General features: G+C 42.4%; 1 protein-coding gene and 1 long non-coding RNA gene across 3 annotated transcripts; both read left to right on the top strand.

The window, feature by feature from the left end:
• Positions 1-55,601: 55,601 nt before the first annotated feature.
• LOC140491242 (uncharacterized) lies at positions 55,602-195,056 on the top strand. Of its 2 annotated transcripts, none has more exons than XR_011963247.1 (3): positions 55,602-55,710; positions 192,623-192,733; positions 193,160-195,056. It is a non-coding gene; the product is annotated as an uncharacterized lncRNA (long non-coding RNA). The 2 variants fall into 2 exon arrangements; XR_011963246.1 differs by lacking the exon at positions 55,602-55,710 and adding an exon at positions 122,290-122,385.
• Positions 195,057-237,222: 42,166 nt separating this feature from the next.
• On the top strand, positions 237,223-279,305 carry asl (argininosuccinate lyase). Its single transcript, XM_072589586.1, has 16 exons — positions 237,223-237,490; positions 242,033-242,227; positions 244,215-244,298; positions 252,397-252,453; positions 255,531-255,628; positions 260,715-260,792; positions 261,807-261,884; positions 264,789-264,841; positions 266,702-266,764; positions 268,853-268,967; positions 270,690-270,774; positions 274,486-274,545; positions 275,437-275,520; positions 276,158-276,238; positions 277,626-277,732; positions 278,675-279,305. The coding sequence occupies exons 1-16, from the start codon at positions 237,476-237,478 to the stop codon at positions 278,820-278,822; spliced, it is 1,401 nt and encodes a 466-aa protein (XP_072445687.1). The 5' UTR covers positions 237,223-237,475; the 3' UTR covers positions 278,823-279,305.
• The last annotated feature ends 9,053 nt before the right edge of the window (positions 279,306-288,358 follow it).

Below are 288,358 nucleotides of genomic sequence, written 5' to 3'. Positions count from 1 at the left end.
TTACCAGGATGTTGCCTGGTCTGGAGGGAAAGACTTATGAAGAAAGGCTGAGGGATTTTGGTCTGTTCTCATTGGAGAGAAGAAGGCTAAGAGGGGATTTAATAGAGACATACGAGATGATCAGAGGATTAGATAGGGTGGACAGTGAGAGTCTTTTTCTTAGGATGATGATGTCTGCTTGTCCGAGGGGGCATAACTGCAAGTTGAGGGGTGATAGATTTAAGACAGATGTCAGAGGCAGGTTCTTTACTCAGAGAGTGGTAAGGACATGGAATGCCCTGCCTGCCAATGTAGTTACCTCAGCCACATTAGGGGCATTTAAACAATCCTTGGATGAGTATGTGGATGATGATGGAATAGTGTAGAGGGATGGGCTTAGATTAGTTCACAGTTTGGTGCAACATCAAGGGGCGATGGGCCTGTTCTGCGCTGTATTGTTCTAAGTTCTATGTCCTATATCTTACTGGAAGCAAACCTTGCATCGTGGTTAGCAGTGGTGGCCATCTGCATAAAAATTAGACTCCATAATCTCAATGGTAGATATTTAGAAAACTAACTGAAGACTAGATGGAAACAGCCATGCACGTCAAAAAATTCAGCATTAGCAGTGTCGGCTCCTGTGAATATAATCATGCAGAATTGTAGGTAGGGCACTACTGATCAACCAGAGCACAGAGCTAATTTAGTTTTGATTGGAGTGCTGCGGTGGCTCAATGGTTAGCACTGCTACCTCAGAGCACCAGGAACCTGGGTTCAATTCTAGCCTCACACGACTGTGTATGTGGAGTTTGCACATTCACCCCGTGTCTGTAAGGGTTTCCTCTCACAAATCAAAGATGTGCAGGTTAGGTGAATTGGCCATGCTAAGTTGCCCATAGTGTTCAGGGATGTGTAGGTTAGGTGCATTAGTCAGGGGGAATGGAGAGTAATAGGGTAAGGGAATGGGTTTGGTTGGGATATTCTTCAGAGGATCGGTTTGGACTTGATGGGCCAAAGGGCCTTTTTCCACACTGTAGGGATTCTATCATTAATATCTATGCTTTTTTAGGATTTCTAGGATTGCCTTGATTAAAACTAAAACAAGATTGAAGTTACTAATGTAATCAAAGCTAAAGGCTACAAACATCTTCTCTATGTCTTTTGTTAAAAAGCCCAGCAGCTTGCTGTTAAAATTTTGTTAAAATGGCACTTAAATGGCATTAAAAACTCTGTGCCCCTGAAGTAAGATACAGCTTTTAAAACATTTTAAAATGCAGTCTCTATCATGAAGAAGACCTGCCTCTGCCCAGACCTCAGTTTCACTATTTTCTTTCATCAAATTAGTGGCAAAATAAACAAGAAGTCCATGAACTGTCACATTTGTTTTTGCTGTGAACACCTGCAGGCAGGAATCTGCAACTATATATGCCTGTAATTGTTAAACTACAAGATTAATTCTCAAAGCAATAGGATGGGATGTTATGGAGATCTGAGTGATGTGTGGGAGAATTGGGTAACAAGTGTAGCCCGTCTTGACATTGAGATAATCTTGATCCATCTTTTATGCTTTCACAAGCAGTGCGCTGGGATTGTTGCTAGCAGTGGCAAGACGTCAATTGACAGTCATTATTCATTGTTAAATTTCTTATAAACACCACAAATCATTGCATTAATATTCAGCTTTCCATCGCACCAAACAAGCTAGATCCTATAATCCCTATAGAGTGGAAGGAGGCCATTCAGCCCATTGAGTCCAACTGACCCTCAAGGAGATGTAGGGAAAACATGACAAGGAAGCCGAAGCTAGGCTGTGCTAGATTCAACATACACTTGCTCTGAACAACACCCAACTTGCAAACCCTGCACCCTTTACATGAACCCCATGTCCACAGACATTGGCATCTGACATGTGCCAGCCTCTAGGAGCAATCATGGCACGTTCCGATTCACTCATAAAACCCTCCTGCACTTCAGTGCTGCACCAATGGAATGCTGCTGCAAGGACACCTACCCAAACCAAGGGCTGGATCAGGCCCCATCTCTGTGCTCTTTGCTTGCTTTCACAGCATTCACTCATTTGTGAGTCATCCCGATTTTGCCCCTTATATTAACGATTCTTAGACATCAGAATCTTATAAAGAACAAAATCACACACATGTTTGGCTTAACCACAAACTTGTTTATTCAAATAAGTCTCTTAATTCTCTAATACAAGATCTCTAAAATAACATTTTTTATAAAAACAAGTTTATAAAACATAAATGCTAGACAGAATGTTTTTGATGAAAAGACACCAGACTCGAAACATTAATTCTCCTTTCTTCGCATAAATGCTGCCAGACCTGCTGAGTTTCGCCAGCAATTTTTATTTTTGCTTCAAACATTTTCCTGTTGTTCAGAATGTCTGAGAGTTAATCTTCCATGGTGTATTTCACACACTGTCCCACCAGTTATCATCAATGAAACAATGCAATCCTTTCCTATGGAAAAAAACCAGTCTGGCGGAGATGATCAGTCCATAATGGTTCGAAACGTCTTTCCTGTTATTTGGAAATGACACATAACAGCACCTCCCTAGATTGACAAACATTTGGACAATCCATTTCCCTCGTCAATGGGAATTTCATAGTAACAATGGCCAGGCTCCAATAGTTTTGTATTAGGTGATCAATCTCTTGATTGCATCAGACAATGGCAGGTAATGGCAATTCCTTGCACCATTGTCCTGTGATAGCAGTCAGACAATGGTGAATCTCTCTTGCTGAGGCACTGTCTGAATATAACCCCTGTGTATTGGTGCTGAAGGTTGACTTTTTATTTGCAGTACTATACTCATACATTTTGAGGTTCTTTTAACCAACTTCACAAAGTGCAGTTGGTGGGGGTTCTTACCCTACATTGTATCATTTAATATCTCGGATACCGGCAATATTAAGATCCAGTGAGATCTTGTATTATATTGCAGGAATTGCAATTTTCAGCAAAATCACAAGCATTAGAGTCCATTCGCTGTCCCCTTCGATACCACGTCCCTGTGTTTTGCCTTCTTTTTCCATTTCAGTTTGCATGATAATTGTAACATATCATAGACCTTTGTACAATCATCAGCACACGGTAACTTGAATCCAGGAGGTCACTTCAGTATTAAAGCTAATATCCCAACAAGGTGGGAAGGCCATTTCCATAGCCTCACCTTTTGCCAGAGTATACTAGTGCACCTCCTTAAGACAAAAAAAAGAAAAAAAAAAGCCAGGCAGCACGGTGGCTCAGTGGTTAGCACTGCTGCCTCACAGCACCAGGGTCCCAGGTTCAATTCCAGTCTTGAGTCTTAGACTGTCTGTGTGGAGTTTGCACATTCTCCCCGTGTCTGTGTGGGTTTTCTCTGAGTGCTCTGGTTTCCTCACACAGTCCAAAGATGTGCTGGTTTCAAATGAATTGGCCATGCTAAATTGCCCCATGGTGTGAGGTGCATTAGTCAGAGGGAAATGGGCTTGTGTGGGTGGGTGGGTTGGTGTGGACTTGTTGGGCCAAAGGGCCTGTTTCCACACTGCAGGGAATCTAATCTAATACAAGATGTTCAGACGTGGCTGGAATATTATATCCAATGTAAGTTGCATATTCTTGGAGGTTCGAGTAGGCACCACAAAGTGTGAGGTTATTGAAGTTGAGCAGCCATTCCTCCGTTAAGCTAAGAATGACACATAGTTTCTCCTAATACATGTCATGGGTTAACATTTTGCCAGTCAGGATCAGCATCAACACATTCCTAGGTCCAGGTACCATTCTGGGGCACTTAACTCCTTCAATTCCATACTTTTGGAAAGGGCCGTATTCTGTGTTTGGAGGATCTGGGATCATGTAAGAGACGGCATGGTGATTCAGTGGTTAGCCCTGCTGCCTCACTATGCCAGGGATCAGGCTCGATTCCCACCTCGGATGACAGTCTGTGTGGAGTTTGCACATGCTCCTTGTATTTGTACGGATTTCCTCTGGGTGCTCCAGTTCCCTCCCACAGTCTAAAGATGTGCAGGTGAATTGGCCATGCTAAATTGCCATTGTATTCAGGAATATGTAGGTTAGGTGCATTAGTCCGGTGTAAATGTATGGGTCTGGGTAGGTTAGTCTTCGGAGAGTCGGTGTGGACTTGTTGGGTCAAAATGGCCTGTTTCCACAATAGGAATTCTATGAAAACTAAACTCTGAGTCGAGCACATTCCAGATCTGGGATCCTGTCATTGCAGTTTCAAAGTGATGGCTACCCCCATATGACCTTTACACCCTGACCCACATGTTTGTTTTGCAATCATTTACAGAATGACGGTGTTGTTGGCTAGGTCAGCATTTATTGCCCAGAGGGCAGTTAAGAGTCAACCACAATGCTGCAGATCTGGAGTTCACAGCTTGGCAAGACCAGGTAAGGATGGCAGTTTCCTTCCCTAAAGGACATTAGTGAACCAGATGGGTTTTTCCTGATAGTTGATAATGGTTTCTTGTTATCATGAGACTCTTGATTCCAGATTTTTGTGGAATTTAAATTCAGCCATCTGCCATGGCAGGATTCAAACTCAAATCCTCAATTTAACAGTCTAGTGATGTTACCACGAGGCCATTGCCTTCCCTACATACATATGTTCTATCTTCCTCTCTCCACCACTTCACCCAACACAATGTTGTCCCTCTTTAGTTCACACAACGTGTCTATGTGATTTGTTCCCCAATCTTTCCCAAATTGTGCACTCAATGCCTTTTCTGCTCTGTCTACCATAAGCATCACCACCAGCTCTCAGAAGGTGTTCCCTCAACACTGAAAACAAACTTGCCTTCTCTCTTCCACCTGTACTTTGCTGCCTCTGGCGTTTAATTTAGGATAGGACACTGATACCTCATTTATAGCTAATCGTGGTTGGAATATTTAGTGAAGTTTGACCCTAAACAATGCAGCCACTTTTTCTCGAGAGTAAGTAGCTACCCCATCCATGCCCTGTGTTACAGTGTGGCACTTTGTATTATAGTACAGGCTGCTGTCATGCACCCAGAAATAAATGGCAAATTGGTGTTGCCTCAGTCTGCCTGTCCACCTCTAACCAGGATAGTCACCTCACTCAGCCACACAGTAAATTCCATTTTGTGCCCTTGGACCCAGTTTGATTCAGCAGGAAAGAAAAATGGAATCAAAAGGAACAGCAGGGGTCCTCCCTCCATAAGATAGGTTTTGATAATTTACAAATTTAATTTATAGATTAGTTTGTTCTACAGGAGGGTTGCTCCCTCCACAGGTTGGCATTTACTTTGGATGTTCCAATGATATGTTCCCATTCCCTGTCTCCTAGAGTGGTATCACTTGTGCCTCATGGTCAGTGAACCAGCAGATAACTGTGGTAACTTGGGGCAGTGTGTCTGGCTGCCGTCTGGGTCATTATTATCATCATCATCATCCCAAACTTGGGGAATGACTTACATTCATCAGGCTTGTGATTTATTCGTTGGGCCCCAATTTGTTTGGATGTTATCTCCTTAGGTCAAAGATCTTACACTTGTTAATATCAAGTCACTTTGTCCACTTCAGTAGCTGTACTGCATATACAATGAAGTTCACCTTGTGTACAATACTGTATAACCCCATAGTGAGTGGCTCAAAAGCCCCTCCCAGGGTATAATTCCTCACTGTGGTCTCCTACTTTCCACTATTGTATTTTCTATTTTCTGTGGCTCCAGCAGCACTTTTTTCTGGCTCCCCATGTTAACTGCGACATAAGCTGCTCGAAAAAGACTTGCAAATGCCTCCGTTTCTTCACTTATCTTGATCACTGCCTTGAGAACTGTATCTTGCACTTGGACCTGGGATAGGTTTGGGGACAAGTTTACTTTTGGCGGACTCCCTTTCCCCCTTAGTGCAGCAATCTGTCCTAATGGGTACGTGTCCCAAAATACTCCCTCTCTGGCTCCCTTCCATACCAACTTGTTCGCTTACACAATTTGGATTGCTTTTGATACACGCTTACCTTCTGGATATAATATTCCCCGCTGTCATCTGTGCCATTCAGTATTGTTTCTGGCAGCAGGGCTCATAGCAATAGTATCCCATCTGTAGACCTGAAGCCTTGCCTAGCCCATATGGTGACATGTTCTCTGCAGCAATTGCAGGTGAACATTGGATCCGAACATACAGTGTATGCAGTTGGGAATTTCTCAGTGTGTGTAACCAAGTAGGCCTCAGCTACCAGCGCAGCCTGCTGTGTATCTATTATGCAGCAGATTTTAACCCTTTCCTTTTTCTGACCTTGGGTCATATCATTGACACACTGTTTGAGGGTGTCTGCCTATTCTTGACCTGGACACGTTATTCACTGTTAGGTATTCCCTCACCCAGAACCCCACATCTACATCCCATACCCTTTCAACACAGTACCCATCGAGTCTGTCCGTGGATAGGTCAGATTCAGGCATAATTTTGGTTTTGCCAACCTTTCCACCTGCAAGTTCATTTGGGAGAATAACAATGTCCAGCAGGTAATGTGACTGCAGCCCACAGTCTCAGCTTCTAACCTCCATCCAGTAATATCAGCGTCAGTGTGTGGCAGATTGATAAGCTCACTGGGGATGACCCTGGAAAAGACTGAAATGTTTCATGGCTCAATTTGTCACAGAAGGTGGCATTCACCACTCGAGTAATTCCTCTCTACGCCTGTCAGGACTCAGGGGGCATAAGCCATTGGCCTCAACTGATCGTGTCACTGTTGTAGTAACACCATGCACTAATGATCCTTGGGGCTGTTACCTCCAAATAAAAGTCCCCTTACCCATTTATTACTCCCAGTTCAAGGGCAGTTTAATGATTTTTGTTCTGACTTGTGAATGCTTCCTGGCAATTCTCATCCCATTCCCATTCTACCCTGTTTCCTAAGGAGCCTCCTTAGAGGGGCTGCCAGAGGACTATAAGCTTCAACGAACTTCCTATTCCCAGGAAACAGCTTATTCTGGATACATTGCTTGTAGTAACTAATTCCTTTACTGCTCTACTTTTCCCTTCATCTGTAACCCTTTCTATTGCCCAAATTGTCAGTGTTAAGAACTGCGCCTCTTCCTGGCTGATCTGGGCCTTCATGGGATTGACTTTAAACTCTGTCTCCTTTAACAACTTCAACAGTTAGTGTGCCATGATCTTCTGTACTGCCTAAAACCAGTAGCAGATTTTCGACATCCTGTCTACAGTAGAAAATTATGGGGCTGTTATGGAAGTCCTGCAGGAGGGCATGTCCATTTGTACAGTTGTCCCTTAAATAGGAAGGCAAAGTTGACACAGATTCAGGTCGTGTGCAGCTTGTTCATTGAGAAGAAGCATGGGTGTTGGGACTCTCAATACTTACAGCTGCATACAGTGTCACCTCTCCTGCCCATAGCTTGCTGTAGTGCAGGCCTGAAGCTTTACTGTATCCTCTGGCTTTCCTTCTCTCCCTCCATTCCAGAGGTTCCATTGTGGAGGAACTCACATTAACCTTCTCCTTCCCCACTCCTGTGTCTTTGATCCTGAGGAACCTGCAATTTCTGGTCTCCCCCATCTTTCAGAAACTGATATACCCTGTCCCATTCTTCCACAGTTAAAGAGAATGTAGCAGCATATTCCTCCAGAGCTAGATCACTACAGGTTGGCTGGAACACTTACAAATTCACAACATGGTTGATCTGTGTTGATTCTAGGCCTGAGTCATGTTGACTGATCCTGACCCTTCTGACTGCAGTAACATTGCTTCAGAGTCACACCCATTATAGTGGTTCATCTCAAACATATCACATCAGAAACATTTCCATGTGATTCAGGATATTTGAGAGCCAATCCTCCATGGTGTGCTTCACAGACTGCATCACCAAGTATGACCAATGAAACAATGCAGTCCTTTCTAATGGAAACAAAGAGTCTGGATGACAAGATCAGCTCACAGAGGTGAGAAATCTCTTTCTTGCTATTTAGAAATGACACATAATAACATCTCTCTAGATTAACAAAGGTTTGAATGATCCACGTCCCTCATCAATGGGAAATTCATAATAACAATGGCCAGGTTTCAATACTATTGTATTAGGTGATCAATCTCTTGATTGCATCAAGAGTTTGTTCAATATATCATTTCAGTTGCATGACACTGTAATCTTTTGCTATCAATTCTGTGTCTTATGATTCTGCTCCACAACTACCTGATGAAGGAGCAGCGCTTTGAAAGCTAGTGTCCCCAAATAAATCTATTGGGTTATAACTTTGTTCATCCCAATCCAACACCGGCTCCTCCACATCTTGACTGACACATATCAGCACCTCCCTAGATTGACAAACACTTGAACAATCCATGTCCCACATCAATGGGAATTTCATAGTAACAATGGCCAGGCTCCAATACCTTTGTATTAGGTGATCAATTTCTTGATTGCAGCACACAATGGCAGGTAATGCAATTCCTTGCACCATTGTCCTGTGATAGCAGTCAGACAATGGTGAATTCCTCTTGCTGAGCCACTGTCTGAATTTAATCCCTGTGTATTGGTGCTGAAGGTTGGCTTTTTACGTGCAACACTGTGTTCATGTATTCTGCATTTTTTTTTGTCATATTTCATTCAACTCAGTTGGTGGGAATTCCAACCCTGTCCACTCTGAGGATATCTGGATGCTCACACCTTGTCTTACCTTTTCTTCTTTTGAACTTTGAAGTGAGCACTGCAGATGCAAGAGATCAGAGTCCAGTGTGTGGTGCTGGAAAAGCACAGCAGGTCAGGCAGCATCCGAGGAGCAAGAAAATTGACGTTTTGGGCTTAAGCTCATCATCAGAAATGAGGCTTGTGGGTGGGGGGCTGAGAGATAAATGGGGGGTGGGGTGGGGCTGGGGGGAAGGTAGCTGCAAATGTTATAGGTAGATAAAGGTGCGGGTGGAAGTGATAGGTTGGAGGGGTAAGTGGAGCAGATAGGTGGAAGGAAGGAAGATAGACATGTTGGACTGGTCAAGGGGGCGGTGCCGAGTTGGAGGCTTGGGACTCGGATAAAGTGGGGAGAGGGGAAATGAGGAAACTAGTAAAGTTCATATTGATCCCCTGTGGTTGCAGGGTCCCAAAGTCAAAGCTGAAGATTTCTTCCTCTAGACATCGGGTGGTAAGAGTTTGGTGATGGAGGAGGCCAAATTACAAACTATAGACCCACCAACTCCCACAGCTACCTGGATTACATCTCCTCCTATTAGTGTCTCCTGCAAAAACGCCATCCCTTATTTCCAATTCCTCTGCCTCCACTGCATCTGCTTCCAGGAGGATCAATTCCACCACAGAACATGCCAGATTGCCTCCTTCTTTAAAGACTGCCATTTCCCCTCCCACATGGTCAATGATGCCCTCCAGCGCATCTCCTCCACTTCCGACTCCTCTGCCCTTGAACCCTACCCCTCCAACCACAACAAGGACAGAACCCCGCCCCAGTCCTCACCTTCCACCCCACCAACCTCCATATACATCGCATCATTCTCCGCCACTTCCCTCACCTCCAAACAGACCCCACCACTAGGGATATATTTCCCTTCCCATCCCAGCTATGTTTTAGAGAGACTGGCGCTCACATCCCACTCCTCACTTCTGTCCAAGGTCCCAAAGGATCTTTCCATATCCAACAAAACGTACCTCCACGCATGTGATTTACTGTATCCATTGTACCTGATGTGGTCTCCTCTACATCAGGGAGACAGGATGCCAACTTGCAGATCATTTCAGAGAACATCTCTGGGACACCCGCACCTACCAGCCCCACAAGCCCAAGACTGGACACTTTAACTCCCCCTCCCACTCCACCAAGGACATGCAGGTCATGGGCCTCCTCCATCGCCAAACCCATACTCCCCGTGCCTGGAGGAAGAATGCCTCATCTTACGCCATGGGACCCTGCAACCACATAGGATCAATGTGGATTTCACAAATTTCCACACTTCCTCTCCCCCACCTTATCCGAGTCCCAAGCCTCCAACTAGGCATGGTCCCCTTGACCGGTTAACCTGTCAATCTTCTTCCTTCCCACACATCTGCTCCACTCTCCCCTCTGACTTATCACTTCCACCTGCACCTTCATCTATACTATCACTTTCCCCCAGTTCTACCCCCCTCCAATTTATCTCTCAGCCCTCCTGGCCCTCTAGCCTCATTCCTGATGAAGGGCTTATGCCCGATTCGCCTTTTTTGAACTTTGCCCTCTCAGACAGAGATACCAGGCTGATATCACTGATGTCTTGCCTTGCTGTGTTAACATGGTTCCAAAACCAGGAAGCATGTCATGGTTGTCAGCTGGTCTCAGTTTCATCAAGGGAAATAGCCTTTGCTTAGGGGTTCCCAGCACCATATGTCAAGGGCAGCGTCTGATACCAGTCCACCTTGTGCTTGGGCTGGTTATAAAGGGTGAGGAGCTCAGCACCCACCTTTTGTCTTTCTGCCCTATTTTGTAGTGTTTTCCTATTTAAATGAGAGGGAGCCACATCCCTCCCTGATGTGCTCAATGCTTCCCATGCTTGGCTTGAGCAGAATGCCAGTGACATGGTGACACTTACCCCAATAGCCCTGTGACTCACCTGTTCCCTCCATCACTGTTGCAGATGTCAGATTGGTCTTCCCGAGAGTCAACCTAAGGAGAGTGATGGGCCTGGATGGAGTCCCTGGCCGTGCACTGGTGTGGACCAACTCTTCGACATATTCACCCGCATCTTCAACCTCTCCCTCCAACAAACTAAAGTCTCCATCTGCTTCAAGAAGACCACCGTTATCCTGGTATCTAAGAAAGCACACGCAACATGCCTTAATGACCTCGATAATCGTGAAGTGCTTCAAGAGGCTGGTCATGGCCCACATCAACTTTAGCCTCCCCGCCTGCCTCAATCCCCTGAAATTTGACTACTGACCTGACAGGTCCACAGCGGACACTATTTCCCTCACCCACACTCATCCCTCGAACATCTGGAGAACAAGGACACCTACTTCAGGCTCCTGCTCATCAACTACAGCTCTGCCTTTAACACCATTATTAGATTAGATTCCCTACAGTACGGAAACAGGCCCTTTGGCCCAACAAGTCCAAACCGACCCTCTGAAGAGTAACCCACCCACACCGACAACCTCCAGACTGTTCTCAAAACTCCTACAATTTCTTCTGTCAGGCAGAAGACACAGAAGCTTGAATTCACACATCACCAGGTTCAAGAACAGCTTCTTCCTTGCTGTCATTTGTCTTGGCTCCACCCTCTGCAGCTGGATCGTCAGCTCCTGACCCACAGACCACAATCAGTGAAAATAGGTAACTGCACCTCCTCCGCAATAACACGCAACACTGAAACCTGCAAGGATGCATCCTCAGCCCCCTACTGTATTCCCTGTACACCCACAACTGTGTCACCAAATTCTGAATGAACACCATCTACAAGTTGGCTGACAGCATATCAAGCAACGAGTCAGAATACAGAAAGGAGATAGAGAGGTTGGTGACATGTTGCAATGATAACAATATCTTAATGTCGGCAAAGCTAAAGAACTGATCATTGATTTCAGAAAGAAAGGAGGAGAACATGCCCCCATCTTCATCAATGGAGTTGAGGTGGAAAGGATGGAGAGCATCAAGTTCCTCAGAGCTAACCAACAACTTGTCTGGAATTTCCATGTAAATGTGACTGTTAAGAAGGCACAACAGTACATCTTTTTCCTCAGGAGGCTTAGGAAATTTGGCGCGTCTACAGAGGAAACTCGATTATTGGAACGAGATGGGTGGGCACTTTTTCGTTCGGATAATTGATTATTCGATTAATCGATTCAATGCCTCTCCTCTGGGGCTCGGAGTTTTCTGAAGTTTCTTTTCTCCTTGCTCTGCCTGCTTTGCTCCCTCTCTCTGTCTCAAAGTTTGTCTCTGAGTAGACATACGCTTGTGTTTAAGGGACCAGCAGCTTTGCTGAAGGCCTCCCCCACCCCAACTTGGTTCAATGCGATTGACACAGTGAGCACTTACAATTCTGCTCCCCGTTCAGGAGACTAGGCAGCCGAGTTCATTTTTAATCATTGTAAACAAAAGGTGCGATGAGTGTTGGAAACACCTCTTTGATATAATGTTTCTATCAGGACCTTGAGATCTTCTTTGGATAATCCAAAATTCGGATAATTGATATTCAGATAATCGAGGTTTCTTTGTATATGGAATCTCACTAACATTTACAGATGCATCATAGAAATCATACTGTCCAGGTGCATAACAGCCTGGTATGGCAACTACTTTACCCAGGACCATAAGAAATTACAGAAGGTTGTGTCCACAGCCCAGACCATCACAGAAGCCAACCTCCCATCCATGGACTCCATCTACATGGCTTGTTGTCACAGAAAGGCTGCCAACATCATCAAAGACTGATTCCAACCCGGTAATGCTCTCCTACAACTTCCTCCGTCAGGCAGAAAATACAGATGTTTCAACACACGCACCAACAGGTTCAGGAACAGCTTCTTCCCTGCTGTCATTTGACTGATGAATGGACGCTCTAACTTCGAATAATGTTGATCTTATCCAGCGCATGTCCTGTGTGGTGTAACCAATGTACCTTATTCTGTCCAAACATTTTCTCCCTATAATCTGTAGGTCCTTGCTTCCTATGGACCGAAGGGTCTGTTTCCGTGCAATACATCTCTATGACTCTTTGATCTGCCTGTAATGCTCACAGACAACACTTTTCACTGTACTTAGGTACACATGACCATATATCAAATCAAATCAAATCAGGTACAATGGGAGATGAAACTGAGTGGCATAGCCATAACTATAGGGGTAGATGGGGAGATGTCCTGACAGCAAAGAGTTAGTGGAGTCAAGGTTGTGGAGGGTGAGAGTGATTGGAGAAGATGCTTTATATGACAGTGAGAGGAGTAGAGCATGAGCCTTGATGTGAGATGGGAACAATATCAGCGATAGAGTGAATGTGAGTTGTCAGAGTGGTGGTTGTGGAACTAACTGTGTCAGAATAGAGGAGGACATTGATCTCCCTCCTACAGTGCTGGATATTCCTTCAGACAGCTGAGACTGCTTTAACTAAGGTGGCAACTTTGGACCAGGCCTGGTATCATGGACCGTGAGCAGAAACTTTTGTGTCCATATCACCCTATCCAGCAAGACGCTATCCTCAAAATAAGGCATAAATTTCTCTCCTACCTGTCATGTCCAGGGGACATGATTTGGAGATGCTGGTGTTGGACTGGGGTGTACAAAGTTAAAAATCGCACAACACCAGGTTATAGTCCAACAGGTTTAATTGGAAGCACACTAGCTTTCGGAGCACCGCTCCTTAATCACAACCACCTGATGAAGGAGCAGCGCTCCAAAAGCTAGTGCTTCCAATTAAACCTGTTGGACTATAACCTTGTGTTATGTGATTTTTAACTATGCCCAGGGGAAATGGCAACAACTGGGAAAATGGCAGCTTTGGACTGAGTATGCCGCTCCAGGTGCTAAACAGGCTCTTCAGGATGGTATGAGTGCCAGAGATGTCAGTAAATGTTGGATATTGAAAGGCGAACTTTCTAGGAATGCCTTGTGGCAGCTTAGATGAATGTGAGAGATGTCATAAGGTGGAATAGGTAATTAATGAGACTGTAGGATTGGCTGAGAGAACTTATTTGACGTCATGACACAAACCCACCAAAGAAATGACAAAACGCAGAGTTAACCAAAACAAAGTTAGATTCAACTCATAGTCTTCAAATGGATTAAGACTAGTAAAGGAGTAGCAACAAGGAAAACAAAGGAAAAGGGGATTGGGAAATAAAAGGAGAGAGAAGTAAAACCAGTCAAATAAATAAATAAACCCTGTACTACACTCTAAGTGAGGGCAAACAGAAATGGAAAGCAAACACTTGATTATGGACCTGGCATCCAATGATAACTTTACTGAGTTATATCTATTCAAACAATCTATACTGTTCTCTATTACACATCACTGTGACTCTCAGGAAAAGAAAAGCCATTGGCAAGGAGGAGTTTTGCAGTTTTACCACACCCAGAAAGATCCAAGAAGATCTGGGACGTTCCCAGTTCAAAGAAAAAAAACTTCATGATTATTAAACCAGAACCTATGTCATATAGACTGCAAACTCTGGAGTAAATTTTCCCAGGCACTGAATCACATAAATAATGGTGAGTCAGTTCTGGAAATAAGGTAAGTTCATAAAATGAAGACTCTTGATGTTGAGAAGAGTCAGTTCACATCTGCAACTAAGTTTGGACAGCAAAATAAGAAACTTGTTGTTAAGCAGCAAGAAGCCTATTTGTGTGCATTGATTCCCATTGGTATTTAGTTTCTGCCAAGTAGAAATATAGGAAATACCATTAAGTCTTTGAGAAACTGGATGGTAATAATTCCTGCAATGGATGTCAGAGTGGGTATCTGGCAGCTCCAGCTCATACTCGTTCCTTCACCTTGGACAGGAGTCCCCATCATCTCAGAGCATGCTCCATAGGCAATGACTACAGCTTCTCTCCATGTGCAAGAAGTTTGGCATCTAACATGCAACTGCCTCAATGCATGTTCACGGCACATCACTGACTCATTTAGAATGCAGTTCTCCATTTTAATGCTGTGCTTGGAAGTGCAGGGATCTTTCATTGCAATACTTCTGTCAGTATACTTTGCCAACCTGGACGAGAATTCACTTCAGAGATTGGACCATGGGGCATCGCTGGGTTCCTCACTTGTTTTCTTAGCACTCAATCACTTTGTACCTATTTGGATGTTCACAGCATCTCTGACTTTCCATCTTCTACTTTCTCATCTAGACCTTACAAGTTCAGGAGGGCAAAAAGGGGACATGAGATAGCTTTGGCAAATAGAATCAAGGAGAATCCAAAGGGTTTTTAGAAATATATTAAGGACAAAAGGGTAACTAGGGACAGAATAGGGCCCCTCAAAGATCAGCAAGGCGGCCTTTGTGTGGAGCCACAGAAAATGGGGAGATACTAAATGAATATCTTGCATCAGTATTTACTGTGAAAAAGGATATGGAAGATAGAGACTGTAGGGAATAGATGGCGACATCTTGCAAAATGTCCAGATTACAGAGGAGGAAGTGCTGGATGCCTAGAAATGGTTAAAAGTGGATAAATCCCCAGGACCTGATCAGGTGTACCTGAGAACTTTGTGGGAAGCTAGAGAAGTGATTGCTGGGCCTCTTGCTGAGATATTTGTATCATCGATAGTCACAGATAAGGTGCCGGAAGACTGGAGGTTGGCAAACGTGGTGCCACTGTTTAAGAAGGGTGGTAAAGACAAGCCAGGAAACTATAGATCAGTGAGCCTGACGTCGGTGGTGGGCAAGTTGTTGGAGGGAATCCTGAGGGACAGGGTGTACATGCATTTGGAAAGGCAAGGACTGTTTAGGGACAGTCAACATGGCTTTGTGCATGGGAATCATGCCTCACAAACTTGATTGAGTTTTTTTTGAAGAATTAGCAAAGAGGATTGATGAGGGAAGAGCAGTAGATGTGATCTATATGGACTTCAGTAAGGCGTTCGACAAGGTTCCCCATGGGAGACTGATTAGCAAGGTTAGATCTCACGGAACACAGGAAGAACTAGCCATTTGGATACAGAATTGGCTCAAAGGTAGAAGACAGAGGGTGGTGGTGGAGGGTTGTGTTTCAGACTGGAGGCCTATGACCGGTGACCGGTGGAGTGCCACAAGGATCGGTGCTGGGTCCACTACTTTTTGTCATTTACATAAATGACTTGGATGCGAGCATAAGAGGTATAGTTAGTAACTTTGCAGGTGACACCAAAATTGGAGGTGTAGTGGACAGTGAAGAGGGTTATCTCAGATTACAACAGGATCTGGACCAGGTGGGCCAATGGGCTGAGAAGTGGCAGATGGAGTTTGATTCTGATAAATGCAAGGTGCTGCATTTTGGGAAAGTAAATCTTAGCAGGACTTATACACTTAATGGTAAGGTCCTAAGGGGTGTTGCTGAACAAAAGACCTTGGAGTGCAGGTTCATAGCTCCTTGAAAGTGGAGTCGCAGGTGGGTAGCATAGTGAGAAGGCGTTTGGTATGCTTTCCTTTATTGGTTGGAGTATTGAATACAGGAGTTAGGAGGTCATGTTGTGGCTGTACAGGACATTGGTTAGGCCACTTTTGGAATATTGCATGCAATTCTGGTCTCCTTCCTATTGGAAAGATGTTGTGAAACTTGAAAGGGTTCAGAAAAGATTTACAAGGATGTTGCCAGGGTTGGAAAATTTGAGCTATAGGGAGAGGCTGAACAGGCTGGGGCTGTTTTCCCTGGAACGTCGGAGGTTGAGGGGTGACCTTATAGAGGTTTACAAAATTATGAGGGCCATGGATAGGGTAAATAGGCAAAGTCTTTTCCCTAGGATAGGGAAGTCCAGAACTAGAGGGCATAGGTTTAGGGTGAGAGGGGAAAGATACAAAAGAGACCTAAGGGGCAACCTTTTCTTGCAGAGGGTGTTACGTGTACGGAATGAGCTGCCAGAGGATGTGGTGGAGGCTGGTACAATTGCAACATTTAAGAGGCATTTGGATGGGTATATGAATAGGAAGGGTTTGGAGGGTTATGGGCCGGGTGCTGGCAGGTGGGACTAGATTGGGTTGGGATATCAGGTTGGCATGGACGGTTTGGACCATTTGATCAGTGGTGATTGCAGTGTATGGAGGCTGGGGAAGCCAATTAGAAATAGAAGCAGAGGTAGGACATTCGGCCCCTCAAGCCTGTTCCATCATTCAACAAGCTCATGGCTAATCTGCCCCAGCGTCAACTCCATGTTTGTGCCAACTCAGCATAGCCACAACTCCTGAGATTTCACAAATCTACCGATTTTCTCTTTAAATACTTTGTGAGGTAGCTTCCTTTTTTCTTGGGTCAAGTGTTCCAGACATTCAGTAAAAGGTAAGTCACTATAGGGCTGCTCTCTCATTAACAGCTGCTGGGGCTTTAACCTGAAGGTCACCACACCTAAGCTGAAGTAAAAAGTTGACAAGGACAGTTCTTCATTTTAAACGCAGTGGTGCAGGAATTAAATCATACTGTTGGCGTCACTAGCATTGCAAACAAGTTATCTAGTCAGTTGAGCTAAACAACCCCTGACATTCATTACTCTCTGGGAGAAGAAATTGCTTTGCATTTCAGTTTTAAGTAAGTGTCTCCTTATTCTGTAATTATATCCCCAAGTTTGAGATTTGTCAGCAAATTTGATACATTACACATGGCTGTTCCTCCTAGTCATTATTGTAGAGAGAGTCAGAAAGAGACTGAGAAATAAATTAGAAATTTGAACTTTTTGTTGACATATTTGTATTAAAGACTTTAACTGACTCCAAGTGTGGCATTTGTCCTACAATAAAGTCAGATAGGCTATTCATGCCTCAGAAGAAGAAAACATAAAATAAAACTGAGTTTAAAATCACACAACACCAGGTTATAGTCCTACAGCTTTGTTTGGAAGCACTACCGTTCGGAGTGCTGCTGCTTCATCAGTGGTTGTGAGTGTTTCCAAATAAATCTGTTGGACTATAACCTGGTTCTGTGTGATTTTTAATTTTGTACACCCCAGTCCATACTGACACCTCTAAATCAAAACTGAGTTTAGGTTACTTTGTGCATACATAACATTAATGTTATCCAGCACAAACAGAGGTTGGGCACTATGTTTGCCAGGTCTTTTGGACGGAAGAATAGTATGTGGCTTCAAGATGTGAAAATAAGTTCAGGAATTGAATGATTCAAGAAAAGTAAAACTATTAAAAGGCTAGTGGGGGAAAATAACCTATGAATGATCTGGAAGTCACAAGTTCAAATCCCCCATTGCTTGAATTCAAATAAAAAATGAATAATTATCAGCAAAGATGATCAAAATTTCAGTCAGGCAGAAATTCACCATCCCTACCCAGCCTGACCTATGTCTGACTCCAGTACCATGTGGTTTACCCTTAGCTGCTCTCCAAAATTGCATATTAAGTCAATTAGTTTGATCAAACTTCTGCGTCAACAAGAGATGAGCAATCAATTCCGGTCTTCCTAGTGCAGCCCACATCCTGAGAATGAGAAAATAAGCCAGTGTGAAGTTCACAGTACGGGCAGAAGCATGCTTTCATTCTGCAACAGCCCCAAACCCAGAAGGCCAAGTGGCTATGTGCCCCATACTGTTGAGTAAGTGTCTCCCTCCACATAGCTCCCATGTTGATAGTAAACCCATGGAAATTATTACAGTAGACTTTGCCTTATTAATGCTTCTCAAGGCCAATTTTTTATTTACACTGATGTAAGCATGGAGTAAGAATGATTTACTTATGCATAAAGTCACTATATTCATACAATTAAACCATTTGACTTGGAAACATTACTGTACACAGAGTCATATTTAAAAACTGAAACCATAATTATGCCTCTATTGCTTTTGTTTAAATTAGTGCCACAAAAATAAAGCAGCTATACTTTACTTAGAACAAAACAGAAAAACAAATAAAAGGTTTTCCCACTCCTACACTTTTCTCAGCGCATATGCCTTTACTTGAAATATTCTTTACAAAGTAAAGCATACCAGTCGAATTGTACAAACACATTCAGATACTGTACGTACTTATAAGTTAGACTGATTATAGTGCACAAAGGACCTTTATATAACGCAAACTGCATGAATATCCCACATCATGACTTCCACTTGACTACCCTTTAGCAATCTAAAGCAAATGTTTATTGATTGATTTACAAGTGCAGTTAACAGGTGTATTGCCTGTTTACCTAATGCAATTAAATATGCTTATTCAGATTTTATTAAACAATCAATTGAGTTATCAGGAACTAACTTAGGTAATAAATCATATATATAATTACTTTCTGAATAAAGGTGACTATAATTTTTATTTTTCCAGATTTCTTAATTTCCTTACTCAGTAAAGAACTCTCTGTCTTGTGCCATTGACAAAGGATTCGGGTTGGCATTCAAATCGTGCGCACGACGTACATATTTTCCATTCCAGCATTTTGTTTCTTAGGTCAGGTGTCATTCTTCAAACATGGTGCTAAACCTAATAATAGTTACAATTTAGTCTTCAGCAAGACTGTGAGTAAGCACGGAATCCCTACAATGCAGATAGAGGCCATTTGGCCTGTCAAGTCTGCACTCACCCTCTGAAGAGCATGCAGCCTGTAACCCCACATTTACCATGGCTAACCCACTTAGCCTGCACACTACAGGGCAATTTAGCATGGTCAATCCACTTAATCCACACATCTTTGCACTGAGGGAGGTAATTGGAGCACTCATAGGAAACCCATGCAGACATGGACAGAATGTGCAAACTCCACACAGACAGCTGTCAGAGGCTGGGATCAAACCCAGGTCCCTGGTGCCGTGAAGTCAACATGCTGACCAGCAATAAAATAATACAATTACTACAATAAAAAAAACCCCCAAAAACTGACACCAGTACACTATAAAATCTTTTCACAAGGTGATGCAGAGGAACTGGTTGGTAAAGGAAAATGGAATGATGTAGTTGTGAACATACACGTTCTCTGTAGTCAGTGGCCCAGTGAATAGAATGAATTTGCCCACTGAACCTCTGGAGAAATTATTCATCTTAAATTATTTTTGATAAAAGACAGTGTCTGAAATATTTCTTCTTCTCCTATTTATTTTATTTGATAAAATTTTGGACCTGGATCCAATTCTTTCTAAAGCTGATATCCTGCTGTTCAGTAAGGTGCATCTTGTGCAGAACTGTCATCATCAAGCCTTTCACTCTGGAAAGCAGGGTGCCATCTGTACAGGATTGTGGCTGGGGTGAGGCTAGGGTGCCACATGGGCAAGGGGAAGGGTGCCATTTGAGTAGGAGGGCAGCTGGGTGGGATGCTGCCACAGCAGGGGATGTGGTACCAAGTTGGTATCTTGCCAGGGTGCAAGGTTGCAAGGAAGCCAGGTAAATGATGTCACGCTTAGGCAAGGTTGGTGTGGTTGGGGGGAAATGGGGTCCATCAGGGGGTGGGAAGGGTAGGTGTTGGCTCTGGGGAAGTGGCAGCGAGAAGTTAGGGGTTGTCAGGTCAGTCTGGAAGAAGAAAGCAATGGGTGGGTGAGTCTGGTGGTATAGGTTATGTCAGGTCGGCTGGCAGGGTTGGGGTTAATGTTGGGTTAGGTCAGGTGGCAGTAAGAAGATGAGTGGGTGGGGATAATTTGGGGTCAGGTCAGGTCACGGGACTGATGTCTGATGGCAGGAGTAGGGGTTGTTCAGTCACATGTGTTATCAGGGCAGGGTTCTTTTACAGGATTGTCTGGATGTGGATTAATGCAGGAATGTCAGGTTTCCAGGAACCGGAGGTCAGGTCCGAGGGTGGGGAAAGGTCGGGTCTGGGAAGTGTTAGGGAGGATGTTAGGGGCTTGGGGGAGGTTTAGTTGGGGGTATTTGAGCTAAGCATACTGTCAGTTGAGTTACTCAGGAGTTAGAGTATGTAGTCAATAGTGTAACTTTTTCTGTGTAACTACTTTACATAGTCTCATCAGAACCCTCTGAATTTACTGATTTAAATTTCACAATTACATAATTACTGTTTGGGTCTTCTAAAATCTCAGAAAAGTTTATGCTTCAAGACCTCTATTTGTCTCTAAAGCCTGGGATTTGTCAGGTATATCTGAACAACAGAGCTATTAACTGAGTCTGTGCAATTTGAGCTTGTGGCATGTGCAGAATTTTCCAGCATGCATCAATAGGTTTGACCTTGGACTTTCCAAGTACAAGCTTTATTGCTACAATCTGTGAAAATAGTTATATGAGTTTCAAAATTCAGCTCAGCTTAAAAATTATCAACTGATTTGAAAAAGTCAAATTGGAGAGGGAGTCGGTGAAAGGGACAAGGGTGTGTGAAAGGGCTGGGGTGAGGAAGGGGAAAGAAATGGGAGAGGGTAGAGGTGAGAAAGCAACAGGGCTACTCAAGAAACAAAAGTTCTGATCTATAAGTGGAGTTTTGTGAGAACTATCTTTGAAGACACATTTCAGACTGGCCTTTTTTAAAACAGCAGCATGGAACAGCTTTCTGTGGATCAGAGACTCCTTATGACACCTGGCATTTAACTATTTTGTCAACATTCATGTTAATAACAGATGTGTAAATTATAGACGAATTGTATGCTGCCCCAGAGTGGATTTTCTACTTGAAATCTCATTGGAAACAGCAAACAGGGTTGCCAGTTCAGAAAAGGGCTGGAAATGTGTTGCTGGAATACAGGTAGGGGTTCCTGATATGCATTAATGGATCAAGGAAGTTCACTGGGACATTCCTGCCCCTCCTCACAGTTAATTGAATCACAGAAAAATAAAACACAAATCAAAACAATTCAGGCCATTGCCTCTACACTACCTCTGAGCAATTCACTTAGTCCTATTCCTCCACTCTATCCCCAAACCCTGCAATTGTTTCTCTTTCAAGTATTTATCCAAATACCTTCTGATCAGGTAGAATAGCGCAACGTAAAAATGCCTTTCCATAAGTCCCCTTAAGCTTAGGCTGTGTCCTAGAGTGGTTTGTGAGCCTTCACCGTTGAGTTAGTGTCTATTTTCATGATTAAACCTTTCCTCATTAAATTAAGACAGAGATTGATATGCTTCTATGTATTAACACAACGTCATCATGGGGATGTTCCTGATCATCACATCGTGTTCAGCATCATTCAAAACTCCTCGCAGTCCATGTTCAGATGTAACAGGATCTGAATAGTATCCAGATGTGGGCTGATGGGTGACAGGGGGCATTCGTGCCACACAGGTGCCAGACAATCTAACCTCCAACACTAGATGATACCATCACTGAATCCCCCACTATGAACATCCTGGGGGGGGGCACCATTGAACATAAACTGAACTGGATTCATTGCATAAACACCGCAGCTACAAAAACAGGACAGAGGCTAGGAATACTGTGAGGGACTCACCTCCTGACTCCCCAAAGCCTTTTCGCCATCTACAAAGCTCATGGAATATTTCCCACTTGCCTGGTGAGTGCAGTTCCAACAACACGCAGCACATTTGATACTTTCCAGGCCAAAGCACCCACTCAATTAGCACCACATCCATGTGCATCCATTCCCTCCACCACTGATGCTCAATAGCTGCAATGTGTGCTATCTACAAGAGGCACTGCAGAAACTCACCAAAAGATCGTTGGATGGCCCCTCCCAAACTTGTAATCTCTACCATCTAGAAGGTTAAGGGCAGCAGATACATAGGAACACCACCACCTGCAAGACCCCTTCAAGCCACTCACCATCCTTCCTTGGAGATATATAACCATTCCTTCACTGTTAAAATTCCAGAATTCTATCCCTAAGGACGTTGTAGAGCCAAACTAGAGCCAGCTCTGCTCTCATTAATTTGTAATTTCCTTTATTTAAGTTCAGTACTGTTGGTTTTGACCCAAGTTTCTCTCTCTCAAGCAGAATGCTTAATTTGACCAGGCTATGATCACTGTTTCCTAAGGGATTTTTAAAATTACTTGTTAAACTTGCCTTATTATACATCATCAGGTCCAAAATAACCTGTTTCCATGTTGGATCCATGCAAATGGTTGGGGAACCATCCCAAGTACAGTCTATGAATTCTTCCCCATGGTTATCTCTGCCAATCTTGCCACACTTCTTGCATGAGTCTGTCTCATACAAGCCTCGTCACTCAGATTCACATAAAATTTCCTTTGTTTCGTTGAAGGGCTTTGTGAAGCTCAAGATCATACCATCAATTTGAATGTTTAAATGGCCACAAAGCAATTAACATCTTGAATGGAGGAGGCAAAACCAATTAAGTGAAAAAAAACAGCATTTGGCAATACATACAGCAGATGTTTGATTTACAGATAATCGCTGACAGTCACTGGGATCAAACACAGGTCAATTCTCATTAACTATTTTCTCAGATGTGCGTTATTGATACTGCAGAGATCTGAAGTGTGTGACCTTTCTTGCTGTTAACATATTCAGGATATCATTACAATGAAACGTTTACACAGACTTCCTTTTAGAGTCTTGAGATTCAGAGGTGGCTGAAGTTAGAAGTTTGTTATTTATTTATATTTCACAAGGGTCACAGAATGCTTAAGATGATTGATATCTTAAATGATGAAGTCTCCATTGATGTTACAGACAGAAGAAGCACAAGCCTCAGAAGTTTCTGTAAATGTAAGCATTTACATTATTATAAGAAGGATAAGAGGTAACTTGATACAGGTGTACAAGATGTTGAGAGGCATAGATAGAGTGGGTAGCTAGAGACTTTTTCCCATGGCAGAAATGTCTATCATGAGGGGGCATAATTTTAAGGTGATTGGAGGAAGATTTAAGAAAGATGTCAGAGGTAGGTTCTTTACACAGAGTGGTGGGTGTATGAAATGCACTGCCAGCAGTGGTAGTAGCGTCATATACATTAGGGGCATTTAAGCAACTCTTGGATAGGCATATGGAAGATCATACACTGAAGGGTGTGTAGATTAGGCTGATCTTAGAGTAGGATAAAAAGCCAGCATAACATTGATGGCTGAAGGGATTGGACTGTGCTGTACTGTTCTATGTTCTATATACAAACCAATTCGTTACCAGGCAATTGTTTGAGTATGGCGAGATACGAGAGAATTTGAGTAACATTTTAATTTTACATGCCTGCTCAATGGCACAAAAAATATCAGAGTCAAGGCAAGACTTTTCACAGGGTAGTAGTGACCCAATCCACAAACCAGAAAGTCAGGGATAAGCCTTCTCCACCAGTGACACGCCTAGATGTTATATGGATTAATTCATTCTGTTGACTGCCCTTGTGGATTTCACTCCTCTAAAGGAGGTTGTCCTGTCTCTAAGAGCTGAAGAATAATCAGACGTCCGGAAGTTCTTCAGTAGCAGTAGTGTCATCGCAATCACTGGCCAATGCTGGGACTGAAAGAGAATCCAGAGTCACCCTGTCCCACCTCAAAATATGGCCCATAAAATCCAATAGATTCTGCCAGTTCATGTTGCTTTTAATCAGTGTAGTCCAGCTGAAATCAAACAAAATATTGGAGGAGTTTTAAATAGCAGTCATGTCAAACAGAAACGAGTTTTTTAAAATGACAAATGGACCAAAAAGAGCAGCAGACTTGAAGATTGGGAGCAGTTTAGAGTTCAGCAAAGGAGGGCAAAAGGATTGATGAGGAGAGAGGATTTAATGGATAAGAGTAAGCTTATGGGGAACATACAGACTGATTGTAAAAGTTTCTATAGGTGTGTGAAGACAAAAAGGTTAGTGAAGACAAAATCGCTTACATTCAGAAACAAAAAGATGGTAGACAAGTTCAATGCATATTCTGGTTCGGTCTTCACAAAGGGGAACACAAATAACATCCTAAACATGTTGGGTCAAGTGAGAGAGAGGAGCCAAAAGAAATCAATATTATTAGGGGAATGATGTTGGAAAATTAATGGGATTGAAGGCTGAAAAATCCCCAGGTCCCTGTAATATACATTCCAGAGGACTTAAGGAAGTGGCCCTAGAAATAATGCATGCATTGGTGGTAGCCTTTCAAGATTCTGCAGACTCTGGAACAGTCCCCATGGTTTAAGGATGGCAAATGTAACCTCACTATTTAAAAAAGAAAATACGGGAGAACAGGGAACTATAGACCAGTGAGCTGAACTTCAGTTGTTGGAAAATGATAGAGCCCATTATAAAAGATTTCATAGAAGAGCACTTTGAAAACTGTGACAATGCTGGATAGAATCAGTATGGATTTATGGAAGGTAAATCATGTTCAACAAATTCATTTTAATGTTTTGAGAATGTATCATCTCAGGAACCAGTGGTTGAGATTCATTGGACTTTCAGAAGGAATTCAATAATGTCCCACATAAAAAAATAGTATGTCAAATTAGACCATGAGGGATTGAGGTAGTGTACTGACATGGATAGAGAACTGGCTGACAGAAAAGAAACAAAGAGGAGGAATAAACAGGTCAGTTTCTGAGTGGCAGCCAGTGATTAGTGGAGAACCATAACGATCAGTGCTTGACCCCCAGCTAATCACAATATAGTTTACTCATTCAGAAATGGAAAGTTAACAATCACACAACACCAGGTTATAGTCCAACAGGTTTAATTGGAAGCACACTAGCTTTCGGAGCGACGCTCCTTCATCAGGTGATTGTGGAGGGCTCGATTGTAACACAGAATTTATAGCAAAAATCTGCAGTGTGATGTAACTGAAATTATACATTGAAAAATTGGTTGTCTGTTACATAACATATATATTTTGTGGGGTGAATTTGTACTTGCAGAGTTACATTGCACTTTGCTCAAAAACTGCATACATTCATGTGGAATTCTGAGCTCAAAAACTGCATGAATTTATGTAAAACTCTGTTATCTCACTTTTTAGATTAGAATCAATCCAAACATCAGGTCATAGACAGACAACACAGGGGGCTAACACCTTCAACAAAATGTCTAGCTTTCACCATTGTTAACAGCTAACCCGAGAATGCAACTTTTAAAAAAAGGTTTTGTGATTTACACATGAAAGAAGTTTAACTATCAGATGATATTCTAACAGATGAAAGGCTTAACAGACAACCAATGTTTCAATGTATAATTTCAGTTACATCACACTGCAAATTTTTGCTATAAATTCTGTGTTACAATCGAGCCCTCCACTATCACCTGATGAAGGAGCGTCGCTCCGAAAGCTAGTGTGCTTCCAATTAAACCTGTTGGACTATAACCTGGTGTTGTGTGATTTTTAACTTTATACACCCCAGTCCAACACCAGCATCTCCAAATCAGAAATGGAAATAAGTGTAATAACTCCATGCTTGTAGACAAGATGGTGAGGAGGATGCAGAGATGGCTCAATGTGGTTTGACAAGTTGACTGAGTAAGCAAATGTAAGGCAGGTAAAAAACATTGTGGATAAGCATGAGTTATCCACTTTGGCAGCAAAACAGAAATGTTATCTGAATGGAGATAGTTTGGGAAAGGGGAAGGTGCAATGAGACCTGGGTGTCCATGTACACTAGTTGCTAAACATAAGCATGCAGGTGCAGAAGGTGGTGAAGAAGGCAGATAGGGGCATGTTGGCTTTCATAGTGAGAGGATTCAAGCACAGGAGCAGGAATGTCTTGCTGCAAATAAGCAGGGTCTTTGTGAGGCCACACCTGGGAATATTGTGTGCAATTTTGTTTTCCTTCTTGAAGAAGGATGTTCTGGCTGTGGAGGGAGAGCAACAAAAGTTTACCTGGGGATTCCTGGGGATGGCAGGACTGACATATGAATAGAGACTGGACCAGTTAGGAATATACTCGCTGAAGTTTAGAAAACAATACGGGATCTCATTGAAATATACAAAATTCTAATAGGGCTAGACAGGGTAAATGTAGAAAGCATGTTCCCAGGACCAGAAAGTCCAGAATTAGGGGTTACTGTCTAAGGATGCAGTGTAGGTCATTTAGGACTGAGATAAGGAGAAATGTCTTCACCCAGAGAGTTGTGAGCCTATGGAATTCTCCGTTGAAAGCATAGAAAACTGTTGAGCCAAAACATTAGATGTTTTCAAGAAGGGGTTAGATATATTTCTTTAGGTTAAAGAAATCAAAGGATGCGAGGAGAAAGCAGGATAAGTTAACTTGTGGGTGGGAAAATCAGCCATGATCATATTAAATGGTGAAGCAGGTGCTTAAAAGACCAAATGGCCTACTCTTGTTCCCATTTTCTATCTTTTTACATTTCTCTGTTTGTTCTGGAAGCTGCCCCAACTACAACACCGGCCACAGCCAAAATAGTGTGTTTGGCACGTTTCTCCTGATTGTTTCCATTTCCAGCCATTCAAGCAACCTCTTCAAACTGGGTGAGGCACTAAATCAATTACTTACAGGGAATATAACTGACGTCCTTATTAAAGAAGATTAGTTTTTAAGATAAAAACATTTTTAGCTCCATATGTACATTTACAAAAGCTTACTGCTCTTCAATATATCAATAAACATATTTCAATGTGAAAAAGTAAGAAAGAGATCAATCTGAGACTGGTGCAGCTGAGAAAAGAAGTGAGTCAAACAGTCAGGGCAGGCAGGGACAAATTAGAGAACAAGGTAGAACTGATAAATTAAACTGCAATTATTTCAATGCAAGAGGCCTAACAGGGAAGGCAAGTGAACTCAGGGTATGGTTAGGAACATGGGACTGGGGTGTCATAGCAATTATAAAAATGTGGCTCAGGGATGGGCAGGACTGGCAACTTAATGTTCCAGGATACAAATACTACAGGAAGGACAGAAATGAAGGCAATAGAGAAGAGGGAATGGCGTTTTTGATAAAGGATAGCGTAATAGCTGTACTGAGGGAGGATATTCCCGGAAATACGTCCATGGAAGTTATTTGGGTGGAAATGAAAAGTAAGAAAGTATGATCACCTTATTGGGATTCTATTATAGACTCCCTAATAGTCAGAGGGAAACTGAGAAACAGATATGTAAGGAGATCCCAGTTATCTGTAAGAATAATAGAGTGGTTATGGTATGGGATTTTAACTTTCCAAACATAGACTGGGACTATCACAGTGTTAAGTGTTTAGATGGAGAAGAATTTGTTAAATGTGTACAAGAAAGTTTACTGATTCAGTATGTGGATGTACCAACTAGAGAAGGTGCAAAACTTGACTTACTCATGGGAAATTAGGCAGGGCAGGTGACTGAGGTGTCAGTGGGGGAGCACTTTGGGGCCAGAGACCATAATTCTATTAGATTTGAAATAGTGATGGAAAAGGATAGACCAGGTATAAAAGTTGAAGTTCTAAATTAGAGAAAGGCTAATTTTGACAGTATTAGGCAAGAACTTTCAAAAGCTGACCAGAGGCAGATGTTCGCAAGTAAAGGGGATGGATGGATGGAAAATGGGAAGTTATTAGAAATGAGATAATGAGAGTCCAGAGACAGTATATCCATGTTAGGGTGAAAGGGAAGGATGGTGGGTATAGGGAATGCTGGCTGACTGAAGAAATTGAGAGTTTGGTTAAGAAAAAGGAAGCATATGTCAGGTATAGACAAGATAGAGCAAATGAATCCTTAGAAGAGTATAAAGGCAGTAGGAGTATACTTAAGAGGGAAATCAGGAGGGCAAAAAAGGGACATGCGATAGCTTTGGCAAATCGAGTTAAAGAGAGTCCAAAGGGTTTTTACAAATACGTTAAACAAAAGGGTAGCTAAGGAGAGAATAGGGCCCCTCAAAGATCAGCAAGGCGGCCTTTGTAAAAGATAAAAACAAGGACTGCAGATGCTGGAAACCAGACTCTAGATTAGAGTTGTGCTGGAAAAGCACAGCAGGTCAGGCAGCATCTGAGGAGCAGGAAAATCAATGTTTTGGGCAAAAGCCCTTCATCAGGAATAAAGGCAGGGTGTCTGCAGAGTGGAGAGATAAATTAGAGGGGTTGGGGGTGGGGAGAAAGTAGCATAGAGGCCAAAGGGATAGCCATGAGCATCCATATGGGCCCCAACTATGCCTGTCTCTTTGTTGGCTACATAGAACAGTCGATCTTCCGTAGTTACACCGGCACCACTCCCCACCTCTTCCTCTGCACCTCGTGCTCCTGTGAGGAGGTTGAGCAATTCATCAACTTCACCAACACATTCCACCCCAACCTTAAATTCACCTGGACTATCTCTGACACCTCCCTCCCCTTCCTGGACCTCTCCACCTCCATTAATGACGACTGACATGATACCGACATTTTTTACAAACCCACCGACTCCCACAGCTACCTGGATTACACATCTTCCCACCCTACATCCTGCAAAAATACCATCCATATTCCCAATTCCTCTGCCTCCGCTGTATCTGCTCCCAGGAAGACCAGTTCCACCACAGAACACACCAGATGGCCTCTTTCTTTAGAGACCGCAATTTCCCTTCCCACGTGGTTAAAGATGCCCTCCAACACATCTCATCCACATCCTGCACCTCCGCCCTCAGACCCCACCCCTCCAACCGTAACAAGGACAGACTCCCCCAGTGCTCATCTTCCACCCTACCAACCTTCGCATAAACCAAATCATCCAACGACATTTCTGCCACCTCCAAACAGATCCCATCACCAGGGATATATTTCCCTCCCTACCCATTTCCGCTTTCTACAAAGACTGTTCCCTCTGTGACAACCTGGTCAGGTCCACGCCCCCCAATAACACCCCCCCCCCCCCCCCCACCGTCCTGGCACCTTCCCCTGCCACCTCAGGAATTGCAAAACCTGTGCCCACACCTCCTCCCTCACCTCCATCCAAGGCCCTAAAGGAGCCTTTCACATCCATCAAAGTTTCACCTGCACATCCACCAATATAATTTATTGTCTCCGTTGCACCCGATGTGGTCTCCTCTACATTGGGGAGACTGGACACCTTCTAGCAGAGCGCTTTAGGGAACATCTCCGGGACACCAGCCCCAATCAACCCCACCGCCCTGTGGCCCAACATTTCAACTCTCCCTCCCACTCTGCTGAGGACATGGAAGTCCTGAGCCTGCTCCACTGCTGCTCCTTCACCACCAGACACCTGGAGGAAGAATGCTTCATCTTCCACCTCGGAACACTTCAACTCCAGGGCATCAATGTGATTTAATCAGTTTCCTCATTTCCCCTTCCCCCACCTTACCCCAGTTCCAACCTTCCAGCGCAGCACTGCCCTCATGACCTGTCCTACCTGCCTATCTTTCTTTCCACCGATCCACTCCACCCTCCTCTCTGACCTATTACCTTCATCCCCACCCCCATTCACCCATTGTACTCTTTGCTACCTTACCCCACCCTCCTCTCTGACCTATTACCTCCATCCCTACCCCCATTCACCAATTGTACTGTAGGTATGTTACTTTCTCCCCACCCCCACCCCCCTCTCATTTATCTCTCCACTCTGCAGGCTCCCTGCCTCTATTCCTGATGAAGGGCTTTTGCCCGAAACATTGATTTTCCTGTTCCTTGGATGCTGCCTGACCGGCTGTGCTTTTCCAGCACCACTCTAAATCTAGACAGAAGGTGGCCTTTGTGTGGAACTGCAGGAGATGGGGGAGAACAATAAACGGGTATTTTGCATCAATGTTTATTGTGGAAAAGGACATGGAAGATATAGAATAGAGGGAAATAGATGGTGATATCTTGAAAAATGTCCATATTACAGAGGAGGAAGTGCTGGATGTCTTGAAATGCATAAAAGTAGATATATCCACAGGACCTGATCAGGTGTATCCTAGACCTCAGTGTAAAGCTAGGGAAGTGTTTGCTGGGCCCTTGCTGAGATATTTGTAACATCAATAGTCACAGATGAGGTACTGGATGATTGGAGATTGGCTAACGTGGTGCCACTATTTAAGAAAGATGGTAAGGACAAGCCAGGGAACCATAGACCAGTGAGCCTGACATCGGTGATGGGCAAGTTGTTGGAGGGAATCCTGAGGGACAGGATGTACATGTATTTGGAAAGGCAAGGACTGATTGGGGATCGTCAATATCGCTTTGTGCATTGGAAATCATGTCTCACAAACCTGATTGAGTTTTTTGAAGAAGTAACAAAGGGGATTGATGAGGACAGAGTGGTAGTCAGTAAGGGATTCGACAAGGTTTCTCATGGGAGACTGATTAGCAAGGTTATATTCCACGAAATACAGGGAGAACTAGCCATTTGGATACAGAACTGGCTCAAAGCTAGAAGACAGGGGTTGGTGGTGGAGGGTTGTTTTTCAGACTGGAGGCCTGGGACCACAAGGATTGGAGCTGGGTCCACTACTTTTCGTCATTTATATAAATGATTTGGATGTGAGCATAAGACGTATAGTTAGTAAGTTTGCAGATGACACCAAAATTGGAGGTGTAGTGGACAATGAAGAAGGTTACCTCAGATTACAATAGGATCTTGATCAGATGGGCCAATGGGCTGAGAAGTGGCAGATGGAGTTTAATTCAGATAAAAGTGAGGTAGGCAAATCTTAGCTGGATTTATACACCTAATGATAAGTTTGTGAGGAGTGTTGCTGAACAAAGAGACCTTGGAGTGCAGGTTCTAGTTCCTTGAAAGAGGAGTTGCAGGTAGATAGGATAGTGAAGAAGGCATTTGATATGCTTTCCTTTATTGGTAACAGTATTGAGTACAGGAGGTCATGTTGCAGCTGTACAGGACATTGGTTAGGCCACTGTTGGAATATTGCATTCAATTTTGATCTCCTTCCTATTGAAAGAATGTTGTGAATCTTGAAAGTGTTCAGAAAAGATTTACAAGGATGTAGCCAGGGTTGGAAGATTTGAGCTAAAGGAAGAGGTCAAATAGGCTGGGGCTGTTTTCCCTGGAGCATCAGAGGCTGAAGGGTGACCTTATAGAGGTTTATAAAATCATGAAGGGCATGGATAGGGTAAGTAGACAAAGTCTCTTCCCTGGGGTGGGGGAGTCCAGAACTACAGGGCATAGGTTTAGGGTGAGAGGGGAAAGGGGCAACGTTTTCATGCAGAGGGTGGTACATGTATGGATTGAGCTGCCAGACGAAGTGGTGAAGGCTGGTATAATTGCAACATTTAAAAGGCATCTGGATGAATGTACGAATAGGAAGGGTTTGGAGGGATATGGGCCAGGTGCTAGCAGGTGGGACTAGATTGGTTTGGCATATCTGGTTGGCATGGACAAGTTGGACCAAAGGATCTGTTTCTGTGCTGTACATCTCTATGATTCTATGACTCTAGAAGTTTGATTATGTTGCTGGATTGCATACTGACATGTAAATCATTTAACATTTGTGATTGCGTAAATAAATTTGAACAGAAATTGAGCAGTCACTTCACTTCCGTGTCGTTGCAAGTGCAACTTACATCCAGTTTTGGAATTGCATCCAATGTGGAAACTTTTCCCTTTAATTTGCAATTTTCCTGTTTGGTGAACTTTGCAAGCTTACTGAAAAGGTCCATGATGTTACAGAATCATCAAAATACCAAGAACTGCAAAATAGTCCAAATAGTACAAATAAACATCAGGGCAGGAAGCATCTGTGGAAGAAAAATGAGTCAGCCAGCCACATTTTCAGGTCCGAAGAAAGGCAAGAAACTTCAGGGTTACCACTGCCTGTGGAATAATATCCCAGACAAGTCAGAAGAGGACAGGAAGTCGGTGGTGGTGTTTCTCTTTAATGAGTATTGCTATGGATTCTTGTTGTCTTTGGTTCCAAGATGGTCAATAATCATCACACTTTTAAGTGTGGAAAGCATAAGAATTCTTTTTAATTATCGCCATCTGCCTTGTACAATAGAGCCGGTCCTGACTCAAATGACTCTCAATGCAGCCATGAATATAGCCCTTGGAACACTTACACATGACAACTAGTTTCCAGCTAACCAATTTCTAGCTCTTTAGAAGCAATGCAAGGACATATAACAATGAGAAAAAGTATATCATATTAATGCATTTAAGATCCAATATAATCATAGAACCTGTACAGGGTAGAAGCAGGCCATTTGATCCAACAAGTCCACACTGATGCTCCGAAGAGTAACTCAGCTAATCCCCTATCCTATTACTCCACATTCCCCTGACTAATGCACCTAACTCAGATTCCAGAACACTATGGACAATATAGCATGGCCAATTCCCCTAGCCTGCATATCTTTGGATTGTGGGAGGAAACCAGAGTACCCGGAGGAAACCCAGGCAATCACGGGGAGAATGTACAAACTCCACACAGACAGTCACTCAAACTGGAATCAAACCTGGGTCCCTAGCTCTGTGAACAGCTGTGCTAACCACTGAGCCATTGTGCCATGGTGAGATACTTTCCTATTGATGCTTTGGATTTAGATCTAGAACATCCAGATTTTAACTGCGAGAATTCAGGTCAATTAATCTTTGTTTGGAAGCTTCTGAATTAACCTTTTTGATACTACACTTTCTTCAGTGATCCCAATGGAAGTATAACTTCTACTCCAGATGTCATGATTATCTGTACAATATTGCAATATAAACTCATTAAAATATGGACAGCAGAGGAGCATCAAATGATTTCCTGAAACAACTATTACAACATGGAGGTGAACCCCTCTGTTAATTAAACCAAGTGCCTAGAAAAGCTTCCTTCAACTCGTAATCTGTTAAAATATGAGTGATAGAGAACTCCCAAATTCCACTTTTTAAAGAAAATATCATCATTTTAGTTTTTAAACTCTAAAAGTGGATATTAAACAACAATTATTCACAACTCTAAGCCCCCTTTTCTCTTAACTGCTTACTATCTGCCTCCAACTTTTTCACAATATGCTGTTCCAATAAGACATTTATTAAAATTAAGGCAACTTAATTTCAAAACCATAATCTCTGTCTTCTTCTGTGTCGTCACTCTTCTAGCTGCTGATTTCCCTGAGTCAATCTTTCTTTTTACCGTGAGTAGTTTCACATGAAAAGGTACTTTTGATAGACAGTCTTTTCTAATTTCTTTGAGAGCAAGATGTTAAATGTGAAATTTGCTCTCTGTGAGTTTCTCTCTCTACTGCAGTTGCTCTCTGCCCAATTTCCAAAATGTCTGCCTAACTTTAGATTGTCTCATTGGTTCAATATTGGCAAAACAATTAATTCAAACTCAAGTGGGTTTTAGTATCCTGGGGCAAAATTTAAACTGATTGGTTCTATTTGAATTGTTGTCAAAACAGCAACCAAAACTCAGGTATCTACTTCACAGCCAAATGTTGTATATTTTCAATTTTTCAGTACACTCTGGGACTGCCATCTATTCATATGCACAGGTACTTGTAATCTTTCAGTTCAGAACAGCATTCTCTCTTTCTTAAAGGTACAGTACACGCCTTTAACCTCATAACACTATAAAAGTAAAAATGTTAATTTCATTTGGGCAAGTGATCATTCCTCATCAATTACAGAAGTTTGTAACTTCAATATGTTTCTGTTTCTTTCTGTTTATTCCTGTGTATTCATCATTTTTCAGTTCCAGTGAATCACTTCTCACTGAGGAGGCCAAATAATTGATTTGATCTCAAAATAAAATGATCATTTTTGCTATGATGGCAGTGACAAGCAAGATTTTGTGTGACAGTAGAATCTAGTTGTGCTTTAGATGTGGTAGGGTGTACTCAATACAAAGCTGCACTCTTGTTCTGATCCAGAGGCTTCAGGATTTGGTTTTTCACAGGCTTCACGGTCTTACCCACAATGCTGGATGATTGGGATTGCTCAGTTTTGTAACTGAAGTTCCAGAAAAAGAAAAGAGTTGAAATATCTAAAAAATGAGTGACAGCATTTCACATTTTAATTCCTGCTTGGCATCAGGAATGAACAGGGAGTTCTGGGAATGAATGTTTGCTTTGTGGCTTGTAAACAGCAGCTGGAACTGTCTGATTTTGTGCAGTACGTCAGTTTTATTAGCAAACTGCTGATTGAACTAATTTAAAATTACTCTTTCCCCCCCAGGCAGTGCAGGAATGTTCAAAGCTAGCATACAGTGGGTCATCCGACAGTCAATTGGATGTGACTGGGGGAGTCTTTAGTACCCAGTTAATTGATCGAAAGGCCCGTTAAATGATTCCACTAACCCTAGGCGTGGAGAATGAATGTAGAGTTATGCTCGACATTTGAGAGTAATCCACTCATTTTTTCCTATACAAGTATGTCACAGTTATTTTGTTTTGATTCTGTAAATCTGTTACCCTGGTTTGTTTTCTTTTCTGCTGGGATTCAAATGAACATTTTAAACACATTAGTTAAACCTCAGCTGGAGCATTGTATACAGTTCCTATAGCCACACTACATTAGAGACAGCACTGAAGGGAGCACAAGATAGAACTGTCCACAGTATTTCAGCTGACGTCTAACCAGCATTTTATATCAGTTCTTGATAAACCTCCCTGTTCTTGTTTTTCAGTTATGAGGAAAGATTGGAGAAGTTGGGACTGGTTTTGTTGGAGAAGAAAAGCCTAACAAGAGATTTGATAGAAGTTTTCATAATCATGAGGGAGCTGGGCAGAGTTTATAAGGAGAAACTATTCTGAGTTGGAACTGACTTGAGAACCAGAGGTATAGTTTTAAAATACTTTGTAAATAAATTATTTGTGATGTGATGAAAAGAACTCTTTCACACTGTGAGGACTGAGGGTATGGAGTGCACTACCTGAATATGTCGTGGTGATGGGTTCAGTGAAGGATTCAGGAAGGTATTGAATGGTTATTTAAAGAGAAAGGTTATGGGGAAAAGTCTGGATTCTGGCATAAAGTTAAATTGGTCAGAGAACAGATACAAAGGTTCATTGAATTCTTGACATTTCTAATTTCTTATTAAATGGCCAAAAGTATTCAAAAACAGGTAACAGGTAACAACATATTTGTTCAATATATCGTTGCAGTTGCATGACATTGTAATCTTTTGCTATATGTCTCATGTGTCTTATGATCCTGCTCCACAGCTACCAGGGCTCTGAAAGCTAGTGCTTCCAAACAAGCCTTTTGAACTATAACCTGGTGTTGTGTGATTTTTAACTTTATACTTCCTAAAGACGATGCTGAAGATTCAGCCCACTTTATATGATTTAATTCTGAGGTATGGATCAAATACACAACTTTCTGATTCATCAGCAATAGTACAAACAACTGACTGAGCTGATTAAAGGAGCAGAATGCAACTTAGCTGCTATCATCCAGACAGTTGGATAGAATATTCTTTCCATTGATACTGCTTTTGGCATTGTTTATCTAAGAGCTTTCTGCCAAATTACAACGTGGCTCCGTTCAATTGTCAGACACTCTTGTTGCCTTAAAATGAACATAAATGGTTTCCTGCCTAAGTAGAAAACACTTCTGATTTTGCAGCAGACAAGTGCTGAGAAATGTCAAAATTACAATCTTTTGCGTGTTTTTTTTCTCTGCAAAGTCTGTGCAGACCTGATTCAGAATCTTTGTGCCTACTTATGGATTTTTTTAATAATTAAAGTACGTAAGACCAGAAGACATAGGAACAGAATTAGACCATTCAGACCATTGGGTTTGATCTGCCACATGATCATGGGTGAATAGATTCTCAACCCATTCTGCTATCTCACCATAACCCTTGATCCCCTTACCAATCAAGAAGCTTCTTATCTCTGTCTTAAACACAGACAATGACTTGGTCTCCATAGTTCTCTGTGGCAATGAATTCCACAACTTAACCACCCTCTGGCTAGAGAAATTCCCTTCATCTTAGTTCTAAAGTGTTACAACATGTGGTAATGCCCCTCTGTAAATCTTAAACCAGCAGCACAGAAAAGATTCATCCCATCTACATTACTAATCCAATAAAGCCCCCAATTAAGATTTACCAAAAATTCAAATTTCAACACTAGCCAGCTGTTGAATCTTCTCTTTATATCTTCTTCTGTCTTCTTTTCTTCTTCTTAGGGATTTCTGTTTCACAGGTCACTGATTGATAAAGGTACTTTTAAGGTAGGTCTGACTAGCAGCCTACATCTGTTGGTCTTTTGGCAGTTTTCCTCCCAACTGTTCAATTTTTCCTGGTCTTAAACCCCCAAAGCAACGGATTGTGTCATTGGCTTTTAAGATTATCACTTTACCAAATTCAAACTAGATTGGAGTTCGGTTTTTTTGAGGGTATAATTTAAACTGATTGGCCTAATTCAAATTTGTTTTTGTCTCCAGGCAACCAGCTATGCTAGCTGCTGGACCAAAAGGTCACATTATATCTTGTTCAGAACTTGTGGTGCTATCAGGTAGTTCTGCTAGCTTTTAACTTTCTTAAAGATACTGTACACCCACAGCTTCATAACAAAAGGATTGTCTCTTCACTCTGAGACTGTGCCCCCAAGTCATAGTTTCTCCTACTAGTGGAAATTTCTTCTCCACATCCACTCCATCCAAGCCTCTCAGTATTCTGTACGTTACAATGAGATCCCACTTCCCTGCTCCCCCCCACCCATCTTTCCAAATTCTATTACATGAAGACCTACAGTCCTCAACCACTCCACATATGACAAGTCCTTCATTCTGGAGCTCATTCTTATAAATGTCCTCTGGACACCCTCCAAGGGCAGCAGATCTTTCCCTAAATACGGGGCCCAAAACTGCTCACAATATTCCAAAGGCAGTCTGATCAAAGCCTTACACACCCTCAGCAGTACATTTCTGTCTAGTATTCTAGCACCCTTGAAATGAATACTACCATTGCATTTGCCTTCTGAATTTCCAAGTGAACCTTCATTTAATTTTAAGCAAATCACAAGACCATAAGACCATAAGACCATAAGACTTAGGAGCAGAAATTAGGCCATTCAGCCCATTGAGTCTGCTCTGTCTTTCAATCATGACTGATAGGTTTCTCAACCCCATTCTCCTGCTTTATCCCTGTAACCTTTAATCCCCTTGATACTCAGGAACCTATCTTTCTCAGTCTTAAATATACTCAATGACTTGGCCTCCACAGATGAATTCCATAGATTCACCACTCTCTGGCTGAAGAAGTTTCTCCTTATTCCATTCTAAAAGGTCTCCCTGAACTTTGTGCTTCAAATGTCCAAAGCCTTTCACTGTTTAGAAAACTGTCTACATCTCTACTCTTCCTACCAAAGTGTATTACCTCACACTTTCCCATATTGTATTCCAACTGCCATTTCTTTGCCCAGTCTCCAAGCCAGTCTACGTTCTTCTGCAGCCTCCTTGTTCCTCAATTTCGTCTGTCCCTCCACCTATCTTTGTGTCATATTCAAACCTAGCAAAAATGCCCTCCTTCCCTTTGTCTAGATCGTTACTATATAATGTGAATAGTTGTAGCTCCAACATTGACCCTTGTGCAACTCCATTAGTCATCCTGAAAAAGACTCCTTTATTCCCACTCCCTGCCTTCTGCCAGTCAGCCAATCCTCTATCCATGTCAGTACCTTGTCCCGAACACCATGGTCTTTTATTCTATTTACGGTCTCCAGTGTAGCACTTGTCAAAGGCCTTCTTGAAATCCAAATACATCACATCCACTTGCTCTTCGTTGTATCACTTACTCATTACCTCTTTAAAGATTTCTAACAAATTTGTCAGACATGACCTCCCCTTGACAAAGCTGTGCTGACTCAGTCCTATTTTACCATGTTAAGTATTAAGTACTCCACAATGTTATCCTTAATAATGGACTCTAAATCTTACCAATGACCAGTGTCAGGCTAACTGGCCTATTGTCTCCTGTCTTCTGCCTTCCTTCCTTCTTAAACAGGGGTGTTACATTAGCTATTTTTCAGTCTCTGGGATCCTCCCTATGCCCAGTGTTCCTCAAAAGTCACCATCTCGAGAACCCCTCAGCTATCTCCTTCAGAAATTTGAGGTGTAGTTTATCCAGTCTGGGTGATTTATTCATCTTCAGACTTTTCAGGTTCACCAGCACTTTCTCCTTAGCGATGACCACTACACTCTTCTCAAGTCATAGTTTCTCCTACTAGTGGAAATTTCTTCTCCACATCCACTCCATCCAAGCCTCTCAGTTTTCTGTACGTTACAATGAGATCCCACTTCCCTTCTCCCCCCCACCCATCTTTCCAAATTCTATTACATGAAGACCTACAGACCTCAACCACTCCACATATGACAAGTCCTTCATTCTGGAGCTCATTCTTGTAAATGTCCTCTGGACACCCTCCAAGGGCAGCAGATCTTTCCCTAAATACAGGGCCCCGACTCTCTTGAAGTTCTGGTATCCTGCTGTTGTCTTCCACTGTATAAAATGATGAAAACTACCCATTCAGTGTCTCCGCCATTTCTTTGATCCCCATTACTACTTTGCCTGTGGTCCAATATCCACTCTTACCTTTCAGATACCTAAACAAAATGCTTGCAATCTTCTTTTATACTATTAGCTAGCTTATTCTTATAATTTATCTTCACCCCACTTATTGCTTATTTAGTAATCCTCTGCAGATTTTAAACAATTCCCAATCCTTTGGCTTCTCACTAATCTTCACCACACTGTACGCTGCTTGAAATAAAAACAATTGGACATGACTTGTGAATTAACTCTAATATACTGCAGTTGACAGCAGTTTGAAAACAATGGATAACTTTCAAAATCTTCTTTTTCAGCAGTCCCTCAGGATTGAGGATGATCTGCTTTTACACCAGGGGTTGGATTCTGTGGTGGCTGACAGTCAAACCCTGAAGAAACAGATTCTGCACCGAGTGGGGCAGGTGGTGTTTGATCTGTCAGGTGGGGATGGGGAGAGTCGGGTTGGGGGGTTGGTGGGAAGGACGCTTTTCTTGCTGTTTGCACTTTACCTCCACAGACTGCACTTGGTGATCTTCAAAGTGGTTAGCATCTTCACGGATGCCTGTTCCTCAGTTTTTGCATTCTAAGGCAAGCAATTCCCATCTGGCGGTGGAGATGTGTAATTTGTTTTGGCTTTCAGGGTACCCTTGTAGTATTCCTCTGTCCTCCGAGAGATTGTTTATTACTGTGGAGTTTGGAGTGTTGTGTCATGCATGCAGACAATGTGGCTCATCCATCACAGCTGAACGTTTCTAACCAGCGCCTTGATAGTGGAGATACTAGCCTTGGAGCAGACGCTTGTGTTGGTACACCTAACCTACTAGCGGATTTTAAGGAATTTCTGAAGGTAAGGCTAGTGTTAACTCTCCAGGGATTTCAGGTATTGGCTGTACATGATCCTGTTTCTGATCATTACGGGAGGGTGGGAGCCACAGCTCTGAGCTTGAGGTCTCAGTCTTTTAGCACACTGTTCCTCAAGTGTCCAAAGGCTGCTCTGGTGCATTGGAATCAGTGTCTGCTCACACTGAGAGGAGGCTGCTGAGGAATACAAAATAATTCATATTGTCCCGGAGCTGAGTGTGGATTTTGATAGTCAGTTAAAGTGCAGTGTCGTAGGGCAAGAGCCTCACAAAATATTTCAAATTAAAAGCTAACCACTTGATGAATTTCCAAATTTGTTCAAATGAATAATTTCCATTAAAAATAAAGCTTAGTGAGCATTGCAAATATTGTGATTTAATTTTTATTTTAAATTCAATACCAAACATGCAAATTTGTAGCAATTTTATGAAATGTGGAGTTTAGAATGACCAAGTCACCATAAAGCAACACTCAAGAAGATTCCAGCCTACTGTTCTCCTCTTGAGATGCTTTGTCATCAATAAACTCTCAGGACCATTTTATGAATGAAAGTTTTGGCTTCTACTTTATTATTGTTAAGGCAAGAGATTTTGCTGCAAAAAATAAACTTCAGTCCTTCCATAAATGCATTTCTTGCAGCATTCTTCCTATTTTACTTTTAATGTGTAATTTTAAATATGAATAAAAACTACAAATCCAAACCACAAATTACAGATCACTTGAAACTGTCTGGAACCTGAAATGCCCATTTGAATCTGGTCATGTAGACAATGTGCTCTTGGGTTTAGTCACGTAGACATTCAAATAAAACTCCTCTTTTACAAAAATAAAGTTAAAGGTGAATTTTATGCTAACTGGAGAGAGGCATGTTAATGTTAAAATGTAATTAATTTATACCTTGCACTCCACATTAGCGGCAATTACACTCATAGCTGGTAAAGTAGGGGTTGAAACTTCTCCCTACATTTCCTTCTGTCTGCTCTGAAAGAGGCTCATTTGTAATAGCAAACTGTACTTTGGAATCAGAGAATTTGATCTAAAAAGTTCTACCAGTCTTCAAATTAATATTGGCATCCTCAAGCTGGTGATATACTGACACCTATAAGTAACACCAGACCGCTTGCAAGTGAGATCGATTGAAGAACCAGGTCATAATGACAAGGAGAAGGGCTCTCAGGCAAGGTCTTAAAAAAGACCATATAGAAAGGCAGTCAGATACAGTGGATAGTGTTTAGTTTTGGGAATGTGTGCAGGCCAGTTTAGCTGGGGTGGTAATAGCAGCAGGCAGGGGTGGGTGGGATGTGATCAAGATGAAGGGATGGTGAAATATTTTCAAGCCGACGGTGCGTGATTGAAGAGGGACGTGGGGTTGACGTGTTCCCATATACTCAATGCCTTTGGTCTTCCAGTGGTAGAGATGATAGAATTGGGAAGAAACCTTGACATTTTGCAGTACACCTTGTAAATGGTACTCACCGAAGGTTATGTAAAACTCTAAGGGGTTGGATGGAGTGGTCAGGTCGACTACTTATTTATGGAAGAGTTTTCTGAGAACACTCTTCCAAGAATAGGTAGGCTGCCTGACCACTGGACAGCATTCCATTACAGGACGAGGGCAACTCACCACAGAATTCTTAGACTCTGACTTGGTCTTTGATTCTTTCCTTCTAGCCACATTATTTACATTGCTGAAAATGTGTTGCTGGAAAAGTGCAACAGGTCAGGCAGCATCCAAGGAGCAGGAGAATCGATGTTTCGGGCATGAGCCCTTCTTCAGGAATGAGGCAAGTGTGCCAAGCAGGCTAAGCTAAAAGGTAGGGAGGAGGGACTTGGGGGAGGGGCGTTGAAAATGCAATAAGTGGAAGGAGGTTAAGGTGAGGGTGATAAGGTGAGGGTGATAGGCCAGAGTGGGGGTGGGGACGGAGAGGTCAGGAAGAAGATTGCAGGTTAGGAAGGTGGTGCTGAGTTCAAGGGTTGGGATTGAGACAAGGTGGGGGAAGGGGAAATGAGAAAACTGGAGAAATCTGAGTTCATCCCTTGTGGTTGGAGGGTTCCTAGGCGGAAGATGAGGCGCTCTTCCTCCAGCCGTCGTGTTGCTATGGTCTGGCAATGGAGGAGTCCAAGGACCTGAATGTCCTTGTTGGAGTGGGAGGGGGATTTGAAGTGTTGAGCCACGGGGTGGTTGGGTTGGTTGGTCTGGGTGTCCCAGAGGTGTTCTCTGAAACATTCCGCAAATAGGCGGCCTGTCTCCCCAATATAGACGAGGCCACATTGGGTGCAGTGGATGCAGTAAATGATGTGTGTGGAGGTGCAGGTGAATTTGTGGCGGATATGGAAGGATCCCTTGGGGCCTTGGAGGGAAGTAAGGGGGTAGGTGTGGGTGCAAGTTTTGCATTTCTCGCGGTTACAGGGGAAGGTGCCGGGAGTGGAGGTTGGGTTGATGGGGAGTGTGGACCTGACGAGGGAGTCCCGGAGGGAGTGGTTTTTTCGGAACGCTGATAGGGGAGGGGAGGGAAATATATCCCTGGTTGTGGGGTTCGTTTGGAGGTGGCGGAAATGACAACGGATGATACGATATATATGGAGGCTAGTGGGTGGTAGGTGAGGACCAGTGGGGTTCTGTCCTGGTGGCGATTGGAGGGGTGGGGCTCAAGGATGGAGGAGCGGGAAGTGGAGGAGATGTGGTGGAGAGCATCATCGACCACGTCTGGGGGGAAATTGCGGTCTTTGAAGAAGGAGGCCATCTGGGTTGTTCAGTATCGGAACTGTCCTCCTGGGAGCAGATGCGGTGGAGATGAAGGAATTGGGAAAATGGGATGGCGTTTTTACAGGGGGCAGGGTGGGAGGAGGTGTAGACTAGATAGCTGTGGGAGTCGGTCGGTTTATAGTAAATGTCCGTGTTGATTCGGTCGCCCGAGATAGAAATGGAGAGGTCTAGGAAGGGGAGGGAGGAGTCTGAGACGGTCAAAGTAAATTTGAGGTTGGGGTGGAAGGTGTTGGTAAAGTGAATGAACTGCTCAACCTCCTCGTGGGAGCATGAGGCAGTGCCGATACAGTCATCGATGTAGCGGAGGAAAAGGTGGGGGGTGGTGCCAGTGTAGCTGCGGAAGATGGACTGTTCCACATATCATAAGAAGAGGCATAGCTGGGGCCCATGCGGGTGCCCATGGCTACTCCTTTGGTTTGGAGGAAGTGGGAGGATTGGAAAGAGAAGTTGTTCAGGGTGAGGACCAGTTCAGTCAGTCGAAGGAGGGTGTCAATGGAAGGGTACTGGTTGGTTCGGCGGGAAAGGAAGAAGCGAGAGGGCTTTGAGTCCTTTGTGATGGGGATGGAGCTGTACAGGGACTGGATGTCCATGGTGAAGATAAGGCATTGGGGACCGGGGAAACGAAAATCATGGAGGAGGTGGAGGGCGTGGGTGGTATCCCAAACATAGGTGGGGAGTTCTTGGACTAAGGGGGACAGGTCCGTGTCGAGGTATGCAGAGATGAATTCGGTGGGGCAGGAGCAAGCTGAGAGAATGGGTCGGCCGGGGCAGTCAGGTTTGTGGAACAGTCCAACCACAAGGGATGAACTCAGATTTCTCCAGTTTCCTCATTTCCCCTCCCCCCACCTTGTCTCAGTCCCAACCCTCGAACTCAGCACCACCTTCCTAACCTGCAATCTTCTTCCTGACCTCTCTGCGCCCACCCCCACTCCGGCCTATCACCCTCACCTTAACCTCCTTCCACCCATCGCATTTCCAACGCCCCTCCCCCAAGTCCCTCCTCCCTACCTTTTATCTTAGCCTGCTGGACACACTTTCCTCATTCCTGAAGAAGGGCTCATGCCCGAAACGTTGATTCTCCTGCTCCTTGGATGCTGCCTGAGCTGCTGCGCTTTTCCAGCAACACACTTTCAGCTCTGATCTCCAGCATCTGCAGTCCTCATTTTCTCCTATTTACAATGCTGGTCAAGTGAATGTCAAAGGGAGATCTCCCTTATAGAAAATTTCATAGAAAATTTACAATGTGGAAGGAGATTATTGATGAAGGGCTTTTGCCCGAAACGTCGATTTTGCTGCTCCTTGGATGCTGCCTGAACTGCTGTGCTCTTCCAGCACCACTAATCCAGTATAAGGAGATTATTTGGCCCAGCATGTCCACTCTTGGCTTGTTGGAGATTCCATTGATATGTAATTATGTAGCACCAATGCAACTTGCCACTTATTCGCCTAGGATCGAATATTGTTCAGGTCTCTAAGATAAATAAAAAATTCTCCTCATCTCCATCTTAAATGAGAGACACTTTATATCTAAACTGTGACCCTTGGTCTAGATCCACCCTTGAGGGGAAACATCTCTCCACATCTACTATGTCCAGCAGCCTTATAATCTTGTATGTTTCAGGAAGATCATCTTACATTTGTCCAATCTCTAGTGAGCACAAGCCTCTAGGGCATTTTAGTACAGCAAACAGCTTATACAATTAATGGTCGGGTCTTGGCTCGTGTTGTAGAATAGAGGGGCCTCGGGGTTCAGGCACATAATTATTTGAAGGCCGCGCCATATACAGACAAGATGGTTCAAAAGGTATTTGACATGCTTGCCTTCATTGCTCAGTCATTTAAGTATGAGACTTGGGAAGTCATGTTGTGATTGTACAGGGCATTGGTGAGGTCTCTTCTGGAATACTGTGTTCAGTTCTGTTCCCCCAGTTATAAGGAAGATATTTTTAAGCTGGAGAGAGTTCAGATGAGATTTACCAGGATGGTGCTGGGTATGGAAGCTTGAGTTATAAAGAAAGGCTGGATAGGCTGGGACCTTTTTTCACCAGACTGGAAGAAGTTGCAAAGAGACCATATAGTTTATAAAATAATGAGGAGTATGGATAGAATTAGTTCTAGTTGTCTTTTCCCTAGGATTGAGGATTTCAAGACTAGGGGCCACATTTTTAAGGTAAGAGGACAAAGATTTTAAAAAGGCATGAGTGGCAAAATGTTTACACAAAGTTGGTTCTTGTATGGAATGAACTTCCTGAGGATGATGGGTGTGGGTCCAATTACAATATTTAAACGACATTTGGATAGGTACACGAATAAGAAGGGCTTGGGAGGGGTATGGGCCAGGAGCAGGCAGATGGAACCAGTTTAGTTTGGGGTTATGTTCTGCATGGACTGGTTGGACCGAAAGGAGTTTCCATATTCTGTAACTCTATGACTTTATAACTCATTCATCCCAGGAATCTGCCTGTTTAATTTTCTGAACTGCTGCCATTGTAACTGGAAGACTGTGGTTTAATGGAAACATCACTGGGCTGCAAGCCCAGGCTAATGCTTTGAGATTCAACTCTAGCTAGGAGAATTTTACTTAAATTACTAACATTTGGATAAAAATAATGTAAGGTGCATCCTGGAGATCTGAAATAAAAGCAGAAAGTGATGCAGAAACATAATAGGTCTAGTAGCATCTATAGAGGCAAACAGAGTTAATGTTTCAAATCCAATACGACTCTTCATTAGAATAGGATAAAATGTTTTGGAATTTAAGGCCCGATTGGGGGCAATTGCATGATCCATGCAACCCATCTCTTTAAACAAAAGGACCAGAATTGTAGATGGTAATCCAGATACTGTTTTACCAATGTGCTGCCCTGCAAGATGTCCCTTTTAAATTCTACTCCTCTTGCAATTAAAGCAAATACTCCACTTGGCTTATTCCTGAGAAGGGCTTTTGCCTGAAACATCGATTTTCCTGCTCCTTGGATGCTGTCTGAACTGCTGTGCTTTTCCAGCACCACTCTAATCCAGAATCTGGTTTCCAGAATCTGCAGTCATTATTTTTACCTTCCCAATTAGTTGTTGTGTGTGCGTGCTAACTTTTTCTGAAGTCTGTAAACAACATCCTGATTCCTCTACATTTGCAGTGTTCCTCTAATAAAACAATAAATTCGTCATAGACCCAGCAGAACATAGGGCTGCTCTCTTACACGAGAGAGAGAGACAAACAGCAGTGGTTTAACCTGAGGGTCACTACACATAAGTCAAAGGAAAAGATTGAGAAAGACGGACAGTGTAGAAATTGAAATAGTAGCAATCTGTGTGATAGACAAGCCATCCAGCAAGCTGAGCTAATTAACCTATGGGTAGCTTTTGTAAAATATGGAGCCCTTGTATAATATATCATAGATTCATAGATCATAGAATCCTTGCACTGTGGAAACAGACCATTTGGCCCAACAAATCCACACTGATCCTCTGAAGAGCAACCCACCCAGACCCATTCCCCTGACTAATGAACCTAATTTACACATCCCTGAACACTATGGGCAAATTAGCATGGCCAATTCACCTAACCTGCACATCTTTGGACTGCGGGAGGAAACCAGAGCACCCAGAGGAAACACAGACATGAAGCAAATGTGCAAACTCCACACAGACAGTCGCCTGAGGCTGGAATTGAACCTGGGTCCCTGGTGCAATGAGACAGCAGTGCTAACCACTGAGCCACCCACATAATAGTTATGCTACCGAAAATCACTATGTTAAAGTGAAATTGAGTTATTAGAAATGCATGCTCCCACAGAAACCCATGTAAATGTTTGGGTTACATTCCCAGAAATCATCCAGGCTGATTGGACAACTTTTTAACAGGGGGATTATCCTGCTGCTGCAGATCATTTCACCACAGAGTCAATCATTCCACCTCTATTCCCACTAACATATGGTGAAATTGCCATTCACAGTCAATGATTGTTGACATCCTTTACTGGGCATTTGAAATAAGGATCATGTATATTACTGAAATAACTCCAAGGAGCTATGTATTTCATCGCCAAGTCACCTTTTATTTACCCATGCACAGTACATGGACACTGACTGGTGCGCTCAGAGCCTGTCCCTAATATGGGGACACTCTCTGAATCTCCTGTTTAGATCTGTCAGCCAGGGCTCCCTTATTGACCCAGGTTAACAACTGCAATCAAGGATCTCACTGTCAATAAGATTCCCCTGGCCCTTGTTCCAATCACTACAATTACATGTGAGATTTGCCAACAATTATGAAACTACACGTGATCTGGAGAAAGTAATGAAGATGGGAATAGTCCAGACATGGCTGCATGAGTTGGAAAAAGGAGTATTGGGATTTAGAAAAGAAACTCTGTATTCTATGAGCTAGGAACAGATGATAATCATTCATTAAAGGCCACCTCCAGCATTGCTTATCCTTTTGTCCACATTTCAGTGATCAACAATATCTCATTGTCACGAATAAGGCATGTGTTATTGGAATAATGGGTTGTAAAGTAAAATCTCTTAGAGCGTCAGGGACCCGGGTTCAATTCCTGCCTCGGGCAACTGTCTGAATGGAGTTTGCACATTCTCCCTGTGCCTGCGTGGGTTTCCTCCAGGTGCTCCAGTTTCCTCCCACAGTCCAAAGATGTGCAGGATAGGTGAATTGGCCATGCTAAATTACCCGTAGTGTTAGGTGCATTAGTCAAGGGTAAAAAAAAATCGTAGGGTAGAGGAATGGATCTGGGTGGGTTGCTCTTCGAAGGGTTGATGTGGACTTGTTGGGCTGAAGGGCCTGTTTCCACACTGTAGGGAATCTAATCTAATCTAATCTAGTCTAATCTAATCTATGTTATGGTGAAATATGTTTTTCAAAACAATGCAAACAAGAACTATTAGTGTTTTGTTTTTCTATTTTTCCTACCAGAGTAGACAAAATTGAAGTTGTTTGGACCATACCCAATTTGCCAATATACTCTACCCTTTTGGATGCCCAGGAAACATTACAACAATCCTGCAACTGCTTCATGATGGATGCAGGTTTAATTACATTACTAGGTAACATCTTTAGTGGACTTTACCTAAAGCAATGCTGAAGCTTCCTGCTTTCTATTTATATGTTTGGGCTACTTTGGGTTGGTGATGTCATTTCCTTTGGTGATGTTATTTTCTGTAGTGAAGTCACTTCCTGTTCTTTTTCTCAGGGGTGAAAGGGTCTAACTCAATGTGTTTGTTGATAGAGTTCCGTTTGGAATGCCATGCTTCTAGGAATTCTGTTGCATATCTTTGTTTGGCTTGTCCGAGGATGGATGTATTGTGGCTGAAAATGTGTTGCTAGAAATGTGTAGCAGGCCAGGCAGCATCCAAGGAGCAGGTGAATCGACGTTTCGGGCATGAGCCCTTCTTCAGGAATGCTGCAGATCTCCAGCATTTGCAGTCCTCACTTTCTCCTAGATGGATGTATTGTCCCAGTCGAAGTGGTGTCCTTCCTCATCCGTATGTGACGATACTAGTGAGGGAGAATCATGTCTTTTTGTGGCTAGTTGTTGTTCATGTATCCTGGTGGCTAGTTTTCTGCCTGTTTGTCCAATATATTGTTTATTACAGTCCTTGCACGATATTTTGTAAATGACGTTAGTTTTGCTCATTGTCTGTATAGGGTCTTCCAAGTTCATTAGCTGCTGTTTTAGTGTGTTGGTGGGTTTGCGGGCTACCATGATGCCAAGGGGCCTGAGTAGTCTGGCAATCATTTCTGAGATGTCTTTGATGTAGGGGAACGTGGCTGGGGTTTCTGGACATGTTTTGTCTGCTTGTTTGAGTTTGTTGCTGAGAAATCGGCGGACTGTGTTCATTGGATACCCATTCTTTTTGAATACATGATATAGGTGATTTTCCTCTGTTCTGCGTAGTTCCTCTGTGCTACAGTGTGTGTTGGCTCATTGAAATAATGTTCTGATGCAGCTTCGTTCATGGGTGTTGGGATGATTGCTTCTGTAGTTCAATATTTGGTCCCTATGTGTTGTTTTCCTGTAGACACTGGTTTGAAGTTCCCCATCGGCTGTTTGTTCTACTGTGACATCTAGGAATGGCAGTTTGTTGTTGTTTTCCTTCTCTTTAGTGAATTTTATGCCAGAAAGGGTATTATTGATCGTCTTGAAGGTTTTGTCTAACTTGTTTCGTTTCGTGATGACAAAGGTGTCATCCACGTAGTGGATACAGAGTTTGATGTAACAGCCCTGTTTACCTCAATCAACATTAACCTGGCCAAGAAAACACTGACTACACTATTAGAAGACCCAAAGACATAGACACCAAACACCACTAACTTCATCAACAAGGAGAATATCATTAAGCTGGTTGACCTATGCCTTATCACCCACTTGACCTTCAACAACAAAACTTACAGACAAACCAATGGAAAACCCATGGGATCTCTGATATCAGGGTTCTTAGCAGAGGCAGTAATGCAGAGACTTGAGCAAACAGCTCTGCCAACCATCCAACCCAAACTCTGGGTCCGTTACGTGGATGACACCTTTGTCATCACGAAACGAAACAAGTTAGACAAAACCTTCAAGACGATCAATAATACCCTTTCTGGCATAAAATTCACGAAAGAGGAGGAAAACAACAACAAACTGCCATTCCTAGATGTCACAGTAGAACGAACAGCCAATGGGGAACTTCAAACCAGTGTCTACAGGAAAATAACACATACAGACCAAATATTGAACTACAGAAGCAATCATCCCAACACCCACAAAATGAAGCTGCATCAGAACATTATTTCAATGAGCCAACACACACTGTAGCACAGAGGAACTACACAGAACAGAGGAAAATCACCTATATCATGTATTCAGAAAGAATGGGTACCCGATGAACACAGTCCGCCGATTTCTCAGCAACAAACCCAAACAAGCAGACAAAACATGTCCAGAAACCCTAGCCACGTTCCCCTACATCAAAGACATCTCAGAAATGACTGCCAGACTACTCAGGCCCCTTGGCATCATGGTAGCCCACAAACCCACCAACACACTAAAACAGCAGCTAATGAACTTGGAAGACCCTATACAGACAATGAGCAAAACTAACGTCATTTACAAAATATCGTGCAAGGACTGTAATAAACAATACATTGGACAAACAGGCAGAAAACTAGCCACCAGGATACATGAACAACAACTAGCCACAAAAAGACATGACTCTCTCTCACTAGTATCCTCACATACGGATGAGGAAGGACACCACTTCGACTGGGACAATACATCCATCCTCGGACAAGCCAAACAAAGACATGCACGAGAATTCCTAGAAGCATGACATTCCAACCGAAACTCTATCAACAAACACATCGAGTTAGACCCCATCTACCACCCCCTGAGAAAGAAGTGACTTCACCACTGGAAATAGCATCACCACAGGAAATGACATCACCAACCCAAAGAAACCCAAACATATAAATAGAAAGCAGGACTTTTCAGCATTGCTTTGCCTGAAGTCCACCAAAGATGTTACCTAGTAAGGTAATGAAACATCTGGAAATTAACCTTTCAGCTCAGCAAGCAAACCTACATCCAAAACCTCAACCTGAGCTACAAATCTTCTCAATTCTTGTTTCATGATGATTTGATTGAAACTGTAATGAGTAAGAGATCTGAAACATATCTGGGCCAGTATCAAGTAAGGCTGCATAATATTTAGACTCTATCTGATAGTAGTTAATCACCTCAACAAAGATAAATGCTGCCTAGACAGAAAGGTCTTTCACCTTAGAGTTTTACTAACAAGTTTTGTTGATACTTCAAAGGTCAGTGGAGAAGCAAGTTGGAAGGAAGTTTCAAAGAATGTTTAAATCTGTAGGCAACAAACTGGGCAGATAGAGCTGCTGGCTCTCCCTTGATTCAAGTGTGGTGTTTACTCAGGATCACCAGCTATCATCAGCAAATATACAACAATGTCAGGCCCCTCCTTCAAGTCGTTCATAACTGAGGCCCCTGCACAGATCCCTCTGGTATTCCACTTGATAGCATTTGTAAACTTGAAATTAATCAATTTATCCTGGCATTCTTTTTCTTGTTAGTCAGTCAGAACAGTATGTGTGCTCCATTTCAGCCCAAACATCATCTTGTGGAGTAACCTTTTGTATGACATCTTTTATATTAAATGTCTTTTGGATATACGGATAGACTATAACCATTGGCATCTTTTATCCACTCTCCTCCTTCTGTAAGAGCAGTAATACATTTGTCAAAGACAATTTCACTTTTACTTAACTATGTGGCTTTTGTTTTTGTTTCATGATTTTGTAATTGTCCTGGTATTACTCTTAATAATATCACTTTCCCCATTGACAGATGTTGGGCTTACTGGCCTATAAAGGACATGACAGTAAAGAATATTCTATATTCACTTCTATAGGCTCCTGCTTTTGGCTCCTTCTTTCTTGAACAGAGGTGTTATGTTACTGTTTAATATACAAGACATTTTATTCTTTGAAAAGTCCCAAACAGTTCTGAACATCGTGTTATAATCAGTGAACATTCCCACTTCTGACCATATGATAGAGGAAAGGCCATTGATAAAGCCACTGAAGATGATTGGGTCAAGTAAACTAATTTAATTAGATCTGTCGCAACATCCTGAGCTGTGATCATTGACCCCCAACAACTCCAACCATCAGTCTTTATGTTAGATGTGACTCTACCCAATGAAAAGTATATCCATGATCTCATTAATTACAATTTTGTGAGACTTCTCAGAGCAACACACACTCAAATACTGCCTTAATGTTAAGGGACGTCATCCTTACCTCATTGCTGGAACTCGGCTCTTTGTCAACATTTACAACAAGGCTGTAATGTGGTCTGGAGCTGACTGTCTCTAGCACAACCCAAACTGACCATCAATAGCAAGTTATTTCTGAGTAATTCAGCTTAATTACATTGTTACTGACCTCTTCCAGCGCTTGGATATTATTAAACTGCAGAGGATTCAGAAAAGATTGATCAGGATGTTGCTGGGAATAGATGGTTTGAGATATAAAAATAGACTGGATAGGCTGGGACTTTTTTTTAACTGGAGCCAGGAGGTTCAGAGGTGACCATATTGAAGTTTATAAAATTATGTGGGGCATAGATAAGGTGAATGATAAAGCTCCTTTCCTTAAGGTGGGAGAGTTCAAAACTCGGGGACATAGTTTTAAAGTGAAAAATGAAAGATTTTAAAAAACATGAGGGGTAAGTTTTTTTAGTATTGAATGATGAAGCAGAGTCAAAGGGCGGAATGGCCTACTCATGAACTACTTTTCTATGAAATGACATTCGAAAATACAGCCTTGTCTACTCTGCAAATATCAGGGAGGTGTAGGCCCCACAAACATCCCTATCTTCAAAGTTTCAGGAGCCCCTGTACCTCAGTGCAAAAGACAAGTCTGAGCATTTTCATCCACCTTCAGCCAAATGCTGGGTGGATGATCCAGCCCAACCTCCTCTAGAGGTTCCCAACATCACAGAGGGCAGTCTTCACCCAGTTGGATTTGCTCCATTCCATATCAAGAAATAGCTTGAGAGGAACTGGAGACTGCAATAGTTATAGGCCCAGATACCAGTCTGCTCAGACTTGTGCTCCAGAAGGTGCTGCACCGCTGGCCAAGTTAGTCCAGAACAGTTACAACACTGGTATTTACCTGATCAAATAGAGAATTCTCAAGTCTGTCTTGTACTGAAAAAGTAGGATAAATGCAACCTAGAAATTACCACCCCTTCAGTCTGTTCTTAATCATCAGCAACGTGATGGACGAGGTTGTCAAAAGTGCCATCAAGTAGCATTTGCTTAGCAATAGCCTGCTCACGGCTGCTCATTTTGGCTTCTTCAAGGGTCACCCAGTTCTGTGGGTGTCTATACACACACTGCACACCCTACACTACAGTGATTCAATAAGGCAGCTCCTCACCATCTTCTCCAGGGTAACTGAGGATGAGCAATAGATGCTGGCCTCATCTGTGCCAGCATATCCAATGAATGAATAATAAAAACACACAAGCTGGGATTGAATAAATGCAGTTTGGACTGGTTACTCATCAGAGACAACACTGCTCCGAAAGGCTAAATCACCACATACTATTAGCCAGCTACTGAGTGGCTGACAGTCTAACTGTAGGACATCTGGGGCCTGATTAGAATATTAAAGTCACAGCTCAGTGATGTGGTAGGCATCATTATACGACTTTTACATGACTCACATCCTCCAGAATGTCCGGATGTACCACCCACAGCATATCTCCTACACAGTGTACTGCCCTCTCATTAAAAGCCCCATCACCCCCATTTTGAACTCTAGCTGTCTGCAGGCAGGATTCTTCCAGAGAGAGCATTTCATAGCGTTATCACTCTAACCTCAGGGAATTCTGATCGCCATCTAGAATCTTTCATCTAAATAATTGAGATTTTTTTTCATGGTTAACCTTCTTGCAAATCAGACAATTGGTCTTGCAGGTAACTTGGTGCTTTCTTCAAAAGCAAACTTTCACAGGAAATTTGAAATTAGATTGGAAAATGCTGGAGATATCCCACAGGTCTTGCAGCATCCACGAGGAGAGAAAAATGGGATTTACAGACTGAATTTTACAAGAAATCAGATAAGTATCAATTTTCCCAAGGTTTATGGAGAGTTTCTGAAATGATTAGAATGAGGTTGGCCAGGTAGATCTCAGTGACCATTAGTTCCCTGATTGGGGCTGTTAACCTGGGCCAATCAAGGAACCCTGGATGACAGATATAAACAGAAGGGACACACCTGCACACACACAAAAAAAAGAAGAAAAAAAAAAAGGCGTGTCAGACATCCTGCTCACTCTGAGAACTGGCTCTGAGGGAGCTGGATCAGTGTCAAGGACTCTCTGTGTGTAAATAAAGAGTGACTTGGTGACGGGATATCGGCCTCTGTGGAAAAAAAATAAATAGAAGGGTCAGGTATTCTGTTCAGGAGCCAGCTATGAGCTAGCTGTCAGATTCCATATGCAATGCACATGTAAATAAAGAGTAACTTGGTGACGGGATACTGACCCCTGTGCAGTTATTTTAGTTTCTCTCCACAAGACCTAGTGAGATTTTTCGGTCTATACTCACCTCATTACCTATCAACCACCCCTCCTTGGCACCACGCTCGTTTGCATTCTCCGATTCATCGCAGGCTCTGGTGCTCGACACTGCCAGGGCCTCCAGAGATCCTGGCACTGGTGCCATCTTGAAAGCCAAGCCATGATTCTGATCCTGTGCTGTCAGCTCAGAGCTGCCCTTCGTTGTCCCTGTAGTAGGACAGCAACCAAAAACAAACGCTTCTCAGGGCATAAAAGTGGCATTGCTGACACTTCATTGTACCTACAAGTGCATATTCATACATCTATTGCTAGTTAACAATCAAAGGACATAGCTTACCCATCCTTGGCCACATCCTATTAGAGAACCCTGTCCAAGTCAGTGTTACTTTCTCCCTGACCAACATCCTCTCACTGTTCAATATAGAACCACCTCACGCATACAGCAAAACCTTCAAATGGTTAAAAAGATTAACTTTTATTCAGCAACTGTAAAAATGAACAAAAAACCACAAACTGAATTTTTCCAGGAAATAGCAAAGTGTCAATTTTGGTGAGTTTCGTGGGCTATTTCTCTCTGCCAGCACTAGTGAGAATTCTCATTCTATTCTCTGGAGCCTGCCTTACTATCTATGCACCACACCTGTAGGTGGGAGAATGGGAAACTACATATCAATGATGGGAGGTTGCATAATGAGGATGCTAAGATATGGAAATTGGTCTCTCATCTCTCCCTTGTGAGAACCTTGCCTCACTGTTCAGCACTTGGTTGGAAATTGGGACCTTTTGCTGTCAATATCGGCCAGCTCCTCACTGCCAATCTCATGCATTTCTCCCAAAGAGACAAAGCTGCACTTGCCTCTTGGAGCAGACAGGGAATGCTTGTTGTTTGAACACCAACAAATGTGCAGTCAATGAATGATCTCTGCCCCCAACTCAAATCCCCTGGAACTGGGTGTCAATGAAGTCCTGACTGCCTTGTTATGCATAATGCAGCACCATTCTATCATGCTGAAAGTGATTTTTCTCGCACTCAATATCCTCATCTTCCTGCTTGAAAGATTGCTGCCTCACTCCCAGCTCTTCAGAGTCCCTCACACCCTTTCTTCGCCTGCTCGGTCATGCAGAGCACAGCACAGAAGGATTATGTGCTGACGACCATACAGTAAAGACTCCCAGACTGATCCAAGGCTCAAACCTCACCTTTAGTCGACTAACTACATGATCACCCTGATTGAAGAATGGGCTGCACATATCTATGCTTAAACTCAGTTGGGGTTTGTACCACTCAGTCCTCAGCTATGGCTGCAGAGTGTCGCCTTGTCTCTCAGGAATCATATTTTAAACTATTCTGAAGAATAGTCACTGGACCTGAAACATTAAATCTGTTTTCTCTCCACAGATGCAGTCAGACCTGCTGAGTTTTACCAGCTATTTCTGTTCTTGTTTGTGATGTCCAGCATTCACAGATTCTTTAGTTGTTTTTTTGCTTTTCCTGTCTCTTCAATATTCTGACTTAAGTAGCCATTATTTAAGTGACCTTCGATAGTCAAGATTTCAAAGACATTTATTTAAAACATTGCATTAATTCAAACTGCCAGCTTAAGTGCAGGCTGCTAGATATCTTTCAAATACTTGAAATAAATTCTGTATGTGGGTTAAATATGTGTTTGTGCCTTTAAGCTTTAAAACAAAATTCACACCAAACTGGTTTATTGCTCTAATCTGTAGGCAATATAAACTAACATTATCATTACTGAAAATGCCTGAAAACTTCAAGCAGCTAGAGTATATCATTTACTTCACTAAGGTTGTACAATTATGAATATTTACACAGAAAACAGTTACATATTGATGTCTACAAACACACATCTTCAGCTTCGTCTGCAGAATTGTTGCTCATGTTAAATTGTTCTGCGTTTTCTGAAATTTTTTTTCCTTTAACTTAGTCTTTTGTTCATTTAAATATTTTAAATATTTAAAAATACCATAGATGACAGCATATGAGCTGACCTTTGAAGTCTTAAAAAATCCCTCCAATAAAAGCTTGCTGTTGGCAGAGTGTGGGTGGTCATGATCTCTGCTGTTCACCATGTGGGCTCTGTCCAAATGTGGATATGTTAAACTCCTGTGCATCTTCAAAATGCAGCCATGTTGCTTGCTGACACTCAGTTATAAAGCATCAGTAAGTAAGACATGCAGTAAAATTTTAAAATGCTAACCTTGACTGTTTTGATTGGTTTCTGTTACATTATGTTATTACTTTAATTAGTGCCCTGTTAAGACTTTTAGAACACGTAGCTTATATTCCAGTTTGATCATTTTCTAAGATGACTCACCAGGCATAGCATTACAAATCACTGCAAGTGATGAGAAGTTTTAAATTTTTGTCAAAGCCTCCTTGCTTCTTATCCAATTTCATAAGCCTTCATTTTAGGTTGTGCAACTAAAATGTTGTTTACTCTGATGTAACTATGGATCAAAGGTTGGCAGATATTATCATTAATATGAAGGATGAAGATAAAAAGTCTAATTACCATAATTACACTGTCATAAACAAATCGAGAGATAAGCTAACAGTATCGGTTAGAGCCTTCATTACTACATGTAACACCAATTCATCCTTTTAACTGAAAATATTGCTGCGATGTAAACAAAATTTTGATCTATGTCAAGCAGAGAAAACTTCTGCACTCTGGTTTTAAATAACTGCAGACAACCAACAGACCGATGGAATAAACATTGGTTTCAAATTATTTTAGCTTCTAAAAGACTTTCCTTGATACTGGGACTGGAAATGGAAAATCCAATCATTCCAACTGTCCTAATTCACCCACAATTCAGAAGAGTTGGCTGGCTTTCTCCGTTGGTGGTGTGAGGATCAAATTTCCTTTCAGCGAAAAATGTTGCAGTTTTCCTGGCAAGACCAATTACTTAGGGCAGCTGCATTCCCAGCACCGAGCTGTCTCCTGCAGCTACTAGTTTTATGATCAAGAGGGAAGCACATGCAGGAGCAAGAGCTAACAAAAGACAGCAGAAAGAATGGGGCCAGTACAGTCAAAATTTTGAAGTACCATTATTCCCTTTCATCATTGTGCCGCTGTTCAGGGCCCCAGTGAGACCAGGCACAGTCCTTGCAAAGTGAATTTGAGGAATTGTTTTGGGAAGAGAAAGCTGATAAACTGAACTTATATCTGTTTTGTCACTGCTGGGAACCGAACTTGTGTCACATCGCCTCCCCACAGTCCTTTACAGTCTACATTTAGTAGCAAGGAAAAGCACGTCTGCAGGTTGGAGAAACGGAAACATTTATTACCTGCAACATCAGTGGATAGCTGGAGAGGGAGGTAGTTATGTCAGTGTGAATGGTTTCTTATGACATCCAAGGGTTTCAGAGAGCTCTTAATCAGAACAAACTGATTCCAAACCAAAGAATGTAACATTGCGATGAGCATTCAAAATGTGGTTAGTGAACATGCTATTAAAGAAACAATGGGAGAAGGAGAGACACAAGGGAATCCCAATGTATAAGGTATAACCAATTAAGAATATAGTCATTGTTAATGGGGAAAATGCAAATGGAGCCAGGGACAGACAAAAGGAAAATTCTGGTTGAGAATTGCAAGATTGCAAAACGTTACAGAGATGGAGAGGCGCATTTCCATGAAGGTGAAAATGCTGAAATTGATGCACAAAAGGGCTACAAGTTAAAATAAAAGTGAGGTTAGGGAATGAGAGCTGGTGGTGGTTAGGATATAGATAACCATTTTGGATGAATTAAGTTTGAGGATGGGAAGCTGGCCAGCATAGCATTAGAACATCATGTTAGAAGTGACAGAGGCATGGAGGAGGTCTTCAGCAGCAGATGGGATTAAGAAAGGCAGTCATTGCCAATATTCAGAAGTAGAAGGCAAACAAAAAGAACATGTTCAAGCCCCGTGCACTGTTTAAATAAAAGAATTAAAAAATGTGAAGTAATGGGGAAACCGTAGATCCCCATTGCTGTCCCCATGGCAATGCCCTCGCTATTACAGCTGACTTGCCAATCACTGAGCAAACTTTTTTTCTCCTGTATGCAAATTGTTGATTGTGTGAAATTTGGGCAAGCTTGTGTTTGTCCTGACAGGTATAAGATAAAAAGCTTCAGCAAAATGTCTCTCTTTTTGTCAATATTCAAGTTCTGTTCTGCCAAACAACAGGATAACAACTAGAGAAGCTGCAGGGCTGGAAGATCAATTCAGGATTGAGCCTGTAAACAGTTAAATTTAGACTGAAACACTCCCTGAGGACACTAGCTGATTGGGAGTGTATAACTCTACCAATGTAAATGTCTCAGTATTTAACTGGAAAAACTTATGACTAATTATCTAAGACTGGATGTTGGACAGATGGTATGGTCATCAAAGCTGAACTGGAGAAAAGTATTGGAGAGGTAATATTGATCAGTAGTCAGGAATTTCTGGAGCTGACCTCATATGTGAACATAATGTCTCTAGGTGCCAACATGTAAAGTAGAAAAAGATAGTGAAGAAGGACAGATCCTTTGAATCTTCAGAGTAATAATGTTGTACAGGAAGTGAAGCCATTATTCGAAGTGCTGAGCACCTAAAAAGAAGAAACTATTTATAATGTCAATGAGGTCAGTTTGGGAAATTAACTGGATGTAATTAAGAAAAATGGAGTCTGTAGGTCTCTTTTTTTTTGACTCTGGAATAAAATGGGATGAGGATTGATTTAAATCCCAGAAGTTTGGAAGGAATTGCTTCACTTTTTTAAAAGCAAGTTACTGAAATTCAATGTAAGTCATGTTTACCTGCTGCTTTGATCATGTTGTAGGGGAGCTTTAACTTGGCCAGCACCAGAGGCTGTGTACAAAGTGAGATTCATCCAATAACAGGTTACAGATTGTTTTGAGAAGTTGTGGCCAGTTGTAGATGCCAAAGGTAATCACCATTACAACAACTCCCTGAGTGGCTTCTGAGTAGCTGAACAGCTTGTGGGTGTGAGCACTTTGAACAGTTGCAAGGGGCAGATGGCGTAACTTTCTCTCCAGTAAAATGCCTGAAGGCTGGAGAAAGCCAGTTTGTTTTCCATCACCAGTTGCTGTAAGCTGTGGCCTTTATCCAGTAACTAAATGACTTGACAATTAATGTACCAATTGCCTAAGCCTCTTGCGAAGAACTGAAAAGGAAACTGAAAAGAGGTTGAAAAACTGAAAATTACGGTAAGCAAAAGAATTATCTCAGATCATTGGACTGGGGTCAATGAACTGTTTCCCCAAACTTTTTATTGTTCCAGCGATATCTCAATTTTTTTTTGTCTGTACGTATGTGTAGAAATATTTTGAAGTGGTTTGCAGTTTAAACTAGTCATGTTGCATATCAACAATTCATAACTGTTTACCTGTGGTCACAAGCTAATTATTTGTGATAAACAATAGTTCTTGTTAGATGCACAAAACTGATCTCTGTTTTCTGTTAACCTTGGTACATCCAAACGTTAAATTCTTATTTAGTGCACCTCGATAGAGTTTGAAACTTTTTTGACAACTTTAGGAATGATGGAGTTTGACTTCCAGCATACTACCCAGTGAGCCATGACAAGTGAAGTATTCGGGAGGTGGAAATTGTGAACCACATAAGAAAATTAGAGTAAATGGGAATGATGGGAAAAATTATCCACTGATTGGAGTCATATCTATCAGACCTCTTCAAGATTTCCTCAGGGTGGTGTCCGAGGCTCCACTATCATCAGTTGCTTCATCAATGATCTTCCCTCCATCATAAGGTCAGAAATGGGATGTTTTCTGAGGACTGTACAATGTTCAACACCTTTCACAACTCCTCAGGAACTGAAACAATCCATCTCCAAGTGCAGCAAGATCTCAACATAACCAAGATGGTCTGAGAAGTGGCAAATGACATTTGTGCCATACAAGTGACAAGCAATGACCATCTCCAATAACGAAAGCTTTAACCACCACCCCTTAACATTCAATGGGACCACCCAATACTGAACCAGCCACTATCAACAACCTGGGTATTACCATTGGCCAGAAAGACAACTGGCCTTGCCATATAAGTACTGTGATTGCTGGAACTGATCAGTGGCCAGGAATCCTGTGGTATTCCTGAAGAAGGGCTGATGCCCGAAACGTCGATTCTCCTGTTCCTTGGATGCTGCCTGACCTGCTGCGCTTTTCCAGCAACACATTTTCAGCTCTGATCTCCAGCATCTGCAGTCCTCACTTTCTCCTCGTACATAACTCACCTCCAGGCTTCCTCAACCCTGTGAATGAGCTACAAGACCCATGTCAGGAATATGTCAGAATATTCTCCATTTGCCTGGATGGGTGAAGCTTCAACAACACTTAAGAAGCTAGACACTACCCTGAACAAAGCAGCCCACTTGATTGGCACCACATCCACAAGCATCCATTGCTTCCACTGACAAGATATGCTGCAGAAGTTCACCAAACTTCATCATATAGCACCTTCCAAACCTATGACCAAAATGATTCAAAAGGACAAGGGCAATCGATACATGGGAATACTACCACCTGAAAGTTCCCCTCTAAGCCACTCAACATTCTGACTTGGAAATACTTCTCTCTACCTTCAGTATCACTGAGTCAAAATCTTGGAATTCCTGCAAACCGTGGTGTTACTTTTCCCAACCACCAATCTGCCAGGACTGTTCCAAATTCTACAGAATTTTGTACCGAGATAACTGAGACATCTTTAGACCTCTCGTTTAGTATCCTGAGATTTATATTATCAATCTCAGGGGATTTGTCAGCTTTCATTCTCCAGCACTTTTTTTTACTAATACTAATCTCCTTCAATTCCTTTTTCCCCATAGTCCTTTGCTTCCTTATCATTTCTGGGAAGTAATTTGTGTCTTTTTCTGTGAAGAGGGGAAGAGGGAGTATGGAGAACTACAAACCTATTTACTTTGATGTCCATAGCAGGGAAAATATTAGAACCTACTATTAAAGATGTCTCAGTATTTAACTGGAAAAACTTATGACTAATTATCTAAGACTGGATGTTGGACAGATGGTATGGTCATCAAAGCTGAACTGGAGAAAAGTATTGGAGAGGTAATATTGATCAGTAGTCAGGAATTTCTGGAGCTGACCTCATATGTGAACATAATGTCTCTAGGTGCCAACATGTAAAGTAGAAAAAGATAGTGAAGAAGGACAGATCCTTTGAATCTTCAGAGTAATAATGTTGTACAGGAAGTGAAGCCATTATTCGAAGTGCTGAGCACCTAAAAAGAAGAAACTATTTATAATGTCAATGAGGTCAGTTTGGGAAATTAACTGGATGTAATTAAGAAAAATGGAGTCTGTAGGTCTCTTTTTTTTTGACTCTGGAATAAAATGGGATGAGGATTGATTTAAATCCCAGAAGTTTGGAAGGAATTGCTTCACTTTTTTAAAAGCAAGTTACTGAAATTCAATGTAAGTCATGTTTACCTGCTGCTTTGATCATGTTGTAGGGGAGCTTTAACTTGGCCAGCACCAGAGGCTGTGTACAAAGTGAGATTCATCCAATAACAGGTTACAGATTGTTTTGAGAAGTTGTGGCCAGTTGTAGATGCCAAAGGTAATCACCATTACAACAACTCCCTGAGTGGCTTCTGAGTAGCTGAACAGCTTGTGGGTGTGAGCACTTTGAACAGTTGCAAGGGGCAGATGGCGTAACTTTCTCTCCAGTAAAATGCCTGAAGGCTGGAGAAAGCCAGTTTGTTTTCCATCACCAGTTGCTGTAAGCTGTGGCCTTTATCCAGTAACTAAATGACTTGACAATTAATGTACCAATTGCCTAAGCCTCTTGCGAAGAACTGAAAAGGAAACTGAAAAGAGGTTGAAAAACTGAAAATTACGGTAAGCAAAAGAATTATCTCAGATCATTGGACTGGGGTCAATGAACTGTTTCCCCAAACTTTTTATTGTTCCAGCGATATCTCAATTTTTTTTTGTCTGTACGTATGTGTAGAAATATTTTGAAGTGGTTTGCAGTTTAAACTAGTCATGTTGCATATCAACAATTCATAACTGTTTACCTGTGGTCACAAGCTAATTATTTGTGATAAACAATAGTTCTTGTTAGATGCACAAAACTGATCTCTGTTTTCTGTTAACCTTGGTACATCCAAACGTTAAATTCTTATTTAGTGCACCTCGATAGAGTTTGAAACTTTTTTGACAACTTTAGGAATGATGGAGTTTGACTTCCAGCATACTACCCAGTGAGCCATGACAAGTGAAGTATTCGGGAGGTGGAAATTGTGAACCACATAAGAAAATTAGAGTAAATGGGAATGATGGGAAAAATTATCCACTGATTGGAGTCATATCTATCAGACCTCTTCAAGATTTCCTCAGGGTGGTGTCCGAGGCTCCACTATCATCAGTTGCTTCATCAATGATCTTCCCTCCATCATAAGGTCAGAAATGGGATGTTTTCTGAGGACTGTACAATGTTCAACACCTTTCACAACTCCTCAGGAACTGAAACAATCCATCTCCAAGTGCAGCAAGATCTCAACATAACCAAGATGGTCTGAGAAGTGGCAAATGACATTTGTGCCATACAAGTGACAAGCAATGACCATCTCCAATAACGAAAGCTTTAACCACCACCCCTTAACATTCAATGGGACCACCCAATACTGAACCAGCCACTATCAACAACCTGGGTATTACCATTGGCCAGAAAGACAACTGGCCTTGCCATATAAGTACTGTGATTGCTGGAACTGATCAGTGGCCAGGAATCCTGTGGTATTCCTGGAGAAGGGCTGATGCCCGAAACATCGATTCTCCTGTTCCTTGGATGCTGCCTGACCTGCTGCGCTTTTCCAGCAACACATTTTCAGCTCTGATCTCCAGCATCTGCAGTCCTCACTTTCTCCTCGTACATAACTCACCTCCAGGCTTCCTCAACCCTGTGAATGAGCTACAAGACCCATGTCAGGAATATGTCAGAATATTCTCCATTTGCCTGGATGGGTGAAGCTTCAACAACACTTAAGAAGCTAGACACTACCCTGAACAAAGCAGCCCACTTGATTGGCACCACATCCACAAGCATCCATTGCTTCCACTGACAAGATATGCTGCAGAAGTTCACCAAACTTCATCATATAGCACCTTCCAAACCTATGACCAAAATGATTCAAAAGGACAAGGGCAATCGATACATGGGAATACTACCACCTGAAAGTTCCCCTCTAAGCCACTCAACATTCTGACTTGGAAATACTTCTCTCTACCTTCAGTATCACTGAGTCAAAATCTTGGAATTCCTGCAAACCGTGGTGTTACTTTTCCCAACCACCAATCTGCCAGGACTGTTCCAAATTCTACAGAATTTTGTACCGAGATAACTGAGACATCTTTAGACCTCTCGTTTAGTATCCTGAGATTTATATTATCAATCTCAGGGGATTTGTCAGCTTTCATTCTCCAGCACTTTTTTTTACTAATACTAATCTCCTTCAATTCCTTTTTCCCCATAGTCCTTTGCTTCCTTATCATTTCTGGGAAGTAATTTGTGTCTTTTTCTGTGAAGAGGGGAAGAGGGAGTATGGAGAACTACAAACCTATTTACTTTGATGTCCATAGCAGGGAAAATATTAGAACCTACTATTAAAGATTTGATAACTGAACATATGGAAAAAAATGGGGATGTGTAGATTGATCATTGGTTAATAGCCAGCATCAGAGAGCAGAAATAAATGGATTAGGATGGCAGGCTGTTACTAGTGGGGTTACTAGCCAGTACTATGTTCACAAATCCTCACAGTCACAATTTAAACTGTTTGCAGGCATCAGTTGCCTCCTCTTCACCATGGTCCTGCAGTCCCTTTACACGTCCATCCCCCGTCAGGATGATCTCAGGGCTCTCCGCTTCTTCCTGGAAAAAAAGGCTTGAAGTGCCCCCATCCCCCACCCTCCTCTGCCTGGCCGAACTCATCCTCACTCTGAACAACTTCTCATTTGACTCTTCTCACTTTCTTCAGGTCAAAGGTGTAGAAATGAGTTCCCACATGGGCCCTAGTTATGCCTGTCTCTTTGTGGGGTGTGTGAAACACTCCTTGTTCCTGTCTCTTTGTGGGGTGTGTGAAACACTCCTTGTTCCAGTCTCTTTGTGGGGTGTGTGAAACACTCCTTGCTCCAGTCCTACTCTGGCCTCCACCCATAACTTTCTTTGGTACGTCAATGACATCATCAGTGCTGCTTCCCTCTCCCATTCAGAATTGGAAAAGTTATTAATTTCATTTCCAGTTTCCACCCTAGTCTCAACTTCACCTGGACCATCGCCAACTCCTCACCTCCCATCCTCAACATCTCTGTTTCCATTTCTGAGGATAGGTTGGCCACCGATATCTATTATAAACCCACCGACTTTCACAGTTACCTGAACTATACATCCTCACACCCTGCTTCCTGTAAAGATTCCATTCCATTCTTCCAGTTTTTCCATCTCTATCACATCTGTTCTGCTAATGCCATCGTCCACAAAGGGGCCTTAAAAATGTCCACCTTCTTTCTCAACCAAGGATTCCCCACCACCACAGTTGAGAATGTCCTTAGCCATATCCAAAAGTCTCTCAAACTTTTGCCATCACATCTTCACTTCTCTTCTGCAATGGTGATAAGGTCCCCCTAGTCCTCACTTACCACCCCACCAGCATCCACATCATCCAAAGGATCATTAGCTATTTCTGCCACCTCCAACAGGATGCCAGCACCAGATATATATTCCCTGCCCCTCCCTTATCAGCTTACTATTGGTACTGTTCCCTCCGGGATACCCTGGTCCACCCCTCCTCCACTGCCAGTGCCCCCTCACACCCCCATAGCACCTTCCCTTGCAATCGCAGAAGGTGTAACACCTGCCAATTTATTTTCTCCCTCCTCACAATCAAAGGCCCCAGACACACATTCCAGGTGAAGCAGTGATTTACATGTACTTCACTCAACCTGGTTTACTGTATTTGTTGCTTATAATGTGGTCTTCTTTACCTTAGGGAGATGAAATGCAGATCAGAGAACTGCTTTGTAGAGCATCTACATTTTGCCCTCAAAAAATGACTCAGAGTTCCAGTTGCCTGCTACTTCAACACACCACCCTGGTCCCTGGTCAACATCTCTGTTTCAGGCTTGCTGCAGTGCTCTAGTGAAGCTCAGTACAAGTTGGAAGAACAGCATCTCATTTTCTGCTCAGGAACTCTGCAGCCTTCAGGACTCAATATCGAGTTCAATAATTTTAGAACATGAACACCTTCCTCTATGTACTTCACAAATCTCTACAGCCCAGGCCCAGTCATCATGTGAACTGCTTTTAGCACAGCCAAACCATTTTCACCAACCTGTCGTCCCCATTATCTGCTTTTCTTTCTCCCTGGCTTACTGTCATCCATCCCTTTGTTTTACTTAACTGTTGTTCTGTCTCTCTGGACTCCATCTCCACCTATACTCTGACTCTTTTCCCATTCCACCCCTTATCTTCAACATGTGTACCACCTTTTCTTAGCTACAATCAGTTCTGATGAAGACTCACTGGACAAAAGCCATTAACTCTGTTTTCCCAACACAGATGCTGCCAGTCCTAATGTGTTTCTCCAGCAATTTCTGTTTCTGATCCACTTGCGGAGCAAATGGCCACATCTTCCCCTGGCCTCTCCTCAAATAATTGAGGGAAATTTGAAATCAGTGGCTTCACCACCTGGGTCAGTAATCAGATTAAGTGTAGTAATGTTTGCAATCTACTTGGAGGTGCACAATAGTGAGGCTATTGTGAGTTTGTGGGATGTGGAATGTGTTCCCATGAGAACTATGGGATTTCAGACAGTTGCATGGGTTAATTTTTAAAGGCCTGTGTGAAGGGGGCACCTAATTAACTGTTGGCTGATGGTATTCTTTGAGGAGTATATTTTTCCTGCAGATGTCATGGGCTCCAACATATGCTAACGTAGTAAGCCCCCCTCAAGTTGAGTTGGTCTCAACTATCCTGGTCTATCTTCATGACTTCCTGGAGATGAATATCTAACATGTTTGTGTGGTGGATCATAAGCCAGACAGACTAGCAGTGAACTGACTGAAAATTGCCACATTGTTGCCTATACTGAGAGTTGGAGAGCTGGTCAGCATGTAAGCAATTAACAAACTCTGCTGTGCTCTTCCAGCACTACTAATCCAGAATCTGGTTTCCAGCATCTGCAGTCATTGTTTTTACACTCAACAAAAGTCAGAACATTTGGCAAATTGAGGTTTGGAGAGAGGAATTATCATTAGGATCATACACAATGAAAGTGAATGCAGACAACTACATCCAACTGCAGGAGATTACCTTAGATTCCCGACAGTGTGGAAACAGGCCATTTGGCCCAACAAGTCCACACCGACCATCCCAAGAGTAACCCATCCAGATCCATTTCCCTCAGACTAATGCAACTAACACTATGGACAATTTACCATGGCCAATTCACCTGACCTGCACATATTTGGACTGTGGGAGGAAACTGGAGCACCTGGAGGAAACCTAGGCAGACACGGGGGAATGTGCAACTTACACACAGCCAGTTGCCCAAGGCTGTGCTAACCACTGAGCCAGCATGCCACTGATAAGCTGTTCCTTTACAGCAGAAAAGTGATGAGGCAGGTCTGATGTTGACAACTGAATGTAAATCTCAACAACAATCGATTCCAGGGCATAGAATCATAGAGTATAGCACCAAAACAGACCCTTCAGTCCAAGTCGTCCATGCCTAGCAGATATCTTAACCTAATCTTGTCCCATTTGCCAGTACTTGACCCATATCCCTATAAACTCTTCCTATTCATGTACCCATCCAGATGCCTTTCAAATGTTGTAATTGTACCAGCCTCCACCACTTACTCTGGCAACTCATTACATACACACATCACCCTATGTGTGAAAAAGTTGCCCGTTAGGCTCCTTTTAAATTTTTCCCCTCTCACCCTAAACCTATGCCCTCCAGTTCTGGACTCCCCGAACTGGAGAGAAAAGACTTTTTCATTTATCTTATCATGCCCCACATGATTTTATAAATCTCTGTAAGGTCACCCCGCAGCCTCCAAGCTCAAGGGAAAATAGCCCCAGCCTAGTCAACCTCTCCCTGTATCTCACATTAGACCATAAGACATTAGAGTGGAAGGAAGATCATTTGGTTCATCGAGTCCACTCCACCATTCAATCATGGCTGATGGGCCTTTCCATGCCACTTACCTGCATTCTCCCGTATCCCTTAATTCCTTGCGAGATTAAGAATTTATCAATCTCTGCCTTGAAGACATTTAACGGCCCACCCTCCACTCTGCTCCATGGCAATGAATTCCACTGGCCCACCACTCTCAGACTGAAGAAATGTCCCCTCATTTCTGTATTAAATTGACCCTCTCTAATTCTAAGGCTATGCCCACGGGTCCTACTATCCCCACCTGACAGAACAGCATCCACCCTTTCTAAGCCATGCATTATTTTGTAAGTTTTAATAAGGTCTCCCCTCAACCTTCTGAACTCTAATGAATACAATCCTAGGATCCTCAGCCGTTCATCGTATGTTAGGCTTACCATTCCAGGGATTATCTGTATGAATCTCCGCTGGACACGCTCCAGTGCCAGTATGCCCTCCCTCAGTTGGAGGCCCAAAGCTGGACACAGTATTCTAAATGTGGCCTAACCAGAGCTTTATAAAGTCTCAGTAGCACATCGCTGCTTTTATATTCCAACCCTCTTGAGAAAAACAACAACATTACATTTACTTTCTTAACCACGGACCCGACCTGCAAGTCAACCTTGAGAGAATCCTGGATTAGCACTCCCAGGTCCCTTTGAACTTTGGCTTCATGAATTTTCTCACTGTTTAGAAAGTAGTCCATCCCTGTATTCCTTTTTGTCCGAAGTGCAAGACCTCGCATTTGCTAACATTGAATTTCATCAACCGTTTCTTGGACCACTCTCCTAAACTGTCTAAATATTTCTGCAGCCTCCATACCTCCTCACAACTATCTGCCTGTCCACCTAACTTCGTATCATCTGCGAACTTTGTCAGAATGCCCCCAGTCCCTTCATCCTGATCATTAATATATGAAGTGAACAGCTGCGGCTCCAACACTCAACCCTGTGGGACACCACTTGCCATGAGCTGCCATTCCAACAAAGAACCTTTTATCCCAACTCTCTGCCTTCTATCAAAGTGCCAATCCTTAATCCATGTCAGTAGCTCACCTCGAACACTTTACTCAGTAGCCTCCCATAAGGCACCTTATCAAAGGCCTTTTGGAAGTCTAGATAGATAGCATCCACTGGGTTTCCCTGGTCTAACATACTTGTGACCTCTTCAGGTTTGTCAGGCACGACCTCCCCTTACTAAATCCATGCTGACTTGTTCTAATCTGACCCTATGCTTCCAAGAATTTGGAAATCTCATCCTTAACGATGGATTCTAGAATTTTACCTGCAAAAATTATGAGTGGCATGGATAGGGTAAATCAGAAAAGTCTTTTCCCTGGGGTCAGGGAGTCCAGAACTAGAGGGCATAGGTTTAGGGTGAGAGGGGAAAGATATAAAAGAGACCTAAGGGGCAACCTTTTCACAGAGAAGGTGGTACGGGTATGGAATGAGCTGCCAAAGGACGTGGTGGAGTCTGGTACAATTGCAACATTTAAGAGGCATTTGGACGGGTATACGAATAGGAAGGGTTTGGAGGGATATGGGTTGGATGCTGGCAGGTGGGACTACAATTGGTTTGGGATATCTGGTCAGCATGGACAGGTTGGACCGAAGGGTCTGTTTCCATACTGTACATCTCTATGACCCTATGACTCTATCACCAAGGCTAGGCTAATCAGCTTATAATTTTCCATCTTTTATGTTGATCCTTTCTTGAACAAGGGGGTTAGAACAGCAATTTTCGAATCATCTGGGACTTGCCCTGACTCCAGTGATTTTTGAAAGATTACAACCAACGCCTCCTTTATTTCTTCAGCCACCTCCATCAGAATTCTAGGATGTAGCCCATCGGGGCCAGGAGATTTATCAATTTTTAGACCTTATAGCTTTTTTAGCACTCTTTCTATTGTAATGGCTCCCATACTCAACTCTGCCCCTTGAGTCTCCTTAATTGTTGGGATATTACTCATGTCTTCCACTGTGAAGACTGACACAAGGTATTTATTATGTTCTTCAGCTATTTCCTTATCTTCCATCACTAACCTTCCTGCATCAAATTGGAGTGGCCCATTTCTACTTTTGCCTCTCGTTTGTTTCTTATGTACTGAAAGAAACTTTTACTATCATTTCTAATATTACTGGCTAGCTTACCTTCATATTTGATCCTCTCCTCCCTTATTTCTCTCTTTGTTACCCTCTGTTTGTTTTTGTAGTCTTCCCAATCTTCTGATTTCCCAGTGCTCTCAGCCACTTCATAGTCTCTCTCTTTTTCTATGATACATTTCCTGACTTACTTTGTCAGCCATGGCTGTCTAATCCCACTCACCCAGATAATCTTTCTTTTCTTTTGGATGAACCGCTGTACTGTGTCCTCAATTACACCCAGAAACTCCTGTCATTGCTGCTCTACTGTCTTCCCCACTATGCTCTGCTTCCAGTCGATTTTCGTCAGTTCCTCTCTCATGCCCTTGTAATTACCTTTATTTAACTGTAACACCATTACATCCTATTTTGCCTTCTCTCTTTCAAACTGCAGATTGAACACTACCATATTATGATTGCTGCCTCCTAAGCATTCCCTTCCTTTAAGATCTTTTATAAAGTCTGACTCATTACATAGCACAAAGCACAAATTACCCCCAACCATGGCAACATCCTTGTAGACCATTTCTGAACCCTTTCAAGTTTCACAATATCCTTCCGATAGGAGGGAGACCAGAATTCAGGAAATGAATTAATGAAGAAATGATTTTATTTTGGAACATCCTATTTTGATTTCTCCTGGCTAGTTTGCCCCATGGCTTCTTATTAACCACACCTTAGCTATTACGTAAATAAACTTGACATCAACAGCTAACATAGCTTTTTAGGGGAAGTTGATGACTGTTCATTTCTTAAAATGAAAGCAGAAACTGTTGGTAGTACCCAACAGGTCAGGCAGCATCCGCAGAAGGAGAAACAGAGTTAGTATTTTAAATTGATGACATTTCATCATCCAATGTATCTTCTCGTTTAATCCACCACAAATAAGGAATTAGTGAAGCTATCCTATTCACAGCACAAACTAGACTACATGGGATATTAAGTTTGCTTACAGAAACTGCCTTTTTCCTGAGTACAAGTTGAAAGTGTTGGAAGGAAGTCTGAATAGTAACAAATTCCGCTGAAATAACATTACAGAATCACTCTGACAAATGGTTTGCCAACCTTTGATGGTAATTTCCTTACAGAGTCTTAAAAAATTCCTCAAACCAAACTCAAATATAGAAATAAAAAAGAAAGTGTTAAAAATACTCTGGAGAAGAATAATATTCAGCTCGAAACATTAACTCTGTCTTTCTCTCTCCAGATGCAGGCAGACTGGCTGGGTATTTGCAGCACTTTGTGTTTTATTTCAGATCCCCAGTGTCTGCAGTATTTGGCTTCTATTCAACAGACATGTGTTGCTTTGGGATCATTGACGCTTTTGGAATATCAGGAATAGCAGTTTCCATAACTCAAAAATATTCCATTAGTCCAGTTGTTTGCACAAGACTTTTCTTAAGCCAGGATATATGTGTGAGTCTTTCCTGCTCCTAGTCATATGTCTGCACTTTATAACTCAGACGTCTTTGATACCTTTTCCAATCAAGTATTTGTAACTTGTCTTTTTGCCTTCTGTCCCTTTTTAACCAAGACTGCCTGACCTAGAAAGAGAATTATGAAGCAATTTATGGTCTGTGTTACCCTGAGCATCAATATAAGAGAATCATAACAATAATCCAATAAGTGAACAAATCTGACAACCAATCCAAAAGAGGAAATTTTGCCCATGCTTTGGACTGCTTTCGTTCCTGAACAAGTCTGTCAATGAAGCCACTCCCAACCAGGACATTATAAGATATCTTGAATGTGTTTCATTTCATTTTTCTACCCCCCCGCCACCCCCCCACATTCCCACCTGACTGCGGTAGTACTTATATTTTCCCCAGCACCCATGTCGTGTGTGTGCAGGTGTCAGACACAGTGAAGAACAACAAATGTGTAAATCTTTATTGATATTCCACCACCAGGATGAAAGGAAACACCCGAGTGGCCAGTGACACGCAGTGCCCTTCTCAGAGGGCAATGCTGCATGATCAAACAGTGAAGGGGAGGGCAGAGATTAAATCAAAATAGAGTTGGAGGGGGGAATCATACACTCCACTCTCTGTGGTGCCCACCTTTCCCTGAAAATTGCATTACATTTCATTCAGTTTTAGGAATGTTTGGAAGCCACTTGGTATATATTTTTTTTCTTTATTTAACCCCCACACTACCGCCTAAGTGCGGTAGTGCTTATTTTTTCCCCAGCACCCATGGTGTGTGTGTGTAGATGTGAGACACAGTGAGAGACACAAAGTGCACAAATCTTTATTCAATTTCCACCACCAGGAAGATAGGAAAAACACCCGAGTGGCCAGTGACAAGCACGGCCCTTCACATCAAAGGGCAATGCTGTGTGATCAAAACAGTGGAGGGGAGGGTAGGGACTAAATCAAAATAGAGTTGGAGGGGGAAATCATACACTCCACTCTCTGTGGTGCCCACCTTTCCCTGAAAATTGCATTACATTTCATTCAGTTTTAGGAATGTTTGGAAGCCACTTGGTATAAATTGAGGACCATAAATTAATGCAGTAATTAATTAACTAATTACTCAGGAAATCGATTAAATAAAAAAGTCCTCAGCACAACTGTCGTGTTTTGACTGAAATTTTGAGGAATTGTTGAGCACTAAATTTGTCCTAGCCACATCCTTGGGAAAAAAAAATTTAGTGGTATTTGGAATCAGCATCAGTGCAATAAAGTATATTTGCCTTTTTCTTGCCTGCAAGGTATAAAGGTTAGGATTGACTATAGGACTGAGTCATGCTGTACATACAAGGGATAGAGTTGAGCAGTGACACAACTACATAATTGTCTAATACTGATGCACATACAATTTTTTTTCAAAATCACCTTAGAATTTGGGCCATCAAAAGTGGTTTCCAAAATGCTCATTTTAGTCAAGGTAAGATGTTCCTCAACCCTATAGCAATGAGGGTTGAAGAACCTCTCAGATAGAGTTAGATCACAGCTTATTGCTTTGAGGGATAGGGCACATTTTAATTTTTCTCTCACATGGAGAATATTTTTCAGAAAGATAAGATTTGTCACAAAAGTAGCCAGTAATTTTGAAAAATAATCCAAAGCAGAAAACTATTACTTCAAATGAGTAGCTAATAAAGCTATCCATTAAGAAGTGTCAAGCAGCAAAGCTAACTAAACTTCCTTTTGTCTTTTCAGTAAAGAACCTAAGCTAGAGAGTGACAGCTTGGGCATCAAGTCTGATTGCCAAACAAGGAGTGGGAATGAGGACTAGTCTAACTCACAGTGATCTCAACGCTTCTGGTCTTTCACATGCTGAATGGTTCACAGCACAATTCTACCAAAAGTGGGGAATGGAAGCGGGTTGTCTTTCTTCTTGCCCAGCCTTCTTTGTTGGAGAGGAGGAGAAAGAGGAGAGGAGAGTTGGTCATGGGATTAGCCAGTCCCACTCCACCATTCCCTCGTTATACACACATCCATGCATCCAGCTCCACAATCAGTTCCTCACAGCCCATGCCCCTCCTGTTAGACAGTCACTCGCTCATCCAAGGCCTCATTTAGTCAGGCAGTCATTCGCCCAAACACAGTCCAGTCAGTCAGTCACTCACCCACCCAGTCCAGCAGTCAGTCACTCAGTCACCTATTCACCCATTCCCTCAGTCAATAAATCAAGCAATCACTTATGCACTGGACTCAGTCTTCACACATTAATCCACCCAACTACACAGCAGCCCCAAGAAAGTCAGTCAGTCGCTCTCTCACTTACACTGCAACCAATGACAGCCAAGGACCAATACCAATCCAAACTAGAGACCCAGACACCCGGTGACTATGGCAAGGACTGAATGACATCACAGGTTCTAAGAAGAGACAGTGCAAGGTAGCAGACAATGACACATCCCTCCCAGATCATCTTAATGCCTTTTATGCTCGCTTTGAGCAGAATTTCAGCGGAGAGGTAACACCTATTCCGACAAGTCCTGACGAACCTATCCCAACAGTCACTGCATCAGAGGTCAGATCAGTTTTCCTTTGTGTGAATCCAAGGAAAGCGATGGGACCAGACGGAGTACCAGGCCATGCACTCAGGGCATGCGCAGATCAACTGGCAGAGGTCTTCTTGGACATCTTCAACCTCTCCCTGCAGCAGGCCAATGTCCCTGCCTGTTTCATCCCTGTGCCTCAGAAGACTCATGCAGCATGTCTCAATGACTACCTCGCAGTGGCCCTAACTTCAGTAGTCATGCAGTGCTTTGAAAGGCTGGTCATTGGCATTAATCAACTCCAGCTTCCCCACTACTCTTAACCCACTCCAATTTGCCTATTGGACTAACAGATCCACGTCAGATGCCATATCACTTGCCCTTCACTTCTCCCTCGAACATCTTGACACCAAGGACAGTTACGTAAGAATCCTATTCCTTGACCTCAATTCAACCATCAACACTATTATCCCCTCAAGACTGATTACTAAACTTAATGATCTCTTAGTAAGCCCCACTCTCTGCAACTGGCTCCTTAGTTTCCTGGCCCACAGGCCACAATCAGTGAAGATTGGGGACAATATTTCATCCTCACTAACACTCAACACTGGTGCGTACTCAGCCCCCTACTGTACTCACTAATTATCCATGACTGCATTGCCAAATACTAGACTAATGCCATTTACAAGTTCGCTGATGACACCACCATAGTCGGTCGAATCTCACATGGTGATGAAACAGTCTACAGATGCGGGGTGGAAGACGTGGGAAAATAGTACACTGAGAACAACCTAGCTCTCAATGCTGGCAAAACCAAGGAACTCATTATTGACTTTCGGCAGGATGTTACTCATGCCCCCCCCCCCCCCCCCCAACTACAAGTTAACAGCACAGACGTGGAATGAGTGGACAGTGTCAAGTTCCTGGGAGTGGTCATCCTCAACAAGCTTTCTTGGACTCTTCATGTGGACGCACTGGTTACAAAGGCCCAACAATATCTCTTCTTCCTCAAGCAGCTGAGGAAATTTGGCATGACGGCGGATACCCTTGCCATCCTTTATAGGTGCACTATCAAGAGCATTCTGTCTGGATGTATCACTACCTGGTATAGCAACTGTACCATTCAAGGTTGGAGATGCTACAGAGAGCTGTGAACTCAGCCCAGACAATCACAAGGGCCAACCTCCCATCTATAGAATCCCCCTACCAGGCCCACTCAGGATTAGTGGTGCTGGAAGAGCACAGCAGTTCAGGCAGCATCCGAGGAGCAGTAAAATCAACATTTCGGGCAAAAGGCCTTCATCAGGAATACAGGCAGAGAGCCTGAAGGTTAGACAGATAAGTTAGAGCAGGGTAGGGCTGGGGAGAAAGTAGCATAGAGTACAATAGGTGAGTGGGGGAGGGGATGAAGGTGATAGGTCGGGGGGGAGGGGGGAGTGGATAGGTGGAAAAGAAGATAAGCAGGTAGGACAAGTCATGGGGACAGTGCTGAGCTGGAAGTTTGGAACTGGGGTGAGGTGGGGAAGGGAAATGAGGAAACTGTTGAAGTCCACATTGATGCCCTGGGGTTGAAGTGTTCTGAGGCGGAAGATGAGGCGTTCTTCCTCCAGGCGTCTGGTGGTGAGGGAGCAGCGGTGAAGGAGGCTCAGGACCTCCATGTCCTCGGCAAAGTGGGGGGGGGGGGGAGTTGAAATGTTGGGCCACAGGTCGGTGTGGTTGGTTGGTGCGGGTGTCCCAGAGATGTTCCCTAAAGCTCTCTGCTAGGAGGCATCCAGTCTCCCCAATGTAGAGGAGACCACATTGGGAGCAACGGATACAATAAATGACATTGGTGAATATGCAGGTAAAACTTTGATGGATGTGGAAGGCTCCTTTGGGGCCTTGGATGGAGGTGAAGGAGGCCCCCTGTCAAAGAAACGTTGCCAGCATTCTCAAAGATCCATTTCACCCTGGCAATGTTTTTCTACAACCTCTACCATTAGGGAGAAGGTACAGAAGCCTGAACACACGCACCAGCCGGTTTCGAAATAGTTTCTACTCTACTGTTGTTAGAATACTGAATGGACTCACAAACTCTTAACATTCGCTTGTACCTGTGCTTTTGTTTTTGCTGCTGTTTACCTATTATTTACTTATCTATGCCATTTAACTATGTGATCTGCCTGTATTGCTCGCAAGACAAAGCTTTTTGCTGTGTTTCGGTACATGTGACATTCCATTCCATTCCATTCAATTCTATTCACTTTCATTCAATTCAATTCAATTCAATTCAACCAGCCATTCAGTGCTCCAGTCACTTATTTAACCAGCCATCTATCTCCCAGTCAGTTAGACAGTTAGTCATCCATCTCCAACTCTGCAAGAAACTCATCTATCCATCACTAATCAACGGTCTACCTGACTCCTATCTCACAGCTACCCCTGGAGACCTGACTCTATTATGCTTCTCACAGTATCTCTGCGTAAAACTTCCCAGCCCCTGTCACATGGACTCATCCCGGCAGTGTCTGCAGTATACGTGGACCTAGTGAGTGCCAATGATGGAGGTAGTAAACGTTTAAGGTGGGGGATGGGGACCAATTGAGAAAGTTGCTTTTTCGTAAATGATACTGAACGTCTTGAGTAATGATAGAGTTGCGCTCACTGAGGCAAGTAGAGGTGGCCTTGTAAATGGCAATAAAGCTTTGGAAAGTCAGCAGGTAAGTTATTTAGCCTCTGTGCAGCTTGTAGTTGTGTTATTTATGTGGCAGGTCCAGTTAAGAATCATCCATCTCTGCAGGCATTTTCAACCATCTGTTAAATTGGTATGGAGGAGACAATTTTATTAATGGGTGGGTTGCATGAGGCATTACATGTTGGATTCCTAAACTATCAAATTTACATTCCCTTAAGATAAAGTGTTAATGTAAAACTAATGTAAGCAACTGCATGACAGGAAAACCTGTACAGATTTTTTAAAAGAAAGCTCAGACAGTGGACTTTAGCAGTAAACTGGAAAGATACAGGGGAGAGAGGCCCAGTACTTGGCTCTTCCACTTAGCTCCAAATGAATTTATTGCATGTCTCAGTGTTACTTTTATTACAGACAAATGGAATTATGACTACGCAGAAATCATCTTGACCCAGAGGCTGAAGGACATGGCACCAAGCCAGAAAAGAAAATACAGGATTTCACAATTTAGGTTTTCAGGCCCTCTTCAAGGTAATTGAAGCAGGAGACACTGACTCCACAGCGTGGGAGCAAGCTGCCTGAAATAACACTGTAGAGGCTGGGATCCCATCACCAAGTTACCCTTTATTTACACGCAGAGTCCTTGACACTGGTCTGGCTTCCTTAGAGCCAACTCTCAGGGTGAATGGAACCTTTGACATTTCTGCTTATATCTGTCAACCAGGACTCCCGAATGTGGCTGTTAACCTGGTAAAATCAGCGAGTTGATACTCTATGAGGTCCACCTGGCTAACCTCATTACAATCACTACATCCCTCCCCCTCTGAGTCTGGGGATGTAGGCCCGTTCTTTTTCCTTGTAGCCTCTCCTGAGGTGTTTTGACATTGGGTTCAGTTCCTCTGACTCAGCCTCGGATACAGAGGGCATTTACCAGACTGTAGCCCGTCTCTTGCACCTGGACCATCTTAAAAGAAATTCATCCTCTTCTTTAGATTATAAAAGCATCAAAAGGCTCCGACATCCGCTGTGTCCATCTCAGACTCTGAGGTTTCTTTGACGCTAGGTGAAGGGGGAGAACCCATGGGTTCCCTCAGCCATTCTGGTGTTCTGATAGGCTGGATATAGAGTCACAGAGTCATAAAGCAGCATAGCATGGAAACACACCGTTCAGTCCAACTCGCCTAAGCCAACCAGATATCCTAAATTAATCTTGGCCCATTTGTCAACATTTGTCAGCATATCCCTCTAAACCCTTTCTATTTATATACCCATCCAGATGCCTTTTGAATGTTGTAATTGTGCCAGTCTCTACCACTTCCTCTGGCAGCTCATTCCATACATGCACCACCATCTGAATAAAAAAGTTGCCCCTTATTTCCTTTTTAAATCTTTCCCCTTTCCCTCTAGCTCTGGACTCCTCCGTCCCAGTGAAAAGACCTTGTGTATTCACCTTATTCATGCCCCTCATGATTTCATAAACCTCAATAAGGTCATCCTTCATCCTCCGACGTTTGAGGGAAAATAGTCCCAGCCTATTCAGCCTCTCTCTGTAACTCAAGCCCTCCAATCATGGCAACATCCTTGTAAATCTTTCCTGAGCCCTTTCAAGTTTCGCAACATCCTTCCTATAGCAGGGAAACCAGAACTACACACAGTACTCCAAAAGGGGTCAAACCAATGTCCTGTACAGTCATAACATGACCTCCTAACTCCTGTATTGAATGCACTGATCAATAAAGGCAAGCATTCCCAAAAACATTTTTCACTCTCCAATCTACCTGCGACTGCACTTTCAAGGAGCTATGAACACACATTCCAAGGTCTCTTTGTTCAGCAACAGTCCCCAGGACCTATATACCATTAAGTCTATAGGTCCTGCCCTGATATGCCCTTCCAAAATACAGCATCTCACATTTATCTAAATTAAACTCCATCTGCTACTCCTTGGCCCATTGATCCATCTGATCAAGATCCTATTATACTCTGAGATAATATTCTTCATTGTCCACTACACCTCCAATTTTGATATCATCTGCAAACGTACTAACTATACCTCCTATGCTTGCATCCAAATCATGTACGTAAACAATAAAAATCAATGGGCCCAGCACCATACCTTGTGGCCTACCGCTAGTCACAGGCTTCCATCTGAAAAGCAACGCTCCTCCACCAGCCCCTGTCATCTATCTCTGAGCCAATTCTGTACCCAAATGGCTAATTCTCCCTGTATTCCATGTGATCTAACCTTGCTAACCAGTCTACCATGTGGAACCTTCTCGAAAACCTTACTGCAGTCCATATAGATCACGTCCACAGCTCTTCCTTCATCAATCTTCTTTTTTACTTCTTCAAAAAACTCAATCAAATTATTGAGACACAATTTCCAGTTCACAAAGCCATATTGACTGCCCCAATCAGTCTTTGCCTATCCAAATATATGTAAATCCTGTCCCTCAGGATTCCCTGAGTATGTTTTGCTCCTGCCTCATTTGCAAGGTTGCAGCTTTTATATGGTTCATGTGCTTGTTCAGGATCATATCACCTACCCAAACGTTTTATGTCACAGGACCAGACCTCTCGGTGGCCTTGCTTCATACTCATGCAGGGCCATTTCCATGGTTTCGGCACCAAGCCTCATCCCTAAAGTAAACTGTCTCTCTCACTTAGAGGAGTCTTGTGTTTGGCAATGGCATTGCTGATGCCATTTCACTCTCTCCCCCCATCTGCAGGAAGATCAGATTTAACCTGGTTTGGAGTCCTCTCCCCAATAGCAACACTGCTGGAGCTATGTCTGCAGCTGCATGAGGGGCGGTCCCATAATCAAATAGGAACTGGGACAGTTTGATATCTCGCAAAGTTTTAGGCTGCTTCTTTAAGCCTGCCTTTAAAGTTTGGATTGCTCTTCCTGCCAGACCATTGGATGATGGGTGGTATGGAGCTGTCCTTATATGCTGAATGCCATTTGACTTGAGGAAATACTCTAATTCGCTACTGGAAGATTATGGCCTGTTGTCTGTAACCTGTACTTCCAGGGGCCCATGTATTGCAAAAGATGCTTGTAGCTTTTCTAATGTCATCCCAGAGTTTGATGAATTAACTCAATATATAGCCAACCACTTTGAGAGGGTATCCACAATGACTAAGAACATTGAACTCATGAAAGGACCTGCATAGTTGACATGTAACCGAGTCCAGGGTTTACCTTGCCATTCCCACAAATGTGGGGGAGCAGGTCATGGTAATTTTTATCCTTGTTGGCACTCTGGGCACTGCCCTGACAATGCAGCTATATCTGTATCCAGTCTTGGACACCAGATATAACTTCTTGCCAACATCCTCATTTTGGAAACCCCTGGATGACCCCGGTGGAGTTCAGCCAGTATCTGGTGATGTCCTTTACTCAGGCCAATCACTCTTGTTCCCCAAAGTAATATGCTGTCCTCTACTGTAATCTGGTCTCACCGGGTCCGAAAACATTTCAATTCTGGTGGCGATGGCCCTTTGGATTCCCCCATCACTACCAGATCTTTCAGTTTTGCAAGGACCAGAATGTTATACATCGACAGTGGAATATGGTCAGTGGTGACCGGAAGGTGTCCAGAAAGTTTAACAACAGAACAGACTCTTTTACTAGTGGCCCCATCGGTGGTGTATCTGCCAAAGGGAGGTGGTTCAAGGTATCTGCATTTGCTACTTGGCCTCCCGGTGGTGTTCCACCTTGTAGTTGTATACACTTAGGATGACTGCCCGCTGCTAAATTTGATCTGAAATTATGGGCAATTCAGCCTTGTCCTCTTTGAGTAGCTCAGCAGGTATTTGTGGTCTGTGACTATTACAAATTTATGCCCATAAAAGTATTGGTGGAACTTTCTCAGACCAAGATAACCTCTGAACCTTCTTTCTCTATTTAAGTTCATTTGGGAATGTCTGGGAAGCAAACGCTATTGAGTGTTCCTCTCTGTTGGGCTATCTGTGAGTCTACATTGCCCCAGCAATTTCTGTTTTTGTTTCTGATTTCCAGCATCCACAGTGTTTTTTTGTTTAGTGACCAATACGTTTAGATATAATTTGAACTTACAACCTCATAAAGTCCTATAAATAGGCCTTTGTGAGACATCCTTGGTGATGCTCTGCCCTGTTGCAATCTTGGTTAAAAAAAGAGTCCAATGGTTTGAGAATCATGTTCTTATTCAAGAATAAACATGAACTAACTCCACACGAATTTAGCTGCACAGTTACTCATTTCACAGTCACACATTGTCACAGTTACCAATTCAATTACTCATTTAGTGCATTGAACTGGACACATGGTTTTATTTCTATAAGTATTCCCTGAGACTTCCTTTACGTGCACGTTGATTATTTAAAGTAATGAGATACATTCATCCCAACCCAAACCTACTCATATTCTGTGACCTCATCTAAGTATGTGATTTATCCCAGTCTAACTTTGTCTCTATCACTTTTCTCATGCACTAACCGTCACCGGAATCCTATCCCACTCTAATCTTGAACACAGTCATCGCCCACTCTGATCCTAAACTCTGCTTCAGCTCTGTCACACAGTGGTCATCACCTTGGCTGCGGAAGTCTAAGGCATGGATCTGAATCCAACGCCTAGCCTACCACCATGTTAAAATAAATGTAGCAAAGATAATCCATTTCTTTTTATTATTTAGGGAACATTCTTGACAAGTCTGTAATTTGCTAACCAGCTCTCATTGCCCTTGAAATTGAGCATTAATAGGCAATTTCAGTGGGTAGTTAAGAGTTATTATCATGTCTGTGGTCTGGAGACAATCGAGGAGTGTTGCTAGGGCCTGAAAGTTACAACTGAAGAAAGATTGGATGGGCTAGTGTCATTTTCATTTGATCAAAAGATGCTGAGAGAATAAATTAATTGAGGTGCACAAAATAATGGGGATGCTTGGATAAAGTGGCACGTTGGGCCTATTTACCCAAGCACAGAAGTTTGTTACTAGAGATTTAACGTGATTGTTAAAAAGGTTAGAGGGGACATGAGGACAAACATTTTCACCCAGAGGCTGCTAGGTATCTTGGACAAATCCCAGTTTCATGGTTGAGTGAAATTCCTCAACTCATTCAAAAAGGAATCAGGGTCTGCAGCTAATGCACTGTTATCTACTAAGGAGATATTGTAAAGTGAAGCTTAAGAATACTGAAAGGCCTGGACAGAGTGGATATGGGGAAGATGTTTCCACCAATAGGAGAGATTAAGACCCGAGGGCACAGCCTCAGAGAGAAGGAACAGCCCGATGGAACTAAGATCAGGAGGTTTCTTTAGCAAGAAGTTGATTAATCTGTGGAACTCATTGCCATTCATTACCAATCTGTGGAGAACAAGTTATTGAGTGTACTTAAGATAGAGATAGATGGGCTCTTGATTAGTAAGGAGAAAGCAAGGACTGCCGTTGCTGAAGATTGGAATCAAAGAGTCTGGTGTTGGAAAAACTCAGCCTGTCAAGCAGTATCCAAGGAGCAGGAGAATTAATGCTTCAGGTGTAGACCCTTCATGAGGAATCCTGAATAAGGGCTTAGGCCTGAATTGTTGATTTTCCTGCTCCTTGGATGCTGTCTGACCAGCTGTGCTTTTCTAGCAACAAGCTCTTCAACTCTTGAATATTAAGGTGATCAAAGGTTATGGGAAGAAGGCAGGAGAATTGAGTTAAGAATGTCGCAAAGCTAGTCCCCTTTTTCCTAAAGGCTGTTCTTTGGCTTAAGGAGACTCTGTCCTTGATTTTTTTCAGAGGGCTAATAAACCAGGCCGGGCTCCAATCAGTCTGGTTTGGTACAGAGATGAAAAGTATTTTGAGAGACCTCTTGTTTATATGTAAACAGATGAGACTTCAGGCCAAAGTGGTCATGTTTTAGAAGTGACCTGTATAATGAAAGGGGAGTGGTGGTCAGCTCTCTAGCTAGCTGAGCTGAACAGTTTTAGTTCAGTCTTGAACTGGGAGCTGTGTGAAAACTCTCTCTCTTTTTGGCCTTTCAACTTCAACCTATAAGCATGTGTTCCATTTATACTGGTTTTTAAAGGGAGTTTGATTTTTGGGACTATTGTGTATATTCAGAACAGCATAATTAACAGCATATAGTTGGATAGGCTGAGTTCTATAGGGGTTCTTTATTCTGTTCTTTGTGTTTCGTTGTGTAATTTTGTGAATAAAGTTTTGCCTGTTTTAAAATATAGTAGTGAACCTAAATATCTTACTCCAGGTAAATTTTCGCTGTACACTTACTGAAACAAATTGCAAAGTTATGGTCTGAGACTGCCTGCTTAAGAATGTTTTGAGTGGTCTGGCCTAGTCCATACCAAGAAATATATCAGCCATGACCGAATGGTAGAGCAGATTTGAGGGTCCAAATGGCTTCATTCTGCTCCTTTATCTTATGGTTTATGGATTAGAATGAGCATCTAATTTATTCGCCCAGCACAGGTACAATGGCTGAACAGCCTTTTTCTGTGCTGTCACTTTTCTATAGCTCTATCCAAGTCAGACCAGGTAGGGATGCGAATGTTCTCCTTTGACAGACATTAATGGATATCAGTAGGCTTTTATAGCACTCAATGAATTTCTATTGTAGTAATATTGAGAATAGTTTTTATATTCCAGATTTAATCAATTGAATTTAAATTCCACAAGCTGCCATTGTCGGATTTGAATTTGCACTTATAGAAGATTAACTTGGACCTCAAGATTGCTCCACACCAACCTTACCAATATGCCACCATTGACCCACAATGTGAATTAATGTAGCAGAGGTCTGACGATGGAAATTGGTGGTTTTATTTGAGGGTGTGGTAAGGAGCTTGTTAGAGCTAAGGCATTGCTTAGGGTCTCGTTGCATTCCAGTTTCTGTGGAAGTGCTGATTCTGAAAATAAGGAATGATGTGGAAGTACCAATGTTGGACGGGGGTGGACAAAGTCAGCAGATACCAGGTTAATAGTCAAACTTGTTCATGCTAACCAGATATCCTAAATTAATCTAGTCCCATTTGCCAGCATCAGGCCACATCCCTCTAAAGCCTTCCTATTCATATACTAGATAACCTTAAAATGTTGTAACTGTACCAGCCTCCACAGCTTCCTCTGGCAACTCACTGCATAGATACAGTGAAAAAGTTGCCCCTTAGGTCCCTTTTAAATCTTTCCCCTCTCACCCTAAACCTATGTCCTCTAGTTTTGGATTTCCCCATCCTGGGGAAAATACCTGTCTATTTATCCTATCCATGCCCCTGATGATTTTATCAACTGCTATAAGGTCACCCCCTCTCAGCCTCTGACGCTCCAGGGAAAATAGCACAAGCCTATTTTAGAAAATTGCATCAGCCTCTCCCGATAGCTCAAACTCTACAACCCAGGCAGCATCCTTATAAATCGATTATGGAGCCTTTCAAGCTTCCTCCTGAGAAAGAATAAAATAAATTGAAATCCACTTTGAACGGAGTATTATAGGAGCAATGCAAAACCTGGTCACACAGCGCAGAATGCAAGAGGAGAATACAATCTTTATGACTGGTATCATATCAACATAGTCATGTCCCACAAGCCATGGCCATTGTGCAATTCAACTTTAACGATCAAACTCAACAATGGGTTTGATGGATTTGAGACTATCATATACTTCAAATCTAATTCATGATCAACAAAGTTAATTAATGCCAGACAATTCAACAACTAGGCATTTTTATCATGGGCGCAACAGTTTAGCAATACCAGTACAATGACAATAAGATAATAAACTAAATAGGATGTAGGTTTATTTAAATTAGAAGAGAGGTTAACCAGAGACAGGCATAGGACACTTTCATTAGTGTCTATAATAAATGCAGAATCAGAAATATTATTTATTAAAAGCTGAAATCATTAGCATTAATAACGTAACTTAGGTGTAGAACAAATGTCAATGATTTCTGTTTTGACATTTTTTCAAAGTTATTAATGGAAGGATTTTAATAGTTTCATTCTTCTCATATTAAGAAGACTTCAATGACCTTTTGTGGCGGGTTATGAATAGGTGATCTGAATTCAGATCATAAATCCAGGGCCTTTGAAACAAAAATGGATTAATGTTTGAGTGGAAATCTTTTGTCAGTAACCTTGAAAGTCCAGTATATTCTGAGGAAATACATCTTCGCTTGCTTATCTACATTGTCAAATGTTTCATTTTTTATGTGCTGGGCTTGGGGTAGATTTTTGTCTTTCAAGTTTGTTCGAAAGTCTACATACTCTAGAGTCATAGTCATAGAGTCATAGAGATGTACAGCACAGAAATAGACCCTTGTTGACCAGATATCCTAAATAAATCTAGTCCCACCTGCCAGCACTTGGCCCATATCCTTCTAAACCCTTCCTATTCATATACTATTCCAGATGCCTTTTAACTGTTGTAATTGTACCAGCCTCCACCACTTCCTCTGATAGCTCATTCCATACACGCACCACTCTCTGTGTGAAAAAGGTGCTCTTTACATCCCTTTTAAATTTATCCCCTCTCACCCAAAACCTATGGCCTCTAGTTCTGGACTCCCCCACCCCAGGGAAACGACCTTGTCTATTTATCCAATCCATGCCCCTCATGATTTTATAAACCTCTATAAGGTCACTCTTCAGCCTCCAACACTCCAGGGAAAACAGCCCTAGCCTATTCAGCCTGGAGCCCAGTTACAAGTGGAGTTCTGCAGGGATCAGTTCTGGGTCGTCAACTGTTTGTAATTTTTATTAATGACTTAGAAGAGGGAGTCGAAGGGTGGGTCAGTAAATTTGCAGACGATACGAAGATTGGTGGAGTTGTGGATAGTGAGAAGGATGTTGTCGGCTGCATAGGGACTTAGATATGATGCAGTGCTGGGCTGAGGAGTGGCAGATGGAGTTCAATCCTGTCAAGTGTGAGGTTGTCCATTTTGGAAGGTCAAATAAGAATGCAGAATACAGGGTTAACGGTAGGGTTCTTAGTAAGGTGGAGGAGCAGAGGGATCTTGGGGTCTATGTTCATAGATCTTTGAAAGTTACCACTCATAGAGTGGATAGAGCTTGTAAGAAGGCCTATAGTGTTCATTAGCAGAGGGATTGAATTCAAGAGTCGTGAGATGATGTTGCAGCTGTATAGGACCTTGGTAAGGCCACATTTGGAGTACTGTGTGCAGTTCTGGTCGCCTCATTTTAGGAAAGATGTGGAAGCTTTGGAGAGGATGCAGAGGAGATTTACCAGGATGTTGCCTGGAATGGACAATAGGTCGTATGAGAATAGGTTGAGAGTGCTAGGCCTTTTTTCATTGGAACGGCGAAGGATGAGGGGTGACTTGATAGAGATTTATAAGATGATCGGGGAATAGATAGAGTAGACAGTCAGAGACTTTTTCCCCGGGTACAACAGAGTGTTACAAGGGGACATAAATTTAAGGTGAAGGGTGGAAGGTATAGGGGGGATGTCAGGGGTAGGTTCTTTACCCAGAGAGTGGTGGGGGCATGGAATGCGCTGCCTGTGGGAGTGGCAGACTCAGAATCATTGGTGACCTTTAAGCGGCAATTGGATAGGGACATGGATAGGTGCTTAAGCAAGGACAAATGTTTGGCACAACATCGTGGGCCGAAGGGACTGTTCTATGTTCTATGTTCTATGTTCTATTCAGCCTCTCCCTATAGCTCAAATCCTCCAACCCTAGTAACATCCTTGTAAATCTTTTCTGAACCCTTTCAAGTTTCACAACTTCTTTCCAATAGGAAGGAGACCAGAACTGCACACAATATTCCAAAAGTGACCCAACCAATGTCCTGTACAGCCGCAACATGACTTCCCAACTCCTATACTCAATGCTCTGACCAATAAAGGAAAGCATTCTAAATGCCATCTTCACTATCCTATCTACCTGCAACTCCACTTTCAAGGAGCTATGAACCTGCACTCCAAGGTCTCTTTGTTCAGCAACATTCCCTAGGACCTTACCATTAAGTGTATAAGTCCTGCTCTGATTTGCTTTTCCAAAATGCTGCACCTTAAATTAAATTCCACCTGCCACTCCTCAGCCCGTTGGCCCATCTGATCAAGATTCCATTGTACTCTGAGGTAACCTTCTTCACTGACCACTACACCTCCAATTTTGGTGTCATCTGCAAACCTACTAACTATACCTCCAATGTCCACAGTCAATCATTTATATAAATGGTGAAAAGCAGTGGACTCAGTACCAATCCTTGTGACACACCACGGTCACAGACCTCCAGTCTGAAAGGCAACCCTCCACTACCAATCTCTGTCTTCTACCTTCGAGCCAGTTCTGTAAACAAATGGCTAGTTCTCCCTGTATTCCATGAGATTGAACTAGAATTTTAAGAAACCTTTTGACATTTATGTGTTTGCGTGTGCTTAATATGATTCAATCAATCATTAAAGACAATTTGATTCTCTTTACAAAATCTGGATTGTACTGTAAATACAGAACAAGTTCATCAGCAATTAAATGGGGAATATGGCTTTTGGGTAAAACCTCAATTCCATGCCTTGCCTCAAACATAGTAGTAAAGTTACTCCTTGGTAATAATGATCATAATATGCAATGGCATTTCTAACAAGTCAAGAAGCTTTGAACTTTCTTTGTAACTTATCAAAACTGAAGGAATTTGATGGATTGTACATTTTCCTTTATTAGTTAAAAAAAAATCACAACATGAATCTTGGATTTTATGAGATTAGATTCCCTGCAGTGTGGAAACAGGCCCTTCGGCCTAACAAGTCCACACCGACCCTCCAAGGAGCAACCACCCAGACCCATCTCCCTCTGACTAATGCACTTAACACAATGGGCAATTTAGCATGGCCAATCCACCTGACCTGCATATCTTCGGACTGTGAGAGGAAACCGGAGCAAACCCACACAGACACAGGGAGAATGTGCAAACTCCACACAGGCAGTCACCCGAGGCCGGGATTGAACCTGGGCCCCTGGTGATGTGAAGCTGTAGTCTAACCACTTAGCCACCGTGCCGCCCCTCTGGGTTAGTTTTGTCTTGCTGTTTGTGTCCAGGAAATATGTTGACAATTTTCCAATTGACAAATGGATGTCGGTGTTGTGGCTCTACCAGAAGAGCTTGGCCACAGTGAACAACTAATTCAGGAGCACAAATCATCTTCAGTATCATTGGCGGAACGATGTCAGGACCCGGGGCCCTCGGACTCTTCAGTGCCTTCAACAGCTTCTTGATATCAGGTAGAGTGAATCAAATTATTTGAAAACATATGTTTGTGATTCTGGGATCTCAGGAGGAAAGTCTTACTGTGGAAGATGCCCGTGAAAGGCAGGTTTTAAGGTGCATCTTGAAGGAGGACGGAGAAGGTGGGGAGCAGAGAAGTTTGTGGAAGAATTCCAGTTGTTGGGAGTGTGAGATATTGTGTAATGAGATATTGTGTTATAGGCTATCTTTATTAACTCACTCGCTATATTCATTAATACTGGGTGTCCGTTCATTCATTCACAATCCTTTACAAACCCATTCTTTACAATAACATGGTTTCATCCATTCACTCATAAAACAGCAGTTCTGTACTATCCAAGTTTAAACACAATCCTTTCAAACCCTTTAGTGCATTTCCACACTTTATCGGCAGACAGAACTAAACCATCCCCATCAAGTCTCCACAAAACATTATAATATTAATCAGTCCTTACCAACCATCTCCTCGAACTGAATCGATTAAGTACCTGCTAAATACCTTCTAACTGGGCCATTATCCCCTTAAGAAACTAACTGACAAAACAGAGCTTGCATGAAATTGCATGAATGAATGAAACTCATACTGGCAAATGGTAAATAAATCTCACCACACAGTTGCAGTAGTCAATTTAATATCATTTATTCTTTAATTATGATTTCTAACTTAATTAGAGAAAAGGCCTAGTATTTTTAATAACATTTACTAATTTAAAAGACAAAGGAACTAACACCACTAATTATGCAACAGACTGGACAGACATCCCATCAGAAGTAACAGCCAGCATTTAGCACATTTTAAACCCATCTCCTGTCTCCCAGGACAGAAGCCCTTCAAACCTTTGTGTACTATAGATGAAAAATGATGTGGAGGAACCGATGTTGGACTGGGGTGGACAAAGTCAAAAATCACACAACACCAGGTTATAGTTCCACAGGTGTATTTGGACGTACAAACTTTCAGAGCACTGCTCCTTCATCAGGTAACTAAAAGCTAATATTTCCAAACATACCTGTTGGATTAAATCTGGTGTTGTGTGATTTTTAACTAGATGAGAAATCTAACACAATAGTAATGACATGTAAGTTCTGTGTGTAAAAGGACTTTTGTAAAAACTGTATTTTGGGATTCTGTTGCTGCCTCGAACTTGTGCTATGATTGCTGAATGAAGAGGTTATCTTTGTCACTCATTGATTTCAGTCATTATTTGAACATGATCCCACAGGGCCTATTTAACTGAAAGAAAAGAAGGCAGTTGTTCGAAGTCTGTCAGATGAGGTGATGGAGGCTGATGCATTCACAACATTTAAAGGCATCTGGATGCGTACATGAGTAGAAAAGGTTTAGAGGGATATGGGCCAAATGCTGGCAAATGGGACTAAATCAATTTAGAATATCTAGTCGGTATGAATGAATTGGACTGAATGGTCTGTTTCGGTGCTGTACATCTCTATGGGGGGGAAGAGCTACAAAATGCCAGAATTACAGAAGTACAGAGATCTGAAAAGTTGGTACAGTTTGAACAATTTAAAAGTGATGGGAGGGGACAGGCCATTTGAGGAAATTTGAAACAAGGAACAGTGTTTTCAAATTGAAGGAATTCCAGGCTGGGAGCCATTGTAAGTCAGCAAGCTCAGGTAAACACAACAGTTAGTTCTAGGTTTGTGTTGTGGGTTGAGTTCTTGATGAGTGCAAATTTTATGAAGGTATACAAAGCACAGTTAAAGGTGTAGAAAAGATAAATCTAAAAAATTATTTTAAAGGACAATTTAAAAACAAGAATTCAGGAAGTGAGGAAACATTTAAAAAATATTTACATCATGACAAATCAGATTTTACTGTATTGCCGAATGGCTGGTTTTTTCTATGTTTCAAATGAATCTGCCCAGTCATTTCCCTTTTACACAGAAATTGCACAAAATAGTTGAAAAGCTTTCTGTGTCACATCTTCCTCCATTGAAATAGTCCAGCAGCCAAAAAATAAATCTTTTCCTGGAATTAATGATGACGTCATCAGGTGAGTGAGTTTCAGATAACTGCCCTGGATTTCCTGAAGAAGGGCTTAAGCCCGAAACGTTGATTCTCCCGCTCCTTTGATGCTGCCTGACCTGCTGCGCTTTTCCAGCAACACATTTTTCAGCTCTGATCTCCAGCATCTGCAGTCCTCACTTTCTCCTACTGGATTCTCCCTGTCTGGCATTACTCATGCTCCCGAATATGTATGCTAGCCAGTTGAATCAGCTTCTGCAGCCAGGATGCACCACCCTTTAAAAAGTGCAGTACCATAGCTTTAAAAAGTGCAGGCTAACTTTAATTGGTGCTAGCCTCACATAAACTTGGGTGCCCTTCTGAGGAGGGAGGTGTGTGTGGATTTGACAAGGGGCAGCTACTCAGCAGTGTATTTACTGCTGAGCTGCACATTACGACTGTGGAAATGAGCAGCTAGCAATGTGCTAACTGTATTAGTGACAAAACTTTCTTGGATATGGAGATATGCACCAGAAGCAGAAATAACCCATTTGGCCCCTCTGGTTCATTCCTACACTTAATAATATCTGATTTGACTATTGTACCTAATGGCTCCAATATTAGTCAAACTGCATATTCTTCTGTTTTAAAATTATCCCGTAACTCCACTCTGCCATTTTCTGGGGAAGAGTGTAGCAAAGACTCACAACCTCATGAGAGAAAAATAAAATTGCCCTCATCTCTGATCTAGATGAGAAATGCCTTATTTTTAAACAATATATCCTGGTTCTCCTTTCTCCCATAAGGGGAAACATCCTTTCAGTATCCACCCTGTCAAGACTCCTCAGAATCATTTATGTTTCAATAAGATCACCTCTCATTCTTCTGAACATCAACGAATACAGGCCCAGCCTGTCTTAGCTTTCTCATAAGAAACCATTGCCAACAATCTGAGGTCCAGGTAGAAGTTATTTGAATCTCCCTTGAAATGCTTCCAGTGCATTTATACCTTTTGTTCAATAAGGAATCAAAAGTGTTACCCAATACTTAAGTTGTGACCACATCAATGATCCATAGATTATGCACCTGTAGCAAATCATCCTACTTTTATATTCCAGTTCCATCGCATAAATGACAACTTTCCATTTGTCTCCCCGATCTTTGTGATTTAGGTACCTGGGCACCTCGAACCCTCTGCACGTCATAGTTCTCTATTGTCAATCCATGTAAATAATATTCTGCTTTTCTATTCTTCCTACCAAAGTGGACAAGTTCACCTTTTCCCACATTGTACTCATTCGCCAAATTTTTGCCAACTCCTTCACACTGCATCTTCAAAACCTGTGGACTCAACCAACAAGAAGGACAAGGGCAGCAGATGCATAAAAATAACACCATCTTCAAAAGCCCCTCTCAACTACACACCACCATCTTGACATGGGAATATATTCTTTCACCATTGCTGTGTCAAAATTCAAAAACACCGTAACAGTTGTGAATGTACCACTGTATTTACTCCCACGGATGGCAACTGTTGAAGTGGGCAGCTCACCACCAATTTCTCAAGAAATAATTAGGGATGGGCCAGAAATGATGGCCTAGCCAGTGGTACCCACATTTCAGGAATGAATTCTAAAAAGATATCTCTTTTTTGAGAGAACAGCCTAAGACTCTCATCATGATTTGAGCCTAAGTCATTGACAAATTACTTTCTTCGGTGTCCTAACGTTGAAGTGGCTACTTTGTTGCATGGACCAGAACTACATCTGATGTTGATGGTGCAATCTGAACAGGACATAATGTGGCTTATGTCGAAGAGCGTGGTGCTGGAAAAGCACAGCTGGTCAGGCAGCATCTGAAGGGCAGGAGAGTCAATGTTTCGGGAATAAGCCCTTCATCAAGAATGAGGGCTTCATTCCTGATGAAGGGCTTATGCCCGAAACGTCGATTCTCCTGCTCCTCGGATGCTGCCAGGCCGACTGCTTTTCCAGCACCACGCTCTTCGACTCTGATCTCCAGCATTTGCAGTCCTCACTTTCTCCTAGTTGATGATATAGTTTATGACTTGTTGTAATTTGGATTCTGCTGTTTGGTTATATTGTTTAACATTTTATTGATGCTATTGCTTGTTACTCTGCATTGGTTGGACATGTCAACCTTCATGTTAACATGTCTCTCAGTCTCTTTCAACATCATCCTTATTTAATTTAACTTTATTCAGATTAGTTTTCTTTTCCATGTTCAATATCTTAAAATTATTTGCAAAACATTCTTCCTGACATTTTTAAGCTAACTTGGATTTGTTTCTAAATTCATAATTTTTGTGCTGCTTTCTCCGATTCCATTGCCTTGCCTCATTTTGTATAACTTTCAAATTCAGTAATACACACTGAGGTTCTAAAGCAATGACATTAATGATGGTAGAAGCAGATGTCCAAGGACCAAGGCATCTCCCCAAACCTGACATACCTCTTTTAACAGGCATCCCTTCTTTTCTACCCTTTGACTATTTCAAATCTGTTCCTATGCTTTTCCCTGAATACTGGCTGCCCTGTATTCTTATGTGGACATTCAAATCTATTGACAGTCTTCCTAGGTTGCTATTTTCACAAAGCAGTCAAAACTTGGTCAGGCAAGAGCTTTTCTTATTTACCAAGTTATTATTGCATTGATAACCTCTTACATTTTATCCTGAAAGTCCAATCCCTTGCAAATTCTGTTACTTTTCCAGTGATAATATCTTCACTACTCTCCCTCAAATAACCTGTCTACAAAGGCAATATTTCTACAATAACACCCAAGCAGGTGATCCATTCCATTCTTAGTGAAAAGTCTGTTGGTGTCAGACTAAATGGTGAGTCAGGGCCAGGTCATACTGATATAAAGAATTTCACTTAAGAATTCGATCTGGTAGCAATTTGTGACAAAAGACAAACAATAGGAATCATTGTGACAAAGTATACGAGTGCGCAATGATTAACAGTTCCAAAGAATTATTGCCTGCTGATTCAGGAGGCAGATAGGTTAAGGTTAAGGAGATGCCCTGTTCCTTTGACATCTGCTTGTACAATCATTGATTCTTTGTATCAATGTCTTTGCTTTAGAACCACAGTGTGCATTATTGAATTGGAAAATTGGACAAACTGAGGAGAATCTGAGAAAGCGGCACAAAAATTATGGATTGAAAATCAAATCCAAATTAGCTGAAAAATGAGGCATCCAGGTATCTCCATTCCTTTAAGGAGACAAATCTTAGGTTCAGACAAGGTTTACAATCACTTGCATAAGCCAGGAAGCTTCTTGATTAGGAAGCTACTTATGATACAACGTCTATAAACACTCACACAAGCTCGCTAATCTAGTCCTTTTGTCATCTTCTGCAATGGACTATTGACTGTCCTTCTTCAGTTATACTCTAACATGTTGGTGTTTCCAATTAACACCGGACATCAAATCATTGTCTCACATTTAGTTTAAACAAACCTAATTTCTTATCATCTTTGTCCAGGCGTGACACTATGTTCCTTTTGTCTTCATCCATTAGTCTAATGCAACAATCATCTTCTATTGTATCTTCTCTTTGCTTATCTGAGTTTTACTTATTTTCTTGTGATGTGAATGCAGCCCACACAAGGCCAACAGTTGTTGTCCATCTCCAGTTGCCTTTCAGTCTGTTGTACGTATACCCAGAGTGCTGTTACAGATGACGTTTCAGGATTTAGACCCAATGACGATGAAGAAATGACAATATAATTCTAAGTCAAGATGCGATATGACTTGGAGGAGGACTACTGATGATAATATTTCCATGAATCTGCTGCCATTGTTCCACTTGGTATTGTGGGTATTTCACAATCCCTCCTCCCCGGTCTGGAAGATCGGATTTAATTTGGTGCGGAGTCTTCTCCGAATCAGCAACTCTGCAGGAGTTTTAAAGGATTAGGATTAGATTTCCTACAGTCTGGAAATAGGCCCTTTGGCCCAACAAGTCCACACCAACCCTCTGACTCATTTCCCTACATTTACACCTGACTAATGTACCTAACACTATGGACAATTTAGTACAGCCAATTCACCTGGCGTGCACATCTTTTGGAATATGACAGGAAACCCACGGAGACACAAGGAGAGTGTGCAAACTCACACAGACAGTTGCCCGAGGCTGGAATCAAACCCGGGTCCCTGGAGCTGTGAGGCAGCAGTGCAAATCACTGAGCCACTGTGCCGCCCAAACTACCATGTTAGTTACATGAAGGGTGGTCCTATAATCAAATAGGAAACAGGACAATTTCTAGGTATCTTGTGGAACTGTAGGCTGTTGCTTTAAGCCTGCTTTCAAAGTTTGAGCTGCTCTTTCTGCCAGACCATTGGATGATGGATGGTACAGAACTGTCCTTATGTGTTGACTACCATTTGACTTTAAGAAATGCTCAAATTTCCTGCTGGTAACCGATGGCTCGTTATCCATGACCAATACTTCCAGGAGTCCATGGGTTGCAAAAGATGTTCGCAGCTTTTATATTGTCATCCCTATGTTTGATGAACGGACTCTAGCTTCTTTGAGTGAGCATCCACAATGACTAAGAATATTGACCCCATGAAAGGACCTGAATAGCCAATATGTAACCCAGTTCAGGATTCACCCAGCCATCCCTACAAATATGGGGGAGCTTCTGGCAGTAATTTTTGTCCTTGTTGGCATTCTGGGCACTGTACCACCTGTGCAACAATGTATGCATCTAATCCTGGCCACAGGACATAACGTCTCACTAACATCTTCAGTTTGGAAACCCCTGGATGATCCTGGTGGAGTTCAGCCAGTATCTGGCAGAGACCTTTGTTCAGGACAATCATTACAGACTCTTCCAGCAACAATACCTCCGATGGGGTATCGGCTGAGGGAAACAGCTCAATGCGTCTACATTCGCTACTTAGCCTCCAAGGTGGTGTTCCAACTTATAATTATATGCATATAATTAAGTGCACTTTGTATTAGTTGAATTCAACCTGAAGCTATAGGCAACACTGCCTGTCCTCTTTAAATAGACCTAGCAGGGGTTTGTGGTCCATTATTACTAAACACTTATGTCTGTAAAGTTATTTGTGGAAATTCCTGACTCCAAATATGACTGCCAAATCTTACTTCTCTATCTGGGTATATTTACACTCTGTATTAACCAAAGTCCTGGATGCATATGCTGTTGGGGCTTCCACTCCATTGAGCCATCTATAAGTTAATATACTGTCCAAGTTCACTAAGTGCTCTTTATCTGTCTTCGCTGTTAATAACACATCATCTAGATAAATGGTGACTTGGAGTCAACCGTGTAAAATGTTCCCCAACATTTGCTAAAAAATGGCACAGGCTGGCAATACCCCAAATGGCAGTCTCATATATTGGTACAAACCCTTAATTGTAACATACTTCTGGGAATCCTCATCTAAACGCAATTGCAAGTACACATGGCTCATGTCCAACTTTGTGAAAGACAGCACACCCTGCCAGCTTTGCGTATAAATCCTCAATGCGAGGGACTGGGTATTTATCCAGCTGCAAAAAGCTGTTTACTGTTTGTTTAAAATCCCCACAAAGGAAAACTGACCGATCAGGTTTCACAATCACTACAACCGGTGCTGCCCATTCCGCAAACTGGCCTGTTTTGATGATTCCTTGGTTTGTCACCCTCCTGATTTCAGCTTCTCTTTTGCCTTTAAGTTAAATGGTACTGGATGGGCCTTGCTTCCTGGTCAATGTGCAAGATGGCCTTGGCTCCTTTGATAGTCCTAGACCATCCTGAAGAACGTCCGGGTATTGAATTAGGACAGCTTTGAGCCAATCTAGGTGAATCTTTCTCAACCAAGTACATCCCATCAAGCTTGGGCCCAAACCTTTAACTACAATCAGAGGGAACTGAACCAACTACTTCTCATAAGAGACTGGAATCAAAGTTGTACCCTTAAGCTGTAAAAGATCTCCGTATAGATTCCCAGTGTAGCTAAGGTCTTGTGCAAACTTAAGAGTTGGAGTCCTGAGTGAATTTTGTGAAAGACTGGTTCTGTGATCAATCTCCATTGGAACAATGTGACCATTTAACCAGACATTTACTTTGGTTGGTTCTGATTTGGATGTCACCAAGCAGTTTAACTGTTCCAAGCCAGATGCAGTCGGATATTCAAGGATGTGAAGTCTCCTGGATACCGACTTTTGAGTTTTCTTACACACTTTAGGTCTAGTCGGACATTTTTGCTATTTTAAGTCCACGTACTGGCAGCAGCCCCAGTGGCTTGCCAGCCTGAATTCTGAAGAAAATTTTAACCGTTTGGTCAAGCTTGGCTTTATTTTGGTGTTTTGCCATAGGTTGACCTAGAAGCCGTATGTTCAGGATAAATCCTGACTGAGGCTATGCAATTGCCTTCACTCCAGTTGTACTTCCCAAGCTCATTCAGACTGGTGAGAGTGTCCACTTCCATTGGAATACCCTGCAACTCAAATGCTCTATTGCCACATTTTCCAATGATAATCCCAATTATAGTCATGATTTGGAGATGCTGGTGTTGGACTGGGGTGTACAAAGTTAAAAATCACACAACACCAGGTTATAGTCCAACAGGTTTAATTGGAAGCACACTAGCTTTCGGAGCGATGCTCCTTCATCAGGTGATAGTGGAGGGCTCGATCGTAACACAGAATTTATAGCAAAACTTTACAGTGTGATGTCACTGAAATTATACATTGAAAAATTCAGGCTTAGGGATGAACATCAAATATCCCATTATTGGCTGCTATGGGGGAATTCCTGTTGTTTAGTGTGGTGTCAGGAGCATGGCCATTAGGTACATTAGCAACATACTTGCACATTGAGTACGGGTGATCTACACAAATCTTTAGCAATGTGGTTTTAAGGGTTCTTGTCTCTTTCATCACTCCAGAGGATGGTGAGGTGAATGGTGTGGGGGTGCAGTGTGTGCAGGGTGTAGAGTGGGAGTGATAGTGGAATATGTGCAATTTGTGCCTAATTCACATTGACTTTTGAGTCGTGCCTAATAATTTCCCCTTGTGATGTGTTTGTTGGTCACTATTCAGGTGTATTAGCATTTCTCACCTGCAGAGAGCCTCACTCAACTATGTTTGAAAGCGCTTGTTACAAAGTTATTCTCAGAATCCACAATGACCATGGTATTGCTCTGGTCAACAGGGATCGCAAGCACTGGGTCAATAAAATCTATTTAGATACAAATCCAGGCTCTAACCAGAAACAAGGCATACTTTATCTTGTGCTTTAAACCAATACTGCTATGTGCTCATAACAATTGAGTAATAACTGCACTTATCTCTGTGGACATTACCCCGTACAGTTACTATAGTGAATAAGCCTGGTTTGTAATGCACTAAAACATCAGTATAAAACAATTTCCCTTTAATCCTTTCAAAGCTGCAATCTATTCCTGACTCTAATATTGGCTTTTTTTTCAAATTTCTCTTATGAGGTGAGTAAGATTGGCAAAGCTGGAGATAAACTTTCCCACTTGATTCACTGTGCCAAAGTCACTTTGATGCCAGAAATTCACTGATAGCACTTGTCTTTCTCGGATCCACCATGATACATGTTGATTTCGTTTGATTTCATTTGATTCATTGTCATGTGTACCTAAGTACAGTGAAAAGGTTTGATTATGAGTACTTGTTATGAACTTATGGGCAAACTATAGCTTTTAAGAAAGTTAAAAGCTAGCAGTGACAGCACCAAATGTTCTCAATAAGACTCAATGTAGCATGTGCTCCAGCTACTGGAGTAGCTAGTTGCCTGGAAATGACAAAAAACAGATTCAACTTATGCCAAACAATTATTATTCCCCCCAAAAAAAAGTATTGAATATACTGACAATCTTAAAAGCCAATGACATAATCCGATGCTGTAGGGTATAAGACCAGGGGAAAATTGAACAGTTGAGAGGGGAACTGCCAAGCTCCAAAGGGTAAAAGACTGTGTGAAAAATAGCTCTCTTAACAGTACCTTTTTCGATCAATAACTGTGAAACAGAATCCCTAAGAAGAAGAAAAGAAGACACAGAAGATCCAAATAAAAGAATCGAAAGCTGTCTGGTTTTGAGATAAGAAGTGTTGTTTTGTAAATCTTAATTGGGAGTTTTGTTGGACCAGTATTTTAGAAGGGAAGGCAAAAGATAGGTTAGAGTAAGGACTTGTACATAGTTGTTAGTTAATTATTCACTGTTATACTTTATGAAATAAAGTTGTTAATTTTTACTTTAAATAGTTCTTGATCACTCGAAATTTGACAAATTACGATCTGGGATAAGTCTTTTCTGTGTTGCTGGTTTTAAATTAAGCAGGAAGATTTACCCCGTGTGGTAACAGTAGTACAGGCAGATCATAGTAAGCAAGGACATATAGATCACAGGGTGAAAAATATTTGGACAGAGGGGTATACAGGTTACATCGCATAACGTGTGCACTAGACAAGATCAACATTAGTAAGATGAGCATTGTTTGAAGTTAGACAGTCCATTCATCAGGCTAATAATGTCAGGGAAGAAGCTGTTCTTGAACCTGCTGGTGCATGTGTTCAAGCTTCTGTATTTTCTGCCAGACAGAAGAGATTGTAAGAGAGCATTACTGGGGTGGGATAGGTCTTTGATGATGTTGGCAGCCATTCTACAGCAATGAGCCATGTAAATGGAATCCATGGATGAAAGGTTGTCTGCGTTGATGGTCTGGGCTGTGCAAGCAGTCTTTTGTAGTTTTCTGCAGTCGGATGTGTGCACAGCTCATCATGGAAGCCAACTTTGTTCATGGATAATGTATCCCAGAAAAAAATCCATTTACTAGAGAATTGACATTTCTTATTAAGTGTAAGGTTTGCATTCTGTAGTGGCATTAACATGCCCCTGATCTTCTGATTGTGTTCCTTCTTCACTTTACAATGCACTAGGATATCTTCTAAATGACAAGTGACTTCCTGTTTTCCTTCCAGGATTCTAGACATTGCTCATTGGAAAATTTCTGGTGCTGAAGAGATTTCAAATGGTAATACTACCTGAATAGTGTTAAGATATTGTCAGTAATCTTGGTTCAATGGTATCAGTCAAAACCAATATTGGCATCCAGTTTTGCAAAAAGCTGTATGGTGTCAATTTCTCCAAACTATCAAGTTATCAATGAAATTGAATGGATTTACCTTCAAACTGCTTTATTTAATTGAGTCTGATTTATGCACATATTTAGTTCTTCAAGTGGGAACAGTCACAAATCCTATACATCATTGTGTTAGTCCTGACACCTGAGGTAGGATCCCCTTTTCATCATGTTGTCTCACAAAGATCTTACTTTTCCCATTAAAGGATGAGGAATATTTCTTGGAGTGTGCAAGCAAATGGGTTTAGCATTTTCTTGCAGACTAATGTGATAGTTCTGCTTCAATTTGCCTAAACCTTTGAATATTTTAGAAATTTTATTTCTGAAATTTTGTTCATTTTCATTCTGAAATATTCTTTTTAAGAGAGCTAGCTGAAGGCATGTATTTCATCTCTGCAATGAGGTATTTTGATTCCTCAGTGTATATAATGTTTCACCAATCTTTCATTCTCTGTGACTGCACATTGTGCTGAATTGGCCATGCACCTGAAGATGTATACCTCCCAGATCTTGACACTTTATGCTGGGTACAATGAGTGCCAACTGTTTTCATCCATCTCTTCAGACTGAAATGTTCTGAATAAGAGTCATTCTGGGCTCAAAATATTAACTTTGTTTCTCTCTACACAGATACTGACAGACATTTGTGTTCCTCCAGCACTTTCTGCTTTTATTTCAGATTTTCAGCATCTACAGTATTTTGCTTTTGTCTGAATATTGTTGAAGCTCTACTCATCCAGCAAGTGGGGATTATTCTGCGTGCCTCTAGATGGTGAACAGGCTTTCGGGAATCAAATGGTAAGTTGCTTGCTACAAGATTCTTAGCCTCTGACTGACTCTTACAGCCACAGTATTACTATGGTTAGTTCAGTTTCTGGCCAGATTTGATACTGAGGCTATTATCAATTTTAATGGCAATGAAGGTGAAGGGGTAAAGGTTAGATTCTCTCTTGCTGGAGATGGTCATTGCCTGGCACTGTGTGATGCAAATGTTTCTTGCCTTGTCAGCCCAAATCTGAATATTGTCTTGCTGCATTTGAACTTGAATTTGAGGAGTCACAAATGTGCTGAATGTTGTGCATTAATCAGCAAAAATCCCCAATTCTGACCTAATGATAAAGGAAAGGTCATTGAAGAAGCAGCTGAAGATAGTTGGACCAAGTACACAGCCCTGAGGAACTCTTGCAGAAGTGTCCTGGAGCTGAGATACTGCCCTCCAACAGCCTTGAATTTTGAATAGGTAGTTTTTCACTGTGGTCTTGCAATCTTACTCAATTCATTACAGGTGCTGCTTTGTCCTTAAGTACCCCTAATCATCCTCTTGTGTTGTGTAGACATTTCAATTACTACCTCTTTACTTACATTTTCATCTCAAACTTTGTTGCTACTCAGAATCTGAACTCTCTTCAGTACTGATAATGGAAAACATCAAATTATTAAAGTCACAACTTTTCATCTTATTTACTGTAAAAAATAAGTATTTAATTCCAGCATCAAAAGGTTAAGAGATCCTGATTGCTGTTTGGGTTCTGCCATGATCTTGTGGAATTCAGCAATCTTTCCAGTCATCATTTCCTTGGCATTTTGCTTTTTAATTGCTTGATTGGCACCACATCCACAAGCATCCACTCTCTCAACTGCAGACACGCAGTAACACGAATGTGAACTATCTACAACAGGCATTGCAGAAATTCAGCAAAGATGCTGAGATGGTACCTTCCAAATCTTCAGTTCTGTAAGTAAGTGAAAAAGGGTCACTGAACCTGAAACGTTAACTCTCCTTTCTCTGCCATATCTGCTGAATTTTCCAGCAATGTTTGGTATTGTTCCTGATCTCCAGCATCTGCAGTTCTTTGGTTTTCTGTATCTGTTCAAGATGGATTAAACAAAGACGCCATTCCGAAATGAGAGGCCAGCCTCATCATGGTCAAGTTGGGCATGAAGAAGGACTAGACAATAGTTCGGATCAGCTTTTTTATCATACAGGTGGAGATCATTTTTTTTCGTTAAACCTGCATTGACTCTCTAAGAGAGGAATCCCCATGTTTTCTGTTTTCAAATATTTACGCTGTAACATAATCTGCTCAAGGACTGCTGATGGCACAGTATTATGTCCAGTGTGCTTTAACATGGCTGGACTTTGAAATTTCTCCACTTGTCAGTTAGAAAAAAGTGAAAAACTGTTGAAGAACAAAATTAAAAATAAGTAAAACATTGGAACAATACTTAGCCAGGATCACGATTTTAATGACTTAATTTTGTTCAGAAAAAGCTCTAGACCTTATAGATGACATAGGCTGTGAATACAGATCTGTATAAAGCTGGTATAAGGAATTACTTTATATGGTGTCTTATCACATCTTCAAGATATCTCAGAGGGTGTTGCAATAAGATTATCAAGTCCCTGATGTACATTTTGTATTGTGGTAGAGGCGGGACTGTGGGTGAACTGTGTGACTGTTTGGGTAGTAAATATTGGTCCAGCAAGTGTTTGTAGTTTCAGGGCAAAAGGCCAACTGCAGTTCTCAAAGTGTTAATTCATGCAATACTTTTCTTTCAATTAACACATATGAACAGGAATGGAACACATGGCAAACAAGGATAAGAACGTTACAGGTTGTGATATAAAAATGATTGTCCATACGGGCTGGGTTAAATGTCATTTTTATTTTGTGACTACACATTTTCATTTAAAATCTCTATCACACCTGGAATATACTTATTGAATCCTTTACTATAGTAATGATAACACATTCTAATCTTAGAATCAGAGAGAGTTAATGAATATATTCTTTGCAGTAAAGGGTATAAAGGTTGGAAGTGGGTTTATCAGGAAGTATAATAAAGTATGAATGAGGATGGGGAGAGGAGGAAGTCACCAGTCAAACTTTGATCTCATGGAAAGCTGCCAGAAACCTTAAGATACAACGTTTTCCTCATTAGAACTTGTGCTTGTAATGTTAGGTTGCAGTTTGGAAGTTACTGCCAGCATATAAATATTCTGACAGTCATTTCTATGGCTGCCATTTTATCACAGGTAACAAGTCTGTTTTGGGATGAACATCACTGGTATGAAATGTTGGACTCCTTCTACAAAAGTACATGGCCAATTGGCTGCAAATCTCCTATTTCAAAGGAATGCATCACAGACACAATTCAGATAGTCATTAAAAACCACATGCTTCTATTGGAGATGAGCTGTTGGTTCTATTGCTGTCTTATTGCTATCAACATCACTAAGAAAGTCTTAACAAACCTAACGATGGGCTTTTCCTGTGCACAAAGCACGTGTCATATTTAATTGCTAGTCATCTGAAATGCATTCCATGTGAAGCTTCATGGGGATGATTAGATGTTAAATATTGAAAAATATTCTTATCTTAACTCCCTGCCCATCCCCCATGCGTCATCTTCCTCTGTTGACCCTTCATCAGCTACTCACACCTTTTACTTCCTGTTGCTGCTGAATTGTGGGAATTCACACATCATGAGCATTCCCATCCCGAAAAGAGGAATTTCACCCCCGAGAGGACTGGCTCAGATAGGAGTGATTTCCATGTTTCTTCCATGAACACAGGAGAAAACAGGAGCTAAGATAAATATCATTCTTCAATCCTTGCCTCATGGCCCTGAGAATATTGACTAGTGGGCGGCACGGTGGCACAGTGGTTAGCACTGCTGCCTCACAGCGCCTGAGATCCGGGTTCAATTCCCGCCTCAGGCGACTGACTGTGTGGAGTTTGCACGTTCTCCCCGTGTCTGCGTGGGTTTCCTCCGGATGCTCCGGTTTCCTCCCACAGTCCAAAGATGTGCAGGGCCAGGTGAATTGGCCATGCTAAATTGCCCATAGTGTTAGGTAAGGGGTAAATGTAGATGTAGGGGTATGGGTGGGTTACGCTTCGGCGGGGCGGTGTGGACTTGCTGGGCTGGAGGGCCTGTTTCCACACTGTAAGTAATCTAATCTAAAACATCTGGTTGCAGACTGATGGTACCAAACACCTCCATCCTCCTTCGCTGATGCTCCATAAATCCAAAGGAATTTTTCCCAGAATTGATAGGTTTAATTATAAGATTGGCATTGGAAGATTCTACTTGAAGATGAAGTCATTTAAGTGCTTCAAACATCACTACTCCTTGGTAAGTTCTGTTTCCTTAATTGGAATTAAGTCACAAACTGTTAATGGCTTCACAGATATCTATCTCAGGGCCTTACATTAGTTTTTTTCTGATTAATGTGCATAACCCCATGTCTCAATGCTTGCTTGTTCAGGCCACTTGTACAAAGTGCTGTCTGTGATTGAAATTCTGTGAAAAGCAACTGGAAAACAAACAATTGTGCAATTTAAATTGCTTTTAAGTAAAACCTTCACTTTTAATTATTTACAGTTCCTTCTTATTTCCCAGTCAATTGATATGAACAACAAACTGGTCAATGTCCTATGTTAGATCTCGTGTCTAGCATTAAGTTATGAAATGTCCAAGTAGGCAATAATTGCAAGATTTACAACAATATTGTAATAATAGTTCCATGTTTATGAGTATGTAGAATATATTGCCTCCAATATTTTCAGGCTGAACTAGTCCCTGAAATACAATACAGCAAGAGCACAAGAAATATGTGACCATGACTGATAGTGTGCTGGTGCTGATTTTGTTATGGAGAGACAACCTCAGATCTAAAACATTTGATGGTGAAAAATAAAACTTCTTCTTCCATTCTTACAGCATTCCCACTGGTTAGAATGTAATATAGCGCCCAGTCATTTATTAGTTTCCGTGTTTAAATGGATTTGTAATCTGATCATTCCAAGGCAAAGTCTGGACGCCTATGCTCGGGGCTTGTTCATGACGTCTGCATCTTTTTTCTTTTCTCTTTGACTTCTCTCTTTTCAAAAAGATTTTCAGTGTTTTTCAAAAAAGATTATCTTGGAGCCGTGGTGACATCATCAGAGTAGCTGTGGGTCAGGGCAGAGCAGTCTGGAGGACCAGAGCAGAGTGAGATGCCCAGCGTGATGACCTGAGCAAGATGGACAATGGACTGCAGCTTAACCTGAGCAGGATGGAGAGTGGACTGGAGCCTGAACTGAGTGGGATGGACAGAGGGCTGGAGCCCGAGCTGAGTGGGATGGAGAGTGGACTGGAGTCTGAGCTGAGTGGGATGGACAGAGGGCTGGAGACTGTCCTGAGCAGGATGGACAGTGGGCTGGAGACTGTCCTGAGCAGGATGGACAGTGGGCTGAAGCCTGAGCTGAGTGGGATGGACAGTGGGCTGGAGCCCGAGCTGAGTGGGATGGACAGTGGGCTGGAGCCTGAGCTGAGTGGGATGGACAATGGGCTGGAGCCTGAGCTGAGTGGGATGGACAGTGGGCTGAAGCCTGACCTGACCAGGATGGACGGTGGGCTGGAGCCCGAGCTGAGCAGGATGGACAGAGGGCTGGAGCCTGAGCTGAGTGGGATGGACAATGGGCTGGAGCCTGACCTGACCAGGATGGACGGTGGGCTGGAGCCTGAGCTGAGTGGGATGGACAGTGGGCTGGAGCCTGAGCTGAGTGGGATGGACAGAGGGCTGGAGCCTGAGCTGAGTGGGATGGACAATGGGCTGGAGCCTGAGCTGAGTGGGATGGATGGTGGGCTGGAGCCCGAGCTGAGCAGGATGGACAGAGGGCTGGAGCCTGAGCTGAGTGGGATGGACAATGGGCTGGAGCCTGACCTGACCAGGATGGACGGTGGGCTGGAGCCTGAGCTGAGTGGGATGGACAGTGGGCTGGAGCCTGAGCTGAGTGGGATGGACAGAGGGCTGGAGCCTGAGCTGAGTGGGATGGACAATGGGCTGGAGCCTGACCTGACCAGGATGGACAGTGGGCTGGAGCCTGAGCTGAGTGGGATGGACAGAGGGCTGGAGCCTGAGCTGAGTGGGATGGACAGAGGGCTGGAGCCTGAGCTGAGTGGGATGGACAGTGGGCTGGAGCCTGAGCTGACCAGTGTGGCAAGCAGGATGGAGCCTGACTTGAGTGGGATGGCCAATGGGCTGGAGGCCCACTGGAGCAGAGGGAGCCGTGGTGACATCATCAGAGTAGCTGTGGGTCAGGGCAGAGCAGTCTGGAGGACCAGAGCAGAGTGAGATGCCCAGCGTGATAACCTGAGCAAGATGGACAATGGGCTGGAGCCTGACCTGACCAGGATGGACAATGGGCTGGAGCCTGAGCTGAGTGGGATGGACAGAGGGCTGGAGCCTGAGCTGAGTGGGATGGACAGTGGGCTGGAGCCTGAGCTGAGTGGGATGGACAATGGGCTGGAGCCTGAGCTGAGTGGGATGGACAGAGGGCTGGAGCCTGAGCTGAGTGGGATGGACAATGGGCTGGAGCCTGAGCTGAGTGGGATGGACAATGGGCTGGAGCCTGAGCTGAGTGGGATGGACAGAGGGCTGGAGCCTGAGCTGAGTGGGATGGACAGTGGGCTGGAGCCCGAGCTGAGCAGGATGGACAGTGGACTGGAGCCCGAGCTGAGCAGGATGGACAATGGGCTGGAGCCTGAGCTGAGTGGGATGGACAGAGGGCTGGAGCCTGAGCTGACCAGTGTGGCAAGCAGGATGGAGCCTGACTTGAGTGGGATGGCCAATGGGCTGGAGGCCCACTGGAGCAGAGGGTGCCTGGAGCTGAGAGGGGATAGCTGTTGAACTGGGGACCAGTGCAGGTGGTCAGTGGCTTGTGAGACTGCTCTGACCACATGTGGAAGCTACCTGTATTGATCTACTGCAGACCCTGTATAGAAAGGCTGTAATGTTTACCTTTTTAACTCCATTTCTTTTTTACTAACGTATACTATGAATAACGAGAAGGTGATGCATCTTTTTTTAAAATTTCTCTATTTTGTATCTAAGATTTGTTCCTTGCTACTTTGTACCGAAGATGGTGCCATATGGTGTGACACTGTACTCTTTTCACTGTACTCCTATAGTTCTGTACTTGAGTGCACGTGATAACAAACCTAATACTAATTCTAATTTCACTATATTAGTGCTGTTGTACCATTAGATTTTCATGATTCTGTCAAATCTAATGGTTAGTAAATAAAAGTTACATGATTGCAACATGAGCCTACTAAGAGTTACTAATTTACAGCAGATAAGTCGAAATTGGTTACAGTATGCCAAAAGGTTACATTATGACTCGCTACCTGATGAAGGAACAGCATTCTGAAAGCTTGTACTTCCAAATAAATCTGTTGGACTATAACCTGATATTGTTTGATTTTTAACTTTGTCACCCCCAGTCCAAAACTGGCACCTCCACTTCAAATGCGAAAAGGGACCATCTTATTTTTTGCTTTATTTTCTCCGTGTCTTGTTCAGGTCTCTTACCCAGGTAGAGGTCTGTGTTAAGAATGTTTAAGAATCAACCACTTAAAATCTGTCCAGTTTTTTTAAGTGCAAAGCACAGAAGAACTCTAAAAGCTTCATGCTCAAGGGACTCCCTTATCTGTTGACTACAGGCCGTCTGGAACTCACGGATGAAGAATCCAAACTTCAGTCATTTTATTAGTGGGATAAGTTGACTGATCAATGAGTAACAGTGCTTCAGATGTTGAGGACTTACCTGATTCAAGATTGGCTGTTGTCCAGAGAAGTTTAATTTGCTTTTAAACTTTGCATTACTTTGATGTCACATGACCTCCAGCAGTTGGAACCCGACTCACGTTTGTTCTACAATTTTTAACTTTAGAATTTCTTTTATTCAAATAATGTTAAATTGCTTATTCGTGCTCCCTCAACCAATAAGACTTTTGTGTTCCCAGGCCTCATGTTAACATGGTCACTGCCGGTGCTGGTAATTTGATTTCCCTGTGCTACTCTCTGTGAGATTTATTGATGAAATGGTGAGCTACTCTACATAAAAAGAAGCCTTAGCATCATCCACGTGAGCTGGCTGTATGTCTTTTAACAAACATTTCAAAATAACATTTTGTTGGCATTGCCTATCCTCAGTTTTAGAAATGAGACTGAATTCAATGGAACACAACCTATGGGTTTCCTGGCATGTTCTGTTTATGGTTGCTGGTTCTCAACAAGGAGGTATATAATCTTTCAAAACATCTAATTGCATCCTGTAAGGATATATTAAGATAATGAGGAAATGTAGGTGGCACGGTGGCTCAGTGGTTAGCACTGCTGTCTCACAGTCCCAAGGACCCAGGTTTGATTCTACCCTCGAGTGACTGTCTGTGTGGAGTTTGCACATTCTCCCCGTGTCTGTGTGGGTTTCTTCCGGGTGTTCTGGTTTCCTCCCACAATCCAAAGATGTGCACATTAGATGAATTGGCTATGCTAAATTGCCCATAGTGAACAGGGATGTCTATGTTAGGTGCATTAGTCGGGGGGTAAATGTTGAGCAATAGGGTAGGGGAATGGGTCTGGGTGGGTTAGTCTTCGGAGAGTTGGTATGAACTTGTTGATTCGAAGGGCCTGTTTCCACACTATGGGAATTCTATGATTCTATGACATTTGGATCCCATAAGCACAGCATTTTTGGATAATTTTAGATCGGGTTTGTTTTCAGATTAATATTTTCAATTCCATGTGTTGGCACAGAAGTCCACCTCTGTAACATCGCCATGTGAATACAATGAGAATTGTAACAAAGGCTAAAATCCATCTGGGGTTTTGAGGAATGGTCTATTGATAATATACTGATAATGCCATTTAAATTGATTCTTGATAATTTTGAAAGAAATGTCAGAAAATGGAAATACGGAAAAGATCTAGTAGCATCGAATTCCAAAGAAAAACATAACCATGGAACTGAGATTCCCGTGTCCTGTTTACATACAACGATTAATTGTATCAACTTGCAGTCGTCTTTTTGTTTTAGCGGTAACCTGTTTACGTTAATCTGAAGACCTCATTTCCTGGATGACAAATTAGAAGAAGACAATACCCCTATAAGAAGTAGGAAACCTGCTTAATATCCTATTTCCTTAAATAGAAAATGTAGTTTTTACATTTTAAAACATCCAGCTGGCTGACCGATATTTGACTTTTGTGTAAAACACAGAAGAATTTGAAATTAACTTTATTAAGTGCATTCTTTGGAACATTATCCTTTTGTTTTAGTTTATAAGTTTATTTTATTGTATTAAAATTGTACATGAACAGTCAAATCTCTTTGATGATGCGAGATATCTGTCAAGATGGACTGCTGCATCAATGAGATTCACCAATTACAGATTTCCCTGGAATTCAAATATGGTTCAACAACAACATTGAAACTCAGTTAAAAATCACACAACACCAGGTTATAGTCCAACAGGTTTATTTGGAAGCACTAGCTTTTGCTCCTTCATCAGGTGGTTGAGGAGTATAAGATCGTAAGGCACAGAATTTATAGCAAAAGTTTACAGTGTGATGTAGCTGAAATTACATATCGATAGCAATGAGGTAATGACTAGGCCATCTGTTTTAATGCTCCATATAGACCAGGATACTACCAGGCTGCAGAGAAGGTGCACAAAGAGCGAGATCAACATTAAATTTAACATTTGAGAAGTTCATTCAGAAGCCTAATAACAACAGGAGACAAGACATTGAATCTTTTGCTACGTCTCTATAAGATTTTGTATCTTCTGCCCAATGGAAGAGGTCAGGCATTTTTATAACCAAGGTGGGAGAGGTCTGTGATGATGTTGGCAGCTTTCCCAAGGCGGTGAGAAGTATAAATGGACTCAATGGATGGAAGGCTGTCTTGCTTGATGGACTGGGCGGTGTTCACAACTTTCTGTAGTTACTTACAGTGCTGCACAGAGCAGTTTCAATCAACTAGGCGAAAGTGAGGATTGCAGATGCTGGAGATTAGAGTCTATTTACCCTATCCATGCCCCTTATGATTTTATAAACCTCTATAAGGTCACCCCTCAGCCTCCAACGCTCCAGGGAAAACAGCCCCAGCTGGTTCACCCCCTCCCTACAGCTCAAATCCTCCAACCCTGGCAACATCCTTGTAAATGTTTTCTGAACCCCTTCAAGTTTCACAACATCCTTCTACAAGCAGGGAGGCCAGGATTGCATACAGTATTCCAAATGTGGCCTAACCAATGTCCTATACAGCAGCAACATGATCTCCCAACTCCTATACAGTGACGGTACTTAATTTCTTCCCCCCATATTCTTTAACTTTAATGAGATGTTCAAAGTATCTTCCACCATAAAGATTGATGCAAAACATCTGTTTAATTCCTCTGCTATTTCCTTCTTCCCTGTAACTATCTCCCAGAATTATCTTGTGAGCGGCCTATATTCAATTTGACCTCTGTCTTCATTTTATATTATTAAGGAGCTCTTGTTGTCAGCTTTTATATTCCTCACTAGCTTACTCTCATAGTTCATGTTCTCCGTCTTTATTGTCTTTTTAGTCCTCCTTTTCAGGAAAGGCTAGAAACGTTAAGGCAGTTTCTTATATAGTTAAAAAATCAGCATGAGCCGAATTGTTGGAATGAAGACTACACTATGTTCTTTACTAATGATAGGTTGGTAGAGGTTGATTGGTTTTTATTTCCTGAAAAGAAAGGAGTTGGAACAAAATGGTTACTGTCTCAGAGAAAAGTGCTGTGAACAGTTATGCTCTGGGAGCTGCCTAAGGCTGAAAAATAGAAATCATTTCAGTGAAAATATATTCTGCAGGTTCCTGACAGCAATTGTGGTTTTATGCACATTAGGTGGGTTGGGGGGGCGGGGGGAAGTGTGGCGAGGGCTGAAAGCTACCAGTGGCTGTTGATATGGGTGATATTTGAAGTGGTTCAGAGCTTTATTTCAGTATTTACAATGAATACAAGATCTACAAGATCATCAAGATATAGGCTGACATTTTCCCTCATCTCACCCACAATGGATGAGGCAGTCAGCAGGTTTATAACTTAGGGGAATTCTTAGATTTAAATAAAGAATGATAAACCTGCATTTCTATTCTACTATTCTTGCCTGTAGAATTTATTTTAAATAAAGAGAATGTGAATACTTTAGAATTCCAAAACTAAATTTCTTTGCTTGATTGAGTTTTGGCATTCGGGTTATTTGACTGACTTAAACAACAATAACATTTTTCTGGTCTACAGTTAAGTAAAGCTAAAATAAAAGCAACACCATATTCTAATCAGTGATGCCTGGAGAGCTTGGGCCTATGAATGGCACATCTTCTCCCTGGATTGTAAATAGATTGCTATATTTGAAAATTCAATCTCAACTTTTGAGGAGTTGTCTAGGATTTTGATGAAGGTATGCATTTGATGCAATGTATGTGGACTTTAGGCAAGCTTTTGCTTAGGTCCCTCATGGTAGACTAGTCGAGAAATTAAAAGCCCGTGAATTCCAAGGCAAAGTGGCATTTTGGATCCAAAATTGGCTGAGAACCAGTGAGTTATGGCTGAGGAATGTCACTGTGACTGGAAGTCTGGTTCCAGTGGGTTTCTCAGAACTAGGTGCTTGGACCTTTGTTGTCTGTAGCATACATTAGTGATTTGGACTTAAATCTAGGAGGATTGATCAAAGAGTTTGCGAAAGGCATGAAAATGGGAAGAGTGGTAAATAATGAGAAGGATAGCTATAAACCGCAGGATAATATCAATGGATGGTCAGTTGAATGGAGCAATGGCAAATGAAATTGGACCAAGAAAAGTGCGAGTTATGCCTTGGAGAGTCTAAACAGGCAAGGAATTACACTATGAATGGTAGGCCCCTGGAAAGTACTGAGGATCAGAGGGATTTTGCTGTGCACATCCACAGATCCCTGAAGGTAGCAGGGCAGGTAGAGCGATACTTGTGAAAGCATCTGGGATCCTTGTCTTTTATAACGGAGATGTAGAAGGTAAGACCAGGCAGTTTCTGATAGAATTGTATAAGTGCTGGTTAGGCCATAACTAGGATACTGCATGCTGTTTCTGTCTCCACATTACAGGAAGGATGTAATTGCACTGGAGAGGGTGCAATGGAGATTTACCAGGATGCTGTCTGAGCTAGTGCGTTTGAGCTACAAGGAAAGATTGGATAGGCTGAAGGTGGAGCAGTGAGGGTTGAGATGAGACCTGATAAAGGTGTATAAGACTATGAGGGACATTGATAAGGTAGATAGGAAGGCACCTTTCCATTAGAAGAGCAGTCAATAATCAGGGGGCATCAATTTCAGGCAAAAGGTAGAAGGCTAAGAGGGGAGTTTCAAGATACTTTTCACTGGGGGAGGGCAATGGGTATCTGTGACTCATTACTGACAGGGTGGTTGAGTTGGAATTTCTCCTAACACTTAAGCAATATTTAGATATTCACTTGTGTTGTTGTAGCCTCTAGGACAAAGAGTCATGAGCTGGGAAATGTAATTAGTTTAGATAGATCTTTATTGCCCTGTGTGGATATGATGGGCCAAATAGAATCATAGAACTCCTATAGTGTGGAAAGAGGCCATTCAGACCGTCAGGTCTGCACTGACCCTCGGAAGATCATCCCACCAGGCCAAACTCTATCCCCGAAACCATCTACCATGGGTACTTCACTGAGCCTATACATCCCTGGACCTTTACCCATTCCTTTGTCTGCCCAGTTGTGTTTCTCAACTCTTTGGGTGAACTCAATCCTAAGTCTGCCCACCCTTATTTTGAGGCTACGCCCCCTAGTGAAATCAATCTCCCCATTTCTATCTTATGTATTACCTACGTAATTTTATGTGTCTATAAGAAACACCTCACACTAGGGTTTGGTTTGGTCCAATTTCCAGAAGTTGTATCATCAACGACACTTGTTGCTTCAGTCTCTGCCTCCTGACAGGTCCTCCCTGCACATTTTACCGGGGTGGGGAGTAGGCTTCCCCACATTTCTGGATTCACAACACACAGGTCACTTCAGGACTCCCCATCACTATCCGATTCCACTTCACTCAAGCCATTGCAATCCAACACAGAGGTTCCACAACACCACCGAGTGAGCGGTTTGGCTCTGTATCCTCCCCTGGTCTCCCTCGAGTGAACTGTTTCCTGAGGCTGTCCCCCACAAGCTATTGGTTCAACAATAGGTGTGGCCACCTGTACCCAGCCACGTTTTAACGTAGGGTTCAAGATCCCACGCATTCTGTGTCTCATCTGGCCCCTTATATTCTGATTTCAGCAGAATATCGTAGCACTGATTGTAAGATCAGTCCTGTCAGGCTTGTGGTTGTACAGGTTTTTCAACTTAGCTCTTCTCTCTGTCGCCTTCAATGCTATCTCAGACATCGGGTTTCACATCATGTGATGCTCAGCTATCCAATTCATTGAACTGTTTAACTCTTTAAGAAAGTGTAGTGATCCTAAGGAGATGGTTCACAGGAAGGATGGGGTCTCATCCCAAAGATGAGATAGTGTGGAGAACAGCCTGTGGAGCAGAGTGGGATGTAATTACGAGTGTAAAACAGCTACTCAAAGTTTTCAGTCAAATATGGAGAAAGTGAGGACTGCAGATGCTGGAGATCAGAGTCGAGAGTGTGGTGCTGGAAAAGCACAGCAGGTCAGGCAGCATCCGAGGAGCAGGAGAATCGATGTTTCGGGCAAAAGCCCTTCATCAGGAAATCTTTTCCAGCACCACACTCTCAATCCTTCAGTCCAACACATCCATCCAAACAAGGTTTCTAATTTGAACAAGTCCCATTTGCCTCAGTTTGGTCCATATCCCTCCAAACTCTTCCTATTCATTACCTATCCAAATTTCTTTCAGGTGTTGTAATTGTACCTGCCTCTCCCACTTCCTCTGGGAGAAAAACCAGAATACTCTCAGGAGCAAGGTGCTTAACTGGCCATGCAGAATATGAATGTAACTTGCACTGTCCATTGTCCTCTGGATCATACAGGATGCTGCATATTTTAGCAATGCCATGGACTTTGCAAAGCGTCTGTGCGATTTTACTCGCAAAATTGTGCCCCGATCACTGTGAATCTGACAAGTACACTGAAATGGACAAACCAATCATACATTATCACTCTGGTGATATTTGAAGCATTTTGGTCACGGGTGGAAAAGGCCTGGGTGAACTTGGTGAAGACATCAGTGAGTATGAGAATGTGCTCAAGCTCATTACTACTGATGTCATGGAATGTGAACTCCTTTGTGAAGATCTCTAGAGATCTCAGCAACCAAGGATCCCATGTTGGGGTGAAATCACTTTGGCCTAAATACACCTCTCTCCATGTTGGCAGTAGTCATCAATATCAGCAACAATTCTAGGCCAATAATACATCTCCCTGGTCAGAGCAGTTATCGTTTCCGAAGCTTGGAGTCCTGCTTGATTATGATAGTTTCCTCCCTGTCAATAACATCCTTCTTACTTTGAGGAGTCCAGTCTTTCTGCCTGATCGGAGTGATGTGATCCAGTGCTTCAAAGAAGGATATTTGAGGTTTGTCATTACTAAGCCTCCTTCACTGTATCTTCACTGCTTTAGCAAAATGGTCCTCCTAATCCTGTCCTTGGTTGATCAGAAGGAGAGATCAAGTGGACGGTGTAATCAAGCAACTTCACCAGCTTCAAGGCTACAAGAACCAGATACTTCCCTTCAACTTGCTTGTCCTCATAAAACCTATGCTGTAACTATGATAGACCACTGGTGTCCTCAAAATCTGTGTCAGTACCTCAAAGATCCATTGAGGGCTTCTTTGAACATCTGTAACTCTTCCCAGTATTTCCAAACAGGATTTCTCATACAGATGTTCTATCATAAATGTTACCTGCTCACTCACATTGAGGTCACTGGATGCTAGGACCAGCTGTACATGCTCAGTCTTGTCTTCAATCATCAGATTGTCAGATACTTCCAGTCTTTGCCAAATCTGTCCAGCTTCGTATTCATTGGAAAATAGAATATCAAACTAAGAGTACTACTTCCTTCCTCTATTGTGTCAAGACAATGCATATGGAAAGCCTCTGCCTGGATTTGGACAAAAGGTCTGCCAATACCTGAGCTTTCAGTGATTCTGGAGCAGCTTCAGACTCTTTCACAGACATTGTCAGATTCACTTTACAACCTCGTTCACCATGACTGATACCTGTGCTGTAGAATTACATCAGGAGGAATGTAACTTGTGATTGAACACACAGAAGGCCTAAAGATCATGAAGCAGGATTCTGTAATCTGTTGACAATGGGTCATTAGAAACATGAAAGGAAATTAAGTTTTAACATGGAAGAAAACCTGTTGTTAACATTGGCTTGAGGATTCCTTTGTCTGTTTGCTCCTTCTTTCCATGAGACTTCTTTCTGCAAGGATACCTCTTTTTCCAGAGAGGGTCCATTTGACTGATCCAATTACTCTCCCTCACCATCGCCATGTGTTGCTGCTACAGGGTCCATTACAATTGGTCAAACAGAAACTCCACACTGTGAAGTTCACAGCAGTTTGATCAGGAGCTTTCGAAAATGGTCATGGATTTCTGCTCCTGAAAACATAAAATTTTGCTCATAACCATTGTCCATGGATATAATGATTCCAAAGTAAAATATATCATACTTTTTCTGCAGAATGGTCACTTGACTGAAATGTTAACTCTTCTTGTCTGCTAGACCTGCTGAATTCTTCAGATTCTTTTGTTTTATTTAACATAACCATCCACTTGGGAAGTTGAAAAAAAAGGAACATGGGCTGTAAATATTTAAAGGTAAATCAAAAATAATGTAGCTGAAAGAGAATAGCTGGGATTTAGCACCATAGGATAGGGGGTGTGGGCGGATGTAGAATCAAGTAATGTAGGCACTTGGGCTATGACTTCATTCCTGGATTTATCTGGTACCAGTCAGCCAATTAACAGCCACTGGACACGATGGTCAACCATTTACCAAACATAGGTGGAATCCAAAGATGTTCATGAAAATTCAAGATGGCGGTGGCAGAGTGGCAGTGACTAAGCCCTGGGTTTGCTTGCTTTTCTTTTCTTCTTTTTACTTTAACTTTATTTTCTTTCTTCTTTAAAGCTTTGGTTGCAGCAGCATCAGCAGCGGGCATCGGTCAGAGAGAGCCCTGAGCAGAATGGCAGGCAAAGTTGGCAGCATGGGCCCTAGGAGCAGTAAGGCCGAGTAAACGTTGAAGGAAGAGGCGTACAGTGGCATTGGCTAGGTTGACCCAGTGTGAACTCATGGTGGTGACATTAGTGGGGGCAAGACGGTGCTGGAGAGTGGCGACTCTTAGTTCCAGTGGCGATTGTGCAGTGAAACACAGTTACAGCAGTGTCATCAGTTTAGTAGCAGCAACCCGCGGCATTGGAGCAGAGCAGCCCAGATCCAGGCCCATGGCTGAGCAAGCTGTTCCAAAAAGCACTCAACTTAATTGAGATAAGACCATAAGATGAACTTGATTATTACATTTTTCTGGCTTTATATTCTGTGTTTTGATTTATTTTCTGTGTTTTAAGATGGTGTCGGAGAGTGGTGACGCTAAACAACACTTCTGATTTTTTTATTTTATCAAACTGTACAAAATACAAACAAACAGTCAACAATGAGTCATCCAAAATGGAGGACGGGAAAGCTTTCTGGCTGAAACAGGCTGCTTCTTTTCTGAGGTATTGTAGGTGTTGGAGATGATTTCTTCGAATTCCAGGAACAGCAATTACTGTTTTATCTGCTGTTGCATTGATTTGAAACTTTGGAGAAAAAATAGTCAAAACAACTGCACTTTTAAAAGGGAGAGGAATACGCAAAGGAAGCATATGGTGAAGTTGGCGCAGGAGAGAGAGTCAGAGAGAAAGAAACCTACACTGCTAATTGACACAGCAGTGAACCTATATAGTTACTGCCTTTGCTGTTGAATTCATGTATCACTGGACATCGGAATGTGTCTAGGAAAATGAACAAACAGTGAAATTCACAATTGGTCTTGGAGGAACCTGTTTGGGAGAGGTCACAGCACAGAAACAGAGAAGTGTTTAATTTTAGGTGTGGCCTTGCTGTAAGTCTACAATAGTGAGTAGAGTGGGTTCTTTCTTGATTATGTGTTTTATTGAGATTTTTTATCTTGATTAAACTTAAAATATAAGCCATTAGTATTAAGTTAGCTTGGAGCAGTGTTTTGTAGAGGAATAAGACGGTGCTACTTTCTGGTTCTGTAAATTGAAAGAAGCAAAAATGGCCTTTAATAGAGTGATATACTCTTCTTGTCGAATGTGGGAGTTTAGGGAGAGTTGAAGGTTTACTGAGGATTAGTTGGTTGCAAATCCTATCAGGTCAAATGGATCAGTTGGAATGATTGTTAGAGGCAATGAGGAATTTACAAGAGCAAGGGGGTGTGATGGATGGCAGTTATAGGAAGGGAGAAAAGCCACAGATACAGTCAGGTAGATGGGTTAACCCCAGGAAAGATAAGAGGAGTAGGCAGGTAGTGCAGGAGTCTTCTATGCTTATCACCATTTCAAACGAGTATGCTGTTTTGGAAAATGTACTAGGCAAGATCTTTCAAAAGCCGACTGGGGGCAGATGTCCACAGGTAAAGGGACAGCTGGAAAATGGGAAGCCTTCACAAATGCGATAATGGGAGTCCAGAGAAAGTATATTCCTGTTAGGGTGAAAGGAAAGGCTGGTAGGTATAGGGAATGTTGGATGACTAGAGAAATTGAGGTTTTGGTTAAGGAAAAGAAGGAAGCATATGTCAGGTATAGACAGGGTAGATTGAATGAACCCTTAGAAGGAAATCAGGAGGGCAAAAAGGGGACATGAGACAGCTTTAGCAAATAGAGTTAAAGAGAATCCAAAGGGTTTTTACAAATACATTAAGGACAAAAGGGAACTAGAAAGAGAGTAGGGCCCCTCAAAGATCAGCAAGGCGGCATTTGTGTGGAACCGCAGGATATGGCGGAGATACTAAACAAGTATTTTGAATCAGTGTTTGCTATGGAGAAAGACATGGAAGATATAGAATATAGGGAAATAGATGGTGACATCTTTAAAAATGTCCATAATACAGAGGAGGAAGTGCTGGTTGTCTTGAAACGCATAAAAGTGGATAAATCCCCAGGACCTGATAAGGTGTACACTAGAATTCTGTGGGAAGCTAGGAAAGTGATTGCTGGGTCCCTTGCTGAGATATTTGTATAATCGATAGTCACAGGTGAGGTGCCAGAAGACTGGAGATTGGCTAACGTGGTGCCACTATTTAAGAAACGTGATAAGGACAAGCCAGGGAACTATAGACCAGTGAGCCTGACGTCGGTGGTGGGCAAGTTGTTGGAGGGAATCCTGAGGGATAGGATGTACATGTATTTGGAAAGGTAAGGACTGATTAGGGATAGGTAAAACAATGACTGCAGATGCAGGAAACCAAATACTGGATTAGTGGTGCTGGAAGAGCACAGTAGTTCAGGCAGCATCCAACGAGCAGCGAAATCGATGTTTCGGGCAAAAGCCCTTCATCAGGAATAAAGGCAGTGAGCCTGAAGCGTGGAGAGATAAGCTAGAGGAGGGTGGGGGTGGGGAGAAAGTAGCAGAGAGTACAATGGGTAGTGGGGGAGGAGATGAAGGTGATAGGTCAAGGAGGAGAGGGTGGAGTGGATAGGTGGAAAAGAAGATAGGCAGGTCGGATAAGTCCGGACAAGTCAAGGAGACAGTTACTGAGCTGGAAGTTTGAAACTAGGATGAGGTGGGGGAAGGGGAAATGAGGAAGCTGTTGAAGTCCACATTGATGCCCTGGGGTTGAAGTGTTCCGAGGCGGAAGATGAGGCGTTCTTCCTCCAGGCGTCTGGTGGTGAGGGAGTGGCGGTGAAGGAGGCCCAGGACCCCCATGTCCTCGGCAGAGTGGGAGGGGGAGTTGAAATGTTGGGCCACGGGGCGGTTTGGTTTATTGGTGCAGGTGTCTCGGAGATGTTCCCTAAAGCGCTCTGCTAGGAGGTGCCCAGTCTCCCCAATGTAGAGGAGACCACATCGGGAGCAATGGATACAATAAATGATATTAGTGGATGTGCAGGTGAAACTTTGATGGATGTGGAAGGCTCCTTTAGGGCCTTGGATAGAGGTGAGGGAGGAGGTGTGGGCATAGGTTTTACAGTTCCTGCGGTGGCAGGGGAAAGTGCCAGAATGGGAGGGTGGGTCGTAGGGGGGTGTGGACCTGACCAGGTAGTCACGGAGGGAACGGTCTTCGCGGAAGGCGGAAAGGGGTGGGGAGGGAAATATATCCCTGATGGTGGGGTCTTTTTGGAGGTGGTGGAAATGTCGCCAGATGACTTGGTTGATGCGAAGGTTTGTAGGGTGGAAGGTGAGCACCAGGGGCGTTCTGTCCTTGTTACGGTTGGAGGGGTGGGGTCTGAGGGCGGAGGTGCGGGATGTGGACGAGATGCGTTGGAGGGCATCTTTAACCACGTGGGAAGGGAAATTGCGGTCTCTAAAGAAGGAGGCCATCTGGTGTGTTCTATGGCTCTAAAGAAGTGGCGGGGGGGAGCTCCTATGGTTCAATGATGATGTCTTTGCATATTGTCCTGCAGGCACAGGTTGCCTTCCTAAGGGACAAAAAGACTGCCTGGTTAAACAAACAGGCCTGGATGGAAGTTGTGCCAGAGGTCAGCAGCAGTGGAGCCCTCCAGAGAAACTGCTGTTGTGCCAAAAGCAGGTCAACCTCATTCTTTGCTTCAGAAAGGGGAGTACCACATCTCAGTCTCCACTTCCTGTGAATATATGTCAGTATAAATACGAGGGATGGACAACCTACCATCTGGATTGTTGTTATGATGTGGCATCGTGGTACTTATGATTATCATACTGTTAAAATAATTGAAAAGATTGTGTCTTTTTAGTGTTTGTGCTTTTTTTTTAAGAACCATAAAGTGAAATGAGGAAAAACTGTTTTGAAATGCAGGATTTACAATGATTGCTGCATGTTTTGAAAGCATGGAAATTTGATACAAATTGTGTACCCTATTTGTGGATTCACACATTCCAGCAATCTGCGGATGACAGAAGATGAGAGAATGTTTACAAGTGAAGCTGATTAATTTGATGACCAGGGGCCAGTTATTAATGAAAAAAATCTCTGGCCTGCCAGCAAACATGTCATTGATTGTCAAGGAGCTGAACGGCTTGGACTGTGAACAAAGACAGAGAGAAGTTAGTCAGACCTGGAAAGAAACCAGCAGCTTTCAGCTCGCTGTACTTTAAACCTGAAATAAACAGCTTATCTTTCCTTCAGCAGATACTGTAATTTGTGGCTTTGAATTGAGTAAGTCAAACTCTTTTCATGAGTGAACCAGCCACCTTGAAACTCTTGAAGAGGAGTGGAAGAAAAACCAGAAAATGGAAGGTCCAGCGGAACTCTTCAGCTCAGCAAAAACAAACTCAACAGATCAGTGAACAAAGGAGCTGTTTTTCCAGTTTTGCCTTGATCCATGATTTTTAAAAATGTCCGTCTGTATGTAAGATGCAGCGTATAAGAGGTTTTAGAGTTATAATTTGTGGAGTTTATGGAGTCATAGGGCCATACAGCCTGGAAATAGACCCTTTGGAAACCAAAAATAATCCCAAACTAAACCAGTCGTATCTGCCTGCTCTTGACCCATATCCCTCTAACATTTCCAGTTCAATTCCTTATTCAAATGTCTTTTAAATGTTGTAACTTCACCCACATCCACCACTTCCTCAGCAAGTTCATATCACATGTGAGCTACCATCAGTGTAAGAAAATTGCCCCACAGATTTTTTAAAAAAAATCTCTTTCCTCTCACCTTAAACCTGTGCCCACCTTGTCTTGAAATCCTCCATCTTATGGAAAAGACAACTACCATTAACCCTTTATTATTTATAAACTTCTGTCAGGTCACCTCTCAACTTCCTACACTCCAGTGAAAAATAAGTCCCAGTTTAACTTAATTTACTTATCTATCTATAACCAGAAGTGTAATAATTGATGATTCTTGTTTTGGACAGATAACTGGTCTGAACTTTCTATCAATCTGGGACAAAGGATTTGGCATTTGTGACAACTCAGGGAATAGCAGGCTTGATTTCCAGTGAACTCCCCCAGTGAATCATAATAATGTTTTACCAACATCCTCCTGAGACAGTAGTTGGAGCAGTATTGATCAACAGGTAACATATAGATACAGACCTCTTCTGGAGGCCTGTTATTCTTTAAATTAACTACTTGGCATTTAGATAACTGATCGTTGTTGCAGAGTGCATATTTGAGTAGCTATACATAGAGACTGCATTAGTTTCTGTTGGGGGTGCAAGCCAAGCACCACGAACACTCACAAGGTGGATCCTGATTGATTCAAGGTCACATGCCAGTGGCTATAGAGACAGCAGTTAAAATGTAAGCTTTATTTTCCCTTAATACAGCTGTATCCTGTCATGTTGATGGTACTTCAGCCATTTAACTGTCTCTTCTTTCCTAATCACACACTCTACAAGTACTTCTACTTTTAGTTAAGGGTTAACAAGTCTGATTAGCACTCAGCTCTCCCACAATCAGGGGAGTTTTAAGTGCTCTGAGGAGGCCCCTCTCTTAATGTATTCTGGTGATCACTGAGGAAGCATACCATCGATGTGTATCTTTAGATTTGCCTTTCTAGACTTGTAAAGGTCATTGTGGCACTGCATCCAGTTGTTGCTCACTATTCCTCAGCTGTTGACTATGTTTGTCATCTCCTGCATTGCCCTTTTGGTGAACCCTGTAGTCTTACTATTACTACCGGCAGCGAACAGGCTGTTTCCATGCTTGGAGAGTCTAACCATTTTCCCTTGATGTCGACAACGTTGTTATGGCTGGATCATCCACTGTCAATGTTCTATGGGTTATCGTTGACCAGAAATTGAACTGGACCATCCATATATCAAGCAGCACCTCTTGAGCAACAATCTGTTCAATGATGATTAGTTTGGGTGCTGCCAGGGTCACAGAGCTCCTGACCACATTATAACCTCAGTTCAAATATGGACAAAATAGCTGAACTCCTGCAGTGAGGTGAGAGCGACTGTCCTTGACATCAAGGTCATATTTCACTGAGTATTGCATCAAGGGGGCCTAATAAAATTGGAATCAATGAGAATGGGGGGTAAACTCTCTGCTGGTTGGAATCATACCTGACACATAAGAAGATGGTTGTGGTTGATGGAGGTGAGTCATCTCAGCTCAAAGACATCTCTAAAGGAATCTCTCAGCACAGCATCCTTGGTCCAACCATCTTTAACAATGATGTTCCCTCCATCATGTCGTCAGAAGTGGGGTTCCCGGACTATGAGGTTGGAAGCTGTGGATGGGAGATCTCCTGATGTGATGAGGTTCTGTGTGGTCTGGGAGATGATGGTTTGGTGATGGGGGGTGGGGTCATGGTCGAGGGGGCAGTAGCCTAACCTCGGTTGTTGGTAAAATTCTAGAATCCATCATTAAGGATGAGGTTTCTAAATTGTTAGAAGAGCAGAGTCTGATTAGAACAAGTCAACATGGATTTAGTAAGGGGAGGTCATGCCTGACAAACCTGTTGGTATTCTTTGAAAAGGTGACAAGTAGGTTAGACCAGGGAAACCCAGTGGATGTGGTCTATCTAGACTTCTAAAAGGCCTTTGATAAGGTGCCACACGGGAGGCTGCTGAGGAAGGTAAGGGCCCATGGTGTTCGAGGTGAGCTGCTGGGATGGATTGAGGATTGGCTGTCTGACAGAAGGCAGAGAGTTGGGACAAAAGGTTCTTTTTCAGAATGGCAGCTGGTGACAAGCGGTGTCCCGCAGGGTTCAGTGTTGGGGCCACAGCTGTTCGCATTATATATTAATGATCTGGATGAAGGGACTGGGGAAATTCTAGCAAAGTTTGCCGATGATACAAAGTTAGGTGGACAGGCAGGTAGTACTGAGGAAGTGGGGAGGCTGCAGAAGGATCTAGACAGTTTGGGAGAGTGGTCCAGGAAATGGCTGATGGAATTCAACGTGAACAAATGAGAGGTCTTGCACTTTGGCAAAAAGAATAAAAGCACAGACTACTTTCTAAACGGTGAGAAAATTCGTAAAGCCAAAGTACAAAGGGATCTGGGAGTGCTAGTCGAGGATTCTCTAAAGGTCAACATGCAGGTTGAGTCTGTGATTAAGAAAGCGAATGCAATGTTGTCACTTATCTCAAGAGGGTTGGAATATAAAAACACCATTGTGCTACTGAGACTTTATAAAGCTCTGGTTAGGCCCCATTTGGAGTACTGTGTCCAGTTTTGGTCCCCACACCTCAGGAAGAACATACTGGCACTGGAACGTGTCCAGCGGAGATTCACATGGATGATCCCTGGAATGGTTGGTCTAATATATGAGGAACGGCTGAGGATCCTGGGATTGTATTCATTGGAGTTTAGAAGATTAAGGGGAGACTTAATAGAGACGTACAAGATAATACATGGCTTGGAAAGGGTGGACGCTAGGAAATTGTTTCCGTTAGGCAAGGAGACTAGGACCCGTGGACACAGCCTTAGAATTAGAGGGGGTAAATTCAGAACAGAAATGCGGACACATTTCTTCAGCCAGAGAGTGGTGGGCCTGTGGAAATCATTGCCGCAGAGTGCAGTGGAGGCCGGGACGCTAAATGTCTTCAAGGCAGAGATTGATAGATTCTTGTTGTCTCGGGGAATTAAGGGCTACGTGGAGAATGCGGGTAAGTGGAGTTGAAGTGCCCATCAGCCATGATTGAATGGCGGAGTGGACTCGATGGGCCGAATGGCCTTACTTCCACTCCTATGTCTTATGGTCTTATGGTCTTTTCCTTCAGTCTTTGGTCAAATGGCAAACCCAGCCACACTCCTACTGACTGTGTATTGTCTCCTTTGCTCAACCATGGCTGTTAATTAGCCAACAAATGTGTCTCCTACCTTAGGTGTCAGTGTTCCAACCTGAAGTGTTTGACCTATTTCACAATTACACTGGGAAAGTATACATTTGCATGCCAGAAGAATATTGAAGTGCCCTGAGACTGGTGCCAAGCTACTACCTGTACTGATTCATAAGTTAACCAAGTGACAGGAAGGGCTTCATTCAAAAAAACTTTAATTACACCTCTGACCATGCTGCAGTTAAATGTGTTAGAAGTTCAATCAGATGGCTAAAATAGGGGATGGTTCAGAGAATACACTCTCTGCTCTGTGTGATACAGAGCTAGACTGATCGATCAGACTTACACCTGATCCCCAGACTGCATGGAATGAGTTACCAAAGCTGGAACAGTGGCTGAAATGTTACTTTTAGACTTGGTCAGTGATGGAGAAAGTCAGCTCAGTTACGCTCCTGATCACCAGCGAATGACTTCGACTGGACAAAATAGTTATGTAGATGGTGAGTGAGGGTAGAGGAGCCCTCTGCAGTGATTGCTGTGTATTTGAATATCTCAGTGGAACTCATCAGGTGGGATCACAAATAAAGAACTGCCACTGCAGGAAGTTACCCTCCCGAGTGGAACATTCCAGTCAGTTATCATCCTGACAATCGTCAAGGATTTCAGCAGAGATGGTGAGGAAAAGGAAAGCAGTGTGGAGCAATGATTGTGGAAAAGTAAAGCCGTGGAGCCAATACTAAGCTACAGAATAAGGTAAAAACAATAACTGCAGATGCTGGAAACCAAATTCTGGATTAGTGGTGCTGGAAGAGCACAGCAGTTCAGGCAGCATCCAACGAGCAGCGAAATCGACATTTCGGGCAAAAGCCCTTCATCAGGAATAAAGGCAGTGAGCCTGAAGCGTGGCGAGATAAGCTAGAGGAGGGCGGGGGTGGGGAGAAAGTAGCATAGAGTACAATAGGTGAGCGGGGAGGAGATGAAGGTGATAGGTCAGGGAGGGGAGGGTGGAGTGGATAGGTGGAAAAGAAGATAGGCAGGTCGGACAAGTCCGGACAAGTCAAGGGGACAGTGCTGAGCTGGAAGTTTGAAACTAGGATGAGGTTGGGGAAGGGGAAATGAGGAAGCTGTTGAAGTCCACATTGATGCCCTGAGTTGAAGTGTTCCAAGGCGGAAGATGAGGCGTTCTTCCTCCAGGCTTCTGGTGGTGAGGGAGCGGCGGTGAAGGAGGCCCAGGACCTCCATGTCCTCAGCAGATGGGGAGGGGGAGTTGAAATGTTGGGCCACGGGGCAGTTTGGTTGATTGGTGCGGGTGTCTCGGAGATGTTCCCTAAAGCGCTCTGCTAGGAGGTGCCCAGTCTCCCCAGTGTAGAGGAGACCGCATCGGGAGTAACGGATACCATAAATGATATTAGTGGATGTGCAGGTAAAACTTTGATGGATGTGGAAGGCTCCTTTAGGGCCTTGGATAGAGGTGAGGGAGGAGGTCTGGGCACAGGTTTTACAGTTCCTGCGGTGGCAGGGGAAAGTGCCAGAATGGGAGGGTGGGTCATAGGGGGTGTGGACCTGACCAGGTAGTCACAGAGGGAACGGTCTTTGCGGAAGGCGGAAAGGGGTGGGGAGGGAAATATATCCCTGGTGGTGGGGTCTTTTTGGAGGTTGTGGAAATGTCGGCGGATGATTTGGTTTATGCGAAGGTTTGTAGGGTGGAAGGTGAGCACCAGGGGCGTTCTGTCCTTGTTACGGTTGGAGGGGTGGGGTCTGAGGGCGGAGGTGCGGGATGTGGATGAGATGCGTTGGAGGGCATCTTTAACCACGTGGGGGGGGGGGGGGGAGAGTGAGCCCATTGTGGGAGGAGAGTGGGCCCAGTGGAGGGGGAGTGTGAGCCCATTGTGGGAGGAGAGTGAGCCCAGTGGGGGAGGAAAGAGTGAGCCCATTGTGGGAGGAGAGTGAGCCCAGTGGGGGGGGGGGGGGGGGGAGAGTGAGCCCATTTGGGAGGAAGTGAGCCCAGTGCAGAGGGAGAGTGAGCTCAGTGTGGAGGTAGAGTAAGCCCAGTGTGGGGGGAAGAGAGTGAGCCCAGTGTGGGGGGAGAGTGAGCACAGTGTGGGAGGAGAGAGTGAGCCCAGTGTGGGAAGGGAGAGTGAGCCTAGTGTTGGGGGACAGTGAGCCCAGTGTGGAGGGACAGTTAGCCTAGTGCAGGGGAAGAGTGAGCCCCGTGTTGGAGGAGAGAGTGAGCCCGGTGTGGGAGGGGACAAAGAGCCCAGTGTTGGGGGGACAGTGAGCCCAGTGCAGGGGGGAGTGAGTGAGCCCAGTGTTGGAGGAGAGAATGCGCTCAATGTGCGAGGGAATAGTGAGCCCAGTGTTGAAGGAGAGAACGAGCCCAGTGCGGGGGGAGAGTGAGCCCAGAGTGGTGGGGTGTGTGAGCCCAGTGTTGGGGGAGAGAGTGAGCCCAGTGTGGGAGGGGATAGTGAGCCCAGTGTTGGAGGAGAGAGTGAGCCCAGTGTTGGAGGAGAGAATGGGCCCAGCGTTCGGGGGACAGTGAGCCCAGTGCAGGGGGTGAGTGAGCCCAGTGTGGGAAGGGATAGTGAGCCCAGTGTGGGAGGGGATAGTGAGCCCAGTGTTGGAGGAGAGAGTGAGCCCAGTGCGGGGGGTTGAGTGAGCCCAATGTTGCAGGAAAGAGTGAGCCCAGTGTGGGAGGGGATAGTGAGCCCAGTGTCGGGGGTGGGGGGGGGGGGGGGGTGAGTGAGCCCAGCGTGGGGGGAGAGTGAGCCCAGTGTGGGGGGAGAGAGTGAGCCCAGTGTGGGAGGGGATAGTGAGCCTAGTGTTGGAGGAGAGAGTGAGCCCAGTGTGGGAGGGGAGAGTGAGCCCAGTGCAGGGGGAGAGTGAGGCCAGGACGGCTGGAGAGTTAGCCCAGTGCAGGTGGAAAGCAAGCCTTGACCCAATGTCAGCCAGGTAGGCCCAGCAACGAAAGATGGCGCCTGAGGATTGGTGACTTCATTGTGGACTGGGTCCAGAGCTGGCAAAGTGGTAACCATGGCAACATTGACCATGGTAATAGTTTCCGATGTTGGGCTGCCCGGTCCAGGCAGTGATGACGGTGAATCGGCCCAATGCTGAAAGATGGCACCGGAAGATTGGCATTTTGACGTTAGTTGGGTCTGGTGAGGTAGTGGTAGTTCTGAACGGTTCAGATGCATATAACTCTTCAAGTTATAATTTTTCGTTTTCTCTTATTCTTCAGCCATCAAATTGGTGCCAGATTATGGCGACAAATGATAGCTTTTCACTGTATTTTAATGCATTTCACGATAAAATATGTAACAATTAATCATCCACTCATTCATATACAGTGGAACTTTTTTCAGTTTCACAGCTGTCAGTCTTAAATGACTGTGAGGCGAATGGTTGGCCACCCAGAGGAAGGGACAAAGAGAACTCCATAAAAATCTTAGTAAAGTCCAGAAATAATCTGTAAATCTGTGTTGTCTCCATGTTACGTTTGAAGATGGCATTATGGGGCACATAGTAAAATATGGTCCTTCACACAGCCACATCACCATATAGTAAAAGGTTTCTACGGAATGCCACCTCAAAAACTGATATTTTTACTCTACTTTCTCTCATCATTATCAAGGACACAATTCTTCCACAAGATTCTATGACAATCAAGCAGGACTATACCATTAAATCACTTGAACTCTAATGTACCTGGCATTCGAAATGTTTATGGATGATCTCAGCCTCAGTTTCACTTTCCTCCCCAGTCCCCACATCCTTTAATTTCACTGTGGTCCAAACTTAGTCTTGAGTCAAACTCAATGATTGGGCACTATTACAATCCTTACAGATGGTAATATTGTTGAAGTGTTGTGCTGGAAAAGCACAGCTGGTCAGGCAGCATCCAAGAAGTAGCAGAGTTGATAATTTGAGCATAACCTTTCACCAGAAATGAGGCAGGGCGCCCAAGGGGGCTGAGAGATAAATGGAAGGGGGGTGTGTCTGGGGGGAAGGTAGCTGGGAATGTAATAGGTGGATGAAGGTGGGAGGTGATGGTAATAGGACAGGGAGGAGGGTGGAGCCCATAGGTGGGAAGGGAGATGGACAGGTAGGACAATTCAAGAGGACGCTGCAGAGTTAGAGGGTTGGGTCAGGGATAAGGTGGGGGGGAGGGGAAATGAAGAAACTGGTGAAATCAATATTGATCCCGTCTGGTTGAAGGGTCCCAAGGCATTTTTCCTCTCGGCATTGGGTGGCTAGAGTTTGGTGGTGGAGGAGGTTCAGGACTTGCATGCCCTTGGTAGAGTGAGAGGGAGAGTTAAAGTGCTCAGTCACAGGGGTTGATTGGTGCTTGTGTCCCAGAGATATTGGGTAAGTCTGATCCCGGAAGGAAACCTGGCTTGATAGACCATATGTGTAACGTTTTGAAATTGGTTGCCCTAGTGATTGGCCTCTGAAGTAAATTAAGATGAGGCAGCAGGTATTCTTTTACAATAGGCCATAAGTTTGTTACTACAAGTAAGACAAAGCTGGGTATATAAAAAAGCTAGTTAGAAAGATCTTAGCGCAAACTGCAAAATAAAGTTACCAAATGCTTCCTAAAGCAACCCTTTTACTGATATTCACTTTCAGAGAAATTTCACTCCTATCTCAAATCTAAATTTTTACATAACTGACTCCACCCAGTTTCCTTTCCTGGGACCTTTTGCAATGCTGGTGGCCTAAAATTTTTCAGTTCTAATAATTTGAAGATTTATATTCAAGCTTTTTCGGTTGAGCAACGTCACAAACCTCAGCTATAGTAAATGGTTTCTCTCAATGAAAAACTGAATCTCCAGCGGGAAGAAAGTTTTACCCCTTCTGAATTGAGCTCCTGAATTCAAAGCTAAACGGATAGTTTTTTTTCTTGGTCTGTCATAATCTCAACAATATATAGATTTAATCTGTTAACAGGGTTCCTCCCTGATTGCAGTCATCTGTGCTCTTGGAAATTACGCATTTAGGTCACTGTTTTAAATAACTTACTGACACATTTAAGAAAATGATCACGAAGCTTATCTATATCTACATTGCCTTTGTTTTAAATTTAAACTTCTAAAATAGATAAATAAAGTGACCATATCTCTACCTGGATCATAAGGCTATTCTCCCATTAGAAGAGGCAAAGAGTTTAACCTGAGGGCCGCCACACCTTAGGTAAGGGGACAGGTTAAGAAAAAGAGCCCTTCCAGGTATCCTCAGTCTTTCATCCCAGTGTCTGCAAACCTCTGGTGTGGAAAATCCTGAAAATTCACCAACCCTCACTGTGCAGCAATTCTTCCTCATTCCAGTCTTCAATGTTCCACCATTATCCTCAGATGATGACTCCTACTTCTGGAATATCCAGCCAGGAGAAACTTAGCATTCAAGAATCTTATGTGTTTCTGATACCTTTCTTATACTATAGTTAAAACTCAAACAACACCAGGTTATAGTTCAAGAGGTTCATTTGGAAGTACCAGCTTTCGGGACGCTGCACCTTCCTTCATCAGTTGGTCCACAACCATCTGATGAAGGAGCAGCACTCAAAAAGCTAGTGCTTCCAAATAAACCTGTTGGACTATAACCTGGTGTTGTGTGATTTTTAACTTTCTACACCCCAGTCCAACACCGGCACCTCCAAATCACCTATACTATAGGTTAGTAACACAGGTTAAGTACCGTGGATTCAGTTAAAATTCCTACATATTTATACAACAGTCAAACCACACCTCCCAGTTAAGGACTATGTATGCATGCTCCTTCTAGTTTGCTTCTGCTGGGGATTGTGGCTCAGTGATTAGCACTGCTGCCTCACAGGGACCCAGGTTCGATTCTACCCTCGAGTGACTGTCTGTGTGGAATTTGCACATTCTCCCCCTGTTTGTGAGGATTTGATCTGGGTGCTCTTGTTTCCTTCCACAGTCCAAAAATATGCAGGTTAGATGTGTTGGCCATGCTAAATTGCCCCTATGTCTAGGGATGTGCAGGTTAGGTGGATTAGGCATGGGGAATGCAGTGTTAGAGGGATAGGGAATTGGGGATGGGTTTGGATGGCATGTTCTTTGGACAGTTGGTGTGGACTCGATGAGATGAATAGCCTGCTACACACTGTAGGGATTCTATGATTGAAAATGGCTGTTGATTATGAGGTTTCATCTTGGTATTTGGCTTGTTTGCCTATCCAGTTCTTAAAGGAATAACACAACATTCCCCTTTTATGCCAAGACAAAATAATGTAGAGATTTTAATCAAACTGTTGAGACTTGTTATGGCACACATCTGGAACAGATGATATACATTGAGTGAAAGTATGAATACCTTAGTAGTTACAGAATTATTTATACAGAAGCAATAATTGAAAACGTTAACGGTTTAAGAGTCTAGGTGTCTATGTAATGTACCGGTGGTTTGATAATTATTCTAACCTTCTGGAGATTTAGTATTCACATTTAGATGTTCTCAACTTGTAGGTGTGTTGGAATTTTGTGTTTGTTTCTATGTTGATTGCTATTCTGATGGTCTTCCACATCTTCGTTACTCAAGCTTTTCTATGAGTGTGTTTTGTGCACAAGTAGAGTGTTGTACATTCCCTGAGTTGCCTTCTCATTATCATGGTTGAGTGTTGTTGGAGGTACATTCATCCAGGCAAGTGGGGAGTATTCCAACACATTCCTGACTTGTGTCTTGAAGATGGTGGAGAGGCTTCAGGGAGTCAGGAAGTTAGTTACTCACTCTAGTATTCTTAGCTTCTGACCTGCTATCATAACAACTGTATTTATACTGGTGAGTTCATTTCAGTTCCTGGTCAATAATAATTCCCAGGATGTTGATAGGGGTTGGGGGGGGATTTCAATGATGGTAATGTCATTGCATGTGAAGGGGTGGTAGTTAAATTTTTATTTATTGGAGATGATCATTGCCTGGTGTTAGTGTGTCATGAATATTACTTGTCACTTTTTAGCCTATCCTGGATATTGTTCAGATTTTGTTGTACTTGAACATAGACTGCTTCAGTATGTGAAGAGTCGCAAATGGTATTGAACAGTGTACAATTATCGGCAAGCATCCCTTCTTTACCCACACCACACTCAGTTCTGTTCTGATCTGAGTTGCTTTTCTCACAGCCAACCCATTGTAATGCGTAGTATCACATTACATGACTTACTTTCAGCACAAACTCGAAATATGTGGTGCTGGAAAAGCACAGCAGGGTGGGTAGCATCCAAGGAGCAGGAGAGTCAAGATTGTGGGCATAAGCCCTTCATCAGGAATGTGGGAGGGTTTGGTATGGTAAAGGGCTGAGAGATAAATAGGGGAGTGGGAGTGGGAGTGGGTTGGAGGCAGGGTAGATGGGAAGGCGATAAGTAGATGCAGATGGGAGGTAATAGTGATAGGTTGGAGGGGAGGTTAGAGCAGATAGGTTTGAAGGAAAATGAACTGCCGAGTTGTAGGGTTGGATCTGGGATGAGGTGGAGGGAGGGAGATTTGGAAACTCGTGAAGTTGATGATGATACCGTGTGGTTGAAGGGTCCTCAGGTGGAGGATGAGGCGTTCTTCCTCCAGTTAGCGGGTAGCTTGAATTTGGCGGTGAAGGAGGCCCAGGACATGCATGTCCTTAATGGAGTGGGAGGGGGAGTTGAAGTGATCAGCCACAAGATAGTGGAGCTGTTTGGCGCGCGTGTCATAGAGATGTTCTCTTAAATAGAATATGAGTTGGTGTCATGTCTCCCCAGTGTAGAGGAGACCACATTGGGTGCAATGAAGAGGGTAGATGAGGTGTTTGGATGTGCAGGGAAATCTCTTTCGGATGTGGAAGGCTCCTTTGGGGCCTTGGATGGAGGTGAGGGGGGAGGTTGGGTGCAGGTTTTGCACCTCTTGTAGTAGCAAGGGAAGTGGCTGACTATGGAAGATGGGTTTGTGGGGGGCATTGACCTAATGAGGGGGTCATGGGAGGAATGGTCTCTGTGGAATGTTGGAAAGGGTGGGAGGGAGATATATCTCTGGTGATGGGGTCTGACTGTAGGTGACGGAAATACTGGAGGATAATGTGATGTATCCAGAGTTTGGTGGGGTGGAAGGTGAGGATCTGGGGTTCTATCCTTGTTGCAGTTGGAAAGGCAGAGGTGCGGTAAGTGGAGGAAATGCACTGGAGAGCATTGTTGATCATGTGGGAGAGGAAATTGTGGTCCTCGAAATAGGAGGCCATCTGGGATGTTCTGGGGTAGAATTGGTCCTCCTGGGAGCAGATGCAGTGGTAGCAGAGAAATTGGGAGTAAGGAATCGCATTTTACAGGAGGCAGGGTGGGAGGAGGTGTAGTCCAGGTATCTGTGGGAGTCAGTAGGTTTGAAATAGATATCCATGTTGAGTCAATCACCAGAGATGGAAATGGAGAGGTCCAGGAAGGGGAGGGAGGTGTCCGAGAAGGTCCAGGTGAACTTGAGGTCAGATTGATGAACTGTTCAACCTCCTTGTGGGAACATGAGGTGGTGCCATTACAGCAGAGGAGAAGGTGGTGAATGGTGCCAGCATAACTGCGGAAGGTGGACTGTTCCAAGTACCTGGTGATGAGGCAGGAATAGCTGGGGCCCACATGGGTGCCCATGGCTACCCCTTTGGTTTGAAGGAAGTGGGAGGATTCGAAGGAGAAGTTGTTGAGGGTGAGGACCAGTTCCACCAATCAAACTCAGCCCTCATTATCACTTATTCAACTTTTCACATGTCCTGGCCTGCCATTCATAATCCTCTCATTTACCTAACTTTTTCATATCTCTGTCTTACTTGGCTCCTTCTCCACCTATCTCCTCCTCCCTCCATAATGAACAGTTACCAGACTCAAAACGTTAACTCCCACAGATGCTGCCAGACCGCTTGAGTTTTGTCATTAATTGCTGTTTTTATGTTAGCGAACAGGATGGGTTTTCCCGACAACCGGCAATAGATTCATAGGCTCTTAATTCCTGACACTTACTGAAATCAAATTCCACCATCTACTGTGGCGGGATTTGAAAACGTGTTTCCAGAACATTCCCTGAGCTTCAGGTGGCAGCAAGTCTAACTGATGGCAACCAAGAGTCCAACTCACAAAACACAAGGAACAGTGGATGAAATTTCATTATAATGGATTCAGTAGCAGCAAATATTTCAGTGTTGTCCTGTAATCTTTTAGCCTGCTGTTATTTCTTTTGTATCAGCCTTTCTTATGCCTCTACTTTTTCTTATACAACTCTGTTCGGGAGGGAAATAAATATATATAGTAACGTGAAGATTCAGAATGTGTTGGGCCAGCTGATAGGTGCCAGATGGTCTGTCAGTTTGTATTTGTTATTTATGCAACCCACAATAAAAAACTCCCCTGCCATTTTCCCTGCGTAACTGGCACACCTTTCATCAGGAAAAAATGTAAAGGTTACTGCTTTCTTTGGATATCTTCCAGCAAATTTGGACAGGGAAATACAAGAGCCATAATGTGCTGATCCTAGGCACTGCATCCTCTTGTCTGCTAGGAAGAAGAATTCATATCCTGTCCGTAATATTTGAATGGGAAAAATGATGGTGTTTGGCCAGCGTGGGACCACTAATTATTTTCGGTGTTACCTTAAAATAGGCTTTGCCGTTCCCTAAAGAGCCTCATGTGACCTATTCCTCTCCAGTTGAGCAGTTTATTTAACCTTTTATTTATTTTTACTGGCTCTGGTACGAAGTGAATATCTAGGGCCTGTTTTATGTTCCACTAAGGCATTCTAACACATACAGAGAGAATCATTTTACAAGATAACGATAAAGGAAGGTCAAAGGGAAAATCAGGCTGACTTGTCAATGTTGCATCTGGATGTTGACCTGTATCAGCATGGAGGAAATGTTTTTATCAAATAAAGGCAGAAAAAGTTGCAAATACTCAGGGAGTCAGGTAGCATTGATGCCGCGACAAAGGTTTCAGGTTCATCGTTTCTCAGCAAAATGTGGAAAAAGTTGGAGATGTTTTATTGGCTTTGAGCAAGCAGTGGTTGGCATTAACCACAGGAAGTGAAGCACAATGATGAGCAGAAATATTCTGAAAATTGGAGTCTGTGCTTGATCTCTCTAGTATAGAGGAGGCTGTATTGTGAGCAGCAAATAAGGTAAATTAGATCGAAATGAGCAGGACTTTGGAAAATGAAACAATAGAAGCTCATCTCTTGCCCTGTCTTTTCATGGAAAGGTGCCGTGAAAAGGACCACAAGATTTTGATTCCAACTCCAATTTATTTCATGTGGATTCCATCAGAAATTCCATACTTTATGTTTTGGATTCCTATATGATTATAAGTATCCCCATGAAATTCATTGTTCCTTTGACTGGCATTCTTGTCACCTCCTGAGATCCACACTCAGTGTTGTGTGTTGTCACATAATCTATCCCGACCTCTCTCTTCAGCAGAACTGATTCACTCACTCTCAAAGCTGTTTTACTCTGCATTTTCATTTCACAATTTGACTTATTTGAAGGTTCAACCAAAAACTTTTCTCTTTCTCACAGGTGTTAACCAGCATGAGCTTCCACAAATTGTTGGGATCAAAGCCTCTCCTCTGCATTTTCCTTTGATCTCGCATCTTCTCATCTCATCCATCACCCTCGTTTCACAATATCCTCTAACCTTCCCTCTCAGTTGTTGAATGAGCTGTCCAGAGAAAAGGTCTCAGTCTTTTGTCCCTTATCCCATCAACACAACTTAATGAATGTTGAGCTCATCTTCTATTGTCTTTGTCTTTCTGTGTCCACTTATTTAAGCAAGAAATCCTTCCAGGCTCAATGGCTTATTTCGATCAACTTCAATTCTCTGCCTCCACTTGGACTTCTCCCCTTGGCCTATTAACTCTCTTGATGTTTCATTGGGTATTGCTGGCATGACCTCAATCGTCTCAATTTCTATGCTGCCGCATTCATTTTAACCAGTCTCCATAAAACCTTGCTGCACTCTGATGTCTCGGGTCTAACTCTGACATTGTTATCAAAGCTGTTGACAAGGATAGCTGTGATGTTGTTTTTGTGAACTGACTGCTACTTTGCAGAGGTTGAACACCAATGCTTCTTCTACTTCCCTGTAGACCATGACGTCACTGAACATCAAACTATTGTTTCCAGAATGGTCATTGACCTGAATCTTACTGAATACAGGAAAATATTACTATATCGTTCCATTTTACACCCATTAGGGCAATCTTGGCATTCCTAGCAATCTTGTAAAGAGGGATCTAGACATTTGCTCACCTTGCAGGACTAATGCAGAAATGGAGCTCATTAAAGCAATGCTGAAGGACATTGAGTGCTGTCTGTCAAGTAAACTCACTTTCAGTTCTGAAAATCGCAAAGTATCTCAAGTTAACTCGGAAGGACAAAGTATCTCTACAATTAGCAGATCTGTTAGTATCTTACAGACATTAATTTGATCAATATTGTGATCATTAGTCTTTTAGCTAAGAAAAATGGTGCATTTGCAGGATTAATTATTCTGTGATGACTCGTTGACCCTGCAAGTATTGTAAAGAAAAGTGAGATAATGATTGTCTAGATTACAAGAAAGAAACCCTGCTTAGTTGGCTCAATGCTGATGGCACAGAATTAAATCTGTTGTTTAATTATTATATCTAAAGATAATACAAGGGCAAAGTTTAATAAATTTTATACCGTATTGTAGGCCAGATAAAAATCAATTATTTGTTTACCAGAAGGGTAAACATATGGCTGAAATGATATTGAAATTTTCTATTGAATTTTTAAACTGTAAAAGGGTAAGTTTATGTCAGATGAAAGGATTCAGATTTTAAAAATTAGATTCTCGCAACAAAACCTGCCTTCATTAAGTGAGACGGGAAAAAGGTGGACAAGCACTTTAAATATAGCAATGAGGTTGCCATCTCAGCGTTTTGAATGCCACTATCATTGTTGGTGTTTACCTGAAGAAATTTGCCAGTGAGTCAAGATATGCTGCTCCAGTGCAGTGACAATGTGAGTGGCCCTTTCCCTGAACAGGATGCTGCCATCAGTCCAAAAGGATGTCCTGCCGAATGCACCATTGAGCAAAGTGGTGTATGAATTTCAGTGTGATGGTGAGTGTAGGTCTGATGCCAGCCATGTAGATTATATGAGGAGAAAGTGAGGACTGCAGATGCTGGAGATCAGAGCTGAAAATGTGTTGCTGGAAAAGCGCAGCAGGTCAGGCAGCATCAAAGGAACAGGAGAATCGACGTTTCGGGCATCAGCCCTTCTTCAGGAATCCTGAAGAAGGGCTGATGCCTGAAACGTCGATTCTCCTGTTCCTTGGATGCTGCCTGACCTGCTGCGCTTTTCCAGCAACACATTTTCAGCATGTCGATTATATGTCCCAGCAATATGCTGATTCAATCAGCCAACATGCTCACTGTCTGGGCAGGCTCCCTTCACCCTAGCTGTGGAAGTCAAGGCCACATACAAATGTAGTAGGCACCAGGATTTAAACTTGCTGAATCAGTAAAAAGTAAGGTACAAACAAGTTACAATTCGTTGATTCACTGAACGATTTAGCTCTTCAGAAACTGCTTGCCCCCTTGGTTCACACGTCACCCCTCCAGTTTTCCTCGACGATCTCTGTTTTTCAGAAATTCTTGGTCAAGGTGGTGAGTTTCTAGGCAAAGTGACCCAGAAGCATTAACCTAAAGACACCATTCTGTCTGAGACGCCCTCCATGTTGGGCTCTGGGGTCCTCATTCACATCAGACAGGAGAGCTGCAGATACCAGTAAAATGCAGCTCACTACCTGGGGCCCTGGAAAATGCAGTGAACACAAACAGACTTGGAGCTTGTACGGCGGTACTGGAAAACGGAATATTTCCCAGAATTTCCTGGCACAATCCACCCACCTAATCACTAGGTCAGAAATTCCAAGTAAGGGTTAAATTGTACATTTTTCAGCGCAGGATATTTTATATCCACAAGCTACGTGTTAAAAATCCATGGGAATATGTCAGGGAACCCAACAAACTGTGGAAGTCTTGCTAGGTCTTGATCCTGTCAGAATGTTTGGGCCCATTACATTTTCTGTAATGTAAGCGCAGACATTTGAGTGTCCATGATTAGAGTGGTTGCTGGAAAAGCACAGCAGGTCAGGCAGCATCCGAAGAGCAGGAAAATCGATGTTTCAGGCAGGAGCCCTTCATCAGGATTCCTGATTCCTGATTAAGGGCTCCTGCCCGAAACGTCGATTTTGTATGTTTCAAAGAGACCACCTCTCATGCTGCTTAACACTGGAGAGTAATTACTCAGCGTATCATTAAGGATACCATTGCTGTCACTTCTTCAAGTTTCTCTTCCGACAGGGCCAGGAGAACTTCAAGAAGATTTAATCAGCTTGGCCTTGCCTCCTCTTCCACTAATGACCTAGGGTGGGTGGATGGACACTTTGCTACTTGTAGCTACCCCAGAAGTCTCTGACAGATGCAAATTTTTAGTTGTCTGAATTCCAACATACCTTTTAGGCATTCCATAAAAGACTTGCACTGATGTTCAGGCAGATTTTAATTCCCAGCTCTTCATCATTGAGAAGAATTAAAGTTAGAACAGTTAACCTTTAGTCTAAGAAAAGGTAAATGCATTAACTGCACTACTGATTTTTCAGTTGAACTATGTGTTCTTTCAGCATATTGCTAAATGCACTGTGACCTCATAGAAAAATCAATTAAAGTGCAACAAAAGACATGTAAAATTTCTGTAACAGAATACATCTCAAAGTAGTAAATAAATTTTAATTAGCACAAATACTAAATGTCAGAAGTAAAACTACAAGCTGGAAATGCAGCACAAACCTGTGAGGGCCTTATAGCAGGCAAACAATCTGGGACCCTAACCAAACGTTAACATTGTTGTTATAAGGATCTTTGGCTGCTTGGCGTCTGAGTTCACAACCATCTGAGGACCGAGCTGTTAAATTTCAGTCAAAAATGTTATCATTGGATCTTAGTGCCTGCTGCTAGTCAAACTCTGGCTACTGAAAGCATTTGTGAAATAATTCATTTTTATTGCATTACATGGAATGATGTCAGGCACTGAATACAATGCTTCCATTCTAAGGCTATAGGGCCATTATTTGAAGCAAATGTGATACTGTCTGGCACTTGGCATGAAGGACAGATTGCATTCAAGTGCAGAAAAAGTTTTTAACTTTAGTTGATTTGCACTGAAGAGATTGTGCTGTACTGTATCAAGCCATCACCAAGGTAACTTGTTGATTTTTTAAAAATTACACAAGCATGGATATAGGCTTTTGCCCGAAACGTTGATTTCGCTGCTCGTTGGATGCTGCCTGAACTGCTGTGCTCTTCCAGCACCACTAATCCAGTATATAGCAATATTAATGCAATGCTTGAGGTATCATCCTGATAGTTTCAGAAAATGTATCGACTTAGTGCCTGAGTTAAGCAGACTGGAATGCCACATATTCAGTGAGTATCTGCTAAGTTAGATGATATTAGTCAGAGGGGTAGTTATCATTGAGCTCCACATTTCTAACTGTGAGATTGTAAATCAGTCATTATTTACACATCTAATTACTATCTAGTAATACCCATTGGCAGTGCCCACTTCTAGCTGTCAGATTAGGATAACATTAGTATGATGTCCTGTCTGTTTAAGTCACCTCCAACATTCATTGTCAAAACTTACCCACAAAGCTCATTTGTATGTGTTACTGGAGGATTTCCAGTAACTCACTAAGAATCAGTGTCTTCAAAACAAGGATGGCGATGAGAAAAAAGTAATAGTTACAGGTAATATAGCTATCTATCATATCCATCATTGACTAGAGTGCATTTTTAGGAAGCCACATCATTCTTTTTAAGTATTTCTCCCTCATACCTGACTCCTTTGATATTCCTTTTGATCTTTGGATTCTTTAAAATATCTTCTGGGCCTGCTTTTTTTAGAGAGTTGCCTTCTTACAGAATCCTGTGAAACATTTATAATGTGAATATTTGATGAAATTCCAGTGAATCAATGGAAGACAGAAATACCCAGAGAGGTCACTGTGCATTTCTTAGACTGGTACTGAACGGTAAGTTTTAATGTTGGATGTCAGTCCAGCCTGGAATTATTGAAGTTTCAAGAGCTCAAATTTTGAAAAGGCTACTTTAATTTCTCCCAGGATATTCCAAAATATAAACAGTGTAGAGGTATAAGGCAGCGCCAACCAACCGCCCCACGGCAGAACATCCCAACTCCCCCTCCCACTCTATCAAAGGACATGCAGGTTCTGGACCTCCTCCATTGCCACACCCGAACCACCCGACACCTGGAGAAGAACATCTGATCTTCCATCTTGGTCTCCTCCAACCATATTGCATCAATGTGGATTTCACCAGTTTCCTCATTTCCCTCCTCCCACCTTATCCCAGATCCAAACTCTCAACTCAGCACCACCCTTATGACCTGTCCTACCTGTCCATCTTCCTATCCGTTCCACCCTCCTCTCCGAACAGCGTATGAGAGTAATTCAAGATGGAAGACAGGAAAAAATTGTAGCCGTAATAGCTGTTCCTTTTTTGAAGTATTTTAGGTGCTGGAGTTGATTTCCTTGAATTTCAGGAGCAGCATTTACTGTTTAGTATGCTGTTGTATTTGTTTTGGAACTTTGGAGAAAAAAATGTCACAATAGTGGCACTTTCAAAAAGGGAGAAAGACAGACAAAGGCAGCGAGCACATTGTCTCTGAGAGACAGAGAAAGAAACCTATAGTGCTGACTGACACAGCAGTGAATCTGCACAGTTATTGCCTTTGCTGTTTGAATTCATGTATTGTTGGACATCGAAGTGTGTCTAGGATAACCTAACAAACAGCAAAATTCACAACTGATCTTGGAGGAACTTGTTTGGGAGAGGTCACAGCATAGAAACAGAGAAGTGAACAGTTTTAAGTATAGCCTTGCTGAAAATCTACAATAGTGAGTAGAGTGGTTTATTTCCTGATTACATGTATTTATTGTAATCTGTCCTTTGATTAAATTTTAAAAATATAAGCCATAAGTAGTAAGTTAGCCTGAAGCAGTGTTTTGTATTTTTTATGTAATTGCTATGTATCCCAGTTCCATGTTCATAAACATACCCTGAGTTCATCTACCTTCCTTGTTAGGCCCCTTACATTGACATAAATGCAGTTTTATTTGTCAGTTTAATTCACCTTGCTCTCTGCTTTGTCCCTGCTTGCCCTGACTAGAAGTGAACTGTACAAGAAGGTTGGAAATGCACCTAAATTGGAAGGGGACTAATATACTGTCAGGGAGATTTGCTAGAGCTGCTTGGGAGGATTTAAACTGGTAAGGTAAGGGAGAGAGGTGCTATTTTCTGGGTCTGTAGATTAGAAGGAGCAAAATGGCCTTTAGTAGAGTGATATGCTCTTTTTGTCGGATATGTGAGTTTTGAGAGAGTTTTCAGGTTACTGAGAATCATATCTGCAATAAATGTCACTGATTGTCGAATCCGTCAGATTGAATGGATCGGTTAGAATGACAGTTAGAGGCAATGAGGAATTTACAAGACCTAGGGGGTGTGATGGATGGCAGTTATAGGATGGAAGAAAGCTGCAGATACAGTCAGGCAGATGGGTTAACTCCAAGAAAGGTAGGAGAGGTAGGCAGGTAGTACAGGAGTCTTCCGTGGCTATCCCCATTTCAAACTAAATATGCTGTTTTGGAAAATGTAGGGGGTGATGGACTCTCAGGGGGATGTAACACGAACAGCTAGGTTTCTGGTATGAAGACAGGCTCTAATGTAATGAGGGGTATGTCAGGTTCCAAGTGATCAATTGTGTTAAGGGACTCTCAAGTCAGAGGCATTGACAGACATTGCTGTGGCCAGCAGCGAGAAATCAGAATGGTATGTTTTTTCCTTTTTGCCAGGATCAAGGATGCCTCAGAGAGGGTGCAGAATGTTCTCACGGGAGAGAGGGCCCAGCAGGAGGTCACTGTCCACATTGGAACCAATGATATAGGAAGGGAAAAGGATGAGATTCTGAAGGAGGAATATAGAAAGTTAGGCAGGAATGTAAAAAGGAGGCTCTTGAGTGTAATAATATCTGGATTACTCCCAGTGCTGTGAGCTAGTGAGGGTAGCAATAGGAGGATAAAGCAGATGAATGCATGGCTGAGGAGCTGGTATATGGAAGAAGGATTCAAATTCTTGGATTATTGGTATCTTTTCTGGGGTAGAAGTGACCTGTACAAGAAGGATGGATTACACCTAAATTGGAAGGGGACTAATAAACTGGCAGGGAGTTTTGCTAGAGCTGCTTGGGAGGATTTAAACTAGTAAGGTAGGGGGGGTGAGGTGAGACCCAGGGAGACAGTCAGGGCAAGCAGGGACAAAGCAGAGAACAAAGTAAATTAAACTGATAAATTCAACTGCATTTATTTCAATGTAAGGGGTCTAACAAGGAAGGCAGATGAACTCAGGGCATGTTTATGAACATGGGACTGAGATATCATAGCAATTACAGAGTCATGGCTCAGGGATGGACAGGACTGACAGCTCAATGTTCCAGGATACAAATGTTACAGGAAGGATAGAAAGGAAGGCAAGAGAGGAGGGGGAGTGGCGTTTTTAATAAGGGATAGCATTACAGCTGTACTGTGTTAGGATATTTCCAGAAATACATCAGGGAAGTTATTTGGGTGGAACTGAAAAATAAGAAAGGGATGATCACCTTATTGGGAATGTATTATAGACCTCCTAATAGTCAGCAGGAAATTAAGAACAAATTTGTAAGGAAATCTCAGTTATCTCTAAGAATAATAGAATGGTTATGGTAGGGGATTTTAACTTTCCAAACACAGATTGGGACTGCTATAGTGTTAAGGGTTTAGATGGAGAGGAATTTGTTAAGTGTGTCCAAGAAAACTTTCTGATTCAGTGGAGGAGCACTTTAGGGCCAGCAACCATAATTCTATTAGTTTTAAAATAGTGATGGAAAAGGATAGATCCAACTAACAGTTGAAGTTCTAAATTGGAGGACGGCTAATTATGACAGTATCAAGTAAGAACTTTCAAACGCTGGTTGGAGGGCAGATACTCGCCTTTAAAAGGGACAGCTGAAAAATGGGATGCCTTCAGAAATGAGATAACAAGAGTCCAGAAGCAGTATAATCCTGGTAGGATGAAAGGAAAGGCTGATAGGTGTAAGAAATGCTGGATGACTAGCGAAATTGAGGGTTTATTTAAGAAAAAGAAGGAAGCATATGTCAGGTATAGACAGGATAGATCGAGTGAATCCTTAGCAGAGTATAAAGGCAGTAGGAGGCTACTTGAGAGTGATATCAGAAGGACAAAAAGGGGACATGAGATAGCTTTGGCCAAGTGGGTTAAGGACAAAAGCGTAATTAGGGAGAGAATAGGCCCCCTCAAAAATAAGCAAGACAGCCTTTGTGTGGAGTCGCAGGAGATGAGGGTGATACTAAACGAGTATCTTGCATCAGTGTTTACTGTGGAGAAGGACATGGAAGATGTAGAATGTAGGGAAATAGATGGTGGCATCTTGAAAAGTGTCCATATTACAGAGGAGGAAGTGCTGGATGTCTTGATATGCATGAAGGTGGGTAAATCCCCAGGACCTGATCCGGTGTACCCCAGAACTCTGTGGAAAGCTAAGGAAGTGAATTTTGAACCCTTTGCTGAAATATTTGTATCATCGATAGTCACAGGTGAGGTGCCAGAAGACTGGAGGTTGGCTAATGTGGTACCATTATTTTAAAAAGGTGGTAAGGACAAGCCAGGGAACTATAGACCTGGGAACCTAACGTCAGTGAGGGGCAAGTTGTTAGAGGGAATCCTGAGGACAGGACTTACACATATTTAGAAAGACAAGGACTGATTAAGGATAGTCAACATGGCTTTGTGCATGGGAAATTATTTCTCACAAATTTAACTGAGTTTTTTGAAGAAGTAACAAAGAGGATTGATGAGGGCAGAATGGTGGATGTGATCTATGTGGACTTCAGTGAAGATTTCGACAAGGTTCCCCATAGAAGACTGGTTAGCAAGGTTAGCTCTCATGGAATACAGGGAGAACTAGCCATTTGTATACAGAACTGGGTCAAAGTTAGAAGACAGAGGGTGGTGGTGGAGGGTTGTTTTTCAGTTTGGAGCACTGTGACCAGTGGAGTGCCACAAGGGTTGGTGCTGGGTCCATAACTTTTCATCATTTATATAAATGACTTGGATGTGAGCATAAGAGGTATAGTTAGTAAGTTTGCAGGTGACACCAAAATTGGAGGTGTAGTGGACAGCAGAGAAGGTTATCTCAGATTACAATGGGATCTTCATCAGATGGGCCAATGGGCTGAGGAGTGGCAGATGGAGTTTAATCTAGATAAATGTGAGGTGCTGCATTTTGTAAAAGCAAATCTCAGCAGGCCTTATATACTTAATGGTAAGGTCCTAGGGAGTATTGCTGAAGAAAAAGACCTTGGAGTGCAGGTTCATAGCTCCGTGAAAGTGGAGTCGCAGATAGTTGGGATAGTGAAGAAGGTGATTGGTATGCTTTCCTTTATTGGTCAAAGTATTGAGTACAGGAATTGGGAGGTCATGTTGCAGCTGTACAGGACATTGGTTAGGCCACTTTTGGAATATTGCATACAATTCTAGTCTCCTTCCCATTGGAAGGATGTTGTGAAAGCTGCAAGAGTACTGAAAAGGTTTACAAGAATGTTGCCAGGCTTGGAGGGTTTGAGCTATAGGGAGAGGGTGAACAGGCTGGGGCTGTTCTCCCTGGAGCTCAGGGGTGACCTCATTGAGGTTTATAAAATAATGAGGGGCATGGATAGGACAAATAGACAAAGTCTTTTCCCTGGGGTAGGGAGTCCAGAACTAGAGGGCATAGGTTTAGGGTGAGAGGGGAAAGATATAAAAGAGACCTAAGGGGCAACTTTTTCATGCGTATATTGAATGAGCTGCCAGAGGAAGTGGTGGAGGCTCGTACAATTGCAACATTTAAAAGGCATCTGGATGGGGATATGAATAGGAAGGGTTTAGAGGGATATGGGCTAAGTCCTGGCAAATGGGCCTAGATTAAGTTGGGATATCTGAACGGCATGGAATAGTTGGAGGTCTGTTTATATGCTGTACATCTTGATGAATCTATGAATCTATCACCATTATCCCCACTTCTATCTACCTATCGCACTCTCAGTTACCTTCCCCCCAGCTCCATCCCCTCCATTTATCTCTCCACACCCTTGGGTCACAAGCCTCATTCCTGATTAAGGGTTTGTGCCCAAAACGTCGATTGTCCTGCAATCCTCACTTTATCCTAGTGTTGAACAACACTTGAGAGGGAAAAGGTTTAAAAGGGTCAAAAGGGGCAACTTTTCCTGTGGAGTTAGAAAGTTAACCAGACTCACCATATAAACACAGTGGCTAGAAGATCAGGTCAGACGCTAGGAATACTGTGGTGAGTAACTCACCTCCTGACCCCTGTAGGCATATATAGGCATAACACTCTAAAGTTGGCACAGGTTCAGAAGGAGATAAAGCACATGCTCCAGGATGGCATAATCAAAGTGAATTACAGTGACTGGAGCTCACCCATAGTCTTGGTGCCAAAGTCAGGTGGTACCCAATGGTTATGTGTGTGCTGTCACAAATTCAACACCATTACAAAAAATTATGCATATCCAATTCCACAGTTAGAAGACTGTGTTGAAAAAGTGGGACAAGCAACTTACATTTCTAAGTTGGACTTGCTCAGAGGCTACTGCCAAGTACCTCTGCCAGAGGCACAGACAGATATTACTATGGCCAGCAGTGAAAAATCTGAATGGTATGTTGCCTACCTGGTGCCAGGATCGAGGATATCTCAGAGAGGGGGCAGAATGTTCTCAAAGGGGAGAGGAAACAGCAGAAGGTCATTGTACACATTGGAACCAATGATATAGGAAGGGAAAAGGATGAGATTCTGAAGGCAGAAAATAGAGAGTTAGGCAGGAATTCAACAAAGAGGTCCTTGAGAGTAGTAATATCTAGTAAGGTGTGTGTGTGTGCGTGTGTGTGTGTGTGTGTGTGTATGTGTGTGTGTGTGTGTGTGTGTGTGTGTGTGTTGGGGGGGGGGGGTTTGCGGGGGAAGGATGGGGGTGCAGTAAGGGGGATCCGGGAGATAGTGAGGAAAGAGATCAATCTGAGACTGGTACAGTTGAGAAAAGAAGCGAGTCAAACAGTCAGGTCAGGCAGGGACAAAGCAGAGAACAGGGTAGGACTGAGAAGTTAAACTGCGTTTATTTCAATGCAAGAGGCCTAACAGGGAAGGCAGATGACCTCAGGGCGTGGTTAGGAACATGGGACTGGGATATCATAGCAATTACAGAAACATGGCTCAGGGGTGGACAGGACTGGCAGCTTAATGTTCCAGGATACAAATGCGACAGGAAAGACAAAGGGAGTCAAGAGAGGAAGGGACGGGCGTTTTTGATAATGGATAGCATTACAGCTGTGCTGAGGGAGGATATTCCTGGAAATACATCCAGAGAAGTTATTTGGATTGAACTGAGCCATAAGAACAGCATGATCATCTTATTGATATCGTATTATAGACCCCCCAATAATCAGAGGGAAATTGAGAAAAAATTTGTAAGGAAATCTCAGTTATCTGTACGAATAATAGGGTAGTTATGGTAGGGAATTTTAACCTTCCAAACATAGACTGTCATAGTGTTAAGGGTTTAGATGGAGAGGAATTTGTTAAGTGTGTACAAGACAATTTTCTGATTCAGTATGTGGATGTACCTACTAGAAAAGGTGCGAAACTTGACCTACTCTTGGAAAATAAGGCAGGGCAGGTGACTGAGGTGTCAGTGGGGGAGCACTTTGGGGCCAGCGACCATAATTCTATTACATTTAAAATAGTGATGGAAAAGGATAGACCAGATCTAAAAGTTGAAGTTCTAAATTGGAGAAAGGCCAATTTTGATGGTATTAGGCAAGAACTTTCAAAAGCTGATTGGTGGCAGATGTTCGCAGGTAAAGGGACGGCTGGAAAATGGGAAGCCTTCAGAAATGGGATAACGAGAATCCAGAGAAAGTATATTCCTGTTCAGGTAAACGGAAAGGCTGGTAGATATAGGGAATGCTGGATGACTAAAGAAATTGAGGGTTTAGTTAAGAAAAAGAAGGAAGCATATGTCAGGTATAGACAGGGTAGATCAAGTGAATCCTTAGAAGAGTATAAAGGCAGTAGTATACTTAAGAGGGAAATCAGGAGGGCAAAAAGGGGACATGAGATAGCTTTGGCAAATGGAGCTAAGGTGAATCCAAAGGGATTTTATAAATACATTAAGGACAAAAGGGTAATTAGGGAGTGAATAGGGCCTCTCAAAGATCAGCAAGGCGGCCTTTGTGTGGAGCTGCAGGAGATAGGGGTGATACTAAATGAGTATTTTGCATCAGTGTTTACTGTGGAAAAGGACATGGAAGATATTGAGTGCAGGGAAACAGATGGGGACATCTTGAAAAATATCCATATTACAGAGGAAGAAGTGCTGGATGTCTTGAACACATAAAAGTGGATAAATCCCCAGGACCTGATCAGGTGTATCCTAGAACTCTGTGGGAAGCTAGAGAAGTGATTGTTGGGCCTCTTACTGAGATATTTATATCATGGATAGTCACAGGTGAGGTGCCAGAAGACTGGAGGTTGGCTAACATGGTGCCACTATTTAAGAAAGGTGGTAAGGACAAGCCAGGGAACTATAGACCAGTAAGCCTGACGTCAGCAGTGGGCAAGTTGTTGGAGGGAATTCTGAGGGACAGGACTTATATATTTGGAAAGGCAAGGCCTGATTAGGGATAGTCAGCATGGCTTTGTGCATGAGAAAGCATGTCTCACGAACTTGATTGAGTATTTTGAAGAAGGAACAAAGAGGATTGATGAGGGCAGAGTGGTGGACATGATCTATATGGACTTCAGTAAGGCATTTGACAAGGTTCCCCATGGGAGACTGGTGAGCAAGGTTAGATCTCATGGAATACAGGGAGAACTAGCCATTTGGATATAGAACTGGCTCAAAGGTAGAAGACAGAGGGTGGTGGTGTGGGTTGTTTTTCAGACTAGAGGCCTGTGACCAGTTGTGTGCCACAAGGATCGGTGCTGGGTCCTCTACTGTTCATCATTTATATAAATGGTTGGGATATGAACATGGGAGGTATAGTTAGTAAGTTTGCAAATGACACCAAAATTGGAGGTGTATTGGACAGCAAAGAAGGTTACCTTAGATTACAACAGGATCTTGATCAGATGGGCCAACGGGATGAGGATTGGCAGATGGAGTTTAATTCAGATAAATGTGAGGTGCTGCATTTTGGGAAAGCAATACTTAGCAGGACTTATACACTTAATGGTAAGGTCCTAGGGAGTGTTGCTGAACAAAGAGACCTTGGAGTGCAGGTTCATAGCTCCTTGAAAGTGGAGTCGCAGTTAGATAGGATAGTGAAGAAGGTGTTTGGTATGCTTTCCTTCATTGGTCAGAGTATTGAGTACAGGAGTTGGGAGGTCATGTTGCGGCTGTACAGGACATTGGTTAGGCCACTTTTGGAACATTGCATGCAATTCTCGTCACCTTCCTATTGGAAGATGTCGTGAAACTTGAAAGGGTTCAGAAAAGATTTACAAGGAGGTTGCCAGGGTTGGAAAATTTGAGCAATAGGGAGAGGCTGAAAAGGCTGGAGTGTTGGAGGCTGAGGTTTATAGACGTTTATAAAATCATGAGGGACGTGGACAAAACATGACACTAATCATAATATGTGCGAATAAATCATGATTGAATTGGTTCATCCTTAACTGTATGATTTTAACATTAGTTAATAAAGTGAATAATAAAGTGGTATTCTATTTTGAACCAAGAAGGGCACACAACTAACATACAGTTTCTTTCTTTGTTTCTTGGGTACTAAAGATGCCTTTTTTCAATTATCCCAGCACTTTTTCTAGTTGTACAATATAGATCAGGATTACAGGAGGTAGTTGACTTCACGTGATTCATAAAAAGGCCACTGAACCTGGTTGGCACTTGTCTCATCCCAGTTTCCTCACACTGGAGAGACTGTTGGTTGTATCTCTGTTTTATGATTCTGTGAGCATCTCCTGGTTCACTGGAATATCGTTTTGATAGGGGAAAGAGAGAGTGCTGCCCTATGTTACTATCCTGGGTGAGGACAATATCAGGCAAATGGCTCCAAATACTGCCATTCTAACATCGCCATGGATGTACTTATCTGAGGGAAAGGTCACATGATAGTGGTTTTGAGACCAGCAAAACCATATGAGTCAGGAGACAGCAACCTCCATTATTGTCTCCATGGTCTGGAAGCTTCTGTTCATGCCCTGTATGTACCGTCTCCCCAGTCGCTCATCTTTTCATATTGGCAAAAAAGCTGTACTATTGACTTTGTTTCCACTTGTGTGCTTATCTTCAAGCTCATCAGAAAGGGGCTGGTCATTCCATTTAATTAGTTAAAAATCACACAACACCAGGTTATAGTCCAGCAGGTTTAATTGGAAGCACTAGCTTTCAGAGCGCTGCTCCTTCATCGGGTGGTTGTGAAATACACAGTTGTAAGACACAGAATTGATAGCAAAAGTTTACAGTGTGATGTAACTGAAATTATACATTGATTGTTTGTTAAGTCTCTCATCTGTTATAATGACCATGTTAGTTTCACTTCTTTCATATGTAAATCACAAAACGTTTTTTAAAAGTTACATTCTCAGGTGAACTTTAACAATTGATGTCAGCCCAGATAATGTGTTGAAGGTGTTAGCCCCCTGTGTGCTGCTGTCTGTGCCATAATGTTTAGACTGATTCTGATCTAAAAAATGAATTAATAGAACCTTATATGGATTCATGCAGTTTTTGAGAAAAGTACAATGTAATTCTGCAAGTACAAACTCACCCCACAAATGTATATGTGTATGTGTGCATGTGGGTTTGTGTGTATGTGGGGTGGGGTGGGGGTTGTGAGTGTCTGTGAGAGAGACTGTATATATGTGTGTGTGTGAACATAAAGGGGTCTAAGTCTGTGAGAGGGTGCATGTGTGAGTGTAGGAATTGTATGTCTGTAGGAACGTGTGCGTGTATAGGAGTGCCTGTGTGTGTGTGTGTATCTGAGTGTGTCTGTGTGTGAGTGTGTGTGTATCTGAGTGTGTCTGTGTCTGAGTGTGTGTCTGAGTGTGTGTGTGTCTGAGTGTGTGTGTGTGAGTGTGTGTGTATATCTGAGTGTGTCTGTGTCTGAGTGTGTGTGTGAGCGTGTGTGTGTCTGAGTGTATATGTGTCTGAGTGTGCGGCTGTGTCTGAATGTGTGTGTGTCTGAGTGTGTCTGTGTCTGAGTGCATGTGTGTGTGTGTGTGTGTGTGTGTGTGTGTGTGTGTGTGTATGTCGGAGTGTCTGCTTATGTGTGTAGTGCAATGGGGTCACCTAGAGTGTGACACGAACCCAAGGTCCCGGTTGAGGCCATCCCTATGGGTACTGAACTTAGCTGTCAGCCTCTGCTGCCTATCCCTAAGTCTGCCTTGGAGGATGGTCACCCGAAGGTCCAAGGTCGAATGTCCTGGATTGCTGAAGTATTCTCCAACTGGGAGAGAACACGCCTGTCTGTTGATTGTTGTGTGGTGCCCATTCATCCGTTGTTGTAGCCTCTGCTTGGTTTCCCCAATGTACCATGCCTCAGGGTATCCTTACCTGCAACGTATAAGATAGACAATGTTGGATGAGTCACATGAGTACCTGCCATGTACAAGGTGGGAGGTGTCCCCACGCGTAATGGTAGTATCCACGTCCACACTCTCACATGTCTTGCAGCGCCTACCGTGAATGAGTTGTATGGAGTTGTCCTGAAACTCAAGCAGTTTGCTAAGAACAATGATCTGTTTAAAGTTTGGTGGTTGTTTTAAGGGTGTGCAGTGGAGGTGGGAGGAAGGTCTTGGTGAGGTGCTCACCTTCATTAATAATGTGTTGCAGGTCACGAAGAACATGGTGTAGTTTTTCAGCTCCTGGGAAGTACCGAACAATGAATGGTACCCTGTCGGTTGCAGCACGTGTCTGTCTCCTGAGGAGGTCATTACAGTTCCTTGCTGTGGCACGTCGGAACTGGTGGTCGATGAGTTGAGCATCGTACCCTGTTCTTATAAGGGCCTTCTTGAGTACTTCCAGCTGTCAGTCATGTTCCTCATCTGAACAGATCCGATGTATGCGTAGGGCTTGTCCACAGGGGATGGCTGTTTTAATATGTGTTGGGTGGAAGCTGAAGAAGTGAGGTTATCTGTGGGTTTGTGGTAGAGTGAGGTGCTGAGGTGTCCATCCTTGATGGAGGTGCATGAATGAGACAGATAGTAGAGAGTAGTCCATGGTGAGTTTGATGGTGGGATGAAACTTGTTGATATCACTGTGTAGTTTCATAATGACTCCTCGCCATAGGTTCAGAGGAAGAAAATGTCATCATTGTACCTGGTGTATGGTGTTGGTTGGAGGTCCTGCATAGAGAAGAAGTCTTGTTCGAACCTGTGAATAAAGATGTTGACATACTGGGGTGCAAATTTGGTCCCCATGGCTGTCCCATGTGTCTGGATGAAGAACTGGTTGTCAAAGGTGAAGACGTTGTGATCGAGGATAAAGCAGATGAGTTGTAGGATGGTGTTCGGAGATTGGCAGTTGTTGGTGTTGAGTACTGATGCTGTTGCTGCGATGCGGTCAATTTGGGGAATGCTGGTGTAGAGTGCTGAAATGTCCATTGTGACGAGGAATGTTCCCGGTTTGATTGGTCCATTGGTGCTGAGTTTCTGCAAGAAATCCGTAGTGTTGCGACAGAAGCTGGGGGTCCCCTGTACGATGGGTTTCAAGATGCCTTCAACATAACCTAAGAGGTTCTCACGAAGAGTCCCATTGCCTGGTATGATGGGACATCCTGGTGTATTGGCTTTGTGTATCTTTGGAAGGCAGTAGAAATCACCTATGTGAGAGGTATTTGGGATGAGGGCGTAGAAGGACTGGATCCAAAGTCCTGATCAATGTGTTTAGTTCTTTGGTCCAATCAGCTGGTAGTTGCCTGTAGTGTTCCTGGTTGTTCAGCTGTCAGTACACTTCCTTGCAGTAATCTGTTTTATTCTGAATGACGATGGGTCCTCCTTTATCTGCTAGTTTGATGACAATGTTGTGATTGCTTCTGAGAGCATGGATGGCATTGTGTTGTGAACAGGTGATGTTTTACTCTACCATGTTGGTGCGGCTGATGAATCTGGCATTTATGTATTTCCTGACAGCTTCAGCATACATGTCAAGCCCAGGGCTGCAGCACTCCGGTGGGGTCCAAGTTAACTCCTTCTTTGGTCGCTTCTGTACGGATCCCTGTGATGACTGTTCCAGTTCGTCAGTGGGATCGTTGGGATCACTGCTAGCACCTTGAAAGGATTCCCGCTGTCTCATTCATCTGATAAATGATGCCAGTCCAATACCTGCATCTCCAAATCATTCCATTTAATACTCAGAAAGTAGGTTTCTTCTCAAAAGATGATTACAATTAGAATGTTCTGGATTCTGATTTGCTTCAAACAAGTAAATTTAAAGAAACTACAGGTAACATTAGGAAAGATGAGTCATCAGAAAGTCACACAATGATTGTTAACGCTGCAAAGATGTTGCATATTTTGTGCTACTTTTTAATAGATTTGTTTTTCTCTGTGATCACAACACATTGTTATTCATCACAGTAACTAGCCTGCTTGCTACAGTGGAATGGCCAAGTCAGTGTTAAAACATTTAGTGCAGACAGCCCAAGAGATGGATACCAGATAATGGCTCATTTGTTCTTATAGAGTAGCTGTTATCTGAATGTCCTTTTGTTGTGTTCAAGTGCTGGACTTGTTTCCTGTGCTGTGTGCATTTATTGAGAAAAAGAAAAACAAGAAGGGAAAGTGTTTCGTTACAGATAAGGCAAATAAATGTTTTTAAAAACCTGATTACAGTGGGGCTCACAGGACATTTGCCTATTTATCTCAGTCACTTTACAACAAAAAATGTTTCCAAAAACTCCACAGAACTATGGGTGCTGGAGGTCTGAAACAATAAAACAGAATTTGCCGCTAGAAACTTTGGCAGGTCCATGGATTTTGGGTGCAGTGATTGTTATTCAGAACTGATTATAGCTAGTTATAGATTGGTATATATGCTAAAGGTGGGTCAGGGGAAGGGGATGAGAAAAAGATAGGGTGGAGATGGACCCCAGAGAGAGCCCAGAGAGAGCGAGAAAACAATAGTTGTCAGACAAAGGAATGGGTAAAAGTCAGCCTGGGAGAATCAATAGCTATTAATGAGGACCATCACTGCCTGATAATGTATTCTTTGTGGTAGCAGTCCCTGTGATGATAGGACCTGGAGTGGAGAGAGTGACGAAAGGACATGGAAGAAATGCTCAAACTGGAGCATTATTGAATTGGATATTGAATCCAGACAGTTGAAGATGAGGTGCTGTTTTTCCAGTTTGCACTGAGCTTTGCTGGAGCACTGCAGCAAGCCTGAGACAGGGACGTTGGCCATGGAACAAGGTGGTGTGTTGAGGTGGCAGGCAACTGGGAGCTCAGGGTCATTTTTGAGAACAGAACATAGGTGCTCCACAAAGTGGTTGCCCAGTGTACGTTTCGTTCAGTGTAGAGGAGACCACATTGAAAATGATGAATACATTAAACTAGGTTGATTGAAGTGCAAGTAAATTGTTCCTTCACTGGAAGGTATGTTCGGGGTTAGGAGGGAAGAAATAAACAGGCAGATATTACACCTTCTACAATTGCATGAGAAGGGGCTGTGGGGGTGTGGGGAGAGTGGGGAAGGAATGAAGCAGGCTGTACAAGCAGAAACAATGGCTCTGCCCAGACAGTCTTTGTTGTGGATTTTGGGGAGGAGGTAAATGCAGGCAGTATTAGGTTGGGGTCTATGATTCTTCCATCCCGCATCTGAGTTTCCTTCCTGGAAAAGAGGCCTGAACCAACCCCAATAAAACACCCATCCCTCCACTCTCCGCCCGGCCAAGCTTGTCTTCACTTTGAACAACTTCTCCTTTAACTCTTTTCACTTACTTCAGGTCAAAGGGATGGCTCCTCGATATGCCATCCCCTTGTGTGGTACGTGGAACATTCCTTGTCCTACTATGGCCCCGCATGCAACTCTTTCTCTGGTTCATCAATGATGTCATCGGTGTTCTCCCTCTCTCCTTCAGAATTGGAAAAGTTTATCAATTTTGTTTCCAATTTCCACCCTGTTCTTACTTTCACCTGGTCCATCTCTGGCTCCTCCTTTCCCTCGCTCAACATTACTGTTTCCAATTCTGGGAATAGATTGGCCACCAATGTCCACTACAAACCCACTGGCTTCCACAGTTATGTAGACTATATATCTTCACACCCTGCTTCCCGTAAAGACTCTATTCCATTCTCCAAATTTCTCTGTTTCCATCACATCTGTTCCAATGATCCCAGCTTCTACAATGGGACCTTCAAAATGCCCACTTTTTTCTCAGCCAAGGATTCCCCACCACTGTGGTTGACAATCCCCTCAATCATTTCTGACCTATCTCCAGCACTTCAGCACTCACCCGTTCTCTTCCCTCAACGCTAGGGTCCCCCATTTCCTCATTTACCACCCCACCAGCATCCACATTCAGAGGATTCTTTGTCACCATTTCCGATGTCTCCAGTGGGATGTCACCACCTGATACATATTCCCCCTTTTCCTTGTCAGTCTTTTGCAAGGACCATTTCCTCTGGGATACCCAGGTCTACTTTTCCTTCACTCCCCAAACTTCCAATACCCCCAGACTACCTTCCCATGCAATTGCAGAAGTGTAAGACTTGCTCATTTACTTCCTCCCTCTTCAGCACCCAAGGCCCCAGACATACCTTCCACGTGAGGCAACATTTCACTTGCACTTCACACAATCTAGTCTCCTGCACTCGCTGCTCACAATGTGGTTTCCTCTACACTGGGGAGACAAAAAGCAGACTGGGTGACTGCTTTATGGAACACCTATATTCTGCCCTCCACACACCACCCTGTTCCCTGGCCAACATCTCTGTCTCAGGCTTGCTGCAGTGCTCCAGCAAAGCTCAGCGCAAATTGGAAGAACAACATTTCATTGTCCACTTGGGGATCCTGTAGCCTTCAGGACTCACTATCGCTTTCAATAACTTTAGGGCCTGAGCCCTTTCTTCCTTATCTTTTACCCACCCCCACACTCCCAGGTCTTGTCATCACATAGGCTGCTATCACAATCCACCCATTGTTAGATTAGATTAAATTCCCTACAGTGTGGAAACAGGCCCTCGGCCCAATCAGTCCACACCGACCCTCCAAAGAGTAACCCACCCAGACTCATTTCCCTCTGACCAATGCACCTAGCAGTATGGGGCAATTTAGCATGGCCAATTCACCTAACCTGCACGTCTTTGGATTGTGGGAGGAAACTGGACCACCTGGAAGAAGTCCACGCAGACACGGGGAGAATGTGCAAACTCCACACAGACAGGAATCGAACCGGGGACCGTGGTGCTGTGAGGCAGCAGTGCTAACCACTGAGCCACCGTACGCCCTAGCCGCTAATGGTCTCCATCGGCAGTTACTGATTCTCCCAGGCTGACCTTTACTCATTCTTTTGTCAGTCCAACTACTTTTTTCTCTCTCAGGGCTCTATCTGCATCTATCATTTCCTCTGTTCCCCTTCCCCCACCTTGACTCCCTTCCCAGCACACCCCTCTCCACCTTCCATCCCTCTGACTAACCTTTAACTACCAACTACCAACTGGATTCATTCCTCCCATTGATTAATCTGATTGTACCCTCTACCTGTGTTCACCTATCCCTACCTCACCACTCCACCCTTTTCCCCACCCAAAAGTCTCCCCCACCCCCACCTCCCTCCCTTTATTTGCAGTTTCCCTCACTCCCACCCCCAGTCCTGAAGACGATGATTTCTCCACCTCCTGATGCTGCCTGGGCTTGCTATGTTCTCCCGGCCTCCTGCTTATCTACCCACCCCATCTTCAGCATATGTACCAACCCTTTCTGAGATAGAATCAGTTCTGAAGAAGGTTCACTGGATTTGAAGCATAAGCTCTGCTTTATTTCTGAAATACATTTCCCATATGATTCTGAGAATAAATAATTTGTTTTAAGTCATTAAATTGAAGAGCAAATGCAAGATACAGTAAAATATCGGAACTAATTTCAAAGGTGCAGAATCTTTCTATGGCAGGGCTACACTAACACAAGCCAGGAGATAGCAGTGGGTAACCCAACTATCAATGCTAGAATTGTACCTAAGTAATCTGTACCTACTATGGCATTGTGTGTGGGTGACATTGCTTAGCGGAATAATCTGTAACTGAAGAAGATATACCTAAATACCTTTGTGCCTAAATGGCGACTTAAAAATTTCCACTGTACTCATTTGAGTACTTCACAATAAAGCTAATTCAATTCAATTCAGATCCTTTACCGAACAGTAGCACCCATTTTAGTGTACCATTCAATCTTGTAGCCACGTCAGCATCAGAAGCATCCACTAGCTTTCTACTAAGTTATATTAATGTTAAGTAATGTTATGTGGATACCTACATATACACTATTAAAACATTGGACCTTAAAACATAAGCTGCAATTGATCATATACATACAAGTGGTTTTGTATTAAAATTGCCAGGAATATTTTGAAGTTATTTCTGGATCTTATAGTTTCTTCCTGTTCTCATAAACTTGTAGAACTGGCTGTACCAACTGTGAGTAAAACAGGACATCAGTTGTAGAGCTCTGCATTCTGTTATTGGATTGCCTGCAGATGCTATCCATTATTGAGTACTCCCAGTGGGGGTAATGGCCAGCTCCATAAGGGATGCTGACATGCCGTCCTATGTGAGTGTTTCCTTGCGAAGTAAGCCAGCATCATCCTCCTTCTTCCTCGCTCTCCTCTGCTTTAACTTCTCCAGCTGTCGGACAGGAGGTGGGACTGTTGTACCACCTCATCCCTTCATCACTTCTCTATCTCCACGTTTATGTGCAAGTAACTGAATTTTTGCGAAGTATTTTTGCTCATGCAATTAACCTTTGCAAAGGCTGAAATATATAAGCAAAATATTATACGCTTATAATTATTCCCTCTACTTTCCTCCCATATATGGCTACTTTTTAGAAATGGGAACATCTCTTTAACTGTATTTGTAATACCTTTCAGTTTGCCCATCACTTAAATGCTTTCCCAAACCACTCTGAGCTGTTCTGAATCATGTTGCTATTGTGAACCAACTAGTCACCGATGTGATGCAGAATTTGTTGGAGTTAATATTTAAGCAATTGAGCTAATAGGCTAATGATCCCGCTATTCCATAGTTGGAGACCGAAGCAGAATTTGGTATTAAAGTTCCCAACAGGCCATAACAGTAGCTGGGTGTAACCAGACTTGAGCAGCTTGTCAGTCAGAGGTACACTTCAATAAAAGTTCATGGACTAGAAGCTAAAAGTTCAATTTCAGCCAAGCTCATCTGAAATTCACCCGTTAAGGTATGAATTGTAGTTCAAAGATGAAGGTATGGAATTCATCCTTAGAATAAAATAATAGGGAACTTGAATCTAATTTTATTTCCCATTCTCCTTCCTTTCCTTGACACGTGGATTCAAGCAAGGACACGGAGGTTGGTTGACTTCCAATACATTGTACAATGTACAAGTGCCTATTGTTCACAGGTTGATCTGATTCTCTCATTACAGGGTTCCAGAGATACATGCTTTCCTGGAGGAATCACTGGATAATTATCAAAAGCAGGAAAGAAAATTGAGCTCAACCATAACACCACAACATATGGAAAATTAAAAATTAGATAATATCCATAGCATGCAAATCATACCCAGGTCATTTACTCATTGCCAGCCAGAATAATAAAGGTTCCTTATCCTGCCAACATTGTCTAATTTAGAGTGGGTCTGTTTATATTTCTGGCTGAGATTGACATATTATCAGTCTTATAAGGATTAGATTGAATATAGTCAAGAAATTATTTCTTAAACGCATATACCTATAAAGCCTCAAACTTTTTTAAAGTCAGGTTTTAAGAAAACCTGGAATCAGTTTTGCCATTTTTTATTGTGGATGTTTTAGACTTTCCATTCTAATGGTGAGTGCCAGTGATATTATCAGGGGAATAAGTTAGAGCAGTGACTGAGGCTGATGTTTGAGCCTCAAAGCGTTCTATGTTGTTGTTAATTCGAGATGATTCTAATTTGGCTGTATGGGCTGTCAGAATCAAAACTTCTCCGAGGCTGTAGATTTAAATATTATACTCATAAATATTACTCGAAACTGCCAGAAAAAATATTAAACATCTTGAAGATTGATCTGAATGCTTTTGAGGGTTTGGATTTTAAAACATACTTTTAAAAAAATCCAATAAGGCTCCTTTTTATTTGCAATAGTGAATTTTAACTTAAAACATTGGCTGGGTTTGGACTGGGTGGAGTGTGCAATCTATCTGACGACCTAAACCTATCTCCAACCAATTCTGCTTCTGCATTTCACTGACACCAAAAGTTGGACAAATCATCAGGACACAGGTTGCAATGTTAAATTTGATAATGGGACAAAGAGCCTCGTACCCACCTCCTAGACCTGGTTGCCTACCTGAGGAGCTTCTATGATAACAATACCCATGCTACAACAACCTTCTCTATGAGGCTCACCTTTCCTTTCTCAACAAGATTAGATTACTTACAGTGTGGAAACAGGCCCTTCGGCCCAACAAGTCCACACTGACCCGCCGAAGCGAATACCACCCAGACCCATACTCCTACATTAACCCCTTCACCTAACACTACAGGCAATTTAGCATGGCCAATTCACCTAACCTGCACATTTTTGGATTGTGGGAGGAAACCGGAGCACCCGGAGGAAACCCATGCAGACACGGGGATAATGTGCAAACTCCACACAGACAGTCACCTGAGGCAGGAATTGAACCCGGGTCTGTGGCGCTGTGAGACAGCAATGCTAACCACTGTGCCACCATGCTGCCTGTAAACTAGGCCCCAATCTCCCCACCATCACTAGGTCTCAATTGGCCATTGGCAACCAGGTCCCACTCATTCTAAACCAAACCCCCACCACCATTCTGTAATCTTCCCTCCAGTGGGTCCTAGATTGTTTTCAAGTCACCAATCCCCTCTGGCCATAGGCCTTGAACCATTCCTGCTCAGAGCTCCATGCACCCTTTGAGTTTGCCAACCTCCACAAATGTCCCTCAAAATGCTCAGAAATTTCCACGAAATATCCTGAGAGATATTATGAATTAACTTGACCTCCAGGTATGGTGAAGAAACCACAATCAGCTGTACCACTTCAGAGTGCTGAAGCTGAAATTGAGTCAGGGAGAGCAAATCTTTGCAATTTCCAGACATTGTCAGAAATCAGATTCATGAGGGATTGGTATCGTAGTTGGGGACTAATGAATAGCTGAACGGATTGCCTAACTTTTCACTTTGTGTTGTCAATGATAATAGAAAAAACAAGATCATACCAGTGACCTTTGTCATGTAGTTTCCTTTAGCATTTCATCAGCCCCTAGCATTTGCAGGCGTGACTGCTTTTCAGTCAGCAATACTGGCTTGAGTCATCAGCCCTTGATATTTCTTCATAAGAAAAGTAGCCAGGGCTCAGTTTTCAATTGTTTTATTTTGTGAAAAGTTAATAGACTTTTTTAAAAAAATAGGGTTTGTCTGATTATGTCCTGAGAATCACTTTATGGGATCTGATGCCAAATTGCACATAATTATTACTTTTATACAATAAGACAAATCTTTTGCATTATTAGCAATGGATCAAAGCCATCAGCGTACAATAGTTTATTCACTTCTGCAGTTCGCAGCCATGTGTTTCTTATAAACATCTGTACCTCCACTGTATACAGAACATCTTTTTAATCAGAAAATGATCCCTGCTGAGGTTTTTGAGTTTATACAAATATTTCATTTTTCAGCTGGGCATTGGCAGCTGGGGCCTACAATTTTGTACTTCATAGCCATAGCAACATGCAGTTTATACAGACCACAGTATACCAAGGAAGTTCATAGAACATAATTAACAAAAGAGATGTTGAGCCACTTAAGGAGATATTAAGAGGGGGTGAGGTTGAAATGGTTTATAAGAGCTAATAAAGATGGAGAAGGCTGTGGAATGCTGGAAGGTTTTAGGTAGGGAATTCCATTAAGAATATCCAAAGTGATTGAGGGCACAAGGAGACAAAAGATTGGAAAACTCTGGGATGGTGTTTTGTTTATTGGATGTTAAGGAAGGTTGGGAAGGCTGAGTCCATGGAAAGATTTAAATACAAGCTGTAAAATGTTAAATTAGGAGCACTGAGGAGCTGGGTGCCAAGTCCTCATGGTCACAGTGATAGGTTTGTGAGTCTGGGTGTAGGGGTAAATTTGGGCAGTGGATTCCTTGCATGAGCTAAGACTTTCAGTGGAGGGAGAATTGGGGTTGGGTTAAGCAGCAGAGCATTGCAATAGGAAAGTTGATGGTGGCATGTCAGAGCTGTGAGATTCAGCAGCAGGTGAGCTGAGGCCTGAGAAGCAGACTGGGGAACAGCATTTGGAGGTGATGTTTGTAACAGAGACAAAATGGCGTCCGAACCCCAGCTTGTAGCTGGACTGAAAAGCAACTTTGCAAACGTTCTCCTTTAACCCAAAACTGGGACTGTGAAGTATTGTGTCAGTGGCAGTTTGCAACAGCACAATGCCTATCCCTTTAAGTGTGGAGGCATTTAATATTTGATTAAGGCTCTTCCTGGAAGCTGTATCTTTGAATCACACCTAAACAAGACTTGGCTCACTCAATCAATCAATCAGTTAGAAAAATGTTTCAGGAAGAGTGGCTTTCTGACTTGTTTGTCTACCAAACGCAAAAGTTAAATAAGATTTGAACTGCCAACCAATTTCCCCTTTTAGCTATCCAGTTACCCCATTAGCAACAGTAGAGAATTTACCAGAGAATTTTCTGGAAAGTTATATCCTCCCACATTGGCATTTAAGCCTGTACAGGCAAGAACTTATTGTTACTTTATCTGAACAGTTTGACATGTTGGACCTTGGTGAGGTTTTCTTGGAAAATGATGAACTCATCATGGGTCAGAAAATTGAGAAAGTTGGCAGGCTTATTCCTCACTGTTTGGCAATCATCATTTCAGTCTGGACCTATCCCTTGGTTCACATCATTGTTGGTTGGCTAGTAATCATCATGCAACATTGTGTCAAACTTTGTTCTGAAAGTCTACTTTCAGACTTTCCTTGTGTGCATACCTTGAAACAAAGGTTCGCTCAAACCAAATGATACCTTTGACGCCAAATCTAAAAGTAGAAATCTGGGTTCAGCTGTTCTAGGTGAACAGTCAACAAAGCCAAAATATTCACAGAGACCCATGTAGTTAGACTGCAATCACATCCACTGACTCTCTTCACCACTGACCACACAAGTGAGGGTAGAGTCAATGGAATGACATCTACATTGCATTGGATGTCTAGTGTAAACAAACACCATTTGTGGGTCAATGCCCATCCATTTCCTGTGGAACATTGCTTCAAATGTCACCTTTCCATGGCAGCTTGGGAGATTTGATAGAGACAATTAACATTATGAAGGAATGAGATATAATAGATACAAACCTTCATAACTTTGCACACAATTTGCATCTGGCTCACTGACTGCATCCAAGACTGAAATTCATCAATGGGAAGCAACTCTGCTTCTCTCTTCAAACGTGCTGCCTGACCTGCTGAGTCCTTCCAGCATTTTTACTTCAGATATCCAATCTCAGCAATATTTTACCTGTGTGGAAACTCTGTCAGTTGCATGAACCACTGAGGAAAAGTTCAAGTCAAAATTCAAAAGCATCTCCTTTTTTCCCCATTAGATTGCAACAGAGGAGTTAATGTTATTCATACAGGTCTATAGCACAGAAGAAGACCCCTCAGTCCATTGAGTCTGCGCTAGTTAATAATACCCACCTAACAATTGTAATCTTACTTTAAAGGAAGTATTTAGTGAACATCCAAATATACACATTCTCACCTTGGTAACACTCTCCATCATTCACATTGGCTTTTAAATCTCCCCATATTCTTATCCACCCATCTGCCTACTCTTTACCTCCCTAATTTATCTCCTGAGCTCCAAACATTGTACATTAACATACCTGACAGAGTGGTACTGTTCATGTACCTAATATCTTCCATCCAAGGAAGGGAGTGCTGGGTACTAATATCCCCCTTCCTGCATTACTCCCTTCCGTACCACGTTCTGTCATCTTCTTTATATACTGAGTTGCCCCCTCCTTCATAATCGTATCCTTTGCACCCCAGCATGCTGTGTCCAATCCTCAAGATCGCCTCCTGCTGCAGAGACCCCAATAATAACGCATGCTTTTTAGTGGACCATGGAATCCTTACAGTACAAAAATTGGTCATTTGGCCCATTGAGTCTGTACTGACCCTCTGAAGAGCATTCTACCCAGTCCCAGGCCCCACCCCTTCCTTGCATTTAGCATGGCCAATCCACCTAACGTGGACATCTTTGGACTGGGGGGGGGGGAAATCGAAGCACCATGCAGATATGGGAGAAAATGCAAACTCCATACATTCACCCAAGGCTGGAATCGAACCCGGGTCGCTAGTGCCCATAGCACAGACTAACCAAAAAGTAACATGCATTTTGTCTTGGTTTAATCCAGTGTGACCCTGCCTGGTTTGCATTCACTGCATTCCTGAAGCTCTAAATTGCATGGTTTCTTGTAAGTACTTTGATGTTATTGTATATTGATTTGGTCTAAAGACAATGTGCTCATCCCTTTTTATACAGGAATTTTAGTTTTCAATTAATTATGATGAATATGCTTTGTTGTGGTTGTTCCTCAAAGGACTGATTACTACCAAACCCAAATAATCTCTTATACTAGTCCTGGCACTGAAGTTACTTCTCTACCTTCCCTTCTCATGATGGTTAGCTGCTGAGGCAAGGTCCAGACCTTTACTTATTTGACTGGATAAATAGCCAAATGTCCCATCTTTCTTGGTACTGATACCTTCATAAAAAGAGTAAATATTTTGTTTAAGTGTAAAACTACTAGCGGTATCACAATCTCCTGGTGTCATGAGCCTAACTTCTTTCAGGTCACCAGAGACTGCCAATATTAACCAGATCCGACTCTAGTTGGTAATGGACTCATCCACGCTTTCCAACATGTTGCAGTGGCTCAGCTAATAGGTATGCTATAAGGAAAAAAACTAATTTCAAAGACTTGGACCCAGAAATGTGCAAGTTGGTTCCTTTCAGCCCATCTTCTGGTGTGCTTCTACTCTGCCAATTGCCCATTGAAACCCTCTCAGCTCGTTAACCAAGGATGCCATGTTGGTATTCAGGGGAGTATGTGTGAGTGACGTTATAGTTTCAGCAACTAGGCCTGTTCAACATAACAGACTGGCAGCAAGCTGGTTTGAAAATGTATAGCGGGATCATGTTAGGGTGGCACGGTTGCTCAGTGGTTAGCACTGCTGCCTCAGCACCAGGGTCCTGGGTTTGATTCCCGCCTGTCTGTATAAAGTTTGCATATTCTCCCCATGTCTGTGTGGGTTTCCTCCCACAATCCAAAGATGTGCAGGTCAGGTGAATCAGCCATGCTAAATTGCCCACAGTGTTAGATGTGTTGGTCAGGGGTAAATGTAGGGGAATGGGTTTCGGTGAGTTTCTCTTCGGAGGAGCGGTGTGGACTGGTTGGGCCGAAGAGCCTGTTTCCACACTGTAGCTAATCTAATCTAATCACGAGTCATTACCTATGCACCACAATTGGGATATCACCAATGAAACCTAAGCAGCATTTTGAGTGGTTTGAAGACAGGAGCAGACATTTTATTTCTGCATTAACCAGCTTCTAATTTCCTACCTGTGCTAGTTAACAAGTATAATATTGAGACTGGTGAGCATACAGCTAAGATTTGTAGTCCAGAGAGACGGTAGGAAATAAGTTCCTGGGAGAAATGGAGCTGTCTGAATTAATGTGCCGAAAAATTTTTTAATATGTGAAGGGAACTGCTGAAGAATAATTGAAGTGCCTATTTAAGGAATGATGACCATACAGTGTTGCTTTTCTCTTTGGGATAAAATTCTCATTAAGTTGTTTATGTAATTAAGTTTAATAAGACAATGCCTTTATGGGGTGGAAAAAGGATGTTATTCTATTCTCATACATTTTTCAGTTGATGGGAGGGGATAGACTGGGTGAGGTACACACTTGGGCTCCTCAATGTCTCAACAATATAACAAATCATCAACAGCTTAAAAATATATCAACAAAACCAGTTTTGATAAACAGGAATTACAATGGTTTAATTATTAAAATTGGAGTCTTGGGGTAGTTTTTCAACTTAGTGCGGTTCCAAAGCCAGCTTTGTGAACCATCAATCCGTTACAGAAACGATCTAATTTTCATTATCAGTGATTGGACTGGAAATGAAAGTCTATTGTTTTTATTTAAGAGCAACCAATCCCTTTACTTTCCATTTTTTCACATTTAACACACTTTCTATTTCAAGGGGTGAGCTATTGTATCGATGAAAGGTACCACTTTTCCAAACTGCTTGCTCATCCTAACTCTGAAATAACTGAGAGTTATGGAGTCATAGAGTTATATAGCACAGAAGCAGACCCTTTGGTCCAACTTGTCCCTGCCGACCATTTATCCTGAACTGAACTAGTACCATATGCAACATTTGGCCCATATCCCTCTAATTCCATCCATATGCTTTCTAAATGACACAATTGTATCCACTTCCACCACTTCCTTTGGCAGCTCATTCCATACTCACACTACCCTCTGCGTGAAAAAGTTGACCCTCAGATCCCTTTTAAATTTTTCTTCTCTCACCTTAAACCTATGCTGTCTAGTTTTGGAATCCCCTACCCTAGGAAAAGAAGATCTTGGCCAATCACATCCATGTCCCTCTTGATTTTATAAACTTTTATAACGAACCCCCTCAGCTTCCGATTCTCCAGGGAAAATCGTCCCAACCTATTCATTCTCTCCCTACAGCTCAAACCCTCCAATCCTGGCAACATCTTTGTGAATCTTTTCTGAACCCTTCCAAGTTTAACAACATCTTTCCTATAGGAGGGAGACCAGAACTGAATTGAATGAAATATTCTAAAAGCGGGCTCACCAATATGAGCATGAATTCCCAACTCCTACCCTCTAAGCACTGACCAATGAAGACGAGGTGCTAGTGTTGGACTGGGGTGGACAAAGTTAACAAATCGCACAACACCAGGTTATAGTCCAACAGGTTTATTTGGAAGTACAAGTTTTCAAAGCGCTGCTCCTTCATCAGGTAGCTAGTGGGGCAGGATCATAAGATGCAGAATTTATAGCGAAAGATTATAGTTTGGTGAGACCAAGCAGATGTTATGACAACAGATGAATGGACACCAGGCAACAATCACCAGATAGAGATGTTCCCTCCCAGTTGGCGAATACTTCAGCGGTCAGGGACATTCGGCCTTGGATCTTCGGGTGACCGTCCTCCAAGGCCAACTTCAGGATATGCAGCAATGTGAAGTGGCCAAGCTGAGGTTAAGAGCTACATTCGGGGCCCATGGGGATGGTCTCAACTGGGACAGTCTCTCATACACACACACACTTACATAATCACAATCTCATGCAGACCCTTTCTCATACACATGCTCTCTCTCCAATTCACACATATACACTCCCCACACTCACATCCATCTGCACACACTTATACTCTGTCAGAATCACGCACACACTCAACCAAGCAAGCACACACACGCACACACAAACATACTCTCTCTCTCTCCCTCTCTCCCTCGCATGAACATATAAAAGTCTGTGGGTGAACTTGCATTTGCAGAATTGTAATTGCAGATACATTCTATGTTACTCAAAAAGCACATAATATGCAGGCAGTCAATACATGTGAAGTTTTTATAAATTCCTATTTTGGAAGTAGAACCAGCCTGACTCAAGATTGGAATACAGACAGTCTAAACCTTCACACCTTTAATTCATGTGAAATTTTATAAATTCCTACTTTGAAAGTAGAAGCAGTCTGACTCAAGATTGGAATACAGACCAAATCTAAACTCACACTGTTAAAGCATTGTCTGAGCTGAGATGCCACCTTTTTTCATAAAGCCTTAAGTTATCTCACAAATGTGACTTGAAAGAAGCTCTGGGATTTACATATTAATTAATCAAAAACTGCAACCCATTCTAAAAGATGAAGGTCTTCAGAGCAATCTAGGTTGTTTCAATATATCAAATCAGTTGCATGACACTGTGATCTTGTGCTATAAATTCTGTGTCTTATGGTCCTGCCCTCCTAGCTACCTTATAAAGGAGCAGTGCTCCAAAAGCTAGTGCTTCCACATAAACCTGTTAGACTATAACCTGCTGTTGTATGATTTTTAACTCTGACCAATGAAGGCAAGCATGCCAAATGCCTTCTTCACTACCTGTCTACCTGCGATTCCACTTTTGAGAGACTATGCACCTGTACCTCTTGGTCTCTGTTCGTCAACACTTCCCCAGGGCCATACCATTAACTTTGAGTCATGCCCTGATTTGCCTTCCCAAAATACAACACCTCACATTTATCTAATTAAACTCGATCTGTCACTTGTTGGCCCTTTGACCCATTTGATCAAGGTCCCATTGTACTCTGGTAACCCTTTTCACTGTCCACTCTACCATCTATTTTGGTACTATCTGCAAACTTACTAACCATACCTCCTATATTCATATCCAAATCATTTATATAAATGAACAGCAGTGGACTCAGCATTGATCCTTGTGGAACACTGCTGATCAGGGGGTTTCCAGTCTGAAAAACAACCCTCCACCACCATCCTCTATCTCCTGCCATCTAGCCAATTTTGTGTCCAATTGGCTAGCTCCCCTGGATTCCATGTGTTTTAACCTGAGAGCTTCAGCATGATAATATATTGGTGTTGAAACTAACTGAAGGTGGATTCAGTTAAAGAGCACATTGCTGAAGGTCAGATGTAAGTAATGGAGGGTGAGAATGGGATTAGCACTCTGGATTGGATACTTCAAATTTATTGATGACAATCAGACAAGGGAAGGTGTTGAGAAGGGGTTCTGATATATTCTTGCCATTACAGCAACTTATTTGTATGAGGGGTAGTGGTCTTCAGTAATATAGCTGTCTATTAATTAACAGTTGAAGCAATGACTTGCCCTCTGAAGAATGAAGTTGTGCACAAAATAGACTATGCCTCCAACAGGAGACTGCAAGGTAAATACAGGGTATTCTTCTGGTGGTTTGCATAGGTGAGAGGGGGGGCCACCTTAATATCTGCTCCATAGGCCAGATTGGGATCATCTGGTGGTATCAGCCACTCTTAAAGCTAAAACACAACTGCTGGACCATGTCTATGTCAACATTGTAACACCACCACCACACCCGCACTGGCATCTCTCGGTTCAACCACACTGCTTTGCTGACAAATGGCACACCACACATCTAGTGCCCTGTGTCTGTTTTAAATCAGAACAATGAGACATATTGCATCACCAGTTCAGTCCATCTTAAACCGAGTGACAACCCTCAATGTAAATACACATAGTTCTACAGAATACATAGTAATCATTTAGGACATCATCCAACTGATTAACCTTTTAATGGAGTAAGCTTCATAGGTTTTGTCGCAATTTGGGTAACCCAGCCTTTTAGGGTTACCACCTACAATGGAAACCTTGCCATGGAGGTACAAGTCTTCCTCACTTTGCAGCCTCCCCAGTCACCCCAGCTAACAGCAACACTGCTGAGGCTGCTGTGCTGCCCACTCTCTGATTGAGGATAGCAGCATTGTGAGGCTGGCCGCCCTCCTCAGTTGGATGGCAGCCCTGGCAGTAGCCTCTCCATTGGCTTCATCATTGATTTTCAGCAGCAGAATGCCAGCCCAGGGTCCCACTGCCTGGCACAGCCAGACTGGCCACAACTCAATCTTGGGCATTCCTCATGAAATTCAGCCTTGCGCTTCTTATCTGCCTGAAGTGCTTTGAGACAAACACTCCTTCCTGCAGTTCTTCAGATCTAAATCCCTGGGATAGAAATTAAAGCATTCAAGCGTATGAGTCTACTGATGTGATCTAATCACAATAGCATGCAGAAAATAAAACTCCTTTCTGTGCTCTCTTAACAGGTCAATGTTTCAGGCTGGTCTAGCATTGTGCCAGAAAATCACTGGTACTGTTCATCACTTCATGATACACAAAGCAGCATGAAAGCATCTTCGATCAATTAGGCTGATCAGTTGGGTTTAAGATTCTGGATTTGATCCTCACATGGTTCAAAGTTTTTTATTAAAGCGCACCAATTTGCATTTATCTCATATCTTAAGCATAGAATATCCTGGTAACTAGCCGTGTAGTCCTTGCTGAGATTACTAGCTCTAGAGATTACTGAGATTAATCTGCTGATAACCTGGATCCAGTTTTGGGTCCAGTCTGAACAAGGGCCACTGGACCTGAAGTGTCAGCTCTGTTTCTCTCTCCACGGATCTACCAGACCCGCTGAGCTTCTCCAGCAATTTCTGTTTTTGTTTCAGAATAAATGATGCATCAGGCAGAGAGAAATCCTTGAAGGTGTAGAATTCTCTGGAAGCTGGTTTTGAGATTCTTAAACATGGTCATGGATTTTGACCCAAACAGACTCCTTGTTAATAATTAAAGGACATTTTGTTAACTTCATCACCTTGCTATTGCCTTAGCCTCTTTGATCAAATGTTTGGTTACTATATTCTGGACTGTTTCTTCAGTTCTGACCGACTACAAAGAAAATGGTAGCAGCCCTGAAGTTGGCCTGGGGAGTCTGCAGAGTCACTCTGGAAAATAATCAGCTACTATTTTGGACTTGATCAGAGTATCATTTGGAAAAAGTTGCTTTTTTAATTATTACCCATGAAAATGTCATGTGCCACCTCTCTCAGGAGCCATTTTGGATTTACTTCAGGGAGCCAGTTGGAGCAAATGTGTCACCTAGTTGAAGGTTTTAGATAAGATACACAACTCCTTTAAGAGCCTGTCCTCACTAGTAAACAGTGCTCATATGGATTATTAAAACATGGCTGATCTCATGATCCTCAACTCCAGATATCTCCACCACCCCTGATTCCTTTAACTTTTTGAAATCTGTCCATCCCAGACTTGTATGTACTCAACCAATCACTCTCAACAGCACTCTGTGGTAAAGATTTCCACAGATTGACCACCCTAAGAGAGGAAATTCTCTCTACAATCATTTCTAAATATCATTTTTAAACTGGTTTTCCCTCTGGTGTATAGTACTCATATTTGGCTATTGTAAGTAGTATGTTATATGACTGGTGAAGTCCCTCAATGGTGGTGAGCCGATCAAGTGGAAACATGGTGATGACTACCACTCCTTGCCTCTTGGGGCATTACTGTGCTTATTGGCCAAAGGCTCTGAGATCTGGTGGCACTGCTGCCTCATAGAACCAGGGACGTGCGTTCAATTCCACTCTTGGGTGGCTGTCTGTGTGGAGTTTACACATTCTCCCCGTGTCTGCATGGGTTTCCTTTGGGTGCTCCGGTTTCCTCCCACAGTCCAAAGATGTGCAAGTTAGATGGATTGATTTCTAAATTACCCATAGGAATGTGCAGGCTAGGTGGATTAGCCATGGGAATTGCAGGGTTAACAGGATGGGGTAAGTCTGGGTGAGGCGCCCTTCAGAGGGTCAGTGTAGGCTTGATGGGCTGAATGAGCTGCTTCCACACTGTGGTGGTTTTATGGTTTATGCATCTTCATGCTCTTCATGTGTGGGAAGAGTTAAGTGTGTGTTGATGGGTGTGGTGTTTGAGTGAGAGAGACAGCAGAGATGTGGGGTGTGATATTACAATCTATGGCAATTACAGCGAGAGAGTCTGTTTATTTATGCATTGTGATGAAAATCAGTTAGCAGTGAACTTAACAGTTATCCTGAAATAGTTACTTTTTCAAGAGCATGAAATATGTAATTTGTAATAATTTGCTCAAATTAGCAAAAGTCAAACGTGATCTGATAAAGACCTTGAACAAACATCAGGCCCTGGCACGATATCCTGTCCTTCCCTGTATTGTTTTCACAGATTATATAGATTAACATCTTTAGCCTGATCGTTTTTGTTGGGCGAAATAACGAGATTTGTCATGTTTCGACAATGACCTTCCTTACAAGTGGAGAAAGAATCCAGTTTCAGCACAATGTTAGTGAGCTCTTTGGTCACATCCAGATCTGAGTCTGGCATCCTCAAGAAGGGATTCTGGGATGATGACCATTTTGGAGAGATTTCTGACAAAACTTAACAACTCTTTCCTGCTTTGCTATTCATGAACCTGGTGCGCATCAAGGATTTCCAATGGAGTTTGGAAGGTTGTATGATGAGAATCTATGCCTGAGGAGCAATTAAAGTTCCCTTACAATACTGTCCATACATCAGCTCATCTGTATCACAAGTGAACACCCCACAAAACACTGGAGCTAGACTGTCCCTTTGAATTCCAGTAGGGAATGTTGATTGCCTTTTTGCTTACTGTGGGGTCTGGACAGATTTTGGTATGGTATCTTCGAATTCTAGAGTGTGGTGCTGGAAAAGCACAGCAGGTCAGGCAGCATCCAAGGAGCAGAAGAATCTTGGATCAGAGGAATTCTTGATAAAGGACTTATGGCCGAAACGTTGCTTCTTCTGCTCCACGGATGCTGCCTGACCTGCTGTGCTTTTCCAGCAGCACACTCTCGACTCTGATTGCCAGCATCTGCAGTCCTCACTTTCTCCTATCTTCAAATTCTCCTTAGGTTGGATATTATTTGGAAGATAGATTAACTGTAACACAAATATAGAAGATTGTCCCCCAGCTAACACAATCATCTCAACCCTGGGCATTACTGCAGGACTTACAGCAATGACCTTCCCTCCAGCCTAAGGTTAGAGATGTGTATGTTTACTGGTGATTACACAGCACATAGTTCCATTCACAATCAATAGACAATAGACAATAGACAATAGGTGCAGGAGTAGGCTATTCTGCCCTTCAAGCCTGCACCACCATTCTTTATGATCATGGCTGATCATCCTCAATCAGTATCCTGTTCCTGCCTTATTTCCATAACCCTTGATTCCACTATCTTTGAGAGCTCTACCCAACCCTTTCTTAAACGAATCCAGAGACTGGGCCTCCACTGCCTTCTGGGGCAGAGCATACCACACACCCACCACCATTAGACAATAAAGTCCATTCCCATAGGCAGCAAGACTTGGATGACATTTGGGTTTAAGCTAACAAGTGACAAGCCTGCTACACAGTTCCACACAACTGCCATCTCATTAAGAAAGAGTCTAACCACTTCCGTTTCAAATTCAATGACAATATCATAGCTGAATTCGCCCACCCTCATTCTCCAATTAAACTCACGGATTGCCAATGACCAGAAAACAAACAAAAAAATTAGACAAATTTCCTGTGATTACAAGAGCAGGTCAGAGATTAAGTAATGTGCAATTGGTGTCTTGCCTCCTAACATTTCAAATCTTTTACATAATCTAATGAGCACAAGTCAGGTGTATGATAGGAAAGACTCCAGTGGTCTAAATGAGAGCTGTCCCACAACACTCATGAAGTCTGACACCATCAAATATAAAGGCCCATCAGATTGACACCTCATTCATCACTTTAAAACTTCTTTCCCTCTACCAGCAGTATACTGTGGCTCTACTGAGTACCATCTTCAAGTTGCAACACAGCAATTTAACATGACAGCATCTTCGAAACCAACAATCTCTGAGCCTAAAGGAACAAGGGCAGTAGACACCTGGGAAGAGCATCCCCTCTAGGGTATACACCATCCTGACTTGGAAATATATCACTGTGTCTTCAATGTTAATGAGTCAAGGCTTTGGAACCCTCTCCCTACTGGCACTCTGGATTTACCTACAACACACAGCTAGCAGCAATTCCACAAGGTGTCTCACTGTCATTTTTGTAAGGGCAATTAGGGATGGGCAATAAATATTGGCCTCACCAGTAATGCCCACATTCTAGTAGTGAAGAGTTAATTAATAAAAATGCTATGCAACAGATTATTTGTTCTGAAGAAGAGTCAGATCAGATCAACACTTTAGCTCTGTTTCTCTCTCCACAGATGCTGCCAGACCTGCTAAGTTTCTCCAGCATTTTCTGTTTTTATTTCAGATTTACAGCATCTATAATATTTTGACTTTATTTGTAGGGAATGGAGGTGAAGCCTTTCAATAACAAGTGGGGCCATTTTGCAACTGCACCAACACAGCATATGCCAGAGACAGCACCTTCAAGATGCACCTTCCTTATGAAGGGCAGAGGCAGGATTGCTTAAAGCTTTAAATATGGGAAACATATTTCCCCATGTCACAATGGCACTGTGTCTTCTTAATAGACAATAGGTGCAGGAGTAGGCCATTCTGCCCTTTGATCCTGCACTACCATTCATTATGATCATGGCTGATCATCCTCAATCAGTATCCTGTTCCTGCCTTATTTCCATAACCCTTGATCCCACTGTCCTTGAGAGCTCTATCCAACTCTTTCTTAAACGAATCCAGAGACTGGGCCTCCACTGCCTTTTGGGGCAGAGCATTCCACACACCCACCACTCTCTGGGTGAAGAAGTTTCTCCTCATCTCTGTCCTAAATGGCCTACCCCTTATTTTTAAGCTGTGTCCTTTGGTTCGGGACTCACCCATCAGCGGAAACATGTTCCAGCCTCCAGAGTGTCCAATCCTTTAATAATCTTATACATCTCAATCAGATCCCCTCTCAGTCTTCTAAACTCAAGGGTATACAAGCCCTGTTGCTCTAATCTTTCAACATAAGATATTCCTGCCATTCCGGGAATTGACCACGTGAACCTATGCTGCTGCACTCCCTCAATAGCCAGAATGTCTTTCCTCAAATTTGGAGACCAGAACTGCACACAATATTCCAGGTGCGGTCTCACCAGGGCCCTGTACAGCTGCAGAAGAACCTCTTTGCTTCTATACTCAATCCCTCTTGTTATGAAGGCCAGCATGCTATTAGCCTTCTTCACTACCTGCTGTACCTGCATGCTTGCCTTCATTGACTGGTGTACAAGAACACCCAGATCTCTTTGCACTGCCCCTTTACCTAACTTGACTCCATTTAGGTAGTAATCTGCCTTCCTGTTCTTGCCACCAAAGTGGATAACCATACATTTATCCACATTAAACTGCATCTACCATGCATCTGTCCACTCACCTAACTCGTCCAGGTCACCCTGTAATCTCCTAACATCCTCATCACATTTCACCCTGCCACCCAGCTTTGTATCATCAGCAAATTTGCTAATGTTACTATTAATACCATCTTCTATATCATTAATATATATTGTAAAAAGCTGCGGTCCCAGCACTGATCCCTGTGGTACCCCACTGGTCACTGCCTGCCATTCCGAAAGGGAGCTGTTTATCACTATTCTTTGTTTCCTGTCAGCCAACCAATTTTCAATCCAAGTCAGTATTTTGCCCCCAGTACCTTGCGCCCTAATTTTGCTCACTAACCTCCTATGTGGGACTTTATCAAAGGCTTTCTGAAAGTCCAGGTACACTACATCCACCGGATCTCCCTTGTCCATCTTCAGAGTTACATCCTCAAAAAATTCCAGAAGATTAGTCAAGCATGATTTCCCCTTCATAAATTCATGCTGACTCTGATCTATCCTGTTACTGCTATCCAGATGTGTCGTAATTTCATCCTTTATAATTGACTCCAGCATCTTTCCCACCACTGAGGTCAGACTAACTAGTCTATAATTTCCTGCTTTCTCTCTTGCTCCTTTCTTAAAAAGTGGTGTAACATTAGCCTCCCTCCAATCCACAGGAACTGATCCTGAATCTATCGAACTCTGGAAAATAATCACCAACACATCCACGATTTCTAGAGCCACCTCCTTTAGTACCCTGGGATGTAGACCATCAGGCCCTGGGGACTTATCAACCTTCAGACCTAACAGTCTCTCCAACACCAATTCCTGGCAAATATAAATTCCCTTCAGTTCAGGTCCTTCAGCCACTGTTACCTCAGCGAGATTGCTTGTGTCTTCCCCAGTGAACACAGATCTGAAGTACCAATTCAATTCTTCTGCCATTTCTTTGTTCCGCGTAATATATTCCCCTGTTTCTATCTTCAAGGGCCCAATTTTAGTCTTAACCATTTTTTTGCCTTTCACATACCTAAAAAAGCTTTTATTATCCTCCTTTATATTATTGGCCAGTTTACCTTTGTACCTCATTTTTTCTTTGCGTATTTCCGTCTTAGTAATCCTCTGTTGTTCTTTAAAAGCTTCACAGTCCTCCGTTTTCCCACTTATCTTTGCTATGTTATACTTTTTCTCTTTTAACTTTATATGTTTCTTAACTTCCCTCGTCAGCCACGTCCACCCCTGCCTCCTCATAGGATCTTTCTTCCTTTTTGGAATGAACTGATCCTGTATCTTCTGCATTATACCCAGAAATATCTGCCATTGTTCCTCCACTGTAATCCCTGCTAAGGTATTGCACCATTGAACTTTGGCCAGCTCCTCCCTCATAGCTCCATAGTTCCTTTTATTCAACTGAAATATTGTCACTACCGATTGTACCCTCTCCCTTTCAAGTTGCAGATTGAAGCTTATTGTATTATGGTCACTACCTCCTAATGGCTCCTTCACTTCGAGGTCCCTGATCAATTCTGGTTCGTTGCACAATACCAGATCCAGAATTGCCTTCTCCCTGGTCGGCTCCAGCACCAGCTGTTCTAAGAATCCATCTCAGAGACAATCCACAAAGTCTCTTTCTTAAGGTCCAATACCATCCTGATTCTCCCAGTCTACCTGCATGTTGAAATCCCCCATAACAACTGTAGTAACATCTTTGCGACAGGCCAATTTCAGCTCCTTATTCAACTTACACCCTACATCCATACTACTGTTGGGGGCCTGTAGATAACTCCCAAGAGGGTCTTTCTACCCTTAGAATTTCTCAGCTCTATCCATACTGACTCTACATCCCCTGATTCTAGGTCCCCCCGCGCAAGGGGCTGGAATATCATCCCTTACCAACAGGGCCACCCCACCCCCTCTGTCCATCCGTCTGTCCTTATGATAGCACGTATAGCCTTGAATATTCATTTCCCAGGCCCTGACCACTTGAAGCCAGTGTGCATAATGTGGTGCATATTGAGGCATGTGAGTGAATAGACAAGATATATAATTATTATTTCAGGTGGGCACTCATAATTCAATTGGTGACACTATTTAAATGCTCCTGGATTTCACTGGATTTGGAAACCTGGAGGCAATGAGCTGCTGGTTTCACAAGGTTCCATATGGGCCTGGAAGAAGAGGAGGGCTTTCCCTGACCTCCTCACTGCCTCATCTGTGTGTCTCTTTTTCTGGCCTCTATTGAATCCTGAAGCTGTGATAGCCAACATAACTCCCCTCTGACAAGCCACCATAACCTTGCATAATGTTTTAACCTCCTTTCAGTCTGACCTCACATCCCGCCCACCAAAAGTGCCATCTTCCCCATTGTCAAGATGACTGATTTTCATTGCCTGCTTCCATCCTAATGATCAATCGACAAATAGTCAATCTCCAGCCCCACACTCAATGACCAACCTTTCCTCCCAAGGCCCAATGCCTGGCCTTCTCTCCTTCCAACGGCTAAGAATTGCCATCAAGTGCGGAGATGAGTCCTGATGTGATAATTTTCTGATTGGTTGTTAGAAAAGTTGATTAAAAGGAATGAGGAACCACATTAATAGGAAAGAGGAAGTCTGTCTCTGCACTGTGATTGTGTAAATATGGAATTGGCAGAATTTTCACACATGTCACCATTAAACTGCACAATCCATTCCAACAGCCCATCCTCCACTAATCCAAAACCAATTTAAAGACATTTTGCAGAAAAGAAAACCACCAATTTGGACAGTAAATAAATATAAGAAATAACGTTTACAGAATCCTAGCAGTTTTACTTTCGGGTTGGTGGGGATGGGAGATGGTGGGGGTTTTGTAGTACAGAAAGACATCAATAAGTAGGTCTGGGGCAAGCTGCATTTCTATTCATTAGTTTAATTTACTTCACTGGAAGAAATGCTTGAATTATGACTGTGTTGGAACGTATGGTCATATGCATGTTCCCAAATAAAGGAAGTCGAATGTCTTCATTTTACGTGGTGACTCGAGTTCCATTGTATTATTGCTGGCATGAGGACTGCGGTCTCTCTGCCAAAAACAATGCAAAGGATACATTACCATATTTCTGTTGAAAACCAAATATGTGCAATGTAGCAGTCTTTTTTTATATCATTGATGATTACAGTATTAATACACAGGTTTCATTAGTTAAACTCCTGGGAGACACCTAACTCTTGAAAAAAGTATAGCAATGTGACCAGTTCCTAGCAAAGTAAAATACTGCAGATGCTGGACATTGGGGTGTGTTCATTTCTCCAGAGATACCACCAACTAGACCGAATGAATAGTTACGATTTATGTTTATTCCAGTATTAAAGGAGAAATCTGTGATCCTTTAAAATTTGAAATATGATGACCAGAGCGACCTCAGAGTGATATACAGCATGGGAGACAGAATACTTGGAATTAGAGGTTTTGTTTCTGTGATTTATCTGTGGTAGATAAAAAATCTTGGAATAATTTAAGGAACAGTTGAATGCTGTGGTATGGATAAAGTTGAGATGCTCTGGATGGGTAATCAAGGCAAAATGTCCCCCCTCATTTATACCTATCAGTAATTGTGTGAACACTATCTAAACTTTCTGATTGTCATTTAATAATATGAAACTTTTTGTTGAGGCTGTTCAACATTTCATAAGAACACTAATTCAAAGGAAAATCAATATGTATATTGCCTGAGATTGATTGGCAAGTGGACTCTGATTGGTAGAGGTATTTCTATGGAGAACTCACCCATTAATGGTAGACAATTAACAGTTTTAATTTTGATGCAGGCATATTAACTCTGATTGAACAGTCATTATCCTGAAAAATGAGTAAGTGAATGGTTGACAATATAATTCTTCACACATTCAGGACTAACCGGCAAATGTTATTAAATTGCAGAACCACATACATCAGTCTTTGGGATACACGCCCTACCTATCTGATTGATGGAATTAAGATTTGGCAATAAATCTTGAGATTAAGATTGTTAACTCTTGTTGGAAACTCCCTGAGGTTTCATCATTCTTGCTCCCCACTATAATATGTCCAGTCCAAGAGTTGTTCTCCCACCTTCAATTTTTGTATAACTTACAAATGAATGTTCTAAAGAAAGTCACAATGACTTTTTAAAAATTACTTCTCCCCTGGGTTATATCAATCTCTGTCCAGAGGATTAACCTTTGATTCCTGGAAGGTCATCAATCCTGGTAGAGATGTTTCAAAATTCAGGCACAAGAATATCATGAAAATTGCAGTTAAGAACAAGGCGAGGTAGATACAAAGTGAATAATTGGTGTCTTTGTTTCATCAGTGCAGAATCCAGATTTGTTAGCCATGCTTTGGAGTCATTTCTTGGCTTGTTAAACTATACATGGAGTCAGAGGTTGTGACAGTTTGGTTTGCTTTTGGCTGAATACCTCAGATATGCTTTTAAGTTTAAGTCTAAAGTTTCCATAGCACCTCAGGCTGTACCTACTGCATATGTTTTCTAAGTCTTCTTATAGACATTTGAGTACCTTCCACAAAGATTCAGCAAGAAGCATAGAATTGTATTACAATGATGGGTGGAGCCATTCTCAAATTTGCACTTCAGCAGTAACAGTTGCTTTTTTCTGTAATAATAGCTTTAAACTGCTACTGCAATCCATTTCCTTGACCTTTCTATCATAGTGGTAAAAACAATGACTGCAGATGCTGAAAATCAAATACTGGATTAGTGGTGCTGGAAGAGCACAGCAGTTCAGGCAGCATCCAACGAGCAGCGAAATCAACGTTTCGGGCAAAAGCCCTTCAATATTTCTATCATAGTTATTAAGTGTAGCCTGGCTGAATTAATTTTATTCCACCAATTTTAGTTTATGTACTCGTTTAATTCAAAACATCTGTAAATGCTGGTTCTACACAAAGTGGTATTGCCTTGTGACAACTGATTCATTTCAAGCTAAATGTAAATGATTAAATCAAATATACTATATGAGAGGTCCTTTGATAGTATAAGCTGAAATAAGAATTCCAGGATGCATTTTATCAAAAGAACCACGCATTTGGATTACTGTCTAAAATTCACCATTTACATGTGAATCAAAATGGAATTATCAATTTAAAGTGCTTTCAAAAAGCTGTTTATCATAAACATAGCACCTTACACATCTGACCATCAGCATTGATAAAGCCACTCAAATGTCGAGCTGGATATGTCAATGCAGGTACCATGAAATGAAACAGACCACAGTGTTGATAGCAGTGAAGCTGAACGTATTCCTCGCAAACTACTTCTGAAATATTAAAAGAAGATACTGCATGGGACCATTTGTCACCTTGCCATCCAATACTGTATTGGAACCAATCTTAACAAGTTTGTTAGTTGTTCAAAAGTACTTGTAAAACAGTGTGATGAAAATGTTGGGGAAATTGCTCCATATGTTATTGTCTGTAAAAGTAAAGCCCCCTTTTCCCGCAGAGCATTGCAATGTTTTGGGGCATATATCGGTACTCATTATTATTAAAACTGCTTTAAAATTGGAACTGATAATAGTCATTGTAAATTACCGTGTGCAGTTCTAGTCACCACACTATAGGAAGAAGGCAGATGCTTTAGACAATCTGCAAAAGAGGTTTACCAGGGCATTGCCTGGGTTAGAACATAGAACATTACAGTGCAGTACAGGTCTTTCAGCTCTCGATGTTGTGCCAACCTGTGGAAACAATCTGAAGCTCCTTTATCCTACACTATTCCATTTTCACCAATATGTTTATCCAATGACCATTTAAATGGCCTTAAATGGAACGTATTAGCTATAAGGAAAGATTGGGCAAACTTGGATTGTTTTCACAAGAGCATCGGAGGCTGAGGGGTGACTTGATTGAATATAAAATTAGGAGAGACATGGAGAGGATGGTTAATCTTTTTCCCAGGGTGGAAATGTCAAAAACTAGGAGGCATAAGTTTAAGCTGAGAGAGGGAATGTTTAAGAGAGAGGTAGGTGCTTGGAACAGGTTGGCAGATGCAATATCAACCTTTAAGAGGAATTTAGGCAGACACCTGAACAGGCAGGGAGTAGAGGGGTATGGACCATGTACAGGCAGATGGGATTATTTAGGGATGTGCACAGACATGATGGGCCGAAGGGTCTATTCCTGAGCTGTACTGTTCTATGAATCTATGTATTATACGTGTCCAGACTAGTGACTTCATCAGCTTTTTCATGGAGCACACACTTTGGAACTTGGCTGAGGCCAGACTGTTTTCCTTCACCTGTGCCCAGTTTCGGTTCACTGCTGTCAGCATTTAAGATGCTGCTGAGCGCTATTCAGGCTCATCCTTGTTTGAAGGTTTTCTTGTCATCATCTCCATAGTTGCAGACCCTTGCTGAAGCCATTTCTTTACATTTTCAAAGGTAGAATAACCTTCTAGCAAATAAAAACCTGTCTCCTGACCTTGGGACATACCCAGTTTATTTTACACACAAGGAGGCAGCATTCCTAGTGCAACAACACAATGTTAGCAGGACTTATACATTTAATGGTAAGGTCCTAGGGAGTGTTGCTGAACTAAGAGACCTTGGAGTGCAGGTTCATAGCTCCTTGAAAGTGGAGTCGCAGGTAGATAGGATAGTGAAGAAGGCGTTTGGTATGCTTTCCTTTATTGGTCAGGGTATTGAGGACAGGAGTTGGGAGGTCATGTTGCAGCTGTACAGGACATTAGTTAGGCCACTGTTGGAATATTGTGTGCAATTCTGGTCTCCTTCCTATCGGAAAAATGTTGTGAAACTTGAAAGGGTTCAGAAAAGATTTACAGGGATGTTGCCAGGGTTGGAGGATTTGAGCTACAGGGAGGGGCTGAACAGGCTGGGGCTGTTTTCCCTGGAGCGTCGGAGGCTGAGGGGTGACCTTATAGAGATTTACAAAATTATGAGGGGCACGGATAGGATAAATAGACAAAGTCTTTTCCCTGCGACTGGGGAGTCCAGAACTGGAGGGTATAGGTTTAGGTTGAGAGGGGAAAGATATAAAAGAGACCTAAGGGGCAACTTTTTCACGCAGAGGGTGGTACGGGTATGGAATGAGCTGCCAGTGGATGTGGTGGAGGCTGGTACAATTGTAACATTTAAGAGGCATTTGGATGTGTATATGAATAGGAAGGGTTTGGAGGGATATGGGCCGGGTGCTGGCAGATGAGACTAGATTGGGTTGGGATATCTGGTCGGCGTGGACAGGTTGGACGGAAGGGTCTGTTTCTGTGCTGTACATCTCTATGACTCTATGTTGTTTTATAATTAAATTCTGGATGAACTCTTTCCCCTATGAGCCATTCCCCTGCCAACCTCTTCATTCACCCTGGCTTTCTTCATCCCTTTCTCCCAAATTTAACATGACATTCTTTTCGGAGCAGTCACCACGCTTCATAATTACTTAGCTGGCTGTAAAATGCTTTGGGAGTCATGAAAGGCTCGATATAAATGTGGATTTTCTCTCTCTCTCTCTCTCTCTCTCTCTCTTCCCCGCTCTCCCCCCCCCACCCCCCCCCCCCCCACCCCCAGTTCATGTTCTCTCTCATCTTTGTTTTCCCCTTCATTTCAAGATGACACTTCACCACAAGATCTGAATCATGTTGCCAATTCATGCTCATAGCAAATATTTGCTTTGCTTTCTTTGCCCTCTGGTACCATTCAATACTGTTTGCTACAGTGATTTCAAGTTGATGATAGGGAAATAGGTATGGCTCTGTAATCAAGATGTAAATGAATCAGCAGAATACGTGAGATAAAAGAAGCAGAACTATCCCTTTATAGCACAGTTATTGACAAATTGCTAAATGACTAATTGTTTAATTTACTGAAACACAGGAAATGTTCCAAATTACCTAATTTCACAATCAGTGTCAATGTGAATAAACTTGCACAGAAACTGTCAACACAAAGTGTCCTTCAGGATCTTTATGATTACCAAAGTCTGGAAATGGCTGAGAGCAATGTTATTGCACAGATATTCACTGGACCTATATTGAATTCCTCTCTCCTTTACTTAATAGAAGCTTTAACCTTTTATAGTAAACAGGTTAGCACCTCCTTGAAAATAGAAGAACCAGGAATTTAATATGAGCATTTTAAATATTTATGATAACATCATGCTCAATCATTCCCAAGATCTTATTACATTGATGGATAATTTTAGAAAAAAAAAAGTTTGCATTATTTATTAATCGGGAAATAAGGCATGAGTGCTTCATTTGATATTCCATTCTGAATTTTCATTTCTTTGAATGTCATTTGAAGGTTATAAGTGCTGATGAAGAGGATATCCAGGAACATAGTCATCAATTCACAGGAGTCTGGTATAAATGTTTCCAAAATTGATACAACTTGTGTTGCTTTTGTGCGGTTGCAGAAAATTTAGAAAACACCATATTTTAAATATTGTTACGAACAAGTGAGGAGGGGAATTCAGCTCTTGGCTAGTCACGACAAATGTTCGTTAATGTATGATTTGGAGATGCCGGTATTGATCTGGCGCGTACACAGTTAAAAATCACACAACATCAGGTTATATTCCAACAGGTTTAATTAGAAGCACGAGCTTTAGAAGCGCTGCTCCTTTATCAGGTGGAGCCACCTAATGAAGGAGCAGCGCTCCAAAAGCTACTGCTTCTAATTAAACCTGTTGGAATAAAATCTGGTGTTGCGTGATTTTTATCTTTAATGTATATTTTTGCAGGAAATATTACGCTTCAATTAAAATGTAATCAACTGGATCAAAGATGTGCAGGGCAGGTGAATTGGCCATGGCAAATTGTCCGTAGCGTTAGGTAAGGGGAAGATGTAGGGGTATGGGTGGGTTGCGCTTCGGCGGGGTGGTGTGGACTTGTTGGGCCGAAGGGCCTGTTTCCACACTGTAAGTAATCTAATCTAATCTAATCTAATCTAAAAAATGAAGGACCAAAATTATAAGATTTTCTTGAGTCAAAGAAAGGGAATTTTGCCACCTACAAAAGTGCAGGAAAACACAGCTTCACCTGGAGGGTGGGTTTGGGGCTTTGGACAGTAAGGAGGCAGAAGATAAATGGGCAAGAGTTACATCTTCCATGATTGCATGGGAAGAAGTGAGGAAGTGATAGAAGTGATGGAGGAATGGACCAGAGTAGCACAGATGGATCAGTCCCTGGGGCATACTGATAATAGATCGAAGAGGGAGATGTGTTTGATGGTTGTCTATTTCATTTTTTAAATTATTTATTCACAGACCCACAGGGTTTCCTACCTCTGATCCCAGCCCAGTGAAATCTGGAAGTGCTGGGATTAGGTTGTTTCCAACTGGGTTTTTGAATATGTACTGAAAAAAAACAAATGCTGGAGATCACAGTGGGTTTTTAAATATTATGGTTTCAAACCCGAAACTCACTCCTAAAATCCTTAATCTGTAGCCTTTGGATACTAGTCCAGCAATATAACCATAAAGTGGATCCATTTGGTGCTTGTCCTTTGCTCCATACTTGCAGAAGTTTGAAAGTAATCAAAAATAAAAATTGATGAGACTATGGTAATTGATTGTTATTGACTGTTCTGATCTATATCTCATGCAGTTGGTTGCAGGAATTATGAGCGTTGGTTAGCAGCAAGATTCAAACTGTTTTCTGGGCACATTTTGGCACGTGTTCAAAAAATGAAGCTGCTTGAACATTTCAGCCCGATTACAGCTCCTTATTTTTACACCACAGCTGTGTCCAGAAATTGAGCATTTGTTTTCATATCTTGACATTAATGAAGTCACAATTATATGTTAAGTTAAAGGCCTACATTTTCCTCTGTCTCTGTGTCCCTTCAGGATGTGCATTGGAATACGAATTCTGCACACAGACATCATCCTATTGTCATTCATTTCCTCAGTTCGTATTTACAGTGGCTTGCAGTGCTGTTTGCTTTCTCAATTAGAGACCTCATGAGCTATCAGTGAAGTGACTATGAAGAAAGAGGTTTGAAGATACTGTCTCAAAGTCTAGAGGCTCCCTAGTTTTCACACTCCTCCAATAACATTTAAGGACTGAAATAGGAAAGGTGAAGCAACAACGGTTCAGAAGAAGGAGGATTTGGTTGAGAATATGGATGGAACCGTGTGGACCTTGTGTAAGGAGCTTGGCCTAGACAGGCAGCATCATCTCCATCAATTCCCACAAACCAATTCATAGCCAGAAAAAATTCAGTGACCTCCCCAAATTAGCCTCATTTCAGTTCACACTTTGCACCAACGCAATATAGCATCAGTTCTCCTTCTCAACGGCTTCAACTTTCCAGCACTGACCATGAGAGACCACAAAATCCTTCGCACCTCCTTATTCACCTTTGACTTTTTGTTGATTCGCTTGCGGGACATGGGCGTCGCTGGCTTGCCAGCATTTATTGCCCGTTCCTGGTTGCACTTGAGAAGGTGGTGGTGGGCTGTCATCTTGAACTGTTGCTGTCAATGTGTTATAGGTAGATCCACAATGCTGTTAGGGAAGGAAATCAAAGATTGTGACCCAGTGACAGTAAAGGAACAGCAATATAATTCCAAGTCAAGATGCTGAGTGGCTTGGAGGGGAACTTGCAGGTGTATTCCCATGTGTCTGCTGTCCTGTCCTTTTACATGGAAGTAGTCGTGGGTTTGGAAGGTACTCTCTAATTAGCCTTGGTGAATTTCTGCAGTGCATCCTGTACATAGTACATACAGCTGCTACTGAGCATTGGTGGTGGAGAGGGTGGATGCTGGTGAATGCGATGCCAATCAAGCGGGCTGCTTTGTCCTGAATGGTGATAAGTTTCTTGAGTGCTATTGGAACTGCATTCATCCAAGGAAATGGGGAGTATTCCATCACAATCTTGATTGGTGCATTGTAGATGGTGGACAGACTATGGGGAGTCGAGAGGTGAATTACTCATTGAAGTATTCCTAGCCTCTGACTTGCTCTTGTAGCCATTGTATTTATATGGTGAGTCCAGGTGAGTTTCTGATCAATGATAATTCAAGAATGTTGGTAGGAGGGATCCAATCATAGTAACACCATTGAATGTGAAGAGGCAGTGGTTAGATTGTCTCTTATTGGAGATGGTCAGTGCCTGGCATTTGAACAATGCAAATGATACTTGTCACATGTCAGCCAAAGCCAGGATATTGTCAAGGTTTTGTTGCATTTGAACCTGGACTGTTTCAGTCCCTGAGGAGCTATGAATGCTGAAAACTGTGCAATCACAGATGAATATCCCTTCTTCTGACCTTATGATGGAGGGGAGGTCATTGATGAAGCAGCTGAAGATGATTGGGCCATGGACGTGATCCTGGGGAACACCTGCAGAAATGTTCTGGAAATGAGATGACTGACCTCCAACAACCACGACCTATATGCCAGGTATGACTCCAACCAGCAGAGAATTTGTCTCCTGATATTCATTGATTTGGATTTGCCAGGGCTCCTTGATGGCACACTCAGTCAAAAATAGCCTTCGTGTCAAGGGCTGTCACTCTCGCCTCACCACAGGAACTCAGCTCTTTTTGACTGTTCCTCCACTCATTGTCCAATTTCCTCCACTACCTGATATGCCCCTCTCTGAAATGCTCAGGGAGACAAAGCACTTTAGATTTCTTTCCTTACTTTTAAAAGTTAAACTAGTCAAGATGTAAAGAAGTAAATCTGTTACGCCATTATTCAAATGTTAGAGCCTGTGACAGCAAAATAATTCCAGAATGCAGGTATCCTTCATCTCGTTCCAAATGACTGGTCACTGGCCAGGTATGGATTGGAGTAATAGTTGTAGAAGCCTTGACAGTCTTGTGTGGTCATTTATCAGATTCTTATTACCCTCGTCATCCTACACAACACCACCTCTCTAAGCTGTACAATACCTCAAGTGGTATAATTCCTCAAGAATTTGACATTGTTCCTGGTGCTTTACAGCTTAATTTCTGTAGTTTTTAGGTGACAATGCTCAAACTGTGAGCAAGGTACATTAAAATTGTCAAAATTATTATTGCAAGCAATCAGTCTCGGGAGATGTTGAAGCAACCGTATGACCGATGCTTGAACTTCAGCTTCACCCATCAGCAGCCATTTGGCAGAGCTACCCAAGGAACTCTCTGCAGGAAAGGCTGTCCAGTTGTTGTTGTGACAACATTTCAACAGCTCGCCTCATAAACCCATCTTGCACGTCTCTCACACATTCTCATTGTTAATACTACGACAAAAAAGTCTCTTGTCATCCATTCTCTTTCTCAATTTGACAAATTTGCTTCCAACCTGCTCAACTTCCTTATTTTTCTTCCTTCCTTCTTTGCTTCTTGTCTCTTAGCCATGTTAATTTCCACTTTTATTTCTCCTTTTCCTCCCTTTTATCTTTAACCAGTTCAATTATTCCAAAAGAAAATATCATGCCAAATATATCTCTCCTTAAGGAGGGGTTAAAATAAAACGCAATGTTATTATTTCATTCCTTATTGAGTATTTCTCTTAGCCTGCTTAATTGTGGGCACATATGGTTTACAATTCTGGGCTCAAAGGTTACAAAACACTGCAGTAAGACACCAACTTCGAATAAAGTCTCTGTTTGGGTGCTGGTTAACTCAGTTGGTTAGAACTGAACATATGGTCCTGAAAGATGTCAACAATGTGGGTTCACTTGCTGTTGGGTCTGAGATGGTTGGGAACTGCCTCCTTGCCCCACTTGTGATCATGGAAAGTACTAGCATTCCATCAGAGAAACAGCTCTCAGGGTGAAGCCCCAAATAGCCAAGGACTTGCTTTTGCCAGAACTCACACATAGCATGTTATTTTATCTCTAGGGGAAAACATGAATCAAGCTACAAATGCATGCTACCAGGTTTCTTTAGATTATCGACTGATGGGTGAAAAAGAAGGATTCAATATACAATTTAAGTACCTAGGGAATTATAATCCGAGAATGTGAGTGAATACCTGAACAGATGGAAAATTGGAGCAGCTGAGAATGCCACCGTGGCAACTAACTTTCCCTTTTAGTTATTTTAATCAACCTGCTCAGGCTATAACACACCTCCAGAGCAGATGGGACTGCAACGCTGACCTCCTAGCCCACAGATACACTACCACTGCACCTTTATGCCTTCTGCTTTTAAACTGATGACCGGCAATTCAAGGGCAACTCTTGTGGGGAAGTGGGAATGCTATTTAAAGATGTGAACTGTTCCAATATAAGAATCCAAATTTAACTCTGTCCATAGGTTTCCTGGTACTCATCGGGGAAAATAAGATGAGAATACAGGCTGAGAAAGTGATAGGCAAAAGTGATCTGATCCCAGCTTCCTTGCTCAACTGAATTTTTTCTTTACCCCCACACATTTTGCACTGAGAGTGTGCTTTCACTGTCTTGGAGATGTTTTCCAAGCTTATGGAAATCCCTTCTACACACCTTAGCTGTTTAACCTTCAGATCAGCACTATACAGCCTAACCTTGGGTTTCAGATGAGGATCAAGGAGCAGCATTAGCCACACCAAGAGCCGCCTTCTTCACAACCACTAGCCAGCCCAGATAACACGGTGATGATATGGCATCCCAGTTCACAGGAGGGAATGCCCTCAACACAGGGAGTGCAAGCCAATGATAAGTTTCCTGTACATGCCTGAGACCGAGATGATTCCTTTCAGGTAGTCAAAGAGAGGGCTTTGGAAAGGTTGGGTGGGTGGGAGTTACATTGGGGCCTAGGGCATTAGTGTCAGAAGTAGCTCTGAGCCCATAATTTTCATCCCTGGCCCTGGTCACAGACACTTGAGCCTCCTGGAGGTAGATCTGCTGCCTCGGAGAGAGGGTGACTCTTGCCCATGCCAGGAGTCCAACAGATCTTTTCAACATACAGCATCTGCTACACTGAAACTATCAGACAGTTCTGCATAACTAGGAAGATCCCACAATGAACGTCTGCTGGAGGTGCATCAGGAAGATAGACAGGTTTATCATCAGACTGTGTTATGACACACATCTCATGACCACCTGTCCGGAGAGCAGATCTCTGGCACTGCTGCACAGTGCCTTCTTTACTGGGCAAGCTGGGTTTGCATCGCCAACGGCACACAAGGGAACTGTAGTCCTTTATTTCTCTGCCACTGGCTGAATTCCCAAAGGTCCAGAATGTAATTGTCTGCACACACACAAGTCTATGAAGACACACATCCCTTCCCTCCAGATCATCCTCTCACTGGTAATAGTATTGGTTTCCTTGGTGATCTCTTTGTCCCTTTAATATCGTTAAATGCAAAACATAAAGTCTGGGTTTTCTGTTGTCATAAGTAATTAATCTATTATCAACGTAGTGTGACTTCCAACCTAGGCATGAGTTATCGGACTATTGTGGACATGAAGGGTCCTTGGGAATTAAAGTAGAAAATAGCTGCAGCCTCGAAATGTTGATTTATTTTATATATAAATTTTCCAAGTTAAACTGCAGAGATTTTGGAGAGGGAAAGGCACCCTGCTCCAGTCCGACATCATAGTGACAGGGGATAGATTTCCATAATTTGTAATGCTTTAATGCACTCAGCTATAAATACCCCACCATTTCCTTGCCCTAACTTGCCTAAGTTTCACCTCAAAAATTTTGTGGGGCATGCTGGAAAATCATACCCAGTGTTTTAAATTTGAAAACAATACATATGGACAAGCATTTGACATATAAATTTACCATTTTGCACGGCTTTATGGCATTGATTTTATTAACAATTTGTTTGGTTGAATACCCATTCCCCAGTTCGAAAGGTCAGAGTACTCCATGCCACATTCACATTGCCCCAGAATTTCTGGCTGTGGGTCTTGGCCTCACTGCGTTTGTACTGGGCACAGGTCAGGGAGAAAAATGGGATTTCTTATCTTCGTTCCTCAGTGGCCACTTCAGAGAACAGGCACTAAAAGAAGCAAGCTAAGAGCAGAAGTAGCTGGGCAATTTTTTTTTTTCTCTCCCAGAAACATTCATTTTTACAAAATCGCAGAATTATTACAGTGCAAAGGGAGGCCAGTCAGCACATTGTGTCTGTGCAGACTCTTCGGAAGGTTACTGCATCCTGCTGCCATTCTTACCCTGCCTTCTGCCTGTAACCCTGCATATCCTGCCTTTCCAAAGAGTAATCCAATGCTCTCTTCAATACTTCGATTGAACCTCCCTCCACTTCATTCTTAGTCAGTGAATTCCAGATCCTAACTACTTGCTGTGTGAAGTTTCTCCTCCTGTCTTTTGTCAATTGTCTTAAATCTGTACCAAGGTAAAAACAATGACTGCAGATGCTGAAAACCAAATACTGGATCAGTGGTGCTGGAAGAGCACAGCAGTTCAGGCAGCATCCAACGAGCAGCGAAATCGACGTTTCGGGCAAAAGCCCTTCATCAGGAATAAAACTTTTATTCCTGATGAAGGGCTTTTGCCCGAAACGTCGATTTCGCTGCTCGTTGGATGCTGCCTGAACTGCTGTGCTCTTCCAGCACCACTGATCCAGTATTAAATCTGTACCATCTCATTCTCAAACCTGTCATGATTGGGAACTGTGCCTCCTTAACTACTGCATCTGGACTCCTCTGGGATTCAAATATCTTTACCGAATCTCCTCTCATGCTTCTGCTCTGCAAGGGGAAAGGTCCCAACTCCTCTGAATTATCCATGTAACTCAAGTTCCTTGTTCCCAGAATCATTCTTGTGAATATTTTCTGCACCTTCTCCAGTGCATGTTAGTCCCAGTATCTAGGGTTATTGGGTCTCCAAACAATTTGACCTCTCAACCTTGCTAATAGAAAGAGCTACAGTTCGCTGCATGTACAAGTTGCACATGATAATATGAAAAAATATTTCTAACAATAGTTCTATTTATCATAACATCTACAACAAAAGGAAGTATGTAACACATTCCCGGCTGAACTGAACACAATATAAGTATCAAGAACTGCCTCCATTCTCAGAAAGAAAAAAGTCCTTTATAATTTTGACGAGTGCATTTCATTCAAGTGGCACTTCAAATAAAGAATGGGATTGTATTTCCAAGTAAACATGTGTTTCTGAGGAGAGGTAATTGACCTGAAACATTAGGCCAGATTTTAAATGTAGTCTCTGGATTACAACATCTGGATGGACCTGGGATCCTGACCCTGCTCCTTAAATGCACCACTCTTCTGGTATTATTCGTAAGTACAAATGCCCTTATTAAGGAGGAGGGAAGCTCAGCACTAAAAGAGTGGAACTGAGTGCCTTCAGGAGGTGGGTTTCAGGCATCCTTGGAAAAGGCAGGTGGCAGCCATTTTGGTGTCTGCCACCATCTTGCCAAGGGGACCGAGCAGTTTTCAAATGGCCAGCAGGTTAGCTGTATTGCATTGAGGGCATCCGGTTAAGACAATGCACACATTCTAGTGAGGATCACCAAGAAATTCAACAGTTCTCAAAATTAAATGGAATTTCTTTCATTGGCCCTGCACTGGCTCCAGTTGCTCTACCATCAGCCTGGATGAGTTTACCATAATCCACATTGGAAACTGTAAGACCAACTTCCCCAGTCTGTTCACAGGAAATGAGACCCATGCGTCATTTAGAAGCAAATGAATCTCGTCTGTGGGCATTTGAAAATTGAGACATTAACTTTATTTTTCTTTTCACAAATGGTGCCTGATGTACTGAGCATTTTCTGTTTTATATTTTACAGCAAATGATCTAATCGTAGACACATCACAGTTGACTTGAGTCTGACATTAACCAATGAACATCCGCAGTAAATCCCAAAGTTAAACAACACAGAGTGACTAATTCACCACAAACCGGCAGGCTAATAACCCCTCCCCACCCCACCTCCCCACCACCTCTCACTCCACAACTGAAAACAGGCAAGAGCTTGGTTAGAATGAAGGGGAAAGGATGTCCCTTCTCTGCTCCCATCGTCTATCAAATGGACCTTGTTTAATATCTGCCCTGATGTCATTGAATCAAGGCCTCAGCCAAGGATCAGAGATAGCTTACCAGCAGCAGGGGGATTGAGGCCTGGATGGATAGATGTTTAATTTTGACTTTAGATTGTCCTTTGGAAAGTGAAGATCAGGAGTGCATCATTTTGAAGGGAGTAAAATTGAAAAGGAGGGAGCCAAGAAGTCTTCTGTCAACAAGTAAATATTGAAAGGATGGTAAGAGAAGAATCTTCTGCTCTCCCTGATAGTAAACCTAGTGGTGGGAAGGGCATTAATTGTCCCCGAGCCCTGTTGTTTTCACACTCAGTTCACCGGAAGGCTTTCCTAGTTGAGGCATTGAAGTTGCCAGATAATGATTTCATGAGGGCTTCATTCCACCATTAAACATATTAACAGAGCTGCAGGAGGACCTGTTGTCAGGAAGTGTACAAGGTGACTAAGATCACGTGACCAGCTTGTCACAAAGGAGGGAATCTGAAGTTAGGGATCCCACAATTAAAGGCATGCAGTAGCGTGTTTTGAGAAGATTTGTAGCTCAGATTGAGGTTCTGGATGTAGGTTTGCTCGCTGAGCTGGAAGGTTCATTTCGAGACATTTCGTAACCCTACTAAGTAACATCTTCAGTGGACCTCCGGGCAAAGCACTGCTGATAATTTCTGCTTCCTATTTATATGTTTGGGTTTCTTTGGGTTGGTAATGTCATTTCCTGTGATGATGTTATTTCCAGTTCTTTTTCTCAGGGGCGGTAGATGGGGTCTAACTCAATGTGTTCGCTGATAGACAAACAGAGACACACATGAAATTTATCAACAAATATATCGAGTTAGAACCCATCTACCACCTCCTGAGAAAACGAATACGAAATGGCAACACCAACCCAAAGAAACTCAAACTTATAAATAGAAAGCAGGATTTTGGTGTAGATTTACTCGCTGAGCTGGAAAGTTCATTTCCAGACGTTTCGTCACCCTACTAGGTAACATCTTCAGTGGGCCTCAGGCAAAGCACTGTACATGATTTCTGCTTTCTATTTACACTCTATATGGTTGGGTTTCTTTGGGTTGGTGATGTCATTTCCTGTCCTGTTCTTTCTCTCAGGGAGTGGTAGATGGAGTCTAACTCGATGTGTTTGTTGATAGAGTTCCAGTTGGAATGCCATGCATCTAGAAATGCTCGTGCATGTGTCTGTTTGACTTGTCCTAAGATGGCTGTGTTGCCCCAGTTGAAGTGGTGTCCTTCCTTATATGTATGTAAGGATACTAGTGAGAGAGGGTCATGAAGTTTTGTGGCTAGTTAGTGTTCATGTAGTCTGGTGGCTAGTTTTCTGCCTGTTTGTCCAATGTAGTGTTTGTTACAGTCCTTGCATGGTATTTTGTAAATGATATTCGTTTTTCTTGTTGTCTATATAGGGTCTTTCAAGTTCATTAGCTGCTGTTTTAGTGTGTTGGTGGGTTTGTGGGCTACAGTGATGCCCAGGGGTCTGAGTAATCTGGCAATCATTTCCGAGATGTCTTTGATATAGGGGAGAGTGGCTAGGGTTTCTGGACCTGTTTTGTCTGCTTGTTTGGGTTTGTTGCTGTGAAATCGGCGGACTGTGTTCATTGGGTACCCATTCTTTTTGAATACAGGTGATTTTCCTCTGCTCTGCATAGTTCCTCTGTGAATTATCAGCAGTGCTTTGCCCAGAGGCCTACTGAAGATATAACCTAGTACGGTGATGAAATGTCTGGAAAAGGCATGCAATGTCTGATCCAGAGATTCTACATCAGGAAAGAGAGGTCCTAGAATGCCTGCCCTTACTGCTGATCATCCTGTGACTCACTCATCACCCTGTAACGCCCACTTGTGAAATCCCCCACTTCCCCACAATAGATTGCTGCTCAGTAGCCTTGATTACTCAGTGACCACAGGACCCCAAAGTGGGTGTCTTTCCTATAGCAGCCATAGCCACCCTCATAGCGCTGCTGAGCACAACAGCTGTCCTGGACAGCTGAAGTGTTCTCCGACTGGGAGGGAACACACCTGTCTATTGAAAGTTGTGCTGTGTCCCTTCATCCGTTGCTGTAGCCTTTGCTCAGTCTCACCAATGTACCATGCCCTGAGGCATCACCCCCACCTCTCACAGATTTATACCCTTTTACACGCACATTCACTCACATACACATACACACACTCTCTCACAAACACTCATACCCTCCCCTCCCCACACTACACTCACCCACATATAAGTTAGTGAGGTGAATTTGTACTTGCAGAATTACATTTTATTTTGCTCAAAAACTGCATGAATCCATGTAAGATTCTGTAAAACCATTTTTTAGATTAGAATCTGTCTGAACATTGGAGCACAGACAGCCTCACACAGGGCACCTTACACCTTCAATGCATTATCTGGGCCAGCATGGCACCTATTGTTAAAGTTCACTTGAGAATGTAACTTTAAGAAAGTTCTGGGTTTTACATATGAAAGAACTGAAACCAACATGGTCATTCTAAAAGATGAGAGACTTTACAAACAATCCAGGTCTTTTTCAATATATAATTTCAGTTACATCACACTGTAAACCTTTGCTATAAACTCTGTGTCCTATGATCTTATACTCCACAACCCCCTGATGAAGGAGCAGTGCTCCGAAAGCAATTGCTTCCAAATAAACCTGTTGGATTAAACCTGGTGTTGTGTGATTTTTAACTTGGTAGTCATGACTTCCCCAACCAGGGGACCTGATCCCAGTACTGGGAAATCCATTTCCCTAGAAAGAGCATTGTACGTTGAAAGATGTGCGAAGCCGATCTGAGATAAACACATTTGCACATGTCGTCCCCACAAGGTTGAAACGAAGAAAGGAAACAACCAGTGACTGCAAAACTTTGATAATCCAGGAACAGGAAGTAAATAAATTCTTGAAACAAATAAAGCACTTTTCATTGGTTTTGCACAATTTAAGAAAGACATACCTAGTTGAGCAGAAGAAACCAGTAACTGTGGCAGGGCTCAGTGCAAAGCTAAACAGTGCAGGTAAATTTCCAATACTGAAAGGAAGATCTAAAACCTCAAGTCATAAAAAACATCAATTAGCAGTGGAGCCTAATTTACACTACCTGAGAGGTTTGGACAAACAGAGGGACCAAAAGCAAACTCCAAACTGGGCACTTTGTAGAAGAATTTTGAGGTAAAGCATTTCTTTGGAATTTGAAAAATAAATCTGAAGTTGAATAAGTCAACACATTACTTTAGTCATAAGAGCAGTAGCAGATGATGTAATTGCAAGGCAAGGTGCAAATAAGATATCAAATAATTTTTTTTAAAGTCTGACAAGCTTTAACAACATTTCACTCACTGGGCTACAATAAGATGTTGGAAAGTGTAAAGTTCAGTGGAGGGTTCGAGAGACAACATGAACCAGGAGATGATTTTATTCATGACCTTTTCATTTGAAGGATGCAGATATGGAGACCTAAAACCAAAAAAATAAAAGTATGTATTATTTTAGGTGGAACTCATAAATCTGTATCAGGTATTCTGCAACCCAAGGAGGGCCTCACTTTAGAATATATGCAGGTATTGAGACAAACACAGGTAAATAAGCAGGACAGAGTGATCCTGAGAGTTGAAGGAAACTTAGTTCAGAAAACCTCAGGTAAGCAAACATTTCCTTAAGCACATGACGGTAGTTGTGTCAAAAGGGAAGCTACACTGGGAGGGAAAATGCAAGATGGCCATTTAACCCTATTAACATTGAGTTGCTATAAAGTACTAAAGGATGAACAGTGTCCTAAAAAAAAAGCGCACTACTTTCACAGCACAAAATTGACATGCTGAGAAGATACCAGAATAAACCTTGATTTTCAAAGATTCAAAAGGAAAAGCCTCCACACATTAGGCTATGAATTAAGTTGAAGAAGTTCTACCAGAAGAAAAAAACAGCAAGTTTCCTTTTTGAGATCTTTCACCCTAATCACACATCATTCCAGAATGCAAAGAAACATTTCAACAGACATGTCACCAGCTTTAAAATAGACACTGGAGCAAGTGTAACAGATTTATCTGACAATGAACCATAGTTATCATCTGTATTGTGTGTAACCAATAGAAACCCAGTTACTCAGCCCAAGAGCAATGCAATAAAAGAGAAATCTCAGACAGCACTCCAGTACAAGGAAAGCAGATATTGGAAACACTCTGCTGGATGAAGGGTTGTAATCACAGTTACTTAGCATAGGACAGTCAACCCTTTGTAAGCAATTTATTCCATTTGTTAAGTAAGAGCAGTTTAGGTATATTTGTTAGACAAAAAAAACCAACCTTGACAATTGAGGATGTTTCATTGAAATCAGAGAATCACTAGACTGTTCGTGTGGAATGTTTTGGTTTCATTAAACTAATGAAGGCAGCATCCTGCCCTTTAACCAAAGTTTTATGGAACTCTTCCCTGGGTCTTCCTCCAACTCCTCTTCAGCTCCCTGTTTAGGACTGCAATCTACGAGGCGGTGCCAAGTGATTAGAGTTGCCTTCCTACCTTGAGCATCGTTCATATATCCACCTTCTAGGGAAATGCTGTGTCGATCCATTGTCTGAATCCTTTTGGCCCATGACCATGAGACAACAATTCATGATATCAGGATAACCATTGTTCTCTTGCCCACCTCTACTTGAAACTTAGTTTTCCTTCTTTCTCAGACTAAAACATCTATTCTTCCAAACACTGAATTGATAATAAGATGGTGTGGGCACAATAGACTTTAATATCAGTTCTACGGAGCATCCTGAACTCAATGATTCTTGTGAACTTTGCTTTTGTAATTTTACTGAAGACTTAGGCCTATGGTATCACAGTGAAATGTGATTGTTCGCTTCACAGGAAGTACTAAGTATTTGAACTCAAAGTCTTCTATTTTAAGGCGAACTCCATTTCCAACAGATACATGATCTACATAATTAGGAATTTTCTTTAAATAGAAAAGCTTGTATTGACCTTAATCTTATCAGGAACATTTAACAGCAATGATCCAAAAGTAATTTCAGAAAAGATTCCTAAATTATTCACTGAACTAAGAAGACTTATGACTGAATAAAGCATTGCTGTCCAAAAAGATGCTCAACACAAATGTATTTTCATGCCATGGAAAACACCACCTACTTATGAAACATAACCAACTTCAGGTCACGATATGACCAGATAGAAGTCATTTCTCCTGTCACTTAGCCTATAGCACACTGTTCTGGAATGGTTCCAGTTCTTGAGTGTAACTGTGTTCTTTGTATTTATTTAGACTTTCAAACTTAATGATACTCAAGTAAGAGATATTCATCCAATGTCCTTGTTGGTCAAAAGCTTGACAACATTGTCCAAAAGTACCACCTTCATGTAGTTGGATATGAACAGCTGCTTTTGGCAAGTTAGTTGGATGAGAAGTCAAAATCAGCCAGGGGTTTCTGTCTTAACTTTACTGCTGAGAGAACACCACTGAAAATAGATTAAGTAAGATTTGGATATGACTCAGACATATCAAGTCAAATGATTCCATCCTCAAGCTGCACTTAACAACAAAGCTTAGAGACAAATTGGGAGCACATGTGCAAGGTAATGCAATTCAAACTGGAGATTTGAACATAGGGTTTGCCTAAAGATCATGAAACAGGGATTCTTTTTTTTCTTCTTTTTTACAAGGTGCATGAAGCTTTAATCAGTTCACCAGGAAGAAAAGAAACACCCGAGTGGCCGGTGACAAGCAGTTCCCTTCACATCAAAACCAGGGATTCTTTATTCTGCTGGCATCAGGTAATTACAAACGTGAAGGGAAGTTAAGGTTAAATATGGAAGAAACCTTAATTATCTTTAGCTAACATCTGGTTGAGGAAATCCTCTGATTGCCTGATCTTTCTCCCTAAGGCCTCCTTCCCCCAAAGACCATGTTTTCTCCAAAGAGTGTCCATTCACTTTCTTTCTGGGTGCCCTCCCTCAACATCGCCACCTGCTGCTGGAGGTTCCATTACATATCTCCCTGCTTGAGACTAAACGTAGACAACCACAAATAGGCACAGTTGCTAGCCAGTTCTGTAATTATCAGGTTCAATGTTTTGTTCCACATTAGTGGTAGCGCTTTATTTTTGCATTACTGATCTGGGCAAATGATATCTAGCACATGCTCAAGAGGATCCTCCAAGCCTCTTATCTATGCTGATACTCTACCCTTTTCTCCAACAGTGACAGGGCATCTCCCAAGGACATATCAAGTGGGAGCTCTGCTTCATCTGGCAAAATGAGGGCTACAAGGCCTGATACCAACTAGATGGAGACAGTTCATATGATTTTTCAGAAACCGTGGTGATGCAAGTGGATAAAAGAACACGCCAATTCCCTGCTACTCAAGCAGTTCTCGGATCCCATACAGGTTGATTGATCTTGGGTGCATGGATCAAGGTCAAATGCTCCTGGTATTGTAATGGTGTTATTTACAGGAGTCACTGTACATGTTTTCCAAGGATGCCCAGAGGTTTTTAATATGCCCACCCCCAATACCACTGATATTCTCAATGTCCTTACTTCACCTGGAAAATTGATCAGGTCACAAACATCCGGAAACCCCAGATTATGAAAGGTATGATGGAGGGCAGGTAGACAGAGCTTAATATAGCCATGTTAGTCTGAAGCAGAGACCTGGATGAGAGAAGAGACATTAAACAGCTCAGAACCCTCAACAAGTTGTTCACAGTAAAACTGGGGAGTAATGGGATTGGTCGCCAAATTTCATGCTCACTATTGGACAGGTTGGTACCACTCTACATAAAACTGAGCCTCTCTCTAAAGGAATCTCTCAACTCCACAACCACCCACTTACACCCCTGCACCCCCCACCCCCCCCCAACCCACCAAAAACCTGTCCCCAACTGTTCTCGCTGCAATACCAAATCAGTTTAATGTCTACTGAGAAGGGAAGGCTGTTGCCCTGAATGGGTCTCTGTGTCCAATGGCTGGGGTGGCCATAGTTGTTGAGGGCAGTCTTGTATGAAATATCCAGATTGACACAATTCTAATGCCCCTCTTAGAGCATCCCTTCGGCAGGGTTGGCTGTGAGGCTTACTGTGGAAATAGGACAGCAGAGACTGGAGCTGTGCATCGAGTTCCATTCACAATTCTTCCCATACAGAAGCAGCAAAGTCTGGCTATATTAAGGCTTGAGCCAAAGGATGCTCACCCCCACTGTCTTAGGGGCAATTAGGAATGGGCAATGAATGCTGGCCTAACCAGCCCTGCACACATCTCCTGAACAAAACAAAAAGTGTAAAGATCCCGTTACTTCTTGTATAGCATTCTGATTTGGAAACAGGCCCTTCGGCCTATCAAGTCCACACCAACCCTCTGAAGAGTAACCCACCCAGAACCATTCCTTTATTTCTCTATATTTCCCCTGACTAATGCACCTAACATCATGGGCAATTTAACACGGCCAATCCACCTAACGTGCACATCCTTGGATTTTGGGAGGAAACTGGAGCCAACTGACACAGACACAGGGAGAACGCGCAAACTCCACACAGACAGTTGCCCAAGTCTGGGATCGAATTGGGGTCCCTAGCACTGTGAGGATGCAGTGTTAACCACTGAACCATTGTGCCACCCTAAATTGCTTGTAAAAAATTTTTATGTTGCTGCTTATGAGAAAGATGATAAAATAGTCTGCATCACTTTTGTGCTCCTAAATTGCATTCATGGCATAAATCATAGCAACAGAAGCTTTTCAGCTTTTAGAAACTCTTAAATATTAGCCCAGAGCATTTCAGTCAGTACAAAGGAAATTGTTTCCTCGGCTCTTAGGAGTTCCCAAGGATAAGTATGAGCTGTTATATCAATTAAAGATCCTCTCTTAGGCTTGCCACACATAGAATTCAGTCCTACTTTGATCATTTGAATGGGTTTGCCTTGCATGACCCACTTGCTAAATTGTTCAAGATGTAAGACTAATATTATGAAACCTATCTTGACTGTTAGATGACCTTTCTGGTTAAAGTCACTGGTTTAAAAGTATCCCTCACTGAATTAAATCAAGTTGCTCTGCCTCTGCCCTGGGTCCTGAATTGTTGGCATGTGGGTTTGTTTTAAATAAAGGTCACCTTTTAATTTAATTAGCTTTGGTTAATTTTCATAAAATATATCAACTGGTTTGTTGCTCAGAATTTTAAATCCTGTGTCTATTAAAAAGCTATTTGTTACTTGTTGTTTTTGATGAAGTTTACAATTTGCAGAACTGTCATAACAGACTCATTGAATATATACTGAGTAGCACAACAGCCCCCTCCCCACTACCCTTTCCAATAGTGCAATAGATTTAAAAAAAAACACTTATTGGCCCTGACACTGAAACATTTGCTTGCTTGATTTCCACATTGCCAACTATGTATGATCTCCCAAGGTCAGTGTATTTATATAAGCATTGGCTGTTCCTATCTCAGTCAGAGCCCATTGACAGAAGCAAGCCAAGCACATGGAAAATGCACTTTGTGGCTGCTATTTAAAGGGTATTTCCTGTTACACCCTGTCTTAAACAAGCACAATTGAATGCTTGAAGGGTGCCTTAACAGTGCAATGCAAGTGGTTTATATGTTGACCTGCAGGATAATTATTGTCCAGGAAAGTGGATTGAGTTTTTACAAATGTTGTGTTGGAAGTGCTTCTGCACAGAACATGAAACCAAGCACTGTTGCCCTTTTCAGGTTTCTGGGGATGATGGCTGGAGCTGGTGTTGTGGCATGGTAGGTGGTGATTGGGGGGGGAGCAGTGGGGGGGGCAGGTGGAGGTACGAAGGAGTGCCTGTACGGCTCGTAAACACTACACATCACAATCAATCAATCAATCAATCAAATAGTGTGGCACAAATATATCAGTCTTAATTCTGCACTTCAGCTCTGGAATAAATCTGCAACACACATGTTCCTGATTTAGAGGTAAAACTGCTATTCATCAGACTGACCCGAATGTCACCAAGTTTGACCTAAGAAAGCCAATGTTACTGTCTTCAGGAGAAAAGACAAAAAGGAGGTTCCTTATTCATGTCAATGAGCTGCTAACATGGTTCTGGGACTGCAATGTTTTAAACAAGTGATGTGTGAGAATGCAATTCTTTTGCTAGCAACCAGACACCAGCAGCTAAGCACTGCACACACCTCTAGTAATTCACTTGTGATTCAAAGACAGCGAAGAAATCTCCAGTTTGTGAGAGCAGGCAGTTTTATTCTTAATGGCTCATGCTCAGTCACCTTGTTTTATATAAGCACATTCGTTGTAGGTAGAGATAAGATTGAGAAAACTGTTGAGGAGTTGAATTATAAAAGAAACTGCATCAATAAGTTACCCCAGTCTATAAATCCTACCATCTGTGTTGGAAAAGTGTGGTGCTGGTAAAGCACAGCAGGTCAGGTAGCATCCAAGCAGCAGGAGAATCGACGTTTTGCGCATAAGCCCTTCATCAGGAACATTGTTGGGGATGGGGGGGGCTAGCTGGATAGGGGGATTGGGTTGAGAAATAATTAGGAGGGTGGAGGTTGGGGGTGAGGTAGCTGGGAAGGTGCAGGTGGGGTGGTGATGGTGATAGGTCGATGGGGAGTGTGGAGTTGATAGATGGGAAGGAAGATGGACAGGCAAGACAGTTCGAGAGTGCGATGTGGAGTTGGAAGGTTGGATCTGGGATGAAGTTGGAGGAGGGGAGATAAAGAAACTGGTGAAGTCGACATTGATATGCCGTGCGATTGGAGAGTCCCAAGGTGCAAGATGAGGTGTTCTCCCTCCGGGCGTCAGGCGGCTTCAATTTGGCAGTGGAAGAGGCCCAGATCTTGCATGTCCTTGGCAAATGGAAGGGGGAGTTGGAGTGGTCAGCTACAGGACGGTGGTGTTGTTTGGTGCATTTGTCCCAGAGATGTTCCCTGAAACGTTCCTTGAGTTGGCATCATGTCTCCCCAGTGTAGAGGAGACCAATTGAGAGCAATGGACACAGTGGATTAGGTGTTTGGATGTGCAGGAAAATCTCTGCCAGATGTGGAAGGATCCTTCACGGCCTTGGATGGAGGTGAGGGGAGAGGTGTGGGCGCCTTTTGCAAAGGAAAGGTGCCGGGAGGGGAGGGTGGGTTGGTGGGGGTGGGGGCGTGGACCTAACAAGGGAGTCATGGAGGGAATGGCCTCTATGGAATGCTGATCGGGGTGAGGAGGGAAATATGTTTCTGGTGGTGGGGTCTGATTGTAGGTGGCAGAAATGGTAGAGGATAATACACTGTCTACCTATTGCCTTCCCTGCTACCTCACCCCAACCGCACCCCTACCCTCCTAACTATCTCTCAGCCCCCTTCACCACCAACTGCTTCCCCCCCACAACATTCCTGATGAAGGCTTATGCCCAAAACATCGATTCTCCTGCTGCTCAGATGCTGCCTGACCTGCTGTGCATTACCAGCACCACACTTTTCGACTCTGATCTCCAGCATCTGCAGACCTCACTTTCTCCAAATCCTACTATTGGATATTGTGACCCTGTTTGGCAAACACTGTAAGAATCAGTCCATAGTCAGTGGACTCTGTATGTTTGTACACAGCGGACTTATTAACTTACAAGAATAGGGCCAACTTCATATTGTCACACTCAGATTAATAAAACATGAAGTCATCTCTACTTCAGGAACATAGGATTATAGCTGGAAATGACCAAGATTGAATTCTTGAAACCTATATGCTTCTTATAATTGATTCGAAATGTAGTCTGTTGTTAGCCCATCAATACAGAAGGTTCTAAGGAGGGTCACTGGACCCAAAATGTTAACTCTGCTTTCTCTACACAGATGCTGCTAGACCTGCTGAATTTCTCCAGCAATTTCTAATTTCTGGCATCTGCAATTCTTTGTTTTTTGTTTTGTTGACTGCAGAAAGACTTTTTGTCAGCATCTCATCAGATTTCCGTTCACATGCACATAATCCCTCAGTCACTCTTGCTGCACTTTTCCCTATCCATTGTTCTGAAAGTGTTAGCAGGATGTAACCTGCTGTGAGGGACTTCAGTTGTGAAGAGATTCTGGACAAAATAAGGAAGGATTCATTTGGAAAGGAGAATGTTAAGAGGTGAGCTGGTAGGGTCTTTCAAGACATTGAGGCATTACATTGAGAAAAAAATAGTTCTTTGTTAAGGGTGACAGAGGTCGGCAGAAATATTTTCACATAAAGCATCACGAGTCTTTGGGAATTTTTTCCTCAAAAGGTGATTGAAGTGGAGTCTGTGAATGTTTTTAAGGCAGCGTGGCTTAGTGGTTAGCACTGCTGCCTCGCAGCACCAAGGCCCCAGGTTCAATTCCAGCCTCGGGCAACTGTCTGTGTGGAGTTTGCACATTCTCTGCGTGGGTTTCCTCCCACAGTCCAAGATGAGCAGGTCAGGTGAATTGGCCATGCTGAATTGCACATAGTGTTAGGTGCATTAGTCAGAGGGAAATGGGACTGGGTGGATTACTCTTTGGAGGGTCAGTGTGGACTTGTTGAGCCAAAAGGCCTGTTTCCACTCTGCAGGGAATCTAATCTTAAATGGATTTTTGATAAGCAAGAAGGTAATAGGTTATTGGCTTGGCAGAAATGTAGAAAAATCTGATCAACTGTGATCTTATTGGATGATGGATCAGGCTGGGGGGATTGAGGGATCTCCTCTTATCCTAATTCATATGTTTGGCAAGTAGATCAATAGCTAGAGGTCCATGAATTCAAAATCTTTGGAAAAAGATCAAGAGGGCAGGTAAGGAGAAATCTTATCATTCAGAGAACTATGAGGATCTGCAATATCCTTGAAAAAGGCAATAGTTCTGATTCATTGCTCAAACCTTTGAGTATAGGAGTTGGAACATCATGTTGAGGTTGTGTGGGATATTGGTGTGGCCAGTTCTGGAGTATGGGGAGCAGTTCTGGTCGGACTGTTATAGGAAGGATATTATTATGCTGGAGTGGATCCAGGTGTTCCTGGGAGTGGAGGGTTTGAGTTTTAAGGAGATGCTGGATAGTCTCGGACTTTTCTCACTGAAGTGTAGGAAGTTGAGGGTGACCTCTTAGAGGTTTATAAAATCATGAGAGGTGTAAACGAGGTGAATAGCAAAGGTATTTTTCCTCGGATTGAGGATTTCAAGACTAAGGGCTATATCTTTAAGATGAGAGGAGAAAGATTTTAAAAAGACATGACTTATTTTCACCGTTAGTGGTTTGAATGTGGAATGAATTTATAGACACAGTGATGGATGCAGGTATAGTTACAAGATTTAAAAGACATTTGGATAAGTATGTGAATAAAAAAATGCTGGGAGGGAGATGGACCAAGCGCAGGCAGATGGGATTAGTTTAGTTTGGGATTATGGTCAGCATGGACTGGTTGGACCATAAGGTCTGTTTATGTCCTGTATGACTCTCTGATTGTAAATCAATGGAACAGATACTCAAAGATAAGGAATTCTTAGAAGTATGGACAACTAGTGAAGACATGGCTATGAGCATGTCAGTTTCTTCAAAGAGCTATTGCAGACATGACAGGTCAAATGGCTTTCTGCGGTGTTCTGTGATTTTAATGCTTTTGTACTGAACTCAGAATGAAAAGTCTGCATACTCTACTGCACTGAGAGACTTTGACATGTGAAAACAAATCATTGCAATAATCATATTCACCTTTGAGCATCTAGATTCAAATTAGCTCTTTTTGCCAAGTAAGTATTCAGATGGGGAAGGCCCTTCATTCATGTTGGTCAATTAGACAGTCTCAGCCATGAAGAAGCAGGAATGCAAACTCAGCAACTGGACTTGATATTTCTGACTCAATAAGGATTCTTGGTAAGCATTTCTCCCTTATGGATGCTGTTCAATAATTCTTCCTTAAAATTTATAGGAAGATTAGCAATCATTCAAGTTAACCAGAGGGCATAGATTTAAGGTGAGCAGAGAAAGATTTAAAAGAGACCTAAGGGACAACTTTTTCACGCAAAGGGTGATGCATGTATGGAATGAGCTGTCAGAGGAATTGATGAAGGCTGGCACAATGATAACATTTAAAAGGCATCTGGATGGGTATGTGAACAGGAAGGGTTCAGAGGGATATGGGCCAAATGCTGGCAAATGGAACGAAATTAACTTAGGATATCTGGTCAGCATTAACAAGTTGGACAGAAGGGTCTGTTTCCATGCTGAACATCTCTATGACTCTATGACTGTATCTTCTTCCCTGAACTGGCTCTTTCTGTCTAAATCCAGACATATAGAGTGGCTATTGCATGAGAGTCCAATTCTGTTTATTTTTAAATATTTTTACATCAATTTTAAAATGTTCCATTTTATGCTGGAGAACTGATACAAAGATAAGTTTATTTTGTCTATATAAAAAAACTGGGCTGTAATTCCAATGTAATTGAGCCCTTTTTAATATTGGATAAAATGAAAATTACCAGTTGTCAGAAGCTGAGCATATTGCTATGCTGCATTGGAAAATAAATGATATGTTCTGTTTATACCAAGACAAAGAGGAAGCTGCACCATATGTGCACCTTTTGAGATCAAACAATTGCAAACAATTTAATTAATGACAATGTTCCTTTGTTATTTTTTAAAAACGTTTTTAAAAGATTAAACAATGCATTGATGATGTCATCCCAGTGTCACAGTGAGGCCAAAAATGTGAAGCTTCAGCATCAAACAAATCCAGCGTCCAACAATGTCAAAAGTGCACCAGCTTACTTCAAATTCTCCTTCCTCAAATGTTTGCATATACTTCAAGAATTTTGTTCGTTTTCATCGGAATACATTTTTATGAAGACCTTTGGGACATCCTATTACATGAAAGGCACCGTATAAATGCAAGTTCTTACTACAAAGTATTCAGAGCACAGAAGTAGGCCATCAGCCCCACATGTCAGCCAGTGCGTATGTTTCAGATGAACCTCCTTCAATCCTTCTTCGTCTAACCCCATCAACATACCGATCTTGGCCTTTCTCCCTCATATTTATCTAGCATCCCAGAAATGTATTGTTACATACAGAGATATAACTGCCAATTAACACCTATATACTATAAAATATTATAGAATATAATCTGAGCCCTCTGATTCATGATCATGTTATGAGTGGCAATTGTTTCTCCTTATCTAGTCTGTTCTGACTCCCCAAGATTTTAAAAATTTCCACCAGGTCTCCTCAAAGCATTTTAATCTCCAAAGGGGAATAATCTAATCTCAAAATAACGGAAGGTTATTATTCCCAGAGCCAATTTTGTAAGCTTCTTCTGCAATCTCTCCAATGCATTCTCATCTTTCCTAAAGTGTGGCACCTACACTGTATGTGTGTCCTTCTGTACTCCAGCTGAGGTCTACTGATTGATTGATTTATTGTCACATGTACCGAAGTACAGTGAAAACCTTTGTGCAAAGCAAAGGATCATAGTAAGCAATGATGTACAGAGCAAAAGGATTTAGACAGAGGCATACAGGCTACAAGGCACAGGGTGTGCACTACACAAGATCAATGTTAGCAAGATCAACATTATTTGAGACTAAAGAGTCCATTCATCAATTTAATATGCAACATGCCTAAGTGACTACTGCCCAGTGGCTCTGACCTCAATAATCATGAAGTGCTTCGAGAGGCTAGTCATGGCCCACATCAACTCCTGTCTCCCATCCTGCCTCGATCCCCTACAATTTACTTGCCGAAGTAACAGTCTACAAAGGATGCCATATCCCTAGCCCTGCACTCATCTCTGGAACATCTGGACAACAAGAACCTCTACGTCAGACTTCTGCTTATTGACTACAGCTCCACCTTCAACACCATTATCCCCTCCAGACTGACCTCAAAACCCTGTGCCCTTGGTCTCGGCTCCACCCTCTGCAGCTGGATCCTCAGCTCCTGACCCACAGACCACAATCAGTGAAAATAGGTAACTGCACCTCCTCCGCAATAACACGCAACACTGAAATCTGCAAGGATGCATCCTCAGCCCCCTACAGGAGTCCCTGTACACCTACGACTGCATTTCAAATTCCAAACAAATGTCATCCACAAGTTTGCTGATGACACCACCGACAGATATCTAACAACATCAAGTCAAAATACAGAGGGGAGATAGAGGACTTGGTGACATGGTGCAATGAGAACAGCCTCTCTCTCAATGTCAGCAAAACTCATGAACTGATTATTGACTTTGGAAAGAAAGGAGGAGAGAACACTCCCCCATCGACATCACGACACTGAGGTGGAGAGGATGGAGGGCATCAGGTTGCTCAGAGTGATGATAACCAACAGCATGTCCTGGACTTCCCACGTAGATGCGATGGTCAAGAATGTACAACAACGCTATTTATTCCTCAGGCAGCTCAGGAAATATGGCATGTCCATAAGGACCCTCATCCACTTCTACAGGTGCACCCATTGAGAGCATTGTACCCGGGTGCATAACAGCCTGGTATGGCAACTGCTCTGTCTAGGACCGTAAGAAACTACAGAAGGTGGTGTGTACAGCCCAGACCATCCACACGGCTTGCTGCTGCAGACAGGCTGCCAACATCATCAAAGACCCTGGGAATGAGCTCCTATAAACTCTTCCATCAGGCTGAAGACACAGAAGCCTGAACACATGCACCAGAGACAAAAAAAACTACACCTGCTGGAATCCAAAATAGCCAGGCAAGAGGCAGAGAAAACAGTCCTGAAGAAGGGTTACACCCAAAACATCGACTTCTCCACTTTCTGATGCCGCCAGGCTTGCTGTGTTCTTCCAACCTCCTGCCTGAACATATGCACCAGCAGGTTCACTGAGACTAAGGTCATGGAGCTTTGAGGTCAGTCTGGAGGGGATAATGGTGTTGAAGGTGGAGCTGTAATCAATAAGCAGGAGTCTGACATAAGGGTTCTTGTTGTCCAGACGTTCTAGGGATGAGTGCAAGGCTAGCAATATGGCATCCACTGTGGACCCTTAGGTAGGCAAATTGTAGTGTATTGAGGCAGGATGAGAGACTGGAGTTGATGTGGACCATGACCAGCCTCTCGAAGCACTTCATGTTTATTGAGGTCAGAGCTATTGGGCAGTAGTCACTAAGGCATGTTGCGTGTGTTGTTTGAATTACTAGGATGATGGTAATCTTCTTGAAGCAGGGGACTTCGGCTTGTAAGAGGGAGAAGTTGAAGGATACCTCTGCCAGCTGATCCAACAGGATCTACGTGGATGGCTGGGGCTTCTGTCCAGGCCTGCTGCTTTCCTTGGGTTGACTTCCAGGAACACCTATCTGACGTCTGCAGCGGTGACCGTGGCTAATGTCCTTTATACATTCATCATAACTTTCTGGCTCTTGTACTATATGTTATTATTAATGTAACCAAGAATATCAGATCCTTCATTAACTGCACTGCCTATGTGCCCCGTCACCTTTAATGACTTAATATTCACCCAGGTCATTTTGCTTCTACACACTCTTTAGAATAGTCTCTCCACTTTCTTTGAGCCATAAGCATTACTTCACAGTTTGCTATATTGACCTTGTATTTGTCAGCTATCTGCCCACTCCACCAACCTGTCAGCGTTATGGGACCAAAAGACACTGAAGCAGATGTTCAAATGCAACAAGATCTGGCCAATATCCAGGCTTGATCTGACAAGTAGCAAGTAACATTCATGCCACACAAATTCCAAGCAATGATCATCTTCAATAAGAGACAATCTAACCACCATCGCATCACATTCAATGATGTTACCATCACTAAAACCCCAACTATCAACAATATCTTGGGTGGCACAGTGGTTAGCACTGCTGCCTCACAGCGCCAGAGACCCGAGTTCAATTCCCGCCTCAGGTGACTGACTGTGTGGAGTTTGCATGTTCTCCCCGTGTCTGCGTGGGTTTCCTCCGGGTGCTCCGGTTTCCTCCCACAGTCCAAAAATGTGCAGGTCAGGTGAATTGGCCATGCTAAATTGCCCGTAGTGTTAGGTAAAAGGGGTAAATGTAGGGGAATGGGTGGGTTGCGCTTCGGCGGGTCGGTGTGGACTTGTTGGGCCGAAGGGCCTGTTTCCACACTGTAAGTAATCTAATCTTGGGGATTACCATTGACCAGAACTTCAATTGGACTTGCCAAGTAACTACAGCAGCGACAAGAACAGGTCAGAGGCTAAGAATCTTATGATGACTAACACACCTGATTCCTCAAAGCTTTTCCACCATCTACAAGGCGCAGGTCAGTAATGTGATGGAATACTCCCCACTTACCTTGATGGGTGCAGCTCCATCAATACTCAAGAAACTTGACATCTTCCAGGAACAAGCAGCTTGCTTAATTGGCATCACATTCACAAGCCTCCACTCCCTCCACCACCAATGACCAAGTGCAACTGTGTGTCCTATCTACAAGATACACTGCAGAAATTCACCAAAGATCCTTAGACAGCACCTTCCGAGCCCACAATGTCTTTCCCCTAGAAGGACAAGGGTAGCAGTTAAGTGGGAACATCACCACCTTCAAGTTCCCCTCCAAGCAATTCACTGTCCTGACTTGGAAATATTTGCCATTTCGTCACTTTCGCTGGGTCAAAACCATGGAATTCCCTCCTTAAGGGTATTGTAGGTCAACCCACAGCAGGACAAGAAGACAGCTCAGCACCACCTTCTCAACGGCGATAGGTTTGGGCAGTAAATACTGCCCAAGGTCTGGTCAGCAATGTCCATGTCTCACAAGTGAATAGAAAAATGTCTGCTGTGTAGTTCAGTGAAACAATGGCTGATCTGATAATCCTCAACTCCACCTAAAATTCTATCAATTTAAAATTCTGCACTGTCCTTGTGTTCCCAGGATTTGTAGTGCCTGCAAACTTTGAAATTGTCCCCATATTTATTTATTCATATGTACAAATATATAAAAATCAGGAAGGGCAAGAGTCCCAATATGGACCCCCTGATCCTGGGAAACTGCACAACAAACCTCCCTCCCATTCAAAAGTACCCATTAAACATTAGTCTTTGTTTCTTCTTCCTCAGCCAACTTTGTATCTACATTGTTTTTGCTCCTTGTTTTGCTTTTATAACATTTATAACAAGCTTGATGTGCATCACTATATTGATACTTTTTGGAAGCCCATGTGTGCTGTGTCTACTCTCTTTGTTTCATTTTCACTAGCACATCAAGTATGGAAGTCTTCAGAGTAACAATGTGGATTTGGGCCAGCATTTCAGATCTCATTAACTTAATTCAGTTCCATGTCAGGGAAATCCAAAGATAACTATTCCATGGAGAGTGGGAATTAGTGTTAATTTGGTGCCACAAACTGAATGTAAAAGCATATCATGGAGGAACATGAGGAATATATTGCTAACTGGATTCAATCTTCACCAAACTGTCTGTGAATTCAGATTTCACAGACCCTAATGTCAAAGTGTCAAATGTATACAGAGGACATGAGGGTCAGGTTCTGTGGGCTGACAATGATGGTTCACTGATAATTTGCAGTCTATTGGGAAAGCTTGGGCAGCACAGTGTCTGTGTGATTGGCACTGTTGCCTCACAGCACCAGGGGCTTCATCTCAATTTCAACCTCAGGCGACTGTTTCTGTGGAGTTTGTACATTCTCCCCATGTCTGTGTGGGTTTCTTCCGGGTGCTCTGGTCTCCTCCCACTGTCCAAAATGTGCAGGTTAGATGGATTGTCCATGCTAAATTGCTCATATTGTTCAGGGATGTATAGGTTAGGTGTGTTAACCATAAGAAATGTAGGGTTATAGGGATAGGGTAGGGGAGTGAGTCTGTGTGATGCTCTTCAGAGAGTTGGTGCAGACTTGTTGGGACAAATGGCCTGTTTCCATGCCGTAGGGATTCTATGGAACATCTTGTGTTTCTCTAGGTCTGTCTTCTTTAGTGTTTGGAGTACACAAGCTGGTTAGCTGCTGCTTTCACATGATAGCCTTTTGAGATCTGAGTCTCATGGTAACTAAGGGAAAAAAAGCAAGCCTTGGTCTTGTGCTTTTTATAATCTTTAAGAATCTCAAAGCACTTGGTGGCCAAGGGTTTGAGGTGTAGTCACTGTTTCAATGTGGGATCATCTATTTGAAGACTTGAGATCTGCCCAATGTATGTAGTTTGCAATTCTTATAATGGATATAGGCAGACTGCTCATGATTTGAATTAGATTGGGGAGGTAAAGGTATTGCCAGACTCGTAATTCAGACACCCAGATAATATTCTGGGGACCCAGATTCAAATCCTGCCTTGGGAGATGGTGGAATTTGAATTCAATTTAGAAAGAAATCTGGAATAAGAGTCTTGTGATGACCATGAATCCATTGTCGATTGTCAGGAAAACCATCTGGTTCACTAATGCTCTTTAGGGAAGGAAATCTGCCCAGGTCTTGCCTAATGTGACTGCATACCCACAGCAATATGGTTGACTCTTAACTGCCCTCTGGGTAATTGGGGATGGGCAATAAATGCTGGCCTAACCAGCGACACCCTCATCCAATGAATGAATAAAAATGAATGTCATCCTATGAGACTATGCCATCCTGTATGCCTATTCCTGCCAATGCCATGTCAATAGCAATGAGCATTGCCTTTTATGTACCTCTATGTCCCACAGTTTGTGGGGAACTAGACCTAAAGATACAAATTAGATGAGTGAAACCCCTCATATGGATAGTTTGCAACTCAATTTTTTCAATGCTACTGGAGGCAGTCCACTCCAATTTGGTAGCCCAAACCTTTGTGTCATAAGTCTAAATGTTCATGGAAGAGAAATAGATTTCCCATGTGTCCCTTGGATTCCTCTGCTGCACTTACTCCTGAAGTGCTACATGTCATAGAATCCCTACAGTGCAGATACAGGCCACTTGGATCATCAAGTCTGCATGACCCTCCAAAGAGAATCCCACCCAGACCTACTCCATCCCTGCATCTCCCATGGCTTATCCCTGTACATGGAGAAAGTGAGGACTGCAGATGCTGGAGATCAGAGCTGAAAATATGTTGTTGGAAAGGCGCAGCAGGTCAGGCAGCATCTAAGGAGCAGGAGAATCGATGTTTCGGGCATGAGCTACGTTGAGTATTCCTGACGTTTCAGTTCCTGAAGAAGAGCTCATGACCGAAACGTCGATTCTCCTGCCCCTTCTTTGCTGCCTAATCCCTGTACATCCCTAGACACCACAGGCAATTTAGTATGGCTAATTGACCTAACCTGCACATTTTTGGACTGTGGGAGGAAACCTGTGCAGACACAGGGAGAATGTGCAAACTCCATCCAGATAGTTGTCTGAGGGTGACATTAAACTCCAGCTCCTGGCACATGCTAAACACCATGCCACCCCTAAACCTTTGGGGTTAACCATAACTTAATAGCAGTTCTTGTACAATACCATCCACATCCACTCTAACTGCGAAATCTACTCCCAGAATGCAAACAAGTGACAACTCAGCACTCTTTGGCTGGACATTTCTTCCTCTTGCTTATCCTCAGGGATGATCTTCCATGATACCTTGTATGCTCACGCCAACTGTGAAATCCACTCTCAAAATGCAAATGAGTGATGACTCATCACCCTCTGGTTAGATGTAGAGTAAAGAGTTCACACATAACACACTGGCATTGGCAGGGGAGGAGGATGGGGTTGGGATGTTGATGGCGAGAGAGATAGATGGTTAAACTGCAATGGTGCTTACAGCTGAGGCTTTCATTAAAATCCAGAAGTTGTTCATGTCAAGCTTTGGAAATTACTCTCGTTGGGTAGCATGAGTAGGAACTGTGTTTGATACTGAGACAGAGAAGGGTCTGAGGATGATGACATATCAGGAATGAGAAGGGGTTGTGGTGATAAAGCAAAAATTCTCATATAAAATGTGTCTTGTAGCCAACAATAAGATATTATCTACATCTTCTTCAGTCGGTTGGTGCTCCTATGCTGACCCCAGTGCTGCCCATTGGGGCCATCTTCTGCCATTGCTTTCATTAGGAAACCTTCTGAACTTTAGCACCTAGGCATCACCTGAAATATCCCTTCAACCAGCCAGTACTCAGTGATTACTCTGATGAATGAATGGAAACTGCAGTTAGGTGCCCATTTTAACATATTGGGAAAATGTAGAGTTGCTGTCAGCCATCACTGAAGTGGAAAGCCTTGTATTCAAAAGACAAATCGAGAGACTTTTTATTCTGGGTCAAAGAGTGCTGGCATGATTAACTCCAGTAGTAAAAAGACTTTGTGGCAGCTCCTGGAATAGTAAACATAATGGGGTGCTGCCAGAGGCAGATAAATTAAGTGAAGTCACTATAGTCCTACTCGCTCATCTCAGAGAGGGAGAGATAGAGAGAGAGAGAGAGAGAGAGACAGCTGGTGGCGAGTTTAACCTGAGAGACACACTGGCAAGGGCAAGTATGAGAAGGTTGCACCTTCAAACTAACTCAAGCCAGTGCACGAATTGAACCCACACATTTGACATCACTCTGCATCACAAGACAGCAATTCAAGTTTGCTGCAAATCAGCTCCATGATGAGAGTATATGATTTATTCCTGAATAAAGATATCCAAATGAGACAGAGAGGCAAAATGGTCACTTGGGTACAATCTAAGACCATTAGATCTTGGAGAATTTGCAGCTCTGTACAATCACAGCAGATAATCTTGTTGCTGTTGTTAATCCATGGGGAAGGAGATAAGATTGTTAATTCTGGGATGAAAACTTTTGCAATTTGCTTGACGAATCAACACAAAATCATCTTTCTGTTGTTAAAGATACTCTCAGAGATAATCAAGAGTTATTCTTGTAGCATTGGCATTACAGGCTATTAGCTGTGCAGTGGCTGTGGTGAAGGTAGGTTGGCATAGATCCACTTAGGTAGAGAAGCAGGAGGCTGGAAGAATACAGCAAGCCATGCAGCATCAGGAGGTAGAGAAGTTGACGTTTTGGGTGTAATGCTTCTTTAGGACCCGAAACATGAGCTTCTCTACCTCCTGATGCTGCCTGGCTTATTGTGTTATTCCAGCCTCCTGCCTGTCTAACTTGGATTCCAACATCTGCAGGTTTTTTTTGTTTCTAACCATAGAACAACTTATGCTAATGTTAAAGCCCAACACCTTTAACTTAAGTTTCACAATAAATTCTTAGTTTTGATCAGGATGCTGGATTTGTTTAAAATGAACAATCAGACCTTTCACAGCATATATTTGCCTGATCTCAAGATGCTCACTTAGAGTCATAGAGATGTACAGCATAGAAACAGACCCTTCGGTCCAACTCGTCCAAGCTGACAAGATATCCTAATCTAATCTAATCCTATTTTCCAGCACTTCACCCATATCCCTCTAAAGCCTTCCTATTCATATACCCATCCAGATGCCTTTTAAATGTTGCAATTGTACCAGACTCCACCACTTCCTCGGGCAGCTCATTCCATACGCGTACCACCCTCTGCGTGAAAAGGTTGCCCCTTAGGTCTCTTTTACATATTTCCTCTCTCACCCTAAACCTATGCCGTCTAGTTCTGGACTCCCCCATTCCAGGGAAAAGACCATCTGTTTACTCTATCCATGCCCCTCATGATTTTATAAACCTCTATAAGGTCACCTCTCAGCCTCCGACGCTCCAGGGAAAACAGCCTATTCAGCCGCTTCCTATAGCTCAAATCCTCCAACTCTGGCAACATCCTTGTTAATCTTTTCTGAACACTTTCAAGTTTTACAACATCTTTTCGATAGGAAGGAGACCAGAATTGCACGCAATATTCCAAAAGCAGCCGAACCAATGTCCTGTACAGCCACAACATGACCTTTCAACTCCTATACTCAATACTATGACCAATAAAGAAAAGCATACCAAACACCTTCTTCACTATCCTATCTACCTGCGACTCTACTTTCAAGGAGCTATGAACCTGCATTCCAAGGTCTCTTTGTTCAGCAACACTCCCAAGGACTTTACCATTAAGTGTATAAGTCCTGCTAAGATTTGCTTTTCCAAAATGCAGCACCTCACATTTATCTGAATTAAACTCCACCTGCCATTCCTCAGTTCATTGACTTCTATGTCCATGGTACAAAAGATATATGCCTACTAACTTTATAATGCAGAACATCCTCAGAGATTGCGCACACATAAGCATTATCTGCGTATTGCAGCTCGATGACACTGTCCAGGGTGACTTTGGTTTTGGCTTGTAGGTGGCAGAAGTTGAATAATTTCCTTCATCTCAGAGGACATTCTTCAGACCAGTGTCAACACATTTACGGAGGTATATGAGAGCATATGTCTACCCCTGAACATGAGCAAGATGAGGGTCCTCCACCAACCTGGCCTGGCATTGTGGAGCAAACCCTTGATCATCAAGGGTCATGTTGAGGCCTTAGAAAATGTTGACCACTTCCTATATCTCAGGAGTGTCCTGTTGGCCTAAGAAGCTAATGGTGAAGCGATCCAGCAGTGCCTCCAGTATGCTAGTGCATCCTCAGCCACCTGAGAAAACAAGTGTTCAAGGACTAGAACATCAGATAGAAACCAAGATCATGGTTTACAGAGCTTTGGTGGTTTGCACCCTCCTGTGTGGCTCTGGCATGTGGGCTGTCTACAGCAGACACCTTAAGGTGCTGGAGCAGCACCACCTACACCACCTGCACAAGATCCTGTAAATCCACTGGGAAGAAAGACGTACCAACACCAATGTCCTTGACCAGGCCAACACACACACAGCATCGAGTCACTGACCATCCTTGATTGGCTGTGATGGGTTGGGCATATTATCCGTATGACTGACACGAGACTCCCCAAGCAGGTGCTCTACTCTCAGCCCCGAAATGGCAGGCAAGCCCCAGGTGGACAGAGGAAACACTTCAGTGATACCCTCAAGGCCTCACTGGCAAAGTGCAGCATTCCCAGATACCTGGGACTCACTGGACCAAGACCGTCCGAAGAGAAGGAGGAGCATCTGGAAAGTGTTGAGCACCTCGAGACCGGCCATCAGGAAAAGGCAGAAGCCAGGTGCAAACAACATAAGGAGTTGTGGTGCTACACCAACGCCCCATCCACCCCTTCCTGTGACCACCACCTGCCCCAAGTGTAACAGAACCTGCGGTAGCTGCATTGGTCTGTACAGCCACCTACCGACTCACCCTGAGAATGGAAGAGAGTTATCATCATCTGTGAGGGACCACCGATGATGATGAATGTAGATCAATGACCTGCTGAAAGCTATATGTATAAACTAAAGTATATCTGAAGAATGCTTAAATGACTAAAGCAGTGCTCTTAATAAATATGGATATAACTATTATAACATGCCATGCATAGCATATGGAACTGACGCACATCACTAGAAAATAACCAATACGGTTTTATCTTTAAACAGACCTGGTGCCTCGTCACAGTGGTGATGATTTGCTGCTTTAAAGAAATCTCTTTAGCATTCAGTATTTTGTAAAGTACAGTCTATTTACAAATTGCATAAGTGTATTTTGTTGTGATAGCCTGACTGCATTAAGTAATTGTGGACACTTAAATCATATTGGAACACATGTATCATCTTGAGCAGAAACTGAATAGAAACACTGAAAATAGCAACGGAAGTAGGCTATTTGGCCCTTCAATCCTACTGCACCATTCAATATGATCATCGCTGATCATTCAACTCAGAACCCTGTTCCCACTTTTGCTCCAATCCCTTTGATCCTTTTAGTCCCACAAAATGCACATTCATCTCCTTGAAAACATTCAATGCTTTGGCCTCAATCACTCTCTACGGCACAGAATTCCACAGGCTCACTACGCTCTGGGTGAAGAAACTTTTCCTAATCTCAGTCTTAAATGAACTAAATAATATGGCTGACAGAGCAGGTCGGAAGCTAGGAATCTGTTTTCACCATCTACAAGTCAGAAGTGATTTGGAATACTGCCCAGTATTGGAGCTCCAACAACACTGAACAACCCTTGACACCATCCAGGACAAGGCAGCCCACTTGATGGATATTGGTGTTCAGTCACATGCATATAGGAGTGGCTCTGTTTCATACTCTGTTGTGCTGGTGGGTGAGTTCAAATCTCTCCATTATCATGCAATCCTCTATTTCTGAAATCTCTTCCAGCCATTTAACTGAGATAACTGAAGTCAGTGATGATTGGTGGAAAAGCTCTCCATTGGAGGAGGAAGACCTTTCACAAAGGAAGATAGCTTGTGGATGATGGAAGTCAACCATCTTAGTCCAAGGACATCAGGATAGAGCCTTAGGTCCAGTGTCCATATCCAGCAACACCTGGGCAACATTCAGAACTGGGCTGGTAAGCAGCAAGTAACACTGGCATGACACAAATCCCAGACAATCGCCATCTCCAGTTACAATCACTGATTCCTTCACTTTCAACGTTCTGCGAGTTACCAGACACTGAATTGTTCCAGCCATATAAATATGGTAGCCACAAAAAGCAGGGGTGGCATGGTGGCTCAGTGGTTAGCAGGATCCCAGGTTCGATGCCAGCCTTGGCTGACTGTGTGGAGTTTGCACATTCTGTCCATGTCTGTGTGGGTTTCCTCCGGTTTCCTCCCACAGTCCGAAGATGTGCAGGTCAGGTGAATTGGCCATGCTAAATTGCCCATAGTGTTAGGTGCTTTAGTCAGAGGGAAATGGGTCTGGGTGGGTTACTCTATGGACGGTCGGTGTGGACTGGTTGGGCCAAAGGGCCTGCTTCCACACTGTAAGAAATCTAATCTAACCTAATATAATCTAATCTAATTCTTAAATAAGTAACTGTCCTGACTCCCCCAACACAAAAAAAAAGCCTGTCCATTACTTACAAGACATAAGTCAGGAATATGGTGGAATATTCCTCGTTTGCCTGTGTGAGTGCAGCTCCAATAACACTCAAGAAGCTTGACACCATCCAGGTCAATGCAGCCAACTTGACTGACACCTTCCACATTCACTCCCTTCACCAGCAATACACAGTGGCTACAGTGTGTTCCATCCACATGATGCACTGCACAAGCTCCTCAAGACTCCTACAATAGAACCTTCCAAACTCTTAATGTCTGCCACCTAGAAGGACAGAGCAGCAAATACAAGCAAATATGACAACCTACCATTTCCCCTCCAAGCAACAAACTGTCCTGACTTGGAAATATTTCCCTATTCCTTCAATGTTGTTGGGCCAAAATTTTTCAGCTCCCTCCCTAACGAAGGTGTCTCTACATCCCAAAGACTGCAGCAGTTCAAAAGACAGTTCACTACCATCTTCTTGAACAGCAATCACAGATGGGCAATAAATGTTGACCTAGCCAGAGACATCCGCATCCATGTACATGTAAAAAAATTGAAGTAGAAGAGTCATATCAGACTTGAAACATTAACTCTGTTTCTCTCTTCCTAAATGCTGCCAGACCTACTGAGTTTCTTCAGCATTTTCTGTGTTTATAATGTATAAAAGAAACTGCACTCTGCTAATTGTGACTTATTATGATTTCTTTTACTCCATTATTGATTTGCATGACGTAATGGAATTCTATCCACAAACTTCTCGTTTTCTCTTTTGGTATGCCATTAAAACCTGTCTTTTTTACCAAGGGTTTGGTTCTGCACCTATCTCAGTACCTCCAGATGCAGCCCAGAGTCAAGGTTTGTTTGAGAATGCTTCCGTGATGAGCCTTTAGAGGTTTTTATTTCATAGAGGTGCTATATCAGTGCAAATTGTGGCAGTTATATATTTCAGGTACTGCCTTATCAGTCTGCTCTGTTGCCTCAGTACCTCTTCTGCCAAGACATAAAAACACATTGAGACATTAAATTGAGAAGGCCAGTCTGTTATAAGGAAGTTGGGTACAAAATGCTCATAGGAAATTGACAAAATAGCTGTCAAAAGTTCAAAAAAAGAAAAAAACTATGAAATAAGATTTTAACGACATTTACTCAGTTTGAAACAAGGCCTGTTCAATTCTATTTTGGTCTTTCCATGTTGCCTAGCAGCCTCATACTCATATCACACTCACATGATAATGAATCAGTGCAAGTGAAACAAACTGAAGGAGAATGGACTGTCAGACAGCATTAGATGCGCCAGACTAAAAATGGACAGGCACTTTCATTCACCGTTGGAAAGGACAGCAGAGGATGGAATGTTAAACTGGCAGAAAGCCCACATTGCACATCTCTGTCCCATTTCTGCTGCCATTTGCCAGATGAGCACTACAAAATCTGGGCTCTGCGGCCTCAAAGTTACGAATGACAGGATCAAACTAGGTCACTGAGTTCCACTCCAGATCTTTGAAAAGGACCTACCAGTAACTAGCGGTCTATAATTGGAATTTAGGTCCCAAAATAATGTGCAAACTTAATAAGCCTCTTGGTTTAAAACAGGATTTTTCTTTTGCAAAAGTCTGAGTTCAGCACAAACTGACTCTCAAATGGCTGGTTGGGTGACTCAGGTCAGTGCTCAACTCTGCCAGCAGGGGGAGGAGGCTGAACAACATAGACCCAAACTGCGGGAATTATAGCCTTCAGTTTCTTCACAGTACAACACAAATTATTTGCAATGTGTACCCTACTGATGTGGTTAACCATAGCATTGCAGACAAATAATTCCTCTCAGCTTATACACAATCCAAGCCCCATACCAAAGTCAAGTTCAACCCAAACAAGAACTTTTTTGTGCTAAGCTCTAGAAAATTAAAGAGTAAAACTGATGTCATGGCATCAACTAATTACAGTCGGTTTCAATTATCCAAGAATGATTTATTCAGTCACTGAAATTTGCTGCTAACTATTAAAGGTGCCCTTGTTTTAGCATCACTCAACATTGCCAATTATAAAACTTTATTAAAGCTGAACTGGTGACCTATATTTTCTTTGCTCACAGGGACCAAGAAAGTTTCTAAATATTTATCCTTGTGGCATGTTTTAAGGCAGCTATGTTTTCACAGCAAAGGTCATCACAAAAAAATACAAAGAACGACTACTTGAAGGTAGCCAATTGCAGCTGGCAGCCCCAGGGGAAATGGCACCTTTGCGAAAGAAAATGAACATTTCAAGAAAAAAATGTACTGAAACCAAAAGGTCAGTGACAGTCCCTAGACTCTGAGCCTGTGAGTGTCAAGCCTAGTAACAGCTTGAATTTGTGGAAATGTTGAGGAATGACCTAAACAATTATTTCCTTTTCACAAATCATTGAGCAGAAAGGAAAAGATCGAAGATACAGGACCGGACTAAATGTACTGAGAAAGGATCTGGGGGTAAAGGAGAAAAAGGAACTAGGTCGCTCAAATTTTGGGTCTTAATGACCAATCTAGAGTTGATGAATTCGTATAAAAGAACTAGGGACTGAATTCAACCAGAAATCGGCTGAGTCAAGTTTCATGGAGGGCTTCTCTCTGCAAATCCCAATGAGTTTTCTCATGCTATCATCTAAAGCTTGCCTTGTTAACTATGCACCCCCTCTCTATGGTGCCTCATTCAGCAAATCTCCCATGTACTCATGACAGCTGGGACCTCCCAGGATTCATGGGGATGCAGCCCTGTTTGAAGCCCAGCATTGAACCCTTTACTAGACAGGGGAGGGTAACCACAAATCCATGCCTCTCAAAGCACCCAGGCTGCATAGCCACCATGTCTTTGCACATACATTAGCACACTCTCACGTGTATCACCGTTTAGGACCCAAGCCAATTAGTTTACCCAAACGTAGCATCATCCCATTTTATAACCCAATCCCTATCACTGAGCCTCTTATTGTGCCTCAGTGTGGGACTAGTACATAGAGGGATGTTTGCAAATGGTTCAAAACATTCACTTTTATTCAGGAACAGCAGAATTGAACAAGAAACAGAAACTGTGTTTGCTTTTCAGAGCAGAAATGGACTGCTTGCCTTTTGGACAACAGCAGATTTTCAGTCAGTGAATGTTCACTGCCCCCTGCTCACATCTCCTGGATCTGGGTATTAACTTAATCCTGTCTGTTTTTTTTCACCCGATGCTGCAGTGCTCCCGCGTTTCCAGGAACATCTACTCCTGTTCCAGCTTTCTGCACCTTCATTAGGTTGCAGCAACAGCGATGATAACACTTGCTATGCTTGTCCATCAGTCATGCTTGCAATAAACCTGTGTGGGAAATGTAAGGTACTGAACAAGTATTTAGTAATGCAAGCAGTCTGCATTCACATCATGCACACTAGACCAGTTAGCATATAGTAGGGCATAGAGGTCCATGGAATGATTCTACATGCAAGTTTGACCTAGAGACTTTATATCAATGAATGCAGCTCCAGTTTTATCACAAAAGCACAGTGGGAGATTGTAAGTGCTGCGTGAGCATTGAGATCTTGTCCTCCCAGACCCACACCATCCATAAAAATCATAATTGCATACAAGACCTTGTTGACAAAGATTTACAAGGTGAGAGGAAATCAGTTTAAATACTAATGCATTGGAAAGTGCAGTTTTCAGATCCTGGATTGTCTTTGGCCTAAAAAGTGGCTCAAAGGTCACCTTTGCTTCACAGAGATGACTATGTTCAATCTGCAATGATCAGTGACATGGTGAAGATTGCTTGTGACCAGCATTTGCACCTTACACAGTGAGACACTGCATATATTTCACATGCACAATGCCATTATGACAGATGGCTTCAGCCTGCACTATGAAGGTGCCTGATTAATGCAATTTCTCCTTAAATGGCCTCACATCCCTTACATGTAGAGCCCATGTTCAGGCAAAAAAAAGATTTCTGGCACTGCCCACTCCAGGTGTGGTCTCAGCCATTTCCCATTTGCTGTGTGTATTTTCCAGTTGAGTGAATATGGCAGGGAACACAGGTCGCCATTCGCTAGTGAGTCAAGGCCTCATCTTGGTAATTGAGGGCCTCCCCTGAACCTCCATGTCTCTGGATTCTGGGCACTCCCACACCTCCCATCAGTACTGAACTTCCACAACTTCTAACAAACCACCTGGAAGTTCATCTCCAGTTATCATCATTACCTGCGGAGGCCTGGCACTACATCCCAGTCTTGCCCACCATCGTGCTGCACAGTGGCCCTGTTGAAGTCATGGTGATGGTGACCGCCAATAACACGTCATCGCACAGTAACATGTCCTACGATGCACTATGGCCTCCCCCTTTCATGTGTCGAACTCCCGTCCCCCAACATTCTTGTTCTCTCTGCCTTCCAGCTTGCTGTCTGCAAAACCCAGCATTGATTTCACCTTCTTCCTTAACATAACAATGTCCCCTGACAACCCTCTCTTGACTTTGATTCAGATGACCCCAGGACTGACCATTCCCCAACCTTCTTGACAATCTCACATGGACAGCCCTGACTGATAAGTAACCGGATGCCTGACTGATTTGTTTGCAGCTTCCAGATTGAAATACTGCTAATTCCTGGACTGTTTACACTGGCCATGCAGGACTGACCTTGGCCCACTCCCCAGACTGCAGTGATATGGACCCTTTGACCATGACTGTCCCAATTGGAATCCTGATCAACCCAGCCCACAGACTGCAACCTAACGGTGTCCATCATTTACTGTACCAAACTGTGCAGAACTGAGTCAGAGATCGTTTATGATTATGAGGTAAGATTGACACATATCAGATTCCAGGTTCAACGAACAAGGAATACTAGCACTAACACCCATGGAGAGTGGCCTGATAGAGTTCTGGAGACACAAGCTGCAAGCTGAAGTTACTAGGCAGCCACTCAGACTTTCACGTTGGGAATTGTCATTGTCTCATTTCTATCTAGTGGGTGGGAGAATGGAAAGCTGCATAGAAACGAGGCAAGGTTAACAAATAATGAGATGTTAATTGATGGAAATAGGCTCCTTGCCACTTACTAGCAAGAAACTCACCTCATTATCAACACTTGGTGAGGAAATGGGACATTTTTACTCTGGACGTTGAGAAGTTCCTTGGTGATGAGCTCACATGATTTTCCTAACTTTTCCAACATGCAGAATGTTGTTCACAACCTAGGAAGATTCCACCCTAGGCTCATTCCAAACCAGTGAGAATTCAGGGAAAAAGGATAACATGAAGAATACTATTTGGTAGATTATTTTATATGGCGAAGCACTAACACTCGCTTACAGTGAAATGCTGAGTTCTAATGAAACAGAAGTACCTTGAAGATGAACGGAATCAGCAGAAATTCAATTTTTTTTATGTTAGAAAGTTTCTTTACAGATGTATACACCTGTTTTCCTTTAACTCCTAATCACAAATGCATGGCAAAATGAGGGGTTCCTAGCCTCAAATCAGCCAAGGAACTATAAATTTTCAGAAAGTGCAATACTGTCCCCACTTGGTGAAATGTAATATTGTCGTCAGATGAATAAATCAACAATGGCTTGATCTCGAGTTTCAATCTATAAAACTTTGACTTAACCTCTACAAAATGTTCTTTATAACTTAGATCATTTATTTTATCACTAGAATGATTACAAAATGATTATAATATAAATACTGCAACACAGTAATTCCTGTTATTCTGAAATACCTTTACTCCAGTCATGAGCCATAGATTATGCTTGTAATGTATGCATGGGCAAGCATCAAGTAAAATACCTTAGCAACATCTAACAAAGTATAAATGTTATTCTACATTTAATTTTATTATTTTTAATTGTCTGTTTTCTCCCTTTTGCTCTTAAATATATTCTTACATTGGAGCTTCCAGTTGTGCTCTGGCACATTATTCAAGACACTACTTTGCAGGATTTGGCAGTGGAGTTTGACAAGCTATTCAACAATGGAAGACAATATTATTCCAAACCAAACATGCCCTTCCTCACCCAGCATTTGTTTACACAGACTTCCCAGTTAGTTAGTGGATGGCAAATGCCTGTAGAAATCATGGCTGTTCCATGGTTATGTTGTACAAGCCTGTGCAAATCTGGAAATACAGTCACTGGAGCAGTTAGGAGTTCATTCAGTCCAGTGTAAATGAATAAAACTCATTATACTGTAAAGTCTTTACTGATTACTCATTGGAAAAAAGCTTCAAAGTTAAGAACTTTTGTCATCTTTTGCAAGTTTTATTGCCAAGCCCACTTTTGTAAATCTAGGTAAATTATAGAGAGGTGGTAAGGTCAATGGACTAGTAACCTCGAACCCCAGACTAATGCTTCAGGGACATGGGTTCAAATCGCAGCATGGCAGATGGTGAAATTCTGAAATAAAAGGCTATCCTCATGGTAACCATATAACCACAGCTATAAAAACCTACGTGTATCACTAATGTCTTTACGGAAGGAAATTTGCCATCCTTACCTGGTCTGGTCTACATGTGACTCAGCAATATGATTCATGCTTAACTGTCCTCTGGGCAGTTATAAGTGGACAATACACACTGGCCTAGCCATCAATGCCCACATCCCATGAATATCCTTACCAACAAGTGGGATTCTGTAATATGATGACTGATCTGGCCCACTTCGTTTGGCGTTATTCATTACATCAGTGCAAGTTTTGATTTAATTTATGTTAATTTTTTGCAAACTTGAGATCACTCAGCCAGCTCTTTTCTGCCTGGATGTGATGACGATAACATCTAAACAATGCCCTTTCTCCTTTTCCCTCCCTTCTTTCCTGAGAGATATAATTTAGCTGTAACACAAACCACAACTGCACAACAAGTAAAAAAAATTGACCACACACCCCAACATGAATAGAAACGGAAGATCCCACGGAGTATTGGAAGCTAACCAGTTACAAATTTAGAACTGAAATGAATAGTAGTGAAAGATAGAGACTGAAAATTGCAAGAACGTTTCTCTTAACACCATTTGTTAGTTTTGCCATATTGCATGGGTTGCCCACAATGTTGGTTAACCAGTATGACGTCAAGCAGCATTTTTGGGATTTGGCAGGTAGTTTTATAGTCAAATGCCCTTCCTATCATTAACCTTCCCCACTGATCTGAGGATGCAAATTAGAGTCTCACTGCTCTTCCTGCCTGCCAATGTACATTAGAAGGATTTACAGGTCAACAGTTGGCCATGTTACAAATGTGTCTTCTTTGGTTATCAAGTCTGGGAATAAACATTGAACCTGGAGCTTTTGGGTCAGAGAAAGGGACATACCGTTATACTACAAGAGCTCCTTCATTTGGTCTCCTCTAAAGTTCTGATGTAAATTTTAACAATAGTTATCAATTTTTGTTTTACTATAAACTCTGACCGTTTTGACAGTTTTAGTCAAATTGTCAGTTTTAGGATTTTTACTGTGATGAAGTTGTTATATAAATTTGGGGCAGTGTCTGCTTTACTCTGCTATAATCTTACACTGCCATTGCACACAGTTTCAAGATACAGTCATGTATATGGCTTAAAATATGGGGCTTCTCCTGTCATTTGCCATTTGCAACAATTAACTGATGTATGAAGGAAAACTATGCTCATTAGGACAATTCCACCTAGAGTTTAGAATAAAGAGGGGGAACCTCATATAAACCTATAAAATTCTAACAGGACTAGACAAGATAAATGCAGGAAGAACAAGGAGTCTAGAACCGTGGGTCACAGACTAAGGATACAGGTTAGGCCATTTAGGACCAAGATGAGGAGAAATTTCTTCACTCAAGAAAGTGTAAGCCTGTGGAATACCTGCCAAAAAAATTGGCAAAGGCCAAAACATGAATGTTTTCAAGATGAAGTTCAGTCTGGTTTTTAGGACTAAAAGGATCGAAGGATATGGGATCAAAGCAGGAACAGGGTATTGAATTGGATGGTTAGCCATGATCATATTGAACAGCAAAGCTATTTCAACAGGCCAAATGACCTATTCCTATTTTCTACGTTTCTATAGCAAAAAGGCAGTCTCCAAAAGCAGGTTGAACCTTTGTTGAACTAACACAAAGGACTATAGAACTGCAGGGCTGAATTTTACCAAAAAAATGGCTAACATTATTCTCCTGGAGAATATGGAGGGTATCCTCTTGTGAGGCTTTAGTAAGTGTTCTTGCACTCTCATCCCAAATGCACCTCATTAACTAGGTTTTGCTCTCTTATGGCACCCCACTTGCCTGATGCCCACTTGATTCTCCCAGTTACTGCACATAGACGTAGTCTCCACTGCCTGGACACCCTGGGATTTTGGCAATGATGCCATCTGTAAAGGGCTGTTGTGCACCCAGTCAGGTGCTGTCAGCCTAGAGCAGCCCTGCATTGCCTGGTTAACTTGCCCCACACATAGCAGGTATGGGGGCAATGGCAATCTGCTTTGCAGGGAAGGGCCTGGAGCTCCTGAAGGACAGGGTAGTGCTGAGGATGAACATCCTCTCTCCCAAAGACAGGCAGAGAAGGCCACAGCCCTGCCAGCCTGGTCCAGTGTTGCCACCTGGCTCACTGCAGTCCCAACTATCTGGAGAAAAGTCCAGCAACCTAGGAAGAAAGGCACCAGGGTGAGCCCCCACCATCTTCACTTTGCTACCTCGCACTCACTCCCTCCCTGTTAGTGCAACCATCTTCTATCAAGTCTCATGCTCTGCCATATGGATACAACATGTTCCCTCACTCAATCCCACCTCCCCAATTCCCTCAAACCATAACCCTGCATGCCCTCTATGTTGCCAACTCACTCACTCGGGACATTTTTCCATCACCTCTCCCACCCAGTTTGAGTAAACGTGCCAGATCAAGTGGCGTCCTGTCCTCCCACTGAAGCCAGGCTGTTGCTGTCTATCGATGACTCTCTCTCCTGCATTACCCCTTTCCCTCCACTCTGCTCTGTTCCACATGCTCTGTTATCTCCCCATATATATTGAGTTGCTTCCCCTTCACAATATCAATTCCACCTGCATTTCAACATTCTGCCTCTAATCCCTATACTTATGTCCTGCAGTCATGTCCCTTAATGACAGCCCCTTGACATTCAGTGGACCAAACCCCACGACTGACAATAAACCACCCCCGTTGATTGATTCAGATGGGCAGCTATGACTGAGGACTTGACCAGATCTCTGACTCATCTCCATGCAGCTTCATGACTGACTTAAATTGACCTTCTGGACTTTCGCACATTTGATCAAAAGGACTGACCGTGGCCCCCTGCCCAGATTGTGGAAGTATGGACCCTGTGACCTTGACATTCTCGAAGAATTGACTGACTGCCCCAAGCCCTTGGATTGATCATGGAAAATAGGATTAGTATAGATTGGTCAGCACAGACTCGAAGGGCTGAAGGGTCTTTTTCTGAGCTCTATGATTATGACTTTCCCTCTCTCTGTCTCTAACGTCCAAGCTGGACATCTCACACCGTTTTCCTGAATCTCTCAGCATAACCCAATTTCTTTCAGGGCTGGGAAGGTTCTGCCCGGTGTTTAGAGCATAGAGGACATCAGTGAGCACACACTGTTCTGAGATTGCCCTCTACTTCAAATATTCATTGTGCTGTTGCTTAAAAGATGTGATTGTCTCTGTTGCAACTGTGCTCCATGATGAGACATTCCATTGTGTGATACTGTGCAAAGTCATTTACTCCATGACCTCGCTCTTCATTTCCTTGTAGTCAATTTTACTGAAACCATTAAAGTTGTGAATGAGTTCACTTTGAGTTGGACAATGTGGCAGGGAAATGACAATGATGCACCTCATGATTTCACCACTAGAGGTCATGTGGGATCCCAAGAAATGATCCTGATTTCTATGACAGTGAAATACCCTCGGGTGAATGTATTAACAAGTTTTCCAGATGGTGTAAAAACTTGTGGTGCAGTGGTAGTGTCCCTACCTCAAACACTGAAACCTGGGTTCATAATCCCATTTTCTCCAGAGGTGTGTAATGACATCTCCGGCGAAGTTGATTAGAAAAATAGGTTAATTTTTTTTTTAGAAAAAGGAGTCGAAACAACACAAAAGGAAAAGGCAGAGTCAATTTTGCTTCCTTCATGCAGATGTCCAATTGGATGAATATTGGCTTGGCTGGGTCCTATCTCATCTCATTAAAATTAATGACCTGCTGGCCCAGGGAGGATGGGAAAGTGTAACTTTTGGAAAAATCTTAGAAAACATTAATGAGCTTTAAATATAAATTCCTGTATATACGTTTAAAAAGCGTGATTTTGATTATTTATTCATTTGTGGGATGTGGGTGTCGCTGGCTGACCAGCATTTATTGCCCGTCCCTAGTTGCTCTTGAGAAGGTGGTGGTGAACTGCCTTCTTGAACCATTATAGTTCATTGCTGTGTGTTGACCCACAATGCCATTAGGAAGGGAATTCCAGGATTTTGATGCAGCGACAGTAAAGGAACAGCAATATATTTCCAAGTCAGGATAGTGAGTGGCTTGGAGGGCACCTTGAATGTGGTGGTGTTTCATTATATCTGCAGCCCTTGTCTTTCTAGATTGAAATGGTGAGTTTGGAAGGTGCTCTCTCTGATAATCTCTGGTAAATTTCTGTAGTACACCCTATAGATGGCACAAACTGCTGCTACTGAGTGTCGGTGGTGGAGGGAGTGGATGCTTATGGATTCTCCTGCTCCTTGGATGCTGCCTGGCCTGCTGTGTTTTTCCAGCACCACATTTTTCAAAGCTTATGGATATACTGCCAATCAAGAGGGCCGCTTTGTCCTGGATAGTGCCAAGCTTCTTGAGTGTTGCTGAAGCTGCAGTCATTCAGGCAAGTGAGGAGTATTCCATCACACTCCTGACTTGTCCCTTGCAGACGATGGTCAGAATTTGGGGAGTAAGGAGATGTGTTAATGGCTGCAGTATTCCTAACCTCTGACCAGTCCAGTTGAGTTTCTGGTCAATGATAACTGCCAGAACATTGACAGCGGGAGATTCAGTGATGATAACACCATTGAATGTCAAGGGGCAGTGGTTAGATTGTCTCTTATTGGTCTTGGTCACGGGCTAGCATTTGTGTGGCACAAGTGTTGCTTGCCACTTGTCAGCCCAACTCTGGATATTGTCCAGAACTTGTTGTATTTGGACACAGACTGCTTCAGTACCTGAGGAGTTGTGAATGATGCTGAACAGTGTGCAATTATCAGCGAACAAACCCAGTTCTGACCTTATGATGGAGGGAAGTTCATTGATGAAGAGCTGAAGATGGATGGGCCTAGGACACTAACCTGCGAAACTCTTGAAAAAATTCCTGGAGCTGAGATGACTGACCTCCAATAACTACAAACATCTTCCTATGTGCCAGGTATGACTTCAACCACTGGAGAGTTTGCCCCGGATTCCCATTGATTCCAGTCTTGCCAGGGCTCTTTGATGCCACACTAAGTGGAATGCAGCTTTGATGTCAAGGGCTGTCACTTTCACCTCATCTCTGGAATTCAGCTCCTTTGTCCATCTTTGAACTAAGGCCGTAATGAGGTCAGAAGCTGAGTGGTCCTGCTGGAACCCAAACTGGGTGCCACTGAGCAGGTTATTGCTGAGCAGGTGCTGCTTGATAGCACTGTTGACGACACCTTCCATCACTTTATTGATGATCAACAGTAGACTGATGTGGGGTGGTATTTGGCTGGGTGGATTTGTCCTGCTTTTTGTGTACAGGACATATCTGGGCAATTTTCCACATTGTCAGGTAGATGCCAGTGTTGTAACTGTACTGGAACAGCTTGGTGAGGGGAGGGGCAGTTCTGGAGCACAAGTCTTCAATATTACTGCCAGAATATTGTCAGGGCCTGTAGCCTTTGCAGTATCCAGTGCCTCCAACCTTCTTGGTATCACACGGAGTGAATCAAATTGGCTGAAGAATGGTATCCGTGATGTTGGGGACCAGTGGAACAGACCGAGATGGATCATCCACTTGGTACTTCTGGGTGAAAATGGCTGTGAAATCTTCAGCCTTATCTTTTGCACTGATGTGCTGGGCTCTTGAGGATGGGGATATTTGAGTTGTTTAATCATACACCACCAATCACGACTGGACATAGTGGGACTGCAGAACATAGATCTGATCCATTGGATGGGGGAGTCACTTAACTCCATCTATTGGCTGCTTATGTTGTTTGGCATGCAAGTAGTCCTGGTGCCTTCACCAGGTTGACACCTCACCTTCAGCTATGCCCGCTGCTGCTCCTGGCCTGCCCTTCTGCACTCTCCATTGAACCAGGGTCGATCCCCTGGCTTGATGGTAATGGTTGAGTGGGGGATATACCGAGCCAGGAGGTTACAGATTGTGCTGGAGCACAATTCTGCTGCTGTTGATGGCCCACAGATCCTGATGACCCAGTCTTGAGTTGCTGGATCTGTTTGAAATCTGTTCCATTTAGTGCAGTGATAGTGCCACATAACATGTTGGAGGTTATTCTCAATGTGAAGGCGGGACTTCATGTTCATATGGACTGTGCAATGGTCACTGTTACTGATACCGTCATGGACAGATGCAAATGAAGCTGGCAAATCGGTAAGAATGAGGTTAAGTTTTTTTTTCTCTCTTGTAGGTTCCCTCGCCACCTGCCGCAGATCGGTCTAGCAGCTATGTCCTTTAGAACCCAACCAGCTCAATCAGTAATACTGCTGCCGAGCCACCCTTTGTGGTGGTTATTGAAATCCCCCACCCCGAGTACATTTTGTGACCTTGCCATCCTCAGTGGTTCTTTGAAGTGTTGTTCAACATGGAGCAGTACCGATTCATCAGTTGAGGGAAGATGGTACGTGGTAGTCAGCAGGAGGTTTCCTTGCCCACATTTAACCTGAAGCCATGAGACTTCATAGGGTCCAGAGTCAATGTTGAGGACTCACAGAGCAACTCCCTCCTAACTGTACACCATTGTGCTGCCACCTCTACTGGGTCTGTCTTGCCGGTGAGACAGGACATATGATGATGGTGGTGTCTGGGACATTGTTAGGTATGATTCTGTGAGTATGACTATGTCAGGCTGTAGTTTTACTAGTCTGTGAGATAGCTCTCCCAAGTTTGGCACTAGCCCCCAGATGTTAGTGAGGAGGACTTTGCAGGGTCGACAGGTCTGTTTTTGCCGTTGTCTTTTCCAGTGCCTGGGTCGATGCCAGGTGCTCCATCCGGTTTCATTTCTTCGAGACGTTGTAGCAATTGGTACAATTGAATGGTTTGCTAAGCCATTTCAGAGGGCAGTTGAGAGTCAACCACATTGCTGTAGGTCTGGAGTCTCATATAGGCCAGACCAGGTGAGGATGGTAGATTTCCTTCCCTGGTGGACAATATTGAAACAGATGGGCTTTTTTCTGACAATCAACAATGAATGTATCAATTATGAAAAGCCCATACGCCTTCTAAAAGCTTTTTGGTAGGGTGAGGCCATATTCGATAGTTGGAGCAGTGCAACGTTAAAGCAGATAAATGAGTCTCTTCAGTAAGAGTGGAACATTGTAGCACTTATCCATTCCATAACGTGCTACTGTAAGGGTCTGGAATGCACTCTAATCTTGACTCTAATCTCCAGCATGTGCAGTACCCACTTCCGTCTGGAACGCACTGCCTAGGAGGGTGGTTGAGGTGAGAAACCTCACAATCTTCCTTAAATAAAATTAGCGCAAGCGAGCATTTGAAATGCTAGGATGTACTGAAACATTTGTTAAGAAAATTTCAGAAGTCACACAACCCCAGGTTAGAGTCCAACAGGTTTATTTGAAATCATAAGCTTTCAGAGCACTGCTCCCTCATCAGGTGAAGTGACAATGCAGTGTGAGTTGGATTAATGCACTAGCTGAGGTTACCATGAAGGGCTCTCTTTCTCAACCACATCCCTGACCCGAGTTATGGTGACTGTCAGTTTATTGGGGCTTTTCCAGTGCAGAGGTAGATTCCCCACCTCTGAGCCAGGAGTCCTGGGTTCAAGTTTAAAGTGTCATAACATCTTTGAACAGGTTGATTAGAAAATATCTACAAAAACTATTCACAACATGTGTACCCATTTATTGTTGTTATGGATTCCCACAGAAAAGCTCTAGAACTTATATCACTTTAAGTGTTACCAGGATGTCTATAATGAGCAGTATATCTGATACAATGCACATGTTTCTTGTAATTGCAATATGCCTTGACATCTTCCTAGTTTGCACAATGAAGCGACACACCATGGGATGACATGTTATATACAGCATTGAAACAGGCTATTTAGCCCACATGGTTTAAAATGAATCTTCCATTCAAGCCCCTTTCTATCTTTCACTCTTCTAAATCAATCATTGTAAGTCACAGTCGTAGTGTTCCTTCCCTAACCATTTTATCAGAAGCATGCAGGTGGAGACTGTACTTGCAAGACTTTGGAGTGAGTCCTCTTTGGGAAGGGTTTGTTGATGCCATGCGGTAGCTGAGATTGGGTAAGGGTTGTCTAAACTGCATAGAGCACAGAGGATAACTGAGGGAGGCAGGCTGAAATGTAATGGGCATAACTCAAGAAGATTGGCCAAGGATGGAAGTCTGGAAAAAGGAGACAGACTGACCCAGGAAAGGTGGGACAGCCAGAAGATTTAGGTGCACTGTGTGCTTTTCCAAATGACACTCACTCATGCAGACTGATAGATGATTAAATGATTTATTCAAGCAAGTGGATAATTACAAGCACTTACAATCAGTACTGAATACTATCTGTTAAGAAATGAGATGATCATCTTGGTGTTAAAGTTGCTATTCTTTTCACTGGTATTGATCCTATGTTCTTGTAACTGATTGACTTTTTGGCTGGAAGTTAAATCCTGTTTCCAAGCTCCACTCCCAATATTTAATCATCTTCAGCTGACATATTCCTGCACATTTCTGTGCCAACACCTCCAGAGGTTAGTTCTGCCTTCCCTTGTTTTGTGGGAGTTTCCTCATGATGCAGTTTCTGTAGCTTCACTATATTCCATTTTCAGAACGCTTCCAGCTCTTGCACAGAGAGCACAGCTCTCACGAGTTGGCCATATTACCTGCTGCTCTAAGAGTTGGTCATATTGTTCAAGTGCTTGTGTCCCCAGAGCAGAGTGCTTGGATATTATGAAAGCAGAGGTAGATAGATACTTGATAAATAAGGAAGTGTAAGGTTATGAGAGATAGGTGAGAACATGGTGCAACCATGATTCTATTCTGTAGAGGAAGAGGTTCAATGGGCCGAGTGGTCTGCTTGTACTTCTAACTTATAAGTTTATCTGTTTACAGAATCATTTTTAACATAATAAACATTATATATAAGAAATAAAAGTGTCAAAAGAAAAGAAAACAAAGCACACGATTGTTATCACTGCCTTGTGTTTTTCTTCGTGTTTGCTTGCTGTGGGATATCAGACAGGAATGGCATTTTGAATATTATTGGGGAGAGGCTCTCAGGGGAATATAATACTGACAGCCAGGTTTCTGATAGCTTGACTGCTGTACTGTAATGAGGGTATGTCAGGTTCCAAATGATCGATTGTAATAGGGGACTTTTTTTTGGGGCTTCTGCCTCAGTGAGACATCAGGATGGTGTGTTACCTCCTTGGTCCAGTGTCAAGTATGTCTCAGAAAGGCTGCAGAATATTGTGAAAGGGGAGAATGACCAGCAGGAGGTCGTGCACGCTGAAGCACATTAGGGAAAGGGATGAGGTTCTGCAGAGGGGATGTAGGAAATTAGGCAGGAGGTTGAAAAATAGTTCCTCGAGGGTAGTAACATCTGAACGTGCCATGTGCTAGTGAGAGTAGGACTAGGAGGATAGAGCAGATGAATGTGTGGCTGAAGAGCTGGTCTGGGAAAGGATTCACATTTTTGTACTATGGGATCGCTTCAGGGTGGAAATTACCTTTATAACAGGGACAGGTCCCACCTGAATTAGAAGGGGAAACCAATATCCTTGCAGGGTGACTTGCTTGTGCTACTCGGGAGGCTTAAAACTATTAAGGGGGTGAGGGTGGGAACCATAGCAATAATAAGAAAAGGGAAAAGGCTGAGGCTGGTACAATAGACAAAGAGAACAAGTTAAACAGGCCAACAAGAGCTTGGCAGAGAACGAGGTAGGACTAATAAGACAGTTAAGGCAGATGAATGTAGGGTATGGTTGGGAACATGGGACTGGGATATCATAGCTATTACAAGAAGGCGGCTCAGGGTTAGACAAAACTGGCAGCTAAATGTTCTGGGATAATAGATGCTATAGGAAGGATAAAAAGGGAGGCAAGAGAGGAGAGAGAGTCATATTTTTGGTTAGGGATAACATTATGGCTGTACTTAGGAAGGATATTCCTTGGAGATCATCCAGTGATGTTATATGAATGAAACTTAGAAATAAGAAAGGGATGATGACCAGGCTGAAATTTTATTATAGGCTCATCAATAGCCAGCAGGAAATTGAGAAGCAAATATGTAAGGAGATCTCGGATATCTGTAAGAATAATAGGGTTAGAATGGAGAGAATTTTAAAGTTCCAAACATTGACCTGGACTGTCACAGTCTTCACGGCTTGGATGGGGCGATGATGGGCAGCCCATGGTCAAAGATGGCACAATATGGCCACCCATGAATATATTTTAGCGGAGGTTTTTAGTTGCGATAACAAAATGAACTTGCCTCGTTCCTCATTAAAATGAGATCATAAATTAGCACAACGGTGTCTTTGAGAAGTAGATAAATCCACGGTAACAGGGTCTATTTTGAACAAAGAATTTTGCAAATAATATGCAGGGAGTTCTGTACCACAGCTGCAGATTTGATAAGAGATGTCTGGGAACAGTTTATAATTTAGCAAGAATTAAAAGAAAAGCATGATCGCCTAATTACAGAGATAAATGGTGATTAAAAGAAGGGCAAGGTTGTGTCTTGTAAAAACCTACAGCACAGACAAGCTCCTTGGACTGTGAAAGTGTTTGAGTTTCAGACTTATTGATTTAAGATGTTGTCCTAAGAGGTAAAAGTGCAAATTTAGGAATATTTTGAATGGGGTCAGTAAATTTCATCAGGAAAGACAGCACGTGACTAGAATGAGTGCAGCTACAAGACAGAGGGGCAGTGTTTACTATCCAAGGTCAGGTGGGACAGAAGCCGCTCACAACCCAATAGCTAAAGAAGTCTAACATTAGGTGCAACAATACAACTCTCTATATAACTTTTTTTTTATTAGAACTGATGTTATGAATTTTACAGCAATTAGTAGGAATTAGCATCTTGTTGTAGCTCCTGTGATTAGGACAGTAAGAAATATAAAATGAGTAATAGAATTTGATAATGAGAGCAATAAATACTATGAATAACAGAATTCAAACAGCCCTTAGAGATAAGCAAGTTTGGAAAATGCCCGAAAAAGAGTATAATCTACATTGTAGATTAATGACAAACATCGTAAGGTCCCTAGACCTGAAGAAAAAACAATGACATCAATGCTGCATGTAATTATTAGAACATAGAACATAGAACAATACAGCACAGAACAGGCCCTTTGGCCCACGATGTTGTGCCAAACATTTGTCTTTGCTTAAGCACCCATCCATGTACCTATCCAATTGCCGCTTAAAGGTCACCAATGATTCTGACTTTACCACTCCCACAGGCAGCGCATTCCATGCCCCCACCACTCTCTGGGTAAAGAACCTACCCCTGACATCCCCCTTATACCTTCCACCCTTCACCTTAAATTTATCTCCCCTTGTAACACTCTGTTGTACCCGGGGAAAAAGTCTCTGAGTGTCTACTCTATCAATTCCCCTGATCATCTTATAAACCTCTATCAAGTCACCCCTCATCCTTCGCCGTTTCAATGAGAAAAGACCTAGCACTCTCAACCTATCCTCGTATGACCTATTCTCCATTCCAGGCAACATCCTGGTAAAACTCCTCTGCACCCTCTCCAAAGCTTCCACATCTTTCCTAAAATGAGGAGACCAGAACTGCACACAGTACTCCAAATGTGGCCTTACCAAGGTCCTATACAGCTGCAACATCACCTCACGACTCTTGAATTCAATCCCTCTGCTAACGAATGCTAATACATCATAGGCCTTCTTACAAGCTCTATCCACCTGAGTGGCAACTTTCAAAGATCTATGTGCATAGACCCCAAGATCCCTCTGCTCCTCCACCTTACTAAGAACCCTATCATTAACCCTGTATTCCGCATTCTTATTTGTCCTTCCAAAAATGGACAACCTCACACTTGACAGGGTTGAACTCCATCTGCCACTCCTCAGCCCAGTTCTGCATCATATCTAAATCCCTTTGCAGCCAACAACTCCAACAATCTTTGTATCATCCACAAATTTACTGACCCACCCTTCGACTCACTCTTCCAAGTCATTAATAAAAATTACAAACAACAGAGGATCCAGAACTGATCCCTGCGGAATTCCACTTGTAACTGGGCTCCAGGCTGAATATTTACCATCTACCACCACTCTCTGACTTCGACCGTTTAGCCAGTTCTCTATCCAATTGGCCAAACTTCCCACTATCCCATGCCTCCTGACTTTCCACATAAGTCTACCATGGGGAACTTTATCAAATACCTTACTAAAATCCATGTACACTACATCCACTGCTCTACCCTCATCCACATGCTTGGTCATCTCCTCAAAGACTTCAATAAGACTTGTAAGGCAAGACCTACCCCTCACAAATCCGTGCTGGCTGTCCCTAATCAAGCAGTGTCTTTCCAGATACTCATAAATCCTATCCCTCAGTACCCTTTCCATTACTTTGCCTACCACCGAAGTAAGACTAACTGGCCTGTGATTCCCGGGGTTATCCCAATTCCCTTTGTTTTTGAACAGGGGCACAACATTCGCCACTCTCCAGTCCCCTGGCACCACCCCCATTGACAGTGAAGATGAAAAGATCATTGCCAACAGTTCTGCAATTTCCTCTCTTGCTTCCCACATAATCCTAGGATATATCCCGTCAGGTCCGGGGGACTTGTCTATCCGCAAGTTTTTCAAAATGCCCAACACATCTTCCTTCCTAACAAGTATCTCCTCTAGCTTACCAGTCCGTTTCATACTCTCCTCTTCAACAATACGGTCCCTCTCAAATACTGAAAAAAAGTACTCATTCAAGACCTCTCCTATCTCTTCCAACTCAATACACAGCCTCCCACTACTGTCCTTGATCAGACCCACCCTCGTTCTCGTCATTCTCATGTTTCTCACATACGCATAAAAGGCCTAGGGGTTATCCTTGATCCTACCCGCCAAAGACTTTTCATGCCCTCTCTTAGCTCTCCTAATCCTTTTCTTCAGCTCCCTCCTGGCTATCCTGTATCCCTCCAACGTTCTTTCTGAACCTTGTTTCCTCAACCTTATGTAAGCCTCCTTCTTCCTCCTTACAAGACATTCAACCTCCCTCGTCAACCAAGGTTCCCTCACACGACCATCTCTTTCCTGCCTGACAGGTACATACATATCAGGGACACGTCGTATCTGTTCCTTGAAAAAGTTCCACATTTCAACGACATCCTTCCCTGACAGCCTATGCTCCCAATTTATGCTCCTCAGATCCTGTCTTGCAGCATCATATTTACCCTTCCCCCAATTGTAAAACCTGCCCTGATGCACGGACCTATCTCTCTCCATAACCAAGGTGAAAGTCACAGAATTGTGGTCACCATCACCAAAATGCTCACCCACTAACAAGCCCATCACTTGTCCCAGTTTGTTACCAAGTACCAAATCCAATATGGCCTCCTCCTGGTCGGACAATCTACATACTGAGTTAGAAAAGCTTCCTGGTCACACTGCACAAACACCGCCCCGTCCAATCTACTTGATCTCAAGAGCTTCCAATCAATATTTGGGAAGTTGAAATCGCCTATGACTACTACCATGTGGCTTCTGCACCTTTCCGAAATCTGTTTCCCAATCTGTTTCTCCACATCTCTGCTGCTATTGGGGGGTCTATAGTAAACACCCAACAAGGTGACAGCTCCTTTCCTATTTCTGACTTCAGCCCATACTACCTCCAAAGGCAGATCCCCCTCGAACTGCCTTTCTGCAGCCGTTATACCATTTCTAATTAGCAATGCCACCCCCCCTAATCTTATTGAAATATCTGTAACCAGTTACCTCCAACAACCATTCCTGTCCCTCTTTTATCCACATTTCCGTGATGGCCACAACATCGTAGTCCCAAGTACCAATCCACGCCTTAAGTTCACCCATCTTATTTCTGATACTCCTTGCGTTGAAGTTTACACACTTGAACCCATCTCTGTGTCCGCAAGTATTCCCGGTCAGTGCTACCTTCTCCACAGCCTCCATACATTCTTGGACATCCTGAAAAACAGCTAACCTACTTGCTGGACTACAAGTCTGGATCCCATCCCCCTGTCAAATTAGTTTAAACCCCCCCGAAGAGTGCTAGCAAACCTACCTCCCAGGATATTGGTGCCCTTCTGGTTCAGGTGCAACTCGTCCTGCTTGTACAGGTCCCACCTTCCCCAGAATGCAGTCCAATTGTCCAAATACCTGAAGCCCTCCCTCCTACACCATCATTGCAGCCACGTGTTCAACTGCACTCTCTCCCTATTCCTTGCCTCACCGTCACGTGGCACCGGCAACAACCCAGAGATGACGACTCTGTCCGTCCTAGCTTTTAGCTTCCAGCCTAACTCCCTGAGCTCCTGAATGACCTCCCCACCCCTCTTCCTACCTATGTCGTTGGATCGCAAAATGTTTTGAAATGCTGTATTCAGCTGGGAGTATCATTGACTTCTCCCATTTGGGCTGTACTTTAACACAGCAACTGGGACCCATGTGAAATCTAGATTCAGAGTATTTCTGGCCTCTGTGGTAAAAGAGTTCGGAATGGTGATCCGCAGAACTCAGACACCTCCTTGACATCTCTCTTCATCAGGAGGAAATCATTAAGTGTTATTCAATATCTGGATGTGTTTACTAGAGGAGCAATACTTGACCTACTGCTGGGAAATAAGGCAGGGCAAGTAGCTGAGGTGTTAGTGGGGGAGAACTTTGGGGCAAATGATCATACTTATATCAGTTTCAAAATAGTTATGGAAAAGGATAGAACTGATCAAAAAGTTAAAATTCTAAATTGGACTTTAGCCAATGATAACGGTATCAGATAGAGACTTCCAAGAGTTAGTTGGGGCAGGCTGTTCACTGGTAAAGGGATGGCTGGGATGTGGGAGGCCTTTAAAAATGAGATGACAGAAGTTCAGAGACAGTATATTCCTGATGTTGCGAAAGGCAAGGCTGGTCAGTGTAGGGAGGGGTGCTGGATGGTTAGACAAATTGAAGCTTTGGTCAAGAAAAAGATGATAGGTATAGATGGCTGGGATAGTGTGAATCCCTCGGGGACTATACGGGCAGTAGGAGTATACTTAAGTGAGAAATCAGAAGGGCACAAAGGGGACATGAGATAGCTTTGGAAAACAGGGTTAAGGAGAATCCAAAGATTTTATACGAACGTTAATTCCAAAAGAGTAACTAGGGGAGGACTAAAGCCCCTTAAAGATCAATGCAGCCTTCTATGTGTGGAAGCACAGGAGATGGGTGAGATACTAAATGAGAATTTTGCGTCAGTATTTACGTGGAGAAGGATATGGAAGCTAGAAAACTTGGAGAAATAAATAGTGATATCTTGAAATGTGTCCATATTACAGAAGAGGAAGTGTTGGACGTTTTAAAATGCATAAAGGTGGATAAATCCCTGGCACCCCAGGTGTACCCGAGAACTCTGTGAGAAGCTAGGGAAGTGATTGGTGGGATTCTTACTGAGATATTTGTGGCACCGATAGTCACAGGTGCGGTGCTGGAAGACTGAAGGTTGGCTAATGTGATGCTACTATTCAAGAAAGGTGGTAAGGAAAAACCAGGGAACTATAAACCGGTGAGCCTGACAACAGTGGTGGGTAAGTTGTTGAAGGGGATTCTGAGGTACAAGATTTATGTGTATTTGGAAAGACAAGGACTGATTAGGGATAGATAACATGGCTTTGTGCATGGAAAATCATGGTTTCACTAACTATTAAATTTTCTGAAAAAGTGACAAAGGAGATTGATGAAGGCAGAGTGGGGAATGTTGTTTCTGTGGACTTCAGCAAGGCAGACTGGTTAGCAAGGTTAGATCACATGGGATCTGGGGGAGCCAGACAATTGGATGCAAAATTGGCTTGAAGATAACGAGATAAAGGGTGGTAGTAGAGGGTTGTTTTTCAGACTGGAGGCCTCTGTCCACTGCTTTTTGTCATTTATGTAAATGATTTGGGTGTGAATGCAGGAGGTATGGTTACTAAGTTTTCAGATGACACCAAAATAGGTGGTGTTGTGGACAGTGAAGACGATTATCTCAGAGAACAATGGGACATTGATCAGATGAGCTAATGGGCCAAGGAGTGGCAAATGGAGATTTCCTGCCCCACCAGACACATCTGGTCCTATCTCGACTCCATCCTTCCCCCTTGGTTCCGGCACTTTCCACCTACACCAACCATGCTCTCCACCTCTTCAGTAACTTCTTGTTCCCCAGCCCCAGCGCTTTATCTTCACCATGGACGTGCAGTCCTTCTACACGTCCATACTTCACAAGGATGGCCTTAAGATCCTCAGCTTCTTTGTCTCCAACAGAGCTATCCAGGCTCCTTCCAGTAATACCCTCTTCCACCTCACCAAACTAGGCCTCACCCTTAATAACTTTTCCTTTGACTCCTCCTATTCCCTCCAAATCCAGATGGTGGCCACGGGCACTGGTATGGGTCCCAGCTACACCTACCTTTTTGTCGACTACACCAAACAGTCCTCTCCTCCAACGTAGTTTACTGCATCAGGTGCTCCCAATGTAGTCTTCTCTACATTGAGGAGACCAAACATAAACTTAGGGAATGGTTCGCCGAGCATCTCAGCCAGGCCCACAGGGGCTGATCGGATCTCCCAGTCATTGCCCATTTTAATTCCCCTTTCCACTCCCTTTCCAATATGACCATCCTTGGCCCCCTCCACTGCCACAGTGAATCAAACTGCAAATTGGAGGAACAGCACCTCATCTTCTGCCTGGGCAGCCTACAGCCCAGAGGACTCATCGTGAGGTTCTCCAATTTCAAGTAACCTCCCCTCTCACCACCCAACTCCCTTCCCAGCCCCTTCCCCTCCCTACAATTCCACTTACCAATACTTCTTTTCAGCCACCAACCATCCTTTCATTCCTCCCATCGACCAACTAGGTTGTACTCTCTACCTGTCTTCACCTAGGTAAAAACAATAACTGCAGATGCTGGAAACCAGATTCTGGATTTCTGGTGCTGGAAGAACACAGCAGTTCAGGCAGCATCCAAGGAAATTGACGTTTCGGGCAAAAGCCCTTCATCAGGAATAAAGGCAGTGAGCCTGAACTGTGGAGAAATAAGCTAGAGGAGGGTGAGGGTGGGGAGAAAGTAGCATAAAGTACAATAGGTGAGAGGGGGAGGGATGAAGGTGATAGGTCAGGGAGGAGAGGGTGGAGTGGATAGGTGGAAAAGGAGATAGGCAGGTAGGACAAGTCCGGACAAGTCATGGGGACAGTGCTGAGCTGGAAGTTTGGAACTAGGGTGAGGTGGGGGAAGGGGAAAGGAGGAAGCTGTTGAAGTCCACATTGATGCCCTGGGGTTGAAGTGTTCCGAGGCGGAAGATGAGGCGTTCTTCCTCCAGGCGTCTGGTGGTGAGGGAGCGGCGGTGAAGGAGGCCCAGGACTTCCATGTCCTCGGCAGAGTGGGAGGGGGAGTTGAAATGTTGGGCCACGGGGCGGTGTGGTTGATTGGTGCGGGTGTCCCGGAGATGTTCCCTAAAGCGCTCTGCTAGGAGGCGCCCAGTCTCCCCAATGTAGAGGAGACCGCATCGGGAGCAACGGATACAATAAATGATATTAGCAGATGTGCAGGTAAATCACTACTTCACCACCCTTACCCCGTCACCCCTTTTATCTGCAGCTCCCCTGACACCCACCCCCAGTCCTGAAGAAGGCTTACACCCAAAATGTTGATTGCTCCATTTCCTGATGCTGTCTGGCTTCCTGTGTTCTTCCAGCCTCCTGTTCCTCCTGTTTTTATTGGTCCGTTCCCTTCCTCAACATGTCTATTTCCATTTTTGGAGATAGACTGGCCAATGATATCCATTACAAACCCACATTTACTTTGACTATACAGCCTTACACCGTGTTTCCTGTAAATACTTCATCCTATTCTCCCATTATAAGCAAGATAAACCTAAATTCAAGTGAATAAAGTTTCGAACGCAGAGCTCAGCATCACAGACAACACCATCACACACTGTCAGCGGAGACAGGTTTATTTTGTTTCAGGGCTGGGTGAACGTGAGTGGTTTATATTCAGATCGGAATGGTTGTGACAGGTTTGAATGTGGACTACGAGTCCCAGCAACCTCCGTTAGAGATTTGCATTCCGCTTCCTGGTGCTGGGAGTTTCTGAGCTGAAACGGGTTAGAATTGAACTCAGAGAGAGAGAGAGGGACAGGCAGCTGTTAGCCCTGGACAGTGTGTTTCACAGAGTTGCTGTAACCCGTCTGAAGATCGGTGTCCAGAGCTGAACTGAACAGTCTGGGGCTGTGTAAACACTGATACGTGTGTATAACACAGACGAATCAAGGACAGACCTCCTTTTCTGAAGGCGTGAACATATCTGCGACTGTGCTGAATCCTTGAGTTCGAAATGGCCAGTTCAAAGGTAATATTTCCCTCATCGTGGTTTTAAATTCAAGGCTTAGCTCCACTGTTACAGGTCAAGGGGAGGTTGCCCCCCTGTTATATATCTGTGCTTTTTTTTTGTTGCCTAGCTTCCTCTTATTTTGTGAATGGTGGCTCGGGAAGGTGCAGGGGCAGTAACAAACTGTTCTCACAGGGTAAAAACACGGACTGCAGATGCTGGAAACCAGAGTCTAGATTAGGGTGGTGCTGGAAAAGCACAGCAGGTCAGGCAGCATCCGAGGAGCAGGAAAATCGACGTTTTGGGCAAAAGCCCTTCATCAGGAATAAAGGTTGAGAGCCTGGAGCCTGGAGCGTGGAGAGATAAGCTAGAGGAGGGTGGGAGTGGGGAGAAAGTAGCATAGAGTACAATGGGTGAGTGGGGGAGGAGATGAAGGTGATAGGTCAGGGAGGGGAGGGTGGAGGGATAGGTGGAAAAGGAGATAGGCAGGTAGGACAAGTCCAGACAAGTCATGGGGACAGTGCTGAGCTGGAAGTTTGGAACTAGGGTGAGGTGGGGGAAGGGGAAAATGAGGAAATTGTTGAAGTCCACATTGATGCCCTGGGGTTGAAGTGTTCCGAGGCGGAAGATGAGGTGTTCTTCCTCCAGGCGTCTGGTGGTGAGGGAGCGGCAGTGAAGGAGGCCCAGGACCTCCATGTCCTCGGCAGAGTGGGAGGGGGAGTTGAAATGTTGGGCCACAGGGCGGTGTGGTTGATTGGTGCGGGTGTCCCGGAGATGTTCCCTAAAGCGCTCTACTCGGAGAAGTCCAGTCTCCCCAATGTAGAGGAGTGTGGACTGAAGTGATTTGGAGGGCTCTCACAACTGGGCGAAATCCTGACGACATTTTCCTTTTTGTACAATGTTACGTTATTATCCAGGATGATAGTTTCCGTTCAGAACACGATGAAAGCATTTGATTGAGACACCCCTTATTAACATGGGACGCAGAGAGAGGTTACAGGATGAAAGTCTGTATTTCACTAGAGGAGACAGATACTTAAGTGTCTGTTGGTTACTTTTAATCTTGGCATCTTTATGCTTGACTTTTTCCCCCATTCTCTGGGTGTTGCCACGTTTGGTTAATGCCAATTTATGTCTTTTATGGCAGAGTTGTGTGTAAGTTCTTTACTTACCCTGTCTTTTCTCCCCTGTATGGATTTGACATGCAACTTAGCAATTTGAGGTAGATCTGCTCAGTCATGGAGTGTTTTCCTGTGTGTTGCAATGCACGTTATTTTCATCAGTTCCACAAAGAGTTGCATATGTTGCTAAGCTGAACCAACCTCTGAAACATATTTAACTGGGATGTGTATTTCCTGCATCAGTTCAAATTGTTACAAAATAACTTGAAGTAATTCTTGATCATGAGCAGGAGGCATAGAGTCATAGAGATGTACAGCATGGAAACAGATCCTTCTGTCCAACCCGTTCATGCCGACCAGATATCCCAACCCAATCTAGTCCCACCTGCCAGCACCCAGCCCATATCCCTCCAAACCCTTCCTATTCATATACCCATCCAAACGCCTCTTAAATGTTGCAATTGTACCAGCCTCCACCACATCCTCTGGCAGCTCATTCCATACATGTACTGCCCTCTGTGTGAAAATGTTGCCCCTTAGGTGTCTTTTATATCTTTTCCCTCTCACCCTAAACCTATGCCCTCTAGTTCTGGACTCCCTGACCCCAGGGAAAAGATTTTGTCTATTTATCCTATCCATGCCCCTCATAATTTTGTAAACCTCTATAAGGTCACCCCTCAGCCTCCGACGCTCCAGGGAAAACAGCCCCAGCCTGTTCAGCCTCTCCCTGTAGCTCAGATCCTCCAACCCTGGCAATATCCTTGTAAATCTTTTCTGAACCCTTTCAAGTTTCACAACATCTTTCTGATAGGAAGGAGACCAGAATTGCACGCAATATTCCAGTAGTGGCCTAACCAATGTCCTGTACAGCCGCAACATGACCTCCCAACTCCTGTACTCAATACTCTGACCAATAAAAGAAAGCATACCAAACGCCTTCTTCACTATCCTATGTACCTGCGACTCCACTTTCAAGGAGCTATGAACCTGCACTCCAAGGTCTCTTTGTTCAGCAATACTCCCTAGGACCTTACCATTAAGTGTATAAGTCGTGCTAAGATTTGCTTTCCCAAAATGCAGCACGACCTAATTGAATTTCAACAGTTGTTGTTTGTATAAGGCACACCTTCTTTATAAGGGGAAATATTTTCTTTTTTTTACATTTTTTTTTAAGCTGTAAAGGTTTGTACTCCTTACTTCATTGGAATACTGAAGGAGAGGCAACATTACAAACACTTAATATAAAATTGTTTTTATCGGCTTGAGGTGTTCCATTCCCGGTTCATTCTGTGAATTGATGCAGTATCATGTGGAACCTTCACACATACTTTCTGCTTCCATTCTAAGACCAACACCAACACATTCCTATGGAATTCAGACCCCTCCTGACAGATTCCAGTGTTGGGAAGGGGAAAGGAGAGTTGTGGGGAGAGGGGGTTGGGGGGGAAGGTGGAATTAGTAAGTTGCAGTGTATGGGGGAACAGTAACTCACCGGGAATTTTACTTGTGGATTGGTTAATTAAGAACCAGAGGACAAGCCTGTTGACCAGTTAAGGATAGTGGGCATGTTCTCTAAGCCAGAGGGCCAATAGGAACCATCAGTAGGGTGCCTTTAAAGGCAAGTGAGAATAGGGGCACACCATTGAAGGTTGCCCTTCTCCAACATTTCTCAAAGTTAAAATAAAACCAAGAAGCCACTGTTGGCGAGTTTGGGGGAAACCTTTCCATAGGGTGTCCCGTGACTGCAGCTGAAAGCCAGCAGACTGGCTGGGCTTCTCTGAGTATTCCCCTCCCTGCACCAAGGCCTGCTGCATGGAGGCCAATTCCAGCCATCTACCATATTCCCCGCTGCCCTTGGAACTTGGAAAATCCCTGCCAACCTCTCTCAATTGGCCTTTAACTGATTGAGATCCCCCAACTCCCTCCCCATCCAGTAAAATAGCCCAGGGTGAAGCTAGGGAACCAGCTGACTGTTGGTGCTATGAAATTGTATGTAAACACACACCTGTCAGGAGCAAAGAAATATGTCTCACCTGTTTCTAAAGTGTAGAACAAAGCAACTGAGGGCACCAGGAGGGTTTAGAAGTTTATCTTTAGAATTAATACATTGGGACAATTCAACAGACTATATTCCCAATTTATCATGTAATCATACCTTATTGTTTCAGCAATATAACATGGTGAATATATTTTGGATGTAGGTTTGCTTGCTGAGTTGGAAGGTTCATTTCCAGGTTTCGTAACCCGAATAGGTAACATCTTCAGTGGACCTCAGGTGAAGCAATGCTAAAAAATCCTGCTTTCTATTTATATGTTTGGGTTTCTTTGGGTTAGTGATGTTATTTCCTGTAGTGAAGTCACTTCCTGTTCCTTTTCTCAGGGGGTGGTAGATGGGGTTTAACTCGATGTATTTGTTGATAAAGGTCCGGTTAGAATGCCATGCTTCTAGGAATTCTCGTGTGTGTCTTTGTTTGGCTTGTCCTAGGATGGATGTGTTGTCCCAGTCGGAGTGGTGTCCTTTCCACTGCATCAGAACATTACTTTAATGAGCCAATACACACTGCAGCACAAAGGAACTGTGCAGAGCAGAGGCAAATCACCCACACCATATATTCAAAAAGAATGGGTACCTAATGAACACAGTCTGCTGGTTTCTCAGCAACAGACCCAAACAAGCAGACAAAACACATCCAAAAACCCTAGCCACTCTCCCCTACATCAAAGACATCTCGGACATGACTGCCAGACTACTCAGACCTCTTAGCATCATGGTAGCCCACAAATGCACCAACACACTAAAACAGCAGCTAATGAACTTGAAAGATCCTATACAGACAACGAGCAAAACTCATGTCATTTACAAAATACAGTGCAAGGACTGTAACAAACACTACATTGGAAAAACAGGCAGAAAACTAGTCACCAGGCTACATGAACACCAACTAGCCACAAAAAGACATGACCTTCTCTCAATAGTATCCTCACATACAGATGAGGAAGGACACCACTTTGACTGGGACAACACATCCATCCTAGGACAAGCCAAACAAAGACATGAATGAGAATTCCTAAAAGCATGGCATTCCAACCGGAACTCTATCAACAAACACATCGAGTTAGATCCCATCTACCACCCCCTGAGAAAAGGAACAGGAAGTGACTTCACCACAGGAAATAACATCACCAACTCAAAGAAACCCAAACATATAAATAGAAGGCAGGATTTTTCAGCATTGCTTTGCCTGAGGCCCACTCAAGGTGTTACCTAGTAGGCTAACGAAATGTCTGGACATGAACCTTCCAGCTAAGCGAGCAAACCTACATCCAAAACCTCAACCTGAGCTGCAAATCTTCTCAACACTTGCTATGGTGAATGAATTTCTTGGGTATGCAAGTCAAGTCAAACTTTGCAGTCAATGCCAATGATTTTCATTTCCACTAGGAAACCAAACTATGGGGTGGAAGATTTGTAGGAACCGTTGATCCGATTATGGAGAAGTTTAATTCCTCCATTTCTTATGATAAGCGAATGTGGGCTGAAGATATTAAAGGAAGCAAAGCCTACGTAAAGGCTTTAGAAAAAGCTGGATTGGTAACGAAAACGGAAATGGATCAAATTCTAAATGGGATGGACAAGGTAAGAAACTTTGCATTGAACTGACCTAACTATTAAAGTGATGAGGTCTCCTGTCCTTAATTCAACTGTAGTCTCTCCACAGTCAGTTATTGAAGAGTCTTGTGAAAGTAAAACCACTCAAAATTGAGTGAAACAAAACTCTACTTTTGTGTTCATGTGCAAATTGTAGATTGGGATTTTCTGATTGACAGTTCATAGTTGACCTCCAATGGACAGGAAAGTACTGAACTGAAGAGCATGCAAGTGGGGCATTCCATGATAGTCTGTTTGTTCAAACCACTCACAAATGACTACTAAACTACAATGGCTGTCTCACCTGATACACTGCAACATGTGGTGGCCTCAATCAAAGAATCATCAAACCAGTAACCAGGGCCTCGTGCCTAAGCAATGCCGTAAGGAATCTGATCATTAAGAATTTTGGATGCAGTAAGCAGGTGGAAGAGGTACAGTCTGAGTTATTCTGCTTTGAAGTTTCATCGTTTATCTAAATGATTTGGATGTGAGCATAAGAGGTGTACTTAGTAAGTTTGCAGCTGACACCAAAATTGGAGGTATAGTGGACAGTGAAGAAGGTTACTTCAGATTACAATGGGATCTTATCAGATGGGCCAATGGGCTGAGAAGTCGCGGATGGAGTTTAATTTAGATAAATGCGAGGTGCTGCATTTTGGGAAAGCAAATCTTAGCAGGACTTATACACTTAATGGTAAGGTCCTGGGGAGTGTTGCTGAACAAAGGGACTTTGGAGTCGCAGGTTCATAGCTCCTTGAAAGTGGAGTCGCAGGTAGATAGGATAGTGAAGATGACGTTTGGTGTGCTTTCCTTTATTGGTCAGAGTATTGAGTACAGGAGTTGGGAAGTCATGTTGTGGCTGTACAGGACATTGGTTAGGCTATTGTTGGAATACTGCATGCAATTCTGGTCTCCTTCCTATTGGAAGGATATTGTGAAACTTGAAAGCATTCAGAAAAGATTTACAAAGATGTTGCCAGGGTTGGAGGGTCAGAGCTACAGGGAGAGGCTTAACAGGCTCTTTTCAGGGCTGTTTTCCCTGGAGTGTCGGAGGCTGAGGGGTGACCTTATAGAGGTTTATAATATTATGAGGGGCATGGATAGGATAAATAGATAAAGTCTTTTCCCTGGGATGGAGGTGGGGAGGGTCCAGACCTAGAGGGCATAAGTTTAGGTTGAGAGGGAAAAGATATAAAAGAGATCTAAGGGGCAGCTTTTTCATTCAGAGGGTGGTACGTGTATGGAATGAGCTGCCAGAGGATGTGGTGGAGGCTGGCACAATTGCAACATTTAAGAGGCATTTTGATGGGTATATGAATAGGAAGGGTTTGGAGGGAAATGGGCTGGGTGCTGGCAGGTGGGACTAGATTGGGTTGGGATATCTGGTCGGCATGGATGAGTTGGACCGAAGGGTCTGTTTCCATACTGTACACCTCTATGACTCTATCTAATGCAGTTAGCAGATTTTCTTAGGTCTGATGGAAAATCTTTCTGTTTGAATCCCCTTCTCTTTAGATATGATTCGTGTTTTAATTTATTTATGGAAGTTACTATTGAATTTGCTTTGTTCTCCCTTGCACTTGGAGCACTCCAAATTGTATCAACTTTATATATGTTTTTAAAAATGTTTCCTTAATTTTCTGTTTTGGTCTTGCCAATTATCTTAAATCCATCCTCTGATTACCAACATTCCTGCAGAAGGAAACAGTGTCTCATTGACTTCATCAGAACTTTTCATTGTTTTGAACACCGCCATTTAATCTTCTCTTAACCTTCACTGCACTAAAGGTCTCAATCCCAGTTTCTGCCTTGCATGAATCTGTTAAATAAACTTGTTGCAGAATGCAGTGCTCATCTTCTTTCAAAGCCTAAACGCCGATGTTTCTGAAAGCTGCGACTCTGATTCTCACTGGAGGAGATGAGATTACCTTTGTACAAATGGAGCTGAATGATTTTACTTTCCAATTGATAGATTTATGAAGAATGGTTAAATGAAACTTTCCAGATTAAAGAAGGAGATGAAGACATTCATACAGCCCATGAACGAAGACTAAAGGTAAGAGTGGTCACTAAGTATATTTTTCTCAAAATGTGAGGTTTTGTTTTGAAAGCCTAAGTGAAAGGACAACCTCGGGAATATTCCAATTTGGGTTTGGCATTGCAATTTGATTTGATGAGCTGAATTACATTCCCTGATGTTCTGATTCTATTTGGTTCAAAATCCATTGCTAGTCGATGCCATTATCTTAGTGTCAGTCTGTGGAATAACTTTCTTATCAACTGGCCAAAAACAAGAAAGGGCTGGAGAAACGCAACAGATCTTGCAGTGGGAGGAAAATCGATTAATGTTTCGAAACTCCATTCTGACGAAGGGTCACTGGGTTTGACAAATTAACTGTGAAGGTCCCAGTACAGATTATGCCAACCTACTGAATTTCTCTAGCACTCGTTTTATGTTTCAGATTTCCAGTATCTGCAGTTCTGTATATTTATGTTATCAACTGGACATGTAGTTTGATATTAATTAATCTCATGTTTGGATAGCAAGGAATACAAGAAAAGAATTGACGCATCAGAAACAGTCTCAATGACAGGTTGTTGATTGGCACTTTAATTGCTACATAGGTCAACAAATTTATCATTAAGTACAGTAATCACTAATCATTCTTGGATTGTGCTAATGGACATTGCTGTTATTGGACCTGCTGTATGTAAGGGATAAATCCGAACTATCTTGACTTGCTCATTCTAATCTGTTTTTAAGCCCCCAAGGTAGCCCCTTGTCAATAATTGTTTCAAAATGCTGTATTTACTTTAGGCCATTTTACTGATTGTAAAGTGGGAATTTTAAGTTAATTTTTAAAATAGTTTTTTTGCTTTGTGAATAGTTTGGTTTCTATGCCTCCCAAGTTGTTTCATGAAAAATGTAAATATTGACTAACCTTAATGAGTAAGCAACTTAATGGAAGACTATATTTATTAATCAAAATTGATCTGGAGTTTGCTTGTAAATAGTTTTTTTTATTTAAGGTGCTACCAGCTGTTAGTTATTGTTATTTAGTAATGCTTTATATGGCACTGCTAAACATTCAAAGTAGCAAAAGGAAAAATGCTGATGAGGTTTTGAATGAAGAGTTATGGGAAAGAATCAAAGCATTCCACTTTAAGGAAGATTTTAACAAGGGAACGGCATGTAACAGTGTTGAGGGGTTTGGGGATTACAGAGTGCAGAAATCTTTATGATTGAATACTCTGAAGGTACTGCTATTGCAATTGAAGGTTTTTACAATTTTTTGGGGGACTGTAGTTTAAATGTAAGATAAATTATGTCTTCTTGATAGTTGATCCAACAGGTTTGATTGTTAGAGATTAAATGCTGGAATTGTTTTACTGAGAAGAAGGTGAAAATTGTTTATGCTTGGTGACATTAGCAGTAGTGTTCTTGTAGCCAGCTGACTTTGAGGCCTGAACTTTCACACAGATGGAGAGCCTCTCCATCTCTCCAAAATTGGCCGGAGAAGCCAAATTCAGAAGTCTCACCCCCAAATATAAAACCCACTATTTTTACAGAGATATGTTCTAATTCGCACATCTAGAGTCCAGAGAGGCACTTATACCTATTAAAGTGCAGTTGCCTCAGGATGATCTGATTTTCGTTAGTCAGATGGGCACAATCTGATTGTATACTTTGGACCTGGTACGAGAGAGTCTAAAGTTGTCAGAGTACCCTGGAAAGGTAGGCTACACTTTTGGATATGGTTTTATGTCAAATTCAGTGATTGTGAACCATCCTTTCGGAGCACTCCAGTGCTCAAAGGTATATTGAAATATGAGTGTGGAAACACTTTGGATCTGACAAGTTCACTGGAACTCTCAAGAGGACCATCTCAGCATTTGTCATTCTGATCTTTGAATATTTGAATAAAAAAGCTGTCCTCTGACATATTTGAGGGCAATCATTGCAGGATAAATGCTGCATGACTGATGTCACAATCTTTCATTATCATACCAGAGTTCCTGCCGGTTTGATTTACAACTCCAAGTGGTTATAAATGCTTTGAAATGGGATTTGAATTCAAGTGCTTGTTTTTTCATTAGGGATTAAAGAAAATTAAACACATGGAATGGGTTTATATCATGAGCCCTTCCCTTTAAAAGAGTCAATTCAGTCGAAGCTGTGAGGCGTATGTGTTGGAGTGCTTTTTGTTTGGTTTGCCTTCGTTGCCTTGACAAATTGGCAGTATACCAAGACGGGTCTTCACCAGAATCAAAACCTGACTTTCTGGGACACCTTCTCCTATTCATTGTTCTCAGGTCGGTCTTGGGGAATCAGGAAGTTCAGGATCAAGTCTCTGAAAGCCTCACGAAAGTGTAATTGGTATTGCATTGAACACAATCGTGCTATAAGCCGTTTCCTTTTGAGATGAAAGAAAGTTTGGATCAAGAATGAATTGTTAGCATTTCTGCCTATGTGTGGCATTAATGTGTTTCACATTGCCTTGGGGCAGAGGGCTGAAGAAGCCTTTATTTTTGGTCAGAATACAGACTCTTCTACAGATCAATGACTATCACAGCAGAGGTTGTGTGTGGTCAACAGACAGAAGAGGTTGCATGACTTTGCAAGCTAATTCTGGGAGGGAGACGGTCTCTAGTCAGAGGTATCTTCTCCAGACATGGGGAGATTTGGTCTGGCCGGGGGAATAAATAATCATCAGAGCAGGCTTTCCTATTGTGGTAGATTTAGGAAACTCTCCAAAACATGACAAAATTGTCCAAAGATTATCACTCACATGCAGTGAAACAGAGATACAGGGACATATTGAAAGATGGGACAAGTAAAGTCTGTTAGCTAGAATTCCCTAGAGCATGTGATATGTGACAGATCTAAAACAAACCTCATGCATATGTCAACACAGAGTCGCTTGTACATCTCCCAAGGTAATGGCTCATGGTGAGTTAATGAACAAGTTGTCTTTTAACAAGTGTATTTTTAATAAAACCTGACAGAAAAGAATTCATCTCTGAGAAAGTGAGGACTGCAGACGCTGGAGATCAGAGTCGAAGAGTGTGGTGTTGGAAAAGCACAGGATCTGACAAGTTCATGACAGGAATTCCTGATGAAGGGCTTATTATCTGAGACATTGATTCTCCTGCTGCCCGGATGCTGCCTGACTGGCTGTGCTTTTCCAGCACCACAGTCTTCGACGAGGAACGATTTCATGTTGCACACCAGAATTTGTCTTTCAAGAACATAAAAATCACCCGCAAATACCATAAAGCCAGTTAGTGTTATTGAAAGTATATGTTGCCTACAAAGTCAACTATTTTTGTCTGAGTGCAAAAATATTAAGAGTAATGATCATGCCCTCTCATTCTTTTCGTTAATAACTTAAAGTTTGAATTGATTTAAAAGATTTTACAGAGATCATAACACACGAAAGAGATGAAGGTTGCACAAAAGACTCAGGTTGATTTGTTTCTGCTGTCAGCCCCCTGGCCATTTGTGCTTTTCTCTCCAGTCTTGAAAACTGTGAAAGATTTAGAGAGAAGTCTGTGCAAGAATAGAACCTTTGTTCACTTGTTCCAATGCATACAATTAGTGGGAGAAATTTCAATTTTTTTATTTAGGAATTTCTAAAAATTAGGAAAATTTGTTTTAACAGGTTCATAGATTGCAGCATAGTGTCTTCAACAAGAATAACAGGTTTCCCTGTAATTGAATAGCTTTTTACAATGGTTACGCAGAACTGTACTCCACCTGTGAGGAACCTGTTTCTCATGGTTTTCCTCCCTTGGGCATCTTACAAGATCCAGGAAAACTCCTAACATAGACCCAAATTCAGACTCAGCTTTAAGCCTAAAAAATTCAAAAGAAATTAGAACACCACTTTGTCATCGAATGTAGAGGTTGGGAGGTTTGGGGCCTTTTGGTGACTGATGGAGATCAATACCCAGAAAATCCTTAGTTAAGAGGGGGAGCTAAGCCTCTTTGGATCCTTTCAAAACTCTTGCAAGGGACTTGAGTCAGTGGGGACCCTGAGTCTTACTGTCGCTGCTGGGATCTCCTGTATCCCACCACGCTGGGAGAAGATTCCAACAAAAATTGAGCAGGGCTGATGGCACTCCTTACCAATTCAGGGGGAAAAAATTGCCATGTTGGGTCCAGGCATGCTGTAGGGACAGAGATAATTTCACATCTTAGGAAACCCTTGCAAGCCACAGAGAAGTACAAAGGGAGTGAAGACTTGATTTACTGAATATCTGCTCTTTTACACACTCTGTAAACCTGCAAATTACCCGAGCTCCCCAGCCAAAAGGCAAATGAGGAGATTGTTTTTGAGACGTTGATTGGCCATTTCTGGAGGAAGTAAAATTGGGGACATTACCCTTTAAAACATTTTAAATGGTTGAATGGGTTGATTTTGGGACAATGTTTTCCCAGTCAAGATTAGAGTGGTGCTGGAAAAGCACAGCAGTTCAAGCAGCATCCGAGGAGCAGGAAAATCAACGTTTTGGGCAAAAGCCCTTCAAAAGCTTTTTCTTGATGGAAAAGCACAGGATTTGCCCGAAACATCGATTTTCCTGCTCCTCGGATGATGCCTGACCTGCTGTGCTTTTCCAGCACCACTCTAATCTTGACTCTGATCTCCAGCATCTACAGTCCTCACTTTCGCCACAATGTTTTCCCAGGCTGTGGAAATCCAAAGCTAGGTGATCATTGTCTCAAAATAAAGACTGATTTTCTCATTGTCTCAGTCCCAAACAATCACACAAAGAATTGTGAGATTGTATTTTTTTTAATCCCAAAGTTTTGTAGCTACTCAGCTGTGATGCATATTCAGTAGAGGGGTCAAAACAAAGAGAATTGGGAGATTTAGGATGGAAAAGAAGCTAAGATTATCCTTAAATGGTCCAGTCTACACAAAGTGCTCCAGCCTAATGTGATTGGGTTGAATCTTAAATGGCCTCTGAAATGTCTGAGCAAGCCACTCAATTGAACTACAATGACTCAAGATGGTGACACCCTGACCTTCTCAAGGACAATTAATACTTTGCACAATCAGCAATGCTCACATTTCATGAAAGAATATTTTAAAAATACAGTATTTTATTTTAGACCTCCTGGTTCACACACTGCGTGTCACAATGACCTTCAATCTGGTTGAATTGGCACTAACACATTCACTGTCAAAGCCACTGCACTGAAACAGACACTGGAGACTGGGTACATGCTCCTCTTGATGTATTTTTGTTGAGATGGGGAAGCAAGCCTAATGCTGTATGACTCTATGACTTAATACTGAGGGTGGACAGATGTTGACATTTTAAAAGGTAAAAACAATGACTGCAGATGCTGAAAACCAAATACTGGATTAGTGGTGCTGGAAGAGCACAGCAGTTCAGGCAGCATCCAATGAGCAGCGAAATCGACATTTCAGGCAAAAGCCCTTCATCAGGAATAAAGGCAGTGAGCCTGAAGCATGGAGAGATAAGCTAGAGGAGGGTGGGGGTGGGGAGAGAGTAGCATAGAGTACAATGGGTGAGTGGGGGAGGAGATGAAGGTGATAGGTCAAGGAGGAGAGGGTGGAGTGGATAGGTGGAAAAGAAGATAGGCAGGTCAGACAAGTCAAGGAGACAGTAACTGAGCTGGAAGTTTGAAACTAGGATGAGGTGGGGGAAGGGGATATGAGGAAGCTGTTGAAGTCCACATTGATGCCCTGGGGTTGAAGTGTTCCGAGGCGGAAGATGAGGCGTTCTTCCTCCAGACGTCTGGTGGTGAGGGAGCGGCAGTGAAGGAGGCCCAGGACCTCCATGTCCTCGGCAGAGTGGGAGGGGGAGTTGAAATGTTGGGCCACGGGGCGGTTTGGTTGATTGGTGCGGGTGTCTCGGAGATGTTCCCTAAAGCGCTCTGCTAGGAGGCGCCCAGTCTCCCCAATGTAGAGGAGACCACATCGGGAGCAACGGATACAATAAATGATATTGGTGGATGTGCAGGTGAAACTTTGGATGTGGAAGGCTCCTTTAGGGCCTTGGATAGAGGTGAGGGAGGAGGTGTGGGCACAGGTTTTACAGTTCCTGCGGTGGCAGGGGAAAGTGCCAGAATGGGAGGGTGGGTCGTAGGGGGGTGTGGACCTGACCAGGTAGTCACGGAGGGAACGGTCCTTGCGGAAGGCGGAAAGGGGTGGGGAGGGAAATATATCCCTGGTGGTGGGGTCTTTTTGGAGGTGGCGGAAATGTCGGTGGATGATTTGGTATATGCGAAGGTTTGTAGGGTGGAAGGTGAGCACCAGGGGCGTTCTGTCCTTGTTACGGTTGGAGGGGTGGGGTCTGAGGGCAGAGGTGCGGGATGTGGACGAGATGCGTTGGAGGGCATCTTTAACCACGTGGGAAGGGAAATTGCGGTCTCTAAAGAAGGAGGCCATCTGGTGTGTCCTATGGTGGAACTGTCCTCCTGGGAGCAGATACGGCGGAGAAATTGGGAATACGGGATGGCATTTTTGCAAGAGATAGGGTGGGAAGAGGTGTAATCCAGGTAGCTATGGGAGTCGGTGGGTTTGTAAAAAATGTCAGTGTCAAGTCGGTCGTCACTAATGGAGATGGAGAGGTCCAGGAAGGGGAGCGAGGTGTCAGAGATAGTCCAGGTAAATTTAAGGTCAGGGTGGAATGTGTTGGTGAAGTTGATGAATTGCTCAACCTCCTCGCGGGAGCACGAGGTGGCGCCAATGCAGTCATCAGTGTAGCGGAGGAAGAGGTGGGGAGTGGTGCCGTTGTAATTACGGAAGATCAACTGTTCTACATAGCCAACAAAGAGACAGGCATAGCTGGGGCCCATACGTGTGCCCATGGCTACGCCTTTGGTCTGGAGGAAGTGGGAGGATTCAAAGGGGAAATTGTTAAGGGTGAGGACCAGTTCGGCCAAACGAATGAGAGTGTCAGTGGAAGGGTACTGTTGGGGACGTCTAGAGAGGAAAAAACGGAGGGCTTGGAGGCCCTGGTCATGGCGAATGGAGGTGTAGAGGGATTGGATATCCATGGTGAAGATAAGGAATTGGGGGCCGGGGAAACGGAAGTCTTGGAGGAGGTGGAGGGCGTGGGTGGTGTCTCGAACGGAGTTCCTGGACTAGGGGGGAATAGGACAGTGTCTAGGTAGGTAGAGATGAGTTCAGTGGGGCAGGAGCATGCTGAGACATAGGGTCGGCCAGGGTGGTCAGGTTTGTGGATCTTGGGAAGGAGGTAGAACCGGGCAGTGCGGGGTTCCCGGACTATGAGGTTGGAAGCTGTGGGTGGGAGATCTCCTGAGGTGATGAGGTTCTGTATGGTCTGGGAGATGATGGTTTGGTGATGGGGGGTGGGGTCATGGTCGAGAGAGCAGTAGGAAGAGGTGTCCTTGAGTTGGCGTTTGGCTTCAGCGGTTTAGAGGTCAGTGCGCCAGACTATCACTGCGCCATTTGCAGACCACTGGCTAAGTGTAGTTAAGTACTTGAAGATTAACTGAGATTGTAACTGACCACAATATTATGCTGCCCAGACCATAAAACTGTAGGCATGTACAACCAGGAGACAGTGGGCTACCATTTTAAAATGGTGGGAGGAAGGGACATTCTAACTGATATTAAGTGAAAGATAAAAGACTGATTGATAGAAAACATAAGTATGTATCATTTTCTAAATCTTCAGCAAAAAATTTTGTCTCAAGGAATGAAATTTCATGTTGACAAGATTAATATTTTGGGGCCTGAGATGTTATTCAGCAGTAATTATCCCTCATTATGCTGTTTTCAATTAACTTTGCTTCTGAACGCTTTATCTTTAATTTTTCTCAGCTATTTCTATTTCAGAGCAACTCATAAGCTCAGAAGATCATTGCATTGAAGTTATGTTTGTACGTACTCTATTGGTGAATGCAACTTGTGGAAGAGCAGGGAACCTCTGACAGCAGTGTTTATTGTTATCTGTTGCTGTCGTCTTAGACAAAGTTAATGTCGGATTTGCCTTGGAATATTGGGCCCTGATAGTGTGACTACTGATATTAGAGCAAAATCTGGGCCATTTTTGTATTTGCAGATCTCATATAATGTCAACAAAAATTATTAATGTCTTTTGATCTGTTCTGATTTAAAAAAAACATTGGTGTGATTTTCTTTTACTTTCAGGAATTGATTGGAGAAACTGCAGGAAAATTGCATACTGGTCGAAGCAGAAATGACCAGGTAAATTGGATTTGTGTTAGCACCATAATGTCTTGCAGTGCGCTAATAATGCAGTTGCTGTGGGTATGTTTGCCGAGCTGGGAATTTGGTGTGCAGACATTCCGTCCTGTGTCTAAGTGACAGCCTCAGTGCTGTGGAGCCTCCTGTGAAGCGCTGCTATACTGTGTCAGTTGGAATTTATTTGGTTTTATTCCCGCTACTTCTGGTTGCTTGTTGCAGTGGTCAGTATACTGAGTCTAGTTCTATGTGTTTGTTGATAGAGTCCGTAGATGAGTGCCAAACTTCTACAAATTCTCTGGCTGTCCTCTGTTTGGCTTGTCCTATGATCATTGTTGTGTTATTCCAGTTCAATTTGTGGTCCTTGTTGTCTGTGTGTATAGATACTAAGGACAGCTAGTTTAGTAGCTAGTTGATGTTCATGAATGCGGATTGCTAGTTGTAAACACATTCATGAACATCACCTAGCCACTAATCGCTACGACCACCAGACAACAAGAACCACAAAATTCAACTGGGATATCATAAACAATAATAGGACAAGCCAAACAGAGGACAGGCAGAGAATTCCTCGAAGGCTGACACTCATCCACGGACCCCATCAACAAACACACAGACCTAGACTCAGTATCTGGATAAGTGGTGCTGGAAGAGCACAGCAGTTCAGGCAGCATCCGAGGAGCTTCGAAATCGACGTTTCGGGCAAAAACCCTTCATCAGGAACTCAGTATACTGACCACTGCAACGAGCAACTAGAAGCAGCTGGAACAAAACCAAATAAATTCCAATTGACATAGTATAGCAGCGCTTCGCAGGAGGCTCCACAGCACTGAGGCTGTCACTTAGACACAGGACGGAATGTCTGCACACCAAATTCCCAGCTGGTGAACATACCCACAGCAACTGCAACCAGCACCTGAGCTACAAATCCCTACACAAACCTTGTGCACCAATGATACGTTATAGATTACAACTGTTGTATATGGAAATAGGAGCTTTGAGTAATGTTGCTGTGATGTCAGAGTGATATGCATAACTGGGTATAAATACCACAGTATGGGTGGAGTTAAAGCTATCTAGAAAGACTACTGGAAGAAGCATACTTGAATATGTGACTCCCTGAAGGCAAGACAGAGAATACGTGAACATGAAGACACTTAAAAAAAGGCTTAGTAATTTCCTAAGTCACTGCCTAGTAAAGGATTGTTGTATCTGATAATGTTTAGTACACAAGTCTAGTAAATAGTGTGACTTTGAACAATAAGTCTGTAGACAATTGTTGACTTGCCTTCGCCTCAACCAGCCTGTCTGGATCCACAATTTATTACATCGCATATAAACACATGACAAAATATGGAATTAGTGCAAAATACTGTGATGCTTGAAGTCTGACCTAAAATCAAAAAATTTAGGAGAAACTGAGCAGGTCTGGCAGTATCTGTGGAGAGACAGAGTAGACAGACAGAGATAATGTTTCAAGTCCAGTATGATTTTTTTTTGTGAAGCATTTTCTGCTTTTATGGCAAAAGATGGTGTTAGCTCATGATACACTGCCAAAGAAATCATATCAGTCGTGAAGATTGAGAAGCAGACCTGAAAGTATCTGGCTGGAGAAACATTCAGAAAACTGACTTTTCACATAATCTCTGGTACAGCTTTAAGAAAAAAAGACAGCACATGTTAAATATCCGGGCTGAGAATTTTGTGAAGAAAAGCCAACGAGGAAAATATATAGAGTACACCAAACAGCAGAATCCTGCAGGAAAGATCATCACACGTAATCTAATCATTTTACAGCTTGTTATAGTGAAAGTGAGTTTTATAAAGGCCGTGAGACCAACAAAACAAAATGTCCCCGAGCACCTCAAGGGTTATGTTTGGAAGCAGCCAATTATCGTAACCCAAAGCAGATTTGTTCCCAGGAAAAAGAGAGGTAAAACCTTAGAGTCACCTGAAAACTGGGCTGGGAAGCAAAATTGTGACTTCCATCAGTGACCTAACAGCCTATAAACCACTCTTTTGACGGTAAGTTGAAGGAAAAGCAAGTTCAGATTGATTTTCAAAAACAGGCTTAAGTAGATAGATTGGAGAAATCCGTAATAATAATAAATTACTAGAATGTGGAGTCTTAGAACTCTAACAGGAACAAAAGTGTCTCTTTTTCAGACATGTTTGAGTTTTTAATGCAGCATCTGTGGATGTTAAAAGAGGTAACATTTTTGAGTCCAATATGACTCTTCACACAACAAAGAATAACATTACTGCGTTTATTATTATAAAGGCTTTGAATTTTTCCTTGTATCCCCCACGACCCCAATTCTTTTACCAATATTTTAAACTTTGTCTGACCCACAAAATACTAACACCGTTTCTCTTAATCTGCTCTATTTAAGCCCTTTGTGATTTTGAAGGCCTTGATTAAATTACTCCTCAACCTCTGCTCTCAGGAGAAATATCTCAGCTTCTCTAATTTCCCACATTAACTGGCTGTCATCCCAAACATTATTCCAGTAGTGTATTATCTATGGCCCTGAAAACCATTTACAAGTTCACTGTTTACATACTAGGTAATTTCAATTTCCTTCACAAGGATACTGTGGTGAACTATGACGTTTTAATTGAGAGCATTTAATTCAGCAAAGACCATGGATTACGCCCTGAGGTGATTTATTCTCTTTGGCTCAGTTTTAATTATCCTAGTTGTTGAAAGAGACGTGCAAGAAATATTTTGAGTGAATTCTAGTGAACTGAGGCAAGTAAGCTTCACTTAAAACTTAAATTGGATGCTGTTTTACCATGATAGCTTGCATACTGCTGACGTATTTTATACGTTTGCCAATGAGCTGTAAAATGTCAATTTAGAAATGTTTATCTTTTGGTATGAGATGAAGGCCTTTTTGAAAAGAATCCACTTCAGTTGATTTTGCTGCAATTCCCAAGATGCTAATTAGACCAATTTTTTTGCATCATTGACCTCACATTGGGCTGTATGTTGATGGATTCAGATAATGAACTTCACACTATTTGCCATTCTAATATATTCTATGCCTAACTGAACACAATTAATTTTTTTTTTACAGGTAGTAACTGATATGAGATTATGGCTACGAGATAATATCTCCATTCTGATGGATCACATGCTGCAGTTGATTAAAACAATGGTTGAAAGGGCTGCTGTGTAAGTTTTTATTCTGTGTCTCTTTGCAGTTAGAGTGTAAAGGATTTTTAAAAATTAATCCACAGATAACAAATTTATCTGAAGTTATTTGTTCAATCTATGTCATAGAGTCATAGAGATGTACAGCATGGAAACAGACCCTTCATGTAATGCAAGCTGAGCAGAAAATCCGATTTCCATCGGGAATGTATATTTACTCAAAGTAAAACTTTTGGGCTTTGTCTATTGTGGTTCACTTTGTGTGTTGAACATCTAGCTACAGCATTATGATTCTGCCATGATGTATGGCACTAGTATCGTCAGGTTAATCACCGACACCATTTTTCTTCAGGTTTATCTTTCGAACTTGTTCCTAAGCTCCTGTGTAGTAGGTGCTGAACCCATGAACTGCTCTAGAGTATGCAGCTCTCTGACACCTCCCTTGAATGACCATTTTTTTTCAGCATGAGCCCAGATACTGGCTCTCGGAAGGCTATTGACCATGAAATGAGATTATTATTCAAATCAGGGCCATACATGTTCCCGTCCCCTTTGCATGCCCACATTTCCTGCATGAGTTACTTTGATGAGCGGGAGCAAAGACTGTGACTATTTTTCGACTTCCCTTTCATTTTGCCTAAAGTTAAGGGAAAATAACAACTGCTGTAGAACCCTATTCCACTAGCATTGACTCAAGAGTCACTGTAATACTCACAGAATCAGAAGATGGTTCGGACTGTTGGAAGTCAGCAAAACTAAGTCCTATTTTATTTATTTTCATTCCATTTTACCTTTACTGTACATCGCTTACATCAGAAGGCCTTAGTATAGAAAGGAAATAATTCAGCTGGAAAGGGTTTAGAAAAGATTATCAGGATGTTGTTAGGATTGAAGGGTTTGAGTTATAAGGGGAGGCTGATAGGCTGGGACTTTCTTCATTGGAGCGTAGGAGATTGAAGGGTGACCTTCTAGAGGTTTATAAAATCATGAGGGGTGTAGATAAGGTGAAAGGCAGATGTCTTTTCCCTAGGGTGGGGAATTTCAAGACTGGGGAATACTTTTAAGGTGAGAGGATAAAGATTTAAAAAAGACATGAGGGGCAACTTCCAGAGGAAGTGGTACAATTACAACACTTAAAAGACATTTCTTACTCGTGTACTTATCTAAATGTTTGGAGGTCGATGCGTCAAATGCAGGCAGGCGGGGCTAGTTTAGTTCGGGATTGTAGTTGGCATGGATTAGTTGGACCAAAGGGTCTGTTTCCCACACTGTATAATTCTGTAATAATATGAAGTGGGAATGTTGGTGTATTTTACCTTCCCCGCCTTTTCCTTGATTCTTAATACTTGCTACTTAATGAGCTGTACCATCAAACAAGCCATTATTTTACTATTGAGGGGAGTGATTAAACTTGGATAGTGAAGACCAGACAGACTGTCACTGTAGGTCCCTTTAAGAGTAAACCAGAATGGTTCCAGAGTTGATTGATAACAAGTGATGTTCATTAGGCTTTGCACTGCTAGTGCACCTATCTCTGGGCTACCAGGCATGGGTTTTCAAGTCCCATTTGCTCCAGAAGTGTGTCATAACATGTCTCACAATATGTCTGAGCAGGGAGATTAAAATAAAATTTGTGTCTGCGCTGTTTAAGCCTAAACAGTAAGCGGCTATTTTGTAGACAAGGATAAAAACTGTATGATATAAAGTTATAGGAAGAATTATTCTTCTGCCCTTGGTAGGTTATGCTTGTAAATTGATGTGTTTTAAGTTGTATTGTAGTGAGGTATTTTTTTAAAAAAGAGCTGGATTATAAGGGCTCTTGTGATGCATTGGTAGTGTCCAGGGTTCAAGGCTAATCTGCTCCAGAGGTGTAAACAGTAATGTCATCATGGTTTTACTGAACTGCAGTCCTGCTCTCTAATTAGAGAGCGATGACTGGTGGTGGCTTAACCTGAGGGTCACCACACTTCAGGCAAAGGGAAAGTTTGAGAAAGAGAGTCCTTAGTGGTAACCTCAGCTAATTCAGGAGCTGAACCCATGCGGTTATCATAACTCTGTATCACAACCAACCACCCAGGCGACTGAGCAAAATAACCTTCTAACCAGACATGGTGGCTCAGTGGATTACACTGCTGCCTCACAGTGCCAGGGACACAGGTTCAATTCCCACCTCAGGCAACTGTCTTTGCACATTCTCCCTGTGTCTGCGTGGGTTTCCTCCGGGTGCTCCGCTTTCCTCCCACAGTCCAAACATGTGCAGGTTAGGTGAACTGGCCATGCTAAATTGTCCGTAGAGTTAAGTGTAGGGGAATGGGTCTGGATGGGTTGCTCTTCGGAGGGACGGTGTGGACTTGTTGGGCTAAAGGGCCTGTTTCCACACTGTAAGTAATCTAATCTATCTAATCTAATCTAAATTATCCATAGTGTCCAACTATGGGATGTGTAGGCTAGGTGGGTTAGCCACAGGGGATGCAGGGATTGGGTAGGTGGTGGGTTTGGTTGATTACACTTCAGAGGGTCTGTGTTGACTTGATGGGCTGAATGGCCTGCATCCACACTGTAGGAATTCTGGTTTTTGTAGAATAGATCACATTGTAATGTGATGTGCATTAAAGACACCACCTCACCCAGTTGTAAGTATACCTTTAGTTTAGGAATTTAATGGATCTGAAGATCTGGGACAAAAATTGGAATAGCCTTTATTACATTTTTGTAGATAGGGCATCCAGGTTTAGCATATTCATGGTGATCAACAATATGGACAGAAAAACCATAGTGGACAAAGATATAGGAAAGTGGGACAGTAGACACCTTGATCACTACAAAATTCTTCATGAATAATGGCGATGGATATGTAAAAGATGGATTTTGGGATGTGTAGAAACTTAAATCTTATAGTAATACATACTCTTGAAAAAAGTCCATTCAGCAATGGCTTGTGTAAAAGAAGCCATGCAATAATTGACGACCTGTTCCACAAATTAGTGGCAGATCAGCTGAAATGTAAGTTACAACCACTACTGGCATGGGTTGTACGTACAAAACACTCTTTAGGGGATATGGCCCAAAACCCAAAATTGTCTTCACTGCTGTATGACCAACCTCCAGCATTAGGAGCAACAATCAGCTTTTTTTTTAAATCCAGCTAAGTTCATTATATGTTGGTTAAAAAGTTTCCCTTAAAAATGAGGTATCAGAAAAAAAGTGTTGAAATATCGCATCAGACCATCCAGGGAGATTTCGGTCCTGGTGACCATGGTTTACTATAAGAAGGGAGGACATGGAGTGGAAATGGCCAGGAAAGGCTATTGGACAAGATAGGAAAGTGTTAATAATAGAACACAGAAAAATATTAAAGAGGGTGAAAATAGACTTTGCATGTCAATTTGTAAGTAATATCAAGAAAGGCAGCAAGAGCTTTTTCAAATGTATGAAAAGAAAAAGGAGAAAAAGTATGAATATAGAATGAGGCTGTGGAAATAATAATGGGGAACTAGAAAATGTCAGGAACTGAAGAACATTTTATATCAGTCTTCATTGTAGAAGACACTAACAGCATCCCAAGAATTCTAAATTATCAAGGAGCAAAAAATGGAGAGCAAATACAACAGCTATCACCAGAGAAAAAGTACCAAGGTAACGAGTTGGGCTAAAGACCGATAAACCCCTGGATCTGATGGGATACATCTTAGGATATTAAAAGAAATAACTCCAGAGACAGTGGCTGCATTGATGGCAATCTTCCAAGACTTCTTAGATTCTGTAAAATTGGAGGATTGGAAAACTGCCCATGGACCACTTTTTAAATTCAAAATGGAAGGAGACAAAATTCAGAAAATTATACACCAATAAGCTTAGTATTTGTTATTGGGAAACATTTAGCAAGTATTATAAAGGATGTAAGAGCAGAACATATAGAAATGCATAGTAGAATCAAATAGAGTCAGCGTGGCCTTATGAAGAGAAAATCATTCCTGAACATTTCATTAGAACCTCTGAGGAAGGAGCAAGCAGGATATATAAATTGTAAGCTGTTGATGTACTACAATATATTTGGATTTTCAGGAGGCATTTAACAACATATCACATGTTCGTCTACTTAATAAGGTAAGAGCCTGTGTGTTGGGTGTAGTATATTAGCATTGGTAGAGGATTGGTTAACTACTATAAGACAGAGTTAGGTTAAAGAGGCAATTTGCCGGATAGAAATTTGCAGCTAGTAGAGTGCCACAGGGATCAGTGCTGAGGACACAAATACTGACAATGGACCATGACACCCTTGGGGTGTGGTGTTTTTCAATAAGGGTAGTTCTGTTAATATTAGTGTGTTCTGAGCTGAAGGCAGACCCAGAAAAGTTCTGTTGGTATTATAATGGAAAACTTTACGGTATCATTATGCTGTTTTTGTGAGGGGCACCAATGAATTGGAGAAAGCAAATATCAATCAAATTTGGAAGGAATTCAAAATTGGGGGATGTCAAACTGGTGAAAGTTAGAGATTAATGTATATTGCAAATATTTGTAGCCCCAGCATTGAAGGCTGAGCTTCTCAACTAGGCACATGTGTTTTGGCGATTGGGAAAAAGGTTGTGTGTAATAAATATTTGTGGATATTTTTTTAAAAAGAGCTGGGTTCTTAAGGCTCTGTTGTGGTACCTCTGAGCCAGAATGCAAGGGTTCAAGTCCCACCTGCTCCAAAGTAGGTAATAACATCTTTGAACAGATTTGATTTTAACAAAAGGAAAAAAGAGCTGAACCTTCCCAATTGAGGAGTTAGCTTGTGGACAGGGAAATGGTCCAAAAGGGAAAGGTGGAAACTGGTGTTTGTGTTAAACAATAAATTTGCAACAAAACAGTTTCAAATCTCTAAGCCTTTTCTTGCCTTATTGAAATGTCTATTGCAGGCTGTCATGTACAGTTAGCACCTTCTGGAGTCTTAAATGATTCCCCTCTTCATGGGTTGTCTCTGCTCATTTCAATTCTTTTCTTTTGTCAATTGCCAAATACTTTTTCTGTCTGTCCCTCAAGCATATTATTCTGTTACTGCATTTTTAAAATAGTTTCTGTTCCATGTGTTAATAATAATAATGTATCCTTTATCCATTAGGGAAATTGATATCCTTTTTCCTGGATACACTCATATGCAAAGAGCACAGCCAATTCGATGGAGTCACTGGATTCTGAGGTGATCACTATTTTAGTTGGTGTTAAATTAAACAGCTGAAACTTGGAAGTCACATGGCAAGTGAGAATATTTATCAGGTCCACAGTTATTTTTGTTAAGATAAAAAAAAGTCATCAAACCATCACATACTATGTGGTGCTTTCACACCATTAACACTTACTTTCTAATGACTTCTGTAATATCACACGATCTGTTCAGAGGTTTGTAAAGAAACAGCTAGAATTAGACTACAGGTCTTTTTTTTTAAGTGTTAGGTGAAGTTCAGTGATTTCAACTATGAAACAAGGGTGGATGTTACTTAGGGATGGTTGGAGTCAGTTTTTATTTCCAATTTGAAGGCTAGGATTTTCTTCGGTGTCAGCCGAATAAAAATGTTTAAAGATATGCAATAGATGGTTGGAATCTTACTTTGACATTGGGCAAGGAAATCTGTCATCCTTACCCGGTCTGACCTAGGTCAGTGTCCAGACCCAGAGCAACGTGAGTCACATTTAGCTGTACTGCCCTCTGAAATGGCCTAACAAACTGCACAGTTTAAGGGCAATTAATAATAAACAACAAAATCTGACCTTGTCAGCAACACCCATATTCCAATAAAGAGTATATATTTTTTAAAAATCCCCTAAACGTGCAATCAAACTCTGCCTGTCTACATACGTGGAAGAAGATCTTGTGACACTATTCCAAGAGGAGTAGTGAATTCTTCTGACATGCTGACCAATAGGAGTATCTCTGGCATACGCTGCTAAAAATGAATGATTAGCTCCTCTGTGGTTGGTGGGATGCTGCATGACGTGACAGTGATCGAAGTTGGCATCGATGTGAGGCATCTTGAAAATGTTACATTAATGTAACTGATTTTAATTTGGCACCGGCATACTGTTAACCATCATGGTTAACACCAGTTTTCATAAAAACATTAATATAAGTGAACTATGGTGTTGACTACAGAACTGTAAGAAGTTATTTTGTTGGTATGTTTTGTGAAAACAACATTTCTGTTTTGTGCTCTAGCCATGCTGTTGCCTTGTCTCGTGATGCCGAGAGACTTGAGGAAATTAGGAAAAGAACCAATGTCCTGCCATTGGGAAGGTGCGATATTTATGTATATTATATCTATCTCCTTATATTACCTTAGAGAGATAAATAATATACACAATTATGTCGAATGTACAACGCAGGAAAAAGTCTGTTCCCCCTAACCTGCATTGGTTTTTCATTCAAACCTCCTCACTTTTGTTTGTCCTTATCTGTCTCTTAAATATAATCCTTTAATCCTTTCTCTATTTTAAACTTAGCTAGCACCCTGTAAATGCACGTTTACTATTTGCCCAAACCACTGCTTTGATTTCTTGGACACTGTCTGTAAACTTGAGTTTTGCTTTAACCCACAAGTGGGAATATTGTCACTGTGTCTTAAATGATCAAACTCTTTTTCATGATTTTACAGAACTCTGTTAGACTGCTCCTTAGTCTTTTCAAGAGAAAAGATACATAACCTATTAATTCATTCTTTATAGATATAACTTCGACCATCCTTGTAAATATTTTTGCAATCTCTCCAGTGCCTCTGTGTCCTTTTAAATGCAACTGAGGTCTAACCAAGTTCCAATATAATGTTATTGTAGACTCTCTCTCTTTCAGTTCTACAACTAAATCCTGATGCTTGATTTGCCTTTGTCTATTCTGATTGCTACTTCTACTGATTTCTGTATTTGATCCATGATCTCTGCTGATCTACCCCATTTAAATTATTTTCCAAGTAAAATATAACTTTATTGTTCATATCCTGCATTTATCAATACTAAAATTACTTTAGTAAATATACCCTCACTCTGCAAGTCCATTAATATCTTGTAACTGTTGCTTTCCTTCTCAGTGTTGAACATTACAACCCCATTAATCTTCCTGACAAAATTAATCATGTACACCTTGGTGCATATAAGTTGTTTAAATTGTGGTGAAGATGGTATAGAATTTCAGAGGATGTGGATAAGTTGGTAAATGGGCAGGTAGATGGCAGATCAAGTTCCATGTGGAGAAGTGTGAGCAGATACATTTTGGTAGGAACCCGGAGAGATTATATAAAATAAAGAGTCATTGAGTTGTAAAGCATGGCAACAGAACCTTCAGTTCAACTCATCCATGCCAAATAATAGCCTAAATTAATTTGGTCTCATTTTCTGGTATTTGACCTATATCCCCTTAAACCCTTCCTATTCATGTACCCATCACAAATGCATTTTAGTGCCATACTTGTATCAGCCTCCACCACTTCCTCTGGCAGTTCATTCCATATGCGAAGAGGAAGTTGTGGAGACTAGTACAATTACAACATTTAAAAGACATCTGGATGGGTACATGAATAAGAAGTAATTAGTACATCTCTAAAATGACTTGGAGTGAGCTGGATCTATATATGTAGAAGTCAATAAACATGGTAGGAGAGGTAGAAAGAACAGTTAATAAAGCACACAGCATCCTAGACTTTATTAATAAGATCATTGAGTGAGGACTTAAATTGCACTTACGGGCAGCACAGTGACTCAGTGGTTAGCACTACTGCCTCACTGCACCAGGGTCTCAGGTTCAATTCCAGCCTCAGGTGACTGTCTGTGTGGAGTTTGCACATTCTCCCCATGTCTGTGTGGGTTTCCTCCAGTGCTCCAGTTTCTTCCCACAGTCCAAAGATGTGCAGGTCAGGTGAATTGGGCATGCTAAATTGCCCATTGTTAGGTGCATTATTCAGAGGGAAATGAGTCTGGGTTGATGTGGACTGGTTGGGCCAAAGGGCTTGTTTCCACACTGTAGGGAATCTAATCTAATCTAATCTTACATAAACCATTAGTTTGGCTTTGGCTAGAATGTTGTATCCAGTTCTAAGTGGAGAAAATACAGAAAAGGATTACATAGATGGTTCCAGGGACAAGGAATTTCATTTATGAAGATTGATTAGAGAAGTTAGGATGGTATCTCTTGGAGAAGAGAAAGCTATGTTGCAATCTGATTGAGGTGTTCAAGATCATGAAGAATTTGACACAGTAGTTATAGAGAAAATGTTCCCACTTGAGAGCGAGAGAGAGAGAGAATTGAGAATGAGACCACACGTACTTAAAATAATTATTAATAGAAGCAAACATTAGATGAGGAAAAGCCCTAATCCCGCATATTCAGGTTTGGTAAGCATTGCCTGAGAGTGTCTTGGAGAGAAGTTCAATTGAATTAGATTCAAAAGGGAATTAGATTATTTGAAAAAGAACAATGTGCAGTGTTAGAAAAGTTTCCATTAGTTATGTAATGCACAGATATATTGAATACAAAACCATCAGGATTGTTGCATTTTTGAATGCCAAGTACATTTTTTCCTTTAATTGTCTCTGCTTTGCCCCTCAGTGTTGCATCGGTGATCTTTGCCACAAAACTGAGAGCTTAGTTCCTCATTGTCAACCAACCAAACTAAGATTGGGAGTTAACCATCATTCTGTTATTCAGGGATTAGTTTCCTGTTCTATTTTTTCCAAAAGTACCTCTGACGTTGACTGGCAAGAAGTTCAGGCACTTATTCCCCATTTGAAAACACAAAGTAAATGTCTTTCTTCATATTTTTGTGATGAGTGTTTTTATTTGAAATGCAATAATTTTAGTCATGTGGTGCCTTGCATTGAGTTTTCTTTGAAACACAAAGCTCTATTAACTCTCTCAATCCACTGAACTGATAGAAAACCACAGACAGATGGACGACACATGAATGACTTGGTATGAATCAAATGCCTTGTTCATTATACCAGTGGGGAATCAAGAGATGTTGCAGTTTTATAGTGAAGAAAGTCATCTGTCATCTCTTTGACATGAATGCATTTTGTAGGGGATTCAAAGTAATTCTTCATGTGGTAATTTCATCTCCTCACTAGCAAACCAGAACAATGGTCCAATAACTGCATCAATGTTAGAAATGTTTTACAATCTATTTATTGAAAGCTATTATTTTAATTCTAGTGGTGCTATTGCTGGAAACCCATTTCCGATTGACAGAGAATTCCTTTCTAAGGGTAAGTTTCCAAACATATAAAAATGCTCAAGTATTTGTAATTGGTTAGGACTGTGCTAATTAGTTATAATAATTAAGCCAGCTTACTTAACTTCAAGAAATGCAAAACAAAGACAAGGAAAGGCGTTCGACAAAGTTCCCCATGGGAGACTGTTTAGCAAGGTTAGATTTCACAGACTACAGGGAGAACTAGCCATTTGGATACAGAACAGGCTCAAAGGTAGAAGGTGGTGGTGGAGGGTTGTTTTTCAGACTGGAGCCTGTGACCAGTGGAGTGCCACAAGGATCGGTGCTGGATCCTTTACTTTTTGTCATTTACATAAATGATTTGGATGCGAGCATAAGAGGTATAGTTAGTAAATTTGCAGGTGACACCAAAATTGGAGGTGTATAGATTAGATTAGATTAGATTACTTACAGTGTGGAAACAGGCCCTTCGGCCCAACAAGTCCACACCGCCCCGCCGAAGCGCAACCAACCCATACCCCTACATCTACCCCTAACCTAACACTACGGGCAATTTAGCATGGCCAATTCACCTGACCTGCACATCTTTGGACTGTGGGAGGAAACCGGAGCACCCGGAGGAAACCCACGCAGACACGGGGAGAATGTACAAACTCCACACAGTCAGTTGCCTGAGGCAGGAATTGAACCCAGTTCTCTGGCGCTGTGAGGCAGCAGTGCTAACCACTGTGCCACCGTGCCGCCCTAGTGACATGGAAGAAGGTTACCTCAGATTACAACAGGGTCTTGACCAGATGGGCCAATAGGCTGAGAAGTGGCAGATGGAGTTTAATTCAGATAAATATGAGATGCTACAAATTGGGAAAGCAAATCTTAGCAGGACTTAATGGTAAGGTCTTAGGGAGTGTTGCTGAACAAAGAGACCTTGGAGTGCAGGTTCATAGCCCGTGAAAGTGGAGTCATAGGTAGATAGGATAGTGAAGAAGGTGTTTGGTATGCTTTCCTTTATTGGTCAGAATATTGAGTACAGGAGTTGGGAGGTCATGTTGCAGCTGTACAGGACATTGGTTAGGCCATTGTTGGAATATTGTGTGCAATTCTGGTCTCCTTCCTATTGGAAAGATGTTGTGAAACTTGAAAGGGTTCAGAAAAGAGGTACAAGGATGTTGCCAGGGTTGGAGGATTTGAGCTATAGGGAGAGGCTGAACAGGCTGGGGCTGCTTTCCATGGAGTGTCGGAGGCTGAGGGGTGACCTTATAGAGGTTTACAAAATTGAGGGGTATGGATAGGATAAACAGACAAAGTCTTTTCCCTGGGGTGGGAGAGTCCAGAACTAGAGGGTATAGGTTTAGCGTGAGAGGGGAAAGATATAAAAGAGACCTAGGGGGAAACTTTTTCACTCGGAGTGTGGTACGTGTATGGAATAAGCTGCCAGAGGAGGTGGTGGAGGCTGGTACAATTGTAACATTTCAGAGGCATTTGGATGGGTATATGAATAGGATCCTAACTAGATTGGGTTGGGATATCTGGTCGGCATGGATGGGTTGGACCGAATGGTCTGTTTCTGTGCTGTGCATCTCTGTGACTCTGTGACTGTATGAAATAAAATTATTGACTTTCCTAAATTGACCGAGTGGTGTTTAAATATTCTTTAGTAATCAGGCTGGAAGTTTGCGTGCTATCTGTTACAGATTACCCAAAGCAATCGAGAGAAGAATGACTCACATCTGACTGCCAATTATTTTGAGAAGTAACCCAATATGTTGTGTCATCTTCCTCATCTAATTTGTCAGCGATATACAATGTTTAAAATAGGTCTTCAATGAATTTGTTTTTTTCCATTGAGAATTAAACTGCATTAAACCAATTGTTGATCTGTTTGTCTGACTTTCAGAGTTGCAGTTCGATGCCATCAGTTTGAACAGCATGGACGCAACCAGTGGACGAGACTTTGTTTGTAAGTACAGTCCCTTCACCAAGTAAATAATTTGTAAATGAGTATATAAAGAGTAAATTGATTTCGTAACGTGGCATCACCTGATCCATTAACCTTTGGGAATTCTTATGGATGTTGCTGTCTTTTGACTAACTTTTAATTTTCTTGTTTTCAAATACTGCGTGTGGCTTCATTCTTTCTGGTAGCCTTAATCTTCTACAGTCTCTCGACTCCAGTATTTTACATCCTTCATGTCTGGATTTTACACAGACTTAAGTTACAACCCTTCACCTCTGACCTGTTGTCCTTCAGTTGTCAAGGCTATGAAATCTCAACCTTTCTCCCTAAAACTCTTGACCCCTCACTCCTCCTTCAAGACTCTTCTTAAAACTGACCTCTTTATGGTTGGGCACCTGTCCTAGTTCATTTTTGTGACTTGGTGCCAGTGTTAAGAATGCTCTTGTACAATGTTGGGACCATACTCCATCAAACACACTATATGAATGTAGATTGTTGCTATAATACATATTCTATTTGTCTATCTTCACATTTTGAAATGTTAAATATGAATAAAATCTTATGTGGAGGTGCCGATGCTGGACTGGGATGGACAAAGTTAAAAACTTAAATTAGCTATTTACGGGGTAAATGATCTTATGATTGTCTTGTGACTTAACATTTCTGTCTATGAATGGGAATGGATCAAATGAATTTTGCCTGACATTAAGGTGAAAGAGGGGGAGTTCTTTCTGGGAGTGTTGTCAGGTTGGGTATTCTTTGTGATGGTTGACTTCTCATGATTAAAGGGGTTGGAAACATAATTTGGTCTCCCAACAATGATGGGAGCAGGGATTGGTGGAAAGTGCACAAGAGATCATCATGGGTTTCCAAGTCTGCCCAATATTTCAAACGAGACAAGTTAGACAAAAAGAGAACTTAAAGGTTTTGAGTACCAATTTCTGTGGGATTAGAAGGTTTACAATAACAAAACATGTCAAAGGAAAGCATTCAGAATGTGAAACTGAACAATGGAGCATGGTAAAGATTCAATTACAGAAGAAGCATGAAGTGGATGTATTACTAGAGATATGAAGTGGGAGGAATTTTCTTTGGCAAATTTCTCTGTATGGGGGCTTGGTAGTACTAATGCTAATTTTAAAAAAAAAGAAGGGCATGTGAGGATTGTTGTTTGGGAATTTTATACAGAAAAGGAAATCAACTATCTGTAAAACATAATAATACTGATTTACTAACAAAAGGCAAGTTTAGAACTCTTGCAAGGTTATGTTATTTTAATTGTCCTTAGCATGTGAAAATTGTTGGCACAGCCCCGTATTTACTTCATATCCCTAACTATCCTCCAAGTGTCTTGCTGGGTCACTTCAGAAAACAATGAAGAGTCAACCAAATTGCACTAGGCCTGGAGCCAACAAACCAGATTTTTTTTTAAACTAGTATTTTTCAAGCAGTGAATTGAACTTCTGAGTATGGTAGTGGAAGCAAAAATGACAGCGTTATTTCACAAACAGTTGGAAGATGGGGCTGGGATGGTCATGTCTCCATGAACGAGCTAGAATGGTTAAATGACCTTCATTTAAAGCTATATTGTGACCTGTAATTATATCTTCCTTAACTGCACGATTGGCTGCAAGTTGAGAACTGAAACATTGAAAACGGTCAGTAGAAGGACAGGCTGCACCTCTGTTTTCTTTACAGATAGTATCTGACCTACTGAGCCTTTTGAGCATTTTCTGATTTCATTTCCTGCATCTGCAGTGTTTAAATCAACGTGTTTTTATATATTTTTGGTCAGGTAGGAACTGAGGAAATTCAATGAGGCCTCTGAAGCAGAATAGAACAATAGAGTTATTGAATGGCTACAGTGCAGAGGCCATTTGGTCCATCATGTGACTGCTGGTTCCCTGCAGGAATGTTCAACTGGACCTTTGCCCTTTCCTCATTTCTCCTTTTTCAGACAAATATCAATAACTTGTCCCATTATATTTGAAATAAATAATGTCATAACAAAAATGTCCATGTGTGCATTTTTTGTACTTGTGTGTGTTTTCATAGTTTATGTGCTTAATACTTTCCTCTGATTAATTAAAGGTGAGATTCTCTTCTGGTGCACCTTGTGTCTGGTACACTTGAGCAAAGTATCTGAGGATCTCATCATTTACAGCACCAAGGAATTTGGATTCATAACCTTGTCTGATGCCTATAGGTAATTTAGTCATACTTTCTGTTGATGCCAATGTTTGGGTTTGCTAAAAGTTTTATCGAGAATTCAAATGTGTAAACGTTTCATGGGTGCAGTTGGCAGTTGAAGAATTATGATCACGGTTTATAGAAAGAGGTCCTGGTAATGTGCAAAATGAAAGTCCATTAATAGGTCACACGTTGGAGACACAGGTGAGGAAGAATTTCTTCTCTCGAAGGTTAGTGAATCTGTGGAGTTCTTGAGCGCAGAGGGTTATAATGAGGGCTGTAATAATTGTGTTTGTTCAAGGCTGAGACACAGATTTAAATCCGTCAGCAAATTAAACGTTATGTGGAAAAGCCAGAAAAGTGAAGTTGAGGATTATCAGATCACCCATTATGTCACTGAATAGCACAGCATACTTGATAGGTTAATTACTTAGGCCTCCTCCTACATCTTGTGGTCTTTTAAATAACAGCATTTCAATCTGAGGCCTGAATCTAATTCATCTCAATGTTCAAGGTATAAAAATTGCTGCCATTTATTTCTCATAGAATTTTTTTATGGGTAACTGTTTTTGATATTTCTCCTGTTATGCTTTTGGTTTGAATGTAGACTTTTGCCTTCCTGTAAGATTTTTTTCCGTAAAATGAAACTGTGACTTTACACAGAAACTAATACAGAAAAAGAAGAGGTAGTTGATTTTCGTTTCATTAGCTCAGTTAATCACTCTGGTCAGTCTAGTGGAACATTGAAAAGTTACTGTTACGACAGCTAACAAGGAGGCTAGAGTTCATTCCCAGTTTCAATATTTGCACTTGAGTCTAATTTATATTTCGTAGCAGTTTGAATTTACCATTGATGCTGGCCTTTTGTGAGGGTCTTGAAACTCCTGGGTAGGGTGATGTGTCAACAAAGTAGATCATGTCAGCTGTACCTGCCTCAGCTGTTGCGTCTAAATGCTTTGTGTGTTTCATTAGTGTCTGGCAGATAGAGGAACTTAGAATTTTTAAGGGGATGCATGTGTTTCACCCACTGTTCAGTTGAGGTAGGTGGGTAGAACTACAGTTCTGGCTGCTCCAGAGGATTACATGGCTGATAAGCGTGGCACAGTGGCTCAGTGGTTAGCACGGCTACCTCACAACCCCAGAGAACCAGGTTCGATTCCAGCCTTGGGTGACATTCTGCTAATTCTCCCCATGTCTGCGTGGATTTTCACTGGGTGCTCTGGTTTCTTCCCACAGTCCAAAGATGTGCAGGTTAGGTGGATTAGCCTCGGTAAATGCAGGGTTATAGGATAGAGTGCAGATGTGGGTTTGAGTGAGATGTTCTTCAGAGGGTCCATGTCAACACGATGGGCTGAGTTGCCTGTATCTGCATTGTAGGAAATCTAGGAAGAGAATCAGTAGGGAAATGGGGGTGCGGGGCACGCAAAGGAGCTACCCTATGTGTTATACTGGGAGAGTGGGCATTCAGTGCTCGAATGTTGACTGGCTCTGCCTATATGCTTTAGATTTGAGGCAAATTTCCAAGCTATGGCAGTGATATTAGAGAACTGATTCCTCAAGTAGTTGTTGAGTATACATACTCCTCTAGAGGAAGTTGCAGTCACTCGATATGATTAGTTATGAAACTATCTGAAAGGCTTCTGTCACTTCCCTTTAGAAGGCTTCATTTAGGTGTGTCTATGTGGCTGGATGGGGTACTTTTTAAATACTTGCTATAAAAATGTTCATGTGCTTTCAGCACTGGGAGTAGCCTGATGCCCCAGAAGAAGAATGCAGACAGTCTGGAACTGATTCGAGGCAAGGCAGGTCGTGTGTTTGGCCGGGTGAGTATGTTGGAATGTCTGTGACCGCCTAATTGAGGCCCCTAATTCATTCAGCTGTTTCTTCACTCTGGCTCCATGCGTATTTATAACTGAGCTGCACTTTTCAAATGTCAACACCAGGTTCAAATACAAACTAAAGATAGGAATTGGTGTGCACCATTCAGTCCATTGAATCTATCCTACCATTCTAGATCAGGGCTGATCATCTCCTCAGTGTCATTTTTCTGCACTACCATAATATTCCTTCATGTCGTTAATCTCCAGAAACCTATTGCATTCTCTGTTGAACTTGTTCAGTGATTCTGCTTCCACAGCTCTGGGGGAGAGGATTCCAAAGATTCATCACTGTGAATGTGAAACTTCCTATTATCCCAGTCTTAAATGGCTTGCACCTTATCCTGAGACTATGTTGCCTGTTTCTCATGTCACGAGCATCCTATCTACATTCACCTTGTTGTGTCCCTTTTGTCAGTTTCAATGAGGTCAACTCTCACTCTTCAAAACTCTAAAGAATATAGATCCGGTTTTCTCACTGTTTCCTTATCAGACAGTCCTGTCATTCCAGGGATTAATTTGGTGAATCTCTGTTGCCTTCCCTCTGTGGTAAGTATCATAGAATCCCTCCAGTGTGGAAACAGGCCCTTCGTCCCAACAAGTCCAACCAACCCTCCAAAGAGTAACCCACCCAGACCCATTCCCCTACCCTATTATGCTACATTTACCCCTGACTAATGCACCTAACCTACACATCTCCGAACACTATGGGCAATTTAGCATGGACAGTTCACCTAACTTGCATATCTTTGGATTGTGGGAGGAAACCAGAGCACCCGGAGGAAACCCACGCAGACACTGGGAGAATGTGCAAACTCCACACAGGCAATTACCCAAGGCTGGAATTGAACCCAGGTCCCTGGTGCTGTAAGGCAGCAGTGCTAACCACTGAGCCATTGTGCTGCCGACACATATATCCTTCCTTACACAAAGATCAAAGCTGTACACAGTAATCCAGGTCTCATCAAGCCTCTGTACGACAGTAGCAAGACATCTTTATTTCTGTATTCATGTCATCAGAACATTTACCTTCTTAATTACTTGCTGCACCTGCATCCTGTCTGTTAGTAACTCATTGACAAGGATGTTCAGATCCTTTTGGACACCAGATCTTCCCAACCTCCCACCATGTAAGAGATATTCTGCATTTCTGTATAATCTTACCAAAGTGAATAACTTCAAACTTACTGATATAATGTTCCATCTGCCATGGTCCAACCCATTCACTTATCCTGCCAAGTCCTCTTCAAGTCTCCTTGCAGCCTCTTCTTACCTTTTCACTCAATTTGGTGTCAAAAATTTGGAAATATTGCCCTTGGTCCCATGTCCAAATAATTGACATAGACCGTGGACCATTGTGGATTTAGCGCTGACCCTTACGATACCCCATGAGTAACAGCCTGCAATCCTGAGAATGATCAATTTATTCCTACTGTCTGCTTTCTTTCATTAACTCATTGTTAATCCATATCATTATATGTCACCACCCGCTGCAATTTCTTGTGGTGTTATTTACTAACCTGTGTGGATCTTCTCAAAAGCCTCTGAAAATCCAAATACATCATAACCACTGGTTTTTGTCTACAGGAAGATTAACAAAAACAGGAGTAGACCATTCAGCCTCTTGAACTTGTTCCACCATTCAATAAGATCATGGCTGATCAGTGGCCTAACTCCATACACCTGCCTTTGGCCCAAATCCCTTTGTTTTCTTTTGTTAAACAAAGATACTATCTCAGATTTAAAATGTACAACTGAGCATCAGCTGATATTTATGGAAGAGAGTTCCAAACTCAACCACCCTTTCTAACATCTCTCCTGAACAGTCTGTCTAAAAATTGAGATCACTGCCCCCCTAGTTCTAGTGGAAATCATTTATCTTTGTCTATCCCATCTTTTCCTGTTAACGTCCTGAATACTCCAATCAGAAAGCCCCTTAACTTTGTAAATTCTAGAGAAATCCGGCCTAAATTGTATAGTCTGTCTTCATACCTGAACCCCTGAAGTCCAGGTATCATTCTTGTAAACCTACGTTGTACTCCCAAGATCACTATGTCCTTCCTAAGATGTAATGCTCAGAATTGCTCAAGTACTCTAAATGGGGTCGAATGAGGGTTTTGCATAACTGCACTATATAACTTCTTCATTCTTATACTTCAGTTCTCTAGATATAAAGGCCAGAATCCATTAGCTTTCTTGATTATTTTCTATCTGCAAATGACATCCTGAAAAAGCTCCAATTTGTCAAACATGATTTCCTTTTCCCTTTCATAAATCCATGTTGACTCTGTCCAATTTTGTTATTCTTTTCTAAATAGTCAGTTATCACAACCTTTATAATAGATTTTTAATTTTTGTCCACTATTACCATAAAACCGACAGGCCTACAGTTCTCTTTTGTTCCACTTTCTACTTTCTTAATTAGTGGCGTAACATTTGCTACTTTTTGATTCAGCAGGAACTTTTCCAGAATCTATAGACAACCTATTGTGATATCCTTCCACACTCTGGATTGAAGCTCTCCTGGTTCAGGAGACATTGGCTCTCCTTTGCTGGGTTATAAATTGTCTCCATCCTCAGGCTTACTACTATTTCTGGCATTCTTAAAAGCCACTTCCTTTGATCTCTTTCACAGCTCATTTACCTTTCCCTTTAGGTATTTGTGTCATAGAGGAATTTGTTCATGAAATATAGTGGTTCAATTTCTAAATTGCATTCCTTTTTAAAAGGAGAAGTCACCAAGGTATTGAGAAATCACTGCACATTCTAAACCACGTGTGTGTTTAGTCACAATCAGACATGGGAATGCTTACTATTTCCACATACATTCACTCCAATCTGCAAAGTTTACATGACTCAGCACTGTTGTCTCTCAGCATTTGTGTGGGTTCATGTGGACTTAATTTCTTTCATTAGAACCTGAATTCAGCAGCAAGGCATAGAAAATTGGTTACAGCACAGAAAAAGACTATTCAACCCCCTGTCTATACCAACTCCCTGCAAGAGCATTTCAGCTGGTCCCACTCCCCCACCCTTTCCCCGTGGTCTTGGATTGTTTTTACTCATCAGATAATTACCCATTTCCCTATTGGAAGCTACAATTTAAATTTGCCACTCCCATGCTCTTGGCTGAGTTCCAGTTTCATAGCAGCCTTGACTTCCAATACCATACCCAAGTGTCCATGGTTCACATGAACTATAGGAATGAGCATTGGCTGACTCTTCATCCACTACAGGCATTACAGCAGAGTCTGGTTCTTGTGTAAACTTTCAGCAGCTGTTATATGAACACAATCCCTCATGTTAGTGCCTGTGCCAGCTTAGGCTCAGTGTAACCAGCTGTAGATTCTTGGCTGAAGAGAGATCTCAATGAATGATTTGTCTGATGCAATTGCGAATTGTGTAAAGAAAGTTTTTATTTGATTCTGTCTCACAGCAATGCTTCATTTTCAATAAAGCGCCAGTGCATAAGTTGAAGTTTCAGTGCAATTTTTACTGATTTGGATAACATAACGTGCACTGGTAAAATTGATAATTTGCCAGCAGCCCTTGTGCATCTGTATCCAACCAACTCACTCAATATGACAACGTTTGAAAGTCATCAATCCCCATATCTGGTTTCCTATTGAAGTGAACTTTTTATTTTCTATTTTACAGTGCTCTGGATTTTTAATGAGTCTTAAAGGACTGCCAAGCACATACAATAAGGATTTGCAGGTATACAGGATCTGATTCAGGATATTCACTCTACTTCAGTAAAGTTGCAGACATTCGTATAACTTGGTTTAATTCTTCAATATCTATATGGACTTTACATTGATATTTAAAGATGAAATTTAGTGTTTAAATATAATGTCAAAGAAATATTTTAGGTAAATGTTTCATAATATCTCATAGACTCTTTCATATTCTAAATACCAAACTTTGACTGTTTCTGTCTTGGTTCCCTCTCCACCTACTGGAGACCCAGTCTAGCAGCTAGGTCCTTTAAGACTTGACCAGCTCGCTTAGTAGTGGTGCTGTTGAGTCACCCTTGGTGGGTAGGCATTAAAATCCCCCATCCAGGTGTACATTTTGCATCCTTGTCACCCTCGGGGCTTCCTCCAAGTGCTGCTCAACATGAGGTGAGCACTGATTCATCAGCTAAAAGTGGACAATGGTGGGGCCATGCAGTACATGCTAATTAGCAGAAGCTTTTCTTGCACATGTTTGACCTGATGCCATGAAATTTTCCAGGATCAGAGTCAGTGTCGTGGGCTCCTGGGGCAACTGCCAACCCCCCAACCCCACCGCGAATGGATATCACACCACTGCCTCCTCTGATGGGTTTGTCACACTAGTGGGACAGGACATACCCAGGGATGGTGATGGTGTTTCCTGAGTCATTGTGTGTAAGGTATGATTCAGTGTGTATGACTGTCTGTGAAACAGCTCTCCCAGTTTTGACACTAGCCCAAATTCCACTCTCCTGTGCTGTGCTTAAAGTCATTTCCCTGTGTATCAGCAATATATTGACCAGTCTGGGGAGGAAATTAGGATGAGGAAGGATGGAAGTAAAGAAGGAAATTCCCCCTTTAAAAATTGTAAGAATCTGGTTGTCTTTTACAGGAAGACAAGGAGGCAATGTTTGAAGCCATTGATGCAGTCACTGCAGTACTGCAAGTAGCATCAGGTGTATTCTCTACACTAAAGGTAATGGTCTCTTCCTTTTGCTTTTTCTGTCATCCTCAACACTTGCCTTTCCACCTATTTCTGTGTCATTCCCAAATTTGGCGATAGTACATTGACTTCCCTTATCCAAGTCATTAACATAAACAGTAAAATCAAATTGTGGTCCTTGCAGTAATCCCTATGGCCCTCCACCAGTAACAAGTTGCCATCCTAAAATTGTCCCCCCTTGTCCTTCCCCCCCACTATTAGTTAGCCAATCCTCTACCAATGCTGATGAAACACAACCAACACTATGGACTCTTATTAAATAACCTTGGTTGCCCCAAATGTATATTGTATCATTATCAGACTTGTCTGACTCATTTGCCCCCCACCCTTCCCCATGTATTTTGGGCATTGTTGTCGAGGTGCTACATTATGCTTGGGAAAATATTTTAACGTTTTATTAAATATTTCTAGAAATCAGGAACCAACATCTTATGCTGAGAATATTAATCAGGTCCTTGACAGTCTTCTAGTTCTAATGTTTTTTAATCATTATTTCAAATTTACTTGAGGCTAGTATCTTATGTGAATGGTGTGGGAGGAACCTTTGACCCCCTCGCCCCTTGGAGAAGATACTTCCATTAATCGTGTCTGATGCGACTTTTCCTTGAAGGTTCATGAAGACGCCATGAGGAAGGCTTTGAGCTCAGACATGCTAGCTACTGATCTGGCCTATTACTTGGTTCGAAAGAAAGTGAGTATTTATTCAATATGTGAAAGCTGAAGCTGTGCGTCCTTTTTAAATGCCCGTAAGCGATACTCAGTGAATTTAGCAGCTGTCCACATCCAGCAACTGGTATTCTTTGGGCAAGAAAGACATTGCAGTTTAGGAAGGAAGCCAGTCAATAACAATGTTGAGAAAGTTAAATTCATCTGCTCTTTGCATTGATCAATTCCAAACAATTCTGTTTATATTCAGCTAATGCATCGCAGCTTAGAGCTCTTAGTTTTACCATCGTGCTGTTATATCAGGAGACACTGAATATCTAGTACAGTAAAATGAGTGGTTGCCTCTCAGTTTTTGACTGGATATTAAGATTCGCTGCTTTGCTGTACAACTCTGTTCTACTCCACAGAACTGTCTATTTGATCAGCCTCTTACTGAGGATGATTGTGATTAGTTTGCATAATCTCTTATAATATATCCAATCTACTTCATTAGAATAATTACTGTGACTAATTAACAAATACACAAGTCACAAAGTTATTTCTTTCTCAAAAGGGTTACTCCATGCCAATTTTAATTGAGAAATTTAAAAAATATTATCAATTCCATTAACAAAATTGATGTGTGCATCTATGTTCCATATGCCTTTAGGCTTTTCTGAATACACAGATTCCTCTGTTCCTCACGCCATTTGATGGTACCTCAGGAGTGATAATAGACTAAAATCTACTAAATCTTTGTTTTTACATAAAATAATCCCTAGAAATACAGATTCAGATGGATTGTTTACCATGCATTAAGTAAATTTTTACAGGGATCTAATCTTTAGATTAGATTACTTACAGTGTGGAAACAGGCCCTTCGGCCCAACAAGTCCACACCGACCCGCCGAAGCACAACCCATCCATACCCCTATATTTACTCCTTCACCTAACACTACGGGCAATTTAGCATGGCCAATTCACCTGACCTGCACATCTTTGGACTGTGGGAGGAAACCGGAGGAAACCCACGCAGACACAGGGAGAATGTGCAAACTCCACACAGACAGTTACCTGAGGTGGGAATTGAACCCGGGTCTCTGGCGCTGTGAGGCAGCAGTGCTAACCACTGTGCCACCGTGCTGCCCTTGGTTTCAATGATTCAGAATTTTCAGCTCAGTCTGGTTAACACTCTCGTATTCTAGTTTCTAAAGTTACTCTGAATGGAAATGTGCTACCTAGTCCGGTTAACTGCCACAAAAAGTCCACAAATGATGGTGACATTGTACATTTATAGTTAGAAATTCACCAATTATTTAAACGTATGTGTTTGTGCGCGCACGTGTGCACACGTGCCTGCTCACATGGGCATATCCTTTTTAGTTATGTTTGTGATTACACCTGATTTCTTGACTATATTTGTTTCACTGTAGATGCCATTTAGAGATGCTCACAGTGCTTCTGGAAGAGCTGTCTATTTGGCAGAAAAGAAAGGTATTGAAGTAAAAGATCTGTCCTTGGCTGATTTGAAGACCATTAGGTATGCATTATCAATCTATTGAATTCACCTTTATTGGTAAGAATAGTCATCAGTACATCGAAAAGTAGTAAGTCCCAATGAGTTCACTGTTCATGTTAGAACATCTTCAATATTATTCCTTGGTATTAAAGAATGAAGACAGTAAACATGTGTAAGAGGGTAATGTGAGGAGTGAATAGAGGCAGCCTAAGGGTGGGTAGGCAGTTGTTGCTGTGCAGCTGTTTTAGGCAGAGAAGAAGCAGCAGCAAGTCCAGGATAGGCTGAATCAGTGCTGGTGAAAATATTTTGTGTGGAAGTACAGGAGTGATGAGAAAAAGGTGGAACACCACCGGTAGGGATAGGATAAAAATGAACTATTTTCAATGTTTCTTGTTTGCATCTGACCATTGCAATTCGAGAAACAACGGATGCCTGAAAGCAAACTGAATGCTTTTCCATTGTATTCGAAGGGATAACTTGTTTATTAGTTTTCCTAATACTTATTTAGATCTACTGTGGGAAAAGCACATCAATGGTGCTTTTATACCTATAAACTGGTATTGTTTCAAACAATTAGCATAGCTTAAGGCTTATTGGCTAAAGATCTTATTTTGTATTTATTTGTAAGTATCACAATAAGGAAGGAAATAATTTTAGATTTAAGGCACAAAATAGGCTGTTCCAATATTGGAAATCTTTGTACACCCATGAAAAAGTTTTACAATTCATTTGAATTCTCTCTCTGTTCTTTGTGTGCCCACTGTAGCATAATTTTACCATTTGAAATGGGGATATAGGTGTGAAATTAAACAGAAAGAGACGATCTAGAATAATTCCAATGATGGTTTAGGGCAAGCGCGTGTTGAGCTTTTGCCACAAGTGTTTGGTTCACGTTGCTTTGCATTGTATATTGAAAAAAAAGGTCTAATTGTATTTGATAAAATGAGTTATTTTTCTATAAAGCCCTCTGTTTGAGACCGATGTGTCAAAGGTATGGAGTTATGAGAACAGCGTGGAGCAGTATGCAGCAGCTGGAGGCACTGCACGCAGTAGTGTGACTTCGCAGATCGAGCAACTGAGAGCATGGCTAAAAAGAAGACAGAGCACTTAAAGTTGTCTGCTCACGTTTATGCCGGCAGTAGATGACTTGATCATCCAAGAAATTTGTATCAGATGTACATCAAATCTTTCCAGTTATTAAAATGGGCAAAGTTCTACTGGGGGAGAAACTGCTGCTAAATAGCAAATGTTTTTGATTGAGGTGAAATTGGGCTGGCAAGTTGCTGTGGTCTTAGTGTCAAATTGAGTATTGATAATTGACAATGGTTTGAGCTGAAATCTACATTTAAACTGGGGAATGTTTGTATTGATAAAGATTAGACTATGCTACTGTATTCTAGCATCATTCATAATTGATCTCTAAGATAAAAGCTTCCTCAAAATAAACCTTGATGGGATAGTCTGAGACTGATTTCAGTGTGCTACACAGACATGCACTTCCAGCTTAATCTCTGGCTCAGCCAACTATTATTGCCCATTGGGAGTGAATGATGAATCTCAGACTGATGCAGTTATTAAACATTTTGAGAATGCAGATGTCCATCCTGCTTCAATGCTGGAACGCTGCTTTATATGTGGGCTGCTGTTAACAATGTCCTGTTCGTTTTGAGGATGGTTTTTACAATAGGCACAGTGGGCAAGTCAGGGGTATAATAGTTAATATGAACTGAAGCATTCATAAGCACCTTCACACAGATTGTAACCAAGGACAGCTACAGGAATCCACCTGCACTTTCTTTTGAAAAGAATTTCAAACTAGCTTTTCTTATTTCAGATATTTATTTTCATATTACTGTTTGCCTCACTGCTGAGAGAAAGATCACCACCTATGCTATAGGGATACCTATTCTCTATGGTTAAAATGCTAGAATATCAGTAGCAGGGGATTCAAATGTGTAGCACAAAGCAATGGAAAATGCCTGGAGCAAACAAAAAAAACCCAGAACCTTTTATACGTTTAACATTATTGAGTGCTGCAGTGAATGCATTTTAAAGACAAAGGCAGGTCCATTTGATCAGATTTTTTAAAGAAAGGCCAACTATATAGTCTCTACATAATGTCATGGTGACTCAATGCCTGATCTCTGCCTGGATTCTGTTGAAACCATTCTATCGGGTTAAAAATTACACAGCACCAGGTTATAGTCCAACAGGTTTATTTGGAAGCACATAACCTGGTTGGACTATAACCTGGTGTTTTTGTGATTTTTAACTTTGCACAACCCAGTCCAACACCGGCACCTCCAAATCATTCTATCAGGTGGCAGTGTAGGTCTTTTGGCCAATGATCCATTTCACAGCAAAATCTATTTAGTCCACCTCTGTTTTTCTCAAGTCTTGTTACCCATTTCAGAATTACATTGACAGAAACCAGAGATCAGGTTGACTATCCATCTGAGGAAGATTTGTGGTCCAAGTCAAGGACTAGGAACAGTTGCACAACAGATTGTTCAGTTGGACTAAGTCTCAAAATTGCTGTTCATGAACATGCTTTTCATAGAATGCTTCCAGTGCAAAAAGAAGCCACTCAGCCCACTGTGTCTGCATTGACCCTCCAAGGAACTACCACCCTATCCCTGCACTTATCATCGCAATTTACCTAGCCTATATATCCCTGGACACTATGGGCGATTTAGCATGGAGGAAGAGCACCTCATCTTTCGCTTAGGAACCCTCCAACCACACGGGATCAATGTAGATTTCTCCAGCTTCCTCATTTTCCCCTTCCCCCCCCACCTTATCTCAGTCCCAACCCCCGGATTCAACACCGCCCTGTTGACCTGCAGTCTTCTTCCCGATATCTCCGCCCCCCCATCCCCTCTCCGGCCTATCACCCTCATCCTCACCTCCTTCCACCTATTGTATTCCCAGCGCCCCTCCCCCCTACCTTTTATCTCCGCTCGCTTGGCACACCAGCCTCATTCCTGAAGAAGGGCTTATGCTCGAAACGTCGATTCTCCTGCTCCTTGGATGCTGCCTGACCTGCTGTGTTTTTCCAGCACCACATTTTCAACTCTGGTCTCCAGCATCTGCAGTCCTCACTTTCTCCCAATTTAGCGTGGCTACTTCACCTAACCTCCAAATCTTTGGATTGTGAGACAAAACCAGAGTACCTGGTGGAAACCCTGCAGACACAGGGAGAACAGGAAACTACATACAGATGGTCACCCAAGACTGCATCAAACCCAGCTCCCTAGCACTGTGAGGCAGCAGTGCTAACCAGTGAGCCACCATACCAATATCATACCAATATCTTCCATTCAGCCAGTGTCTTTCAAATCCTATCACAACCTATGAGTTAATTTTCAAATTTAGCTAACATTATAGGTACATTTACACAAATCAAAGTTGCACCAGAAAATGAGATTTGTGTTTTGGAGGTGTTCATTGATGGATGAAGTTTCACTACAAAAGCCCTGTGCTGCTTCAACAGAACTGTGGGATTTTGAATGCATCTGAATTGGCAGATAGAATATTTATTTAACCTGAGCTAAGCTCCAAATAATTTTCCCTTTGCCATGACGTTACCCATATATTTTCCTTTCAATAAGAAGACACTTGGGTGACAAAGAAATATTAATCTTGATTTTAATGGAACAAACATTAATTATCTTTCTTGTTCTAGGATCAGTTTCGAGCTTTATGTTTAACGTAACAATAACTGGTGGAATGGATTATGTCAATTGTTTTCTAAACAGATTTGCCTCCAACTTTGCCTACACCTATTTACTAATCTGACTTATTGTTGAAAACCATCCATAAGAAAAGAAATCTCTCAGTGAAAGTGTAATTTGTGATGTGAGAGAAGAGACTTTCTGATTCTAGTCTTCTTGTAATGGAGGTTTAAGCATGCACTGTGACCCTTTTGCTCTCTTGGAGTCAACCCTAATGGAAGATATAAAAGTCCAGGTATAATTTGAGGCAGAAATGGGCAAGACGCCCAGTGTTTCACTGATCCAGCAATGGAATTGGTCAGCGTTCCCCTCTGCCAACTGAAAGAGCATAAGCTGTTTGTTTGCAACTTGTTAGAGGTTTACCATGGGTGCAAGCAGTACAATCCACTTTGAAATTCTTTCATCAATGGTAATGCATACAATAACTTACAGCTGTGTACACCTTTTACCTTACCAGCTGTAATGTAATGGCCCCACCAGACACTTCTTTCCACACTCTATGCTTTGAGTCCCCTTGATCTTCTCCTCCGTCACCTCTGTCAAGTTATTTAAATAACCTGCCCTTTAAAAATTGAGAAAGTAGCAAGCCAGTGACTGAGTTTAAAAAAAGTTGTGCGTACAGTTTCAGTAGCTGTTTTTTTAATATATCCCTAAGTTATACCTTTATAGTTAATCATCATATTATTACAGCCTGGCTGCTTTCCACATCTTCTCATTATCATGGGTGAGTGGTCAGGAGGTGGGGGCTGTATATTCACCATGTTATTGGCAACTGAAACAGGGTTTTAAAGGATTTTGTGTCCTTGATGAGGAGTTAATTTTTCTTTATATAAAAGGGATCAAGTATATGAATGGATGTAAATATATTGAATGGTATTTTGAATTAGGGTTTTTAATATAGTGATATCTGAAGTAGATAGCTGGTGTATTGTATTTCATGTCAGTGAGGCTCCTGCCTTTGTGGATACTGGAAGAGGTGGTGTAAAGTGTGGGGAGGCACGGTTTAGTAGGAGTGGCACTAGGTTAGCACAGGGCTATATGGTGGTGGGTGTGGGGGATGAGTTGGCATTAACTTGGCTATCTGGTGCCAATATGAGATCACAGGGGTTGGTGGGAGGACATTATTGTGATTGTGTTTGCTTCCACAAGCTTACCAATCTGAAACAAGGACAGGTATCCTAAACACTGCTTGTTTCAAGAGGTGCTACAGGGTTGCTGAGCAGATGGAGTTGTCACAGAGATTCAGTGACTTTTACAGGAAAGTTCAACTGCACACCGTCACGCAACCTTCTGCAAACTCAACTGTGCACTGGCTGCGAGTCACATGTTCTACGTCCTGCATACTTACTCATTCCTGATGAAGAGCTTTTGCCCAAAACGTCGATTTTCCTGCTCCTTGGATGCTGCCTGAACTGCTGTGCTTTTCCAGCACCACTCTAATCCAGAATCTGGTTTCCAGCATCTGCAGTCATTGTTTTAACCCTTTTTACATACTTACTCACTACCATGTTCCCTCTTAAAGTGATGACATGATAGTTATGAGTTGGCACTAATTTGACATAGTGAATTGGGAGGTTCATGATGGTGTCTGGGAACATAGTTTGACAAGAGTCGACATGTATCGGCATAAGGAATGGCTCAGGTGAGGTTCAAAGGGCCTAATATTTAACAAAGCAACTGGAAGGAATACTTTCAGACCAAGTTGTATTTGGGAATTGGCTTGCTTTGGCATTTAATGGTCCCTGAGGCCAACTCCAATCTGAATGCAGGAAGGCAGACCCAACTTCATCCTACCCTCCCTAACCCTCCCTTAAACCCCAGGACCAAAGATCCTGCTATTAGGAGCACCTTTCCTGGGGTGGATGCAGCAAGCTGGGAATTTTCCTGATGGTACAACACCACTGAAGCAAAACTCCAGGCCCATAATTTGGAAACATTTGTAATTAATTAAATGTCACGCTGTTAATTGTCAGGTTGGTCATATTATTAAGAGATTATATAGTTTTAACTGCCCCTTTTAATTTGTATGGACATTAAATGCACTGACTAAAATAACTTGGACACATTGGTAATGTACACAAGTTGAGTTCTGAAATTCCATTAATACAACAGAGTTAGGAAGGGTACACTGATCCCTTTCCTTATTCCACTCCTCCACTGGTCACACTATCACACTGTAATTTGAATTTAAAAAGGAATGATTTTTTCCTTCATGAAGCTATGCTGACTCTGCTTGACTTTATCACCACATCTTCAGATGTGTCTAGAGCTGTTCCTGGCATTCCCTCCTGCACTGTACAATGAGCCAGGGTTGATCCTCTGGCTGCGTGGGGGATAATGCCGGACCATGAGGTTACAGGTTTGCTGGAGCACAGTTCTGCTGCTGTTGATAGCCCTCAGAGTGTCCTGGATGCACAGGCTTTAGTTGCTAGATGTATTTGAAGTCTGTCTAGTGCCACACAACATGATGGAGGTTATTCTCAAAGTGACGTTGGGACTTGGTCTCCACAAGGACTGTGTGGTGGTCACTCTTATCAGTACAGTCATGGACAGATGCATCTGCAGCTGGCACATTGGTAAAGATGAGGTCAAGTATGTTTTTCCTTATTGCACATTCCCTCACCACCTGCTGCAGACCCAGCATAGCAGCTGTGTTCTTTAGGACTGACCAGCCCAATCAGCAGTGCTGCTACTGAACCATGTCTGGTGGTGGACATTGAAATTCCCCCATCCAGAGTCAATTTTGTGACCTTGTCATCCTCAAAGCTTCCAAGTGTTGTTCAAACTGGGGGAGTACTGATTCATCAGTGGGGGAGGATGGTGTGTGGTAATCAGTAAGGGGTTTCTTTGGAGAAAGTGAGGACTGCAGATGCTGAGATGCTGGAAAAGCGCAACAGGTCAGGCAGCATCCAAGGAGCAGGAGAATCAACATTTCGGGCGTAAGCCCTTCTTCGAGGTGTTTCTTTGCCCATGTTTAACTTGAAGTCATGAGACCTCATGGAGTCCAGAGTCAGTCTTGAGGACTCCCAGGGCAATTCGCCCCTAACTGAATACTACTGTGCTGCCACCTTTGCTGGGTCCTGCTGGTGGGACAGGACAGGTAGTGGTGGTGCCTGAGACATTATCAGTAAGATATAATTCCGTGAGTATCACTACATCAGGCTGTTACTTGACTAGTCTGTGAGACACCTCTCCCAATGTTAGCAATATCCCCCAGATTTAAGTGAGGAGGACTTTGTAGGGTTGACAGGATTGATATTAGTGCATTACACTGACCACAATTAAACAGCTTATAATTTTCGTTTCACCTGTTTGATCATTGCACATAAGTATTTTACAGCAATTGGTTGTAATTTAAACTCAATTTTACATGGGGTGTTTTCCTGGATGGTAATGGCTGGCTGAATTGCATTTCTGGTGACAGTGGTTTGGACTTGAAATTCTCCTTTGCAAATGTTCCATTTATGATGAGGTTTTCCAGTGCATTTACAACTCTCAAACTTTGGTGAGAGAGATTTCATGGAAGAGAGAGATGTCGCACTAAACAAGTTACCTCTGACTATGTTCAAATCCAATAGTTTTATGACACCTACAAACTGTGTCATGTGACCTCACTTTGAAAGTATCGTAGACTTGGCGACTTCAGTCAAACAGGTGTGTCCTTTGTAAAGGCAACATTATAATTTCTGTAGCCAAAGTACTCTTACAAAAAAAAATCAAGATCTGATACAAGTCCGATAATATCCAAAAATGATAGTTAATGATAATGCAGCTTCATAAACAATTATTTGGATGATACAAAGAGATGTTTCTCAGTTGAAAATAGGAACTTGATTTCTGTGTTGATGTTGACACTGGTGAACTTAAATGGAGCAGTTCAATATGTTTGGCAATTGCTCTGGAAATATGTTGACTAAGAAAGGTTGGGCATTAAACAGATAAATCTTGAAATGATTAATTTTAATCTTTTAATTCTAATCTTGATAGGATAAGTACTTAATATCACCAAACACTATCCAATTAAGATTTAGATAAGTATTTAACTATGAAAAGCAGCAATGCAAAGCTTTGGTCAACTTTATGTCATTAACAATTTGAGCTAGCGCACCTTGCTGAATATCTGACAAATTAAAACACTTGCTGCTATCAGGGTTGAGCTTCATTTTGGAAGTATCCACCTCATGTTGTTATAATTGTTACAACACGGGGTAAACCCTTCTGCTAATTAAACCAAACACAGAAAAGCTCACTTCAACTCATAATCTGTTAAAGTATGAGTGACAGAAAACTACCCAAATTCCACCATTAAAAGGAAAAAAAATAACAACTTTATTCTTTAACTCCAAAAGAAAACATTAAAGAACAACTATCTACTAATGTAAACCTTCTTTCTCTTAAAAAAATTGTTATCTACCTCCCATTCTATAACAATACTCCGACCTGATAAAGTTCCTATTAACTTTACAGGAAATCAATTTCAAAACCAGTTGTCATTTTGGGTGTTGAACTTCATCTGTTTGTAGATTCCCCTGGGTTATCTTCGGTCTTCTGCTGCACAGATGTTTCATATGAAACAGGGACCTTTCAGAGAGAAAGGTTGCGGGCAGTTGTTCAAATGGCGGATGGTGCTCTTTCTGTAGCTAACTGTCCAGAATGCCTGCTTTTTATACCCCTAACCATCAGATCATCTCATTGGTTTGATGTTGTCAAAACAGTAAAATTCAAATTCAATTGGGTTTTAGTCTCTTGGGGCATAATTTAAACTGGTTGAATTAGAATTGGTGTGAAAACAACTTAGCATCTGAGTTACAGCTCAAATATGACATCTTCAAATTGTCCACTCCACTTTGTGCCTGCAGTCAGTCACATGATAGGTGCCTGCATTCATTCTCCCTTAAAGGTATAGTACATGCCTTCAACTTCATAACACAACAGTAATCAAAGCATAAAAGATTTTTTGATAATCAATGTTTCGGTATACATTTCTGTAATAATAAGAAAATAAAGATTATAAGAACTAACAGGAACAGAAATATGCCATTTAAGTATTTGAGACTAACATTCAATATCAATGGATGGCGTATGACCTGATTCCATACATCAGTCAGTGTCCAAACCTAGGAATACTTTTGGTTAACACCAATCTGTCAATCTCAAGTTTAAAATTAACTGCTGGAGTACAATTGGTTTTGATAGTTGTTTCAGTGAGAAGAATATTACATAATAGCAGCACCATTTAAATGAATGGGGCCAGAATTGAGTTCCAACCAATACAGATAAGGAAAATTCGCATTCTGTAAATAATGGTCTAAATTCTTCAAATTGCTTTATAGCCAATTCACATTAAAGAAATGTGCATTATAGCAGAACCAACTGTATTATCGACCACTGTTTGCAGGAGAGTTCCAAACATTTACCATCCTTTCATTGTCACATGTTTCCTATCTCCACTCCTGCATGGTGGGTCTCCAATTTTTCGACCAGGGATGGAAGTTTTCCCAAAAATCAGTTAAATTTAAATTCATAGATGGTTTCTCACATTAAACTCTAGTGAGTTTCTCATACCATTTTCCACTGTTCACATCATTCAGTATGCACCATGTTTGACAGCACCATTCATGCTATCTTAGACTCAGCAGCAATACATAGATTCTCCCAGTAACAGTGAGTACCTATGTATCCCAACATTAATATCAAATTTAAATACCAGTTGTGCACCAGTTCAAACACTATAAGCCAAGAAATGCCCTTTATCATAAAAACAGTGGGAAGAATTGCCTCAGAAACGGCCAACAAGGCAAATTTGAACATTACTAGAGGTCCTGATGTATGGAGTGGTGTGGAGTAAGGTCATCCTGTTTCCTAGGGGAGACATCAGTGCCAGACCTTGCCAGCCTGGTCTGCAGTAACCACATGCAGTGTCCACAGGCTGAAGGAACACTCAGAAATGCCCAAGATTAATTATCTTCACAAGGTAAGTGCCACCATCTTCTTTCGGATGCCTCAAACTTGCTTAAACTTGGCTAATGCATATCCCTTCATCGAGGCTCATGTTGCACAAAGATCTTCCCTCAGTTTGCCCTCAAACGCCTCATCCCCTTCCATCCCCCAATATTAACCCTGCAAGCCTCTGCACTTCCTACTCACTCACTTGGGGTAACTCACCAGCTTTCCCTAACTGCACCAACACAACAGCTATGCCAGCCACTTCCATCTCTCTCAATCCCTCCCTTTGTCTCAGGGCAGAAAGGGCTAAGGTGGGCAATGCAGTGCACAACATTTTTCTCCTCATCCTTTGCAAAGAGACTTTTGAGCATGCAGGAGAGTGTCGCAGGTGTGCTGAGATACCTATGGCCCATTAAACCAAGCATGATTCAACCTGTTGCACTGTTTTCCCTTTCGCCTTGTTGTGCTACTCCTTCCACCTCTTGTCTTCTTCAGGCACAGTAGTATCTGTACAGGCTCTGCTGTGTAGCCTTTCCAGCAAACACTTTCTCCTCCACTTCAGAGGAAAAAAAAATCACAGACCTCTATAAAAGGAAGCAGAGACGCTGTCTCTCTGCACTCCCAAACTCAGATACCAAGGCCTCGGTGGTATGTTAATTACATTAAATATAGGAGCACATTATGGTGAGCACATCACTGACACATCTCCACGGCTGGTAGGCTTCAAATTATAGAAATGTCTTCCTGATTTATTTGAAAGATTGTATGAGCAATATACAAATAAATGATTACACGTATAATCTGGCTAGATCATGCATTTTGTAAACAAAAGGTCTGACATAACACAGGTATCGAGTATTAGTAGACTGCTCAAAAAACGACAACAGGAGCTTTCAAACCCTTTTGTGAACTTGTCATGTTCCAATTTAATAGAAATTTATATTAGTCTCTTCCTCATTTTCAAATG

Source organism: Chiloscyllium punctatum, chromosome 19, assembly GCF_047496795.1.
Source record: "Chiloscyllium punctatum isolate Juve2018m chromosome 19, sChiPun1.3, whole genome shotgun sequence".
NCBI classification, from domain to species: Eukaryota; Metazoa; Chordata; class Chondrichthyes; order Orectolobiformes; family Hemiscylliidae; genus Chiloscyllium; species Chiloscyllium punctatum.
Note: the sequence above shows the minus strand (reverse complement) of the source record. Positions and strands in the feature narration are given on the sequence as shown.

Bases quoted from the DNA above. Each gene is read 5' to 3' on its own strand.
- asl (XM_072589586.1), top strand. The intron at 244,299-252,396 runs GTAAGAGTGGTC...TTTTACTTTCAG, and splicing joins CCCATGAACGAAGACTAAAG to GAATTGATTGGAGAAACTGC. The intron at 277,733-278,674 runs GTATGCATTATC...TTTTCTATAAAG, and splicing joins GCTGATTTGAAGACCATTAG to CCCTCTGTTTGAGACCGATG.